We start from the raw sequence: 288,358 nt of genomic DNA on the forward strand, positions 1-288,358 counted from the left end.
ATTTTACATTTCTAACAAAAAAAATGAAGGTCTTACAATATCCCATGTAGCGGCTACATGTTGACGAAGTTAGCCTTCACAACTACTGGTTCCTCTCCCCTGTCTTATTGTTGCACAATGCAAATTAAAACTTAAATCATAAAGTGCAGTAACCAGTTGCAAACATACAAATTATTTGAAGTTCTTGACAATTTTCAAAATGCATGAATTGGATGAATAACATTAAACATGTAAAATTAATGAAATATCAAATTTTCAAAAATATAGAATTATAATTTGTAAATTGTAATCAATTATCATTCATCGATCATTAATTGCTTGATAATGATAACTTGATTTAAATTGTTTCAATTTGATAATGATAAGTGATAGCTTAATTTAAATTTAAATAATTGTGGCATTTTTCATTTACTTCAAAATATGATAAAAATTTAAAAATATTCTGATGATCATGATATTTAAATAAATTTACATTTCAAAATAGGAAGAAATGAATAAATAAATTAATATTCAATATTTTATATGAATATTTATATAAGTTATATTTTGAACTTTTTATTTTCAAATGAAATTTCAATATTATCTATACAATTTAAATTGCATGATCATTGGTCAAGATTCATGATTCATGATTCATGAATCATGATGTTACATGTATCGTAAGTTTAACTTTAACAAACTATTTTAAAAAAAAAATTAATATTTTAAAATAAATTAATAATAGTTAAAACAATTATAACTAATAACTATTTACTTGCATGGCCCTAGCCCCCGTGTTCATATATTATCAAATTTTACAAGTTTTAAAATTTAAAAGACATACATATACATATTACAAATTTACAATTTTTAATTTGATAATTTTTAGTTAAATAATTTTTTACTATAAATTGTTAATCAAATATGAAACCATAAAGGGATTGTTGAAACCCTTTTTTTTTGTTTCTAACTTTATAACTATTAACAATTAATTTTTATAATAGAGTCAGAGACTAATATTTTAATAGTGCATTGAGATGCCAAAAACAAAGTTGTAGACTAACAAGAACAATAATTTGAGAATCCAAAAACTATTATTTTCATTGATAATATTTTAGAGTGTACAACATACATAATACTAATTCATAACATAGATATTCAAAATACCTGATTAAATTAGCTTGATTTTACTATTTCGTAATTTACATTAAAAGGCAAGGTCCAATCCAAAGAAAAAATAATATCTTAAAAACATTTTTTTTTTGTCCAAAAGGCAAGGGTCAAGGAAATAGGATTTAGGAAACAAGGAATAAGGAACAAGGAACCAGGGAATAGGGAGGTTGGGAGCATCAACAGGCTGAGGGGCTAAGGGCTTGAAGCCTTCAATCAAAAAGGTCTTCAAGCCCCTCTGCAAGGAATCTCTTGGAGAAGATGATGTCGTTGAACTCGTCCAGCCATGTGAAGTTGGTCTCATTGATGTCGTCCAATAAGAACCACTTGTAGAGAAAATCTTTACCGAGTCGTGCCCACTTTCGATGGCAAGTCAATTATCGTTCATTCATGTCGAGCAGAAAGGGATGCTTCTATACAATGCTCCCTATGCCTTGCTCCCAACACTTTGTCTACTACGTTTGCAAAAGGGATGTCAATGCCCGACCCCAATACCTACTCAACTAATACTAGAATTTTGACGTGGTCTTCTAAAAATATTTCCTTAAAAATGTTACGAAGAAGCATCAGAATGTCTACTTGATTACCTCCAAGGTCGAGAAGAGATGCGAGGAAGCGAGAGCTAATATTTATGGAAATGTGGTACCTCTTATCATTTCTAAAGAATACATGGCCAAGGACCATGAATAAAGCATGGTGGATAAAATGACCTTGGGCATCTTCCTTGCAAATGATGGATAGGACATCATCAATTATCATGCCTAAAAAGGGATTTTGCAGACCCATTGTAGTGTATTTCAGGTGAATTGGCGTATCCATGACTAAGAAACTCTGCAAACTAAGAAACTCTACAAACTGAACTCGGATTCGAGAATTTGAGAAATGATAATGAAAGAGGAAATTGAAGAGGCTATTTAATGGCAGTTGCATTAAATTGTTTGGCATTCACGATCTTTCGTATCTTATTTTTTCGTATTCCTATTAATTTTCAAGTGTGCAAAATGTACTCATATTAATGTTGGACAGTCGGAGTGCCTACTAAGGTGGTTGTAAATGGAATGTAATAATTGTAATTGTCAGAATCACATTTATGATTTTAATCTTGATGTGATATTCACTACATTCCAGTTAATGGTTTCCATGCAAAACTTTCCATGTGTCTCCATTCCAAAGAATTTCATGCAACTCCAGGTCTTTTCAAGCAATTGGACCCAAAATGCATCTTTTGTCATTGATCTCTAATTAATCAATGGTCGATAAAACTATTGTATTAATGATACGAAAGTGACGACGACCAACTTGGTAATGGTGACACTGACGTAACGACATTATTAATAATAGACCTAAGACAGTAGACAAATTGAAGTGACTACTCAATAATCAATATAGTTACTAGCTAATAAATGTGCAAATTCGCTTTCAGATTAAACAAATTTTTAATTTACCACTAAAGATTAGCCAAGACCATTATTATTCATTTTCCTACAAAACAGGTAATTCGCCTTTGACATTATCAATTCATTTTTGGCAAGGGAAAAATAACCATCATTTATTTATCTGTCATTAAGAAAAAAAATCGCCACATTTAAAATGATTTTTGCTAAGGCAAGAAAAAAATTGCCAAAATATAATATTTTATTTCCCTACATGGAACAAAAAAATCACCCTTGACAATAAAATTTTCCAATCCACAAAATGTTGGATTCGCCAGCATTTTAGGAATTTTTTCCGAGAGGGGTTTCTTAAAGTTATCCCTATCCATTACGAAGATTGATGTATTATCATTATTTTGTGTTTGAGGAATATGCCTATAGAGAGTGGATATAATACCACTTCTCACTTTGCTAACCAACCTAAATGAAAACATATTCACTCAATCAAGAAAGTACATATTGAAATTGTTTAAAAATAATAAACTAGATCCAATATAGAGTAATATTGAGTAGATTATTATTATAATGTATATTAATTTAATTTGAATTGAATATTTTTTTTTTGTAAACCAAACAAAATAAAATGACAATTTTGTTTGGTTACCTTATTTTTCATGTCAAGATTGTTTTCAAGGATTCTTTAGGATTGTAGGAGGAGAGGTAAAGATAAATATACATGAAGATACAAGGGAGATATGGAAGGGAAGGAATAAAAAGATATGGATATCTCAAGGGTGATGTAGAGAAGAAGGAATAATTAGATGTGCAAATATGAAGTGGAAGAGATGGAGATGATGAAATAAATTTAATTTTGATTCTTTAGGATTGTAGGAGGAGAGGTAAAGATAAATATACATGGAGATACAAGGGAGATATGGAGGGGAAGGGATAAAGAGATATGGATATCTCAAGGGTGATATGGAGAAGAAGGGATAATTAGATGTACAAATATGGAGCGGAAGAGATAGAGATGATGAAATAAAGTTAATTTTAAATATATTTAATAAAAATGATAGGTTGTCCATTTCATATAGGAAATGATAGAGATAGGGAGATATAGGGAAAGATGAACAATGAGAGGTAGAGAGAGGCAAGGGAGAGTAACTAAAATGAGGGGGGGTTATTGGGGGTAATATAAGATAGAGACAAGGAGGGTGAACAAAGGTATGTCTATATGTGTTAGTGATAGAAATATAAATGCAAAGATAGGGTGAGTGTTTGATTTCTCTTTTTCTATGATGTAATTTATTTAATTACCAAAAAAATCTAAAACATGTCAAATATGTATTTATTGATGAAATGAGCTTCAATCAATTAGGTTTAAGACTATGTCAAAGTATAATTATAATTAGGATTGCAATTAGATTAGGTTAGAGTAAGATTCAACATAAGTGAGGAATAGGTATATAATTCAATAAGGGTTGGGATTATATCAAAATTAAGTATTAGAAAAGTTAGGGTTATGATTCAAGCTCAAATATACATTAGAGTTGGACAATGAATTATATCCTCTAATATCTAAAATGAAAGAAGCATGTACACATATGTAGATACAATAAATTAATTTAATTAGATAATCATTAGGTATAGAATTAGGTTAAATTATATTTATGTTGGGATTACAATTCAATGTAAATGGATAAGTAATATGGAAATAATTCAAGGAAGAGTAAGAGTTTTATTAAACTAGTGTTAAAGTTCAATTGAAGTTGGATAATAGAAAATTGTAAGTTATTGCTAATTATAATTACATGTTAGGACATTAATTAGGGTTGCACAATAAATCTAGTAAAGCTAACATAAATGTCAACCAACAATTTTTGACATCAATAAGGGTTATGTAATAAATATTTAAGACCTGGGATGAATATCAACCATTTTGAAAAAAGAAGGTGAAAAATAAGTAGTAGAAGGAGAAGAAGAAAACAAAGGAGAAAAGTAGGAGGAGGAGGAGGATACAACATAGAGAAGGAGACCACCACGAAGAAAAGGATGAGGAAGAGAAGAGTGAGAAAGGGAAAAAGGAGAAGGAGAGAGATACAAATAGGGAGAAGAAGTCAAAGTAGACAATATAAGATTTCACATAATTAAGTTTGTAAGTTAAAATAATGTTTTTTTAATATATTTATATTTGTGATAGTATAATAATGGGTAATTATTCTTTATTTCCTATAAGTAACAATTAAACTTATTTTATAAGGCTCTATAAAATACTAGGGCATATTGAATTCTTCAATAAATGTATTAATGTTAATAGAGATAGAGATACAAATAGATATACACATATGCAAGTCTAGAATAGTGTGGATTAAAGAGAAATAGAGGATAGAAGGAATACTATATATATATATATATATATATATATATATCGATCCTTTGATATATTTTTTATTATAGACATAATCCTTACACCTCTAAATGGTGCAAGTGCTAGTTATATTATATCTATTCAAGAGAGTGGGAGATTGTGTAAGTGGGGAATAATGAAATTAAATTAAATGAAAGATTTTTTAATGACATCCACGAGGCCATAAGCCTAAGGGACCCACATAGAACTCCTAGTCAGTCTGATGTGATTTCTCCAGCCTGTCTCTTTTGTTGTGAATATGCATAAGTAAAATGGCTCCCTTGAGGAATCTTGGTCCTTCAAAAAGGTCTTTTATATTACTCAGTTTTAACATTTCTTTGTGTTGGTTGCGAATGTCTTTGTATGTTGTACAATCCTTTATAGTGCCACTCTATTTACACTACACTCTCGTTGCAAAATCTACAAATTTTATCCTCCCACTCTTCCTTAGGGACCTTCCATCTACTAGTTTCACATCTCAAATGGTGGGAACCAAATCTCAATTGAGCAATTAGGATTTTTGCTTTTCCTTTGATCTCGACTCCTAAATATTCTTTGTCATCATGTTTGCATGTGGGATTAAATTCTTTGACATAATAGGCTTTTTTTCTACCTAAATAGTTTGCCCACATGACAGATTTGACTTTTCCTACCACCCATTTTTTTATTTCAGAATTATTTTCCAGGCATTCTTGGTAGTCAATGTTCCACTTATTGAACCATTTATCATTTTGTTTCTTCCATGTCTTCTTTCGATGAGCCAATTCTCTGTCAACCACCTTACTAGGCCGGCAATGTGCATCCATTTTACTCACCTTTTTTAGATAGCTCAATGATCTAACAATTATCGAGGCCTCCACCGGGAACATGCCCACCTCCACTAAAATAATCTCATATGGGACTATGGATTTGATTTTGAGATTAGTTGTGATGAAGTGTTTCTGAATTCTTTCAATTTGTCGCCATTTATGGTTTGATACACTGCTCCCCCATACCTCACTGCCATATAAAATAACTAGTATCACTAGCAACCCAAAGAGGGTTTTCTTAGTCTTCCAATCCCATAACTCTACTATCCTACACCTGTTTTGAAGAAGATAAGATGCCTTCCATCCCCACCATATCCTTTTTGATCTGCATGTTTCCCAACTAAGCCGGCAATGGAAATCTATCCCCAAATACTTGTATTCTTCTACAATTTCTAGCGCTTTGTCATTAAATATTAAAGTGCATTGTTGTTTTTTCTTCCTCGAGGAAAAGACCATGATTTTGGTCTTAGAAGTGTTGACCTCCATCCCTACTTCTATGCAAAAGGTTTCTAAGTTCTTCAAATGTTTCCTTAGCCCTTGTGCTATTTTAGCAATGAGAATGAGGTCATCGGCATACAAAAGCAATCTGATCACATATTTAGCCAGCTAAATTCCCTCTCCATTGACTTTGTTTAGCCATTCCTCTAACTTGTCAATATAGAGGCCAAACAAGGTAGGTGATAACAGGCATCCCTGTTTGACCCCTATGTCACTGCCAAAGCATTTTGACATGCCCACTTTGGTTCTAATTTTCGCTTTAACTTGTTCATAAAGTTTATAACAATAGCTCTATATTCTGTTGGGACCTCAATTCTTCCATCCTATTCCATAACTTATCCCTAAGGACAGTGTCAAAAGCTTTCTTAAAGTCAACAAAGCACCAAAAAGCCTCTTCCCCCTATTTATCCCACATTTTTTCTATGAGGAACCTTAGGGTAATGCAGCGATCAATGGTGGAATGTTTTGGTTTCAAACATGCCTGTGCCATAACTCTTTTCCCTTTTTTTTCTACCCATCCGCTAATTCTCTGCTCTACCATACTCCTATAGAGTTTTCTTAATAGGGGGTTCACCATGATGGTGCAGTACTTGGAAGAGTTGTTGACATCCCCACTCTTATGAAGAGGAATAACTACACTGGTGGTCCACTCCATGAGAAAGCAGCCTTGCGTGACCATATTAAAAATGTTCCTGATGTGTGGAGTCAACAAATCTATTCCCCCACTTTAGAAATTCAGCCTATAGCCCATCAATATCCTGAGCTTTTCCACTCACTAACCTCCTTATCCCTAGAGTAATGTCTTCATCAGATAATAGTTCATCCGAATTGTTGGTTGTGGGGAGTGAAATTTCGTCCTCCGGTTTCTCATAAAGAGTTTTTACATACTCTAACCATTGGGAATCTGTAATTTTATTTTTAACCTGTTTCCTAGCTTGTTGTAACTTCCTCGAAGAATCTTTAGGATTGTGCTTTCCTAACATGAGTAGCTCCTTCCTTCGATTAATCACATATTCTTCTTTTTGGGATTTGATTAGCTATTTGTATTCTCTTATGATTGTTTTATTTTCCTTTCTCCCTTTAAACTTTCTTTTTGCGGCCTTGCATTCTTCATCATACCATGGATTAGTCGGAAAGATGTTTGAGATGCTCTTCTTTATCCTCGTTCTCTTGCAACCCTTTAGTGCTTCCTTATTAGTGGGATTATAAAACTATTGCTGATGTGACTTTTTTTATCACTGTTTTCCTTGATATTCATGATGTCATGATGCATTTGGAGTTGTTGTTCAAGAGTGATGCAAAATATCTTTTTATTATCGTTGTTTATAAGAATCTTGCCCTCTTTATGTACTTGATCACTTTTCAGTCTTTTGACCTTCATATTGTATTTAATACAGAGAGGCATATGGATTAAATTTAGCTCTATGAGACATTATTTAATTCTGAAATGAACTACTTTGGTGATGATTGATTGTGAACATATTATATAGTCTACTACACTTTGTCCGTTATACGTTTTGCAAGTAAATTTATTTGATTTAGGCCACATCTTCATACCATTGCACACAACTAACCTGTGGAGGTTGCATAGCCCTAAGAGTTCAACCCCAAAGTGAGACACACCACCTTTTTCATCTTGAGAAGTTCATTTGCTGATATTGTCATCATCTTCTCTTAGCCACAAGGGATTACTGTCCTTTATTAGATCGTTGTCCAACTGAATAACCTAGTTACTCGCTGTCCTAGCATTAAAATCTCCTAGAAGGATTGTGTTACCAGTTTGATTAAAGGAAAGCATGTCTTTCTTTAAAGCTGCAAATGGATCTTTGTTGTCTAGATGTCTCTTTTTGTAGAATTTAGAGCTTTTTGGTGCGAAATAACACAATGCTAGCCATGTGATCTCCTCATCATTCTCAATCTTCAGCAATATAAATTGTTTATTTGGGTCCTTTTTCTCCATTTTTATGGTTTTGTTCCACGTATCTTTTATCAAGATAGTAATCCCTCCATGACCTTTACCTGTCTTTGTTTCTTCATTCCACACAGAGATTTTATTTTACCCTTCAAAATTTGGAATCCTACATCCCTCATGTTTGTGTGTTTCTATGAGACAAATAATGTCTTGTCCCTTGGCTATGAGCCCCAACCCTAGTCCTCTTCTCCATGGATATCCTCTACAATTCCAACTCACCATCCTTAGATACTCTCGTGGGGCCCTAAGTTCCTTTTTTCGATTCACTAATTTGTCGGCAATCTATGCTTTACCATTTTTCATCCAAGCCCATTTGCCAACAACCCTTGCTAATTTTACTTTCTCCCACTCCTTCCTCCTTTCCTCTTGCTGGTTAATGGTTAAATCCTCATCTAAGTATATTTGGGTGTCTTTGAGTAGCCCCTTGTTCTTCAAGATTGCACTCTTATCTTCTATGTTGCTGAAAGTAACTCTCACATGTTTATTTTTCCCCATTCCCATACTTCTCCCAATTTTGTTTGCTTCTCGAATTTTACCCGTCCATTTTAGTTTGTCCCTAAGAAAGTCATATGTCAAAATCTCCATTTTCTCACATTCCTCATAGTCTTTTAAGCCTTTGATAATGATGTTTACAACCTTTTCTTGTATTTCCTTCTCCTCTCTGATTTGTCTCTTGACTTGTTTTTGAATGACTTCCTTCTATTCCATGGATGGTTCGTTGACCACTTGTGCCCATGATTTGGCTTCTTTTATTTGCTCTTTTAGTTCATTTTCTCTTAGCACCATGCCTGCTAATGTTGCTTGAACTTCCTCCATTTTTGTTGCGGTAACTAATTTAGTTATTTTTTCCAAGGTATTATCTATTGTCACTTTCCCTTCATTCAAAGCCTATTTGGTAGTGATTATTTATTGCTGCCCTCTCTCGATGTCGTCTTGAAGATTTAAGACTTGCTATTTCAACCATTTATTTTCTCTTTCAAGTTCCCAACTGGTTATTGTGACCTCCTGCAACCTTTCTCTATCTTGTTGTCCTTTCTCCTCCAAGTCCTCCACCCTTCTTTCCATGTCCATAAGGTCATTCACATACATTTTCGAAGACCAAACCAAAGGAGAGGAGGAGGGGCTATAGGGTTCTTGTAGGAAGCCCCCCTCGCATGTTCCTTTGTCTGCCCCATCTTTTAGTGTAGGAATCCCTGTCATAGTTTCTTGAGATTCCTCTTGTATCGGTGAAACATCTTTTTCTTGTTCCTTTGTATCGGTTACTAGGAGGCTTTTAGTTGTCCTTGGTAAAATCATGATAAGTTTCCTCTTCTGCAGCTATCTTTTCTTCTTTCAAATTTGTCTCCATTTAAGTATCCCTAGGTATTGTTTTTCATTGACGAAAATGAATTTGGTGTTTACATCGTGATGCTCTTCCTATTGCATTTTTGGCGAGATGTATCGATGATCTGCGATAGTCCTTGGTTGTGATCACATTTGAGGATTGCAGAGTGACCACTGTGCCATCCTAAGAGTGTTCAAATACTGGTTTAGGTTCCCATAATATGCCCTGTCCCGATCTTGAATTTTTGGTGTAGGGCCTCCTATTCATAGCCTCACAATATTCTACATTGTTAACCCAGATGTAGAATCTCTTTGTGTTTGTGTTTGTTGTGTGTTTAGGTGTGGTGCTTGTTTTGTTGTGAGAGAAAAGGTGAATGCAGTTTTCGAGTTCCAAACTATTCACAAACAAATACAGTAGGAAAAAAAGAGAGAACAAAGGATAGTTTGCAAAGTCCAACCTATAATCTCGATGTTTGATAAAATAATAATAGGGTTTTGTCTCTCCTGCTTTGTCGTCTGCTACTCCTTGTGGGCCCAACCTGTCTCCTTTCCTGTGCTCAGTCTCTATGTGGTCCCGACCTGTTGTCTTCTTTGCCCTTTTTGTCGTTGCAAATCCTGTTGCTGCCCTTGTCCTACTAAACCCATTGCTTTTCAAATCTTGTCGCTCTGCAAATCCTATAGAAGAATCAAGGTTCTACCATGTAGAAGGTGCATTTACGAAATTTTATGGATGGAAGATCCTGACAAATCCTTGTCTTGAATATGCGAGTTCATAGGATCGAACTTGGCCTGTTGTCTTCTCTACCTTGTTTGTCATTGCAAATTTCGTCACTCTCCTGCTAAAAAAAATCAAATAATTTCCAATCAAAATGATAGGTGGCCATAAGTAAGCTAGAATAAAATGGTGTGTGGCCATAAGGGTCTACCCAAAATTATATGTAGCGAGCCGTATCTCTTAGTAAACGTTTGAGGATCTACCCAAAATCTCATTTCATATGAAAAACACAATTTATGTATTTTTGCCAACAAAACAATAAATACGTCCATAGGACCATCAAATATTATCCTGCGTGGGCTACATCATCATTGGGAAACTGTAGTTGCCCGCTTTCCCGTGCACGTTCGTTGGTTGTCTCCTTCACCGATTGCAGAGGACCCCAAACTAGTGACCAGCCGCGTAAAGCGAGTGACAAAGAGTCTCAGGTTCGAAGCTCGGGCTGGATCAGGAGATAGGAGATTAGGGGAACATCTGAGGGAATCAACCTGGCAACTTTTGGGAGACTGAGGGCCAGGTCGTCCTGGAAACAAGCCTACGCAGATGACGAAGAAGAGTACAGGCCCTGGCGTCGACGCGTTAGCATGGCGGTTACATGGAACTCTGTCCTTCGTTTCATGCTCACGCTTGTTCTCATCGGAGCCTTTGCTACCGCTTGCTTCACTCTGCCCATGGAAAAGGTATGTCTCATTTCTACAATTTTTTCTTCCTCTGTCATTTGCCTGCAACGGTCCTCCTTTTTATAAGCCAATTATTGTATTGTTTCTAGTTCTTGAGTTTAAAGGCAATGCCGAAGCTATAGAATCAATGGACTGCAAATAATGCTTTCAATTTTTTTGATTTGTTTAGTTTTGCTATATTTAGCTGAGGCTAAGCTAGCTCTGAAGCCTTAATCTTTGAAGAGATATTTTTTTGTTTAAATGATAAATGTAAAAGGGCTATGATGCATAATAGCCTCATTTTCACTTGCAGCTAAATAGATTAAAGTCAGGGTGGCTTGTCTACAGAGGGGGATAATTTGGTGTATTTACATAATTTGGTCTAGAGACAATTATCGGCAAATTTATCATTATTGGCCTTGGCATTGCAATAGAGTAAGATTTCTTAACATTTAATCTAAATCACTTTGGCCATATTCAATTGAATATTAGCTCGATTGTGAATTATGTCATGTATTAGGGCAAGAAAGTCACGAGAATGTAGGGCCGTTAATATGTGTTGTTGCATTGGATTGTTAAGTGAAAACAATATTGCAATTACGTATCTCTATTTTTCGTACGATACCCCCAAAACAGAGTTAAAACCATGAAATTAACATAAACAAATAAAGCCACTTGAGATACCTCAAAAACAGAGTAAGGATCGGTATTACAGGTGTGGTTATGATCCAAAGCTCCTCTTTCTTGTGCTGGGCAGCGAGGAATATTGCCCAACTAGCTCCAACTTTGTTAACCACACACCTAAGTGATCACCAACAGAAAGAACACCCTAATATGATTCTCAGGCACATCACATTCGCTAGAATCACTGAGTATTAAGCTGGAAATACATTTTCAGTCATGGTGCAGGTATGAAACACCTGCTCTAGCAAATACAGTGAGTTGGGCAAGCTCATGATGGCCCACAATGGCATCCACTTTCCACTTGCACTCCTGTAAAGGCCTCTAAATTACTCAGTGCTTGCAACAGTAATTGAGTGCCAATAAAATAGGCGCCATACACACCCAGAAAAGCTCAGATCCAAAAATGTATGACTTCTATAGCATGGTACAACAGTATGCCCTTCAATACTTACACCAAAACTGTTATAAAACAACACCTCAAGCCCTGTTATTGCTTTTCTAGACCTGGTTGCCAACATATCAGATGAATTATGAAACACATGCCATAAAGGCAGTGAATGATCTGAGGAAGGCTCACACTTATCATCCAGTTTTATAAGTACATGGTACAGCTAACATAGAAACTTATATGATCTACTGACAACCTTAAAATCTCAGCAAATATTGTCATACAACACTAGCCAACAAATTTGCATTTGTTTCCAGAACATTCTGAGGCTTGGCCACGCTTCCCAATGCTTTTGGAAGGATACAACCCAACTAGGGCATCATTGGAGACTTCACATTTTTAGCCAGCAACAAGGTCTTTACAATAATCTGTCAAATTCACCACAAAACTTAAAAAATCACCAAACATAAAGCCAAAATATTTGTACGTCAAAATACCTAAAATATCTTCATTTCTTGAAACCCTTGTTGAGACTCAGTGAATAACTAAGTTGACCCCTTTGTTGAATCACATTAACCAGCTAGGTAATGTCTCTCAGATCCAAAACAAGCAACTAGAAGAGTGTGTTTGTCCACTATTAATATTGGAACAACTCTTTGGTTCAGTCCGACAACATCCTGTTATAACCTCTCCATAGAGTAACCATGATGGCATAAGTGTGGAAACAACAATGCTATCGTGTGTTTAAGAAACTAAATGAAAGACGGGATACAGAATAAGAGAGACCCATCCAATAACACCATTAAAGGAAACATAGAATGATAGAACCGTCCAGAGTAACCAATGCAGATAACAAAGAAATGAAAGAATGGTCCAACATGACAATGAGTTATTGAAGTCACACTGCTTCTTTAGCTTGTTGATCCTTTGCAAAGGACTTGCCACTTTTCATCTGCCTCTTAAGCTCCCTTTGAAACTTCAAGCACTTGCATCAACCTCCTGACCTTCTCATTCAAAGATTGCCTGCAATGCTTGCCTTAGAGGAACTGTATTCAACACACCTCTATAACTTCTGATGTGCTAAAGTCCAGGACATTCCTTCTTGACCTCATTCCAAATCACCCGATACTGAAAGTTTGTAGAGCTACTAATGTCAAATTCAGATTGACTGTGCAATTCTTTTTCCATTACAACACTGTAACCCACGTAGCTTACATCTTCACTTCCGCTTGATCCCTGCTGCCTCAGAAATTGCAAAGAAATTCTCTGGAAGTAAACTCCCCTCTATTAATCTTAGAATCTTAATGCTCCTAACTCATGCCTTCAGTTCTTGGAATTTATCTCCTAAATGTCATTTCCTCCTCTTAGAAGGAACTGATCATAAGACAATCTGAATATGTTCTTCTTCTTTTAGAGATGTCTCTAGTTATGTGCCACCATCTCAACCTTATGGCAACAAGTTGTGTCTTCATTCTTTGGCCTGCACGAATTCCTCATAGGATGCATCGAGCTCTTCCTTCCTTGAATGCAATCTCACATCATCCTTATTCTCCTTGATCTGTCCTGCAACCATTTTTAGAGAGATGACTAATAGTTCATAAGATCAATCTATTGGGAGTGTCATATCAATGCTAGAAGCATACATGATTCACTATTCTAATTTATGAAATAGTAACTACATAAAAGATTTATGAACATCATTCAAGAGTTATGAAATACTTATCTCTTTATTGTCTAATCTTCCACGAATTGTTCTTTACAGATCTTTGTACCTAAAGATTAGATCAACATCCACAGGTTTGGACAATAAAATGCCCCTTTCAGCAGGAGATACATAATGCCCAACATATACAATTTCCAAAAACTAAGCAATTTCCTCCTCCACCAAGCTTCCAATTTATAGCACTCAGAAACAATTATCACAACATAGCTATGATACAATGCTGGAATTTGGAGAACATACCATTTAATTCAATTTTAGCCCTTAATGTTACCCTAAGACTTAATCAGCAAATTTGGAGCACTTTGGGCCAGACTTGGTGTCACCATTGCTATCAGAACATCCAAAAAACCCATAATCGACTATTCATTTGCTGAATCAGAACTAGACATCAAGAGTTGGAAAAAATCTCCTCATTGGCTTGTCGTACAAATGTATGAATTTTTTTTCGTTAGCAAGAGTTGGAAAAAATCCCCTCATTGGCTTGTCGTACAAATGTATTAATTTTTTTTTCATTTTTTTGAAATGTTGTTTTAAAAAGAAATTTGGTACCTTACGGTATCGCTTGTGCAGACTATGCAGTGGTATTGCACAGTACATACGCAGGCTCTACCTAGGGGTCCATGTAGGACTACCTTTTTTAAAAGTTTATTAATTTTAGTTTTAGTTTGTTTAAACATTTTACTATGAAGTTTTTAAAATATGGTTTCTAATATGTTATTTTAAAAGTTTAATTTTTTATTTTTCCTGATAGGTAATGGGCTGAAACCTAGATTAATTTTTTTTGCTTGATAAAAGGCTCTGCCCAATATTTTATTGATATTAGATTAAAAAAATGGGGAAGAAAACCCCTAGTGTAGCATTGGACATGTCAAATAGAAAATACAAGGACCCCAAATTAATTGGGGTATTTGAGAAGGCATACCTTCTTTTTACTTCAGTTATTTAGCCCTTAATGGGTTACATAGTTTCAGCAGTGAATTTTACACGTCTCTCCCATGATGAGGGTTTCAAAAGGCATTCCTTCTTTACAAAATGATGAAATACAATTCATACGATGACAATGCTTATTTGTACAGTTGAACTGTTGAAGTAATACCTTTCACTCTTGCTGTCCATTCCTCTTATTTGTGCCCTGTAAGAACTCATCATTTGAAGACCATTTTTACATTCTTAGATACAAGAATTGTTATAATACATATATACATATATATGTGTGTGTGTGTGTGTGTGTGTGTGTGTGTGTGTTCAAAATTTTAGTGGAAAAATATTTGTTTATGTGGGAATAAGAATAAGAATACATATCTAAAGGGTAATGAAAGCAACTAACAAAATAAATAATTTATATACATATGAATCTATATATATATATGTATGTATGTATGTATGTATGACTATATACATATTCCATATGTTTGAATATGTGTGTCTGTGTATTTATAGATATGTATATAAATGCTTTTGAATTTTATTTGTATATTTATTTGATGGAGAGTTTATCTGCTCCTTTGTTAGCCAATTCATCTGCCGTTTTATTCCCTTCCTTGTATATGTGCTTAATTTCAGTCTCTCCGTATATATCTAATAGCTCAATGGTTTTTTCTAATATAGAGTTTAATTAGTAATTCAGGGTTCCACGAGATTTGATTGCGTTAATAATTATTTGAGATTCTCCTTCTATTTCTAACTGTTCTATCCCTAATTCTTTTCCTAATAATAATCCTGCAGTCAATACTTCAATTTCTGCCATGTTATTGGTGGTTTTGTGAAGAGGTCTTGCTAACTTAGCCTGAACTGTTCCTTCCCAAGAGTGGATAATACAACCATTTTTTACTTCTCCAGGATTTCCTCTAAGAGGTCTGTCAAAGTTTAATTTGTACCAGCCATGCTTAGGATTTGCCCATTTACATGCAGCTCTATCTGCTTTACTTTGAGTTCCTTCTGTTCCATATTGCGGGGGAATAATTAGTTCATACCAGTTCTTTCTAATTATGCCATCCCAGTGTGAGAAATTACCTTCTATATGATTGGAATTTCTACATCTGTTATAGAAGACTTTAATTACGCTTGCTTCTATCTTATTATTCAAGGAGCAGGTGTCCATGTTCTTGTTCACATAACAGACATCTTGAAGGTCCATAACCTAGTTTTTTGAAACATTCAGCAGTTAAAATTCATTTTTGGAGAGCTGCCCATAGGAACATACCTGCTTTTGGGGATATCTATATTCTAGATGAGCCATAATTGAATAATTTTGTGATATCCATCTTTTACTCTCTATTTTCCGTTATTGGAACCGCCCAAATCATTTTGTATTGTTTATTTTTAATGGTTAAGTGTCTTGATTTAAGAATGTTAATTAGTTCCACCTTTTCTTCCTATGGAGAACTTTTGGTTAACATCTTGGACCATCTTTGTAGGACATTCAACATTATGGGGGGATATCATGTCTCCTTGTTTCCTCCTATGGAGAGATGATTGTATATGTGTGATATATGTCATAATTGGGGGGAGGGGAGGGGGGGTTCTTGGTTACTCCATCCATCTGTGCATTTTGTTTCCATCTCTCTTTTTGGGAAAGGGTTTTCCCCATGAGATTTTCGCTCTTTCTCCGCTTTATGAGAGATTGCATTGCATATCTTTTGCTTTTGCATATTGTACATGGGTACCTAACATGGCCTAGTAGCCAGGTCCCATCATGCATTACCATCTAACCTTGTGAGCTTATGTGCATTCCCCTAATTTGCACATAAGGGGGGGTATTGGTGAATTTAAATATTCCTAATTCTATTTTATTCAAGTTCACGTAGGATAATGTATTTGCATATCAATTGTCATGTAGATGTATAGGAGTTTGCATTCCATTTTAGCACATGGTGTGGGAAAATCCACTTTAGGTGGAGTTAGTTGTCATCTCATACCTCTTTGTGTGTGAGATCCACATTTAGTGCTCCTATCACATTACCATCCTCTCATTGTTGCACTTGTTGCACATACTTTGTTTTACATTGGAGGATGATCTGCCTTTGGTGTACATGTGAGTATACCTTGACTAGTTGATAGGTTATCTCTTCCATCACTCCTAGTTATCATGTATTGCCTATATATTTAGGCATATCTACATTGTATTCTTATCTGAATTAATTGATTGGGCATCCATTATTATTTGATCAATATTGAATCATTCATTTGATCATATTATTTTTTCTCTCTTAGTTGTGCTATCAATTGAACTTCTAGATCTTGGCATTTCATTCTTTGCCTTAGGCAAATACTTACACCGATATTATCTATCAAAATATTTATTCTGGCGGCGTGCACTTTCTATTTAATCTTCCATTAATTTTCTATAACTATTCAACATTTGACTGAGACTTTTATATTTCCTTGCAATCGTGAATCACAATAAAACACCATAACTTCATCACCTTAAAGATTCGACAATAGGTTGAACCTCTGACATACCAAATATTGAATAGCTGTCATGAATGCATAATATCATAGATATTGAAATGATGACAAAGAAAACTCCCAAAATGTCATTCAAATGCATATGACAAGATATAAAACATTTATGAAGGTCAAGTGACATTTCTTTATTGCGAGACTTTGAACTGAGAATTGAAACACAAGAAAAGGTGTTTTGAAATTGAATCGTTGTCACAAGAATAAACTGCCACGACTCTCTTGTCTTTCGAAATTGTGCGTCTTTATACAAAAGACTCTTCAAATTCTCAAATTATTTGCTTATACCAAATGCTTGCTAGGCCCCTTTGCTCTTCTTTAATTCATTTCCTTTTATCATTCCCATCAAGAAACTTATTTGATGGTGTTTGATTTGAACCAATACATGACCTCTAATTTTTTTTCCCGACAACAATCACATGCCCGGCATTTGACTGAAGGACTTGACAAATTATACAGAAGACTCCATTAGCTTCTAGGGAAAACCCTTGAGCTAGCTAGCCTTGAAGATAGAGGTAATCTATTTTTTTTTTCCTTCGGACTAGAATTCGCCACATTGAAGGTGCAATACCAATTGAAAGATGTAATTGTTTCAATTCTTTCAACTCTTCAATATCTTGAGTTCACCCAAAAAGCAAAAAATGACATCCAGAGCTTTGCAACTCTTCTATCTTGGACATCCCTCCAAGTATGAATTGGCATTCTTTAAATAAATCTGCCTGTGTACCAGTCCTAAATCCACTAAGCCTTCCAGATATTCAAAATGGAGAGATTGAATCTAATAGACTTTAGTGGAACTTTCTGACATATCAAATTCAGTTATAAATTCTGGATCCCACTACTCTTTCGTGTGATAATCAGAATGTCATTCACATTTCTCACAACCTTATGGAGCATTAACATGCCAAAAACATTGAGATCCACACACACTTAATTCAACAACTCATTCAGGATGATGTTCTTTCTTTGGAGTATTTGCTTACAAAGCCACAGATTGTGAACATCTTCACTAGACCTTGGGCATCTTCTTACTATCTCCAATTGTGATCAATGTTAGGGGTGAAGGAAGTAGTCTTTGGGTTTGGGGGGGGTTTTCTTGAGAAGTTCTCCTTTCTTTTACTTTTGCTTACCAATAGTGTGTTTTCTATCTTTTCAAGATTAGTTTTCTCCCAAAGGGTTTTTTCTCCTTTTCTTTGCTTGTGAGAGAGTTGCATTTCATTGCATAAAATTTGTACATGGGCGATCGAGATCCATAATGCATCTCATATTGCATATTGCATTTTCATTCGTTTATTGTAGCTCTTGATTATTTCTCCTTAAGTTACACTTAATGGGGGTGTTGTGTATCGGTACATGTTTATATTGTGCATGATTTCCTTAGTTTACTTAGGAAATAATACTCTTCTAGACACACATAACTCTATGTTAATTAATTAGGTTGTGTTTGTCATTTTTTGTACTAGAGTGGTTATACCTACATTTGTTCTTGATTGGAACATCTGACCTCATCACTTGTATTATTTTCTATCGCTTTATGCTTTATAAGTACTTGGGTTGTACATTGTAAGATATCTCATTTAAATCAATGCATTGTGTACATTGATTGGTGAAGTAGCTTGTGGTTGCTTCTCATTGTGTAGTGAAGATTCCGTTCTTGGCTTGCAACATAGGCTCTTGGATGCATCAACATATTTGAAAGGGGATATGGAGGAAGGAAGGAAGAGGGGAGCATAGGAGTTGATTAATGGAAGAGAAAGGAATGGGAAGAAAAGAAGGAAGTGACTCTTTCAAAGGGCAACAATGATGAAGCGTTGTAACTCTTTCAAAGGGTTGTAATTATGAAAGGTTGCTACTCTTTCAAAGAGAAGAAATGATGAAGGTTGTGACTCTTCGAAGGGGTGGCAAATTATGGGAGGTTGTGATTCAAAAAGCAAAAATGTTGAAAGGTTGTGATCCTTTCAAAGGGTGGTAATTGTGAAAGCTTATGATCATTATGAAAAGGTGCACATTTGAGATATAAAGGGGAGAATATTTCATTTTAGGATATCCAAGGGAGGTCAATTTGGTGAATAATACATTATTCTCATAGCAACAATGAAAAGTGGTGACTCAATCCTTATGAAAGTTGGCGACCCTTCCACCAAAAAAGGATGAAGGAGGATATACTCCAAATAATTTGAAGGGATACACTGTGTTGTGAATTGAGGGATAAATAATCAATATCAACCAACAATTGGTCCTCATATAAGGAGGTTGTAACATCCCCTTTATCTGGGCCTTAGCTAACAACTAGCAAATCAATGAAATACAGTTACTAAATTACATTCATGAGAAGGCAGTTATAACAATTATGTTCATGCGGAAGAGATTAACATTACAATCAGTTTAATGGAATTATCATACCAATCAATTAAAGGAATCATCAATAAATCTAAATAGAGGACTTAAGTTTTCCATACCCTAAATTCTGAAACCGGAATCCTCCTAGGGCAACATTTGCAAAAACCCAAGTTAGTCCACATATACCAGTTAGGGCACAAATACCATTGTATCATAATGATGTACTATTTAGGGCATCAAATACCATTGTATCATCCCTTTTCCTTCCTATTGCTAATTGTGGCAATAACATATAGTTAAAGGATACGTTCATATTCATTATTCACATAAATGAAAGGCAAATATAACAACCATCTAGTATGCCTATCTCATGCATACAGATACATTTCATGTTCACTTGGAAAATCAATTGATTTAACTATTTTCCAAATACATTAAGAGGGACTGATTTCCGAGATTCATCAATCTAACATATCTGCAACTTGTAATTTCAAACTCAAGAAAATAAAATACCTATTACTAGTAGATAATTGAATGCATAACTTATCTCTGTCTTATGCCTGTCTTGGTATTTAGTGGAGAGGAGAAGCATTGTCAAGGGCTTTACCTCCCAACCGTGGACCCTTGAATATCCCCACACAATCTCAATCGAGAAAGGCCCTCCCTACCTTGGAATTAGGCTTGGAACACCACTGATTAGTCACTGAGCAACTTGGAGCCAAAGTAACAAACCATTGCTCGACTTGACAACAAGAGTCCTTACAAGGATTTCAATGAGCTATCTTTATACTTGATTTAGATGATAATATTGAATATATTCTTTCTTCCATTGCAGGAATTCTTCCCACTCTTTTCTCCCCTTAGCTCGACCATAAAAGGTCCTCATTACTTGAGAGGAAATTTACATTGAATTTCTGGATTTCGTGATCTCTTATTCCTTTTCCATATATCATGCCTTTATTGGCCTATGGCATCATAAGATAGTATGGTCTTAATTCTATTCAATTATTACAAAAGAGAGTATTCCTTCTCAAGGACATATTGGTTATGCTCCTGTATGGAACTCCTTGATCAGATCTTTTATTAAGAAAACTCACAACATAGTGCAACACTATCTGAAAGCATAAATATATCAACATAAGATCATTTTAGATTAACAAAATATATGTAGCTTTGAATCTTGCAACAAGCATTGAAGTATTAAACATGACTGATAATCATGACGTAACCCATACGAATGACAAGTTATTGAAGTAATAATTTAGGACTGATAATCATGACGTATCACATACAAAAGACATGGTGTAATGAATACAAGGAAACAAATGCATGACCTGATTTTGGGTATCGGTCTAAAGTATTCGGTGGAAGCAAAACGACCCGACACTAATACTTTGATTGGGTCGATGAACAATACACAGCCTGAACCTAGGAGCTTTGGCTCTAGCAATGACTTTTATCCCATCACCTCAATGTGATACACATCAATATTATATTACAGATAATTCTTAATTTTCAGTATGTTGCAAAAGAATAGAGAGAGAACATTGAATATCGTCTTGAAAAAAGTCTGATCCGCAGGGATCATAAAACACATTATAAACTTGTATCGGCCAAGATGGTAAGCCTCCCACTTGGTTCAGTTAGAATCAAGAATGATGCGGTGCAAACGTTGCAAGATTGCCTTGTTCTTTTGAAAATTCAAAAATGAATAAATATAAAGAATTTTTGCCTGATGCCATAAGGTGGCAGATGCAAAATATAATAAGGTTGATCGAGCAATGAAATTAATGACCATGCTCACGACAAAGAAATATAAAAGCAAGGGAGGCAAAAATACGTCTATCATGTGTCTTGGTATAATAATGTCACTTCCCATATATTCATGCTTGCCTAAGTAATATGATATGTAGGTATATATATGCATACATACATATATATGTATACGCTAGTGATAATTTCGCATACATACATACACATTCACACACACGCACACACACACACACATATATGCATATGTGAATACACACGTACATATTTCATACCCGCACGAGTATTATAGACGAGATATTTTTATACCAAGGTATGATAGCTTGCATAGAGCAAAGAAATAATACATGATGAAGGTAATATTCTTACTTATGTTTTTTATGATGCTTCTTTTCATTTGTTTATCTAAATAGCTCATGGTCATCCTTTGTTCTTATTGCTTGTCTAGTCATTTCATTCTTGGTCATGGTGGTTTAGGACTCCCACCTATTTGCTCAATGGTAGGTGATACCCCGCATACCCAACCCCTTTCTAGCAATGCTTCCCCCCTTCGATGTGCTCTGCAAGGAAGAAATTCTCCATGATAATGTCATTCCTCAACATAATCATAATTACCATAACAATTATTATTCATAAACCATCATTATAGCTAGCCATCATTTCACTTTCCATAATTTCATGATGAATAACCAACTTTCCAAGATAACATTAAAATATTATCATAACGGTTAACTAGCATGCTAACTTCATATGAAATTATAATGATTTAACCATCTTACCATTTCACATGATCATAACTAATTTTACCTGTCAACTAACTTTACATGAAATCTCAACGACTATATGAACATTTTAAAATTGAGCCAAAATTGGGATGTAACAGAGGCCAAGAGAGCTCTTGCATGGTTATATGTCTTTGGGAGGAAGAGACATTGATAGGGAAAACATGCACACGTGAACTACTAAGCAAGCAAAGAGGAGGGCTTTGGTAAACATCTGCCCTTGGGCTTACTGTAGAAATGACTTCAAGCAAACCTATCATTTTTTAACTCCCAAGAAGTCCTGATGCTTCACCTCTGTGAGCATCACCTAGATGCAATGTGTGCTAAGTATTACAATAATAGATAAGACGTCTATTATTAGTTAATGGTTATCTTGTAAATATCTTTAGCTTTAGTTTGCTTTCGTTTTTTGCTTTCTCTGGAATAGAATGTTTCTATTCTTTACGATCGTTTCCTAAGGAAACATCGTCTCTTCCTTTTGTATAAATTGACCTTTCGGTCTCTGTTATTAATAAGCAAGTATTTACCAATTACCTCGTAATATGGTATCAGAGCTAAATACTTAAATTTTTTCTTGAAATTATTTGTTTAAATTTTTCCAAAATTATTTCAGCTAATTTCTCCAAAACCCACCTAGGGTTTTTCTGCTTGGAGAAATTCCCGAATTACGGGTCTGCAAATCGCGTGGAAATCGTGGCCATTTTTTGGAGATTCGCGTTTTTGGGGTGAAAATCTGCATGTTTCTGTATCAAATCTTCATGCTCTTAGCCGTCTCAGTCTGTCATCGTGCTCTGGGAAGCAGATTCGACCATTTTTCATCAAGAAATCTGAAGTTTTTTCAAGTTTTTTTCAGCTAGGGCCATTTTTTTTCGAAACCCTAATTTTTGGGGTCGAAAAAAAAGTTTGTTTGCAGATTCTTGGTGGGTTTTTCGAGAGCTCAACTGGGTTGTCCGTTTTTTATGGGTGCCTCGATTTTTGTGCCTCGATTTTCGAGCCAGCGGATTCAAAAAATGACAGGAGATTCCTTCTGGGTTTTTCGAGCTCTCTTTTGGGTCATTCTCTGATTCTTCTGGTCTTCCGTATTTTTGCCTCGAAGAACGTGCCTTCACAGATTTTCACAAGTTTTTCATTGAAAAACGTGCCATGGCATCTTTGACAAATATTCTGCTCGAGCATAATTCCAAATTCAATGGGCGCAATTATGGAACCTAGAAGCAACACATCATTGCAATCTTCGAATATCGAAACACTGATCAACTTGTTCTGGGTGTTACGCAGCGTCCGACTTCTCCGGGTCCTGATCAAGATACATGGGATCTTAATAATCGAGAGGCAGTAATGCTTCTCAAACTATCCGTAGTTGATGACCAGCTTTCTCAGATTCCATCCGGCAAGACAGCGGCCGAAATCTGGACACATCTCAAAGGTCTTCATGAGACTTTCGACAAGAGCAGAGCCTTTTTTTTGAAAAACACTCTGTTTTCTATTGTCATGGATGAGCGCACCTCGCTCCAGGCACACCTGAATCGGATTCAGGAAATCCGTGATCAGTTACTTGCCATCGGTCGCAAGATGGAGGAAGAGGATATTGTGGTAATCACTCTTCGGAGTTTACCAAATTCCTATGAGCATTTTATCGAGACTCTCATCATCACATCTACTAGTGTTGATCTAAAGTTCACTGATCTTTGCACCCTGCTACTTCAGCAAGATCGGTGGAAACAACAGTTCGGTAGCAGCTCCAGTTCCACCTCCACTGAGCAAGCCTTTGCTGCGAAATCCTTTCAGAAGGATAAGGGCAAGTTTTAGCAACCATCTCAGCAGAAGTCTTCTGCTCCAGCATCCGATGGTACCAAAAAGAAGAACGTTCAATGCAACTATTGCCACAAGTATGGTCACATGAAGGTTGCATGTCGGAAACGCTTAGCTGCCCAGTCTAAGCAATCAGGTTCGCAACCCAAAGCGAACAGTGCAGAGCACACTGAGCAGGCGGAATCTGCCTTTTATGCCTTCATGGCTAAAAGACCCACAGATCATGTACAGTCATCTGCCTAGTACATTGATTCAGGTGCCTCTCGACATTTCACTCACCGCAGAGACTGGTTTACTGACTACCAGCCTTATTCAGATTCTGTTATCTTTGGTGGTGGAGAAGAGTACACGGTTGTTGGTAAAGGCAACATTCAAATTCAGTCTGTTGGGAGGAAGCTCATATTCCTTGATGTGTACTACGTTCCAGGGATGGAACTAAATCTACTCTTGGTCAGTCAGTTGCTGCGACATTCTCCACACTTGGTAGTCACCTTCAGTTCACATCAGTGCACCATCACTGATCGGGCGACTAAGTCTACTATTGCAGTTGGTCTTGAGGATCATGGTCTTTTCAGACTTACTGATTCTGGTGATTCTCAGGACTTAGCTATGGCTGCTCGGCGATCTTCCATCAGCACACTTTGGCATCAGCGATATGGGCACTTAAATGTGCATTATCTCTCACAACTTGCTCGGGATGAGCTTGTTCTTGGTTTGCCAGAGATTCAAACCCAACACCTTGGAGTTTGTGACGCATGTTAGGCTGGGAAGCAACATCGCACACCTTTCCCCAGTGGCGATTCTTGGCGAGCTTCTCAAGTACTTCAGCTTGTTCATGCTGATATCTGCGGCCCTATGGCCACTCCTTCTGTTCTTGGGTACATGTATTTTTTGTTGTTTGTAGATGATTTCAGTAGAAAAATGTGGGTGTATTTCTTTAAAAAGAAATCCGATGCATTTATTGTATTTCAGAAGTTTAAACCCTTAGTTGAAAAAGAGTCTGGGAAATCTATTATTACTCTTAGATCAGACAGTGGGGGGAATTTTGTTCTAATGTTTTCTCTAGCTTCTTGGATACACATGGCAAAATTCAATCAGCACACTGGAGGCCTCCCACGATCAAAAAATGCCCACCTCTGGTTCACCACACCCCACACGCCACAACAGAACAGTGTAGTTGAACGTCGGAACAGGACAATCACCGAGATGGCTCGTTCCATGCTCGAACACAGACATGTTCCGAAGCGTTTTTGGGCAGAAGCAGTTAACACTGCAGTTTATCTGTTGAACCGGTCACCCACAGTGGCGGTCAAAGGTAAAACTCCGGAAGAGGCCTAGTCAGGTCGCAAGCCCAGAATCAGTCACCTGAAAGTTTTTGGCTCTCTTGCTTTTGTTTGGATCCCTGATGCTTCACGCACCAAGTTGGATGCCAAGAGTCAGAAACTGATGCTTGCTGGATATAGCAGTCTTCACAAAGCCTATCGCCTTATTGATGTTGAGACATCTCGTCTCATATACAGCCGCGATGTAGTCTTTGATGAGCAGCGAGGACCATTCATGCCTGTTTCTCCTGTTCCTGATCCAGCAGACCAGCCTATGCAGGTTCATGATTTGGGAGTTCGGCTTCCATTAGGTCCACCTGATGGGAGGGCTCCAGTAGCTCCTACAGCTCCAGTCCTGCCAGTGATACCTGTACAGACACCTCTGGCTTCTCCTGCAGGATCACCTCGTTTTGAAGATACTTCACCTGAGTTTGATCCAGATTCTTCTGATCAGGATCTTGCTGATCAAGCATCTCCTAGTACTACTGTTGGTCATTCTCCTCTCCGGCCTAAGTGGTGGGCTAAGACACTTGCTGATCTTCATGATGATGAGCTCATTGATGGGAGAACTACTCGCAAAAAGAGCAAAACTATAGATTTTGTTAACTTTGCTCTTATGGCCAACATTCACAGTGTGTTTGAACCTCAAACATATTTCGAGGCTAAAGGAATTCCAGAGTGGGAACAGGCCATGCAATCTGAACACCAGAGCCTGCTGAAGAACAACACTTGGGTCCTTTCTGATCTTCCCCCAGGGAAGAAACCCATTAGCTGCAAATGGGTCTACAAAATCAAATACAAATCAGATGGTACTTTGGATAAGTACAAAGCTCGTTTAGTGGCAAAGGGCTTTTCTCAGCGTCAGGGCATTGATTATGAGGAGACCTTTGCTCCTACTGCAAAGATGAGCACCATCAGATTAGTCCTAGCCATGGCAGCACAGTTTGGCTGGAAGGTCCATCAAATGGACGTAAAGAGTGCTTTCCTGAATGGTGATCTCCATGAAAAGGTCTACATGACGCAGCCTCCTAGTTTCAAGGTTGCTGGTAAAGACCATCAGGTTCTCAGATTGGTAAAAGCTCTCTATGGTTTGAAGCAGGCCCCTCGGGCATGGTACATCAAGATTGATACGTACCTCAGTGATCAAGGCTTCAAGAGGAGTTCTTCAGACTCAAATCTGTACATCAAGACTACTGACAGTGACATCATCCTTCTGGTTATTTATGTTTGTTGATCTGATCATCACTGGCAGTTCGGCATCTTTGATTCAGGGAATCAAACAACACTTATGCCAGTCTTTTGATATGACTGACCTTGGGCTCATGCATTATTGCTTAGGTGTTGAAGTTTGGCAACAGTCTTCTGGTATATTCATCTCTCAGTCCAAATATGTCAGAGCATTGTTAGACAAATTCCGAATGCAGGATTGCAAACCTGCATCTACACCTATGGAGAAAGGTCTCAAGTTATCAGCCAAGTCTGATTCTCCTTCCGTTGATGATACTACGTATAGGCAACTAGTAGGCAGCCTCATCTACCTATCTGCTACTAGGCCTGATATCAGCTTCGCAGTCAGCTATATTTCACGCTTTATGACAGCTCCTAAGGCTGATCATTGGATGGCAGCAAAGCGTGTGCTTCGTTATGTGAATGGCACTTCTGATTATGGACTTTTGTATTCTCGGAGTTCTAATCCTAAACTCAGTGGGTTCACAGATTCAGATTGGGCAGGCTCTGTTGATGATAAAAAGTCAACATCTGGATATGTGTTCAGTTTGGGATCCGGTGCAGTCACATGGACCAGCAAGAAGCAGCAGGTAGTTTCTCTCTCTTCTACAGAGGTTGAATATAGAGGGACTGTTAAGGCAGGATGTGAAGCTGTCTGGCTTCGTCGGATGCTTGGGGATATGCAGATGTCACCAGCAGGACCGACTACTCTGTTTGTTGATAACAAAGGCGTTATCAAGTTAGCACGGAATCCAGTCTTCCATGAACGAACCAAGCATGTGGATGTTCATTGTCATTACATACGACAGCTGGTTGAAGACGGGACTATAGATCTGCAGTATGTTTCTACCTCAGATCAGATTGCAGACATTCTCACCAAGCCTCTTGGTCCTGATAAGTTTGTCAAATTCAGAGGACAGCTTGGTGTGTTAGATAGATTAACCATTAAGGGAGGGTATTACAATAATAGATAAGACGTCTATTATTAGTTAATGGTTATCTTGTAAATATCTTTAGCTTTAGTTTGCTTTCGTTTTTTGCTTTCTCTGGAATAGAATGTTTCTATTCTTTACGATCGTTTCCTAAGGAAACATCGTCTCTTCCTTTTGTATAAATTGACCTTTCGGTCTCTGTTATTAATAAGCAAGTATTTACCAATTACCTCATAATATAAGTGTTTTATTGATTTCCATGAGGGACAGGCTCTTGTGAACCACTATTCATGAAACATGGGTCAATGAGTTTGACTCAAAAATTACACAGTTGAGTCTTGATAGCAGTAGCACAATTTGAGTTGTAGAAAATATCTCCCACTTATCAATTGATGAGCTTAAGGGACTTTCTAATGAATGGTTCATAAGGCACAACTCTTGGTGAAGGTTTTTCAAATGGAGTTGCAAGCAAAGTGGGCTTAATCTTGGAGGAAATTTTGTGCAAAGCGCTCTTGAGTTGGAGTAGTACTAGGATGGGTGACCTCCTAGGAAATCACAGTGCTTCACCTTTGTGGGCACCACCTAGATGCAATAAGTGCTAAGTGTTCCATTCATTCTTATAAGAGATGGGTTCTTGTGAACCACTACTCATGAAACACAAATCAATGAGTTCGACTCAAAAACTGCACAATTGAATCTTAATAGCAATATTACTGTTTGATTTCATGTGGAAAATATTTCCTACTTATCAATTGATGAGCTTAAGAGGCTTTCTAATGAATGGTACACAAGGCACACCATTTGCTGAAGGTTTTATAGATGAGGTTAATACAAGCAAAGTGGGCTTAACCTTAGAGGAAACTTTGTGGGAAACTCTGTGGTTAAGTTCATGTGAGATGGAGTTGTACTAGGAAGGGTGATCTTTCGAGAAGTCTGAATGCTACTATGAGCATCAGCTAGATGCAATGAGTGCTAAGTGCTCCATTCATTCCCATGAGAGATGGGTTCTTGTGAACCACTACTCATGAAAGATGGGTCAATTAGTTTGACGCAAAAACTACAGAGTTGAATATTGATAGCAATATTGCAATTTGAGTTGTGAAAAATATCTCCTAGTCATGAAACGTGAGTCAATGAGTTAGACTTGAAAACTACATAATTGAATACTGATAGGAATATCACAACTTGACTAGCTGTGGAAAATATCCCCTACTTATTAATATGTATTATGTAGTAGTAATATAATAGTTATTAACTATAATATATCTATATTTTTTTTGAACCTGATTTTTCCCATTAGTTTGAAAAAATCTTATACTTTTGATTTGCCAGGTTTTTTAAAGAGCGTTTTTGCTACTATTGGTATAGTGATAGGTGTGATGAATATAGTATCAATAGATGTCTAGATCCTATGTTGAGTGTAATGAATTTGGCCACTTTGCCAAGTATTGGTATAATTGACACAATAACCAAAATAATCATTTTTCAACTGCATCATCCTTAGTGACCATGTCAAATTATTGCTGCAAGAAGAGGACAGCCAATGTGGATTTATTTTGTACCAAAGAAGCTGCTATTACTAGGGCATAGGCAAAGAACAGTTCTAACCTGGAGGAGAAAAGAATGTCGGAGAAGGAAGAATTTTTGTAATCCATGTTGGATGAAGTCCACAAAGCTATAATCCAAGAATTGTATCTTCTGCAGAAGTTGTCATTGTCAGAAGTGTCAATGGATTCACAAAAGCTTACCTAAATCCTAACTCCAATAATCTCTGTTGCAAATCAGCAGTACATGCTTCAAAGATGGGGAGCTTGCTACAATCTTGCATGATATTAGAATAGAGAGTATGATCTGTGGCATGCATAAGTATTAATTAAATCCCTAAATTTGTGATTTGTAGGTTATCCATTTTATTAAGACTTTGGGTTTGCCCCAACCTAATGTCAGCTGTATATAGGGTCTTGGTGTAATTTGCTAGGCATCATTTGTTTGGATATTAATCAGAACGTTTGGAAGATTGCCTTGTTGAAGTGGCTTTACTTCGATTCTTTAGTTCGGTATTTGTCATTTTCTATCATCTATAAGTTTTAGCAGATCTGAGATCTGTATATTCATCTATTCCCCAAGTTATATCAAGATCTGGTTTTGTCTATTAAAGGAATATTGTTATATTTAGCTTGTAAGGATTGTTGATGTTTTGGTAGCTTTAGTAGGATAAACCTATGAGATCAAGTTAACTTAATTACAATGATATATATATATAAGTTTACTATTATATTAATTATCTTAATGAATAGACATGTCCTACGAAGTGGCATGTCTCTTCTCGATTTATTCCCCATACAAATCCAAAGAGATCGATGCATTTGGAAAACACATACCAAATACAAGGCAGTGTTTAGTACATTTGCAACGATCCTGGGAATTTAACATGGTATCAGAGCCAACTGCAAATGTATTAAATTGTTCAAATACATGTGATAAAGAGCAACAATTTCAATTGATAGCAAATAAATTATATAAGACCACGGGCGGCAGGTGAGTCAGAGCTCTCATGCTTCGCCTATACAGTTACATGGAATACGATAAAATAATAATCTTGGTTAATGCGAAGACATTTCTAAGCTTACGCAAGTGCGGTATCATCAGCAAAAAGGAGTTACTTGACCATCTCTATACAAAAAAATAAGTTTTTCCTGTCAACATTTTCTTCCTCGGCGACTAACAATCATTGGCAAAAACGACATGAATGGTTAAGCCATATAGGATTTAGAATGTGGTTTGGTGAAGGAACACTTCTGTCGATAGGATGATGATATCTACATGTCATGCCAAATTTACAACCACCCGTCTTGATGTAGAATTTGCGTTCTAATTGACAAGGCCTTTCAAGGAACATACCTTACCAACTGCTTGATGGAAATTGCAATGTGAGAGGTCCCGTGCTAGGGGATCCAAGTGGATAAGGAGAGAAGGTTCCTTGAAATTCCTGCAATCACGAGATCCGTTTGGTGTGTTGGACCATAGACTAAACCTATTGCTTCTTGTTGACCTTTAAGATATGACCCTACTTGCCCCTACTGCACATACAAGATTTCATGTAGACGATAACAATATATGGAACATAAACTTAATTTTATCAATTCATTATCAGAGAATTTCAACACAGTATACAAAGGAATTCAAAGGGAGATGGAGTTGACACCCAACCCCAAATGAGTTGACACATATTCCACAATGATATTTGTTTGGAGATCCATCAATTACAATATATTTCAATAAATTACACAATGAATAGAAGGTAAGGAGAGAGAATGTCAATTATCAAAGAGCAAATCATTGAAATAGGTCAGCTATTAACGTCATTGAGTGAACTGTATTCCATCTACAAAACACCACCATGTGTTGGCAGGAATAGAAAATGCAAGTGTTGGTGGGATTAGAAAATGCAAATGGCGTGTATTCTGCCCAAAACAATGATGTGCAAGGAAAGATAGAAATGAGGAGTAAAGGACATCCAAAATCACGTGTAAAAGAGGATGTCCCCGATTTCTTAATACATACGTGGCTAAAGGAGAAACAAACCCATGTTAACATCAAAGATGGCTCGGGAAAACAAGTCAAAGGGCATGATTAGTTTGACTTGGTAGTGTACAAAATCATAGCTGGAATATATGTTAACAAAGGTATCCACCTGTATGCGCGATATTTATAACTTCTACTAAGCGTTTCCTAGGTATGAAGGCGATCCACTTACCTATCAAGGTAATGTATTTTATTGAATACACCGGGTTACAAACCATGCTTAAGGTAACCAAAAGGTATGATTGCAATTGTTCATTCTTATATATATATGTATGTAATATGTATTACTTAACTTTCTTATATAGATAGTTATATAAATGAAAATTTATAAGGAGAATATCTTAATGATATTAAGTTTTATATATATATATATGTATATATAATGTATTACTTAACTTTCTTATATAGATAGTTATATAAATGAAAACTTATAAGGAGAATATCTTAATGATATTTAATAACTTAATATTATATTTTGTTACACATAAATATGTTAAACAATGTAAGTTACTAGTATTAATGTGAGGTACTAATATTGTTATTGAAATATAAATGAAATGAAATCAAGTATAAATATAAATATTGAATTTATAGGAGAATATGTTATCTGAGGGAAAGTCATATATATAGAAATTAAGTATTGTGTTATCTTAATTCTATTATTGAATAGTAAAGAGATGTTATAATCCTGTTAGTAATGGACATGAGTTAGATTACTAACATTCATATTTATACAACCAAGAGCTATATACCTTGATCTTTTCCTCTTTTCCTCTAAGTATGTTTGTGCAAGAAAAAGAGGGAGATTGAGATTCAGAGGGAGGCTAACATTTCAGACAACCTTGAAAGAGAGGGAGCAGATAGAGGATATGATTCAGTCAACCTTTAGTGATCTCGATCAGATTGATTCAGAGGGAGTAAACCATGTTGAGATGAATTCTCTAGTAATCAATAAATTGTAGCAGTCAAGAGGATTGTAATTCATGAATATCTTGTGACTATGTGATGAGTCTACCCCCTATGTAAATCATGAGGAAGTGATGACTTCCAAATGATCATCAATTGAAATTGCAGAAGTTATTGAAAGGTGACGATCTTACAATAAATTAATTTTCTATTATGATGGATATCTTACGATGTCTTTGCAGATCATGATAGATTATATTTTGCTTAATAGATGTTTATATGGTAAGTCTAATGAGAATGTGTGTGCAAATACCTTATAAACATTTTTGAGTACATGGTAAATGTTATTGATATTCTGGAAGGCCATTACAAAGAGTACTTGGTGAATATTTCCCATCTTGATGTTCTAGAAGGCCATTACTTAGAGTACGTGGTGAAGATCATGCGCTGTAATGTTCTGGGAGGCCATTACTCATAGTATTTGGTGAATATTTTGCATTCTGGAAGGCCATTATTCAAAGAGTAGTTGGTGAATATCGTTGATATTCAGGGAGGCCAATACTCATGATATCATATGTGATATCAAAACTTTTCAGTACTTGGTAGATATTGAATGTCGATATTCTGTGAGACCAAGACTCATGATATCAATTGTTGGATATCTTTTGATCAAAGATATTTGTGTATTACATTGAGTTAATATATCGTCGTGTGTTTATCCTCCCTAGCTAAGAGGGAGTGTTGATGTTTTGGTAGCTTTAGTAGGATAAACTTGTGAGATCAAGCTAATATGATTACAATGACACACACACACACACAGATATATATACATATATATATATATATATAGAGAGAGAGAGAGAGAGAGAGAGAGAGAGAGAGAGAGAGAGCTCTAATTAAGTTTACTATTATATTAATTATCTTAATGAATAGACATGTCCCATGAAGGGACATGTCTTCTCGATTTATTCCTCATAAAAATTCAAAGAGATCGATACATTTGGAAAACACATACCAAATACATGGCAGTGCTTAGTACATTTGCAACAATCCTTGGAATTTAACAAGGATCATGCAAGATAGTCACTCAATGTTAGTAGCTATCTATTTTGTCCTTTAGTTTTTGAGCTTTTAAGTTATGGAAAGATCTTGTCTCTTTTTAAGGAATATTACTCTCCTTTGTTTAATATTGAATATTTTAATCGATTCCATACTAAGTTACCTAGTTCGGCCTTCTAGACCTCCGGACAAGGTGTATTTTGAACTGGTCTGTGGTCCTGGTCCGGTTCGTTTGTGGGTTCAAACCCAAGCATATAGGTTCATCTAGGCCGAATCTAGGTCGAACCAGGGCAGCCCTAAGCAAACAATGTACGAACCAGGTATGGTTCCACTGAGAAACGTTCTATAATTTAGTGTTGAAAACAATTATTACAGAATTTGAATAAGATCTTTAACATTGCAAACAAAATTTGTTGAAGTTTGGATATTTATTACATAAAATTAAAGTAGCCCTCGAGATTTCTTCTAGCGAAATTTTTGTATTTAGTTGCTGATGTTGACTCCTATCTGATTAATTGGAAGCTCTCTATAGTGATAAATCAATTTGTAAGCATTTAACAATATCTTTAATAGGTGAAGGGAGTTGCAAGCTACTTTTATAACATTTTCTAAGAAGGATGTTAATTACAAACTCTCTGTATGATGAAAAGGAAATAAGCATTTGAGGACCTGGAAAGCGAGAATGTTATTGGTGCAGCTGATCCCATTGGCATTGGCATATTGTTTGTGAGTCAACTAATGTCTTTGATGAAGAAGAAGATGAAGATTTGGATAATCCATTAGATGATTGAAATTTATTATAAATTTCCAATTGTTGAAAGTCAAAACAATGATACTTGAACTCAATATTATTATTTTAATATTTTGATGTTGATATGATGCTATGATTACTAGATTATAGTGTTTTTGTTATTTTTATGATACCATGTGACATTCTAATCTTAATTCATGCTTCTAAGCTGCATACACATACACACATAATTTTTACTTGTTTTTGTACTAATGAACCCAAACCTCATTTCAAAATTTTGCCTTGCTGGAAAACTGGTTCTTCGAACTTGAACTCGAATAGGCAACTTAGATTTCTCGGTATTACTTATTATACCATAGCTTCCTTTTTTGGCAGTTCTTCTAATAACATATTTCATGGTCTCTATTTAGAATTTTTGCAGAAGTTTTTTGATTGTTTTTTTTTTTAATGTGGGGTTATTTTTGCTTAATTTTTTAAGATAAAAAAAAATCGGGGGAATTTTCTTATCCGAAAACACGACCAGTTTTTCGGATGGTTCTTTTTTTAACAAATAAGGGATTTGTGCCGGAGATTATGGGTTTATACTAACAAAACATTGAACAATTTTTGGTAAAGATCGTGGAAGTTATTTCTACATTTTGAAGGGCTTTTAGAGTCAGATTGTACAGTGAAAAAGGGGGTTTTTGGCTAAATTGTGGTTGGCCAAGGTTCTTTATTGGCAGCATCTCAGTTACATGAAGTGTTTACCAGCAGATATTGTTTCCCGTGTTTTGCCCAAAAAAGGAGGTTTTTCAGATGTGCAAGGGTTTTAATATTTTTTTCTGCCAAAAATCATGCCCTAGGGATTTTTTTTGATGACTTTTTTTAATAAAAGCATGTGTGTTAATTTCTGTTTGGGCTTTCAGGTTTTTTCCTAAATTTTTTAGTTTCAGCTGAATTTTTTTGCTGATTTTGTAGCAATAATAATTGAAAAGTTGCATTTTGTCTCATTTTTCTTGTCTCTTGATAGTGGGAGGGATGGCTTTGTTACCCAACAATAGTGGAAGGTAGTCAAAGGTTCAGTGGCAAGCAAGACTTGTAACACCTGGACACAGTGCATGTTCACCATTTTTGTGCGCCAGCATCATACATTTGCTGTAAAGAGTTCATCTATCTGTACTCTTTGGCACAAGTTTGTAAAATCTCGGGACAAACTTGGTGTAGTTAGTAGAATGGCCATTAAGGGAGGTTGTTAAAGTACTATTGTTATATTTAGCTTTGAATTGATCATTGATTCAAACGAAGGAGAGTAATATTTCTTTGCAGTAGATCTTTCCATAGCGGAAACGATAAAGAACTAAAGATAGAATAAAATGATTCTAAAATTAACTGACTTACAGAAAAGAATGTTGCTAACTAAACTACTTAAATGACCATTATAAGCTAAATTTCACAATATGACTTTAATACCACCCATTAATGGTCATTCTAGCAAGTAACCAGTTGACACAACACACAATCTTTGATGCTGGCTGCAATCGGTTTTCTTCATGCCATTCAACTGCCTTCCAACATGGTGATGGGTAACAAAGCCATCTCTCATGTTATCTAGAGACATGAAAGATGGAATATAAACAAGCTTCTCAAAAAAAAAAAAGATTTTTGTTAATAAAAAATTGAGAAAAAACTTTGAAACCACGATTTTGCAAAAGATCGTCTAATTCTAGGGAAAAAAAACCTTCAATTGCTTTAGAAGAATAGTAACACCCACACAAATACTTCAATATATTTGTAGGAACTCTGTTTGCCCTACAAATCCTAAGCATGAACCAAAAACTCCTGCAGCAAACCATGATTTAATAAAAAAATAATAAGTCATCAAAAGGTTTTGTTGAAGATGGAAAGCCATGATTTTGTGAAAAAGTTGTCAAAAACCCTTGTATCAGAAAAGGGTAAAAACCTCTGAGTTTCAAAAAATTGTCACAACCCTCAGAATCCAGATTCAGGAACAAAGATCCCTTGCAGATCTAAAAAAACTTTGTTTTCTGGTAAAAAATGGTAAAGAAATTGCAGAAACGGGATATGTTTTTATTAAAAAAATCTTGCAAGAAAATTTCTAAAAATTTCACAAAATCCTTAGGTAAACCCTATGTATTTGTTTTAAAAGAAATTGATCAAAAAATTGTCTAGGTAAATCGATGATGACTTTATATTTGAAAATTCTGCCAAAAAAGACCCTATTTTGATGCCATGAAATGATAATTGATTGTTGTTTTAAACAAATGAGAGGTATACTCCTTATATAAGCGATTACATAAGATCTTTTTATTAAGGCAACAATTGAGAACTAATGAGACAATAGTAAGATTCTAAAACAGACTGACAGACTTACATAATAGAAAGTTACTAAATAAACTACCTAAATGACCATTTTAAAGATTATATTTCAATATTACTTTAATAAACTTGTAATGGTTATGTATGTCAGTTAGATTTAGTAACTTTCTATTTTGTCTCTAGTTTTTGATCTTTTTTATTATGGGAAGATCTTGTAATCTTATTTAATGAAGTATTCCTCTCCATCTTTTTAACATTGAATACTTCAATCGATTATCATTTTAGTGTCATTTCTTCTATATCCCGCTTCTGTGCATTCTACTGGATTTCTCTGTGCTGCTATAACATCTGTGTATGTGTCTTTCCTGGATATGTTAAGGCCTATCTAAATAGTTCAACTGGCAGGAGTCTGGGCGGCCACATTGCTTTAGGATGTTAGGGAGTGGGTGGTATCTTGTGGTAAAGAATGGGAAAACCAAAAAGAATTCAGTAACATTGCTCCAAATTAACTTAAAATTCAGAATAACCTCATGTAAAAGCATAAGTAAACAAAACTGATGCTCCCATGGTCAACTTTGACAAGTAATCAGATAAAATGATACGGGCTGCTTGCATGAAATCAAGACACACACCCTTACCCCATTTATGAGGAATGCCAAGTTGAGAAGAACCATACCAGAAGTTAGACACTGACAAGCGGCTTACTCTTACAAATTATAGGATTTAAAATTTAAACATTTCCAATCTTACCAGGATTCTGCTAAACACCAGCTCAAAAAAATCTGGAGCACCTTTCATTTAAGGATAAAGTGTTGAGTGAGAGAGAAAATCCTTCCACTGAATCAAATAAATATTCTGAATGCTTCCATCAAAGAAGGTGGCGAATCCAAGTAAAGAGAATGGCCGGTACAAAGAATGGGGTGCCCTTATCATTAAGTCCCTGTGGATCATAAATTAGCCAGAGCTTCATGCAATATTTTATGCATCATTGACGGAGGCTTTGGGGTTTCTACAACTTCCATTCAGCCCATCATTTGATGTGGCCTATCCCTTCATTTCCAACTTTCATTTTCCAACCTAAGTTGGACTTTTATTGATTATATGTGGGGTGCTTGAAAATTTATCTTTAGTTGTTGACTCGGTTTATTTTTATTAGGCACCCAAAGTGGACAACTTTAAAAGTTTATGTGGAGACCTTTATTCATGAACTTAAGAACTCTACATGAATTGCTGGCCTTTTCATAATGCATATCTGTAATATTTCATTAGTTTCCATTATTCTATAATGTTAGGGAAAGTTCTTTTGCTTTCAGTGTCTATTTATATGATTCAAGAATAGTCTTTTTAGAACAGCATTCGAAGATTAGCACATCTCTGAAAAATATCAATAGTATGTAGCAAATAGTAGAATGCAACTAAAAGGCTTTTAGTTTTATTCTGAATATTGGTTGGTTTTGTCATCCATATTCTTGATTAGAAAATTGTTTCTTGCTATTTTAAAAAAGCTCACATCTTATGTTGCAGATTTTAAAAAGCTTTTTGGTTTGGATCGATACAAAATTAGGTCATTGGGGGCCTCTTGTTTTGTAAGTATCTTCAGTTTGCTTGGCTTTAACTTTATTTTGTTGCAATCTCAATTTCTTCTTTCCAGTCTTCACTTCTGAAAGGTTACATTTGATATGATATTATAATATATTTTACTACCTTGAATTAGTTTACATGGTCTTGACCCTTAATATTTCAGTTTTGAAAAGTTATATTGGCATGATCTCATTTATCTCTCAAGACCATGCAAAAGCAACTAATTATTTGTATTGTGAATTTCTTGTCACTTCACTTGAATAATAAATTCAAGATTTATGGTTTTGCAACTTGGTACATAACAGCTGTTACAGTTTACTCAATGCTTATAATCATTGGTATATGAAAAAATGATGCAATGAAAACATTTTCAGATACATTGAAATATATTTCAAGTTGAAGGGTATGGTGGCATTATAGGACAGTATCTGCTTTGAGCCATTTCAAATCACCCTGTAAAAAACCATGCTATACAATTAGAAAAAGAGAAAGGAGATGAAATGATGATGGGGGATCAATCCTTATCTCCTATGGTACATTAGGAAGGAGAGATAACCCAACAGGCTTTGAATGATCCGAGTGCTGAATAGGTATCAAGATTACTTCACTAATATAGACAATTGATAGGTGTATATAGATGCAATAGGGGAAATTATTGACTTTCTGTGCACACAGACTGATAGAAAACAAAACGCTCAGTATGGTTACTAGAAACCGAAACTAGAGAACACCACTGATTTGTGATTTCAGTTTGATGCTATTTTGCACGGGAGTAGGTCCCTAGGGTGTCTTGTTCACAGGAAAACGGTGCCTGAGGCGTTTTGTTCATAGTGCTTTTGATTGAACTCAGTTGCAAACTATCCAGATCTGAGCTAGGGCGAGCACCACTTGTTCCTGCTCAGAATAATAAGAAAATATTGTGTACAAAGGGGTTTGTCTTAGTCAAACCCCAGTTGAGGAATCAACCTTGAAATAGAAATGAAATTGCATGAAACAAAAGCTTGTAAACGTAAAGTGAATACCAAATATGAGATCTACTTTATAAATTCATATACCTTTGTAAATTGATATTGAGATTATGATGTCTATGAAGATGTTTGTATGTGTAATGTCCCCATTTTTAACAGGTTTCTACAGTTGGCTAGGTCAGTTCACCATCTCGACCCTCGTGAGCTAAGAGTAGGATTTGAGGGTCTCAGTAATGTGGTTATAGGCTTTCCAACAGCCTATGGTGTGTTTTGGCTCCGTTTGAGAGACTTACTATTTATAGTAAGTCATTATGTTGGTTCCGATGAGCTCAATTGAGTTAGAAGAGTTGAGTGATGCTGTTAGTTTTTATTTTGGGCATTTAGCTTGGGCTTTAAGAATCTTGGAGGGAGCGTCTATTTATAATAAGTCATCTTGTTAAGTTCATTCATCATCTTTCATCATTAGGATCACTTTGGTGTTGTCAAATTTCGATTGTGATGCTTCTTCAATTGTTTTTGCAAGATGGGTGAATTATTATTATTATTCATCTAAATAGTCTGAGGTTGCTATTTTTGTTGGTGTTGTATATTGGTCACCTCAATATCATAGCTCGTTGGAACTGGGACAAAAAGTTTTAAATCGTGGGAACAAAAAACAATGGCCTTTTGTGTCAGAATATTATGATATGGTGGAAAGGTCATTTTTGGAGCCAAAAGCAATTAATAAATTATATTATATTGACACTTTATTATATTTTAATTTTGTGTGGAGGAAGTTTCTTAAGTGAAGTTCATTAGGGAAACTTGTGCCATTTTGAAGATTATAAATATCAGGCCATTTGATGGGAAAGGCATTGTTGTCTTGGTTACACGTTTGAGGCTCTGATTTTGTGCCCTTGCTGAAGTATAAGGGTTTGATTGAGATCTATAGCTGAAGTATTGTAGATTCAATTTAGAGAATTATATCGAGATTACTTGGAAAATTGTGTTTAGTTATACAATTTGTCATTTCTCCTACTGTATTAATTGTTGCTAAGGAGAAGTTTAATTTTTTGTGCTATTGGAGGTTGTTCTAGAATTTGTGAAGGGATTCACGAGAATCGTTATATCAAATTGTGTGGTGGTTAATTTGGAGTTTGTTGAGCACTCATTTATATTTGCTACTAGGTGTTATTTTCTTCTTGCACTTTCGAAGCAGTGTTTTCCATATCTGCAGTTGCATTTGTTTGTTTAAGAACTAGTTTGCTGCTGCTAGTCTTCATTTTAGAGGGTTTCAAGGAATGTCTTACTTGTAAGTTAATGGATTGCAACTCCTAACTTTTATTGGGTATTGTTGATTTAGATAATAGGGGATATTTTATCAACTGGGTGGTTGGTATTTTGTGAAAATACTCAGTATCTAAGTTGATATTAAAATTTAGAATTTTCAGCTGTATATTCCTTATGTAATATCCAAATATTTGAGTTGAAATTATTATTGCAATATCTTCCATTTTGCTGCTATATTGTTGTATCAAAAATTGCAAAACCACAAAAATATAAAAAGAAATCATTTCTTCAAAACATATTGTTTGAGAGCAAGCATGGCTCATTACAATGGTATCAGAGTGATTTCCTGCCATCTTGTGGGGTAGGAAAGTTATTTTATTTTTTGATTTGCTATTGCATTTGGAGTGACCAACACTCTAACATTTTCTAGCCATGGAAAAAAATAGGACTGGTAGTTCTAGAAGTCGGTGGAGTGATGAGGAAGTTAGCACGAAAATGAATGCTTTGCGAGAGAGTATGGAGAAATTTAAGCTTCATCAATAGAGGTTGGTGGAGACCTTGTCAGATCTAGAGACAGTTGAGAGGGCAGCGAGGTATATGGTTTTCACCTTTAGAAGGCCAATATCGAGGTTGTAAGGAAGGAAGCTTGAGTTTTCCACGACAGATGTCCATGATGCGGATGTACCTATATTTAGTACAACACCTGCTAGTCCTATCCACAATGTTGGTGATGTACTTATTTCATAGGGAGATGTGGATGTGTTAGTGCCCTTGGTGGACAACATCACTGAGCTTAAATAGGTTGAGGCTCCCAGAGTAGTCTCTATGGTTAGTTTAGAGGTGGTTAATGCTGTAGTTGTCGTTGATTGTTCAGAATCTATGATATTGCTTTTAGGATTTAACTATGTAGTTTTTGAGTCAAACTCATTGACTTATGTTTCACGAGTAGTGATTCAACACGAATCCATTTCTCGTGAGAATAAATGGAACATTAGCACTCATTGGATCTAGGTGATGCTCATAGAGGTGAAGCACTGTGACTTCCCGAAAGGTCACCCATCCCAGTATTACTCCAGCCTGAGCGTGCTTCACTAAGGAGTTTCCTCCATGGTTAAACCAACTCTGCTTGCAACCCCATTTGCAAAACTTTCACCAAGTGTATTGGGTGATGATTCTAAGGAGGTTTTGGATGGCTCCTAGGATTGATGTTTACAAGATCTTACTATTGAGGTGGAAGCTGAGACATGCGAGGAGATTGATACTGTAAGGGCTTCCATTTCTTCAGATAGGGAGTTGGTTGAGGTGCATAGTAGTTGTGTCTCGAATGCAGAGTTGTGCAAGGGCGATAGCACACATATGATCTATATTGTGGTGGGCAATTCTGATTCAGTGTCCTATCATAGTGTAGTTAGTGAGACAAAGAGCTTGCATAGGAGTGTGAGGTTACAGAGGCATCATGTGACTTGTTAGTTGAAGGTGAGTGATAGTGACATCTTTTTACCTCTTGAGTATTATGATGCTATCCGTCAGATGCTAGCTACATCTAGTTAGGGTGCTCCTGTGTCAGATGAGGACGATGATAGCAGTCTTTCCCTAGTAGAGGTTCATGTGCTTCAAGAGACTGCGAGGATCTTGAAGCATATTTACTTTTAGTTAGTTGCTGATAGGGATTACCTTTTGGAGTGGGGTAGCACATGTGAGATGTTAGGGAAAGAGGAGGTGGTGGTTGAGCTCACCTAGGAGCTTGCGGTGATTGTGGACTTTCTTTAGTGTACTCAGTTGGTTCTTCAGGAGTCATAGTCACAGTTGGATGAGATTATTGTGGATTTAGAGGAGGTACAATCGACACCAGCCCCAAACCTTGTTCAGTTACATATTGTGGTTGGTGGTGAGTTTGCTTCCATGATTGGGAATGAGGGACGTGATGATGTGGCAGACACATCCGTTCAGAATATGGGTGCAGTAGGTGTTGGTTCCAAAAATCGCAGATTGGAAATCCAAAAGCTTGCCACTTCTCCAATAAGATTCCACAATCAATTCTGACCAATGAATGAGAATCACCTTGATTCCCTTGCACTTTAGCCTTCGCTAGACTTAGACTGGTAGACTTTCACCTCAAATGCTGACTGCTTGGTTCAAGGCTTTTCTATAGCAAATCTAAGCTTTGGAGTTCTCTAGCTAGCAAGGGCTTTGAATTCGATTACTATGGAGTTATGTGATAGTTTGAAATGAATGTTTGTTTTGTATAAGGTTTTTAACAATGGATTTGAGGTTTCTAAGAAGGAAGTTATAGATTTTCAGACTTCAACTATAAATCCAATACTTCAATGAGAAAAGACAAGTGCTTTAGATTATTCAGCTAATAGAGTCAACTACAATGAAGATTATAACGTACAACTTTATAATGTTCTATGCACATAAACTATAAACAATTTAATAATTGAGACGTGATAGATCAAATATATATACGTAATTCTAAACTAGTCCAGATTGCGCTTTAACTTGTAAGGTTGGGGAGAAAAACTAGATATAGATTCAGAAACAATTAGATATTTAACAATATCTGCTATGATCGAGTTTAAAATGCCATAGATGACCTTGTCACATAAATTTTTTACAAAATTTAAAGATGATTATAAAGGACGAATCAATTGCAGTTTAAATCTCCATGCCTTTAATAAAAATAAATAAACTACATTTTATGTTATTATTAAAATAAAATATTTGAATTGCCATTACAAAGCCATATTAGAAGCACCTTATTCCTCCCTACAAATGCTTTCCTTCTCTTATATGTTTTTTCGAATGTCTCTAGAAATGAAATTCTAGCTATTTATATTGTGTATACAATAGGATGTGACCTTTTAACTCAAAAGTCATATTATTTAATTGCATCGCTTCATTAATAAGCTATCCTTATTTTGATAGTATAATAAACTTCAACAATTTGTTTTGACACCATATCACACTTAATATTATCGTGAGTTCCCCTTTTTTATATCACCATATACTTGTAAGATATTTGGTCATTGCCGTTTGAACATTGTTCATCTGTCGAGCAAGCTTTTATTTATGGTCTTCAATATGCCTCTAACTCTGATAGTTTTCTGGCAACAAATCAGCCTTGTCATTTTGAATCTGCTAAGTCATGGAAATTATCTTTATATTCGACGCTCCTTCAAAGATTCGAACAATTGTTCTTGACCTTTGTTAGTGAGTGTAGTATTCCTTCTTGTCACTGCACACAATGTTTCATCTTCATCGATATTTATCAGACTTAGATATGTTGTATTTTCCATTTGGTCGAAGTCACTATGTCAAGTCATCTCCAGTTCATAGTTTACATTTTTGTGTCCTAGTATAGTGATTTTTACTTGAGATTGCAATAAAGATATGATTGAAAGAATAATTTCTTGATGTCTTCACTGAAATCTTTGCCGTAAATGACTTCTCTTCGAATCCTGTCTATTTTATTTTATGAAGATTTTGTTGCTGGCAATTTATATCATGTTTGGACCATCGATACGAATGTTGGTAATATCATAAATACTATTTAATCATCCCATGACTAATGGTTTCTCAACACGGATGACAGCTCTAGTATTATTTTCAATTACAATGACGATAGTCATATTATAACTGGTGCACCACCAACACGATGACCCCCATTGTGGTTGTCTTCTGTATTTTTAGAAAAGTCATGTAATTATATGCACTGGAGTAACTTTCATGGGTTCTTCATTTTTGAGCCATTTCTCTATGTCATTGTTGTCTTGTGTTAGGGCTCCATCTTTCTATTTATATGCTCAATTCTTTTAAAATATATAAGTGTTGAGTCTAAACTTTCTTTGTGATTGTTCACCTCGTACTTTCAATTCCACTATGTTTTGCTGCTTAATAATTACTTCAATATGAAGACTCTCAATGGCATCTCTTTCTTTGCTTTCTTTCTGATGTTTGAACAACCTCTTGAGGATATCATTTTGTTGCATTCAGTAGAACTTGCGAGTAACTATTTATGGCGAAGAAAATGTTATCTCTCCTGAACTCCATTTGTAGTGTCAAGTACCATATTAATGTCAAATCTTCGAGTTTATTGAAGATCATTATGTAGTGAAAATAGATTTTGAATTGGCATATTGCTTTAGAACAAACCATTTGTGAATTTGTTTCTGTCCAAGCTGGTGAATTATGATATCTGCTGTTGTGTCATATCAGGATGGGTTATTTACTTACGTAGACAAACATCTTTCTGCCAGGCAAATTCCAGAATGCTTGGATCCACCTACTGAATATACAATGAGGTAATTTGTAATGGATTGTCATTAATAATAGAATCTTTCTCTTTGCCATGATGCTTGGGACTCTAGAATTTGCCAAAATTTAGAGTTCCATCAGTAGGTATAGATGAGGTAAGAGTATTAGTGGAGTTGAGCTCTCATGTTGATTTGCTTTCTTCTATTGGAAGCAAATCTATTTCTTCATCTCATACAGTTGATAGCATTGGACAGTTGGCAGTGCCACATTTTCAGAGGGATCAGCTGTGGGTCGCAGGAGAGTAGGTTGATGCTTTTGCATATAATTTCTATTGCATAGAGTCCTTCATGGAGTACCTATTGGAGAGTTTTGATGTGCGGGAAGATTCATAGAGAGTATCTGAGGGTACTCTTATCTGGGGCTCTCGTGCTATTCAGAGGTTCGTGGGAAAGATTGTAGAGACTCTGTCTACTATGCTTCTGTACAAGGATTTTGAGGTTGGGTTTGCTGAGAGAGTTTCCTAGGATCTTGCCAAACTAGTAGTTTGGAGTTAAAGATTTGACTCATCTTCTGATTCCCAATTTGATGCCGATGAGCCCTTGATAGAGATTTGGTTTCCCGTCATTGTGGGTTGGCTCCAGTCTCATACCATTCATTATGGGATAGGTTAGCACCATCTTTTGTAGATGGGATTGATAGCTGCATGTTAGACCACTTGCAGTACCCACACACATAGGACAATTTATTAGAGGTTGGAGTTGGTGATAGTGATTCAAGTTCATATTGTCTTTGTCATCTCCATAGTGCAGTTGGGTGTGTGTATCAATTTGGTGGGGACTCAGTTGTGGATAGAGTTGGTATTTCAATTGTGCTAAGTTTTGATGAATTCTAACCACCTTCAGCACCTATAGTCAGTTTTCAAATTATTAAATCATTGATGTCAGTTATTTGGGTGCTAGTGTTAAAGGAGTTGCTTGTACACAACAGGGATAGTACGCAGTTCTACCCATGGGATCTAGGTGGACTATGATGTTCATTTTGCTTTGGGATTGCTTGGGGACAAGCAATCTTAGGGAGGGAGGATTGTAATGTCCCTATTTTTAATAGGTTCCTACAATTGGCTAGGTCAGTTCACCATCGCGACTCTCGTGAATTGACAGTGGGATTTGAGGGTTTCAGTTGTGTGGTTATAGGCTTTCCAACAGCCTAGTAGCTCTCTCTGTCTTTGGTGTCATTGCTGCCTGTTTTGTTTGGTTTAACAATGTGTTTTGGCTTTGTTTGAGGGACTTGCTATTTATAATAAGTCAATCTGTTGGCTCCGATGAGCTCAGTTGAGTTAGAAGAGTTTAGTGATGCTATCAGTTTTTATTTCGGGCTTCTAGTTTGGGCTCCAAGAATCTTGGAGGGAGAGTCTTTTTATAATAAGTCACCTTGTCAGGTTCATTCATCATCTTTCATCATTAGGATCACTTTGGTGTTGTCAAATTTCGATTGTGATGCTTCTTCAGTTGTTTTCACAAGACGAGTGAATTATTATTATTCATCTAAATACTCTGAGGTTGTTATTTTTGTTGGTCTTGTATGTTGGTCACCTCAGTATCATAGCTTGTTGGAACTGGGACAAAAAGATTTAAATCACAAGAAAAAGAAATAGTGGCCTTGTGTGTCAGAATATTATGATATGGTGGGAAAGGTCATTTTTGAAGCTCTGATTTTGTGTCCTTTCTGAAGTATAAGGGTTTGGGATCTACGACTAAAGTATTATAGATTCAATTTTGAGAATTATTTCGAGATTGCTTCGCAAATTGTGTCGAGGTATACAATTTGTCATTTCTCCTACTGTATTAATTGTTGTTAAGGACAAGTTTAATTTTTCTTGCTGTTGGAGGTTGTTCTTGAATTTTTGAAGGGATTCATGAGAATTGTTATATCAAATTGTGTGGTGGTTAATTTGGAGTTTGTTGAGCACCGATTTTATTTGCGGCTAGGTGTTATTTTTTCCTGCTATTTGGGAGCAACGTTTTCCATAGCTGCAATTGCATTTGTTTGTTGAAGAATTAATTTGCTGCTGCTAGTCTTCATTTAAGAGTGTTTCAATGCATTTATTACCTATAAGTTCATGGATTATAACTTATAATTTTTTCTGGGTATTGTTGATTTAGATAATAGGGGATATTTTATCAACTGGGTTGTCGGTATTTTGTGAAAATACTCAATATCTAAGTTGATATTAAAATTTGGAATTTTTAGCTGTATATTCCCTATTTAATATCCAAATATTTGAGTTGAAATTATTATTGCAATATCTTTTATTTTTTTGGTATTGTTGTATCAAAAATTGCAAAACGTCAAAAACACAAAAAGAAATCAATTCTTCAACAAAGATTGTTTGAGAGCCAGCAGGGCTCATTACAGTATGTTGCTTGAATGCATAAAAGAATCAAGGGCGCCTTTCACAAATACATAGATCCACAAATACTCCTCAAAGATCTTCAATGTTGGTATGCTTGATTGGCTCTTGCCTTGAAGCATGAATGGATGAATAAACATAAGATGGACAAAGGATATTCTTGCTTGATTGAGATCTCCTCTACATCTTCTTCATAGGAGAGAAGCTTGGTACAATGGAGAAGATTTCCTTTAAAGTTATTTTGGATGCTTGACAAATGCTTGAAATCTTGATCTTGAATGCTTGGATGCAAAATTGTAGAAGAGCTCTTGAAATCTTGAAATGGTTCTTAAAAAAAAGAGGAGAGCTTGGTCTACCCATCAATCTAGGAAATAACTTTCAAAAAGTGTCAAGGCTGTATGCCACAGAGGGGTGAAAGTCGTGAGATGATCGGTTATGAATGCAAGTATGAAATCAAACCTACAACAAATCAAAATGGTTCCAGCAATAGGAACCATCGCTTCCTAGCGACAGGAACATAACAGAATTGTAAATATCTTTGTAAACAATCTAAAAGTACCTGAAATATATAATTGTTCAAACCTTTTTATACTTTTAGCTACTTAGAAAATAATAAACTAATCACACCAAACTACATCATACAACACACATTCAAATTAATTCAAACAGATAGTAATTAGTTCAAACCCATAGAAATCTCACTAAGTATCCTGTAAAAATCTCACCAAGTATCCCTAGATTGGGTCCTTCCTCTAGTTCATGAGGTGAGTGAAAACAACTTGATTAGGCTGCTGTTTTGATCTTGAAACATTTAATTTTATTTATTAAAAAATAATGGACTACAATACATAAGTCTGTTTACAGAAATCTATCTACATGAAAATTTGTGTACAATAATAACTGCTTACCCCCAATCTGCCTCTAGAGTTGGTAATAACTCATGTCTATCAGAGCCACCAGATAAGGTGGTATAAAATAGCACTTTTTATTTTGGCGTACATCCAATAAAATAACGATTCTTTCCAGACCTTGGCCACTGGCCACACATTAAAAATGGCTTAGGAACAACAACAAATGAAAAATAGGAAATAGGTAGATTTCTGTTTCTACCAAACAGCTATGAAATGAGTCATGAGTTCTCCTAGTATTTCTGATGTCACAGTAGTTATTGGTAGACAATATCATATGCTGAAGTTGCATAAATGGCTGGGATATCATGAATAATATTAGGGGGTGTCTTCTATTAATAGAAAATACTAAGTAAATGAATAAGCATATGGCGTATATGAATAAAGTATCTGTTCTGTGTTATATTGTGCTATACTACGTGTTAATTATCCTTTTACCCTGTACGTTAAAAATTTGGCGCCGTTGCCTATAAGGACCGGGTGCTATGAATGCCGAACACATTGAATAAAGATAGAAATAAGAATCCAGAAGATGACAGCATAAGTGTGGCATGAGAAGTATTAAACCGCACACAGCAAAGCGATCGGAGGCATAGACTCCAAGAACTTGCTGAAGGGTACCGCAGTGGTGGCACAGGAGGTGACCACGGTACCATAGGAGCACTGACGAACAGAGTGCAGTCGCCAAGTCGATCAAGGGAGAGGTTGATAGAAGAAACCCGAGAAAGGTGAAGGGTGATTGAGGGAACAAAGGAAGAATTGACAAATTGGTATACACCAAGGGGGAATCCAGACGGAAGGGAAAGGATCAGTGCGGCTCGGAGTGTCGAAGGAACACTAGCGTGGGGTGGACTCTTCGTCCCTGATACACTTGACGAGCAAATACAGTTTGGTCGAAACAACCAAGTCCTTGAGGAAGCCTTCACACCACTTGAGAACATAGGTGTCTGTAACGCAAGTGTTCAAAGCGGCATGGAAGTACAGAACAATGTAGGTACAGACAACAACGCACGACAAAAGAAAAAAAGGGTACCAATGGCCGGTCCAAAGGAAAAGTTACCAAAGTTCGACAAGGATGGCACGATTGACGTGATCAGACACTGTAAAACTTGCGAAACGATTTGGACTGCGAATGGAGAAAATGACCATGACGAATGGGCAAGGCAATGTCCAACCACCTTACGAGGTGTAGCAATCGCTTGGTTTTTGGACACCGATCTGGAAAAGCTAACCACATGGGAAAACGTAAAGGAATTTATTACAAAATTTCAACTGTTACAAGACGACAATGAAATAGTAGCAGAAATATACACCACAAAACAAGGAAAAAATGAAACATTCTATGTATATGCTAGAAAGCTAAAAGAATTAGTAAATAAAATGGAAAGTAAGCCAATAGACGGGCTGAAAAAGAGATGGTTCATAGAAGGACTATGCTCGGAGTTAAAAAGGAAAATGAAGATCGTACCGCCATTGTTGTACACTGAAGCATACAGTCGAGCGATGGACTTAGAGAGTGAACGAAAAACAAAAAGAAGAAAAGCAGATCATACGACTCGGATGAATCCTCTTCTGAAGATAGCAGTGGTGATGAAAAGGGCAATAAGAAAGTCTGAGCTCTCCAGAAGGATATGATCAGGATGATGAAATAGTTTAAGAATATGCAGAAAGGGAATAGCTAGACCAAAGAAAACGAGCTATGGTGAACAGAATGTAAGACAAAAGGTCACACTAAGGGATCCTGTTCAAAGAATCAGTTGTGATATCTGCCAAATTGTAGGACATTTCACAAAGGAATGCCCGTTCAATTTGAAAACAAGAGGGCATCAACAAGTGCTCCTAATGCAGGAAGCATCCACATCAGGAGGGAATGAAAACACAAACAATGACGGTACCACCTCAGGTGGGTACAGAAACAATGGAAGGGGACAAAACAACACCAACAACAATAATAATGGGGGCCATAGTCGGATTCAGTATGTTGTGAACGGTCGACCAATGGTTCAATGTCGGGCATGCAACTTGTGGGGCCACTTTGCACAAAACTGTACAATGACGAACACACCAAAGTTATGCAAATGGTGTGGTCCTAGAGACCATGAAGATGCCAAGTGCTCGAAATTGAAATTAAGAGTGAATTTGATCAGCATTGAAGCAGGAACGAACGAAGAGGAAGTCTTGGCAATCACGCGTAAACAGGCAAAGCTGTGCCCAGATCCGACGGAAGAAAAGAAGAGATTGGAAGAAGCACGGGCAGAAATTGAGAAAGGGATGCAGTTAGAGAAATCACAAATAGAGAAGGGGGACACTGCGGGTACCTTAATGAGGAATTGCGCAGAACAAAACATCATAAGGCAGATATCACAAACTGAAGTGCCAGTAAAATTAAATGATTTGATCCTCATAATGCCCGACACTCACAAACATGGCTTCGGCTCTAAACTACCAGAAGAACCTGGGAAGGAGAAGGAAAGCGAAACAAGTGTAGTAGACCCAATGCTGCTAGCTTTGACATCAGGAAGGCATCCAATGGTCGTAGAAATGGGTATATTGGGAACGATCCTCTCAGACACAATTGTGGACAGAGGTTTGGGGGTAAATGTCCAACCAGAAGATACCTGGAAGAAGCTGGGACAATCAACGTTGTGGCCACCCATATTCTAATTGCTAACTGCAGACCAACATGGCATTAAGCCTTTAGGGATCCTGATGGCACAACCAGTAATGATTGGAACACAGTCGTTCCTGCTCGACTTTGTAGTTATCCCGGTAAAAATAAGGGGATATGATGCCATTCTTGGATGAGGATGGCTCATACAAGCAAAGGTTAAACATGACTGGAAAAAGAATACACTATCAATGGAGAGTAGAGGATGGAGATTTATTATTGATTTACACACAAATAGTGGGAGAAGAAGCTGGATCGTCCGATTCAGAAGGAGAGGATGAAGGGAAGAAGTAGATGGAACCGGATGAGGAAGGAGTCCTATGGTTGGAAGGTGGATCGAAGGACAATGATTTGGATTTGGTGAACGGACTATTTCACTGGCAGATGGAGGATTATGAACTCTTTCAAAGCTGCAACATATTAACGATAGAAGAAGAACGTAATGTAGACAGATTTCCAAAAGAATTTAGGGAAGTAAAAGAAGGGAACGCACAATTGAATGAAACACCTGCACATGTATTCAGTAAGGAAAAGCCAATAAAATATGAAAAGGCCACAGTGCAAACCATGAATCTGGGAGATGATACCGAACCAAAGAACATACTGGTGGGAGATAATTGGAATCCAATATTAAAAACAACTGCATTTAAAATAGTACGGCCTTTTAGGAGAGCAAAGCAAGTACACCATACAGACAAGCATCAAAAGGAATACTAGCAGTACGGGCATGTGTGGAGGAGAGTAGAACGGAGTACATTTTCCATAAAATTGGGCCATATGGCCTATTAGAAACGTAAGCAAGAAAGGAAGGTAGTAAAGAAAAACAAAATGCTATACGACCTAGGAAGGACACCCTATGGCCAGGCAAAAGACGATAGGAAATCACAGGTGATCCACCGTATGGTCAGATAGGAGAAGATATTGCAAATGACACACCGTACGACTCAAGAGGGGAATAAGTATTATCGTACAAGTAATAATTAGCTAATGAATTGGACTGTACGGACCCAAGGAGAACACAAGTTAATGCACCGTACGACCTTAAGGAAATCACAAAGACCGTACGACAATTTGGATGTTCAAGAAAGATTGTACCAAAATCCAGAGAGAGCTATACTAACGCAGAGAAGAGAAGAATATACCGTACGGCTGAAAATTTGCAAGAAGAGACCTAGAGGTGCACCGTACGGCAAGCACAGGGCAAGGGAAAATACCGTACAGACTAGAGGCACTGTACAGACAAGGAGCTACCACCGTACGGCCAAGTAGATGCCTACCGTATGGACATGAGAAGTACCGTACATCCAAAGAGTACTGTACGGACATCAAGTAACACTATACAAATAGTAGTATGGCAAGAGAGGATTGGAAGAGGCATTGTACGGCTTGGGAGATACCGTACAGTTTGGGAGGACATTGTACGGCTTCAAGACACTGTACGGCTTGGGAAGCTAGCAAGAATACCATCGTACAGCTAGATAGAAGACATCGTACGGTCAAAAAAAGGGTGCTGTACAGTCAAATCAAAAGCACCATATGGCCAAGAAGCATCATGGTACAAACAGTGGAATATGAAAAGAAAACTAGGAACAAACAGGCTATAGGGCAGTATGGATAAAGAGAACACATGAGTATGGACCGCACGGATGTACGAGCTTAAGGAGCACAAAAGGAGTCGACCGTACGACACAAGGATAGTGACATACTTTGCTGTATGGGGTTAAGTGGTGATATAATAAAAGGGATCAGAGAAGGACAGAGGTACAATAATAAAGTTACCCTTTGGAGGCTGTACTAGAGCATTCAAGAGGAAGGAGCCGTACTCTTCAAGAAGCAAGAGGTTCAAAAAAAATAAAAATGATGACAAATCAAAACAGTTCAGAATGAGTAACGTATCATACCGAAGGGAAGGGAAAGATATAAAAAGGTAGTAAAACATAAGCCATTGGCAGAAAGAGTGTGGAATTGGAAGAAAATCACAAAAATGGTGTGTTCCATGGACTTTCGTGTGAGTTTGAGAGTGCTAATTTGGTCTTGGTGGCGGGGGCTTGACCCAGCTCGGGGCAATGCCCCCTAGACCCCCAGTCAGTTCAGTTATTAGTAGTGGGAAGTGTGACCAGTTGATGAGACCTAGAGCTACTGCAAGCATGGAGTGTTTGTATGCCAGAGGTGGAGAGGGCATTGGAGCAAGCCTTTTAGCAGGGGTGCCACACTTTGAGGCACTTGGAGTATGTATTGGACTTGAGGCTGTCTTGGTGGATGCATAGAGAGCTCGGGAGAAGCTGATCATCCAGCTAGAGGTAGTAGAGCGACACTTGGCTTAGTGTACCTAGGATTTGAAGTAGAGAAGGTGGCACGGTGAATATCAGATTGGCTAAAGTGATAGTACTGTGTTAGTAGAGGCTACAGATGCAACGTGTTTTGGAGACCAGTTTGGTGCAGACATGAGAGGAGTGTGAATGTGATGTGACGGGAACAAATCTATTATGTTATAGTTAGTCACAATTAATGTATTCCATTTTGTTAATCTGTCTTGGTAATTTTTGTAATTGTTGTTCGGAGACGACTTTTCTTTTGGGAGGGATGATGTTGTCGGTAAAATCTATATTGTGGCCGACGGGTAGAATAGTATCCGAATGGGCGCATGATGGTTGAGTCACCCCTTCAGAAAGGTATGTGTACACCATTCGGAATGGATTTTGTAATAATCATTGTAATCAATCATATCGAATATTGTAGTATCTTCTATATACATGCGAATAATAAAAGGAATACTTCTATGTTATATGTTCTTGTCTATTGTTTGCATGCATTAATAAATCGTTTACCTTGTACAATAAACAAGAATCAATATTTAAAATATCAAATTCGCCTCTAGATTTGCTAATAACTCATGTCCATAAGAGCCGCCAGATAAGGTGGTATAAAATAGCACATTTTATTTTGGCATACATCCAATAAAATAACAATTCTTTCCAGACCTTGGCCACTGGTCACACATTAAAAATGGCTCAGGAACAACAACAGATGAAAAATAGGAAATAGGTAGGATTTTGTTTCTACCAAACAGCTATCAAATGAGTCATAAGTTCTCCTAGTATTTCTGATGTCTCAGTAGTTATTGGTAGACAATATCATATGCTGAAGTTGCATAAACGGCTGGGATATCATGAATAATATTAGGGGGTGTCTTCTACTAATAGGAAATACTAAGGTGAGAATCAATATTTAAAATATCAACCAAATTTTATTTAATATCCCTATTGGATATTATCTCCAAATTTTCTCACCATAAATTTTCAGAATGCAAACAGGTAACTCATGCAATAAACTTTTAGATTTACACATTAATTGTCATGACCATAATGTTTTCTATAGCTGTAATAACATCTACATTGTGTTCTTCCTTGATTGTGCCCAGTAGATTTTAAAACATGGTATGTATTAAATCATACAATCCCAAGTCAAGTAGAAGATTGCATAGCACAATATTTGCGAATGATTTTAGTATGGCTGCCCTTCTTGGGAAATGACCACTGTTACTGTTGCCAAGATGTTGAAAAATATCAATAATTAATTTAAGTACATTTTTCATTATGTGTTCTTTGTAGGGTTCTTGAGGTGCTAGAATTCTTGTAACCTCCATCAAACACGAAGTAGACAACAACCTTACCTTGCTATCTGAGTGCTTTAGCCACTTGTGGGGATTCAAAGCAGTCACTATAGGAACAAGAGCGATCTGCAATAATTTGGAAGGTGATTGCTCAACCATGCTTAAACATCCTTCTAGTTTGATCAAAGTGATGAGTTTATTTTCTCTTGTTTGCGATTCCAAAGCCAATTGACTACTTGTTTCATAAAGTACTTTAGCCAAGCTTATGGTTGATGCCATTTAGAAATTTGGTATTCTCATGTCACCGAGGTTTATAGTTTTCCACCTGCTGAACTGTTTGTTGAGATACAGATAGAAGTAGTGCCTAAAACTGATTTCGCTTATAGAATTTTGATGAACAGTTGTTATATAGTTGGATTTCTCGAGTTTATGTCTTGAACTTGTGCAGATTTTGGTTGCCTTGTGTAATATACGCCTAAAGTGGAATTCAATTAATAGTAATTATAATATATAAAATATATATTTAAAAAAATAAACATAATAATTTATTAGTTTATAATAATATAATAATATATTATTAAAATAATAATAAATAAACAATATTGGGTGGGGGCCCTAGCTTGGTTGGCTAAATCTTCCCTGTTGCAGGGGGTTGGTCACGGGTTCTAGTCTCCCCCCTCCTCGTGGTACCGGTGGGCGTGTCGCGCCAGTGCTACTGGTCACGTTAAAAAGTTTACCAGGCGCACTTAAAAAAAAAAAAAAAAAAAAAAAAATATTGATTGAAGTTTAAACATTATATCAATAAATAATTTATATTAAATAATAATAAATGGGATAAGGAATTAATTTCAATAATTAAACTTATTAAAGAACCATAAACATTTTCATGTGAAAAGAAATCAAAATAAACATCACAATATAAATATTTAAAATAATTATTGAATAGAGTAAATGAAATAACTATGGACCATATAATAAAAATAAAATAATATAAAGATATTAAAAGACATTACATTATGATTGATACGAGAAAGCTTTAATATCCAGTGATCTATTGTAATCATCTAATTAACTAGATCGATTATAGACTTAAAAATAATTACCTAAGACTGCCTCTAGTTACCTAAATGAAACGATGTGTCTTCACTATGTGACACTTCCGTCTCTATCACGTATATATAAATCATATATTCAAGAGAAGGGGGGATATACTTTTACCTAGGATCTGACTTATCCATATCAGAAATCAAGCCCTTCGTTCCATACTTGGAACTACATGCGTTTGAGGATTCGGCTACGAATTAACCCATCGAACACCACCGAATAAGACAAAAGACTCTTAAGCATACTTTAGCGGACATATCAAAGAACTTCCGACAGATAGAGAACGTCTTAGAGCAATAAGGCATCGAATAATTCCTCCCTTAGATTCATCAGGATAATGAATTCCAAAGCATACTGAATATTACAGTCAACGGCAATATACTTGAATAATCCCTAGTCTAAACATCAAGTTGGCAGGCGGTACAATACCATATATCATCAAAAGATACGTTATTAATTACATTGTTAGATTACTGATCGGCAACAATTCTGACAGTGGGGAGATTATCCAGTCTGCCATTTCAGATACATGGTGGTGAACAACCAATATATCAGCCTCTGAAAACTACAGAAGATTGAGATTGAGCATTATATTTTCCTATTGGGATTTTATATTTGTATAGTCTTAAAAGAAGCCAACCTTCTACAGGAAATACGTAAAATACATATTGAAAGCCATTACAAAGAGGGAAGGAAAATATTATATTAAATTGGCATTTTGATCAAGCATATACTGGATAAGAGGTTGAACCATTAGCAAAGACTACAAGCATTATTAAAAACAGTTCACATTCATATAGAGGAAAATATCAAGTTCATCGTGGAGATAGAAACTTCTAATGACATTGTAGTTATACAAAATAATATGATCACAAGTTATAAGTCGTAAAGGATATGGAATCACAGTTTATGGGTGTAAGATAACAGTATATACTCCTACAGGGATATCTTTATTGGATTTCAAGTATTGATACATATTAGAGATACATTTTTGGTTCATACCAATCCCAATAAATTATAACCAATTCTGATATTTCCGAATAAGTCCACAAATCCAACAAGAGTTAAACAAGGGGACATTACAGTGGTATCAGAGAATAGTCCTGCCATCCTATAAGTAAAGGCTTATGGAAACTTACGAGAGAAGGACAAATAAAACTACAATGATATATCAAGATAAGTTTTCTTTCTTATTTTCAATAATTTTAAATAAAATATTATGATTCTTTTTCAAATTTGATATATTTATATTGTTATCTAACTCCAAAATGAAATTTCTGTTTCAGGGTCATTAAATTGAACATCAAATCACATTGAGATTTTAGATTGCTTGAGGACAAGCAATTTTGGGCGGGATGGACTGTAATATCGCCCTAAAGTGGAATTCAATTAACAGTAATTATAATATATAAAATATATATTTAAAAAAATAAACATAATAAATTTTTAGTTTATAATAATATAATAATATATTATTAAAATAATAATAAGAAATAAACAATATTGATTGAAGTTTAAACATTATATCAATAAATAATTTATATTAAATAATAATAAATGGGATAAGGAATTAATTTCAAGAATTAAACTTATTAAAGAACCATAAACATTTTTATGTGAAAAGAAATCGAAATAAACATCACAATATAAATATTTAAAATAATTATTGAATAGAGTAAATGAAATATATGGACCTTATAATAAATATAAAATAATATAAAGATATTAAAAGACATTGCATTAAAATTGATATGAGAAAGCTTTAATATCCAGTGATCTATTGTAATCATCTAATTAACTAGATCGATTATAGACTTAAAAATAATTACCTAAGACTGCCTCTAGTTACCTAAATGAAAGGATGTGTCTTCACTATGTGACACTTCTGTCTCTGTCACGTATATGTAAATCGTATATTCAAGAGAAGGGGGGAATATACTTCTACCTAGGCTCTGACTTATCCATATCAGAAATCAAGCCCTTCGTTCCATACTTGGAACTACATGCGTTTGAGGATTCGGCTATGAATTAACCCATTGAACACCATCGAATAAGACAAAAGGTTCTTAAGCATACTTCAGCAGACATATTGAAGAACTTCTGGCAGATAGAGAACGTCTTAGAGCAATAAGGCATCGAATAATTCCTCCCTTAGATTCATCAGGATAACGAATTCCAAAGCATACTGAATATTACAGTCAACGGCAATATACTTGAATAATCCCTAGTCTAAACATTAAGTCGGAAGGTGATGCAATACCATATATCATCAAAAGCTACGTTATTAATTACATTGTTAGATTACTGATCGGCAACAATTCTGACAGTGGGGAGATTATCCAGTCTGCCATTTCAGATAGATGGTGGTGAACAACCAATATATTGTCCTTTGAAAATTACAGAAGATTGAGATTGAGCATTATATTTTCCTATTGGGATTTTATATTTGTGCAGTCTTAAGAGAAACCAACCTTCTACAGGAAATACATAAAATACATATTGAAAGCCATTACAAAGAGGGAAGGACAATATTATATTAAATTGGCATTTTGATCAAGCATATACTGGATAAGAGGCTGAACCATTAGCAAAGACGACTAGCATTATTAAAAACAGTTCACATTCATATAGAGGAAAATATCAAGTTCATCATGGAGATAGAAACTTCTAATGACATTGTAGTTATACAAAATAGTTTGATCACAAGTTATAAGTCGTAAAGGATATTGAATCACAGTTTATGGGTGTAAGATAACAGTATATACTCCTACAGGGATATCTTTCTTGGATTCCAAGTATTGATACATATTAGAGGTACATTTTTGGTTCATAATAATCCCAATAAATTATAATCAATTCTGATATTTCCGAATAAGTCCACAAATCCAACAAGAGTTAAACAAGGGGATGTTACACCTTGATATATAGTTTGTAAGTTTAGTAATCCTATCACTAGTCTCCCCCAATTGATGTTTTAAAATTTATTCAAGTACTTAGATGCATTTAAGATCAGATCTAGTTAATAAGGCCCTGTTCTAATTCCGACAGACACATTGCATGCTACGTGAAAGACTTTGTTTCTTGCTCTGTAGTTAATGGTTGATTGTTTCCAAAATGAAGGAATAGATACTAGCATAGGGCATCCTTGTTTACACTGATGGATGTGTAGGATGACTGGTGTACTATTTCCAACTTCCCATGTCAACACCATCAACAATTTTAGTTCAAATTTATCAAGGAAGAATCAGTGAGAATCGAGCTTAACAGATTATGGAATATCATTTGGAGCTTTCTTTGGAATCATCAATGAGAACACAACTAGAACATTCCAACGATTGAAATATTTTTGATCTATCTATTGGAGGTGACTTTCTCTATTAGTTGACACGTTTGATTTGAAAACTTCTAGTTCCTTAAAAATGTCATTTTACACTCTTTGAAAATGGCATCTCCTGATTGACATTATTTTCCCACATGTTGCTTGCTATTCTTAATATTTTCACGTAAGTTTGGCTTATTTAGCTCCCCGCTAACACCTTTAACCAGGGAAGCAATTATATCTGAACTCTCTGTACTTCACCTGTTGGTTGGTCATGGATATTGGATGCACTCAAGGATGTATCTCTTGCAAAATGTGTATAATGAAGAGATGCTCTCACCTAAGTTCACAAATACAGTTAATTCTCCTTTATTAGGAAACTCTATTTCCAGATTTGACACACCCAAATTCTCGTGCTACTATTTCCTTCAAACAACCCCATTACTCTCTCCACAATTTGGAGTCACATACGACTACCCATTTGCTTAACTCCAATTGCTAATTTGTAACAATGAACAATTCTTGCAACAAGAATCTTGTTATTTAAACTGATCTTGCAAGCTTGGCTATAATGTGCCCAATGCAAAAAGCAATGGACTTATTTCCTTTATCATTGATACACGGCGAAATCACAACCCATTAATATGTTTGTTTCATGTGCATAATTTTTCCAAGTATTCCTGCCACGAATATGGATGTCAAGGTCTAGAGACCGTTACAAGATCTCTAGCAGATGCTACTTAAGTCATTCTCTTTCATGCCAACCTTCGTTACTCTTTCTGGTAATGACAACCCATTCCAAGGTAGGAATCCTTTGCTTGAAGTAGTTAATGTAACATCTCTGAGCACAACGCTGTCTAGCTGGAGTTTCATTCATTGACATTAGCTAGCTGCCCTCTGAATATTGGTAACGACACTCTGTAATGACCTCTGAATTTATTTTATAACATAATGTTGAAGATTCTAATTAATTCCACAAAAGATTAACTGTTCCAACTTTAAGTTGCATCTGCTCTACAATAAATTATAGTGTAATGCACCCGGGTCAAAACCCCGGTGCACCCGGTACGTGTAAGCACTCGGTGCAGGTGCATCACACACCCGAGTACCCCCTACGGAAGTTTTCCCACCACTGCACCCTCGTTGCACTGGTCGAGCACTTGGGTGAAATGTGGTGCTTGGGTGCTTGCGGGGTGCTTCCTAGGTGCTCGCGGGGTGCTTCGAGAAGAGGTCAAAAAAAGTAAAAAAAAAAAAGTTTTTTTGCAATTATTTTTGTTTTTGTTTTTTAGGCATGCTAACCCTAATTGGGTGTAGGTTCCATGTGGTCTATTTGAAGGTTCAATAAGACCAATAGATCTCATTTTCATTTCACCATTTCATTTCATTGTTTTGGAGCAGCAAGGAGCTAAGTGAGAAAGAGAGTTTGGAGGAGCTTGTGAGAGATTAGTGGATGGTTTTGCAAAGGATTGCAAGATCAAGAGGAGCAAGAAGGTTTGATTTGGCAAGTGTCTCCTCAAGTTCAAGGTAGGGTTTTTTTATTTTACTTTTTTTGGTTTTAAAAATCAATTTATAATTTTTAAATCTAGTATTTAGTTTTACTTTCAAGTTTCAACTTAAATTTTTAAATGTTTCATTCTTGAATCTTGTTGATAGTTGATAGTTCTTAGTTCTATGATTTTTATTATCTATATTAATTTTTTAATTTTTTTCATTGTTCTTAAAATAAAAATATGGCAATATGGCATATGCTGAAACATATTTACTATTTAGTATTTACTTTTAGTATTTAGCTTCCTTTTTTAATATTTTAAATTTTTAAATAGTAAATGCTAAAATTAAATAGTAAAGTTTTAAGTTTAAACTTATTTTTACTTGGGCTAAAATGTATCATGATCATTTTTATAATTTTATTTTCATTTTGTGAAATGCAGTTTATAAATGGCATCTAGATCCGGCCAAAGTGCAGAAGACATGGAAATTAATGAGGCAAGTGCATCTATTATGAGCCTGAACCTAAGCCTGAAGGAAGTGAACACGAGGCTGTTGTAGGTGGTCAATCTGAGCTTGAGGAAGAGCCTCCTTATGTTGCACCAGGGGTGCCTTCTATTGATTTCCCTTCAGAGATTTTGACAAAGTATGCTAGGGTCCTTATGATCCAAAATCCCTTCTAAAACAATTTGCTATGAAAATTACACGCCCTACACCTTTAGGTGGTGGCACACATAAATGGAAGTGCAATATATGTGGCGCAGAATGGTTTGGCAGCATTACGAGAGTTAATTCACATCTTCTTTTTTGGAGTGGCTATGGCGTGAACCCATGCATATTCTTGTCAAATCTTGAGAATGTCAAATACAAAATTGAAGTGAACAAACTATGGGGCATTCTTGATGATAGTGATGTTCCAGTGCCTAGATCTTTGTCTGCTAGGCAACAGGTACAGAATATACAACAGTTATAGGGGCAGCGAGATACATCTACTCGTATCTTGCATTAGAGAGCAGGGACAGTGTTACCTACACCATCATTTTCCTCACCTACACATAGTTCAGTAGGGGATAGCGGTAGGGGGAACAGAAAGCAACTACAAGTCCTAGTGGTAGTAACCCCATTGCTCATTTATTTAATATGCATGCAAGGGACTAGTTAGATGATGTTGTTGGTGATTTCTTCTTTGCCAATGACATCTCTACACATGTGGCTCGATCTCCCTATTTTGTGAGGATGATGTCCATGGTAGTGAACGAGGGAGAGCCATCATATGTGCCACTAGGTGACCACAAGCTGAGGACCACAGTGTTGGATAGAGCCTATGACAAGGTTGGGATCTTGATGGAGCAGATGAAAGCATGTTGGATGGACTCAGGTTGCAACATTATCATGGATGGGTGGACGGACATTAGTTATCGTCCACTCATCAACATTATGGTTACATGCACCGAGGTCCCATACTTTTTGAAGGCAGTTGATTGTTCAGGGCATCGTAAAGATGCTGATTTTCAATTTCATGTGCTTAGGGAAGCCATTGACGAGGTTGGGCCACAAAATGTGGTCCAAGTTGTGACAGATGCAACACATGTGTGCAAAGCTGCAGGGAGGCTTGTTGAGGCAGCCTATAGGCATATTTGGTGGACTCCATGTTGTGTGCATGTTATGAACAATTCACTCAAAGACATGGGGAAAATAGAGTGGATTAGAAAGGTGATTAATGATGGGAGAGAGGTGCAAATGTTTATCTGCAATCACCATACATCACATGCACTTTTTAGGAGCTTCGCAAAGAAGCAATTCCTGAAACCAGTTGAGACTAGGTATGCATCATATTATATTCTCTTGGAGAGAATGAGTTGCAAGAGCCATTGCAACTCATGGTTATGACACAAGAATGGAATCGATGGCCTGAGTCTAGAACAGAGCAGGGGAAGAGGGTAAAGGAGATAGTGAAGAGTGATCAATTTTGGAGTGACGCAAAATACATAGTCTCCATCATTACTCCAGTGTTTCAGGTGATCAGATATGGAGATGCAGATTCACCTAGCCTTGGAGAGGTTTATGAGTGCATTGATTCCATGCTTGGGTAGATGAGGGCTGTTGTGTGTGAGAGAGACCCCACTCTAGCATTCTATACAGAGCACATTGAGCCTATCATTCACTGCAGGGGGGAGAAGTTGAACACTCCTTTGCACATGGCTGCCTATGCATTGAACCCGAAGTGGTACATATCTAGGCCTGGTAGAGTCACACCACTTCAGGATGATGAGGTGAAGAATGGGTTCTTTCGATGCATTGCCAAAATGTATGATATTGAGACTGCTAGTGAGATTCACATTGAGTGATCCGAATTTGCTAGTCTTTCAGTTAATTCTTAAATCTTGATTTAGTGCTCTAAACTCTTTATAATTATAAGTTCTTTTAATAATTAATTGTTACTTTACTTATAAGTTATAACTTTATTTAAGTTATTTATAATATTAATATTATGTTGTAAACTTTAAAACTTGTAACTTGTAGGATACTCGGATATTGCAAAGGTGGATCTCAAAACCATGGCACAAAAGAATCCCATTTTGTGGTGGAAATGTCATGGGTCACAGAAGTTAAAGATCACCTTACTAGCCATTTGACTGCTTTCTTAGGTTTGTAATACTAATAACTAATTCCAGCTCTTTATAATTTTAACTTGAAGAGTTTTACTTTGCTGATTTTAATTTATGATTCATTGATTCAATAATTATTAATCATTGATTTACCATTTATCATTTGTTACAAATTGTATGAACATTTGTTTGTAACTTTCAACTTTGTTATCTCAAGTGTCTAGCTCCTGAGCTGCAGAGAGGAATTGGTCCACCTATAGCTTCATTCACTCTGTTAAGAGGAACAAACTTACCTCTAAGAGAGCAGAGAAGTTGGTTGCTATACATGGTTACTTGCAGCTCAAAGATCGCAAGACACATGAGTACAAGGAGATCCCTGCAGCACGATGGGATGTGGAGCTAGAGAATCTAGCTTAGATTGATGAGGATGTCGATGTAGAAGCCAATGTAGGGCTAGTTGGTGTTCCTTTAGAGGATTAAGATCTTACCCACGGGGAGTCTAGTAGTTCCAGTGATGAGGACTTCGGCATAGGGGATGATTAGAGAGCACTTGAGATGATTCCATTCTCATTATTGACATTTTGTCATTTTGTTGATTGTACTCACTTTGATATGGCTATGATACATTATTATTATTTCACTATTTCATGCTATTTGGCTCATTGTCATCATGAGCATCTTTATGATATATGATATTCATAGAATCGTATTTGAACAATGAATTTTGAACCTTGCATCTTGAACTAAGTTAATTTGTTAAATGGTCATTAGTAATGGTTATAAAGTTTCAAGTTTCAAGTTTGAACTTATGGTTTGTGAATCGCATTTCAATTTTCTCTTTTCATTGTATTCAACTACATATAATATATTGAAGTATCATTTCATAATTAGCATTTTCAGTCATATCTATTATATATATACTATGCAAACCCCTCCCCTCACTCCCCCTCCTTCCCCCCCCTGCCAACCCCCCCTCCGCTCCTCCGCCGCCGAACCCTCGCCGTTCCCCCGCCATCCCCAAATTGAGGCTATTTTTTTCCTGCACTTGAAACTCGTTCCGACGTCCCCCCGCACCCTTGTGCCGAGGTAACACTGATAAATTATGTAGTCTCTTTCAATACTGGAAAACCTCCGATCAATTCCCCTAAACAGTGACACTCTTAAAAGAAAATCATATTCCCTTTCATTCCACAACTTAGAATCATTGCTCTAATGTTTCTTTACTAAGATGTCTAAGTAATATTGTGTGCTTTATAAACTCATAGAGCTGATGTGTCTAATTTCCAATATTGTTGATCTAGCTTCCAATAGCTAGCTCAACTTGCACTATTTAATCATTTCCTCTAGAAAACACAAAACCACCGAGTTTGGAGAGCTCCTAATCTTCTATGCTTCTTTCCAAATTTAGCTTCTTGTGATGAGAAATTAATTCCACTAGCCAACTCCTTACTTTGTCCTCTTCAATCTTCGATATCTCAAGAGCTATGCGTTATACCATCATTCCTTGCACTCAAACTGTTACGATTGCTACAGTAATGACTTCTCGATATTCTGACACAATTGCTTGATAATGATGACACTCCCTTGGGTGTCTTATGCCAAGATGATGAAGTCTCTACTACTAGCTGCTTCACTCTCCTCCACGCTCCTCTCCAATGTCATCGTTAATTTGTAATGTCCCCATCTAGGTGACGTCATTAATTTACTTGACAATTTCCAATTAACACTTCAAATTATATTTTTTCCATATATCTCAAGTTCTTAATTTTATGTATCTTCATTTACATGATATTTCACTCTTGGCCTTTATGATTGAGTATAATTGGTTTTCCCTCATCCTTAAAGGTCTCACTTTAGATTTTTAATGCATCTTAGTAGAGATCTCAGATAACCATATAATGGATGCTCCACCCATAATAGACTAATATATCTTCCCTATCTCTGCCTAATGATGAATATTCAACATATACCATTTATCTAATCCTTCCATATAATTATATTCCATTCTGTTTGTATAGTCTCCTCGATATGCTTTGGCTAATAGTCTTGTCGAATTCAAATGTTACTGAGATGGACTTTATTCTTTTTCGCTCCATGTCCTGAGTGTTTCAATGTGACTCGCTATCTTGTCCCTTGTTTATTTGTTTTAGAGTAATTTGCGCTAACTCCCAATATTGGTGCGATCTGCTATTCCTGGACTGGAACACGTTCTAAGATGTGTCCTTTTGGCAGTAGAGCTTATGGTGATAGAATCAGATTTATCGCACATGAGAGATAATACGAATTTGTAGTTTAGAAAGTCATTAATTTGGAAAAGTAGTGGTATACACTTGCGACGATCCAATGGATAGTTTAGATGTATCCCTGTCGGGGGCTCTGTATTTGTGCGTTGGATATCTTTGCCTTGTTTGGTCTCGAATCATCTCAAATTTCCTATATCACATCCATGGTGCCTGGACATTGTATGATGGCACATAGATTTGTCTCTGAAGAAGTCGTTGCCGAGTCGGTGTTGTCTGGCTGCTGTTTAGAAATTATTCTCGGTTTTTAATTTATGATCTCATTGCATATATGAGCTATCGTGTAATACTGCTGGATTTTATCGCCATGTCCTCCCATTACTACACATATCCGTCCCACTAGATGTTTGTACCAATGTTTTCTATTGCCCCTAGTTTGCATCCACACCAAATTCAGCGCATGAGGAATGTGAAATATTGTTGAAGTTTACTTGTTTGATGATTTTTTTGTCTCTGCTAGGTTGATAATTATAAAATAAAAAATATCCACCCGTTTTCTCCCCTTCTCCATATTTGTAACTCTGCCTTATATCATATGTATGGTCGTGATCTTTATTTCACATTCTTTGTTTTGCTTATTCGGATATGATGGTTTATTTCTTCTAATAATATGATTTGCATTATTATTATAATATTGAATTTTCGAAGAAAAGTATTATTTATTCTTTATTATGAATTTACATTTTTTATTATTATTATATTATATCATAATATTATAATAATATATTATAATATCTAATTCCTCAAAGTAAAACATTTTTATTTTATTTTATTATTATTTTCTATATTATTCAATTCTATTAGAGGAAAATAGGGGACATGACAGTCCACCCTTCCCCAAATTGCTTTTCGTCAAGTAGTTAGATCCTTTGTGCAACTCTAATCCTGAAATGACGATTACAAACTTTAGGTTAGAAATGTAACATATTCATAGATATAAGTTTATCATTTTGAAAAATATTTCATCATATTAGTCAAAAATATAAGTAAATAAAATAATTCAAGCTAAACTTATCTTGATGTAGTGTAGCACTTGGATAAGTGTTGTCGCCTCCCATGAATAAAATCTCTCGGATATAGAATATCTACAATGTTTTCTAAGTCAATAAGGGCAGCATTCTATAAGAATGCCCTCTGCCCATAATAGCAACATTCTATAAGAATGGCCTCTACCAGAATTGGCGACGCTCACTGACAACGCCCTCTGCCAAGGGTGGCGACACTCACTGAGAACACCCTCTGCATAGCATGGCAATGCTTCTCTAAGAATGCCCTCTATCCATAATAGCAGTGCTCACTAAGAACACTCTCTTCTACTTATGGCAACTTTCACTACAAGTGCCCCTACCAAGCATGGCGGTGTTCACTAAGAACATCCTCTATGGTCGACATTCACACGATGTTCTTTGGGGCCGACATTCGAGGATGCCCTCTATGGTCGACACTCAAGAATGCTCTCTATGGCCGACATTCACACGATATCCTTTGTGGCCGACATTCAAGGGTGCTCTCTATGGCCGACATTCATAAAGAATGCCCTTTGCGGCCAACATTTAAAAATACCTTCTGTGGTCAACATTCATTATGAATGTCCTTTGTGACCGGCGTTCAAAAATGCCCTCTATACAAATCTCTTGGGTCTTTGGATTCTCTTTAGGAATCATGATATTCATTTTTGAATGCCCTCTTTTTTAAATTTTTTTTATAAATAACTCATTTTGTCACATCATTCTTAGATGATCTCAATATTTTCCTTATGCTTTTATAGATATTGTCACAAATTACATGTCTTCTTTTGGGATTTGACGGACTTCAACTGAATCATGATGTCATTTTTTTCCATGTGATTATATGATGGGCATCTCTTTAGCTGTCACTTCTTTGATGATTGTATATCTTCTTCCTTTCAGGATGGCAAGATCATGTTCTGATACCATTGTAATGTCCCCATCTAGGTGACGTCATTAATTTACTTGACAATTTCCAATTAACACTTAAAATTATGTTTTTTCCATATATCTCAAGTTCTTAATTTTATATATCTTCATTTACATGATATTTCACTCTTGGCCTTTATGATTGAGTATAATTGGTTTTCCCTCATCTTTAAAGGTCTCACTTTAAATTTTTAATTTATCTTAGTAGAGATCTCAGATAACCATATAACGGATGCTCCACCCATAATAGACTAATATATGTTCCCTATCTCTGCCTGACGATGAATATTCAACATATACCATTTGTCTAATCCTTCCATATAATTATATTCCATTCTATTCATATAGTCTCCTCGATATGCTTTGGCTAATAGTCTTGTCCAATTCAAATGTTACTAAGATGGACTTTATCCTTTTTCGCTCCATGTCCTGAGTGAAACGCGACTCGCTATCTTGTCCCCTGTTTATTTGTTTTAGAGTAATCTGTGCTGACTCCCGATGCTGGTGTGATCTGCTATTACAAACATAAAGTCAAGTCAATAATATCTATGATCAACTTAGGTACTCGAGGGACTCAAAAAATTGTCAGTCAATATAAGTAATACATATACAATTTTACAAATAAAGGGCTAGCCATATTTACGGGAAACCTATAATAATCAGTTGGAGTCTTGCACAATGGAACCAACATGGCAATATTGTTATTCACTAAATTTTAGTTAATACACATCGATGGGATTTATTAAGTCCCCTGTACAATGCTAACCACCATAAAAACGATTAATGTTAACTAGAACTGATAATACTAGTACGTGGTATTCGGTAGATATAATCCTAAATATTCAATTGGTGTAAATGGAGTAAGGAAGGAGTAAAATGGCAACAATGATAAACCTCTTGTTTTGTGGGCAACTAATCTTTAACAAAAATAAACTAAGTTATGATGTATTTATGTTTTAGATTTACTGTTTAACAATATCAATATATCATTTAATATTAAAATAATGTTATAACATTTCTGTTGAAAGTCAACCGAACTGAAATTCTGCCAAATTTGCATGAAATTTGTTCAAAACCATTCGACATTCCTCCCGGGTTCACAAGTGGTTTTTAAAATTCACTAAAATTGGTGAAAAAGTTGACCAAGGTCTTGTTGAACGAATTCCCACCGAATATGTCAGAGGAAAAGCGATTTGGTTTCAAATTCGAACTGACTTCGACTTTGCATTGAATCGAATATCGATTTTCATGTTCCCTGAATGAATACAGTAACTTAGGATATTACCTCTGAATTTTCTCACCATAAAATTTTCAGAATGCAAACAGATAACTCATGCAATATTTTTTCAGATTTACACAACCAATGATCATATAGAAAACCTCTGAAATCTCTACTGTATTATGATCTTCAGCACTGCAATGTCATGACCAGTAAGTCCATATAAATTCTTTAGAAAATATGTTATTGTATAATACATCAGCAATACAATAACAATCAAACCCAATCTTAAAAACAGAAATACAGTTAGATTGGGAAGATAAGAAAATGTAAGCACAATTGAGACACCTGAAATGACGTCTCCTATGAACAATGGGTTCTTGTCCCCTATTGTCCGGCTAGAGGGTTTCCGTCCTCACAGCTGGTTCTGAAAATGAAAGCAGCCTGCTTCCAAGTTTCTCCAAGAGAAAACTGATCTGGAATCCAATGACCAAACACAATTTGATAAAATGCAGCACTCTATCTTTAATTGCTCAAGGATGTGACCCGTTTACTCCCCTCTCTTGTCTTTTTGTCTTAGTCCTCCTTTGTCACATTTAAGCCCATTTTATAATATTAAATTGACCCCTTTTGTACATTTACATTATGCTCTCCAATGTCAATTTTCTTTAGAATTCCTAATGTTCCAAAATGGGGACATTACATTTTGATGTGTAGGGTAATAAAACATTTAAGAGAAATGTATGTGCCGAAGGGATGACTTGATTGAACATATATGAAAATAACTGGTTGCATAAGTGATACTACTGGATTTTGAAAAGGCCAGAAATACATCCCCGTGGCTGGAAAATGTAGGCCAGAAATACATCCCCGCAGCTGGAAAATGTAGGCCGGAAATACATCATAAAGACCTCCTTGACAGCCAACAGAAAGCATGCTCCATTCATGGAAACTCAGAAGTACAGTAGCGAGCATAAGTTGTATTTTGGTGAAGAAAGTGAGAGGAAGGTGGCAAGAAGTTTGTAGAAAGTCTGCATTCTTCTCCTTTGTTCAGCATGCTGCAAAATATATTTTCCAAGACTTGAAATAACAATGCTTATTAATAATCAATATTTAGTTTTCATAATTTAATCTCAAAACTATATTACATACCTCTTATAATGTGTGACCATATGCAGCATAAAAGACGACAAAATGTTATGGTATGGAATGTTGGAATGGATATGAAGATGCAGGAAATAGGTTATAATATGACATAAAATGGAACATAATTTTCTCTCAGCACCTCTCACAACATTTCAGAGCTCAGAGCTTGACAGAGGCCGGTGGGAGTTTTCAAATTTCATGGAAAAAATAGGGAAGAGGTTGGCCTGGATGCCTTCTTTCCAAGAAGAGGATGAAATCTGGTTTGAGAGTCAGGAAGATGGAAAGAAAGCCAGAAGTGTAGGTGGTGCATGGTTGGATTGAGTATAACGGACATGAAAGCCCAAAAATCCTGAAATGGGATTGAATTGAGCATCTAATTATAGGTGTTTACAATTTAGGACAGTACACATGTTACGTGAACCATATCTCTATTACATTTTGTTAAAAGATTAGTGTAAGAATTTTTCTTTCATTCAAATTATGTGAGTTCAAAACATTGATTTTTTCTTCCATCCTTGTGCTCTATATAGCTTTCCTGGAAAAAGATGCTCATATCTGCAATAATTATTGGATATGGATATACTTTTTTATTCCAGTGATCATCAAGTAAACACCGTGCAAGGGGTATCATTCAGCTAATGGATTACTGGGAGAATTTCATTTATAGTTTTAAACCGATAATTTCCTGGATAGAATAAATTATTTTCCCAATGGAACTCCTTTTATTTTTCATAGCTCCTATACTAGGCTCAATGTTTTTCTTTTAGGAATTGATTCCAACAGACATAAAGTGAGCTTCTTTTTACTTCAATTTTGACTTGGGGAGTCCTGTTATGTATAGCAGTGACATGTTACAGTTGGATGGTTGCACTTCTTTGGGCAGTTCATTCTTTTGTGAGGAGTGCTTCACAGGAAACTAGTTGCCTTTGAAGTACTCAAGAAGGACAGCATTTGGAAGCATCTGTAGTGAAACAAGATTATGGGGAAAGCTATGGAGCAAGATGGTGCGCAACTTATCTAAAGTAGCTCCATTCAGATCCAGCAAAATTATGACCCTCAGGGACTTCTTGCAATTGGAAGAATATGCTGTACAAGCAGCTGATTCTTTTGTGATAAGTTATCACAGGGAATAAGATGGCCTCTATTATTCGAAGAGGGTAGCATTTGGAAATATCTATGGTAAACACTTGATTATACGGTAAAAGAATGGTGCATTGTGTTGGGATGTGGACTTGGCAGGCCAATTTTTTGCCTTGGACCTGGTGTCAAAGCTTGGTGTAAAGTCACTCAAACTTGGCGAATTTAAAATAATCATTGAGATAGAGCAAATTATAAGGAAAAAAGTTATTTAACTGTATCTCATATGAAAACAACTTTGAATACATAGTAACATGAATTGCAATTATGAAATTCAATAACTTGGAATAAATTAGGAAAAATGGGGGAAACTTTTTTTTTTTCCATCCAATGCAGCACTAGCCAATCTTTATGTTTTGTTTCTTTAACATAGTACAACAAAATGAATATTATAAACTAAACCATAAAACTGAAATATACATTTCGAAAGTAATGTCCTATAATTTTAGACTTCTAAATAATTGAATATATATGCACTTTTATACTGCCATATCTATATCAGGGAATCTTGAAACTTTGCAAAATCTGATATTGTATCCATATCCAATAATAAATACACTGTCTGTATCGATGCGATTCTAGTGAAAAGAGTTTGAAAGCAAATGGGAATGTGAAAATAGGCTTGAAATGGGCAGGTTTATTAAAGCACAATTAACCACTGGTCCTATAGACTTGGTGAGGTGAATATGCAAACCTTCAGAGAGTGCCTTTAATCTGAAAGCAAGAGTTTGGTCACATCTTCAGTAGTTGAATCTGAAGACTTGCTGAGAGTGCCTTGGGATTGAACTTGAGAGTCCGGCCATATTTTCAGTAGACTGGTATGGATCAAATTATGTAATGTAGTTTTGAGTCAGAGCTAGGGAAAATGTGACCCTTGAGTGGTGCTTTTCCTTCACACCACACTAGTAGAAAAAGAAGTATGACCACTCTAGAGCTTCTTTCAAAATTCTGCTTCAACAGTCTAAGCCAGTTATGTTTGTTGGCACTTCATTTTTTGCGACCTACATTTTCACCTGACCATAATTATTGAACACATTTTGGTTGTCTTTAGTCTCTCCAAGCTTCCCTCATTGAAGTTGAGAACATTAAATTTCAACCTAGAAACATGCTTACCTTTTAGATCTATATTTATCGTACATAACTTATAAGTGACCTTACACCTCCCACATATTCCCTATTGTAACTATGCAATTATCATAAATAAACTGCATACGTGTATGTGCAAAGCCTAATTTAAAGCTAGCACCCAACCTCTTGGAAATGAGGCAAAAATTTATTTTGTCATAGAGAACTCATCTTGTATTAGAGGACTTGTTTTTTCGTAGAGGACTCATCTAGTCTGAAACAGGATATGGAGGTAGTAAAAATAGTGCACCAAATCCTAAAATACTTACCCGGAACATTATATAATCTTTGAGAACACATGTTGGAACATAACCATTAAAGTTTTACTAGTGGCAATCAAATCATAAGTGTGATAGTGCTGTATTCTGAAACAAAGACAGACAGGTATGGATCTAGGAAAAAGACAGATAATCATACATCCAACCAGTGGAAGCTGTGATATTTTTACAAATTTGGCTACTTCAAAGTAAATGCTAATCTAAGATCAGATGCTTCTATGAAAGGTTTGATTATGAGTAAACCGAGTCTTGATCTTATTAGACTTTTTCGTAAAGAAGTCTTGTATGCTCTGCATTAAGTAAAATATAACCTAGAAGAAGCCTGCATCAAATTGGAATTTTTTAATTTTTTCCAATATTGAAGGTGTTTATTCAAGTAGATAAGGTCAAGATTAAAGTTGAAAGTTTTGTTGTATCAACAGTTTCAGGCTGCCAGGCTATTATTGATCAGAAAATGAATTAGTTAACATCATTCAGCAGGGCTGATATGTGACTAGATCAGTTCTTCACAAACTCTTTAACAAACTGAACAATGAGGATAGCCAATTAGATAGCTGAAAGAACATAGCTAGCTTTGTTGCAGGGAGCAATTAGAGCTGGAGAACCAGTTTAAAAACCTCTTGGGTGATCTGGATACTCAAGGAACTACACCAATAAAAAGAGGTTATTCATGGTAGGTTTAACTTTTGTTGAACTTGTTACTGAGAAAAATAGCTGTGAGTGATGTGCTCAACCATGGTTGAACTCATCACACATAAGAAAAACTATTAGGGCTTTATGAGGTGTATAGCTCTTCAATTTTTTGGATGCGTTTGGGCTTCTTTCCAGGCACTCTTGTAACTCATAACTATATAGCTTCCCTGTAGACATCTTTTGGGTGTTCCCTTTAACTGACTAAGACTGTAATTGTGTTAATTTATGGCAGTCAAGTCATCTTTGATGTGTTGGAGCGTAAATGGGAGGTACAAAGAGTAGGGGCAACTCTATATATTTTGGAAACAATTTTTCAAATTGTATGTTGCCATTATGTTACACAAATGTTAGTATTAACTGAGTAGTTAGGCAATGAAGAACTTGTAGTATCAACCGACTAGTCGGGTAATGGAGGGCATTCAGTGTTAACCAAGTAGTCGGGCAATGAAGGATATCCAACTTCCAGTATTAACCGAGTGGTTGGGCATTAAAAGACTTCCAGTGTTAACCAAGTGATCAATCGCAGTATTGACCTAGTGTTAGTAGATTACACTTGATTATTATTTAACTAATGGATGTTCAATGGTTATTTGAAAAGGTATTCAAGCCAACATGACAAAGCTTATGATATATAAGAAAGGTCAAGAAGTGTAATGACAAGTGTGTGTAATACATGATATAAGATGGATATGTAATTGAAGGAAAAGGAAGAGCAGGCTAGTGGAAGATAAGCTGCAAAGAATATTCTGATCAATAAGGATCCAGAGGTCAAGCCAGCACAAAGACTTGAATCTGCAAAAGAAGTTGCTTCATAAATCAGGTCAAATTACTATTACCTTCTAACAATTATAGCAATAAATAAATCTCTTAACAGAGTTGACTTAATAGTCAAATTGTAAATCCTCTAGCAAGGTGACATTCAAGATTGAAATGTTTGAAGACATCTAAACAAGCCACTCCTAACAAGGTTATCTAAATCCTCTAACAAGGTCATACTTAACAGTATGTATTTTAACCTTTAGTAACTTAGTTGCAGAAAACATAAAGTATAAAGCAAATAACATGAACACAGATGACACCAAGATTTAACATGGAAACCCAATTTGGAAAAACAACCATGCAACTAGTTACAATATTTTTCACTCTTCTGAAATGAGCCTTGTTAGGAGCCAACCGTGTCAAAGGTTACAATACATACTGTTAAGTATGACCTTGTTAGAGGATTTAGATCACCATGTTAGGAGTGGCTTGGTTAGAGGTCTTCAAACACTTCAATCTTGAAGAGTATGTTGTTACAGCAATTAATTGCTCTAACATAATATGGATCAAGCAATTATTGTCAAGAATGAAGGAGGAAATCAAGGAACCAATGGTTATCTATTGTGATAACACATGTACAATCGATATATCCAAAAATCTCGTGATGCACACATAGACAAAACACATTGCAATCAAGTATCATTACCTAAGAGAATTGGTTCAAGACAAAGAGATGAGATTGGAATATGTGAACACCAAGGAGAAGATAGCAAACATATTTACTAAGGCACTACCTAAGGATGCATCTATGTATCTGAGAGGTAAACTAGGGGTTATTCCCCTATCTGATGCTCACTAAAGCACAAGATAATGATGCATCAACCAAGTTCCATTGAAGATCTATCAAGTTGATGCAGCTTGTCACACTTCAAGCGTGAAATGCGTAACATATTGCATATGAATCAATACAAAAGGTACATAGCAACTTCAATTATGTATCCTTTGGCATTTGATGTCAAAGAGGGAGAGTTCAGTATCTCAGAAGGAAAGTATACAGATGATGGAATATTCAACAAAGAGGGAGAATAATGACAAAAGTACACAACAAAGTGGTGACAAATGTAAGAGGGATAATTCATTTGGAAGCAGCTGAGTCAAATCTAGGCAGAATCACAGAGGGAGTTGGTATGGATGAGAATCAGAATGTAACTAAGGATATTATTAAATTGCTCATACTTTTATTGTTGTATGTTAACATTTTGTGTTGTCATCAATGCCAAAGAGGGAGAATGTTGGAAACAATTCTTCAAATTGTATTTTGCCATTGATGTTACACAAATGTCAGTATTAACCTAGTAGTTAGGCAATAACGAACTTGTAGTATCAACCGAGTAGTCGTGTAATGAAGGGCATTCAACGTTAACTGAGCAGTCGGGCAATGAAGGATATCTAGCTTCCAATATTAATTGAGTGGTCGGCCATCAAAGGACTTCCAGTGTTAACCGAGTGATCAATCTCAACATTGACCGAGTGTCAACAAATTACACTTGATTATTATTTAACTAATTGAGGCTGACTATTTGGATGTTTAATAGTTATTTGAAAAGGTATTCAAGCCGACTTGACAAAGCTTATGATATATAAGAAAGGTCAAGAAGTGTAATGACAAGTGTGTGCAATACATGATATAAGATGGATATGTGATCAAAGGAAAAGGAAGAGTAGGCAAGTGGAAGATAAGTTGCAAAGAATATTTTGATCAATAAGGATCCAGAGGTCAAGCTAGAACAGAGTTCTGAATCTGCAAAAGAAGTTGCTTCATAAATCAGGTCAAATTAGTGTTACCTTCTAACCATTGTAGCAGTGAAGAAATCTCTTAATAGAGTTGACTTAATAGTTAGATTGTAAATCCTCTAGCAAGGTGACATTTCAAGATCGAAGTGTTTGAAAACCTCTAAGTAGGCCACTCCTAATAGGGTGATTTAAATCCTCTAACAAGGTCATACTAAACAGTATTTATAGTACCTTTAACAAGGTTGGCTCCTAACAAGTCTCACTTCAGAAGAGTGAAAAATATTGTAACTAATTGCATGGTGGTTTTCTCAAATTGGGTGTCTGTTGCATTTTGTGCCCCTGCCAAGATTTGAATTTTAAATATTGCCCGCCCAATGGCTAGTTCCCAGGTTTAATGTTATTTTAAATGTCCCAGGAATATCGAAAAGATTAAATGATCAAAGCTTGTGATTTATTTGTGCGGGCCTGCAGGTTCCTCATCGTCGGATCGAGATAGATCAACGGATGGTGCTATGTCTCTATTGAAAGTTGCACGTCGTTTTGCGTTAGCGACATAGCACCCTTTTGCCGTGTGGCCAGGTGGGTCCTCCCTTTTACCTTGTTGTTTCTCCGGCGCCGGTTTTGTTCCATCCATGGTGGGCGCTATGGCGCTATTGAGAAATCCATGCTTCTCGCCGTTAGTGACATAGCGCCCAGACGGAAAGTGATCCTGCGGCGAAGTTTGGAAATACAGTGGGTCCCAAGTATGCCCTGTCAGATATCGGGATGAATTTGTCAGACACGTCGGCAGTGGTCAACTGTTTCATTGGCTGAGGTATAACTGTGTAGAATGTGGGCCCTGCGAGGACTTGTTAGACAGTTTGACACGTGGCTGGTTCTCATTGGTTGGTACACTGATAAGTCAGATCTATCTCGCTCGTCGTTAGATCTTCCCTAGATCCACGGCAGGCGCTATCTCGCTATGGAAAACTGCGAGAATTTTAACCATAGCGACATAGCGCTTCGGTGACGCGTGGCACGGATGACATAATGGGCCCACCCTTCTCCAAAGCAATATTACGGCTAGTCCTCGGTGGCATGTTGTCAGGTGGGTCATAGTACGGTGACGATTTTTCATTGGTCCATTCAACCAGCTGGATGTGCAGTTGCACAATTTTGTGTATCACCGTAGATCTAAAGAAAATCCACGGCAAGCGCTATCTCGCTATGGAGAACTACGAGAATTTTAACCATAGTGACATAGCGCCCTTTCGCCACGTGGATCAGTGGTACCAGTTCAGGCCGAGTCGGGCACCAGGTGTGCTGAGGTATTTCATGGGCCCGAAATTTTGAGAAGATAGTGCAGTATGCGACGAGTCTTCATGATCGTCGGATCAAAGAAAATCTACGGTGGGCGCTATCTCGCTATGGGAAAGTGCTCGGAGGATACGCATAGTGACATAGCGCCTCGTTGACACGTGTCCCAGTGGGTCCGGTGCAGGCAGTAATAGTTAGTGGCTAGCAGTTAATGTGACCGTTGCAGTTGGAGTTTGAGGAGATGGCGCGGTTAGTAATGAAAAGGATGGTCAACCATGTTGGACTCCTGTGAGGTGGCAAAACAAAAGGAGATTATTGGTCCACGTGGCTCATTCCGGTGCCAGGGTTATGTTGACTCGCTGACTCTACTGATTCATGCATCAGAATGATAAGAAATCGAGGTTTTGCCGCGCGATTTGATCTCTATAATCAATCCCAACCAACCCAGAATGAATGCGAGACAAGGAAGAACAATTCACCTCCAATCCAATCTATCTACCTGGTCAGAGTGATTTAATGGCGCCGTTTCTGTCTTCTCGAGGCCCTGTTCCGAATCATTGCGTCTGGATCCGCCAAAAGATCAGCTTTTCTTCAAATCCCCATGATTGTTCTCTGTAGGACTTCAATGCAGTGGTTGTAGAATAACTACAGTTAGAGGACATCTCAGTTATGCCTGCACTATAAATGCAAATTTTGTAGATTTTGTTCAGGTCGATCATTCTCTGTTGTTCTCTGCTGTTGCTCTCCAATTCCAGTGTAAAATTCCCTTTGCCTTTGAACTGTATGATTTCTGCCTTATCTCCTTCAGCCATTGGTGTGAAGTGCAAGAACTCTTTGCCTCCACTAGTGTTTGTAGAGATCTATGATCTGCATGACTGTATCTCCCTGGCCTATGAGTAATACTATAAGCGAATCTCTCTTTCCTTGTGTCATTCATCTTGGCCTTCTGATTTGCATGTGATTATTAGATTAAAGCAAGTCTGAATGTGTATATCTTTAGTTTCATTCTGGTTCAATAGTGCATATATGGGCAGAGATTGGTCTGAACACTCTATTTTGGTGCATCACCTCTGTAGATTAGATTAGGTAGATTTTCTTTCGTGCTCTTCTTCTCCCTTTTTTTCTCCAAGAGTAGCTAGGTGCATCCTGATAGTAAGAAGAAGCCGGCCTTCTCCGGAGACTCAACCTCACAGTTCAAGTCCCACAGCTTGGAGGTTGTTTCCATGTTTCACTAGGTTGTCCTCATGCATAGGCTTTGGACAAGGGTGCAAACCTAAGTGACAATAGTGTCCACATTAAATCTTGGTGTCACCTGTGTTCATGTTATTTTCTTTATGCTTTATGTTTTTGCAACTAGTTACTAAAGGTTAAAAAAAACTAATATTCATAAGACTGCTTTGTTAACTGAGTTACAACAAGAACTTAGTTTTAACTGAGCTGGATAAAGTATTTCATTATCAATGAAAATTTGATTTGACATCTAGGGAGAAGGAATTGTTTTTGGAGTAAATGATTCACCCCTCCCCTCTCAGTTACTCTCTTCATTTCCAACAATATAGATGTTAGGGTTTGAAGAATTTTGTGCAAAATGTGCATGAAAGACTCTTGAAGGTAGTAAACCTGCAAAAACCAGCAAGGACATAGTCATAAGAAGAGAGGGGACTTCTCTCTTTTGGCGTTTCCATTCACATTGAGATCCTCTAGGTGATTTCTTGTGTTGCTCATACTTGATATGTTTGTTGTGTATCAATTGATTATATTCCTTGATGGGCACATAACAAATCATAAATTAAGGCTGTTGGGCTTCGTGTTGATGTGAGCTTTATGACCACCCCAACTTGTAGAACTAAATACCAAGTATTGGTCCTCTCTTCAACAAGAAAACTTCAAATGCTAAACAATTTGGCAAATATCGGATCAAATGAAGCAATGCCGAGGTTCATAATGTGTACATGCAATATAATGTTGGATACAACACAGTTTATATGTTGTGATATTGCTGGTAATCATAAAGGGACTTCCACTATTCTTCCTGGAATTAATCAAAATTTTCTCCTCAAAGTGGTTGGAACTTGGAACACTAACTTGACTTCAAATGAATGACTAAAAGAATGAATGATTTAGAGAAATCCAAACTATTCCTAAGGACAATGATATCAATTGATGATGCTTAGATGAGTATATTCCTATAACCAAGTGTTGCTTCACCAAATGAAACAACTACCTAAAGATGATGCAATCTCCAAAGATAACGAAGGATTTTCACATGGTCAACATTCATCCAAATACCCAATACTAGTGCAATCCAAATGATCATCCATAATCAAATTTAGTACTTAATCAAGTGTGAACTAACCTTACACTATGATTTGCAATCAACAAGGAAAAAGGTATGAAAATGGAATTCATCATACATCTTTGCGTTTCTCCATGTCAATATGAACTTCAACTAAACTTAGAGAAGTATAAACTATGCAAAATATTGAAGCAATACAAAGAACCAACATATCCATAATGGAAATTGTATATTAGCTTCAAAATAGTCTTGGCAATGATTTCTTATCTCCTACTGCTACTCTAACTAATGACTAATCTTCTAACTCCTTACAAATGAGAAGGCCAAGCCTTTTATAAACCTCTCAGTTACAATCAAGGGCCTAGAGTCGACTTGAAATCAATGACCAATATAATTCAATGAAACCCTAATTAAGGTTTGTTACAACCACCACTTACAAATATTTAGTGTCATCCAACAGGAAAATTACTTTTCTTTGAAATACATATCCTTTCAAGGATGAACCAATGAGAAAATTCTTTATGGTAATACATTAAATGCCTTCCACATGTCCACTTGTGAACACATTTGATTGGATGGACTTGGACATGTCGACTTGGAATAATCCAATTGGTTGAAGATAATAGGCACCACCTCATCATGTGTATCTTGTAGTCTTTGTTTCAGTTCAACATTATCATCATAAAGAAGACAACCTTTGCTTGATTGTGATGGCCCATATTCCCAAATTGTTTCATCTTCATGAATTTCTGTTTCCATTTTCCCCCTCAATTGTTTTTGGAATTTTTTTCTTCGAATTGTTCTTGAAATTGTCCTTGTCTTGATTTCTTGATCTTCTGGTGATATTTGAGTCTCCTTTTTGATCTTGGAAATCCAAGATTATGATAGCCTTCTTTAATTATAGATACACTTCCTTGTGCATTTTGTTCATTTAATTCCCTTTTGAAGTTAGAGTCTTTGCCTTGTTCACTTTCTTCATCCTCATGATGAATGCCTTGGTGTCGCTGTGAGCTTAAACTTGTCTTGAAACTTCTTCCTTGATCTTGAATTCCTTCCCTTATGTTGTAAACTCTTCAATATTCTTTACGAACATCATTCCACCATGATCCCTATATCAATCCCTAGAAAAAGAGAAAACACTTGGGTGAAGTTTTATGGATGAAAATTGCATTAAAGTAAATTTTTGAATAAGATTTCCACCTTAAATTGATGAGTAAATGTAATTTCACCTTGCACAACCTTGTCAAAATGTATTCTACCCTCCTTGCATCAATTAGACTTAGGTGATCTCCTTACAGGCTATATTTTATTAGTATATATATTAGGCACTGTTGGGTGAATATTTTGCAACCGATAATTTTGGGTAAAAATCCAATCGCAAAATAGGATGACCGGCCACAACATGTGAGATAGAGTCTCTCCTACCATAAAAGGAAGGCTCCTCCTTCTCACAGTTCCTTGAATCAACTCAAGGTAAGCAAGAAGTTGAGAGATTTTATAAAATGGGTGTTACCAATATCCTTTCTTCTTATCTTTCAAGAAAGAATCCACTTACTTGTGGAGCGAGTAATGGGCAGGGGGAAATCTCTAACTACACTTCTATTAAGAGTTGGAAACAGTGATACCAATAAACCTTCACTAACTCAAAGGCTAGCTGAAAATGTATTGGTTTAGCTCTATGTTTGGTGGTACTTCTATATGGAAAAGCTTTACAAGTAGGGCGCAAAGACTCCTAAGTAAAAAGAACTCAACTATTTTGCGAATTACGAAAGAAGTATAAGCTACAGACAAAGCTTCTAGCTATATATTTCTACAATTGCTCTTGGTCAAAGTTCCAGCTCCAATTGCTTCTTAACTCTTTTATATTCAATTCACAAGATACAATTACCCAAAACACAAGATAACATGAATCAAAGATAACTTTGATGAATTATAGACAAAGCTTATAACTCTCACAAGTAACAATCTCATTTTATCAAAGTTAAGTCTCAAATGCTCCTCTGTATTCACTTTCTCTCAAAATAGTGCTTACACAAACAAAGTGCTGTTGGCACAATTTTTCCAAAGCTCTCTTGCATAAAGATAAAGATGATTTTTACAATGAGGGGGCACTCCTTTATATAGGAAAAGAAGTTGAGAAAAAAATGGAGGAAAAAGTAGGAGCAACTCAACCAACTTTGACCCAGTCTAACTAGGAGAGATATTATTGGGTTACATGCAACTGAATGTGCAACTTGCATTACACCTTATGTACATGCAACTCACATTACATTTAATTACACATCTTCATGTAATACATCCTCTTCAATTACAAACAATGAAAGACGAAGAAGAAGAAAGATGGAAGAGAATTGAAACAATCCTAGGGATTGTCCTAAAAGGCCTTGTACTTGGCGATACTATCCTGGATGATAACAGGATTAGGAGTTATTGTATTTTGTGCCACTGCATTCACCTTGATAATCACAGGGTTACATCTTTTGATAGCTTGACTCTCTTTGCTGAATTGTCTGTTGTCATTTGAAAACTTGATGTGATCAAGCTTTTCTTGCTCAAGTTGTCGTGAATTCTCCTTTGTAGATTGACACATTTTGAATTCTTTGACACTTTGAAAACCTTCTTGATGATGTCCAGATGTAAATTCGGAATAACTTTCCATCAGCACCTATATTTTTTTTTGAAGTAAAGTGCTTGGTACATGGGAATGTGTGCAAATGAAGATCACTGATTTTAAAACGTGACAGGATTTTCAAAACGTTATTGCATGAAAAATGACTACATGTATGTGCAACGTGTAACAAGGGATGAAGGATGAGATGGAATGCGAAGGTGGATGGTGGATGAGCTTTTACATGTAAGTGCGAATGGAAGATGTGGTGCAAAGCATGGAAAGATGCATAAAATGGAAAAGCATGTATTTGCTCATGGAGGCGTGGATGCATATGAAGAGGTGGAAATGGAAAATGGAAGAGGGATAATGAACTTTATAGTCATCTTTGGCGAAAATATGAAGTCAAAATACATGGAAAATGAAAATGACATCTTTTTGACTTTTCAAAAAGTGACTTTAAGTCAAAATCGGGGTTTTGAGATGCTATTACACGTAAGGCTTTTCGTGTCGTGTGAGTGAATGCGGGAAGTGAGATGAGTGAAAATGGAGGCGGAAAATGGGATTACATGCATGTGTGGGTGGTGAGTGAGATGGAAAACATGTAATCACATTTGTTGGATGAGATGCGGAGTGTTGTGACATGGAAGATGGAAATGGAATGTGATGATGCTTTCGCAAACAAAAATAAGTTCTTGGGAAAGAACTTGCAACTTCTCTAAAGTGGAGAAAATTGGCAAGTAAGCACATAACACAAAAACTCAAAAGAAAAACTTACCTTTGGAAAGTGACTCAAACATGTCAAGATGCAAAGCACTTCAACACACAAATTCAAATTTGGAGTTTGGGGAAAAACCAAAAAACATGAAAATGAACAATTTCTTCATTTTTAAAGAAAAAATACAATTTCCATGGTGTTGATTTCAGCAAGTGGCAATCATCAAGCAATAATGTGCATAAAATCAGCAAGATAAGCACAAATTAAATAGCAAGAAAGAATAAGTCCACTTACATGAAGATTAAGTGCCAAAAATGGTGGAAAAAGATGCTCCAAAGTTGAAAAATTCTTCAAAAACACTTGAATCTTTCAAACTTTTGCAAATTCGAATGGGAGAAGGCAAAAAACAAGGCATTTTAGGTGGAAGATGCCAAAACGTGCCCTATTCTTGCCCCAAGATCCAACATTTTTACATGCACATACTTATGAGACGTTTTTGTTAAAAAATGTTTTTCACCAAGGAGTGGGATCAAAATGTTTTGGGTGTTAAACACCAAAATGTTTACCAACATGTATGCAAACACCAAAAGAGACCAAATCGATTTCTCTTGGAGAAAAAAACGTGCTCTAAAAATGATGTATTTTGAAGTTTTTCCAAAAACATGGCCTAGGATAGAGCTTAAAAAAACGCCTTTTTGCAAGATAAATCCATTTTTGATGTTAGAAAATCCATTGTCAAGCAAAAATGACTCTATTGGAGAAGATCTCATGCAAAACCATCAAGTAAATCTTTCATAATGTCCAAAATCGGGTTCTTGAAGGCCCATTACATGTGTTCTTTCAAAATTAGACTTTTTAGGAAGCATAACATGTTTTAAAATATGAAAAGGTTGAAATTGGACCTTTTAGGGAGGAATGTATATTTTAAAAACTCCCCATAAGGCAAATCACACCTTTTGGGAGGCATGACACATTTTGAAATATGCTTCGGACCTTTTAGGGAAGAATGCATATTTTAACTTAAATCTCATGTTTTTGATGCAATGACATATTTCAAGTGAAAGCTCACATTTTTGGTGTAATGACACCAAAAAGGTCCACTTTTGATAGTCTTATGCTTTTAAGTTGAACTTTATATGCAGTGACATGTAAAATGTCCACTTTTGATGGATTTTTCATGTAATAGCATATAAAATGTCCACTTTTGATAACTTAAAGTCATTAAATAAACATATATCAATTTAATTTCATTAAAATGTTACTTTAATGGGACATAAACCATATTTATATATCTTACAAAAAATGTAACACATAAATATCATTTAAAAAGTAACATTTAAATGAGCATTTGATTTAAATATCAAAAACTAAACTGAAACTAGTATATATAGTTACTTTTAAGTGAAAATTCAAAAAATAACTCAACTTAAAATTATAACATAAAGTGTACTATAGTTACTTTAGTGAAAATTTAAATGATAAAGTAACTTAAAAACATAACATAAAGTGAATTTAAGTTATATTTTTCAAAAAGTGAATGTCAAATTAAAAATATAACAATATATTTTTAATTCGTGTTGTTGCATCAAAAAGGTCTACTTTTGAGGCACTAAAATGACCATAGCTCTTGACTGACAACTCCGATTATGCTCTAGGTTAGACCAAATTGAAGGGGAGACCAAAATCTATGACATGAGCAAAACCAAAGGACTAAAAACCTATGTTCCACGGAGTTTCCGGGACGGGGACGTTTTAGGGGACGGGGACGTGTTTCCGGTACGGGTAAGGGTCGAAGCCAAAATTTAGGGGACGGGACATCAGGGGACGGCGATTAAAAACATAGGGGATTTTTTTTAATATAGAGACAAAATTCAAATATGTATATTATAACATTGATAAACCATTCACCATAGACATTTTAGAAGATAAATACATGGAATATTATCAAATGGCAAATACTAAGTGCTTCCATTATAACAATATCACATACATATATAGCAAAAATTAAAATGCCTAAAGGCTTCAAGTATCATGCTGAAATCAGAATGAAATAAAGAGAAGTCCAACTAAAATAGTTGGTAAATAGTAAATACCGAACGCAGTCTTGCCTCACTAAACACAATCTTTGCTCATTGCTGCTACTGCTCTTATGTTTTTTTCCTTCCTCTTAGCAAGTATGTTAAATCAAAAAATGAGTAGAAAAGTTAGTGTTTTAATGGACCAAATATGGGTTGCATATTGTTATTATGTCTTTAAGATGACTAGGGGCCACACGAACAACAAAAATTAGGAAAAAATGTTTTTTTGGGGATGGTTTGCCTTTACCAGATTGACTGGAAAAAAGGGGACGGCCAGCAGTTTCAGGGACGGATAGGGGACGGCAAAACTGTCCCCGATACTGCTGGCCGTCCCCAAGTTTCCTGCCCAAAAAAATTGGCCGTTTCGGGGACGTTTCTGAATTCTTCAAAAAAGGGACGTCGCAGGGTACGGCCAAAATCCGTACCCGCGTCCCCGTTTCGTACCCGGTACGGGTACTAGGGTACAGAGGCAGGGGACGCGTCCCCGTGGAGCATAGCTAAAAACCAACAAACGCAAACTCAAAAGCAAAGAAAAGGATGATGAAGGCCTAAAAAATCAAGCAAAGGCTCAACAAGAAAGCAAAACGAAAAAGAGTTGACGAAAGCCTTCGACAAAAAGATTTGATATATGAATTGGAGTTGATTGATTGATCAACATTAAGCAATTGAATAACAAATTCAACTTAGAGAGACGCGAAACTAGCTTGAAAAAGTTTCGTGCTATTCCCAACATTTTGTGGTGTCAAAATGCAGGACAATAGACACCATTACTAAGGACCAGCATATGATAAGGAATAAGCTTATTACAATTGTCTCTTTGCATGTCTTGTATATGACACTCTCTTACTTTCTTGACATCAATGACAACATTTCCAACACAATGCACCTCAGATTGATCTCCCCAAGCTCATTTGCTTCTGAAAAATCTCCACTAGAATCGGAATCATCCACATTGGTTTCCTCCTCTACCCTACCTGTCTCTAGAACTGTATCACACCCTTGGATAATTCCACATTTCCCCCTTGTTATATATTCTTTTCAACCAAATATCTGTCATCCGCTCCAAAATTGCTGACCTTGCTCTTATGACAGATATTGCAACTTCTGTCAGAACCATGGAGGCTTAATCTTTCTTGTTTTTCGAGCAGTTCTGATTCGCTTGATCCAAGTCCTGACAATTACTCTCAGATCTACCATACTGTAGAGCTGAAACCACAACAAGATCAGTTCTGTTTGTAATCTTATTTGTCTGTGAAATCATTTTGGCAGAACGTGGTTTTAGTATCTATTTATTCGTTAGTTGACATTTATTTTTCTTGTAATCTCTTTCTCTGCATTTTAAACAAAAATCTCATTGTCTTTAATTTCTATTGATTGTACCCAATGATCATCATCTGCACACAATCTAATATCCTTCGGGATCTACCTGACTGCCGTGATCTTAAAATGGGCATATAGTAGGAATTCCCTTCCATTATTTCCACATATATGTCAACTAAGGTTCCAAGTGAGCAGTTGATCTTCTCTATGCATTCCTCCCCCCAGTACTCTATTGGTAAATTCAATTGTAGAGACAAATCTATAAAGGATGATCTTATGGAGTCAGAATGGCTGCATTAAAGTTCAGGAACCATTTTTGCATATTTACTGGGCTGTCTCCGTTCCTCCAAAGCCTGCCATGAAGCACCCTTCTATGGAGACAAATATAGCACTAATGAAGCCTTTGGCCAAAAACTTAATGATTTCTTGAGCTTTCCAGTTTTCTGAGATCCACGTGCTGATTCCCTTTCAGTTTTCTGAGATCCATGTGCTGATTCCCTTTCTGCATTTTCCAAGGTCACTGAACCAGCAGATCACTGCTAATTCCTCTAGCATCACAACACCATCCATTACCTCCAATGTTTTATCAATAGTCTGGAATCCATAGTGACTCTCTGCCAGACATTTGTGAGGGCGGTTCATGTTATTTCCGCAATTTTTGTACTGCACTTTTGCTCGTTCACATGTCTGCCCTTGCTCTCACAATTGTTAATTTCTACTCTCTCTCTCTCTCTCTCTTTCCCAACACACACACACACACACACACACACACTTTATGTAAGAGGACTCACACCCTTTCTCACATCATCACTACTCTTGAAACACAATTTAATTTACTTTCCAAGTTACACAATGTTGTATTCCCAATTGGCTGATCGAATGTTTGTTTTCTTTAATTGATGATTTATTCAAAGATTCTCCCAAAATGACTTGCCCTTTATATCCATTTCTTCAAGGTGTTACCACTTTAACAAGTAACGAGTCATTACCCTTGATTGCTTTCTTTTGAGAATAATCATTGATTTCCAAATTGATCGATTGCTTCCTTCATTCCCAATTGATGATATGATTCAATTGAAATGATTCATGGATGTCTTGAAATGATCTCCCCTTTGTATCTTATGTTGGAGGGAGTCACAACTCTTCATTTCATGTCTTTTGACCATTCATTAAACTTAATCAATTTTTTATTATATATTATATTATTTTTTATATTTTAAATATTATTACTATTAATAATTAAATCCCATTTCAAGAAGGGTACATTATATCTCAATCCAAGCTTTCTTAAGGTTACACAAGCCAACCTCAACAACTATCCATGTGCTTGCTTTAATATAGACAAGCTTCATAAAATCAGTAAGGAGAATTTACATGAACCATTTGTACTAAATTTGGTAGAGGAGAATAAAATATCTGGTACTAAATTTTTTAATATTAAATATTTTTTCTATGTGACGCCTGGATTAAATATTTATACCTATGTTACAAATAACATAATGTCTTCCCAAGGATGTTTTCCCTTTGTGATGCCCACGTCTCTAAGTGTCACAGTAAAATATTTATTTTACCTTATTATTTTAGATGTAGAACCCACCTTTCTCAACATAATATACCTATTTGGTAAAAGTCGAAGACAGGCTTTACAATTAAAGTCTTCCAGTTGACATTCAAGGCATATTTTATGCTCCTAAATAAAAGAGTGGCGTGATTTTTCTTCTAGACAGTGGATAAATCATACATAATTTTTTAATTTTACCTTTTTTTTGTTGTGCTCATCATGGTTTATGCTATACTTAATGACAATATACATAAAAGTTTGTGCAGCATTTGATGTATTGTAAAATTTAGAACTGCCAGATACAGGTAGCTTGTGTGATAATTTTTCTTTGATTAAATATAATTGCACATTATGTTTAAGGACAGTGAGTTTATATTAGATGCACATCAATCAGCTGGGTTGCATCAATAGAGTTGTTCTCTGTCTACAAGGTTGATACTGTACAAAAGTTCAATGTTTATGCCGTTGTCTTAATTTCAATAATGTCATCTTCATTCCTCATTATCTTTATTACTTTGTCTGAATGGTGGCTAGGTGAGATTAGGAAACTGGTTATCTCCTGAATGAATGTTGAGAGCATCATCATTAATTGTTACCTTGTTTCTTTGTGGTCTTTTCTAGTTGCATGATGTTTCATATATGTCTGCCATACATCTTGAGCATTGACTAATGGCTTAAAATAGCTCCATTCTAAAAGATGGTCCAACTAATTGCAGTGCATAAGCCAACATGACATGATGCCTATGGTATTGCCCAACTCCAAAATAAATGGTTTGTTGTGGTCTTTTTCCTTGCATTATGAATGCCTCATTGGTTGGTCCTGTTTTACATGGCGTAGCTCTGACCTCTAGACTATGATTGATTGTGAACAGGAGCAAGACTTGAGACTTGGACAAGTTCTTCCTTTCTTTATGCCTTGGCAAAAAAAATATTTTTGTTAGTCATTTAATTTGAAAACTATATTCTAGAATTGCACCCTATGGCATTCTTGCTTTTTGTTATTTGGTGAAGGTTATTGATTGAATTGTGTCATTGCATGGAAATATGAAGGTTAATACTGCATTTTCTATAAAATATTGATTTGTCACTCAAATAACAATATACTGGATAGTAGGAAATATTTTCCCTGGTTGTAAAAAACTTTCAAAATACATTAGAGATAACTAGATGGTTAGTTCTTACAATTGATTTTTGTTGTATATAGTTATTTCATTTGTTTCCTTCGTTGCATTACACAAGATTAGCATTTTGTTTTTAATTATGCTTATTCTGACCATGATACACTGATACTGGATTTGGGAAGGTATGCAGGGCAGTGGCTTATATTCCATTGACGGTTCTTGCTGTTCCAGCATCTATCCTTACAGTAAGATTGCATATAAACATTTTTTTTTGATGGATTGATTCGATTTTCATGTTGTATGTAGTTGTGAACATTCTGTTTTTTGTTGGTCATTCTTTGTCACTTATGCACCTCAATGACACTGTCTCCATTTAGCAACTGCATTTTGTATTCTGGTAGAATTTACTGTTTGAGATGGTGGGTAGATATAATGCGAATCTTTATTTGACTTGAGACTACCCGCTATATTTACGGATGTCATCTGTGTATGACAAAAAATTGAACTATTGTTCAGAAATAATCTTTTTTTGAAGTTTGATATTTGATATGATCAAGGTTTCCATTTTTTTTGTAGAATGAAGCAAAATCCTCATTGGAGATAGAAATATTAGATTTTGGGTGCTAAAACTATAAATGGTGTTAAAGAGATCAAATTTCCACAATCCATTGTATTGTATTGATATGTTTCTGGATTCGATTGTGTTAAGATTTTTACTATCAACATTTCAAATCACACTACATGATCCATCATCAGGATGAAGAGCAAGAGATGCAAAAAAAAGTAGGTTGTAGATAATGGCTGACCCAAAAGATAAAGGGACCAAGGCAAGAAAGATTGCACACACCCCGAGGTTGAAAAATGAAAATAAAATAAAATAAAAATAAGAAACAATAATAAAGTAGACAGAAGGACAAGGGGCCATAAGGAACACATTCCAAGGACACTAGAAAAGAGCACCAATTGAATAAAGAGTTGAATTTTTTGTATATTAACATGTGATGATATCAATATTATATAAGAACATATAATATATGATATAACTAATAGTGTGCATTATATTATATATTGAGTCTTGACAAAAGATAACAAGAATATAATAGAATATATCATATATATAGGCAAAAGATGTGAAATGGACAAAGATGATAAATACATGCTTGTTTATATATATATAATCTAAATATATAATATATGTGTGTATGTATTTAATACTATGTGTGAGTGTGTGTATTTATATTGTGTATGAGTTATATGGGTAAAAGTACAAAGCTGTGTCACCTTTTAGGCTAACTTATCAGAACGATGGAATTTGAGTATTTCTATGTAAAGAGCAATTTTCTTCAAACATATGATTTAGATAAATTCATTCTAGCTAAGTTATATATGGTCGCACACTTTTCCAAGTGGAAATGTCTATTAAACACATGTTTTATACTAGTTTGTATCTAATTACTAAAAAAATGAAATTATTTAAAAAAAGTGGCGTTTCAATAACTCTTACTATTTTTTATGAATTTTTTTAATAACATATAAACACCATTTTATAGAGCTCAGAGTCGAGAACATTCTCATATAGATCTTATAGTGTTTTAATTAGATCTAGTATATTGTAATTAAAAAATTCTACAAGCATGTAATTTAACACTCGAAAAGATGTTGATTTTGAGAAAGAAAAAAATAATAAATCATATAAAAAAAATATTCAAAAATTATATGGCGTTCTAGAGGGGAGAGTCCTCTTTTAGAATATATAATTGTTTTCTTAGTTAGAATATATTTGTTTTGAAAAATATGGTGGGAGATGAAAACTATTGATTTCAGGGGAGTTGAAATTTGAATCATTATAAAAGAGAAAATATAGGTTTAAAGCCAATTTTTATTTTTGATTGTTCTAGCTATATATGTTATCTATAACATAGTTTGAGATCAAAGTTAAATAAGTTTATTTCCATATAATTTTGTGGTGGGAACTAGACCCTTAATTTTCAGCATTTTTCAGTAGCTGAAAAATTATCTATGGAAATTAGGAAAATGTATCAATTCTTATTCCAAATAATTATTAAAAATTATTATCTTAAAATTCATCCATTTCTACACATTTCATTAGTTTACTTCATTTCCAAATTCAAAATAATGATACCAATTTTATGACATTGAAGGTGAATAGTTATAATTTTGTTCACCTTTTCTTTTACAAAAAGGTGACACAGGTTTGTACTTTTACCCCCATATATGTGTGTGTATATATTTAATACAATGTGTGAGTTTGTGTTTATATTGTGTATGAGCGCATACATACATACATACACACACACACACATATATATATGTAAAAGTATATATGTATGCTTATATATAAATATATGTGTGCGTGTGTATAAAAGTATATATGTATATTTATATATGTATGTATAAATACACACACACGCATATATATAAAAGTATGTATATATATGCATACTTATATATATGTAAGCTTATATATAAATATATGTATGTGTATAAAAGTATATATGCATACATATATATATTTATATTAGTATGTATAAATAAATATATATGTATGTATATATACATATATATCTATATATATATATATATATAAGTAAATAGATAAGTATGTATGTATATACATATGTGTGTGTGCGCGCGCGCATAACTCTATATATTAATATACATACAGATGGTAAAAATATATAGAGTTGATGGTAAAAATCTTAATACAATCAAATCCAGAAATATAAATGGTGTATTCTATTGCTCATAATTTTCTGTGTCAAGAAAATCTTTCTTACATGCATAAGTTAACCTTTTAGGTTTGGCAAAACTTCTACCCTTTTGGGGACTTGTAGATGAGGGATCTTAATTCATCAAAGATGCCTTTGTCCCTCAAAGAGATGGCTGAATTTAGGGGTTTTTACTTTTGATTTTTCTTGTGGTAACTTTGTGCATTACTTTGTTCCTTTATCTCATTATAGGTACTCTAAACATTCTCGGTAATGACTAGATTCGCTAGCATCAATCTTTCAACATAAGTACTTATTCTTCCTGCAGTTTTAGGGTTGCTATAGAGGGGAGGGAGTTCTGCTTAGCATCATTCCCATTAGAGCAACAGGTTCTGCAAATGTGACCAGTTGCTTGACTTATATCATACATAATTAAGTATTTTACGCTAGGTGTATTTCCTGTTAAGAATGCTTTCATGCCTACTTGCTGCATAGATTCCTGTGTAAAGACTTGTTTTGTGTGATCTTGTACTTCATAACTTGGTAATGTAAAATTTTCAAAATTTCACAAACCTTCTATTGTTTTAATTTAGATAGATAATGGTAGCTTTGCATGCAATTTTAGGGGCAATATAGAGGGGAGGGAGTTCCACTTAGCATTATTTCCATTATAGAGCAACAGATTGTGCAAATGCTGCCAGCTGCTTGACTTCTATCATACATGCTTAAGTTTTTTATATTACGTGTATTTCCTGCCAAAAATGCTTTCATGCCTACTTGATGCGTGGATTATTGTGTAAAGATTTGATTTATGTGATCTTGTGCATTTCGCAAAACCTTATATTGTTTTAATTTAGATGGATAATTGTGTTAGCCGACTGGATGGTTCCGACGGTGTTTCTGTAGTCGATGGATTGACTGTCGTCGGTGTTTTGTATTTTGTAGCCGACGGGTAAATAGTTTGTAGCGGACATAATGTTTGTGGCCGATGGACTCCTCTGGAAAGGTTCGGCGGATAGTATTTATATCCCGTCTGGGATCATTGTAAATCATGAATCATCTACTATCATTAATCTTATGAAGCATAATGTATGTCTGGCATATGCGAATATAATTTTGCTATTTTGTTCCATTGTCTGTATGCGTTGATTTTTTTACCAGTACGGTAAACATTTGTCGTTGTAGTATAGTGGTGAGTATTCCCGCCTGTCACGCAGGTGACCCGGGTTCGATCCCCGGCAACAGCGCCAAATGTTTACCGTATTGGTAAAGAAATCACGCATACAGACAATGGAACAGAATAGCAGAATTATATTCGCATATGCCAGACATACATTATGCTTCATAAGATAAATGATAGTAGATGATTCATGATTTACAATGATCCCAGACGGGATATAAATACTATCCGCCGAACCTTTCCGGAGGAGTTCGTCGGCCACAAACATTATGTCCACTACAAACTATTTACAAATGCAATAGGATGAATGTGGAAGTGATGTGACAGAAGTAGATTTTTCTTGTTGTAGTCACTCTGATAATGTATTTTGTTTATTAATTTGTCTCAGATATTTTGTAATTGTTGTCCGGAGACGACTTTTCTTTTTGGGAGGGATGGTGTCAGCTGATTGGATGGTTCCAATGGTGTTTCTGTATCGGACATAATGTTTGTCGCCGACGGACTCCTCCGGAAAGGTTTGGCGGATAGTATTTATATCCTGTCTGGGATCATTGTAAATAATGAATCATCTACTATCATTAATCTTATGAAGCATAATGTATGTCTGGCATATGCAAATATAATTTTGCTATTCTGTTCCATTGTTTGTATGCGTTGATTTCTTTACCAGTATGGTAAACATTTGGCGCCGTTGCCTTATGAATCTGGAAGGTGGAGGAATGAAGATTAATGCCAAATCAGCTTAACAAGGATCGGAATAAGGTCAAGGGAAAAGATGGAACCCGTACTGCGCAAGAGAATTTAATTTTGGCATAGCAAGCCGAACGTCGACGGAGATTTCAGAAGATTGCTGACGGAAACTGAAGCGCCGAAGAATTGTTGGAGGAGACTCAGCAGCGGGTGGAAGTGGTGGAAGAAGCATGGGAGGAGTTCTTGAATTTGTGTTCGCCAAGGGAAGAAAATTCAGATGGAAGAGCATCAACTCGCATGGCTCGTAGTGCCAAGGGAGCACAAGCGTGGAGTGACCTCTTCGTCTGGGATAGACTTTTGCGGGAAACAACTTCAGAAGATCCGTCTTCTTCACCAAGGTTCGCAGCTGTCGAAACCTCCGGTGTGGGAGTGTGGACCGCCGGTGTGGGAGTGCAGACCGCCGGTGTGGGAGTTTAGACCGCCGGTGTGGGAGTGCTGACCGCTAGTGTGGGAGTGCAGACCTCTGGTGTGGGAGTGCAAACCTCCAGTGTTGTGATGGTAGGACCCAAAGAAAAGCTACCGAAGTTTGAAGGCGATGGTATCACCGACCCCATCCGACATTGTAAGACATGTGAGACAATCTGGCGGGCAAATGGAATCACAGATGCCAACAAATGGGTCAGGCAATTTTCGGCAACCTTACGGGTTGTGGCGATTGATTGGCTTTCGGATACGGATCCACAAAAGCTGAATACCTGGGATAACATTAAAAAGGAGTTCTTGGGGGAATTTAAACTCTTGCGGGATGATAATGAAATCATAGCAGAGATTTTCAATGCCAAGCAAGGGAAGCACGAAACTGTCCGCCTCTACGCTAGGAGATTAAAAGACTTAATAAACAAAATGAAAAGCAAGCCGGCGGACGGATTGCAGAAAAGATGGTTCGTGGAAGGCCTATGCTCGAAGTTGCGGAGGAAAATGAAAATTGTACCACCGTCGTCATATGTGGACGCCTATAGCAGAGCACTGGATCTTGAAAGTGAACAGAAGACAAAGAAGAAGAAAACTAGCTCATCTGATTCTGATGACGACGAGCCTGCCGGAGATGATAGTAGCGATGACGAAGGCAGCAGCAAGAAGGTTTGTGCCCTACAGAAGGATATGGTTCGCATGATGAAGGAGTTTAAAAACATGCAAAAGGAGCCAAAAGGTAGTGAGCTATGGTGCACAGAGTGTAAGACCGACGGTCATACTAAAGGATCGTGTCCGAAGAACCACTTTTGTGACATTTGTCAGATCATAGGCCATTCCAGAAAAGAGTGCCCCTTTAACATGAAGACAAGAGGATCTTCGCAGGTGTTTTTTACACAAGAGGCTTCCCCGTCGGGCAGTAGCGGAAATACGAATAGTGCAGGTGCCACAATAACAATAATAATGGGAGCCGAAGTCGAACTCAGTATGATGCGAACGGACGGCCAATCATTCAATGCCAAGCATGTAATTTGTGGGGTCATTTTGCACGGGATTGTACAGCAGCAGACATGCCGAAATTATTATGCAGATGGTGTGGACCCGGCGATCACAAAGATTCCAAGTGTCCAAAGTCTGGAGTAAACTTGATCACTGTTGGCACAGATGAAGCGGAGGTTCTGGCAATTACATGGAGGCAAGCGGAGGAAAAAAGAAAATTGGGGGAAGCGTAGGTAGAAATTGCAAAGGCATTGTCGGTGGAGACATCTCGGTTGAAGGACATCATCGGCACCTTGGCAAGGAACTTCGCCGAACAAAACATTGTATGACAGATCTTACAAATGGAGATACCGGTCAAGCTAAGTGACCTCCTTCTCACAATGCCCCAATTACGGACGACCATTCTGAATCATACACCATTTCAACAAGCAACGGAGGACACAGGAAGGGACAGTAGTCCGACGACGACAACCGACCCAATGCTTCTGGCACTCACAACGAGAAGGCATCCGACGGTTGTCGAGATGGGGATTTTGGGAAAGGTTCTGACAGACACAATTGTTGACGGAGGATCTGGCGTGAATGTGTTACCGAAGGATACTTGGAAAAAGTTGGGAAAGCCGGCATTGTGGCCACCTGCATTCCAGTTGCTCACGACAGACCAACACGGAATCAAACCATTAGGAATCTTGAAGGCACAATCGGTAACTATTGGAACACAACCATTTTTATTGGACTTCGTGGTCATTCCATTAAAAAGAAAAGGATATGATGCTATTATGGGATGGGATTGGTTGCTGCAAGCAAAAGTAAAACATGATTGGAAATGAAATACCCTATCAATGGAGCATGGAGACAAAAGATTCATAATTGATCTGCACACGCAAATGGTCGGCAAGGAGGCAGCATCGTTAGATTCTAACAGTGAAGGCGAGAGTGATGATGAAGGAAAGAGGAGAATGGAACCGGACGAAGGAGTATTGAGACTTGACGGAGGATTGAATGACGACGACCTGGACTCGGTGAATGGCCTTTACCACTGGCAGATAGAAGACTACGAACTCTTTCCGAGTTGTAATATGCTAAGGGTCGACGAAGGTGAGAAAAAGGAGGAAAATGAGTGTCCGAAGGAATACAGAGAAGCGGATGACGCAAAGGAGGTTACGACTGAAGAAGGGAAGGACATACAATACAGACCCAGAAAAAAGAAAGATCCCAACATTCGATACACGGTGAACGGACCGCACAGGAGGAAAAGAATGCATCGCACCATAAGATTACTTGAAGGGTACCGACAACAAGGAAATAAGTTAGATGTGCGACGACTGCAGGCACAGTGGGCGACGGAGGTAACATAGAACAGATATAAGGCGTGGCATGACAAACTCAGTAGGTTTCAGCGGGCAGTTGGTACTCAAGTACGACAGTCAGGATGAAATCAAACAGGAAAAGTTTAAGTCAAGATGGGTTGGACCATATCAGACCTGGGAGGTCGGTGACAATCGGGTGATAAAATTGGAGACATTGGATGAGCAAGAGGTGCCTCCGGTAGTCAACAGATTTAAATTGGAAATATATGGTGCCAGGAAGACTTCGTTGCTGTCACAGAATGGCCAGCTGACTCCGTCGTCGTTGCAGAATGGCGACGCCTGGAGGCAAAATTGAGGTGCTGTCTTTCTATTTTATTTTTTGTCCAAAAAAAAAAAAAAAAAAAAAGCAAAAAATAGAAAAAAAAAGAAAAAAAAAGAAAAAAAAAGAAAAAAGAAAAGACCCCTAAAAAAAAAAAAAACTTGTCTGGAGGTGCTTCGCGGGCACCTGTTCGGAGGTTGACGAGAGGTGTCCCGCGGGCACTTGTCCGGAGGTGCTCCGCGGGCACCTGTCCAGAGGTCTGCGGGAGGTGTTCTGCGGGCACCGGGCACCTGTCCGGAGGTCGACGGGAGGTGTCTTGCGGGCACCTGTCCGGAGGTCGTCTGGAGGTGCTTCGCGGGCACCTGTCCGGAGGTGTTCCGCAGCACCTGTCCGGAGGTGCTCTGCGGGCACCTGTTCGGAGGTCCGCGAGAGGTTTCCTGCGGGCACCTGTCTGGAGGTGCTCCGCGGGCACTTGTCCGGAGGTCTGCGGAAGGTGTTCTGCCGACACCTGTCCGAAGGTCCGCAGGAGGTGTTCCGCAGGCACCTGTCCGGAGGTGCTCTGCAGCACCTGTCCGGAGGTCCTCTTCATGCTGGGTATTCACGCGCCTTGCGAAGACCTCTTTCCAGTCTGCATATGGGTGAATGTTCATAGTTTCAGTTGTTGCAAGCTTCCGTGGGAGAAAAAGAAAGATTAAGCCAGAGGTATTGTCGGTGTTCCGCACAAAACATGGCTGAGGAAAACAAAAGCGATGGAAGGAGGAACTTGTAGAGAGTGGGAACAGCGACAGACAAACAGAAGCAGGAGGGGTTGCATAAAAAAAAAAAAAAAAAACGACGACAAAATCAAATTGTTCAGAATGAGTTACAGATGATGCCAAAGGGAAGGGGAAGCATCAGTGGCTGCCAGAAGGAGTGTAGAATTGGCAGAAATGGTGTGTTTCGTGCAATTTTGTGTGGCTGCCCCTGGACCCCTAGTCGTTGCAAATATCAGTCGTGGGAGTCTGACCAATTGAGAAGAGTTGAAGTGGCTGCAGGCATGGACTTTCTGTGTACCAAAGGCACTGGGAGTAGGTGTTGGCCGGGAGGCTGTCTTGGTGGATGTGTAGAGAGCTCGGGAGGAGCTAATCATCTAATTGGAGGCAGTGTTGTGTTAGCAGAGGCTCCAGATGTAACGGGATGAATGTGGAAGTGATGTGACAGAAGCAGATTTTTCTTGTTGTAGTCACTCTAATAGTGTATTTTGTTTATTAATTTGTCTCAGATATTTTGTAATTGTCGTCCGGAGACGACTTTTCTTTTTGGGGGGGATGGTGTCAGCCGACTAGATGGTTCCGGCGGTGTTTTTGTAGCCGACGGATTGACTGTCGTCGGTATTTTGTATTTTGCAGCCGACGGGTAAATAGTTTGTAGCGGACATAATGTTTGTGGCTGACGGACTCCTCTGGAAAGGTTCGGCGGATAGTATTTATATCTCGTCTGGGATCATTGTAAATCATGAATCATCTACTATCATTAATCTTATGAAGCATAATGTATGTCTGGCATATGCGAATATAATTTTGCTATTCTGTTCCATTGTTTGTATGCGTTGATTTCTTTACCAATACGGTAAACAAATTGTAGTTTCGTATGCAGTTTTCTTATTAGATTACATTAATGTGTGTATGCTATCCTAGCGCAAATTTTCAAATTTTCATTTTTTAATGAGTAGTCACCTTTTCCTATTCTCTGATTTTAGCTAAAAAGTGATTATGCTTTTGGCTTCTCTACATTAAATCTTTCCCAGTAGACGAAAACAGAAAACCTCATGTCTAGTGTAAAATGTGGACGTGTCTTGTGCCTTGACCTGAGAACAAACAACATAGTTTTTCTTTCAGTTTGTATTTGCCCATAGGCACAAAGATTTCACTACTAGTTCTTAGCTTTATATTAACCATTATTCTAGTGCTTCAAACTGTTTTTAGCCAAAATTACCTTCTGCTACTAGATCTGATTTTGTAATATTTATGAAGGATTTGATTACTATTTAAAAGAAAATAATAAGAAATGAAGATTACCTGTTTATCCATACAAGTACTACTCTAGGTAACTTTTACAGTTACCAGCTTGCAACTTGCTGCAATGGAAATATATCATGACAACAGCCAATCCAGTGTTAAAAAGATTATTTGTAGACAAAGAGATCTATGTTAACAAGGATAATGCTGCAGAAAAGGGAAGGATATGGGGCGAGATTTATTTTACAGCTTGGTGGAGGTAACCTACAATTGTAATAACAAACTGGATTTGGGTGTAACAGCAGCTGTGCTAGTCACTTCTAGCCTCTCCAAAATGTATTTATGAGCAGTTCGTAACTCTTGGGCATGTGTGGATAGCAATTCCATGCAAATAGGAAGACTTTGTTGAGTGAGAAATAATGAAATCGGTATATGCTAATACAGTGTACCATGTAAATGTGCATAAATCCAACATAGCAAATGTCTCAACACTGAATATATCCCCTCAAATTCCAACATAGCAAATGTATTAATACTGAATACACTCCTCCCCCCCGGTCGATGTTTGAAGTTTCATTCTTTAACTTAATTAATGAACACACACACACCCCCTCTCTCCGGTTCATGTTTGAGTTTCATTCTTTAACTTAATTACTGAACACACACAGACACCCCCTCCCCTCGATCCATGTTTGAAGTTTCATTCTTTAAGTTAATTACACACACACACGCACATGCACACACACACGTATATAATAGAGGTTTGAGTACAATGCATCTAACTTAAGACGACACTCATCACACAAAGCAATCATACATATGTTGAATTGAGAGACAAAGGCATCATACTGAAGTATCTTCATTTTTCAAATGCAAGTCTCTTCATATATCCAGACGCATGTCTCTTTGCATATTGCATGCCTTTTCATATTTCCATACATGTGTCTCTTCACATGTTGCATGTGTCTTCATATAAAGAACAACATATGAATCTCAAGAAACCATGACAAACATAAGAAGCTGCAACAAAAAAATTAGTAACTAAACCCCATAATATATTTTCTCTACATAATACCTAAGTCTCAAGGTTCGAGTTCAAGTTCGACAACTATGAAGTTCGACAAGTCAAAAAAATTGGAAAAAAATTTGACATTAAATCCGCCTCATGTAATTTTCAAAAAAATACTAGTATATGATATTTTTTATTAATTTATTTGAGTGTAATGCAAGGAACTTTTCAATTCAAAAATATAAAAGAAAACATCTCTTCATGTCCAACAATATATCCAATATATAATCAAAATAGTTTGAGATTACAAAATAGATCTGAAATCATTAGAAAAAAAGATATCACATTTATAAGATATAAGCCATAAGAAATATGTGAAATCATGATTACAAAGTTCTTTTACCATCCAAAAGATAGATCAATGTTTTATACTTTAGAACTTCAAAATAGCTCAAAATTATCAAAAGTACAGAGATAGTTTTTGTCAAAATGTTATAGTCAAAAGTCAATACTATAAAGCTTCAAAAAAGCTCCAAGTCATCAAGAGCACTTGGCTGATCTGCTGTAGAATCATCAGTGTCACTACTCAGCTCATCATCCAAGAAGTTTGGTTCCTCTAGAGGTCCAGTGGCCATGTCTTCTGAAGTTCCCTTTTATGAAGAAGATGTGGAGTCCTTTGCTGATTTGTTCATGAGCAATTTCAAATTGCTACGAACATAGACAAGATCTCCCAACTTTCTAGACAGCAGCTTCTTCCTCTTTTTAGAATGAATGTGGTCAAAACAACTCCAGTTCCTCTCACATGCCAATGAACTTGCTCCCTGACTGAATGCTGTAATGGCAAAGTGTTGTAGTTTAGGAGTTTGTGCCTCATAGCTCATCCACCATCTATACCCAGTTACCTCAGCTCGTGACATGTCATATTGTGCTGTTTCCATTCCAAAAAGTCTCCAACATTGGTCTATGATCATAGCTGCGGTGTCTCAATCTCGCTCATACTTGCCAATGGCATTATAAAACCCTGCCATAATTTCACTATCACTTTGTCTATCAATAGGAAATAACTTGGGCTCCAAATAGCAAGTTGCTGCATGTAGAGGTGTGCGCATCATTTTCCACCTGAAATCAACTGTGTCCCATATCTCCATGTAGTCTGCTTCCACATTTTTTAGTGCTCTCCGAATCGACTCTTTACACTAATCCATGCTTTCATAAAGCATGCCAAGGCAAGGAGTGTCACCATCCACCGTACAAAGAACATCAACATTTGAACCACATATGTTCAAAACCTTTGATCCACTTTCCCAAAAATTGCTGTTTAAAATGATTTGCTCTATGTTCTTTTCCTTGTCGCTTTTAGAAAGCGCTGAAGTTACCCACTCATTAGAACAAATCACAGATCTCAAAGCTGCTTTTTTTTCAATTACCCTCCTCAATGTGATATAGAATGAAGCAAACCTTGTGTCACAAGGCCTCAACAACTCTCTAGATGCATGTTTCCTGTAAAGACTCAATGTGAGACAGTGGGTTCTAATGAAATTTGCAACTGCTCTCCCTCTATAAATTGCTTCATGTATCCATGGGAACTTGGCCAAGTCATGAAGCAACAAATCCAAATAATGAGCTGCACATGGGCTCCAATAAATCTGTGGGTACTTCTCTACAATCAGGTTCCGGACTCCCACACAATTCGCTGCACTATTAGTAACCACCTGAACCACATTTTCCACTGCTACTTCAATAATGGCTTCGTCTAATATCTGGAAAATATACTTCATGTAAAATCTTTCTTACAATTAGTACAATAGAGTTTAGCACCATCTTTTGCCACATATTTCCATACTTCAGACTTAGATTTTTTGGGAGCCATTCAATTACATCTTGCACGATACAAAAGAAAGAATTAATACTTTTATTTCAAATCATTCAATATTTTTTTAAGATATTAAAATGAAATATAAGAAATAATTATTTCAAACTCTATAATGAAACATAAATAAATACCAAATTTTATTAAGGACATACAATATAAAAAATATTATTAAATTAAAGTATGTTAAAAACAAAGTAAAATCACTAAATTTAACAAAATAAAATCCTTAAACTATATGATTTAAAATATAGAATAAAAGCATAATAGATTTTCTACGTTTATAACTTTATATTATTTATATACATTAGTATTTTCATATAAAAATAAAAAATAATTAATAAAATAATATATTATAAATTAATTAGTAATATTAATAATAAATAAAGATAATCAGTGTAATTATTTTGTAGTTTACCTAAAAAAAATATTACATACAAAACTAAATAATTACAAAATAAAATATAAAAACTTGACAAAAAATAAATGTAATATTTAAACATAAATTTACGAAATTATTTAATATAAAATAAAGTATTACTGTTTTTAAATAAACATTAATATTAAAATATAAATCTATTACTATTTTGGTGTTTGATATCTTATTGTTTAATACAAATATTTATATTAAATTATTATATTTACTAATTTACTAATTTAATTAATTATAGTTTCAAAGAAACAATAATAAATTAAATTATTAAATTATTAAATATAATATTTACAATTTATTTGTTTTGAGTTTACAAAATCAAGAAAAGTAAAAACAAAACATATATGATGTTTTAAATAATAAATAAATAAATAAACATAACAATATTGAACTATTTACAATACATATTAAATAATTTACAATTTACAATATAAACAATTTACAATATAAAACAATATTGAAATATTAAACAATATAAACAATATAAATAATATAAACAATTTAAAATACATATCCTTAAATAATAATAAACCTAAAACTGGAAACAAATGAAATGAAAAATCTCGAAACCTACCTAGTATCTCTCGGCAACAATTTGAAGTTTGAGCAGAGCAATCGGGAGGCAGTTTGATCTTTCAAACTTTGTGAACAGAGTAGTTGGGAAAACGACGACAGGTAGATTAAGGGATTTTCAAACGCTGAAACAGTGAAAATAGATCATCCACTTCAAACTAGATGCTAAACCAGACTGCAATAACGTTTCCAATTTCCACAATAACTCATTTGCTTCAAACGTTGAAATAGTGAAAATAGGTCGTTGTTTGTTGATGCATTCATAGTGAAGGGCATTGGTTTTTTATAATACTGTTGGCCGAAAACCCTAAGACGATGACTAATAAATTATTATTTTCACAAAACGACAATATTTTCCTCTGCCGTACGAATTTGTTGTGAATTTTTAACTTCATTTTTTATTTTTTTAGGGTTCACCAAGTTTCAAACTTCAAGCCGAAAATTCGGCAAACCATGTTACTTAGCATAAAACTGTCATCTCAGCATGCCATTCAGCATGGCTACTCCCAGAAGGTGAAACAAAAGAGAACTAAGTCATGGATTCACATGACTTCCACCATGGCTACTCTAGAGGGTGTATCTACCATAGCTACTCCTAGAGGGTGGAGGAAGGGATTTCACGTCAAACTTCTCTTGCAGAAAATAACTTATTAGCAAGGGATTTCACATCTCTGGTAGTGAAGAACTCATTAACAAGGGATTGCACCTTGAATTTCTCCCTCAAAAGAAACCATTAACAATGGATTGCACCTTGAACTTCTCCCTCATAGAGAACTCGTTAACAAGGGATTTCACCTCAAACTTGTCTCACAAAGAAGAATTCATTATCGTACATAATAAGAACAACTGAACACTGAGACTACCTCTCAATAGGGGCTGCATTCTCACAGCTAAACTATCACAATAACTTACAAAAGACTTCAATGCTTGACCAAACAAGAATCTTTTGCAGTCACATTGCTACATGAACCTGCTCATCCTTTGCAAAGGACTTGGCACTTTTCATCTGCCACACAAGCTCCCTCTGGTTCTTAATGAACCTAAAAAGCTCCTTCCTCTTCAGTTCATCAAGCTTTCCCTTTATGCAATGAATATTTTCAGTCTCAACTTCATTTCTAGTGCATTATCCCTTTGATAGGTTGCCTTGAATTCTCAAAATTGCAATCTCTCATCATCCTTATGCTTTTCAATCCATCATGGAAGCATTTTAGAGAGATTAATAAATACTAGAGGTATACATGATTCACTATTCTCTATGTTATTTCATGAATTAACTGCATAAAATTCATGATAATATTCAAAAGTATAATCATAAAATACTCATCTCTTTATTGCAGTCAAAGAATAACACTCTCCAGGTGATAAACCCCTTGAGCAATAGAGCCTTCATCTAAGTCACCTGAGCCTCTGGCTCTATAGTGAACGCCACTATAATGATGAAGAAGCCAATACAAAATCTTCATTTCAATAAATCTCTACACACACACTGTGTAGCTCTGCATATACACAAGGTGGCAGAAAATACCACTCATCAAAAGACTAAACCAACCACATGCCTCTATTAATCTCTACACCTTACACACAGACAGGTTGCTCTCCAACAGTCACTAACCGATAATCACACACCTCTGTCAGAAAAAAACTAATTTTTTTTCTTTTCTTTGTCAAGCCTTAGACAGAGAATTCCTTAATGCTAAAGGAAGAAGCAATCACATACAAAATGTCCACCGTTACAATAATACAAGTAGCCATAGAATGCCAACAGTCAATCATGCCTTTTCGCATACGTTCATGATAACAGCAAAGAAACTTCATCAAAGAAAGTCAAAAGATACAACACTAACCACCATCGACAATGAAAGAAAGCCAAATACAGAGATGCCATCATGCAACCATAGCACTCACAGAGAGCAGGACAAACAATCTGAGCACAACAAAATACACCAAAACCATAATAAAGGTTTGATGGAATTATTGTCATTGATGTCAAAGCTACATAAAGAAATTATCATTGATGTCAAGAGTACTACTACTTCAGATGATGTCAAGAGGACATCTACTTAAGATAACATGGTTGTAAGATCACAAATCATATGTATTGTGTTGGAGATTGTACTATGAATAAGAGTTTTTGAATAACATAGTTGCTTCAAATTATTTGAATGTGCGATGTGTGAAAAGAAGACAAAGCAAAGTTAACAGTTATGAGCAGAGTTAAGTCCAGATCTGAACAGAATTAAGTTTGCCATCACAATGATGTTGAGATTGATAATATTCCAGGAATCTTTCTGTAAACATGAAATACTATGGATGCAGTACAATGACATAAGAGAGATGTTTTGCAGACCTCCAGATATAAAACTTATCAAAAGTTGAATGAACATCGATTCAAAATGGCAGTGATATTAGAGACTGGCGTCTAAGGAAATATGCAAGAAAAATGAACAGCTAAACACAGACTACGTACCCTAGATATCATGTGAAGAAATATGTGCATCCTGTTGGTCTTCCATGTCAGAAATAAATGCCAACAGCCACGTGAATGTGAGAAGAACCTATGCTAAGTGAACATATTAAACAAGAAATGGTGTTGTGCATGAATCACACATCATATTCATAAATGGAAGAATGCATATGAGTCGCTGGGGACAAACATAGAAAGCAATGATAATCTGGGCAAGTGTCAAAGTATATAAGGGGTTCACAAACTCAAATATTATTCCGTCATGTTTACAACAAGCAATAAATGGTGTTGAATACATCATGCCACATCACTACTTTGAAAGAAAATTGCCAGTGTGATAGAAGCAATGATATATATTTATAAATGGATATGTTAAATGATGATTTCTAGCAGCACTAAAGGAGCCACACAGATATAGAAACAGATTAAAGGAGCCACACAAGTGTCAAATTCTACAGATATAGTAACAGATAACGTGAATCTGAGAAATACAGCAATAATAGAAATAAGATATTGAGGATCAACGGATATATTGTAGCGTTGAAGGGTATTGCTGACAATTCTGAGAAAGCCTGTAATCATAAACAAAAGCAGTAAAAGTGTGCAAGGAGTATACAACAATATGCGGATAAAAAGCCAGATAATCTTCTACAAGTCAGAGATTCATTTGTTCGCAAATTTGGAGTTAAGATTCAACACAACAATAATATGATTCCATGTCATGTAATATGCATAGATCTCAAGGATTTCTCAAAGTATGGTGCCGTGGGTAGATGTATGCAGATGATATTAATGTCACAGAAAGTTTTGAATGATGATGGAGTCATGCAGTATGGTGCACTTACAAATTGCACTTTCAAATTGCTGAGTGATGTTGTCCAGATCATAACAGCAATGAAGTCTTAAGTCAACTTGTATGCAGCAGTTGAAGTATAAACAAGAGCCTAGATTATTATGAGAGGCAATAAAAAATATTTTATGTAATAAAGTTTGAGTGAAAAGTTAAAATTGTTAATAAAGTTATAAAGATGTCTTTTCATTTGCAAAGGAATGTCTTTTAGGACAAGGAGATATAAATAAGAAATTGGTTTTGAAGATTCAAATATGTGTAAGAGAAACATATGTAAGTGAAGAGTAATAAAAAGGAATATATAATCAGATTTGTTATCTGATTTATATTTATTTATTTGACAGAAAAAATGGAGTGAATAAAAAATAGATATGTATAAGAAAGGAGTTGGGAGTATTTAGAAGAATATGAAGTGAAAAAAAGGAAGGAAGAGAGGGTTAAGTCAGCGGTCAAGTAAGAAAGACAGGAGGGAAAAGAGTTTAAAAGAATATATATATATATATTCATATCAGAGCAAAAGAGGAATAAAGAATTATATAATCAGATTTTTATCTGATGTGTGTGTGTGTATAAAATTATATATAAGGTCAAAAGGAAGTGTGAGAAGATAAAAAGTGTTTGTTGGCTGACTTCAAAGCAGGAGTGATTTAATTATCCATCATTAGTTGATGCAAGCAACACAATCAAGGTGGAAAAGCAGTTTGTGTGAAGTGGGTTGGTGCTTACGAAGATGAGCAGAGGGAAATGGTGCTTCTAGTAGGTTGGTGCCTGTGAAGTGTGGGAGTTGGAGCTTCCAGTGAGTTGGTGCTCATAAGCATAGAGGTTGTAGCCTCTAGTAGGTCATAGGCTACAAATCATTGTAAAAGAACAAAGTTATATAAAAAACATTTATTTGCAGTGGTTTTCTCCCGCATTGGGTTTCTACATAAAATCATTGCGTCAGTGTTCATGTTTGTAATTGTTGTTTTCAACATTTAAAGTTATTTGAAGTTGTGTGGATAAAAGTCATAAATTGGCAAGATTATTATTAAATTGATTTAGTGCCCCCCCAAGTATAATCGTGTGCTCTTCAAGCTTAACAACAAAAGCTCTTTGATGGACAATTAACAATTGCAACTTGAATTAAATACAACTCTGTTAGTGAACAGATTGTCTTTTCCTACTAAATCAATAATCCAATCTATGCCCAAGGTTGGAAAATTCAATAAAGTTTATAACAGTTGGGTAAATGCTGTGTTAATCGTTTCCCTTTGAATTTTTACAGGTACAACTCCTTTTACAAATGATTTATCAACAAATTTAAAAGATCAACACAAACTAAATGCACACTTTTGCTAGAAAGTGCTTAAGGGACACTCATGTACTCTTGGGTACTGAGATGATAGTTTACAGATTTAGAAAATCAATAAATGAAAAGCTTACAGTCTTTGCACAAGTAATCAAGATTTAGCCATGAACTTAAATTTTACAACTCAAACTAAATTTGGGAAATGAGAAATAACACAAATAGCAAGAGAAATAGTAGTAGATGTCATACAAAATTAACCATCACGGCTCACAAAGTAACCATAACTGATTTTGCTCAAATGTTAAGTTTTGAAGCACTACAAAATAGGATAGATATATACATTCAAAAAGACTTCTCAAGAACAAAGTAATTAAGAGAGGACCTTCATATATATTACTATTTCCACACGACTGACTTAAAACAATACTAACTTTAACAAATTATTTTTAGGCTACCAAAATCTACCCTTGTTCTAGCCAAATGCTCCTACATTTATAGTCTTTTACAAACTTGAAAAGGCCTCCATTAAAGCCCAGCTTTTCGGTTGAGAACAATTATAAGAAAAAGAAACAATTTGAAAATTCAAACTTTGGAAAATAATTGTTTGCAACTAAACATCCTCGTCAACCTTTCCTCCATCTGCCATGGTCTGCTTAACTAGTTTCCAACTTTTGAAGGCACTCGCAAATTCCTGCATCGTGTGAGAGTGAGGATTTTTCAGGCTGAGTAGTTTTGACCTGCAGGCATCTTTCTGCCATTTAAGCTCCTTAATCCTGTGGCTTTGATTTGGCATAAGGTTCTTGTTCAAATATAGCATTGATTCAATGTTGGCCAGAGTGGTGAAATCTTTAGAAGTGGGGGTGTTGTCCTTTTTTCCAGACATTGTGTCGTTGAAGTTTTTGGTTAAAACCTCGGAGTCCATGTTGCCATCCTCAAACTGTAGAATACCTGTAGGGTTGACAATTTGCATATCTCTCAAGAGCTCTTTATGCATTCCAACGATTTCAATTTCCACTGATCGCATCTCTTCAATGGCTCCTTTGTAAATTGAATCCTTCCAACCCATATTACTTTTGAGGATGAACAACATGCATGAATCTACGGTTTTCATGGGATTCTCGTTCAGAAACTCCAACACACCATATTTTTCAACTTCATGTACTTGAAACACAATGGCTTGGCATTGACTTTGATTAGCTTCCCACACTAGAACAAGGGTTTGGACCTCACCCAACAGTGCTTCTCCTTCAGTGTACGTGGTAGTGAATCCAGAATGAATTTACTACCCTCCTTTATTATGGATTCCACCCACTCTTGCACTGTGTTTGAGAGTAATTTTCCCCTTTGCATTTTCTTAACCAATTGTTGGCTATCTGATGAATTCGGATCAAAAGATTGTGGAGTCTGAACCAATGAAAGGGCGCCCAAATTCATTAGGGAATCTGTGTATGCAGCCACAGCGATCACCAACCCTTTTAGTTCCTTCTTTTCTTTGCTATCCCTTTCAGACTGAGTTAGCATATGATCTGCAGAAAATTTGAAGAAGTGATTCCCGGTATCTCTGGTGATTGCCCCCAATTCCACAGTAGTGACTTTGAAACCTTTTGCATCAATCTCCCTAGATTCATCTTTCTATTTATAGGTAGTCACCTCTGCCGTCACCTTTCTAGTCACTGGGTCCTTGATCAAATGCGTGTCACTTTTCATCTTTTTGCTTTTAGAGTGGGTTGCATATTTTGTGATGATATCCTTAATTGGTGTAGACATCGGTTGAAGGCTACGTTTCTTGCCGACTGAATTAGATAACCATGATGGAATGGTGGAAGTAGTGGTCATCCCTTGATTTCCTTTGGGAGGAGTCATCAAATTAGGCTGATCTGACTTCAAAGCCTCTCCATCTTGATTATTCGGAACGGTGAGCTCTTCTCCTTGACCTTGTCCTTGAGTCGTCATTTTCTCCTTCTGAATCTCCTGTTGCATGAGTGCTTCAGATTTGGTCTTAGACCTAGTTCTAAAAGCCGTGATTTGTTTAGGAGACATTCTTTTCTGCTTCTTGAGGGTCGAAGTGCTACTTGCAATATGAAATGAAATTGGGATGTCAGAGGTTAATGTTTCAGAGAAAGAAACCGTCTTTGGGGACTTTGTACTTTGTTTTTCATTGACAACCTCCATGTTTCTTCTCCTTAACCAATTATCTGTATGGGTGAGAATAGATCTGGTACTCAAGTTTATATCATCTTCTTCACCTGGGCTCCAATCCACTTCTAATTGCTTTTGTTCACTTGCCTCTTCCCATCTTGGTTCAACAATATCCGAACTATCCTCAATTATCCCCTCCAATTTGAACTTCAATTTCAAGGAATTAATTTGTGGAAGTGCTAATCTTGAATGGTCCCTCTTTACCACCTCTTTCTCATGATTGCAATCTTGCCACAGATCTTCTAAATGAGGAACCATTGGTGGTTGACTCTTCAAACTGAGTACCTTTGCTACAAACCCTTTCCTCTCAAAATTCCTTCTTCCCTGATAGGATCCAAAGTTGAAATTGAGCAAGTCGCTTCCAATCACAAAGGCTTTAATCATATTGCTACAAGTTAAATAACCAAGCTTGACAACGAAAACAGACTGCAATTCTTCCTGGGGTAGATCATCCTTAATCACGAAAAACAATTGCCTACATTTCTCAGCTATAATAAAACAATCTAAAGCATACCGAGGTAACTTCATTGGTTCTTCAAATCCCCCTGCTCGTAGTTATGTAAACTTAGGAAATTGAATGAAATAACTTCCATACATTTGAATCAACTTTTGGGCCTCTAGGGATATCCTTGGCATTGGTGCTTTTTTGAGGTTCAAATGTACACTTTCTATCAGAACATCATGTGTTTTCCTAAATTCTTCCTATACTCTATCCTTTTGGAGCAGGGGACAATACTGATAGATAGTTACGTCTTCATTCCAAGGTTCATGGGGAAGGGAAATAATATTGCTGACCCATGCAATGCAATAGGTTAGGTAGGAAGACATATGGAAATCTTCTTTGGATATCTTAGAGTGTTTGAGCTGATTCCTCAGTGAACTAGCTATCAATTACACCGAATCTAAAAGTTGTTCTCCTTTCAAGGTAATCTCTATGTAGCGGTACATCTAATCTTCAAGGAGGAAAAAATCTACAGACCCTTTAACTCGATGCAACAAAACCATGAGGTCATGAACATGGGGTTTCATATGATCCTTGGTAATTATTTTGGGTGGTCTTGAGCAAATTTTATAATTAGTCTCTATCCATTTCCTAGCCAACATGTTACAATACTTGTTTGGTTTTTCTTGATATTCAACCAGAGACTGGGTAGGGCTAAAAGCATTAAAGGTACACTCAGGAAGACATAACACTGATGAGATAGTCTCCCTAGAGATGGACAACACTGGTTCTCTGTCCTTATTCAAAATACTCTTGGTTCTCACATCATAGTGATTAATACACAACTGAAGTAGCTCAGGACTTAAAAAGGCGAGTGGAAAAGTAGCAGCTTCGATTAGACCACTCATTAGGACCTCTAAACAACCATTAACTTCATCAGCTCGCTCAAGAAATTTTTCTTGTGGCTTCTCAACCTTGATGTCTTCTAAATTAGTGTTAGAAATGACGAGTCTCTTACACTCAAGACTGGAAATGTTTTCAAAGAAATGCATAACAGACCTCATCCTAAACAAGGAAATAAAAGCCCAACACTTCTCATGTTCTTCAAAGCAACATAGAGAAGAAAGGACAAGGGATTTCTTGTATTCTCACCTGTACTCCGCTGAAAGAAAACTAGACCTCTTCTCTTTGCTTATTACTGCTCCACTTTTGATTTACCATTGCTTATGATAAAACAATTAAGTGGGAAATTTATGCTTTAAAAGGTAAGGGGATGGCGAAAGTACCGCCTCATAATGAGGTATTCATGGCGATAATGTTGCGGTTGGATTTGCACGCTTGAAATTGTGACAAGACATCTTTATTAAATGATCATCCTTTGTGAATGTCCTTGCAATAATTATAAATTTCTGACATCTAATTTGACTCCCAAATGAAAGATTTGCCTTCTTTAATCATTATCACAACTGATCTTCTGTCTCGAACAAAAATAAATCGGACAAAACCTTTAATCATTACTTCTGACACCTCATTTAATTCCCCAGGAACTGCTTGTCCTTTGGGAATCATTAACCTCAGTGTGTAAAAATCTCTAGTAATAGAACTGCTTTGAACTGAGGTTCAAAGAGGTTCAAGTAAACATCTCCACTGCACTTAGTAGGTCCCACCTGCAGAAAAAGATTAGTGTCAAAATGCTTTGGTTGAACTGTTTTGAACTACTTTGAACCGAGGTTCAAGAAGTTCAAAGCGGTTCAAAAGCAAGAATTGCAAAAAGCATCATGAGATCGGCTTCTATATGCAAAGCATGGTGACTCTTTTGAAAATAAGAAACCGAGAAGGGCTTGCTTGATGTAGGATTTTGGGTTTCAAAGGGAATCGATTTTTAAAAAAAATGGTGACTCAAAACTAAGGCTAATAAACTCCAAACTGAAACTCCAACCAAACATGACAAGAAGTAAATGTAGAGTCTCAAACAGGACAGTGCATAGCATATCTTGACTACTAAAGAAGCAACTCACAAACAAGATGAATAAACAGGAACAAGAGATAACAACCCAACTTGATTATTGTAGCCCAACGAAGTAGAAGAATCTCAGAGAGAACTCTCGGAACTCATTCAGGTAAATATGATCTCTATCGAGGCTACAATATTAACATGTATAGATTGAGTACAAAATACTCATTGCTATTTGCAATAACTACTCATTGTTATTTGCTGTTATCTAACCCGCTCTGACACCTTGTTAATGTTTTGCACAAAAATAAAGATAAACAGCAATAAACAAAATAAAGAACAATAAGACACAAAAAGGCACAATAATTTATACTGGGAAAACCCTCGAACTTGAGAGGTAAAACCTAGTAACATTAAGAATATTGCTTTTATTAAATAATGAGGTCTGAGTACAATGCGTCTAATTGGATACAACACATATCACACAAAGCAATCATATTATCTTGAATTGAGAGACTCTTCATATCATTACCGAAAGTCTTTTTATTTTCCGAATGCTAGTCTCTTCATATTTCCAAATGCATGTTTCTTTGCATGTTGCGTCACATGTCTCTTCATATAAAGAACAAAAGATGAATCTCAAGGAACCACGACTTATCATCTTAGGTAGATATTCTCTCTCACATATATAAAACTTCAACAAATGGAACTTGGATTTTTGGCGTGGAACTAATGATTTTGTATCACGTGCACAAAACCAGTTGGGCAGCTGTACTAAATTTGATTTTGAACTTTAAGATTTGAAGTGTTAAGTTTATCATTCAATGTTCTAAACATAGAAAACTATAAACATTTGGGTGCAAAGTAGTAAGTTGTAAAACATGTTTTAGTTATATGCTAGGTTGATTGGCAAGTACATACTAAATTTTATTAAGCTTTAATTTAGTGGATATCTACTAGCAACCCTCCATTGATACACATTATCAAGTAGAACAAATATTAATAGAACATTACTGCATGGCTATTTATATGTCCCTGAGGTGATGTGGGTAAGAATTATGTGTTTGTTGATGGAATTTGCCACTTATAGAAATCCTCTCATGATAAACTGCAAATTCTTTACTAATTATGCGTGGAACATATAAAGGTAATTGAAGATTGAGAGAGCGAGAGAATTTGTAGTCTTTGGTCATAATCCCATCTTGTTTAGAAAACTATATTTTTTGCGTTAATCTCAACAGGATTGATAAATATTTTGTTGCAGACTAAATTCAGCATGTCCACATTGCATCAAAATATTTCTTTTTAAGATTCCTTTCCTCTCCCTGTACTCCCATAGTATTTGTAAAATAATATTTCTCCAGTGGGGTTTCTTTGTGTTCTCGGAAGCCCACTATATTCATATTTTGTACCATTCCTCGTCATGTAACATATCATTGCTCATAGTTTGCCAACTCAGCATGTACTCTCAAGAGTTGCTGAGTACTCTTTGTTTTTTCTTTTCTGTGCGAGTTTGTACAGATGTAGGAAAAATGCAAGTAAAATGTTAATTAAAATTATAAAATACATTTTTGACACATTTTCTTTTTGCCCTAACCATGCATTTTCTCTTTTGAGATGTCAATTTTGAATTTAATAATTGAATTTGCAAAAGATGTTTTTTTTCAAAATTTTAACTTTTAGTACTTCCTAAGTTACTGTGTCAAATTTTTTTGGGCTTGCAGAGCTCCAAGTCCGAGTCTGCAAGCTATGTCATTACTCATATGTGACATTGTAATGCTTCTCGCTTTGGAATTTGCTGAGATGACCCATTTCTTTATTCCATGCTTGCTGCCCAACATCTTTAATCTCTCCCCAAGGAGTCTGAGTATAGATATGACCGTAAATAATAATTTTTGAAGAACAACTTATGTCTGAGTACCATTAAGTCATCATTTTCCTCTTTCATTAAATAATTACAATTTTTTATGTTTATGAATTATTCGTTCTGTTAATGAACAAGTGGATGTTATTAGACTAATTCTTGCTATTTGTTTTGGTCTTTGGGATGAAATTCATGTTTCAGCTTGGAGGTGGGTATCTGTATGGACTTACTGTTGGCTTTATTGCGGATTCAATTGGGTCCACAGCTGGTGCAACAGCTGCATTCATTGTTGGTAAAACGGTTAGTACAATGTCAGATACTTTATTAACAGAAAGGGTAACTACTCTCAAATTTACCATTGCATATTGAACCGTCAATTATATTGAAGCATAAATATTTGATTAGTTATATGATAAAATAACTATGGTGATTGTCTTTGATCTCCATTATAGAATACAGATCTGCATGCTTTAAACCTTGATGTAGACTAAAACCCAGTAAAAGACAAGATCTGACTGTTTCATTCTCTCTTTTGTAGGTTTCCAACTAAATCATTTATGTCTAAAAGCATTGCCCATGATACTTCTTAGCATAATTAGAATACTTGAGAACGATAAATGCATGAAATTAAATTTTTATTTACCTTTGAAACTACCTTTGTTTGTGTCAGAATTTATAGTAATATTTGACATTACACTTGTTAAACTTATTGACCCTACTGATGTCTTCTAATGTCAGCCTTTTAGGTGTTGTATTTGTTGTGCTACAGGTATCTAAATTGTTACTAATTTGAACTTCAACTTAGTGAGAAACTATGTTAAACTTATTTAGGGCATCTCAGTGCCATTTTGAAGCTATGCTCCATGGCCAACTATAAACCTAAGAAATGGGAAATGTTCTCTTATGCATTTTTTCTTAAGAGGTATTTCTGAAATAGATGAAGTCCTTAAAAAAGTTTTGCTCACATTTTCTAGGTTTGATCCGTAGGCAAACAATTGTTTTTCTCTTTATCAATGTAAGCATGTAAATCACAAGTGGTGTTTAAAGAATATATGTCATAATTTAACTTTCGCCTCAAAATGAGACTCCCAACACATAATCTAAAAACCATGGAAATTCAAAATCAACATATACCTGACAATAGCCATGGATAGTGTCCAAATTGTAAAAAGAATTTCAAGCCTGGAGCAGGCTTGTAATGTCCCCTACTTAATGTGACCATCAGGGTCAGTAGATTAGCCTATGATAGGAGCTTCCGTAGGCTAATGAAGTGATTAGGGAGCTCATTTGGCAGTATTTTCAGGAGTTACTATTTTTAGTAAGTTAGTGGGAGTCAAGTGATATGGAAATCTCCAGTGTTTGGCTTGGTGGTTTTAGTTGAGCTCTTTCCGACGAGCTATTATACATGGTATTCCGAGTTCAACTCTTATATGATTTTAATGCCGAAGTTAATTTACTTTATTATAAAGTGATAATTAAATAAAAGACATCAATTAAGTCACTTTATTATAAAGTTGTTTTAAAAAGGTGTTTCCCATTTATCCCACATTGCTCATACAAATGAAGTCGACTTCCTTGAGGACTTTATAGTCTCTTGGTTGGAATGAGTTGGGGCATGCTTGGATGATATTACTATTATGCTATTGGATTTCTAGGAAATCTAATTGTTGGGCTTGGAGGATGAAGTCCCTCTTTGCTAGTATTCTCTTCGTTGTTGAAAGACACAATCAGGAGTATTATTGGGTGTTTTCATTTAGGAAAACACAGTGGGATTTATTGGTGAGTTTGCACATAGTAGAAGAGAGCTCTAAAGTTCAAGTCAGAAGTTGCTACAGTCCCGTGAATGGTGTTTTGCTACAGTGCGCTTGAATAGTGGTTTTGCTACAGTGCACGTGAATAGTGATTTTGCTACAGTGCGCGTGAATAGTGATTTTGCTACAGTACGCATGAATAGTGTTTTGCTACAGTGTGTGTGAATAGTGTTTTTGCTACAGTGCCATGAATAGTGCTGCTACAGTACACGAATAGTGTTGCATTGTGTTTCTTGTCACTCTCGCTGGTTAAAGGTTTGGGGACTGTCATTTCATCAGCAGATTGCTGCGGCATATACGTCCAGGTTCCTTCTATCATACTGTTCATTTTGAGCATTGCAATTTTTAAATACCAGTTCTAAATATTTGTTGAAGACTATAACGCAATTGTATGTAAACATTTCTATTGCAAAATCAATATTTTATCAACAAATAACAAGGTTCTAGACTTTGCATATTTATAGTTGCATGTTGGCTAAGTGTTTGTCAAAATGCCATGTTGAGAAAAACCACTCTAATTGATAATACTTAGTAGTCTGCAAGTCTCCTCAAAAAACAAAAAAAGGGGTGGTTATTACAAGGCTTGATCTCCTTATTACAGAGAAAATCTGAACCTTGTATTGAATTTTAGTAGAAGGGGAAATCTCAAGCCAATGGCATGGTCTGCTTGTTGAAAATTAGCATCAGGAGACTAATATACCTAATCTATAATAATGCCTCAAATGTTATATGTGACATTAAATTATTAATATATTAACTTAGTAATTGAAAAACAAATTATTCACTTATCAATTCACTATATTAATTAAGTGATAATATCACAATAATTAAATGAATATTAAGCATCATATTAAACATATGATTTAAATTAACATTCATATTGTAATTGACATATGGCATGTTTTGATTACCATCCAATTAATCCATCAAAACATCTCCTCTAACCAAGTAACCTATTCATTTGGACACATTTAATCATGCGGTCTCTGACCGATGTGACCCTTATGTCACGTCAGTCCTCACTCTACCCTTTCATATATTAGGCTAGTCGTATCTGGCAAAGACAATATATAGTGAATGAAAGGAATAGAAGGTGAAGCGATCAAAAGGATAAAAAAATCAAGTCGTACTTGGACTGTCCCGCCTGCACTATTTTCACTCTCCACATAGGCAAGGAAAATTATTTCCTTTCTCGAAGTGCCAGCCAATGTTTATGCATGTGTATATATGTGTGTGTGTGTATAAAATCAGTCACTAAAGTCTAATACATATAGTGACATGAACTTATCCTCAACGTATCCAATACAAAATATGTATTAAGAAAAGTGAAAAATTATATATATATATGTATGTATGTATGTACATATACATATATATGTATATACGTGAAACATATATCAGGCAAATAACAGTAATAATTTAAAATACTTGATCTCCAATTTTTTTATATTCCTAAATCAAAATGGTGGATGGCTTAAAAGTTGAAGATAGGCTAGATAAGATGCACTTCAGACTTCACAGCTTGGAAGTTTAGAATAAAACTTGCCTTGAAAGAAAATGACTTGGCTGGCTAGTTCTAGAATAGAATGATTCACCCACTGATAAAAATGAGCTAGCACAATGGACTAAAAATGATATCAAGGCAATGAGGATGATAGTTGAATCCGTAAAGGATTACATTGTTCCAATCATCTCCAAACTTGAGACAGCCAAACAAATTGTGATATTGCTATCAGGATTTAACTGTGTGATTTTGAGTCAAACTCATTGACCCATATTTCATGAGTAGTGATTCAACATGAATCCATCTCTCATGAGAGTAAATGGAACACTTAGCACTCATTGGATCTAGGTGATGCTCACAGGGGTGAAGCACCGAGACTTCCCACGAGGTCACCCATCTCAGTTCTACACTTATGAATGGTTCATAAGGTACAACACTTGGTGAAGGTCTTGCAAATGGGGTTGCAAGCTTTGGGTTTAACCATGTAGGAAACTTCGTAGTTAAGCGCGCTTAGGCTAGTACTACACTTATGAATGGTTCATAAGGTACAACACTTGGTGAAGGTTTTGCAAATGGGGTTGCAAGCTTTGGGTTTAACCATGGAGGAAACTTCGTAGTTAAGCGCGCTTAGGCTGGCGTAGTACTGAGATGGGTGACCTCGTGGGAAGTCCCAGTGCTTCACCCCTGTGAGCATCACCTAGATCCAATGAGTGTTAAGTGTTCCATTTACTCTCATGAGAGATGGATTCATGTTGAAACACTACTCATGAAATATGGGTCAATGAGTTTGACTCAAAATCACACAGTTAAATCCTGATAGCAATATCACAATTTCACTTGCTGTGGAAATTATCTCCTACTTATCAGCGAAACAAATGTTTATGACTTAAGAACGTTTGCATGAAATCAACAACACAAGCATGAGACTTGCACTGAAACAAAAATTACATCATATCAAGATGGCCAAAGGAGAATCTGTCACTTGCTACTTTATGAAAATTTCAGATTTAAGAGATCAACTTTCCACTATTGGTCATATCGTCGACAGCAAATAATTATCAATGTTGGCATTAAAAAGAGTTCCTGACTTGAGGAAATTCTTCATCCAAGGAGCTAGTGCAAGATCTAAATTTCCTAAATTTGACCGATTACAAGCTGATTGCATACAAGAATCAAGATTGATTGCAAAAGGGATCAGTAAAGCTTCTACAATTGGAGAAATTCACGCACTAGCTTCACAATCCTCAAAGAAGAAAAGTAATAGAAATCATTTCAAAAGAAAGAAAGCCAAAGAATTTCACAATAACCTTACATTCAAGAAAAGAAAGGACATAACGAAAGTCAAATGTTATACCTGCAACAAATATGGACACTATTCAAATCAAAGTAGACATAATCCTAAGACTCAAGCTTCTTTTTCTGAAGTTGGCAAAATTGTGACAGAAAAGGACTTAGATGGGTTCTTATTCTATTCAGCACTATTAAGTCACGTACCTACCAATAATAGCACTTGGATAATTGTCAATGGTGCATCTCGACACATTATTGGGTTTAGGGGACATTTAAAAGGATTGACGCGAAGCAATTCATTCGATGAAATGACTATTGGAGATGATTCAAATTATTCAGTTGATGGGGTTGGAACTGCATCTCGAAAAAAAAATTCTGCTGTCTCCTTACAATTAAATAATGTTCTATTTGCTCTAGGAATCAAACGAAATCTTGTCTCAGTATCAGCATTGGAAGATGAGGGATATCACATTGCATTTGCAAGTGGTCATGTTATGATATGGCCAAAGAATTCTAATATAAAATCAGCTAAGTTTATTGGAGTTCTACATGGGCATCTCTATAGACTATGCACTGTTCCTACTCAAGCATTAATTCGCAATTTCAAACTCAAGTGAAATTTGGCATATATGATTGGAACACTTCATTTCCAAGCGCTACTAGAGCTCAATGAGCTTATGCTATACTGTGCTGAAGCGGTAGATGAAGAGGATCAGATGTATGGAGGAACAAAGAATGAAATGGTCATCATTCTTCAAGATGTGCTGCAATAGCAAGATTTCACAAGATATATTAGGAAGGAAATAGAGTATCCCTAGCAAATGTGGATAAATTTCAGTGACTTGGAAAACAACTATCTTGATTCACAAGGCATTGATGAATTCTTAGTAGGATTTTCTTTGCTTGAAACATTTTTCTTAAGATTTCTTTGCAATAAATCTTGTGCACTGGTTGCAAGGTTTTGTGCTCATGTGACCATATTCTTAGCTTTCAAGGAAAGGTTCGTACATGTCAAATTCTCAAAATTCCTCTTATTGGCAGCCATACTCAAACCTTTTTCACGATTATCAATGCCATTTCTTTTTCAATAGTCAATTTCTTTCTAGGGCCTAAAGAGAGGAGACTTCCACCAATCTAACAAGGCAAATATTAGAGCTAGAACAAGGGATTAAAGGTAAATAATCTGCCAAAAAAATGTCAACCAATGTAAAGGTGCACATCTCAATACAAGTTTTGGCAAAAATGAACAAAAACTGCACTATAGTGCAATTGCATGCACTTGACAGGAGTGGAATATAAGTTTTAAAGGAAACTGGCCAATGTAATCACTTGTGCCACTCCAAAGCAAAGCATAAAGGTCAAAATGTGAAAATTGTTGCTGAGTGTATGGGTATATATTGGAATAAAGATGAACAAAACTCAAATTCAAATTTATGCAAGTACATTCATTGGTGTGTTGTAAACTTGTAATATACCAGATGGATATTTTCCTGAAATTTGCTCACAAATAAATTTCAGAAAACAACGTACATCATTTGCAAATAAAACCAGCAGAATAAACCAAGAATGAATCAGAATGCTTATTAAAATACTGAGTTTCAATGCAACTTCAGAATTGTCATTGTATTATAAATAAGCAATATAACAGCAATATGCATAATATCCAATCTAAAAAACAATATTATAGTCAGATTAAAGAGAAAATACAACATGCACTTGAAATCTTAGATGTGAGTTCCAATGTGAATCCACCATAGATGATGAATCGGGGCTATGTCCAATCCACTTAGAAATCCTGAAGGTTTTCCATCCTTAGGCCTCAACAAGAGAAAGCTAGAAGCTTCCCAAAGTTCTTCAAAGAGAAATTAGAAATTTAATCTCAAATCCAAGCATGCGTGAATGAATGAAGCTTTCCTCTTTTATGTGCAAAACCCCGACCCTTCAGTTTCCTTCACCTACCTTTTCGTCTTTTTCTCATCTTTGGCACCTTTAACCCCTTTTATAAATATTAACTTGTCCCATTTTATAAATGTGCATTGAGCCCCATTAAGCCAAAATTAATATTATGAATTTAACTTTAGAATTTCTAATGTCCCTAAAAGGGGACATTACATGTGCTGCACAAGGGTATATTTACTCATATCTAGCATCCTTAACTCGTTGTTTATACAACCATTAGGAGTTTGTAACATTGTTGATCTGGTAACTAAATTAGCTTATCCCTTCATGTCTAACTTGTCTCTTGCATTTTTGAGTTTGCTTCCTATTGTCAGACTTTCAATCTATCCCTTTTAAGCTTCTAGCTTGAGAAGTTTTCAATGCAATTATGTTCAAGTTCTTGTCTAGATAGCCCCTAGGCGGCTCTCTTCTCATCAAACATCCTAAGGTTTCCCTTTTGCATTCTCTCCAGGTTTTCCCTGCTCCACTTCCCTTTTATGCCTCCATGTGGGATTCTTGTTGTTCCATTGCAGTAAAGTCTATGTGTTCTAGGATTGGGAGGGCTAGTTGGTTGAGTGTTTTCCCAATGAGAAGAAACTCCTACTTTGATTTTGTAGTTCGTTTTTACTGCAAGCAAGTGTTTTCTCCGGGGTTTTGTCCATTTCTGCTTATTTTCCGTCTTTGGCAAACTTCATCAAGAAAAACTTTGAAGAACGAGCAACAAGGACATTCGCAAATGTATAAAGGACTAAGAGAAGCAAAATATGATGCTAAGAAACTCTCAGATTGAAGATCCGAAGTCAGTGTTCAATTCTGTGCAGAGAAACAAAACTTCGTGCTTTCAGTTACTCAACCTCTGGGAGCAAACATCTTCTAGTGTGTTTCCAAAGATTAAGATCATATCCTGATTGTTGATGCTATCTCAAATCAAAGGTTGCAATTTAGTGAATAAGCTATGGGTATAAATGTAACATCCGGTTTTCTCGGGTCTAATTTTAACATCTATCATAAGCATAGAATACAGTTATAACTTCGATTTCATAAGAAGGCAGTTACATCGTTCATGTTCATGTGAAGAAGGTTTACTGTTAAAGTCAGTTAAGCAAAAATTTCTTAACTAAATACTTGAAATACCTTTTAATGAAATTACTTCAGAGATTGAAATCACATACCTTGGAAAACTGAGACTGAAAATCATCTAAGTATGCTTCTGCAACCACCCGGTTAGTCCACAAATATACTATAACAATTTCTCAAATTGACTGCTATCTCAAAAATCATTTGATGAATACAACTAAATAACACTATAACTTAAATTAGGGCATAAATTACCATCGGTTTATTTAGGGCTTCTGATACTGCTTTACCACTTAGGGCTTCCGCGACCACGGATTCAATTTAGGGCTTCCGCGATAACGGATTTTATCCAGGGTTTCCACGACGACGGATTCAATTTAGGGCTTTCACAACCACGAATTCAAGTAGGGTTTTCGATACCACGGATTCAGTTAGGGCTTCCAACACCAACATATCAATTAAGGTTCCAGCTGTCACGCAATCAATTTAGGGCTTCAGATTTTCTTTTCCTTCTGATTTCTTATCTGTGACAGTCTCTCAAAATTAGATAAATACTTATATTCAATAAAGTAAAATGATGGTAACAATGAAATACTTAAATTTAATCTTACTCCTCATAAATAAAAATAATATTACCTATTTTTCCGATAAGCATTTGAATACTTGGCTTATCTCTATCTAACGCACAATCGACATCTTGAGAGGGTGAAACATTTGTCAAGGGCTTTACCACCCAACCTCGGACCTCAATATATCCCCACACGATCTCTAACGAGAAAGGCCCTCCCTACTCGGAATTGGCAGGGAACATCATTCCATCTACTGGGCATCATGACAAATAGCACGCCATACGACTTGGCAACAAAAGATCATAGTTACAAGAATATGCATGAGCTATTAATTAATTCTTATTAAATGGTAAATATTAAAGTGACATAATTGATACTGATTCATGTTGTTACAAATTCCTCTTTTCCACCTCGTCACCCTTTTTTCTTGGCTACACAGCCGGGTGAAATCCAGGTGTTAGAAATTCTCAACACAATTGGTTCTGCCAATTTTACATGCATCTAACATTTCCCTAGCTGTGATTTCACAATTATGTTCTTTAAAGACTTCAAATTTATGTTTGAATAATTAATTTCCCACCTCTTCACCATAATGCCTGAAGGTTCCAAGATGTTTGGATTAACAATAAATATCTTCTATCTTTGTTTGGTATGAATGAATGTATAACAATCTAAGCTAATATAAATTATTCACAGCTTTCTTATATGCTTAATTAAAACGCTCTTTAAATAAGAATTCGTTTCCAATAACTAGTAATCTATTACTGTCCATCATAATTCAATCTGTGTTTATACGAGTTCCAGTACGTTGGAATTTTTCATGATTTCTTATTCTTTCCAGATCGAGTAAAAATGGAATATTTTAGATTTTAAACTTTCTTGCATTTCCTTACATCAAATCGAGACCGTTTATAGTTAAGAAACAGTAAGCGATAAAAACATGCTTATGACCTAATATCTTGCAAGTTAATATCCAACTGGTTGATAAACCTTCTAATCATTGATCTTAAGTGATTTAGAGAAATTTATACTCGGTTATGTAATCATTATCTCATATAGAACAGAGAAACGTTATCACATAATGAAATTCGTTATTCTCCATATAAACTACAATAGACTTCTCACAAATATTGTTGTCGTATAACCTCTAAAAGAAACGACATTCTTGGAAATGGAAAAATGGCAGATCTTTTATTCAATACAGTTTCATTAGTACCTGCCAACGCTAAAGAAAAACATGTTCAGAACTGCCGACTCACGGGTTATAATATGTATTCACAACATCAATAAAGTACCTTGGCTTCACAAGTTTATCAGGAATCTTACATGGCTCTCTGTCATCTAAAAACTGAGATGAGCCTGCGTTTTAATAACCCCCCCGACCCTGCTTTGCAATCCACGGTAGATGATAAGGGTTCGAATTTAAATCAGGAACGATCTAAACAAGGCTCGGTCACTTATGCAATGGTTCACAGGCAACTCCATGGCTAAGGGTTTAGAGAAGCCGAAAAAGAGTGGTGAAAGAATGGTTGAGAAAGTTGAATGCCAAAAGACGTTAAAGAATTCCATAATATAGAATAAGTCAGACTCTACAGCTTCCAACCGTTACAAGAACCATTTGAAAGCCAAAACAAATCGAATTTGACAAGGAAAAAGAATAAAGGAAGAAAATAAGAAGTTGAAAAGAGAATTGTAAAATTATAATAATCAATTCTTATAATTTGATAATTATTCTAATAAATGATGCCAATTCATTTTTAATATTTAAAAGTACAAATTTAAATATTTACAATTAAAATCCTTTTAAATACGTTTTATAAATAATTTAATTATTTTAATTAAATTATTTACTAAGTAACTTAATTATTTTAATTAAACTATTCATTAAAATAACTCATGCGTTTCCACAGATATTTTCTGTTCCAAGTCGCTAGGTCTTCTACCCATCTGTCCAGTGTTGGTGATGCTCCTGCCTAAATTCTTTTTCGACAATGTTTCCACCCCACTGATAGTATTCCCATTTAGCGAGATTACATCAAATTAAACTGTCAACTGACTTCATGTGAACCTCAACATCTATATTTCAAACTAGGTCAAAATTTGGGATGTAACAATAAAGCAAGACAATCCATGCTCCATTCAGAAGATTCCATGTGTTCAGTGGGACCTAGGTGCAGTGTTATAAAAAAGTTAATCCGGGCCCTTGATATGCATTACTGAATGATGAATCCACAGTCAACAATTAATAAGGAAAAGAGGCCATGGAAAAGGAAAATGTTTCTAAGTGCTTCTATCTTCAGAAAGCGAAGGTCTCAATGGTGCTTTTCCATCTAATGGAAACATTCAAGGTTTCCTTTCCGGAGGATAAGAAAGGTAATGAATTCTAAAGTTGAATATAAAGATATTCTGTGGAGATGCCAGAAAGATACTTCTGATCAAGTCAGTTGCAAAGTGAGTCCGATACAAAGGAAATAAAATGTTCACGTGCTCAAGGCGGGGAATTCTCTTTGCAGCTTCTCTGAGCTAAGTTAAAAAATCAAGAGAAAAAACCTTGTGTGGAAAATAAATAGGTTAAGTACTTAAGGCATGAAAGGAGTAGTCCACGCAGTGCGCCTCCGAACCAAAGGAAATCAAAGGCAAAAGTAACCTTACCGAGAGGCAAGGTATTGTCTCTCTCCCCGCACTTAATGGATTAAAAGACAAGCCTTTGTTCCGGATTCCCAAGTAAAGAGGGTAGTTCTCAATAAACCCAAGTAAAAGGATCCAGAAAGGAAATAATCTCGCTACTACAGGAGATCAAAGTGAAATTATGGTGGTCGGATTTATGAGCTATCATATCAGTGGAATATGTTTCAAATAGCCATTGCTTTGCCTAATTTATTACAAATCTAACTGTTATGGCTGTTAATTATGAGTTACTTCGTTTGTGTGGCACCAACGATCCAATTTCCGCATCTATATGATCAGACTTTTGTCGAACGAGGTCCCTCATTCTACAACAACTATTTAGTTGAAACAATTGCTCTCTCTGTGTGAAGTTATAAGCTAATGGTCATTAGAGTTGTTGGGTCTGATCATTTAATTGGATTAGAGAGTGAGCTAAAGAACTTGTCTGATACCGCTAAAGAACTTGTCTGATACCTCTTTTAAGTTTTACGATCTTGGTAATTTGCACGGAAGATTAAACACCAAGCCCCTCCATCCAATCACACAGAAGTTGAAGGAAAGTGGTTTAGTCGAAGGTGCTGGTTTTCCCATGGTTGTGCATGCACTAGAATTGGTGAAGGAATGCATTGAAAGGTATAACCCAGAAACCAAGCAAATCTTGTTCTTGACCAATCTATTCTGCTTTCAGTAAACAGAGAATTGATGCAGTCTGCATTCAAAATTCTAGTGAAGGAGCAGTATTGTGACATAGACTTTTCTTCTTCTGCATCAATGTTCAATGAGAAGAAGACTCTGAGAAGAGAGGACATGCAGAGAACTTGGTTCCAGACTCCTCATTCCAAAAAGAGTAAAATGCCGAGGACTTTCTTTGGAACCAACCTGAAGAGGTAAATTGTGGATATCTTAGACCTGGTGCTCAGATTAAAGGGTAAAGAAGAAGTCCTAGATTTCATTGAGCATCACTTTTATGTAGTTCAGGCCGTTTGTTTCCGATGAACTACAAGTTAATTGGGCCCAAATCATATGTGAAGAGCTAGCCTCCTGGCTAAATTTGGCGAAAGCATTCAAGCAAACTTACATGTCATCATACCTAATATATGCTTTAGCCACGCATCATCTTTGGCCTGACCTTCCCAGCATTGAAGACTATGATGAGAACACTAAGGGATATGAGTTCTATCCTCATCTAGAGCTGGAAAAGAGCTTTGAAGAATATGTAAAGGTGAATGACACCTTCACGACAAGGCTATGCCAGGAGTTGCAAGGGTGTCTTGAGCAGACGTTCTCACTTGAAGCTGTATCAACAGTGAGCCAGTTCGGACGTTGTTTTATCAATTTATATCATACCTAAGGATCGGAGCATTCGATGGTTTTCCGAAAGACTTTCTAGCTATCCTAAAGATAAAGTAGTGCCTGTTGAATTATGTAGGCAGATTCTAGATGTGAATACCCTATGTTCCAATGTAAAGAAGATAGCCGACATCCCCTTCCCAATTATGGGAGGACCTTATTCTTGTGCATCTAGGTCTGATGCCCGAAATTTGGTGAAAGCCTTTGAGAACAAGGTCAAGTTGATCGACTATGAAGTTCTAAGGCCCCAATATGATCCTGTTAGTTTTGTCAAAGATCATCTAAAGCTAGGATATGCTTATAGGCCTGTTTTGGTATATCGAGGATTATTGGGCCGGATGTTATAATGAGTAGCAAACCAGAGAGAGGTATTGGTCTAGATTAACTATTGATGAAATCAAGTTATATAATGATAAAATTGATGTTAGTGACCAAATCAACAAATCAAGGACACTCCTATAGTGTCAATTTCGCCTGATGGTCCTGTCATTGATACAATGGAAATTCTCATGGATGACATCATCAAAAGGACAAACAAGTGGGTAGAATGGACCCGAGCAAGGAGGAAGAGAATTGGAGCCACTAGTTCTACTAGTGGAGTAGCATCTGGAACTGCTCAGTCATCACTAGCCACCACTTCCACCATTGCTACTACATCAACATCAACTGGACCAGCTCAATCTATTGGTGAAGGAGGAGATCAATCTCTTGAAAAGAATATACAAGTTCCTCCAAGTTGCGGAGGAGGATCTTTGCCAGACATTGGAAAAGTGGGAGATAAGGAGTCAAAGAAAGATAAAGATCAAGAGAAGGAGAAATTAGTAGTCAAGGATTGCTGCTCTGTTCTTGTCATCAACCTAGATGGCAACAACAATCCTTTGGATGGGCAGGAGCAAGATGCATCTCAACAAGGTAAAACTCTAGCTCTTTTAGTTACTAAAGCAACTACCTTTCCATTTCCTAGTAGGAGCAAGGTGACACCTCCATTACCAAGGAAGCTCTTCGATTCTACAGCCCTACAGTCAGCGCTCAATGTTCTCAACTGAATCTTGGTTGGAAGAGACCATTGATAGAAAGAAGAGGAGATGCGGGGAGAGTGCTCCATCTAAAGACCTCGTTGTGCAAGCAACTCAATCCCAACCCATGTCGAAGAAAGAAAAGAAGCAGAAGACCATTGTAGCATTGGCAACATACTCGACTTCTGGACATTTGCTTGTGGAGATCGCAGAACCCTAGAAAGAGGGAATGTTTCACGAATTAACTCCAAATGATTTTTAGATCATAACTGTTGACTTGGGAATTCTAGTACATGACTCTATGGTCAATATATGGAAATCAACTAATACAAACATAGAAGATAAGCTGGAGGAGTTAAGGTTTGAGAAAGAGGTATTGAAGGCCTCAAATAGAGAATTGATGGATTACATTAGAGCTGCACTTGGAAGCACACCTTCAAGTACATTTGATCCAAGTCCAGAGGAGAACATGAACCTATTGCTTAAGCTACAACAAGAGAGGCAATTTGGTCAAATTGGCCATGCTTGGATAGACGAACTCAAGGCCCAAGGTCCTCCCCTCGTAGAGAATCTTGAAAATCTGTTGTTAGATGCAGATAGATTGAGAGAAGCAGTGTCAAAGCACCAAGACTCAATGAAGAAGGAATCATAAAGCTTGACAGAGCTATTGGCTTTGTTACAAGAGGTGATTGACATGAAGACCAATGTGGCTGTGAATCATGGGATACTTAAATCCAACAAAGAGCCATTCCTTCATTGGAAGCAATCTTTGCTATTCAAATATGAGAGTTCGGTGAAGTTTGAGAATGAATTAAAGTGTGTGTGTGACTTGGTAAAGAAAGAAATGGATAAAATATTTGAATATTTAAAGTTCTTGCATACTGAATCTTATGTCACTAATTGTTACATCCCAATTTTTGACCTAGCTTGAAATATAGACGTTGAGGTTCACATGAAGTCAATTGGTAGTTTAAATTGATGTAATTTGGCAAAATGGTAAAATGGTCGTTATGATTTCAAGTGAAGATGACATGTTAGTTGATCATTAATTGCGAATTCATGGAATTAAGATGAAAAGTTAACTGATATGATTATTTATAATTTTTAATTTAATTACAGAGAAATTCCTTACAGGGAGCATGTCGAAGGGGTTGAAGCATTGTTAGAAAAGAGTTAGGTAGGGCATCACCATCACTGGCAGACGGGTAAAGGACCTAGCGAATTGTATCAGGATACATTTGTGAAATTGCATGAGTTATTTAAATAAATAATTTAAATAAAATAAATTGAGTTAAAATATAAAACATATCTTAAAGGATTTTAATTTATTTTTCATTTAATTGTTCTTAATAATTATTTATTACGTACATTTAAATATAAAATCATTTAGCACCATTATAATTTAATAATCAATTAAGTGATGTTTATAAGTGCATTTAAGATTTTAATAGTATTCGAATTATAATAACTTTAGAATTATTATAATTTTCGAATTACAACTTTCCAACTTATTCCTTTTTAATTTAATATTCTTTGCTCTTTAATGATAACACTTGGCATAGCAAATCATTTTAATATTTGGCAATTTGGATTGTATAATCGTTCAACTTTTCCAATCTTTTAATTATTTTCCTTCATTTTATAATTTGATTTGATTGGTATTCGCATGGTTATCTTGTAACTAATGGTAGCCGAAAGGTCTGGCCCCATTTTATATTATGGATTTCTTATGGTCTTGCGGGACATACTTTTTCATACACTTCAACAGCCTTCCTATTCTTGTTCCAACAGTCGAGTTCCTTGTTAACAAAGGTGACTAAACCTAGTACAGATAAATTTTTTACCCTGCGTCACATCAATGCCATCTTCCGTGGGTCATTGAATGAGATAGGCAGGTTGAACATGTGCGGCTTTCTTAGGAATCGGTAATAGAGAGAGAGAGTTGTAAGAAGTCTAAAATTCAATTCATATGGTCGTTTTTACTATTCCTTTTATATTATGAATGCAGAGTTTAAATCTTTTGCCGATAGATCATACATAATTTCATATAATATTAGTATGTGGAAGTAATACTCGATTGCATGTAAGACCACCGTTTTTCATTGCAAGGATTATCGTTTCTTTTCCCTATGGTATATGACTGTGGTAAAGGCTTGAATCCTGTTATTTGTCCTTATAAAAGTTGTCATGTTCAATGAAGGTCTGCCTTGTTTAAAACACTGCAATGATTTATACTTAAATTTGATGTCTTCTTATATCCGATTATGTAATTTCTTTAAAGTTCTTTCAAAGAAAGTTATCATTTCCAGTAAAATATCTTACATCATGTTATAAATTTAGATAACTGAGATTGAGATTAATGTATAAAGCATGCCATCCATCTTGTGAAAAGTCTAACATAATCCTTTTTGTCATTTCAATAAAAACAATATGTCTGTGAAGTATGTCATCTTTCTTATACCTTAATAAGTTTATCAGGTCTACAGATTGTCATTCATGATAATTATTGCTGTGATTTACACTTAGGTTTGAGTTCTCTTTGAATATATATATATATATATATACATATATATATATACATATATATATGTATATATACATATATACATATATATATGTATATATGTATATATATATGTATATATGTATATATGTATATATATATATATATATATATATATATATATCAGAATGTGTTAAAAAAATTCTCTGAATTATTTAAGAAAGTTATCATCTTAGATAAAATCAATTACATCCTGATATAAGTATAAATAACTGAGAATGAAATATTGAATCTAGAACACCAAGGAATTCACTAGGCGAAATGCTAGAATATGGTGAAGGTGTGGAAATTCATAGTGAATGTAATCTGATAGCACTTGGGAATCACTGGCTAGATGGCCTGAGGTGAGGAGGTGCAAAGAATATACAATAAACAAGAATGTCATCAGAATAAGAAAATGACTCGATAATTAGCTCTTGCATGTTTTACTCATGAAGAATATAGAAATCTTTAAAGAACATAATTATGTAATCAGAAAGTGTGAAATGATGGATGAATGTAATCTTCTTGGATAATTGATGGAGCCATCTGCTCTGAAAATTCTAAATTACCTGGGACTCACTTAGTTGTGTAGCTAAGAAGATGGGTGATGAGGTGAGATATAATAATCATCAATAACATGAACCAATACCAGTTATGATATAACAACGTTTATCATTTTTAATAAGAATTAATTAATAACTCATGCACATTCCTGTTACTGTGATCTCCTACTGCCAAGTTGAGTGGTGAGTTAAATTATCAGGAAGCCTAGTGGATGGCAAGATGTCCCTTGTCAATTTCGAGTAGGGAGGGCCTTTCTCGTTAGAGATCATGTGGGGATAAGTTGTGGTCCAAGGTTGGGTGGTTAAGCCCTTGACAATGTTTCACCTCTCTCGAGATGTCGGATATGCATCAGACAGAGATAAGCTATGCATTCCTATGTTTATTGGAAACAGGTATTATCATTATTTAAGAAGAGGTAAGATTAAATTGAGTGGATTTCATTCTTACTGTTGTTTACATCTAGATCTAATAGATGGATTCATGGATTGTTTTTCATTTAAATGAATATCAATTATAAGTATATTTCTAATCCTTGAGTTACTGTCACAGTTAAGTAGTCAGAAGGAAAAGAGATCTGAAGCCCCATGAATGATTCCGTTGTCGCGGAAGCCCTAGATTAAATCCGTCATCGCGAAAACCCTAAATTGAATTTGTGGTCATGGAAGCCCTAAGTGGTAAGTGGTATCAGGAGCCCTAAATGAACCGATGGTAATTGATGCCCTAATTGGTAAATTGATATGTGATGCCCTAATTTAAATTATAGTGGTATTTAGTTGTAATCATCATATGATTTTTGAGATAACGGTTTTTTTAGATGATAGTCTACTTGTGAAATTGTTATAGTGTATTTGTGGACTAAGCCGGGTGGTTGCAGAAGCATACTTAGATGATTTTCAGTCTCAAATCTCCGAGGTATGTGATTTCAATTTCTGAAGTAATTTCATTTAATGGTATTTCAAGTTTTTACTTAAGAAATTTTGTCTGACTAATTTAAACGGTAAATCTTCTTCACATGAACATGAATGATGTAACTGCCTTCCTATGAAATCGAAGTTATAATTGTATTCTTTGAGTATGTTAATTGTTAATTAGACTTGGGAAACTAGATGTTACATATGGTATCAGAGCACAAGGTTCAATGCTGAAACCTTGGGTCTAGCACTATTTCTAAAAAGCTGAAAACGTAAATGTTGAAAAAGATTTATTTTTGCATATCCGGATATTGCAATCAAAATTGGAAAATCATTTAGAATAGCTAGGAAGGCTGAAATGATATGAAGTGGACAAATGTATAAACTATGATATCATAGAGTCGAAACCTAATTAAAAAGATAAAAAAAGATTGGCTAGCTGAGTGGTGGAGATCGGGTTTGATGACCCAAATTTTGAAATCCTTGGCCAGGGTGGAATTAGGCAGACTTGCCACAGCAAATTGATCGAGTTGTTGTCCAGATGCTTCAATTATTCCTTCAAATAATTGTTGGGACTTCAACCCACCTGATTACTTAGTGGTAGGACCAGAATGAATAGATTGAAAAGGGTTTGATGCCTAGACTTGCGCAATCCAGACACAGTTTATAATCTTGATAAGATGTTATCTAAATCCATCATGAGTGGGTTTGTCGACCCAAATTAATGACAAATAAATTGTTATCGTTTTTTTTTTTTTTGAACTTGAGCTGAATGAAAACAAACTGTGAACCATGATCTCTTTTGATGTTGATTGAATGACAAAATCATTATGTGCTCCAGTAAGGAGTTGGAACTATCAGTGCTTGTTTACAAATGTAAACTTTTGATGAGATGGGCATGGAAGCCTGAATCATAGAAATGGAAAAGATGAATTTCCAAGTATTTATAAATGAATGATGAGCCTCTCGATGAGAATCTTATGAATTGTTTCAGATGCTTATGACCTTGATTTGATGATCTTGCACAGTATATTATGTTTTTACCCTTTGACACACTGCTATACATGTATAATACGCACGCGATGTTGACTTTACTTACTGAGCTGTTGTATACTGTTTTGGAGATATCCTATCATGAAATGATTATTCTAATGAAATATTGGGCTTGAAGGCCAAGGTTACAATGGAAAAGCATGGATTCACTAATCTCTTACAGGTAATCTATAAGCTTGCAAGGATGATCTATCCATTAATGAGGGCCATGTACCAGATGGTACGTAAGAGTGATTTAAATTATGATCAAGTTAGGATATAGAACTTGCTGGTTGAAGAATTTCAATTTTGAATGCTTACCTTACTTTCAGTTATTGAACCTTGAAAATTTTCTTAAATGAAGATATCAAAATGAAATTGAACTAATCATATGGTGAGTGTCTGCATGAGTATGACAGGAACATGAAATAGAATCAACTCAAAAGATGCTAAGAAAATCACAAGGTAAAGAGAACTCAGGTGAGTACGTGATAAATTTTGTATTACCAAGCAAGTATCTTCCTAGAAACTTTAAAGTAAACATGGATCTTGAGTTTCGATTATGATTTTCATTCTGACCCAATTGAGAAAAGAAATGACGTCACAATGTTATATATATATATATATATATATATATATATATATATCTTGTATGTGGAATATCCTTTTAGAGTCTAAATTGTAGAGGTCATCGAGGACGATGAATCGCAAGGGGAATGGTACGTTACATTCCAATTTTAAAATACTCCTTTATATTGTTTGTTGCAATTTCCAGTTCATTGAGGACGATGAACCTCAAGGGGAATGGTATGTTACATCCCAATTTTTGACCTAGCTTGAAATATAGATGTTGAGGTTCACATAAAGTTAGTTGGCAGTTTAAATTGATATAATCTGACGAAATGGTAAAATGGTCGTTATGATTTCAAGTGAAGATGACATGTTAGTTGATCGTTAATTGCGAATTCATGGAATTAAGATGAAAGGTTAACTGATATGATTATTTATAATTTATAATTTAATTATAGAGAAATTCCTTGCAGAGAGCATGTCGAAGGGGTTGAAGCATTGTCAGAAAATAATTGGGCAGAGCATCACCATCACTGGTAGACGGGTAAAGGACCTAGCGAATTGTATCAGGATACATCTGTGAAATTGCGTGAGTTATTTAAATAAATAATTTAAATAAAATAAATTGAGCTAAAATATAAAAGGTATCTTAAAGGATTTTAATTTATTTTTCGTTATATTGTTCTTAATAATTTTTTATTACGTACATTTAAATATAAAATCATTTAGCACCATTATAATTTAATAATCAATTAAGTGATGTTTATAAGTGCATATAAGATTTTAATAGTATTCGAATTATAATAACTTTAGAATTATTATAATTTTCGAATTACAACTTTCCAACTTATTCTTTTTTAATTTAATATTCTTTGCTCTTTAATGATAACACTTGGCATAGCAAATCAATTTAATATTTGGTGATTTGGATTGTATAATCGTTCAACTTTTCCAATCTTTTAATTATTTTCCTTCTTTTTATAATTTGATTTGATTGGTATCCGCATGGTTATCTTGTAACCAATGGTAGCCAAAAGGTCTGGCCCCATTTTATATTATTGATTTCCTATGGTCTTGTAGGACATACTTTTTCATACACTTCAACGGCCTTCCTATTCTTGTTCTAGCAATTGAGTTCCCTGTTAACAAAGGTGACTAAACCTAGTACAGATAAAATTTTCTTATTGCGTCACATCAATGCCATCTTTCGCGGGTCACTAAACGAGATAGGTAGGTTGAACATGTGCGGCTTTCTCAGGAATCAATAAGAGAGAGAGAGAGAGAGAGTTGTAAGAAGTCTAAAATTCAATTCGTATGGTCGTTTTTACTATTCATTTTATATTAGGAATGCAGAGTTTAAATCTTGTGCTGACAGATCATATATAATTTCATATAATAGTAGTATGTGGAAGTAAAACTCGATTGCATGTAAGACCACTGCATTTCATTGCAAGGATTATCGTTTCTTTTCCCTATGGTATATGATTGTGGTAAAGGCTTGAATCCTATTATTTATCCTTTTAAAAGTTGTCATGTTCTGTGCAGGCCTGCCTTATTTAAAACACTGCAATGATTTATACTTAAATTTGACGTCTTCTTCTTATATCCGATTATGTAATTTCTCTAAATTTCTTTCAAAGAAAGTTATCATTTCAAGTAAAATCTCTTACATCATGTTATAAATTTAGATAACTGAGATTGAGATTAATGTATAAAGCATGCCGTCCATCTTGTGAAAAGTCTAACATAATCCTTTTTGTCGTTCCATAGAAACAATATGTCTGTGAAGCATGTCGTCTTTCTTATTCCTTAATAAGTTTATCAAGCCTGCAGATTGTCATTCATGATAATTATTGCTATGATTTACACTCAGGTTTGAGTTCTCTTTGAATATATATATATTCGAATGTGTTAAAAAAATTCTCTGAATTATTCAAGAGAGTTATCATCTCAGATAAAATCAATTACATCCTGATATAAGTATAAATAACTGAGAATGAAAGATTGAATCCAGAACACCAAGGAATTCACCAGGCGAAATGCTAGAATATGGTGAAGAAGGTGTGGAAATTCACAGTGAATGTAATTTGATAGCACTTCGGAATCACTGGCTAGATGGCTTGAGAAAGGTGAGGAGGTGCAAAGAATATACAATAAACAAGAATGTCATTAGAATAAGAAAATAACTCGATAATTAGCTCCTGCATGTTTTACTCATGAAGAATATAGAAATCTTTAAAGAACATAATTATGTAATCAGAAAGTGTGAAATGATGGATGAATGTAATCTTCTTGGATAATTGATGGAGCTGTCTGCTCTGAAAATTCTGAATTACCTGGGACTCACCCAATTGTGTAGCTAAGAAGATGGGTGATGAGGTGAGATATAGCAATCATCAATAACATGAACCGGTACCAGTTATGATAGAACAACGTTTATCATTTTTAATAAGAATTAATTAATAACTCATGCACATTCCTGTTACTGTGATCTCCTGCTGCCACGTCGAGTGGTGAGTTAAATTATCAGGAAGCCCAGTGGATGGCAAGATGTCCCCTGTCAATTCCGGGTAGGGAGAGCCTTTCTTGTTAGAGATCGTGTGGGCTTAAGTTGTGGTCCGAGGTTGGGTGGTTAAGCCCCTGACAATGTTTCACCTCTCTCGAGATGTCGGATATGCGTTAGATAGAGGTAAGCTATGCATTCCTATGTTTATTGGAAACAGGTATTATCATTATTTAAGAAGAGGTAAGATTAGATTGAGTGGATTTCATTTTACTGTTTACATCTAGATCTAAGAGATAGATTCATGGATTGTTTTTCATTTAAATGAATATCAATTATAAGTATATTTCTAATCCTTGAGTTACTGGCACAGTTAAGTAGTCGGAAGGAAAAGAGATCTGAAGCCCCATGAATGATTCCGTCATTGTGGAAGCCTTAGATTAAATCCGTCATCGTGGAAACCCTAAATTGAATCCGTGGTCGTGGAAGCCCCAAGTGGTAAGCGGTGTTAGGAACCCTAAATGAACCGATGGTAGTTGATGCCCTAATTAGTAAATTGATAGGCGATGCCCTAATTTAAATTATAGTGGTATTTAGTTGTAATCATCATATGATTTTTGAGATAGCGGTTTTTTTAGATGATAGTCAACTTGTGAAATTGTTATAGTGTATTTGTGGACTAACTCGGGTGGTTGCAGAAGCATACTTAGATGATTTTCAGTCTCAGATTTTTGAGGTATGTGATTTCAATTTCTGAAGTAATTTCATTTAATGGTATTTCAAGTTTTTAGTTAAGAAATTTTGTCTAACTGATTTAAACGGTAAATCTTCTTAACATGAACATGAATGATGTAACTGCCTTCCTATGAATCAAAGTTATGACTGTATTATCTGAGTATGTTAATTGTTAATTAGACTCGGTAAACTGGATGTAACACTAATAATCATCAGTGGGTGGATGTTGAGCGAAGACTAAGTTTCTGACATTTATTGAAGAAACTTCCTATTCAACAAACTTCCAAGTGGCAAAGCTTCTGGAACTCATCGCAGTGGACTGCGTCCTGAAACGTGCAGTAGAGGAGCTCAAATCAAAGATTTCCAGAGTGGAAGATCTAACAGAAATGCATGACTATTGGATGGTCAGAGCTAACAACATCCTTATTCCAAGTGTCTTTGGTGGATGTTGAGCGAATGAAGACTAAGTTTCTGACATTTATTGAAGAAACTTCCAATCCAACAAACTTCCAAGTGGCAAAGCTTTCGAAACTCATAGCAGTGGACTGCTTCCTGAAACGTGCGGTAGAGGAGCTCAAATCAAAGATTTCCAGAGTGGAAGATCTGACAGAAATGCATGACTATTGGATGGTTAGAGCTGACAACATCCGTATTCCAAGTGTCTTGGAGCTGAAGAATATAATTGAAGCAATGAAAGCCTACAGAGCTAAATCTATAACTCCGAAGAACTAATCCTCTGTCAGAAGCGTTACATACATCTTCCCTGCAATGTGACAAGTGTTCTCTCTCTCGCTCTCTCTCATTTGATATTGTAGCCATATTTGGAATTCTCCTCTTAGACTTAGGCTTTGTAACAGATGATAACTCAATCAATCCTATTTTTAGCATTCATCTGCTAAGAGATGCTCTCCAATTTAATCTTCAAATGTAACTGGCCATTCCTAAGAAGGCCTATAAATGTAACTTCTTGAAGAGTAAATCAGCTCAACAAAATTATTTTGTGGGCAAACCCCTGTAGCTGCAACTACTGTGTGAGACTCTACATTTACATCTTGATTTTGTTGTTCATTTAAGTCTTGTATCATGCTTGGAATGAAATGTGCTATTAATGAAAGTTGTGAGATTGCAAATAAACTGGGTATTGTTTCTTTCTTTTCAGTGGTTGTAAGCTTTACTTTCCTCATTTACAACATTATCTCAATTCCTTTGTTCTGTGCAAGTTAGTTTATATGCATTTCATTGCTGTATGAGAAGTTCGAGATTTGGTTAATGAAAGGGACTGAATAGAAAGCAATTTGAGTATTGTCAAATCTTAGTAACTGGGGCAATCTGGGTGTTGTGTAGTTGACCATCCTTTCTCTTCTTATGCAGCGTGCATTGGTTGATAGTTTTGCATTGTTACATCTTGCATTCAAAGGATAGAATTGATTGCATTTTAAATGTTAGATGAGCTTGACAATGACTTACATACATTCATATTTATGGAGGTTGTGAGTTATAATATGAAATTGGCCTACATTGCTTGAAGTGTTGGGCAATCTGGTTATACCTTTTCTGCTCTCTGGTTAAGAGCATACCCCCAAATTATCAAATCTACTAAAAACAAATTCTTTGCAAATCTTTGCAGTACAAGGGAGCTGTACCTTTTCAATTCAGAGGTCTTTGATACATTACTACATTGACCCATTCTTTCGTTAATTGTTTTGTTTTCCACCATACTGGGTGCATTGAGAGTCAAGGTATAAACCAAATCCAAAGAAGACAAATTGTTAACCAACAGTTTTTGGTGACTCTGTTGGGGATAACTTCTGAAATCTCCAAATCACATCTTTCTCGGTATTGAAAGATAAAATCTTGTGCTTGTTCTTCATTATCTAAGTTATCCTCAGTAAGTTTGTCTATGGCTTCACTGGAATAATTTCGAATTCCATCCTTATCGACACTCACACATTTGTCGAGTTGTGCTTGTTGACCCATGAGGAAAAATGGTGTTGCCTCATGAAGGTCAAATCCTAGTAATTCAGCCCAACCTTTTCTTTCAGGACGAACAAGAAGATATAATCAATCAATTGAATACACTCATTTGGAGAAATAGAAAATCCTTGGATGAGTATAGAAGAGTCAGCTTTACATTGGAAAGAGAGGAAGCCAGCGTTGAGTACTGGGAAGGTGTGTTGCAGCAAAGAAGATTGAGACAAGCACACCAATTGTGAATAGTTTTAGTTCACCCTAGATCCCAAGTATACTAGGAGTGTTCATGATCGAGGACAAACTGATCTAGTATTTGAAGAACTCAGGAAAGCTGGTTTTCCAATATTAGAAGATCCCTTGAGAAGAGGGAGAGCTTGCTCAAGGGACCTGATGTTTCAAGGTATTTGTGGGTCTCTATTTCCACCACCTCATCCCGCTTCCCGGAGACGTAGTCATTCCTCTTCCCCTCCTGTCTTTCATACTCAAATCTTGTCATTGTGTAACGCGCTCACCTTACACGGAGTTGTAGCTCCCATCTCTATTACCTTCCAGCCAGTACCAGTTATTCTTCCTGCATCAATGGCTGTGCCTTGGGGTAATGCTATTGGCCCTCTACGACTTGCTGCTAACAATGACTTACCAAGAGCCTCTTGAAAGAACTTCCCTAAATTCAATGGTGATGGGAAAGTCTATGTAGGTGAACATAGTGCTGTCTTCTTTGCAGCCTGTAGCATTTTCTATCCACAACAAGAAGATGTGGCCATAAGAATGTTTGTTGAGACATTAGTGGAAAATGCGGCTAATTGGTTCCAACATCTCCTTGTGGGATGCATCATAACCTGGGATGACATGTGAAATTGATTTGAGGCCTGCTATAAAAGCACGTAAGATGAACATACCTTATTGTCTCAACTCAATCAAATCAAGAAGGAACCAAGTGTTCCCATGAGAGACTTCATTGCGAGATTCAACAAGTTGGTTAACCGAATACCTGCTACAAGTAGGCCAACTATGGGTAATCAGAAGATGTTCTTCATCAGTTCTATGCCTCTAGATATTAGCTTCCAAATTAGAAGAGCATATGTGGCAAATCTCCAAGCTGCTAAGAGTTTGACAATATAACAGACGAAAAATGGAAGAGAGAAGTGCAAAGTGGAACTTCCACAAACACTACTACCGATACAGCCAATAACATGGAAGCAATGCTTCAAAATTTGTCAAATGAGATGATTGCCATGAAAAGGCAAATGGGTAAGACAATTCCTTCATTCCAACAACCTTACCAAGATGTATCCAGAAGACAACATGAAGGAAAAGCCTTACAACTACCACCTACTCAACAGAAGCTTGCCATAGAACCAACTCCTAAGAAGCAGGGCATGTGTATATTCCACTTAAGAGCAGATCACGATGGTGATTCTTGTCCCGAAATGAATAGATACAATGAACTCAACACAAGCAATGAGCTAACAGTGGAATACCCTGAAAGTGAAAATGATTTTGTTCCCTTTGGCGACTTTGGAACTTTTTACTTGGAGTATGAATTAGATTCAGAGATAGGAGGTGACTGTTTCTCCACCTTGGATAGAATACAAATGACTGTAGCAACAAGAAGCTAGAAGAGCAAAAGTTCGGCAAGCTCAGTCCTTGTTCGAAGCAATGCTCCTGCCACTTCACCAGCCATGACTAGTATACTCACCCCCTCTACTTCAAGGAGAAAACAATCAAGAGCGGAGCCAAGTGGTAAGTCTGATCCCTCATTTGATAACATCCAATATTGCAAGAATGCTCGCATTCAAGTTTCTCCCCTAGATTACTTGAAGTCTAATCCCATTGAACTGCAAAAATTATTGGATTCTTGCAAAGGAGAGATTAGTAATAAAACTCATCCAAATATCCATACTATCATCAGTAATGATCAATCTAGTACCAGTACTTGTTCTACTTCTGATGAAGAACCAGTCCTACTCTTGCTATTCATAGAAGAAGAATTTTCAGTTTTAGCTACCTCGCCTGGCCAAAAACCCGATCCATTCTGTGTCCTTACATGTGAATGGTCACAAGTTGAGTAATTGCATAATTGACTCGGGTGCCTCAGATAATGTCATGCCTTCTACCAATTGCCTGTGCCTTAGGTTTGACCTTGACTAAGACCTTTGGGTGTTGTTACTCTACGGATGCAAAAGAAGTCCCCCTATTAGGTCAAGTAAAGGATGCCCAAATAGCCTTAGCTGCACACCCAACAAAAAAGAATGAAATTAGCCATCCTTGTGGTTGACATCCCTGCTAGTTATGACATGTTGTTAAGGAGTTTTTGTAGGGATATGGGAGGTGAAATTAAACTAGATTGGTCTCATGCTATTATCCTTGTTGGCAATAAAAAGATCAAGCTTGAATGTTAGGAGAAAGCTAAGTTTACTGTTATGAAATCTGATGATCTTAAAGCCCAAATCTTGTATCAAGAAATGGAGCTTGGGAACTACATGATGTTTGCTAACTTCAATGCTCTAGAAGAAGTAGACCCTCCTAATGATCAAAAGATCTGGACCTTAGAGTTTGATGGCAGTTGTGCAACTGCTAGATATGGAGCAGCTGTGGTGCTCATTTCCCTTGAGGGAGTTTTAACACAACTTGCTTATAAGCTGCAGTTTAGAAATACAAATAATACTGCAAAGTATGAAGCGTTACTATTGGGTATCACTGGTGCCAAACAAAGAGGTGTGAAAACCTTAAAAGCCCAAGGCAATGCAAAACTAATAGGAAGACAAGTCCAAAGTCAATATACTATGAAGAACCGAAGACTTTGGAACTATAGGAACAGAGTTTGGGATGAAATAGAAGACCTTGATGCCTTCTCTATATAAGCTGTTCCAAGGGAGCAAAATGTAAGGGCAGATATGTTAGCTAACTCCTCATCCCTTTTGCTACCTCATCTAGAATTCAAAGGGAAAGAATATAAGGTTGAAGTCCTTTTCAAACCTAATGTACCTAACAATGTTGAATCATGACAAGTCTTCACCAATGATAAGTAGATCGCCGAGCCTTTTACTGACTAGTACTTTGAAGGAAGTGAAAGCCCTTGCCAAGACTTCTCCCCTGATAGCAAGCAAAACTTGGAGCTTGGTGCTAAGCAACTAAAAGGTAACAAAATTCCTAGGCATCTAGTCTCTTTAGAAAAGTTGTTTAATAGACACGATGCATATATCATAAGAGAAAGAGGTAGGAAAGGTGGAACCTCTGGAGATTTTGAGGGAATGAATATGGGCACTGAGTTTAAGCCTAAAATGATTAATATTGGTTGTAGTTGTTCTAATAAAGAAAGAATGAGGGCTAAAGGGTTGCTTTCTGAATATCAAGATGTTTTTGCTTGGGGGTATGAGGATTTAAAGACTCTAAAAAATGGTGAGCTTAAGCGTAAGATTCCCCTTAAGCCTGATGCAGTTCCTTTTAGACAAAAGCAATGCAACTACAACCCAATGATTTCAGAGGGCATTGTCAGAGAAATCCATAAGATGTTAGAAGCAAGGATCATATATCCTATACACCATTCAACTTGGATAGCTGATATTGTCCATGTCTGGAAAAAGAGTGGGGAGATCATAATTTGTGTTGACTTTAGAAAACACAACAAGATTGGATTCAAAAATATATCCTATACACCATTCAACTTGGATAGCTAATATTGTCCATGTCTAGAAAAAGAGTGGGGAGATCATAATCTGTGTTGACTTTAGAAAACACAACAAGATTGGATTCAAAAAATATGAACCTGAAGCACAATGTGAAACACCTTCGCGAGGTCTCCAAACGACAATGGGTTTCTGTCCACTGTCCAAGATTGAGGGTTGCTGTCCTCTTCAACAAATGACCAAGAAATGCAATCATAGGTACAAAAAACATGACACGATTGGATTCAAAAAATATAAACCTGAAGCACAATGTGAAACACCTTCGTGTGGTCTCCAAATGACAATGGGTTTTCGTCCACTGTCCAAGATTGAGGGTTTCCGTCCTCTCACCTGTTGAAAGCTGAAGCTTTCGTAAACTCCCTAATAGAGAGATGAAATCCAACTAATAAACCTAGTATGCTACAAATGAATCCTTTGCCCCTCTTTTAAGCCCAAACAAGTGACTCTTCAGATTCCCATCGTTATTTCTTTTTGCCCATTTTAAAATAATACTTTATCCCACTAAGGAAGTAAAGTGCCCATAATAATAAAGTGAAATTTAATAATGTGAACTTATTTTATAAAGTCACTTTATTAATTAATTGATTAAATCTTTTGGCATTAAAATCTTTGATTATATAATCTTGAATATGCATGTGTGATAGCTCACTGGAAAGGTTTCGACAAGACACTCCTAGTCAAACCTTGAAATGCCAAGAATATTGAATCTATTGACTTACTAAAAATACTAAGTGCCTGGAAACCCCATTGAAACAATCCCGATTGGCCAACAACTGAAACTCTCTAGGCGAGAAATCGATCTGATATCAAAGGAAACTTAATTAGCTCACATGACCAAGGCAGAATGGTCTAACGATGCAACAAAATCCATTTGCCTAGAAAAGGGGACATGGCAACCTGCAGCACAAGGGCCAAGCTTTTAATTAAGAAAATTATAGATTGATGATACAAAATCTCCAATGGACAAAAGAGAATCAGCATGGAATTATGAATTGTTTAAAAAAAAAAAAGGGTTTGCAATTCTTAGACTCAGTTATCAGAATGTTCTATGCTACTGGAATGAATTTTGAGTGCAGACCACATGATAAGGGAACACAATTTCCTAAATGAGCAACATCGGCATTCTAATACAGAAAAACAAGACTTTAGTCGATAACAATTCGCTAATTGATCTTGCCACTTGCTCCAAGCACTAGAAAATGCACCTGGGTAGCTCAAGTGATGTACAAATTGGTTGGGTTTGGAACTGACAGTGTCACTTGTCTTCTGTCTAACCATTAGGAAGAGGTTCTCCATCAATCCTAAAAATGACAGTGTGAGGTTTTAAGAGTGTCTTTTTTGCATCTTTTTTATTTAATCAAGTTTTAACTCTACTGCTACTTCTGTAGTCTATCTTTTGCTAAATCTGGTACAACTATGGTTATGGAGAGCTAGGTTTGGTTATGCATTTTCTCTTTGATCAGTTCCAGCATGCTTGATACACATTCAAGGACTACTGTAATCTTCACATAGAAGCTAACTTTTATTACAATTGATATATACACTTTTTGATTATTTACAAAAAAATGTTACTTAGCATTTAGAATAATATTACCCATTCCTTTCATCCATTTTGTGGAGGTTCTCATTTACTTCCATTAAGGATTTTGCTTCCTTGTTCATTATTGTTTATCCACTGTTTATTATTGTTTTTCCAGCTCCATCCTGCTTGACTTTGAGATGTAGTGTAAGTATGAGACACTTATGAGGGATTTTATATGTAAATATCACAATGCATAGGGTCCCAATTCTCTCTTTATTCATGAATTAACATAGTCCATCTTAAAATATTTAATGGGTTATTGCTCCATGTTGGCTGCAGATCGGAAGGTCTTATGTAGTCTCCAAGTTGAAGGATTATCCTCAGTTTCAGGCTGTCGCTACAGCAATTCAACGATCTGGTTTCAAGGTCATATCTCTGTGATTGTGCGCATGCGCACATGTTTGTGCTTTATATTGGTTTTTAATATTTTGTGCAATTTTTGAACTTCTAATTTATTACTTGCTTCAATAGCCACAATGATGTGACTAAGTAGTGCTTTCTCCTCTATATCTGCAGTTTACCTACTGAATACTTGAGTGAAAGAACATCAATGTTTATTGTTTTATTAAAGTTAGCCTCTGAAGTGCATTTAGGAAGGCCACTTTCTAGGAAGATCAATATTTTACTGCAATCACATTTAATATTCAGACATTTTATTTTTTGAATCGGACATACATGACAGTTTTTGCTAGCCGGGTACCCATATTTATAAGTATGACTTTAAGGTATTTTACTCATTAAATAGTATATATTATTTCTGCTTCAATTGAGCTTAAATTGTTGTTGACCCTACATTAGAAAGCGAAACTTTACACTCCCATCAAGACTTTCTGACTAAACATTTCTTCTTTGTGAAGGTATTAATTTTTGTTGCCATGACACATTAGCTAGATATTTATTTGTTGATTTACTAATAATGAAAAACCAACTGATAATAACTAATCTTTTAAAGGTTAATTAGTATTTGCTAGTATTTCTGGTATAATAGGACAAAAGTATTGCTACAGAAATGTGCAAAACATGCAAGTGCAGTTCAGTTTTATCAAATTTCTCTAGTATTTTAAATCAGGCTCATCTTTGAGAGTGTGCACTGCTGGGTGGATATTTTGCAACGACAATTTTGGGTAAAATCCAGTTGCAAAATAGGTAGACTAGCCACAACGTGTGAGACAGAGTCTCTCCTACATTAAAGGGAAAGCTCCCCCTTCTAGCGTTCCTTGGATCAACTCAAGGTAGGAAACAAGTTGAGAGATTTGAAAGGGTATTACCAATATTCTTTCCTCTTAGCTTTTAGAAAAGAATCCACTCACCCATAGAGCAAGTAATGGGCAAGATGAAATCTCGAACTACACTTCTATCTAAAATTGTAAATAGTGATACCGATAAACCAACACTAACTCAAAGCTTTTCTGAAAGCATACCAATTTGGCTCTAAGTCCAGTCTTAATCTTATTCTATAACAATGACCTTTACCATTGGGGCACAAAGACCACCGGAAGCAAAGAATTCTATCTATCTTTGTGAATTAAGAAAGAGATACAAGCTAGAGTCAAAGCTCCTAGTCTATATATCTCCACAACTGCTTCCAGTCAATGATTACTACCTAACTCTTTATACTCTATTATCAAGAACACAAAAACACATGAATCAAAGATAACAAATGCAAATCACAGTCAAAGCTTCCAACTTGCACAAGTCACAATTGTACTCAATCGAAGTTTAGCTTCAATTGTTTTCTTTGTATTCACTTCTCTTTCAAAATAGTACTACACAATCAAAGTTATGCTTGCACAATTTCTCTAGAGATCTATTCCATACAATAAAAGATGATTTTTATAATGAGAGGGCACTCCTTTATATATGCAAAGACATTGAGAAAAAGGAGGAAAAAGTGGGAGCAACTCAACCAACTTTGACCTGGTCCAACTAACAAGATAAATTATTGGAGTACATGTCATAAGGAGATGCAAATTGTATTACATGTAATTACAGAATTTCATGCAGTACATCCTTTTCAATCTACAAACTTGGAAAAGAGAAGAAAGAAGACAGGGAAAAAGTGAAACAATCCTAAGAATTATTCTTAAGTGCCTTGAACTTGATTATGACATCATGCACTATAGGAAAATTTGAGATTTCCATTCTCTTTGATATAGCTTCTATTTTGACTGCATCGACAAATACTGATTTAACCTCGTAGGTGCTTTGCTAAGGTTTTGTACAGAGCAAGCCTGTTCATTGCGCGAGAACTAAAATCTTCAGAATCTAGATCAGCATTAACCTTGATTGTATATTCTGAAGTCACCTCATCTATTACAGTCAAGTTGTCATGCTCAGTAAGAACTTGACATCCCATTTGTTCCAAGTCATACATTACCTAAGTTTCAATGTTCTAAGGCTGCTTGCAACTTTGTTACAAGTTTCCTCAATGTCTCTTCCTTATAACCTATGACTCCATGACACTTGTAGAATATTTCGCAAGATGGGACAACATCACATGCAACCAGGCCGTCCAAATTAGGATTGGCTATTTCATCCCAACCATATAGAATTTCCTTGAAGGTGTTAGCTTCTTGACTAAAAGATGCAATCAGGTCATGCAACAGGTCATGCAACATCTCTTCAATACTTTGATATATTCAAGGATTCCGATCGCATTTGTGATGGCCTAAACTCCTTCAGAGACAACCTCTCCAAACCAAGTTTTTGTCGCTTCCATGATCCCTCCTCTCCCATAACTCGTGATTGCCCTTTGATACATTAGCAAGTGTATCATGAGCATCTTGTAGATAACCCAATCATGTCTGCTTACCGAGTTCGATTTTGGAGAACTTGTAATCCGAACGGTTAAGTTCTTTAGCCAGTTTGTCCACCAGTGGTTCAACAACCTCTACAAACCTAGTCTTATCAGAGTGAACTACAATCCTCAAAACAATCTTATCTTTCAAAGATTTAGACTTGGTTTTGTTAATAGGAAGATTATTTGGGGGGAACACAACCTTCCTTTTCTTCATTGTGATCTTGCTCAACCAAGCAGGCAAACTAAAACCTTCACCTCATGAATCAGGGACAATAGTGATCTTGATTCTATTTCTGCAGTGACTGAGCATGCTTCAATTTGTATAGCTGCACTGAGAGGTACTTGATGAGAAGCTTTAGTCATGAATGCTTCAAAACTAGTTATTGAAGTATCAACTTGGGAAGCTTGACCATCCGTGAATGTTGGGAAATCTTCAAACATATTCTCCAAATTATCGCACTACTCAGCTGTGAGAATAAGAGGAGCCACAGAAGATATAGGAAGTGCCAGTGTGTTCACCTCCGAGGTAGGGATAGTAGATGTGAAAATAGTGGAGAATGAATCAACGTCATCATTTATGACACCAAGAAAAAGTGTTTCCTAAATGGATGGACCTTGCTGATTTATTGGTTGTGGAGGAGATATGATCATAACCTCTCCTTCCTCTTCATCCTCCTCATCCAATTCTTCTCTAGATTCCTCCTCATCAGGTTCTTGAGCTCGCACAGGTGCTTGTGAGGGCTTTGAAGAAGATTTAGACCCCTTTCCACCTTTCAGCTTAACCTTAAGGGGGATTTAGCCAGAATGGATGAAGATACAACATCTTTGCTTGAAAGTTTTTGTTGGGATTTTCTTTTAAGCGGTCCCAAACTACGATAGTCTATCTCGAGCTTCAAATTCACCCTTTTTAGGCCTTTGACTTTTAACGATTTATTGGTATTTACCAAGATAGATTGAAATCTATCAAAAATGGATACGCCTTCTTTTTGCAGCCACTATATAGGAAAATGGCACTGCTTGTCAAAACAAGCAAGATGGTATTCTGGATCAAGAATATTACCATCATCTTCAATCTGGAGATTGGATGGGATTTCAAGCATGTTAAGATCTATGATTTGCTGCAAAGTGAGTGTACAGTAGTCCATCCTCATGATATCCAGCTCCATGCGCAAATCAATTCATATGTCCTCTATGCGATGAACATGGGTGAATGCTCGTTTGATCATTGAGTGCATTCCTCAATAATCAAAAGCATACCTAGCCTTGAACCTTTTTAATGTGATAAGCTGAAGTTCTGCCTCCATATTCTTTTCTTTTTAGACTGAATTGATCATATATTGACCAATTACCAAGGGTTTGGCTGTAGTGATACCAAACCTTGGCCTATGTTGAGCATTTTGATATGACTGCACTTCCATGAATTGTCTGGCTAATTCTATCTGTATGGTCTTATTTGTAGCATATCTTGGTAGAGTATATGGCCCTCATTTGAAATAGCCAACTCTCAAATAAGTGAAAGTTGGAAACTATAGAAAGATAGCACCAAATTGATTAACCCTACTCCAAGCTTCATCTGATACTCACTTGATTACCAACTGTTTATGAAACAAACACCGAAAATATCCCTAAAATGCATCTTGGACTCTCCTGTAGTGATATTTGATATGTGACAAGGTGATTTGATCACGGTAGTCCTAGATAGGAACTTGTAATCGATCCCTTTTAGTGGAAAGACCCGAGAAAGATCCCATGGATGCAACTATGTAAACCAGGTAGGAGTTCATGTAGAATGGCGTTGAGGTTCCCACATTAAGCAACTCCTCACAAATAGTAGTACTAATAAGTTCTCCCTAGAAGATAGGTTCTTCACTATACATTTATGGTTGGAAATCATTGGAATCTTTGAGACCACATATCCTGCAAAGAAGAGTTATCAAGTCTTTGCATTTTGAATTGAAGTTTGACTTATGAATGGTTTTAGGCCATCTTGAAAAATTGTTTCTTTTGACCTTTAACCAATATGCACTTATGTGTTTTTGATAATCCGCCCTCTTTTTATTCCATAACTCCAAAGACATATCCTTTGACAAGTCTACACACTTTGCATTTTGAGGAACTTTAAAGATCTGTTCAATAACCTCTGGGCCAAGGCTAATGATGACTTTTCCATCTGCATTTTTGATTATCTTGGTCTTTGGACTGAAATTGCCTGCACAACCCAAGACAAATTTTGGTTCCAAGGCAGCCATAGGGAAAGTAGACACCAAATGAATATTACTCTTCTTGATGCGTTTCATTTCACGAGTCGAAGGAGATTCAATCCTTTGCAAGAAATCAACCATGTCAACGTGCTCGATCTTTGTGTCAAAAACATTATCAAGAGGTGATGAAGCTTGAGATGTAGTCACATGAGCTAACTCTTTGTCATATTGGTACTTCATCTTTCCTTTGGATTTCAAGGATGAGGGCATAGCTTGTGCTGTAATATGAAAATTCCAAAATGTGAACACATCATCAGAGAATATTGATTCCATAAAGATGTCAATTCTTGATTAACAACAAAGGATCTATTAAGGGCAAAATGCTCAGAGTATGGATCAAATACTTAAAGATCTTGTGTAATAATCTTGAAAGGCATATGCAAAGGCTGAAATGCGATTCAAGAAAATGGAAACATGTGGTTGAAGGATGAGTACTTATTTAAATGCTTTGAGGAATGAAAGTTAGATGCATGGAATGCATGCAAATGTTAACTTTTGACTTTAAAAGTGTGACGTTTAGTCAAAAACGGGTTCTTTGGATGCAATTGCATGTAAAGTGATTTACATGTAATCATGACTTGATGGAGTCATGCAATGAGGTTCGAAGAAGAAGATTACGTGTAAATGCATATGAAGGATGAGATTACATGTAAATGCGGATGAAGGATGGAATTACATGTAATTGCTTTTGGAATGTAATTCCATATGAAAAGAATGAATGCAACGTGCCTTGACATGTAATGATGGATGTGGAATGAAATGATGCACTTGCATGAAAAGGTGAAAAGTGGAGTGAAGTGAAATGAATTAAAGTTCTTGGGAAAGAACTTGCAACTTCTTCAACAAGAAGAAAAATGAAAAACAAACAAACAACCAATGAAAACAAACACAAAAAAAACACATACCTTTGGTCTTAGACTCAAACATGCCAGAAAGCAAGTTGCTTTCAAATGCAAATTTGAATTTGGAGTTTGGGTAAAATCCAAATATGCGAAAATGAAAGTTCTCATCATATTTAAAGGCAAAATGCACTTTTCATGGTATACCTTTGAACAATTGTGCATCGTCAAGCTAAAAAATGCAACAAAATGACAATATAAGCATGAATAAATGAGCAAGATTAAAAATGTCCACTTGGAGTTCAAAGAGCCAAAATAGCAAGATTTATAGACTTGCAGACCAATTCTCCTCCAAATCCAGATTCACAAACAACTATTTGACTTCCTTCACATTTTGCAAGTAATGGGTGATAAATGAGCATTCAATGGAAGGTTTTAGCATGAGAATGCCAAAAATGTGCTTTCTCTTCCTCAATACATGAGATGTTTTTGCAAAACAAAAAACAAATGTTTGGATGTTTTTTACAAAAATGTGATCTTAAAAGGCTATGGAATGAGGTGCTTTTGCTCTTGGAATACAAAAACATGTTTACCAATGGCAAGGATATAGATTGAAACCCCAAAACGATTCATCCTTAGTAAAAAAAAGTGATCTAAAATGCCAAGAAATGGAATTTTTTTGGAAAAACATGGTCTCAAAACACCAAAAAAAGCAATGATTTTTGCATGAATTCCAATGTTTAATGCATGGAAACACTTAAGGAGGCAAAAACGACCTTCATCTTGGAGCTTTTAAGCCATAACATGAGCAGAGCTAGGCATTTTTGGTGAAAAGCTTGTTCTTGGAGAGGGAAATCATGAAATTTTTTGCCCTTGAATCTTCAAATTCGGGTTCTATCTTTGCCAATGCTTGAAAAGAGATGCAAAATGCACTCTAGGATGGGCAATGCATATTTTAAATAAGATGGATTGGACTCTTTATGCAAAGCACACTCTAGGAGTGCATTGGCATATTTCAAATTACATGCATTTGGTCTCTAAGTGCAAATTGCACTCTTGGGAGATCATTGCATGTTTTAAAAAATTGTCAAAGTAAGCCTTTAGTGCAAAATCACACTCTCTAAAGGTCGTTGCATATTTTAAAAAGACTCAAATATGCAAGTCCTCACTCTAGGAGACTCATTGCACATTTTAAAATACATGTATTTACATGTTTAAAGTGTTTTAACATGCTTTTTTAGTGCAAATTCGTGGTATCTAGAGGTATTTTGCATATTTACATGTAAATGGGTTAAAAGAAAAATGAACAACCTAAGTGATCAATTAAGCACATGTTTAATTGATTTTTGAGGAAATATCACTTAAATGGGTCAAAAATAACATCTGTATAATAGAATTATCATATGATAAGCAAATATCATTTCAGAAAGTAGTATTTAACTCATGTTTTAAATACAATATAAAATTACCCAAAAATAAACGGAACTTTATAGTTAATATAGTCACTTAAGTGAAAAATTAAAAAGCAACTCAACTTAAAAATATAACATAAATTGCACGATAGTTACTTTAAGTGATAAATTTAAATAATAAAGTAACTTAAAAACATAAAATAAAATGATTTAAGTTATATCTTTCAAAAAGTGAATGTCAACATTAAAATATAACATATATTTTTAAAATCATGCAGTTGCACCTGGAGAGTCCACTTTTTGGGCACTAAAATGTTTATATCTTTTGATTGCCAACTCCGATTAAGCCCTACGATATACTGAATCGAAGGGAAAATTGAAATGTAGTATCCCCTTCCGAATATTTCACCAAAAATCGAGATATATATATATATATATATATATATATATATATATATATATTTGCAGATTTAATTCCGAATAGAAGCCAACGTTTGATACCAATTCCAGAACCTTAATCCGATTTGTAACCTGCAGATTTGCATACAAGGTAACTCAGAAAACTTTGTTTTATTTCACCAATATTCAGAAAGTACATATATAAATATGGAATTTAACACAAATAACCAAAATGCATTACTGTATTATACAACAGCAATTCAATAACGTGCAACAATTCAAGTGACCCAATCTTATAAACAGAAATGATAGTCAGATTGGCAATGTAGATGAAACTTGAAAGAAGGCTAGGTTTGTGTCCAACCTTCAATTGCTTCTTCAAGGGTTTGTGTCTTAGAAGAAATAATCAGCAACTATTTCCAGCTCCCAGATTAATATTTGCTTTGAATATTATAATCTTCATATATCCTCCCATGTGGAGTCCGTTGTACCTTTATGCCTTTTCCCAATGTGATGCACACTCTTTTAAGCAATGTGGGATGAAGCACTTTTTTTGTCCTTTAGTCACTTAAGTGAACATAGTAACTTTTTAAAATAAAGTGACAAGTGAAATGACTTTAATAGTTACTTAGTCAGGAAACCATATAATCATCAGGCATTAAAATAGCTAACCAAATGAACTCAAATAATCTCATGCAATAGCTCATTGGAAAGCTCTCGGCGAGATGCATCCAAATCAACACTGAGGTACCGAAAATACTGTGCTCTGATTACTTACTAAAAGTATTAAGCATCTAGACAACTTGCCAAAACTACTCTGATGGGTCTGGAATTGGAAATGTCTAGGCCAAATCTCGAAGTAAACCCCATAAAGAACCTTTCCGCCCCCGAACCTAGGCGAAGTGAGCTGGCCACACAGAATTATAATGTCCCAAAAAAAGGGGACATTACAAAGCCTCCCCTCTCAAAGATTGCTTGCCTTCAAGCAATCCGCTCATAGCTATAGAGAGCAAATGCCAGGATCCCATACTCGCCTTGAGAATGTGGTTTTACTCCTCAACTGATGTACCCTAGCATGCATCTTCTTGAACTCAGAATGGTGAAACAATACAATAGGAATCAATGTGCCTGATAACTGAATGTCAGGATCCCAAGTCTCATCAAAAAGGGACACCAACGGCCATGTGCTACTGCCTCGTGTGCCACTACCCTCAGTCAGAATGAATGCCTCACGCCATGAGTGCCCCTGCGAATCTCTACTGTCAAGTGATGATGGGAGCTCGACAATATACCAATATCCACCCTAAGATGATAATGTGCATAGGGATGCTCCCCTTGGATCCCAAATGGGAACTCGTACGCTGACTGAGATACCATTGACCAACTCTTGTGATATCTGTACCTCTGTACTACAATACCACTCTTGCAATAACTGTATCGATGACAATGATAGATCCGACCAATCCAACGCTACCACCATATCACTCATAGATCATAATCATGTGGCTGTGTAGCAACACAACATACTCTGCCAGATGTAAGATACTATTAACACCTGGATTCTCGACTACCCAATCAACATGATCCCGAGTAAATGAAAGGGTGGTTGGTGAATCACCAACACCATGAGTGCTAACACTGTCTTCAATACTCTGCTGAAATAAAAATGTAGACACCCCATGTGGAACGTAGGGTAATGTGTGATCTCACCACTCACCTGCAAATAACTCATTGACCCTGGAAGGCCGAATAAAATCAGCGAAAATATTACCAACATACATAGGTAAATCACTGATAGGGAAAATATATCAACAAGAAAAATCACCAATCAACAAGTAGGCCGTGGCCATCTCATAAGTGCTAGGTGATAAAACTCTGGGCAAGCTGAAAATTCCCTTAGAGCATGCTAAGGATGAATCTGAACTTCCTATTCCACCATAAGTACTCTCACTTATGTCAAAGTCTTTATTAAAGGATGGTTCATCATTAGCTGAAAACTCTGAACTATCCTCACTTGTTGTATCACTAACCATGTCCTCCTGTGAAAATGTACAGCTGCTGTCATAAAAATCAGAATTTTCAGTCTTATCAACTTGCTGATGTATAAAATTTTTCTCAGCAAAGATAGTCTCAAACGGAAAATACGTGATTGAATCACATTTCTTGCCTTCGCATCTACCCACTCTGAATTCCTTCAATGATTTGCGTGATTTCTTGTGTCCTTGAACCACTGTCATCTTCTTCATAAGTGGCTGCTCCACTTGTTTGATTTTCAGCTTCGTGGATGGAATAATGTGTTAAGCTCAATTGAAGACATAGCTCATCTACCTCACTCTCCTTGTCCCTTCCGAATTTTATTGCTAGATCTCTGTCCATTAATAGCTGCAAATACTCAAATTTTATCATTTTCAATGTTTCAAAGATGGTATGTAAAAGAGGACTTGTGACACCACATACATTTCCATGTCTCTCTTCTATCACAATCTTCTGCATGAGATCCTCAACCAAATTAGAAGCTTCATCCATCCTTGTCAACACTTGGATAAGTTTGTCATCTTTGACCAAAAGTATATCTAATAAGTCTAGAAGAGATAATGGTTTTTGACCATCTCCTTCGAACACAAGTGGGCTGTTATCCATAGAATTTTCTGATTTCTCATCACTTAGGGGAACAACAATTTTAGATATATCCTCTAACTCAATGTGTGTTAGATCAACTATCTTGTCCACCTTGCGGTCCCTTTGCTCCTCAAGATTTGACATAATTTCCAGTTTAGTATCGCTATAAAATTTATCCAAGTTAATTTCCATGTCACCAAATAGAATGCTGGTGTTTTCCATGTCTGAATAAGAAGGGGAGTTGCCAATGTTGGCAGTTCGGTCAAAAATTCTATCTGGGCCATCAACATGCTCATTAGAAGGACTAGTGTAAACAACTCCATAGGATATTTCTGTCTCCCTATTACCTGAGCCATTACTAGTGCTACTATCTAGTTGATTAATGCCTTCCTCATGCAAATTCCTGTAACTACCCTCTACAAGAAGATCTTGAGCCAAATCATAGTAGTTATCATACCCGTCTTGTTTTGCAATTCTAGCTGAAAGTCCACATATGCCATGAATGGTAATTCTTTCTAAACCCGTGGAGGGAATTTGTTGTACTCGTCATATATGTTCATTATTTCAGTCCTCATATCGGATTGGAAATTTTGGGATAATTGCTGTTGCGACTTAACAATGTCTTTCTTAACCTTTTTGTAGCCATATATTTGCCCCATTTGCAATTTTGTTAAGCAGTTTGCAACCTTGCAGATAAGATGTTTTAGTTTGTGCACTGATAATAGATAACAGGTAGATTTTGGACTTCAAACTTTAAAACAATTCAATTGAATTACATGAGCCCAAAACCTTGTGAATTGTTGATCGTTGTCAAGAATCGCTCCTTAAGCTTTTCTTTATTTTGATACTCAGGAAGCAGCAGATGATTGAAACAAGTATGAGCAGTGGGTAACCTTTCAGAATTTGAACCACTCTTAGAAATAACGTACCGAAGGTTTGCAAGACCCTTAATAGGAGCGCGATCACTGCCTATTGCAAGGAAAAGCAACTTCTTTTTGTTCTCTTTGTCAAGTGAATGAACAATCTCCCAAAACTCACGGACAATGCGACTTTCCTTTCTATAACTGTCCTAAAAAATCATGTATTTTTCTCCTTAAGCTTAATGTTCCTAACTTCCCCAAAAATGTCACATACTGATACTTGAAAGCTCCTATAGAAGGTTTCCTCAATATCACCATCAAATTGCAAGAGCTGCTTCAAACCCTTTGCAAGACCTAGGTCAAGCTTTAGTAGATTTGTTTCCTTGTTGCATCGCCTACAATAATACTCAACATCTAAACCATTGCTCCACACAACTCCTGTCTAACAAATAATAGCACATTATCCTGTACTATGCTGGGGCGTGATTTTCAACCAATGGGTGACTGAATGCAAGAGATGTAATTTTGACAACGGTTCTTAGACCACTAGTAACATTACTGTTAACACTGAATGTAAATTTTTCTAGATTCTGAGCACTAAAAGCCAACTACTAATGTATTTGATATCAGTTGATATAAAATCTTAGAATAGTTACGCTTGTGCAATTCAATATTCATTGAAACTAATACTTGGAAAACAATAATATGAAGCCAGTCCAATATGAATCATTTTTCTTTCCATACTAATATTCTCTGTCTCAATTATTAATTCAAAATGCTAATTACTGTGGATAGAAATTGTGTTAAACAGTTTCCAGTCATACCCAAACTGCTCAGACCCTATTGAACTGATCTTTAAATAAGTTGTAAGACCAACATACTGGTTATATTATTGAGGGAAATTTAGTCGAACAGTTCCCATGCAACTTACATTTGTTCTATGTCGTTGTAGCACTCTAACAATTACAAACTTATTCAAAATGCAAAACCGTGAGGTAGATTAAGGCACCTGGTATCCGTAGTTGCTTTATGTCATCCCTGGGCATTTAGGTGTTGCGGAAAACGCATGTCTACACGCGCACGAGGTCTATAATGTCGCTGGCAATCAAATAATGGCGGGGTTTAAACCTTGTCGGCCTGCTGCGGTGATTTTCAAAGTGTTTCCTGTGATTTCTTTGAACCTTCGACTCCCACCTTGCTGTCCACGGGATACCTGTCGGGTATGGATTAGCGGCTACCTCCTATTGCAAATGATCCACTTTGAAGGCTGGCACCACCTCACAACCCCTCACTACCTATACTCGCATATGGAAATGCTGTTCGTTCCTTTATCTAGTATGAAATGTCTTGCTGAGTTAGTTAAAAACGCGTGATAACAATGTCGCTAGTTACAACAAACACACGATATTAACACTGCCAAGTTCCACTCTGAAAATAAGCACGCCGACCTTGAATTTTTCCTTCCTCCACAATGGCGATGACCTGCTGGTAATAGACTGAGACGCCTCTGACGTTTGAACTGCCCTTGACAATGCCGACCAACAATTCCGACTACACCAGTCGGTTCTTTTCCATTGAACTGCAAATTAAACAATCTGTAAAATTTCCTTTGGGTGGTATCTCACAGGTGTAGGCATTCAACCTCCCTTTTCTTTATTTTCTAATAAAAGTTCATAGGCTGCCAAGAAAACCAGCTTTGATACCACTGTAGTATCCCCTTCCGGATATTTCACCAAAAAACCGAGATATATATTTGTAGATTTAATTCCGAACATAAAACTAATGTTTGATACAAATTCCAAAACCTTAATCCGATTTGTAACTTGTAGATTTGCATAAAAGGTAACTCAGGAAACTTTGTTTTATTTCACCAATATTCAGAAAGTACATATATAAACGAGGAATTTAACACAAATAACCAAAATGCGTTATTGTATTATACAACAGCAATACAATAACGTGCAACAATTCAAGTGACCCAATTTTATAAACAGAAATGACAGTCAGATTGGCAATGTAGATGAAACCTGAAAAAAGGCTAGGTTCGCGTCCAACCTTCAATTGCTTCTTCAAGGGTTTGCGTCCTAGAAGAAATAACCAGCAACTGTTTCCAGCTCCCAGATTAATATTTGCTTTGAATATTATAATCTTCATATATCCTCCCATGTGGAGTCCATTGTACCTTTATGCCTTTTCCCAATGTGATGCACGCTCTTTTAAGAAATGTGGGATAAAGCACCTTTCTTGTCCTTTAGTCACTTAAGTGAACATAGTAACTTTTTAAAATAAAGTGACAAGTTAAATGACTTTAATAGTCACTTAGTCAAGAAACCATATAATCATCAGGCAATAAAATAGCTGACCAAATAAACTTACATAATCTCATGCAATAGCTTGTTGGAAAACTCTTGGCGAGATGCTTCCAAATCATCATTGAGGTACCGAAAATACTATGCTCTGATTACTTACTAAAAACAATAAGCATCTGGACAACCTGCCAAAACTGCTCTGATGGGTCTGGAACTGGAAATGTCTAGGCCAAATCTCGAATTGAACCCCATAAAGAACCTTTCCACCCCCGAACCTAGGCGAAGTGAGCCGGCCACATAAAATTATAATGTCCTAGAAAAAGGGGACATTACACGAAAACAATGATTTGAGAAAAACCAAATGACTAAAATCTAACAAACACACTCAAAAATGAAGAAAAGGACGTTGAAGTTTTCAAAAATCAAACATAGACTCAACAAACAAAAACTAAAAAGAATTGATGAAAGCCTTCAGTAAAAGGATTCATTATATCAATTGGGGTCGATTGATTGATCAATGTTATCCAATTAAATAATGAACTAACTAAGAGAAAAACAAAACTAAGTTGAAAAAGTTTCATATTGTAACCTACAGTTTGTGGTGACAAAATGCAGAACAACATGCATGTCATTATAGAAACAAGTTATAATATTTTTTATTACTTCTGAAAGACAGTTATGTGAAAGTGGTTGATCTTATGAATTTACAAGTAGAAAAATTACACTGTTTGAATTTATAGAAAATAAAATACGTAGTGTTATGGAAGCAATATCTATAGTCAATCTTAGGATTACACACCCGAATAAAACAATTAAAAGGTTCTGAAATATTTCTGAAAATCCTTTTTCAATATGTCAAATGTCGAATTGTGTGCAGATGGACATGTCAAATTTAAATGAATTTTGTAAGAGTGCAGTTGAGGCAAATAAAATAGTGACATTATGATAAGCCCTTTGATAAGAAGCAAATATAACTATATTTACATGCTCAAAATCAAGTCAATCTTAGTTAATTATCAGGTTCCAAACTATGAAGCATGCCATGTTGGCATAGGAGAACTTCCGTGCCAAAACAAAGGGAAATTTCCGATCTATAGAATGTTCATATTGTTTGCTTCTTTGGCTTTTGATCTCATTTCCAAGATTCAAAGTAAACATGGCTTTTACAATTCAGCTACAAGTGTTAGGTAGTACCCTGGAAATAAGGAATTGCAATTATAGTAAATTCAAAGAGACAAGAACAGTGTCTTTGATTAGTAGATACTATATTATTTAATAATCCACACATTTTTAACTTTGAATGCTAGAAATGACAAGAAAGAGAACTCAATCTTTGGATTTGATTGAAAGAAACGATAAGATAGAGCAAGGAACGAGAAACAATTCAAGTAAGTTAAGTGTGAAACAATGTTACCATGAGATAAGCAAAATCCAAGAGCATACACCAAGAGTTCAACAATGGAGACAAGGATTTATAAGAGGAAAGCAAAGAAAACCCCTTGTGAGTATTATGAATGAAGGCAAATGCCTAGAGAAGAGAGAGAGAGAGTGTTGGAGCAAAATAGCTCAATACAATAACATCAAAATGATGTGTTGAGAAGAAAGAAAGAGGAGCATCTCTTTTAAGGAGATGAGAAAGGAGTTGCATGTGTTTGCATGTGTAACTCCCATTTCTATGAATGCCACATTCATAATAGGTGTGTGCAAAGTGTCACAATCCTCTTAAGGAGGATAAACTAAATTCCTTAATAAAGGAATTATAAAAATGAGTTGTCCTCACATGTGGAATAAAGGACAAATAATGACATGTCCTCCACATGTGTACAATAGGACAAACTACATTTAGGGATCCTTGGAATATCCTAATTAAATACATCCAAGGGAAGATTAATGTTTCTAACACCCCCCCCTTAATCTTTACTTGGGGAGTTTACATCAAAGGGTTGTAAACCCAAATTTTTACAATGAAATTGAAATCTCTCTTTAGAAAGTGGTTTTGTCAAAATCTCAGCCACTTGATGTTCACCTTTACAATAAAGAAGAGTAACTTGCTTCTCTTCAACTTGCTCTCGAATGAAGTGATGTTGAAGTGAAATATGTTTGGTCCTTGCATGAAAAACTGGATTCTTTGCCAAGGCAATAGCACTTTGATTGTCACAATGTAGAGGGGTAGGTGCTTGTTGAGGTAGACCCAAATCTTCAAGAAGTCTTCTAAGCCATAAGGCTTCCTTAGCTGCATTGGTACAACCTTTGTATTCAGCTTTAGTTGAGCAAAGGGAAATAGAGTGTTCTTTTTTACTTTTTCAAGAAATTGCACTTGAACCAACAAAGAAGCAATAACCACAAGTGGATTTCCCATCATTAGGATCTCCACCTAGATCGAAATCAGTATAGCCATGTAAAATAAATTTAGAATTGGCATCATAAAATAATCCCATATTAATAGTTCCTTTAATGTACCTTAAGATTCTTTTAGCAACTTTAAAATGTGTTTGTTGAGGTTTAGACATAAATCTAGAAACTAAACTAACACTATAAGCAATATCAGGTCTAGTAAGTGTTAAATAATTTAAACTTCCTACCAATTGCCTATGAAAAGTTTCATCAACAAAAGGAGTATTCATATTAGCCATTAATTTAGTTCCTAGTTCACATGGAATTGAAACATGGTTAGAATCATTCATTTTAAATTTTTTCTAAAAGATCATGAGCATACTTGCTTTGAGAAAGAAAGATACCCTTAGGAGTTTGGCAAATTTGCATACCTAAGAAGTAATGTAAAATACCTAAATCAGTCATCTGAAATTTCTGTTTAAGTTGAAACTTAATATCAGAAATCAAAACATCTGAAATAGAAGTGAGAATTAGATCATCTACATAAACAATAACAATGATAATATCATCTTCACTATGTTTGATATACAAATTAGAATCATTCTTACTTCTAGAAAAGCCTTGAGACATAAAGAAAGAATTAATTTTAGAATACCATTCTCTAGGTGATTGTTTAAGACCATAAATAGATTTTTTCAATTTGCAAACCAGATTTTCACTACCTTTCTTAACAAATCCAGGAGGTTGAGCCATATAGATTTCTTCATGTAAATCACCATTTAAGAAGGCACTTTTAACATCCATTTGATGAATGGGCCAATTCATTTTAGATGCTAAAGCAAGAACTAATTTGATAGTAGGCATTTTAGCAACAAGAGCAAAGGTTTCATTATAGTCTAATCCTTCAATTTGTGAAAAACCTCTAGCAACTAGTCTAGCCTTAAATTTACTAATTTCATTATTAGCATTCAATTTTGTTTTGTATAACCATTTACATGAAACGATATTCTTGCCATGAGGTAACTTGACTAAGTCCCAAGTTTGACTAGCAATTAAAGAGTCATATTCCTCTTGCATGGCCTTTTGCCAATGAGGTTGAGAGTTAGCTTGATTAAAAGACTTAGGATCATTAGAATTCATAATAGTAGTCATTAAAGCATAATTACAATAATTAATCCTTCTATGTTTAATTCCACCAAATCTAGAAATGTAGTCATTACTTTCATTGATTAAGTTTTGAGCCCATTTAGGTTTATGTTTAGTTGTAATGGAATCATCACTAGAAGAAGAATCATTATCAACAAAAGCATCATTAGTAGCTACTTGAATATCATTATTAGTAGAAGCAGAAATAATAGGTGGTGCTTGAGTTGTAGGGTTAAGAGGAGGAGTAGGGTTAAGAGAAGGAGGTTGGTCCTCCACTAGCACAATTTTAGTGCTATTGAATTCTGCATCATGTGTAGTAGAACAATCATGTACTCCATTTTTTGCAATGCAAACATCTCTAGCAACTTGAACTTTGTTAGTAGTAGAATCATAAACACGATAACCCTTAGTGTTTTCATCATAACCAACAAACATATATGGAGAAGACTTAGCATCTAATTTATGTCTTTTCTGTTTAGGAGTATGAACATAAGCAACAGATCCAAAAATTCGCAAATGATGTAAATCAGGTTTCCTACCAGACCAAGCCTCTTCTGGAGTAATATCCTTGAGAGCTTTGGTAGGAGTCCTATTAAGAATATAAGTTGCACAAAACATGGCTTCAGCCCAAAATTTATAATGCAAATTCTTAGCATGTAACATGCATCTAGCCATTTCAACAATGGTCCGATCCTTTCTTTCCGCCACACCATTTTGTTGTGGTGTATAAGGAATAGTAAGCGCGTGTTTAATTCCACATGATTTCAAATAAGAATGAAAAGAATAATTCACATATTCCTTTCCATTATCAGTTATGAGAATTTTAAGTTTAAAACCAGATTGCCTTTCAACATATAACTGAAATTCAATGAATATATCAAGAACTTGATCCTTGCTATGCAAAAAATAGATCCAAGTTCGTCTAGAAAAATCATCAACAAAGGTAAGTGCATACCGAGAACCTTGGATGGAGTTATTCTCCATGGGGCCGAAAAGGTCACTATGGACAAGGTGCAACTTATGAGTTGCCCGCCATGATTTACCACTTGGAAAGGGCTCCCTATGCATCTTACCACTCATACAACCAGTACAAGCAATCTTAGAAGGAATAATGTGAGGCAAGCCATCAACCATATAGCTTTTGTGCATTAAAGTAATATAATCCGAATTTAAATGGCCAAGTTTTTCATGTCATATATTGAAATCAATGGAAGTATGTAAAGAATATTGTGAACTAGCAAATTCATGGAATTTAAATAAGTTGTCATTATCCATTTTAGCATGAGCAATCACTTGTTTGGTTTGAGGATCTATGACATAACATGTATCTTTATAGAATTCAACTTTATAGTCCTGACATAACTTTGAAACAGAAACCAAATTAGTTTTCAGATCAGGTACATACAATACATCATGCAATTTACCATTAGGAATAGTGACATCACCTAAACCTTCAACTTTACAAGTCTGATTATTAGCTAACTGAATAGGAATGTTAGCAATATCAGGTTGCAGAGAATCAAAAATTTCTTTATGAGAAGTTACATGTTGTGATGCACCACTGTTAACAATTCACTCTAAAGGTCTACAAAGATTAAAGCTACAAGTAAAAGCATGACGAGAATTAGAACCAGTAGAGTTACCTTTTTTATGATTTGATTTTTGATTATGGTTACTGTTGTTCATAGGTTTTTTATCATTTTGCTTTTCAAAACAGTTATTGACAACATGACCATCTTTGCCACAATAAGAACAATGAGGTTTGGAATTTGAATGATTCCTTTGATTATTATTATTATGATTGTTATTATGATGATTGCTATGGTTATTGTTATTATTGTAATATTTGGCATGAGATTTATTATTGAAATTATTATAATTATTATTATAGTGTTTGTTATTATTATTATTAATTATTATTATTTGAATTTCGAGACATAAATGCATGTTCAGTGGATTTAGGAGTACCAAACTGAATTAGCTTAGCTTCTTCCTGTCTTAATAAATTTTGAAAAATAACATAAGTTAACTGAGTAGTTAATGTAGGAATAGCAAGCTGTGCATGAACATTAGTTATAAACTGTTGAAGTTGTCTAGGAAGGCACTTTTTAAGAATAATATGAATTAATCAAATGTCATCTAACTGAACACCTAAAGCAATAAGTTGGCTTTTAATAGAATCAAATTTTAACAAAAATTCATCCATGGTCTTAAAATCTGTATACCTGAGATCTTCAAGTTGATCCTGCAACTGCATTTTGCATGATTCATCTGCACTGTCATATTTGGTTTTTAAAATTGACCAAGCGTCATGGGCTTTAGAACAATGTGCAATTAAAACATATAAATCTGGAATAATTGAAATACCTATTAAACCTAAAGATTCTTCATTTTTAGTTTCCAAGTATCTTTTTCATTTTGAGTAGCTGCTGAACCAGGTTCAACAGAAGGATCAGTGGCTATCTCAAACAAGTGTTTAAAACAAAAAATAAATGAAATGTGTGTATTCTAAGAATGATAATTAGTATGATTAAGTTTTATTTCTGGAATTAAGGTTGGCATTTTTATGGAAAAAAAAATGTCCCCCTTATAGAAAGATGAATTGAAAAATTAACTTGAATTAATTAAATTAAAACTTGCTGAGAGAACTATGATTAAGTGTCTGAAAAAAAAATACAATCTTGCAAAATAAAACGTTAGAATAATGATTTAAATTGAAACAGAATGATAGAACCCTGCAAGCAAATGTTAGAAATAATTATGAATCTGTAACAAAAGAATAATACAGAGACGATAGAAGGACTAAATGATTATTACGTAAAAAAAATATAATTAGCTATAATGATTAAAAAACAGTTATAAGAGGTCAAATGATGAAGTTATAAATTGATTTTATAACTCTATAATGAGACCATTTAATAAATTAAAAATATTAATATTCTTAACAAGACTTAACAATCTTTAATACTATTAAGAAAAAAAACTTTAAAAATAATAATATACTTAAAAAAAAAAATTAACACTCCTTCAAAATACCCGTGCAGAAGGGTTATAAAGACTCTCGGGCCAGAGCGCGAATGCTGAGTTCTGCTCGCACAGCTCGCCGCCCGATGAATGTCCTGCTTGCTCGTCAATGACAAGTAGTGAAGGCCTCGGGGTGTTCCGATAGGCGGACAAAAATGGGGAGATAACCAAGAAGAGTTGGTCTTGGAGCCCCAATTTACATGGCCGCTGTTATGGAATATCTTGCAGCAGAGAACGGGATTGAAGAACAACACAGGGGAATGTGAATACCTACAATGCTTTGAATCTTGAATTGTCAGGAAATAAGGAAAGAAACGACAATTATTGCAAAAAACCGTAATAAAACACTGCACCCAACAACTTCAGACGCTGATATGATTAAGAAAACGTAAACCAATTATTGCAAAACGTCCCAAAAAGGAGAAAAGCGTTATTAAAAAAATGAATTCGTTGTTTGTCCGCTGCCTCTACTTCACTGTCTTTGCGGCGCAACCTCTTTCTCCAAAAGAGATGGCAAGAACAAAGCAGATAGCAAGGAAATCCATAGGAGGAAAGGCTCCTCAAAAGCAGCTGGCAACAAAGGCAGCTCGCAAATCGGCGCCAACAATAGGCGGATTGAAGAAGCCGCACAGATTTAGCCCCGAAACAGTTGCCCTTCGAGAGATCCGCAAGTATCAAAAGAGCACAGAGTTGCTTATTAGGAAGTTGCCATTTCAGCGCCTAGTCAGGGAAATTGCTCAAGATTACAAGACGGATCAGAGGTTCCAGAGATTCGGCGTGCAAAGAAGGGAAATATATATTAGCAAGAATATAAATTTTTTTTAAAAAAAATGGAAAATTAATCACAATTTTTTTTCACTAATCTATTGAGAATTCTAAGTTTATTTTTAACAATCACACTTAGAATAAATTGTTTAATATAATTGAAGAAGATTATTTTAATTAAATGATAAGTAGAATCAATATATAAAATTAAACAAATTGCACAATTTAATATAAGTGCTATCTAATAAATGCTTCTTGTTTTGGCGGCACGCCGTCCAAAACAAGAGCAAAAAAAAATTGATATCTAGATAGGAAAACCCTTTGGCAGCAAGCCTTCCAAAGAGGGTTAGTCAAAATAAAATAATAAATGATGATAAAATAAAACCTGCACACAAAAGATGTTAGAATGAGCAAACAACTACAACACAAACTTCTTCTCTAAAAAAAAAGGTCTCCAATTAAGGTGTGCTCCAATGAATGGCAACCTTCAACACAAAACTAAAAACGAGGATTAGTAACCAAGCTCTGATACCATGAAAGAAACGATAAGATAGAGCAAGGAATGAGAAACAATCCAAGTAAGTTACGTGTGAAACAATGTTACCATGAGATAAGCAAAATCCAAGAGCATACACCAAGAGTTCAACAATGGAGACAAGGATTTATAAGGGGAAAGCAAAGAAAACCCCTTGTGAGTATTATGAATGAAGGCAAATGCCTAGAGAAGAGATAGAGAGAGTGTTGGAGCAAAATAGCTCAATACAATAACATCAAAATGATGTGTAGAGAAGAAAGAAAGAGGAGCATCTCTTTTAAAGAGATGAGAAAGGAGTTGCATGTGTTTGCATGTGTAACTCCCATTTCTATGAATGCCACATTCATAATAGGTGTGTGCAAAGTGTCACAATCCTCTTAAGGAGGATAAACTAAATTCCTTTATAAAGGAATTATAAAAATGAGTTGTCCTCACATGTGGAATAAAGGACAAATAATGACATGTCCTCCACATGTGTACAATAGGACAAACTACATTTAGGGAACTTTGGAATATCCTAATTAAATACATCCAAGGGAAGATTAATGTATCTAACAGATCTGGAAGGAGCAAAATGGCTAAAATGGAGAGGAGTTGAGCAGTGGATTGCTATCTTCACTTCGTCAAGTTCTTAAGGGCCAGTGGTAGCTTCTGTCGTGCCATTGTCAGCCAAGGGGCTAGCAACCATCTTTGAAATTTTTTGCAGATGCTGAACTAATGTGGAGATGTTGAACTAATTCTTCCTTCAACAACATGCAAATCTTGTCAAGAATGACACCACCCACTGTATAAGGACAATACAATGAGCATTCACCCACTATTCTTACTCCAACAAAATAAGCTAAACCAAAATCTCCTACCTCTTTCTGCCTTGTCCATTTCAGTATCATGTGCTTGCCTATATTGACCAAACTTGCACAAATTGACTGATTAAATGAAATCATGAACCTAATACATGTGACTCTTCACATTTCCTAAGTCTTTCCATATTCCAAGGCTAGCTTAGGATATTCCTTTGTCCTGTCTAATCCAAGTAGCCAATGTGACCTTCCACTCTGCTAATTTATTTTGTTTGCTGGTCTACATGTTACCCCAATTTTTTTTTCATTTATAGTTTTACAATCAACAATTACAACATGAGAAAATACCCTTAAGTGTAGGCTCTCGCCTTAGGTGGGCCCCAACATAAAAAACCATTACAATGTTATTATTCAAGGTGCACAACACCTTTCTTGATATTACCATGTCATGTCCTTTGTAGTTAAAAAATGGTGCTTGGTCAATATTAGCCCATTTTATTCTTCAATAGGTTTAATCACAAAAGATTAAGAGGAACGATTAATTTAATAGTTATGTATGTCCAAATATTGTCAATATCAAAAGGATATTTGAATATTAAATTAAATATTTGGAAATTCTTAGTGGGGAGTTGGATTTTGTGCCATAATATGTAGTTTGAATTATTTCTAATTATGACTATCCCACCAAGAGTGCAGTGAGAAATCGAAATATTTCTAATCAGTGATTTTTGAAATGATGATTGAGTGAATGAAGTAATTACAAAGTAGATGAAAGCTCCTTAAATGAGAAATACAAAGACAATGTTTCTAAAGAAACAATTGTTAACTAAGAGTGAAAGAGAAATATCCTAAACTTACTGACTGGATACATTAAATAATTTAAATGACTTAAATATCTTAAATGATACAATAATAATAAAGTATTATTCTAATACCCTCTCATAATGGTCAATTTATTAACTAACCAACCTACAAAAGACAAACTCTATAGTTCACAAATGCATAGGAGGTCGACTCCTCTTTATAATGTTTTATAATATGAGCCTATTTTTGAGACCATGTTTATTGTCCCCATTTTAGCTCACCTTGAGTTGCAGTGTGGATTAGCCTATTAGTGATCCTCGTAGGCTAATTTGTTGGTTAGAGGGTCTCAGTTGGTCGAGCTAGAGGCTATTTTTCCACTCTAGAGGTCAGGGATTTTTTCAGGTTTGCTCTTCATTTGAGTTAGATTGGGTGACTTTTTTGGGAAAGTCAAGAGTTATTGTATTTGGTAGGGCACCTGAATAGTTTGGTAGTAGTATGGAGCTATGGGTATTTCAGCAGAGCTTTCATTTTGAGACATACTATTTATAGTAAGTCAATTATGGTCAGTTGCTATTTGTGGCAAGGCACCGAGGCATCAAGTTTAGGTACTGAACACCTGGAATTGGTGTTGATCATTAGGATGAATTAATAAGCTAGTTATTCATTTTACAATTATTAATTAAATTAAAGCTTATTAAATAGTATGCCAAGTGCCTTTATGTATTATTTTATTACAGTGACCGTGGCGCCTAAGTTTTGGAGAAATTATAATTTGAATTGCAACAAAAGAAAATAAATTAAAAAACCAAGTTATGATTTAAGTAATGGGAGCTGTGAGTTTGAAGCTACCAGGTTGACCTTCGATTGAGAATTATAAAAGGCTTAATTGGTGAAAATAAAGTCATTAATGACTTGTGTACTTGTTTTTGATGGTGTTGCTAAGGAATTGAAACAAGGGTTTCAGTTTATCAGGCTTGAGGAATTGTAAATTTTTCACTGTTATAGCACTTTGAACTGCTTGCAAGATACTAGTGAATTGTACCAATCTATGGCTTCAATCAGAGGCCATGAAAAATCTTACTGGTGATCAATTTTGTAAAAGCATCTCATTGTTTAATCTCAGAAAACATTGAAAAAGTAGGGGTTTGTTGTTAAGAGCTGATCACAGTAGTATATAGGAGCTTTGTTTGATATTACAGGCTTCCGTAGCTTCTATAGGGGGGCAACACTCAATATTTAGGGCCAGCATTGAAAGTTCTAGGTCAACCTTTGAAGATTAGGACATGTTTTGAGTGCAAAGTGCTTCATGTGATAGTTTCTAGCCTTGGTTTGGGTGTTTAAAGCATTTCCAGAAGGCATAGATTTATCTTGGGCTTTCTAATAATACCTGTGAGCAGCTACAAGTTCCGTGCATTAGTTTTAAGCAAATTTATTATGCATTGTATTGTCATTGTGAATTGTCTAGTTTTGAAATAAGAATTTCAGTTTAGAGTTGGTACTAAAATAGGAATTCTGAGTTTATCCAGATGCTGGTCAAGTGTTTCTAGAAAAGTTAGATGTGATGCCTTGAACATCACCATCATGCGATGGATGCCAACTGTTTGGTTTAATGTCTATATCTCTTGTTCAACAAAATTTATGCTCAATATATGTTGTTGTAAAGTTTCTGCAAATTCCTTGAACTGAATATAGATTAAGTTCTGCCCTCTATATCTTCTTAGAACTTGCTGTGAGTAATTTTAGATTATTGCCTTTAACTGGATTAGAAATGCATTTAGTATGAAGGCAGTAATGACTAATGAGCAGACTTGTATTGATCTTGTGTCTCCTTAGACTTCATCCTCACCCTCTATAAGTATAGGAGTCAAGGCACATGTCCTTAGAAAGAACATGTCTCTTCCAAAATTATTTGCCTAACCCTCTAGAAGTCGGCAACTTTTTAAGGATGATTAAGTTTAATCACAAATATACACAATTAAGTTTAGTTTAGTCTTAAACAAACATCCTAAGGATAGGCACCGATTTTATAAAGGAGACAATGCAAACAACTTAGTCCTATATTTATCATGCAATCTCAGATCAAATTGATCTGTTCTCAGATCAGTATGCATTAACAAGTTACAAAATTAACAGTTAGTATGTTCCATGTGTTCCAATATCTTCCATGTGGCAGCATGATGTATTAATGTTCTTAATTAAGTTTGGCAACTGTTTGACGAAATGCCCATGGCACAGAGCTGAAGCTTTAAGAGCAACAATGCAAGGGATATTACAGTGGTAAAGTTAGAATTGATTGGGGTTTTTACATCCTGGTTGGACTTTTGATCAACCATCTACTTTCTATAGAACTGCCATATATGACCAAATTTACCACAAAAATGGCATTTGATGTTTTTGAAGCTTTGGTCAGACTTGTCAAGTCCTTTCTGCTGAGTGGACTGACCTTTGACCTTAACTTGGACATAAATGCCTCTTCCACACTGACTGTGGCATTGCCGCTGACAAAATTTTTTATCCTCTCGACCTGCTGCAATAGTTTATTGCACAACTCATCAAACTCAAGGTCAACATTAGTAGAGGTAATGTTGAGAGTTTCAATGATGTGCTCATAGCATCGTGGTAGGCTTTTTAGTGTGATAGCCACCATATCGTCTTCTTCCATCATAGGATGAATAACTTCTAGCTAATTGCATATATCCTTGATCTGCATAAGATGCACTTGTAGAGACATCTTATCATCCATTATGATTGGGAAAGAACATATTCTTATTAAAGAATGCTTTGCGTTTGTCCAAAAATTAATGGAGATTCTTTAGATGCATCTAAATCTCTGTAACAATCGTGCAAATGGGACTTTTGGAAGCATCTCATCAGTTGCTTTGATGAAGGGTGCTCCCCTTAATACCATAAACCATAACATAAGCAAAGAAACAACAACAAATGCAAGAACAAAATATAGACTTCTTATTTGCAGAATTACAGAATTCACAAGTACAATATGCTAACTGACATGGGCACTTTCATTACAATAATCTGCACAAGTTGCGAACTATCAACCAAAGTTGTTCTAGACAATGTTCGGGCCTTTCTTAAATAAGCAATTTTATGCCACTTGGGAAGGTTCTAGACATTGAAACTTAATACCTAGGGCCGACAGACCCTAACAAAACATATAGAGTCGGCCAAATACATCTTTGACAATTATTTTAGAAATTTCAGGTAGCCCAATTTCGGAAGGCCATAACTCTCGAACCATTGCTCTGACTGGCTATATAACCACTTTTCAGGAATGCTAGCTCTTGATCTACAGTCGTGGAGCTATGCAAGCGCCCTTCTGTCGAGTTTTCGGACCTCATCCGGGCACTCTAAGGCCTCCAACAGTGAGCCTGAAAATATTTTTACAAATTTTTCCACCAAAAATCCACAATAATTTCTCCGATACATAAGTTGGAGCAATGAGATTTTTATGGTAGGCTTATAACTCTAAAATGAACCTTCATCTAGAAAATGAGAACATTCTGAACAAACTAAAAATAGCAAGTTCCCATAAATTAACCACTCTGTCTACTAGTCCTTTTTAAAATAGAAAAGACTGAAAACAAAAATATTTTTAGGTGATGCAAGATTGCTCTTACAATCAGGATGCTCTTGCATCAGACACTCGAGGTAATTTGAGAAGTGATTCCGTCACGTCTCAGTGTTCAGAGGAAAACCAAGATGGTTAACCTCCTCCCTTGCTAGCCATGATGAATCCTCTACTGGCCTCCCTTTCCATTTGACCAGATATTCCTCATAAGTTCTATTCCTTGTACCTTTGCCAACACGACTATCCAATATCTCCTAAATCTCCTTTGTAGTCAAACTAGTTGTTAGAATACTCCACTGCTCTTCTACAACTTCATCTCCATGACCTCCTTCATAATACTCTGTCAAATCTGAAATGTTAAATACTAGTGAAATATTCAATTTAGTAAGCAATTCCACTTCATAAGCATTTCCAGACTCACGCCTTTTTAATATCTTACACGGTCCAAACTTCTTCATCTTCAGATTATTATATGTACCCACCGGAAAATGCTCCTTTCTCAAATGAACCATGACTTCATCTCCAATTTGAAATTCCTTATACCTCCTTTTCACATTTGCCTCAGCCTTATACTATGTATTCATCTTTATGATGTGCTTTTTCACCTCCTCATGGATGTTCTTCAAATGTTCAACAGATTCTTCTACTTCAGCAGTACTTATCTCTCCTTTATCCAGCTGCCTCAATTCAGAAGCATTTCTGGGACTACTCCCATATACAATCTGGAATGATGATTTACTAGTACTCTTGTTGATAGAATTATTATATGCAAATTCTGCCTATGGAAAATTCATATCCCATCCTTTTGGCTTGTCTCCAATCAAACATCTTTGTAAATTTTTCAGACTCCTATTCACAACTTTTGTCTGTCCATTAGTTTGTGGATGATGTGATGAGCTAAACTTCAACTCCGTCTTTAATTTCTTCCACAATGTATACCAGAAATGCTCAACAAATTTGGTATCTCGATCTGAAACTATACTCTTTAGCAGCCCATGTAGTCTCACCACTTCTCTAAAAAACAACTCCACCACATGAACATCACTAGTCTTCTTGCAAGGAATAAAATGTGCCATCTTTGAAAACTTATCAACCACCACAAAAATAGAGTAATGCCCTTGTTGTGTCCGCGATAATCCAAGAACAAAATCTATGCTGACATCCTCCCACGGCTTCTCTGTTATAGGTAATGGTTGATACAATCTTGTATTCTGCTTTACTCCTTTCGCCATCTGACATACTCTGCAACTCTGTACAAACTTCATCACATTTTGCTGCAACTATGGCTAGTAATAATTCTCAACAACCAAAGCTATGGTTTTATCTTTGCCAAAATGTCCAACCAATCCTCCACTATACTTCTCTTTGATGAGATTCTCTCTCATTGAACTTCTGGGAATGCACAACTGATTTCCTTTGAACAAGATACTATTCTGGATCATGAAATGCAACCACTTTGTCCTATCAAGTGTAATAGGTTCGATACAAGCCTTCCACGCTTCACCAAAATTAGGATCATCTGGATACAAAGTACTGAGTTCCTTGAACCCAACCACCTCTATCTGCATTTTTGTCAGCAAAAATTGTCTTTTGCTAAGAGCATCTGCAACTTTGTTAGACTTCCCACTCCTATGATTCAAAACAAATGTATAACTCTGCATAAAGTCAACCCACTTCAAATGCCTTTGGTTTAATTTTCCTTGACTATTTAAATATTGCAAAGCTTGATGATTAGTATACAAAACAAACTCCTTAGGAAGAATATAGTGTCTCCACTTCTTCAATGCTTGAACTATAGCATAAAATTCCTGATCATAAACAAAATATTTTCTTTTTGCATTATTCAACTTCTCACTAAAATAAGCAACAGGTCTGCTTTCTTGGCTCAAAACAGTTCCTATTGCAATACCACTAGCATTACAGTGTACTTGAAACACTTTGTTAAAATTTGGAAATGCTAAAACAAGTTGCCAGTAACTTTCTGTTTCAACAAATTAAAACTCTTATTTGCTCCTACAATCCACTGAAATTCTTTCCTATCCCCTCTCATTGTTTTAGTCAAGGGTCCACAAATACTGCTAAAATCTCTTATGAACTTTCTCTAAAAACGAGCTAGTCCATGAAAAGATCTTATCTCTGTCGCACTCCTTGGAGTAGGCCATTCAAGGATAGCCTTCACTTTCTCTAGGTCCATTTTCAAACCTTCTGCTGAGACTACAAATCCCAAGTACATCAACTCCTTTACAAAACTACACTTTTTCTGATTTATCAACAACTTGTTGATGTCAGTTTTGTACCACTACATAACATATAGCAATTAAATACTTGACATGGAATGTCAAACACTCAATCCCTCTGTTGAAAAGTAAATACTCATGAAGACATGAGAAAAACTCCAATGTTCCTTACACCTATGGATACTAACTTAGTTATATTAATGTGATTTGCTGGTTAATCGTGTAGGCAGCCTTACGTTGTTCATTCAAGGATTGTCGAACTCTCATTGTGATGGTGATGATGTTTGGCCTTTGTAAAGTATGAGCGCCAAATAATGTTGATGGTGATGATGATGGAGGGTATGTCTACCAATGATGCTTCTCCTAACTTCCTTCTCGATTGAACTCCAACTACTACACTACTTGTTGCCTTACTCCTACTCATATGAATGGAAAGATTAGCAAATGGACGGGGATCGAATCTGATGAAAGCTTACCAGTGGCTGTACCTCTATAGATTCAATGATTTATGGGATAAAGACTAGTTTACCATGCAAGGCTTCCTAACAAGCCACTAGGATGCTAGTGGCCTAGTTTTTAGATCCCTATCAAATATCCACTAATATCACCATACAACTATCCATCTACTCTTACTCTTACTTAACAACCTTCTTCAAATAAAATCTACTTTAACAACTTCAATGAAATTTAACTCTAACTATTGGAAGTAGAAACCATGCAATAACACCAAATGTTCTTAATCACCATGCAAGTCACAACAATGATAAAGAGAGGCAATTTTGGTATTATCTTAAGCAACAATTTTCTTCAACCTTTTACAAATAAGAGCAAATAGCCTTATATAAGGGCCAAAATTACAATCAATGGTAGAGATTAAGAGGCAAAATCAATGATCCAGATTGAATCCTAGAAACCTTAATTAGGGTTGCCACCCCATCGGTCAATGAGAAGACGTCACCTCATAAATGGACCAATTAGAAAAAAGAAAAGTGGTAACCAATGAGAAGGCACCAAAATGGTAGCCAATCAGAATCAAACACCTATCCTACCCAAGAAGATGGAGAATTTTCCACTTGGGCTTACATCAAATGATCTTCTAATATAATTCTACCATTTTCTTTCATCTTTTTAGCCAAAGCAATGAACTTGGCTAGCTTGTTGTTGACTTTCTTCATGGGAAGGCAAAGCGTGTGCTTCATCTTGAGCTCAGCTAAAATCATCATGTTGCTCGCTACTTGCAGTGTCTTCTCATGATCCTTCTCATATTCTTTCGTATATCCGATAAAGGCACTGAGAGAGGCAAGGGTGCCCAAATGCTTTTTCTTGATGGCAACCTTCCTCAACTCATCCAATCTTGATCCAAATTTCTGTCTCATTGATGTTCTCCTCTTTGATATCTTCAAAATCAAGTGCAGCCCCAACATCGCTCATCATGGTTGAAATGGAAGTGTCAATGCCTGGGCTGTGCTGTGCAATCTCATTTCATATCTCTTGAAGTATCCTTAATCTGATGGTCAAGGCAACAAACCAAGACTCCACCATACTCATTCCTCCTTCATCTACCAACTTGGCTCTTTCCAAATATCTCTTTGGTAGCTCAATAAATGCTTGTAGCTTGGGAATGGCTAAGTCCTTGACTAGAAGGAAATCCTTCCACTTCCCTTCAAATGTTCTGAATTTGTCTCTAATAGCCACGAATGACCTGAATGTCAAGATAAAGGAAGGCAAGAAATTTTGCCCATCTTGAATTGTATCATGGATCCAATCCTTGACTTCATGCAGTTGAGCCGATATCTCTTCTATATTGCTTTTGTTGTCTTGTGGAAGAGCTATCTGATGCAACTGTTGGAGAGGTTGACAATCTCTCCAATACTTGTTCTCGGCCTCCAACTTTACAATCCTCTTGTTTGCCTTCCTCAATCTTTCTCTAATTGAAAGCATGCCTTCCTGGATCTCCTCACATTCCATGTCATCCGTGATTCTTTCCAAGTTATGTTGTACTATTTCATATTTTTGAGCTACAATCTCATCTACTGCCTTGCTAACCTTTGGTATAGCAATATGAACCTTTCGATGACCCTCATTATCGCTTCTGATTACCTTTGCTGCCGTTTTTGCAATTTGTCTTTGCTTCTTGCTATCATCCTTTTCCACTAACCCTCAAATATCTTCAACTGTTTGGACAATCACCACCTTGCCTCTTGGCATAAGCATTTTCCTTAACCATAGCGGTGCAATACATCTCCCTAAATCTGGATTCGGTTCGACTAGCAAAGCATCACCAATGGCCTCAAGTGCCCGACTTACTTCCACAATATCAATTGGCCTATCCTCTTCTTCACTAGTGACTGTCATATCATCTCCATGTTGGTTCTCCGAGAGAGGAGAGTACTTGGTACTATTGCTGTAACCGTTTGATTTTGAATCAGAGCTCACCTCTATTGTTGCCCCTTGTCCAATTATATTATCCTCTTGGCCTCTAGCCTCAATTCCCTTGACGGTGTTGCATTCAGTCTCTTTGTTAGAGGCTCCTGATGTTCTTTATTTTTCTCAACCTCCAAACTTCTCTTCATGCTCTTAATTGCTCTTTGTTGTTGGCTACTGCTTCCACCTTTCTGTCCAACTGACTCTGTTGGACCTTCGTCTGGTTTCATCTTCTCATAAGTAAGGTGTACCTTTCAACTTTGTAATTGTCTTAACTTTCCGTTGTACCATGACTCGGTGTGTAGATCAACTGTCCTTGTAACTACTTCTAGGGAAGGATCCTGATGATCATCCCAATCCATTGGACTCAACTCTGTTCCATCCACTGTATCATAATCTTCTCTTAGCACATTTTCATCATCTTCCAATTGATCGGGAATATCAAGGCCTCTCCATCTGATTGCCCTCATCATGCCGACTGACAATTTTGAGAAAGCTAGCTTTCTCATATGAAAGTCATCTTGTGCGTTGGCCCAAAAATATTCTATAGTAGGAATATGTTTGAATGTGTTTTCATGAGATGCCTTGATAAGACCATTAAGATCGAACCCTTGTCTTGCTCTATACCATCCTAGATGATACCATTCTAACTCTTTCTCCGCAGTTGCAAAGGCGACAGGATTGGGGCAAGTGTCATTGCCTATTCCAAGGAGGTAATCCCTGTCTCACCCTTAAGTTTCATCATTTTGTCATAATGCTCAAGTTGCCTAGCCAACTCCATCAAAACTACCTTGTCGGGTGGGTACATTGGAAGTCTCTTGGGACAAATTGTACTTCCTGCTACTCTAATATATGTAAATTGTGGAAATTGGATGAACCAACTCTCATGCTTCTTAACTTATGCTTCCGCTTCTGATGAGAGCCTCTTAGTAGGTGTCCCTTGTAATATCCTTACCATCTTCATGGCAAAGGCGTCATAAAACATCTTATAATGTTTGGTGTTGTGCAAATGAAGCTGTGGATAGCACTCATGCACCAAACATTGCCCCAACCCATTGCCGATCACTCTCAAGGCCTTAAGTCCTAGATTTTCATATGGTCTCGCAATCAAATAGAAAAGATAGGACCCCATGTAGAATTGCTTTTGATTTTGCACTGTCCTAAGTTGCAACTCTAAATTTTCGCTTATAATTCTAGCTCAATCAAATTTTCTCTTTCCATTTTTAGTTTCATCAATAAAGTAGTACATTCAGTTCTCGAATTGCATACCTTGAGCTATGCCCATGATTCGACTGAGAGGCATAATAAGATTGCTGCACTCTGATTTGAAATTTGACTTGGTGAGCCTTGATGACCTGGTGACTCCCTTCTTGCCTTCATGTAACCAATTTTGCTTTAGATGAATGAAATAAGCCTCTTGATTATCTTGAAATAACTTAGCCACCTAATCCATCATTACCACTGTCATGCTTTTATATTGGGGAATATTAAATACTTCTTCGACCACTTGTCCGTCGATGTTGGCTAACACTCTTTTCCCTTCATAAAAAATGATGGACTTAGTAACAATATCAAACTGGGATGCACATTCCATTACCAATTCCGTACAAGGCCAGGTAGGAGGGAAAACCACCGTGTGTACAATTATGCTCTTGTAGATCTTTTTTGCCATGGGAGATTGTCCTTCCTTCAATCTGTCCCTCAACTGTACCATGTTTATTGTACCGATATTGGTATCACTTATTCACCTCACTTTCGAGAAGAAGGTTGTCTTAGGTATCATGTCTTCTTTGTCCATTTTGGTATTCGTTCCCTTTGGGTTCTTGCTTGCAGTAACAGCTACCATACTAAACACTTATTTCTACCCCTTCATTCTAAATGATATGGACTACTCTTATCAATCTCCAACCTTCTTTCTATCGATGAAATCTAGCTTATTTTTGCCTCTCCAAGTCTTATCTCTCCATTTATCAATCTCCAAATTTCAACCTAGGGATGAGACTACCACTTATTTCTGCCTCTCCGTTACCTTAGGATGGACTTCATTTATATCTTCCAACTTCAAACCTAGGGTGGTTTAGCTTATTTTTGCCTCTCCAAATGTCCTATCATGAGATTTACACTTATATCTCCCAACTTCAGCCTATCAATGGAAATGATGAAGTGGTGGATGATGAATGCAAGAAGAATATAAGAGAAACGAACCAAGCAAGAACAAAGAATAGAATTCACCTTTAAAACCAATCTTCACCTCTAAAAATGAATAGAATTTTACCTTAAATCTTTCTTTACCAATAATTGGATGATCTTCAACTTCGGATCAGATTTCAGAAATTTCAAGCCTCCTTGCAAATAATGATGCCCTAGCAAAAATGAGAATTTTGACTTCCTTGAAATTACCCACACTTGCCAAAAATCAAACCTTGAATCATATAGCCTCTTCACTAAATAAAATCGCCCAAGCTGGAAACATAAATCACTGCTAAAGATGGAGAAATCAGACCCAACAAAAAAATCGCCCAAGCTGGAAAATATCAAATTTGCACCAAAAATCGCCAAAGGGTAGAAATTCGCTCAAGCAAGAAAGAGAAAATGCTGCCAAGAAATAGGAAATCTACCCCAAAAATCGCTCAAGCAAGAAATTTTCCTCTAGAAGAAAATTGCACATCCAAGGAGGAGGAAAAAGGAACGAGAAAATAAGAGGAGGGGAGCCCCTCTTATACCACACTTTTTGCTTCTCCAAGTGGGCAGACCTGCCTGAAGGGAAAACAAAATTAAATTAGCCTCTTCATTAATGGCCCAAATTTAAATGCAACATTAAAATTACTTAGTTCATAGTGAAATTGACTCATTTAATTGCTAGTTTTGATAAAAAATTACAAAATAAAAACAAGGTAAGCTTAGGAGATGTCAAAATTTTCATTTAATAACGTTTTGGCAATCAAAATATCATTAAAATTGAATTTAGCAAGCCAAAATCAATTTTCAATTACAGATTACCAATTTCCTTTAACATTTTTAAAATCTTCTAGGCAAAATTTCAACCAAATTAATGAGATTTTGCAGTTTAATCTAATTTCAATTTTGCAATATACAATTTTAATTTGTTAAACAAAATATATCCTTTTCCTAGTAGTCAAAATTCAAACTCCAATTTCAATTTCACTATCAAAATTTTCCTTTTTCACTAAAAAATTCAAGATTTTCCAAAATGACTAAATCAAAAAATTTCATTTTAAAAATGTCCAAGCTTATACAGTTATTTCAAATTTTCAAAAAAATTCATCTAAGTCCAAAAAGTTGCAATTTTATCCAGCCAAGTATTCGTTTTAACCATTAAAAAAATGTTGTTTTTGAATTCTTTTTGGCCTAAGAATAAAATTACATGTTCCAAAGAATCAAGTTTCGCACCGGGTGAAAAAATAAACCAAATCAAATCCCCTCTTGGCCCAAAAGCATCCAAGGTGTAAATTTTTCAAATAGAAAACCTCTGGATCACTTCTGAAAAATTTGCTAAGGCAAATGAAAAAAGGGGAGTCCCCAAAAGATTTGGGGAGATGGTGTGAAAACCTCACAACACAACTTTTCTTCCCTTAATTTATCAAACACCTTCCAAATATGGATCAAATGCTCCTCCAATGTCTTTCTAAAGATCAAAATATCATTTAGGTAAACAATGACAAACTTACCCAAAAATTCCTTTAGTACCTCATTCATGAGCCTCATGAAAGTGCTCGGTGCATTGGTTAGCCCAAAAGGCATGACTAGCCACTCGTATAGTTCTTTTGTCTTGAAAGCAGTCTTCCACTCATCACCTTCTTTGATACGAATTTGATGGTACCCGCTCTTTAGATCTATCTTAGTGAAATACTTAGCCCCACTCAAATAGTGCTTCATATCATCCATCCTTGGCAATGGAAATTTATACTTGATTGTGATCTTGTTGATAGTGCGAGAATCTGTGCACATCCTCCATTCTCCATTCTTCTTTGGTGCTAGTACAACTGGTACAACACATGGACTCAGACTCTCTCGAATCAACCCCTTTTACAACAACTCATGAACTTGTCTGTTCGACTCTTCGCTTTCTGCTAGTGTCATTCTATGCGCTACCTTGTTTGACAAACTAGCTTGTGGAACCAAATCCATCTAGTGATTGATCTTCCTCATTGGGGCAATCCATTACGTACATTATGTAATACAATATCAGAAAAGCTCCCAACATATCTGCAACTTTTGCAGGTACCTCCTCTACTTCTTCTTTACTATCTTTTGAAATTATAACAAAACACATATGCTCATGCTTCATACCTCTGAGAAACTCTTTTCCATCAACAAAACATATTCTGGCAGCACTACATACCTTTTCTTCTTTCTCTTTCAATGGCTTCAACTTATGCTTCACTCCATCCTTGGTTAGAGTGTAAGTATTTGCATGCCCATCTTATACAACATGCTTGTCAAACTACCAGGGCCTACCCAACAACATATGACATATGTCCATAGGTATGATGTCACATAGTACCTCATCTTGGTAGCTTCCAATCTTGAACGTCATTGAGCATTGCTCATTGACCATGACCTTGTGGTCATCTTGTACCTAAGCAATACAGTATGGACGCGGGCGTTTCTGCCTCTTTAGTTTAAACTTTGTGACCATCGTTTCTGACACCAGATTGTCAATACTTCCACCATTAATGATCACATCACAACACTTATCTTCACATTTGCACCTTTTGCGAAACAAACTCCTTTGATTAGGTTCATTCTTACCACTTAGCAGGACTCTTCTATTAACTAGGACTTCTCCTCTTTCAGCATCTTTAGAATGTGAGGATTTTACATCTTTGTCAACATGTGCAACTCTGGACTGGCCTTTTGTTCTTCGATCTGTCCTTCCTTGGCATTGGGAACATTCAAATGCTCTATGCCCTTCTTCTCCACAGTGAAAATATTTTCCATGGAAGCCTTCTCTAGATCTTTGTTCTCTGCTTCTTTCTCTCTGATCTCTATTGTTCTGATCATGGAAATGATTGGAATTGTATCCCCTCTAGTTCTGACTGCTACCTCCAACCTCATCCTCGTTTTTCTGATCATCATTACAACTACCATAAGATCGTCTGCCAGATCTTTCACTGCAACCTCTCCCACTATTCTTGTTGTCAAATTTCTTGCTTAGTTCTCCTCCACTCTTAGGGCAAACTGGTATGCCTCCTCAATACTATTCATTCGAACCAAACTCAGCTTGTCCTGAATACTTGACCTAACCCACTTTCTCCTTATCAACTTCTTCATGGTCAGTTCTAATGAGAACTCGATAAAACTCTATGGTATACTCTTGAACAGATTTTCCTGCTTGCGTCAACCCTTGAATTTTCTTCAATAGATCAAGCTCATAATCCATGGGAATGAATTGTCGCTTTAGTTTAGTTATCATCCATTCCCATCTGGTGATTTTGTCCTTTCCTTTTCTATTTTACTCCAACTAAACCTCCTGCCATCAGATCTTCGCATGTCCCTTCAGTTTTGCCTTCGCAAACTTGACTCTATTGGAATCCTCAATATCTTCATACTCAAAGTACTCCTCCAATTCATTGATCCAATCAATTAGCTCCTCTGGGTTAAGGTTTCCTAAAAATGTGAGAACCTCAAACTTAGGTCTTTTTCCAATCTTGGAGATGGCTCTAAAAAGGCTTTTTTCCTCTGGGTTTAGACCTGCCTCTACTTCGACATTTTCTTCTACTTCCTCCTCGTTTTCATCTCTTATGGGACGATTTATTCCATTACGCATTTGTTCTTCCAATGCTTGCATTTGTCTTTGGAGGGCTTTAAAACCCTTAGGTGTAACACGCTCTCTTCATGGAGGCATTTTTGCACTTTTGTTGAAACCCTAATGCAAACTACCTCACAATTGGTGATTTATCGACATGCTCAGCCCAAACCATGCTCTTGGTGCAAACTGCCTCACAGTTGGCGATCTATCCACATAGTCAAGAACCTGGTTTTGTTACCACTTGATGAAGGGTGCTGCCCTTAATACCATAAACCATAATTGAAACAAAGAAACAACAACAAATGTGGGAACAAAATATGGGCTTCTTATTTGTGTCACAAATGCGAAATTACAAAATTCACAAGTACAATATGTTAACCCACATGGACGCCTTCATTACAATAATCTCCAAGACAAGCTCTGAACTATCACCTAGAGCTGTTCTAGGCAATGTTCGAGCCTTTCTTAAATAGGCAATTTTATGCCGCCCAGGAAGGTTCTAGACATTGAAACTTAATACCTAGGGCCGACAGACCTTAACAAAACATATAAAATCAGCCAAATACATCTTTGACAATTATTTTAGAAATTTCGGGTGGCCCAACTTCGAAAGGCCATAACTCTCGAACCGTTGCTTCGATTGGTTGTTATAACCGCTTTCGGGAATGCCAACTCCTAATCTACAGGCTTGGAATGGGGTAAGCTCCTTTTCATCAATTTTTCAAACCTCATCTAGGCACTCTAAGGTCTCCAACGGTGAGCTTGAAGATTTTTTTGCAAATCTTTCCACCGAAAATCTGCAATAATTTCTCTGATACATATGCTGGAGCAATGAGATTTTTATGATAGGCTTATAACTCTAAAATGAACTTTCATGAAGAAAATGAGAACATTCCGAGCTCGTATGACAAACTTACTAAAAATAACAAGTTCCCATAAATAGTAAGCACCCTGTCTACTAGTCCTCATTAAAATAGAAAAGGCTGAAAACAAAAATATTTTTGGGTGATGCAAGATTGCTCTTACACCCAAGATGCTCCTACATTATGCTTGTAAGTTTTGAAAATAATTGCTTTACGAGTGCATTCATCATACTTTTCGTGATATTTGCCTAGCAGTAGGGCAAGTAGAGTTACCTAAAAAATCTGGTCCAAGATGGTACACAAAAATTGAGAGCAGCCTTTGTTTGTAGTTCTAGGTATCATAGTTCTTGCAGTTGAAGTGCTGACTGCTTTTCAATATGATGTTGGCCATTGAAACCATCCTTCCCTTTTTCCTTGGAAATGGAAATTGAGACCAGCTTCTGAAGAAGTTCTAATGCTGATTTTTCTGTCAACAATCAGAAAAAGAATCTGAATTTTGAGGTCAAAATCAGTCAAACCCTTTTGGGATGCATTGCAACGTGATTTCTCTAAGAAAAATAAAAATTTATTGGGAAAATAAGCTTAAAAAAACAGCATACTATTTTGTCAAAAAATCAGGAAAACTTATGCACAAAATGCCATTAGAAACCATAGTCAAAATTTGTAGGAAACCCACAGTTTTTTCAAGAAATTTGAAATAACAACAAAAAGCTTCTTGGCGAGATAAAAACCCTAACTCACAAATTTTTTTGTTGGTAAATTAGCATCCACAATTTTTGGAAAACCTAGATCTTGCCTAAATTGCACACAAATTCGACAAAATAATATGAAGGAAAAAATTACATACTTCTTCACAGATGTGGGCAAAGAAGGCAGCCCAAAGACGCGGCCCAAAAAAACACAGGATAATCTTTGGCCTTGTACAATTGAGCTTTGGCTTTTTACAGGTCAGGAATGTTTTTATGTGTGTAGCCTCCAAAGTAATGCACAGTTTAAGAAAACATGAGTAGAAGTCATTTGCTTTCATAGGCTCTTTCATTTTGCTTCGGATTTGCCAAAAATGATAAAATGAATAGATGCGGCTCACAAAAAACTTTCTGCCCCAAAATCCTCTTCACAATTGAAGAAAAACCTCTGTATGGGCAAAGCATAATTTAGGCTGCATGAATATTGCAAATATAGACAGAAGAATACGCAATTCAGTGGAAATTGCATAATGAGTTTGTTGGGAGACTAAAAAAAAAGACAACTTCAAAGTGGCTGTTACGAAAATTGGAGAAGGAAAAAATTCAATTTGTGAAATAAAGTGCTATGTTTTTGTAGAAAATCCTTCTGCAACTTTATGAGATTTCAACAAATTGTTAGCAAAAACCCTTAAAAAGACCTTAGTTTTTTATTTTAAAAAAATGGAGGGAAAATATCTCTTCTAAAACTTTCTAGGTTCATCATAAATTATCATTAAAAAATGTGAATCTTAGTCTAACTGTAAAGTTACAAACTTAAATTTTTTCCCTAGAGGTTAGATTTGTGTCCAAGAGGCTGGATTCGTCCCATGATTCATCTAGATCTGAGCAAGATCCTTGTTTTGGACAATGGATCCATCCGGATCTGCGAACCATGAATCCAGACGCATCCACGGGGTCAAATCTGGACCCTGCACAAATTTGTCACTAATCCACCCGGATCCTAATGAATCCAACACGAATCTGTCATGAATTCCCAAGGACCCATAGGCCAAACTTGGATTATTTATATATATATATATATGTGTGTGTGTGTGTGTGTGTGTGTGTACTCACAAATCCTTGTGAATCATGATGGGAAAAATAAAAATTCACGAATCCACTAATCCGATTCATGTGTTCGAACCGGATTTGTATCTTGAATCGGTAACTAAGATTTTTTCTAAAAATCCTATGGGCTTTGATAGCATAAAATGATGATTGATTGAATGATGTAATTACAAAAGAGGCAAAGGCTCCTTAGATAAGGAAATACAAAGACAATGTTCAAAGAAATTATTGTTAGCTAAAAGAAAATATAAATATCCTAAACTATCTAATTGACTAGATACATTGAGTAGATACTTCAAAAATTTAATGACCTAAATGACCATTATAAGGTAAATAATGCAATATTATTCTAATATTTTCCCCACCATGTTACATCCCTAATTTTGGCTAAATTTTTAAATTTGATCATAATCGTTGGTTTAACGAATTATTTCTTTCTTGATCATGTGAAACAAGTCAGTTAATTATATACGTTGTATCAATTGTTAACAGAATATTTCTTTTCCTGACCATGTGAAACGAGATAGTTAATTATATACATTGTACCAACTGATGACAGATTATTTCTTTCATGATCATGTGAAATGAGTTAGTTATTATAGATGTTTATGAAAATAATCAAGCAACCTATAACTGATATTAGATGATTGACAATTGTTAATTGGAATTAACGATCAATATATATATATTTTTGAATTAATGTCTTGGCGAGAATGTTTTGCTTGGGTGATTGTAGGAAGAAGACTAAAGAGAGGGGAAGCATTGCTAAACGGGGTCATCAGAAGGGGATGGTTGATTTGGTCCAGTCAAGGGGATGGTCGATTTGGTCCAGTCAACGGAATCGACAGGTATGACCTAAAACTGCCTTGGAAAGGATACGAAGACTTGACCACAAGTTACATTAAGGGACCGCATGAGCTATTAGGATAACAATATAATAAAAACTTAAAATAATCTAAATTAAATATAATTCATACCTTTGAAGATTTATTATTGAATTTTCTTATTTAATCATTATTATAAACTCTTAAATATGAATACATATTTATATATAAATGAAGTGGCATCGATAAATTATAATTATATAATCTATTGATGTCACCTCATCGATATACATACGTAAACGTACATAAGGGCTTATAATAATAATAAAATAAGAATTTAAAACTCTTGAACTCCTTATTCCTTTTCCCTCTTTATTTCTTTCTTTTATAATTCAAAATTGTGAGGCATTCGAATGGCCTTCTTGATAACCGAAGGTAGCCGAGAAGTCAAGGTCAGCCATTTAAAAGAATATCATTAATCGTGTTTGTCACAACTCCCTCTTCTCACTGCATTACCGCTACCTTTACATCCACTTGTTACTACGTTTTAGCAAGCCGAGTGATTCTTAGAACAATATCGGATTCATAACTAACCATCCTGATTTGACGACTCCTTCCCTTCTTTGTCCATCAATGAGTACAGAGCAAGGAAACCGCGGGACATCATTAATTCCAGCCGCGGGAGGAAGAAATATCTTGCTATGGGACTTGTGAGTCACGCTAAGTTCATTTCGATGGTTATCTGATCTATCTTTTCTTCTTTTCTCATTGCTATGCCAAGTCTGTGACATGTTTTGTATGTTTACCGTTATTAATGTTAATATTGTTGTCGGATTTAAATACTGATCTGAATGGAATATGCATTATTTAAAAACATAGCTTCTTTAGTCGGAACTTCATAGGGATCGATATCATGTCACCTGCTTTACTAATAACCACGAGTTATCTCAGTTATGGATATGAAAGATGGAAACTAAAATGAAATCCATGAGTCAATGGTCCTGTCCGTATTATTACTATTTCTTTTCATACATTTTGTAGAGGTGCAAATAATGTCATGATGCTCAAAGACTGAGGAATTCACCGGCAAAGACGCCATTAAAGGTGAAGAGGTGTAAATAAAATAGAATGGATATAATCTCTCAAACACCTAGGATTCACCGACAAGGAAGCCATGAATTGTGAAGAGGTGAAGATAACCTGCAAGAATCAAGAATGAAATCAAAAAACTAAGTAATAAAAACACATAATAGCTCATGCATGTCCTGATGATGAAATCTGTTGTCAAGTCGTGGAGATCAGGGTTACGAACCCAATTTGAAATCCTTGGCCAAGGTAGTTATAGGCATATGTGCCAATCATGAGATCTTTTGTTTGTCCATAAGCTTCAGTTATTTAGGAATAACTGATGGGGCAATCAAACCACTGGGTAGCTTGGATGGCTAGACTTAAGAACATTGCAAGCCTGATCCCAAGGTAGGGAGGGCCGTTCTATTATGTTAGGATGTGTGGGGATAAATATGGTCCGAGGTTGGGAGGTTAAGCCTATGTCAATGCTTCTCCTCTCACCAATGCCGAGGCTTGAACAACACGACAAATGAATTTCTTCATTATTTTTGTATGTCACTTTTGCACTTTTACCTCTTTAGATTCATGGAAGAATAATTAGATAGTTTAGATTTTCTAAAAGCATAAATTGAATGAATATGTAACAGTTGATATAGAAGATAGTTGTTACTTTACTTTCAACTGAACATGTTATCAGTTAGTAATGGTTTAGATGTTGCAAAGTATCCATTCATTTATTTCAGTTGAATATAAATTACAAATAAATAGAAAATTGTTACTTCTTTCTAATTAGATTAGTTATTGTCATGTGAAAATGGAATCAGTTATTTGTTAATTAGGTGTTTTAAATTGGTTAGGAAAATTCGTTTGTTACACACCAAGCAAAAATTCAGAAAGCAAGAGTGGATTAAGAATTTAAAATATTCCTAATTAATGTTTTTCCCACCAAGTGCAAATTTGGAAATTAAGAGTGAAGTGGAAATTTGTAACATTTCTAAATAGTATTTTTTCCACCAAAATTGGCCAAGGAACAGATAAATGCAAAACATGTTTCAGAAAATGGAATTTTACACCATTTCTACCTCTCAATTTCCAATCGTATGAACATCATGTTCTGCAAAATTCTTCGGTGGATGGAAACCCATTGGAGATCAAAGGCTTGCGGATTGAGTACCAAGATTTTTCAAGTAGACAGTGAGTGAAACCCTATTGTTCAAGCTTCAAGATTTTAGCATTTCCAATAGTTGTAATCTAAGTTACAAGATTCTCTCTTGGACCTAGAAATTCCTGGTTCAATTCTCTCAAAAGTCTGGTCCCTGTTAGATTCTGTCAAAAGTCTGCCACAGAGACCGAATTTTGTCATGAATTCTCTCAAAGGAACCCTAACAGAATTCAAACAGAATTCCAGCATAGGAACCTAGACAAAATTCCCAAGAATTTGATTAAACAATACCTTTTTGTATACTTTTTCAAAAGTTTTTAATGCCAAATTAGACAAACACATGATTAGACTCAAATTACTAATCATATCTAATTTGAATGAAATGCTACTTGAGAAGAATCAGGATGTATTAAAACTGTCGTACATCTATTATGAAGTGTATGTAATACACCATAATTTGTGCATATAGGCTAACATGTATAGAAAATTATGGATTGAATGAAATTTAAAGAGATCTTTACTGTGGTTAAATTTGGATCCAAAGCCTACTCATGCCTTCATCTAGTCTGATCCAAAGCTGCTTTCTGTGAATCGTTAATGGGTACACAACCCATGCACAAAATGGGCACAACAAGAAAGGGAAATTTTATTAACTTTGTAGATAATCTAATACATTTAGTACAGAGAAAATAGACTTCAAAACATGCCCTAAGGGCTTACAATAACATAAATCTGGAGATAATTTCTCCTTTCAGTACCTCCTCTCAAACTCCACTCCGAACTGCCTTTTACAATGCCAGAAATGTCCTTAAATAGACCCTGGAGGGTTAAGGACTAGGAATACATTCTAGAAAGTGCTAGTAGGCATCCACCGACCAAATAGAAGGCTCTAGAAGTTGCGTTAGAAGTCGACGCAAATCTAGAAGAATCCAAAAACGGTAACCGAACTTCCGGGAGGCATAACTTTTGAATCGTAGCTCCGATTGACGAACCGTTTACATTTTCGGAAAGCTCTCGAAACACTCTATAGCCCTATGGACAAGCTTCGCTCATCCCCCATTTTTCGACCCTTTTCGAGGTCATTTACTGCCCCTAACCTGACTTTGAAGCATTCTTAGGAGGTTTCCAAAACCCGAAAAACTGCGATAACTTTCAAACCGTGGGGCCTTTTGACCTGATTCTTTTTCTGGAATGTTCTAAAGTACAATTACATTCATCTGGCCAATTTACACCTCTTAGTTCACCAAAATGATGGCTCAATTACATACTCCTTTTTTTTCGGCATTTACACGTATCCCAAGGTGTTCAAATACTCTATCCTAGAACACTGATAGTGGAACTGTGAAAGTTGGAACCTTTATTTGACCCAAATGGGTATCCAGAAATGAAAACACATGAAACAGAAAATAAGTCTAAGTACATTTTTTTGGGTGACACAAGATTGCCCTTATACCTCTGGATGCTCCTGCATCAATCATCGAGTATGACAATTAATGTGTGAAGCTTACAATATGGCACAATCACATCATTGGCCTTAAATGTGCCTATAGCATTACTTTTTGTACTTCTAATTTGCAACAGCAGAATGATGATGATTTGCTTGATGGCTTTTGTTGGCATTTGATCGTAATGGCTGATTATTAATGTTGACAATTAATGTGTGAAGCTTACAATATGGCACAATCACATCATTGGCCTTAAATGGGGCCATAGCATTACTTTTTGTACTCCTAATTTGCAACAGCCGGATGATGATGATTTGCTTGATGGCATTTGATCGTGATGGCTGATTATTAATGTTGACCTTACTGTTTTTGAACTGAAACATCGATACGGTGTATTTGCTATGTTGCTTTAATATTAGCATAGTAGTGTATGAACTTATTTGCTGCTGCATATTTATACATATGCATATATATATTCACACACACACACACACACACACACACACATATTTAAAAACCTTATATTCTTGTACAGACAAACCCAAAACGAATCCAAACCCAACCCCCCAAAAAATTGAATGAATTTTGAATCCAAATCTCGAACCCCAATCCAAACCAGCAACTTAGGTTTTTATTGTGTGTTTAGGGCTTCATTAAATTTTGCTGCAGTAATTCTAGATATGTTTTGAGGGGTTTGTTGCTCTTATTAATCTTGTATCAGATCATAGTCTATGTATTTTAATTGGAAATCAAACAATATTAGTTTAAGTTGTTATGGTGACATGAGTGATATTTAGCTGTAATAGTTCTTGTGGGGTTTTCTTATTCATTTGAGTTTGAATAATAATGTTGCGGCTGTAATAGATCAGTTTCAGACCTGATTATAGGATGCACATATCAGAAGAATCATGTTTCGTGATGTTCTAAAAGTTTTTGTTTAATCTGGCCCTTTCTATGCAAAAGTAGCTGACAAGTTTGGGTGTTTTTGGTGAAGTTTTGTGTAATATTTGTGAATCGATTGTCTAGATTTAAGAGTATAATTAATTTAGTACTTTACAATGATATATTTTTTTCTTTTGTCTTTGGGTCTTTCTGTTTCCTCTTTGCCTTAATAATACATTTAATGAAGGAAATGAGTTGCAGATAACAGTATAAATTCTGATTTCTTGGTACTTGTTTCTGTGCAGATTGTTTTGCTTCTCAGGCTTGTTCCGCTACTTCCATTTAACATGCTAAATTATCTTCTTTCTGTCACACCTGTCAGTATAGGAGAATACATGCTTGCTTCGTGGATTGGGATGATGGTATGCATTATCAAGACATTTATGCTTTGTTCAAGTTGATGTTATGTGTAAAATATATGTTGCAAGATCATTTATGTATACAGATCTTCTTTGGGTGTTTTCAGGCTTTTGAGTTCTACGCCCTTTAAGTTTTTGAATGTTACAAACTTACAATGACTTGTGTGACAAACAAATTTTCTAAACTTCATCAACTTTTCCACTAGAAATTGGTTATGATTGACATGAAGAGAAAATGCCAAAGAAGGTGTTGTGATAAACATATTGTTTCCTATGATTAAAATGATATCCATGGTTCTATTTTTATGGTACAGTTCCATAGGCAACCAAAGTTATTGAATTTACAGGGGGCCTCTTCAAATGACAGTGCCAATAGGCCACTATACTTTTGGCCCTCTCAAAGGCCATAGGTCATCACATAAATCAACTTTCTAAAAGTGAACCATAGGCTAATACTTTTTTTTTGTTCCTTGAATACTTCTATGCTAACCGGCAGGTTTTATGAAGTTTCTACCAATGGTATTGTTTTTGCTTTTTGTAATAATCCCAACTGGCTCTAGCTTTGACAAACTCCAACTTCTTTACTAATCAGTTATTTGACATTTTGTCAAACAATTGGCAAGCAAACTTTGATAGATCAAATATGTTGTTCTTGGTTGTTTTGTATTTAATTCAAGAGTTATTTGCATATAAACATGAACTGAAAATTCTGATTTGAAAAGTAATTCTCACATCACAAGAATAACTCCGAATTTTTATTCAATAACATTAATGGCTGCAATGAAATAAATAAAATACAAGAAATGAACCTGATAGTAGAATGACTCATAAAATAGGTACAACAGATTCCATTATGCTCCCCCTATATCACTCAACAAATCCAACTTAGCAGATGCATTGCAACATTGATTCCAATAATAGTCACATCCACAAGTCTGGACAATAAACAATGTGTAACTACAACAGCCCGATCTGGTTACAAACTTCATGCCAAACGGCTGATAAAGATGCCAGCAGCAAAGTGAATATGCATGTTTCCAATAAACGCTCAGTTCTGCAATAACCCAAATGCTTAATTGCAGCTAACTATGATGCATATAGTTCCCAATTCCTTTCAGTATTTAATGCTCTCAATTCGCATATATTAGAACAATCAGGTCTCAACAATAATTTGCAGCTCAATTTTTCAATACCATTCTCAGTCTTCAATCCCTCAGCCAGCAACAAAGAAATTATAATATTCAATTGGATAAATGCTCCTCAGCCAGAGTTAGAGAAAGAGGAGACAAGAATAAAACTAAAAAGTCTACAATACCCCAGCTGTGGATTTTGATAATTAAATCTACAATACTTTAGCTATAGATCCCAAACCCTTATACTTTGGCAAGGGCACAAACTTTAGACTCAAAAATGTCACAAAGACAACAAGAGCAAAATAAGATTATCAAATAATTTTCTCATCAAATGGGCTCATATTTATAATATCCAAATGAAACAAGTTTCCCAAATAAACTCCACAACATTAAAAGATAATAAAGTGCCATTATAATACAATTTATTAATTGCTTTTGGCTGCCAAAAATGACCTTTTCCACCATAATATAATATACTAACACACAAGGCCACTATTTCTTGTGCTCATGATTTAAAAATTTTCGACTTAGTTCCAACAAGCTATAATACTAAGGTGAGCAACAAACAACACCAACAAAAATATCAACCTCAACATATTTAGTTGAAAAATAATAATAAATCACCCATATTGCGAAAACAACTGTAGAAGCATCAAAATTGAAATTTGACAACACTAGAGTAATCTTGATGAAGAAATATGACGAATGAATCTGACAGAGTGACTTACTATAAATAGAGACTTTCTCCAAGATTCTTGGAGCCCAAACTAGAAGCCCGAAATAAAAACTGAGATCATCAATTAACTCCTCTAACTCAACTTAGCTCATTGGAACTGTAATATCCCCCTAAAGTGGAATTCAATTAATAGTAATTATAATATATGAAATATACATTTAAAAAAAAAAAAACATAATAAATTTTTAGTTTATAATAATATATTATTAAAATAATAATAATAAATAAACAATATTGATTGAAGTATAAACATTATATTAATAAATAATTTATATTAAATAATAATAAATGGGATAAGGAATTAATTTCAAGAATTAAACTTATTAAAGAACCATAAACATTTTTATGTGAAAAGAAATCGAAATAAACATCACAATATAAATATTTAAAATAATTATTGAATAGAGTAAATGAATAACTATGGACCTTATAAAAAAAAAAAAAAATATAAAGATATTAAAAGACATTACATTAAAATTGATATTTGAAAGCTTTAATATCCAGTGATCTATTGTAATCATCTAATCAACTAGATCAATTATAGACTTAAAAATAATTACCTAAGACTGCCTCTAGTTACCTAAATGAAACGATGTGTCTTCACTATGTGACACTTCCGTCTTTGTCACGTATATATAAATCATATATTCAAGAGAAGGGGGGACCATATCAGAAATCAAGCCCTTCGTTCCATACTTGGAACTACATGCATTCGAGGATTTGGCTATGAATTAACCCATAGGCTCTTAAGCATACTTCAGCAGACATATTGAAGAACTTCCATCAGAGAACGTCTTAGAGCAATAAGGCATCGAATAATTCCTTCCTTAGATTCATCAGGGTAACGAATTCCAAAGCATATTGAATATTACAGTCAACGGCAATATACTTGAATAATCCCTAGTCTAAACATCAAGTTGGCAGGTGATACAATACCATATATCATCAAAAGCTACGTTATTAATTACATTTTTAGATTATTGATCGGCAACAATTCTGACAGTGGGGAGATTATCCAGTCTGCCACTTCAGATAGATGGTGGTGAACAACCAATATATCATCCTTTGAAAACTACAAAAGATTGAGATTGAGCTTTATATTTTCCTATTGGGATTTTATATTTGCGCAGTCTTAAGAGAAGCCAACCTTCTATAGGAAATACATAAAATATATATTGAAAGCCATTACAAAGAGGGAAAGAAAATATTATATTAAATTGGCATTTTGATCAAGCATATACTGGATAAGAGGCTGAACCATTAGCAAAGACTACAAGCATTATTAAAAACAGTTCACATTCGTATAGAGGAAAATATCAAGTTCATCGTGGAGATAGAAACTTCTAATGACATTGTAGTTATAGAAAATAATATGATCACAAGTTATAAGTTGTAAAGGATATGGAATCACAGTTTATGGGTGTAAGATAACAGTATATACTCCTACAGGGATATCTTTATTGGATTTCAAGTATTGATACATATTAGAGGTACATTTTTGGTTCATAACAATCCCAATAAATTATAACCAATTCTAATATTTTCGAATAAGTCCACAAATCCAACAAGAGTTAGACAAGGGGACATTATAGTGGTATTAGAGCATAATCTTGCCATCCTGTAAGTAAAGGCTTCTGGAAACTTACGAGAGAAGGACAAATAAAACTACAATGAACAACTTAGCAAATGAAGTGAGAACATATATGGAGCAAACCCACCAAACCGACCAAACTATATTGAATCAAATGGAGAAGTCAAATCAGGCCCTCTTGCAAGCATTACAGAACATGGGAAACTCGATCAATAGTTTGAGGAGTCAACCTAACATAGGGAGAGAAACTAATTTAGTCCATTCTGAAAATAACAACGTAATGTCAAGCTCCAGCCTGCCTCAACCTACATTCCTACCTAGAAGAGTGAATCTAAGAGAGGAGGAAGGAGTGGAACAACCCCTAACTAGTACAGAAGATATTGCAAGGGCATATGCTGCTCTAGAACCTAACATTAGAGAAGTGATAACTTTCAAAGAATTTTGTGTTGATAAACAAAGGAAAACATCTAGAAGGACTATAAATGAAGAACTCAAACGTAAAATTAACAAAATTAAACTTCCACATTTTGATAGTTTAGAAAAGATTACACCATGCCGATGGTTAGAAAAACTTAACACTTTTTTAATTCTAAATCCCGTGACAGAAGAAGATGCATTGCAATTCGCTATAGTGCATCTAGAGGGAGTAGCACATGATTGGTAGACCCATGGGCGTATCTCATTGGGGCATAAAGATGTAAAATCCTATGAAGAATTCTCTTAAAAACTTATGAATAGGTTTGATGATAAGGACATCAAATGGTATTTCCAAGAACTAACTCAACTCAAACAAATTGGAACAGTGGAAGACTATGCTCACAAATTTCAAGAGTTGTCAGTTATGGTTCCAGATCTTTCCCAAAAGAGACTCACTCATATATTTATAGAAGGATCAAAAGACTCCACCAGGCACTTCGTTAAATTGCATGAACCACAAAACTTGGAAGAAGCCATTAGGAAAGCAAAAATGGTAGAATCAAATCCTCCAAAGGAAAGATCTAAGAATTTCTTAGCAAAGACAAGACATGCAGACAATAACTCAAGAAAAGTTCATAAAGAAAAAGAATGCTATTTTTGCAAAGGACCATGGATTGTTGCGCACCAATGCCAAGGGAAGGATGCTCTCAAGCAAAAAGAGGACGTAATGAAGAAAGGCTTATGCTTTAGGTGTAGAGAACCATGGGCATTGGGTCACAAGTGTAGAAAAAGGAATCAAATTAATAGAATAGAAGCAACATCTGAGAGAGAAATAGAAGAATCACATAAGAAAGCAAGACATGATACGGGAGATCTGAATAGTATCCAAGCGCAAAATGAAGGAGAGAAGCAATGGTCTTTTGAAGAAATTCCACTTGATGCATGAATTTGAGAAGGGAATTAGTAATCAACAATAGAGAAGAATGGAAGATAGTGGGACAAGAGATTATTCAACTTCAGTAGTAGCTATACCTAGTAATTAATTATAAAAATTTGTAATAATCATAATTGTATTTATATTCAAATCCTTGTATAAAACTACAAGATCATACATTTCTAAAGACTTGGGAAGGAATAAAGTCTTTCCCAAGATTTATAGAAATGGGTAACCTTAAAGGGGATACCTAGAGAGGCCTTAAGTTGAGATAAAGTCTCTGCTATGGATTAAATAGAGATAGATACTCCTAAAAGGATATCCTTAGTGACTCGGGATGAGATAAAGTCTCTTCGATGTCCACAGAGGTGGGTACATCCTAAAGGGATACTCATAGAGGCCTTAAAATGAGATAAAGTCTCTTTTAAGAACTAAATAGAGAAGGGTAATCCTAAAGGGATATCCCTAGAGGCTATAGGATGAGATAAAGTCCATCCTAAGGATTAAATAGAGCAGGATAATCTTAAAAAGATATTTCTAGAGACTTGGGAAGAGATAAAGTCTCTCTCAAGGTTTATATGGATTATTTGTCAAAGGCCATCATGGAGCAAGAAATGGGAACTACAATGATATATCAAGATAAGTTTTCTTGCTTATTTTCAGTAATTTTAAATAAAATATTATGATTCTTTTTCAAATTTGATATATTTATATTGCTATCTAACTCCAAAATGAAATTTCTGTTTCAGGGTCATTAAATTGAACATTAAATCACATTGAGATTTTAGATTGCTTGAGGACAAGCAATTTTGGGCGGCATGGACTGTAATATCCCCCTAAAGTGGAATTCAATTAATAGTAATTATAATATATAAAATATATATTTTAAAAAATAAACATAATAAATTTTTAGTTTATAATAATATAATAATATATTATTAAAATAATAATAATAAATAGACAATATTGATTGAAGTTTAAACATCATATCAATAAATAATTTATATTAAATAATAATAAATGGGATAAGGAATTAATTTCAAGAATTAAACTTATTAAAGAACCATAAACATTTTTATGTGAAAAGAACTTGAAATAAACATCACAATATAAATATTTAAAATAATTATTGAATAGAGTAAATGAAATAACTATGGACCTTATAATAAATATAAAATAATATAAAGATATTAAAAGACATTACATTGAAATTGATATGAGAAAGCTTTAATATCCAGTAATCTATTGTAATCATCTAATTAACTAGATTGATTATAGACTTAAAAATAATTACCTAAGACTACCTCTAGTTACCTAAATGAAACGATGTGTCTTCACTATGTGACACTTCCATCTTTGTCACGTATATATAAATCATATATTCAAGAGAAGGGGGGACCATATTAGAAATCAAGCCCTTTGTTCCATACTTGGAACTACATGCGTTTGAGGATTCGGCTATGAATTAACCCATCGAACACCATCGAATAAGACAAAAGGCTCTTAAGCATACTTCAGTGGACATATCGAAGAACTTCTGGTAGATAGAGAATGTCTTAGAGCAATAAGGCATTGAATAATTCCTCCATTAGATTCATCAAGATAACGAATGCCAAAGCATATTGAATATTACAGTCAACGGCAATATACTTGAATAATCCCTAGTCTAAACATCAAGTCGATAGGCGATACAATACCATATATCATCAAAAGCTACGTTATTAATTACATTGTTAGATCACTGATCGGCAACAATTCTAACAGTGGGGAGATTATCCAGTCTGCCGCTTCAGATAGATGGTGGTAAACAACCAATATATCATCCTTTGAAAACTACAGAAGATTGAGATTGAGCATTATATTTTCCTATTGGGATTTTATATTTGTGCAATCTTAAAGAAGCCAACCTTCTATAGGAAATATATAAAATATATATTGAAAGCCATTACAAAGAGGGAAGGAAAATATTATATTAAATTGGCATTTTGATCAAGCGTATACTGGATAAGAGGCCGAACCATTAGCAAAGACTACAAGCATTATTAAAAAACAGTTCACGTTCACATAGAGGAAAATATCAAGTTCATTGTGGAGATAGAAACTTCTAATGACATTTTAGTTATAGAAAATAATATGATCCCAAGTTATAAGTTGTAAAGGATATGGAATCACAGTTTATGGGTGTAAGATAACAGTATATACTCTTATAGGGATATCTTTATTGGATTTCAAGTATTAATACATAGTAGAGTTACATTTTTCGTTCATAACAATCCCAATAAATTATAACCAATTCTGATATTTCTGAATAAGTCCACAAATCCAACAAGAGTTAGACAAGGGGACATTATAGGAACCAACACTTTGACTTAATATAAATAGCAAGTCCCTCAAATGGAGCCAAAACACACCATGGGCTACTGGAAAGCCTATAACCCCACAACTAAGATGCTCAGATCCCACTGTCAGCTCACGAGGGTCACGATGGTGAACTGACCAAGCCAACTACATGAACCTACTAAAAATTGGGACATTACAGTTTCTCTAACTAAAGTTTTTTTTAATAGCCTTACAGAATGCATGATTATTGTGTTCATCATATTATTAGACTTTATCCTAGTTACTATGTATAGGTGATATACACATCTTTCTAATATCGTTTCTTTATAAATCACATAGCAGATGATTGAGGGATATGTTTTGTTAGAAACAATAGTCCACCAAGATAACTGGGGGCGGGGCGGTGAATCAGTTATCCAATAATTAAACCACTTATCTTCATTAAACAAACTTAACCATTCAACCAAAGTAATCAGCAACCATACAAAGATGCACATAGACAATTATATCAGATTTGTTGACTAGGGAAACCCTTGATCAGAGGGAAATCTCCGTTGGGAATGATGCCCACAAGATGATGTACTAATATAAATTTTCCTTGTTAGAGGATAGACTCTGTTAGGAGTCTGTTACAACATTTAGTACAATGAGTCTCTGTTAGGAGACTTTGAATCCTTGTTGGGAGATTTCAACTCTGTTAGGAGTTGTGGTACAATGTATGCAAGAAGAGCCCACTGCCCAAACTTGCAATTTCAACTACAAGAAGAGCTCACTGTTCAAACAAGTAATTTATTGGTATCTTCTTCTTTCCTTTGTACTTCCTCTGTCCTGTCAACCGGACCAATCACTGTCAGACCTTGTAGACCAGGTCACGAACCTTGGATCCAAATACCAAACCTCGGATCACTCAGAAAAACCTCGGCAATGAAGTTTCCTTCACTTCCACATTGCATTACTCAACTTCGCATTTTGCACTTTCTGCTACTTTCCAAACATTCACAATTCGCATATCACCATTACCATGATAAACAAAAATATCCTTCCTTTATACCGAGTCAATAAAACAATTCCTGGGTCGGTTGTTAGTCCTTCTCAATTAATTATTATAGGACCACATTAAGAACACGTTACACTTAGTGATAACACAAATCTTCCGCCTTGCAATTTGAATAACTTTCCACACACATAATATTATGACGAGCAAGCTCAACCACATCATCCTTAACATGTCTTCTCCATGTCCTCAACCTCGATCCTCAAGATATCAATTCTACTAAGAGATATAACAAGTTTATTAGAACATGCCTCTGTAAACTCTATCTTAAAACACACATCACCAAAACTAACATAACTTCTTCTAGACTTATCTTTTCTGCTTCAGACGTTAATTGCATATACCAGATACTCAGAAGTATCTCCCATAACCTCAGGTGGTTATCATGCTCAATTAGCCATCCGTACCAACTTAATCTTCCTACCGTTCTTCTGTCAGATACCACAAAAGACATCAAACATGCTATGTTGGCATCAATGACAAACTCAGTCATGAATGTAACATATCAGCATCAAACCAATCTTCCAATCTTGCCAATCTTCCAACATGTTTATCATATGTGTAATTCATTTTCACATACATGGTAATTTATTCCAGCAGCTAGATCTCAGACTAGCTTGAGCTGCCCTTTCATAGCTTTCAATGTGGATTTTAGTGACAAAGAAAATCTAGTACAAGCTGAAAAGTTAGTTGGCAGACTTAATGACTTCAGTCACAAACACTGTAAATTAAATTGTCAAAATCATCTTGTATGATTAGGTTGCCACCCTCCATTGAATTGAGAGTGTTAATGAAAGATGCCAACTCGGGTTTTTGCTTGGAATTGCCGAGTTCGTTTGTAAACTTGACTTTTACTAGAGACAATGATTGTTTTTGGTCTTTTTAATACTCTGTTTTTTTTAAAAGCTTTGTTCTTTTTCATTTTTTATATATTTTTGAATAGTTTTGAGTAGGTAGAGGCATGTATATCAACATAACATTCATCCTTTATTAAATTTGAAAACAATTTCTTACATTTTAGGGAAACACGCATACCTGGAAAATGTTCCACTATTTTGCTACTCGAAAGTGACAACTTTAGAAACATGACTTCCTCACAAGTTAAACTCTCTCTTCCTTCAGTATGCACAATACTGTTACAAATGTAAATGGCAGAATACTTGATTAATTAAACATAGATCATAATGATCTATATATACAAAAAGGAGAGTCGAATAAAATACAAACATTCTATTCTAGACTGCACCTAAATATTAGAAACATTCTAATATTTACAGAGATACAATAGTGAGCATTAAAAAGAAACATAAAGATTATTCTAATACCCCCCTCTTAATGCTAAATCTATTTACTGCACCAATAGATCCCCTGAATTTAACAAACTTGTTAGGACCAAGGGGTTTTGTGAAAATATCTACTAGTTGCTCTAAGGTAGGGACATAGAGTAACTGAATAGATCCATCTTCTAGTAATTGTCGGAGATAATGGCAATGAAGCTCTATGTGCTTGGTTCGTTCATGAAACACTAGGTTCTTGGCAAGTTTGAGTACTCCTTGATTGTTTGAAAACAAAGAAGTTGGACCTACTTGAGGAATATGCATATCTGCAAGCATCTAACGGAGCCAAATTGCTTCACAAGCTGCCTTGACAACTCCTCTATATTCTGCTTCTGTAGAGGAGGGTGCATGTGCTTGTTGCTTCTTACTGGTCCAGGTAACTGTTGCAGATCCAATACTAAACACATAGCCAGAAGTAGATTTCTTGTCATCAACTGAGCCGACCCAATCGGAATTGGTGAATCCACTAAGCTGAGGAGTAGTACTCCTTGTGCAAAGAAGACCATAATCTGAAGTACCATGTACATAGCGTAACACATGTTTCACTGCAATCTAATGATCAGTCTTGGGGTTTGTCATGAACCATGAGATGTAGCTGACTGCAAAACTAAGATCAGGTCTCTTAGTAGTAAGATAGATGAGACTACCTACTAGCTGTCTGAAGAGTGTTTCATCTACAGGAGGAGAATCAAATTGTGCAGACAATTTTAGACCAGTCTCCATAGGAGTGGAGGCAGGTTTGCAATCCTGCATTCGAAACTTGTCAAGTAAATTTCTGGCATACTTGGACTAAGACAAAAAAATATTGTTGCCAGTCTGCCAAACCTCAATACCTAAACAATGATGAAGCAATCCGAGATCGATCATATCAAAAGTTCTGCATAGATCCTGTTTGATTGCTGAAATCAAATGTTCTGAACTCCCAGTAATGATCAAATCATCCACATAGACAACAAGAAAAAGAATATCATTACTAGAGTGTTTAATATACAGATTACTATCTGACGGGTTGCGCTGAAATCCCTGGGCAACCAAGTACTGATCAATCTTTATGTACCAAGCTCGAGGGGCTTGTTTAAAACCATAGATGGCCTTCTGGAGTCTACATACTTTTGGTTCTGAACCGGCAACCTTGAAACCTGGGGGCTGTGTCATGTAGACTTCTTCCTGTAATTCACCATTGAGAAAAGCACTCTTCACATCCATTTGATGAACTTTCCAACCATACTGAGCTGCAATGGCAAGAAGAATGTGAATAGTGCTCATCTTGGCTGTCCGGGCAAAGGTCTCCTCATAGTCAATACCTTCGCGCTGGGTGAACCCTCAAGCAACAAGTCTGGCTTTGTATTTGTCCAAGGTACCATCTGCATGGTACTTGACCTTATAGACCAATTTATAGCTAATGAGTTTCTTCCCAGGAGGGAGATTTGAAAGAACCCAGGTGTGATGCTTTTGAAGACTATGAAGCTTAGCTTCCATTGCCTGTTCCCATTTTGGAATTCCTTAGGCCTCTGCATATGTCTAAGGCTCAGGGATACTGTGGATGTTGGCCATAAGAGCAACATTAACTGTGTTGTGCTGAATGCTCTTATTTCTGGAGGTTCTACCCTCAATGAGTTCATCAAGACGAAGATCACTAATCGTTTGAGCCCACCATTTTGGCCGAAGATTTGAGGAGCCAATATTAGATGCAGTTGAAATAGTTGGATGAGGAGCAGGAGCTGTATTATCTAGAAGTGGCTGAGGTGGTGTATCAGTAGCATTAGATGACTCATATAAAATAGAAGAACCCAAGTTAGAGATTGTTGAAAACTGAATCTCGGAATGCGGCGAGGAGGTAGAGAGCAAAAATGGTCTGATTTCCTCATCAAACACAACATCACGACTGAAGATTAAATGATCAATATTTACATCAATCAGTCTGTAGGCCTTATGTGTGTGACTATATCCTGTAAACATGAGTTTTTGGCTTTTGGAATCCAACTTAGTGCGTTTGGCATCAGGAATCCATACATATGCTAGAGAGCCAAAAACTTTCAAATGGTTGATCCTAGGTTTGCGACTAGACCAAGCTTCCTCAAGAGTCTTATGGTTAATTGCAAGGGTGGGTGACCGGTTAAGAAGGTAGACAGCTGTGGATACTGCTTCTGCCCAATATTTTGTGAGAATATTTCTATGTTCTAGTATAGCCCTAGCCATTTCTGTGATGGTACGGTTTCAACGCTCTACAACACCGTTTTGCTAAGGAGTGTGAGGTGTGGTGAACTGACGTCTAATGCCATTAGTAGTACAGAAGGCAGAGAAAGCAGAAGAACAGAATTCACCTCCATTATCGGTCCTAAATGTACGGATGGAGGAATCAGACTCTTTTTCTACTAGAGCTTTAAATTGTTGAAATACAGAAAAAGTATCTGATTTTTGCTTAAGAAAATATACACACATTTTGTGACTGAAATCATCCACAAAGAGTAAGAAGTACCTGTTCCCAGTAATAGAAGGAGTATTCATAGGACCACATACATCAGCGTGGACCAGCTGGAGTACTTTAGATGCTCGCCATGATTCACCATCCTTAAATTGTGTCCTATGTTGCTTCCCTGCTTGGCAAGCTCCGCAAATGCGATGGTTCTGGGTCTGGATATTAGGTAGGCCATGGACTAAATTATCTCGAGCAAGTTGTGCTAAATATTGAATGTTCAGGTGACCGTATCACTGATGCCAGAGGCTGCTGAGAGCGGATGATTTGGCGATGAAGGCACGCTCAAGGGAATTGCCTGAATCTACAAGCCTATAAATACCATGATCCTCAAGACCGACAAGTGTAGTGTAAGAAGCACGATCAATAATCGAACACTTATTTCCACTGAAAATGACATCCAACTGAGGGGAGTGCTTTATAATTTGACTAATAGACAAGAGATTATGTTTCATGCTAGGAACATAATATACATTGAGGAACATGAGTCTTTTTCCTCCGAACTGAATTTGAACATTGTCCTTGCCAACAATATTGTATTCTTCGCCGCTTCCAAAGATTACTGAGTTAGAATAGGGAGTGAATTTAACAAACCAATCATGCCTGTGAATGAAATGTTGGGAGGCACTAGAATCTATGTACCAAGCAAAAGATTTCACATGATCTGTAGGTATGCTGGCCATAAAGGCATGGTAGATAGATTCTTTCTGCTCTGAGTGTTGGGCAACATTGGCTTGTCTTTTAATTGACTCTAACTTCTGATGTTGCTGATACAGATTGTCATAATATGCGAATATCTCAAATGGCACAAACTTCAAGGTTAGAAAATGAAAGACCTAGAAAAATTAGAGAAGTACACGAACAAGAGCTTGGAAAACCCAAAAATAATACACTGTTGGAATCTGGATCTACTAGCTCAAAAATTGAGGCACCCACAAAAATCTGATGAAGACTCATATAAGATCTCGAAAAACCCACAAAGAATATGTGATCAAAAAAATTTCGACCCCAAAAATTAGGGTTTCGAAGCCAAAACTCAGTCGGCGGCCAATGAAGGTTTTGCATGCGTAAAAATGGCGATTTCAAGGAGAATAATGGTCGATTTTTGCACAGATCCTTATTTGCAGGTAGAGGTGAGGCTGGAGAGTTGAGTTTGGCTTCTGAATAATGGCGGATTTTGACCCAAGAATCCTCTAAAACAGACACGCAAATGATGGTAGGATGGTTGCAACAAAACCAGATTTGTAGACGCGATTGGCACAGATCTAGACGTGAGCTGCAAATAATGTAAAATACGGGTTGCAGGGTAAAAATTGGACTAGTCACAAGCAAGTAAACTTCGACCAGTCGCAAGCACAAAACCTACATTTTTAGATAAAAACAACCATCATTTTCAGACGTGAGGTGTAGGCAAAAAATCGTGATTTTGAGAGGACAAAACCCTGGCTCCAGATTTCGAATTTCTCGAAGCAAAAAACCCTAGGCGAGTTTTTAGAGAAAATCGATTGAAATAAATTAAATAGATAATTTCAAAAGAAATTATAATTTTTTCGAAAAAATTTAAGTATTGGCTCTAATACCATGTTACAAATGTAAATGGCAGAATACTTGATTAATTAAACAGAGATCATAACGATCTATATATACAAAAAGGAGAGTTGAATAGAATAGAAACATTTTATTCTAGACTACACCTAAATATTAGAAACATTCTAATATTTATAGAGATACAATAGTGAGCATTAAAAAGAAACATAAAGATTATTCTAAAATACATTCAAATTGTGGATGAATTTTCCACTATTGATTACTCCAAAGACATGTAAACCCTTGGAAATATATGCCTTGAGAGTAAAAATCTCTCTTCCACTGTACACAATTCATCCTACATATTCCATTTCTGAGGTAAGATTCAAAAGTTTCTGCATAATTTGGGTTCTTTGACTTGAATTGCTAGACAAGTCCCCATATATAGACTTTTGAACTTGCATCCTCTTAAGACTCTTGTATGATAGACTCAAGCTACCGGGTGATTGTGGTGAAAGTTGAAAACTATTTGTAGTGGGCGGCCTAGTAATCATATCTGCCACTATATTTGTGCTTCCTTTCTTGTTTTTTAAGATCAAATGCAACTGTTGGAGAAATTCCAAACAATTTTAGTGCCTTGCTTATGGCAACTTAGTTTATACTTGCAAATATTGACGAGGTTAGTGCACTTTGTGAAAAAAAGCTTTCTTGAGAAAATGGTGTTTTTGTTTCTTAATTTGTATATATTTCCTTATCTTAGACATTTATCTTTTGAAGCTTTAGAAAATGCTTTTCTACTGTTAATGTTTTCTAGCTTCGGTCTAATAAACTCTAGTGAAGATATGCATATATATACTTAATATATATGAGATGTACATAAATATATATATGCATATATATATAAGAGAAAGAGATATTATATAATTTGTATATATATAATTATAATGATTAATATTGTTAAAGTATAGCATCAGTCGAAGTGATATACTCATTATATTGAGTATTTGTATTCATGATTTATATGAACATTGTTTCATGTCTTATATTATTGATAAGAATTATATATATATATATATATATATAATTTATATAATAGAGAAAGAGATAATATATAATTTGTATATATATAATTATAATGATTAATATTGTTGAAGTATAGCATCAGTCGAAGTGATATACTCATTATATTGAGTATTTGTATTCATGATTTATATGAACATTGTTTTATGTCTTATATTATTGATAAGAATTATATATATATATATATATATATATATATATATATATATATATATATATATTACATATATGGTTAATATATTAATATTACATATGTGTTTAAAGTTGACTTATACATATGGTTATTTATTAACTAATGATGGTTAACTATAGAGACATGTCTCGTCATGAGACATGTCTCCTCCTCTCATATTTAGGAGTCTTCAAATTTGTATTTGGAAATCATCAATCACATTGTCAATGTTACTACATTTGTAGAAATGATCCTGGAAAAACAAAATGGTATCAGAGCACTAGGCTGCAAATGTAGAAAACCGAGAATAAAAAGACAATAAACTTGGATATTATAGAATTTACTTTTGCACTGGCCACTGGAAACTATTGTGAAGAGAAACATGGTGGACAAAACAAGGAGATTAAATTAAATGGAAAGAGGCACCAAATTTAACATCAAATAAGGCAAGATGCAAATCTACATGGTTGAATTAGGTAGAAAAATACTAGAGTAGGGTCTACAAAATTGAATCTCTGGAGTCGAGACAATGCACAGCCTTAAGAATTCACAAAGCCATTACAAAAAAAAGCAAAAAATTCAATATAATTGGAATGGCGTGAAGCAGTTGCAGCATCTCGCAGGAGATCTTGAGCAGCTCGAACATATCCACAGGGTGCTGCTCATGTTGAACCTATTGAAATGGTGGAGCAGTTTGGACACCTAGAGATGGACGGTGAAGAGACCCAGAGCGTTTTCCCGAGCACACCCGACGGCCCGCCCCATAATGTTGCAAGCTTTAGATCATCCCTTTCATGTCCACATTCTCACTTCCCTCCGACTCCATTGATGGTTCTAAGTTAATAAGAGGGCATACAATAAAGTATGATGTCTATTACACACGTGGAAGAGAACATAGGAATTGTCGTGGGTAAAGAAGGAAATCCTTATAGCCACCATGGGAAGAACAGTTGAAAGCAATGAGGACGTGGAGTATGTTCTTAACAGCAAGTATCACTTGAGGATGGGTACGAAATGAGTTATTCCAAATAATTGTATATATATATATATATCTGAGTGGAGTGAAAAGAACAATAAGGAGAGAACTTCCAAATCCACCTATCATATAGTCCAGATCTTGTTGTTTGTACATGGTACCCTAAAACAAAAAGTGAGAAGATGAAGCTAATAGTTTGGATTTTGAGGGAGAGAATAAAGGGCCCACATCACCATTAGGCAAAGGTAAGATTAAATGGTCATTGAATTTAGAGGTATGCCTCATATAAATAGGTAATGATATGCATATTTATTGTTGCAAATACAATATTTATTAGAATGTTAGATATTTGTGCTTGCAAATAGAATATAAATGGTAATAATTTATACTAAGGTAATGGACAATGGGTCCCATAAGGTATGCAAATTATTATTTGTACTTTCTCTTTATGGAAATAATACATCGAAAGTATAGATTTAAAAAAAATAAAAATAATAATATATATATATATATATAATATGTATGTATTTAAATATTCATTTAACTATTATATTTATTTGATCTATATTATATTGGAAATTATATAACGATTAATATGAGTTACAATGAGAATCATGATAATATTAATGAGAAATATAATTATGTTATAGGAGCTATTTTACCTTGATCTTTCTTTCGAGAATGTTCTTGGAGGAAAAAGAGGGAGATTAAGAATCGTGGCTGAGTTTAAGAAAATGGAAGGATATGTTGCTTCTACTATTAAGCTTAATGAATGTTTGGAGCTTCAATGGATGAAAAAAGCAAGTTGGAACTTAGAAAGAAGTCGTCAAATTTGATGTGATGCAAAAGTGTTCAAAGATATAAGAGTGAGAATTTTACATTGTGGGGGGAATAATAACCAATGTTTCATTCCCACTTGAACCATCTTTAGTAAGGTAATCTTACAATTCGTACTCGTCTGAGGATGTTCTTGCAGGAAAAGTAGTTTGTTACTTTACACATGCTATCAAATATTGTGTAGACAAGAAGTCATTAGTCATTTGATGATCAGGATAAAGTGAGGATCTTGAAGTGAATATCTTAATGATTGAGATTATGAGTATCCTTCTATATTAAGAGGGAGTATGACACTTCTTCGAAGGCAATGTAGGAGCCTAGAAGATTAATACTCAAAGGGAGTCTAAAAATACATGTGTGTGAGTGCATGATGTTGATGGCCCTACTCCTATGCATATCATGAGGAAGTGATGATTTATCATCAGAAGATCAGAAAATCAATATCACATTCAGAGTGAGTCTGACAAGAATCCTTGGGTGAAGAGAGCCTCTAAGGGAGTAACTAGACTTCCTAAGATCATTGTTCAAAGGGAGAATTTTGAGGTGCAATCCTTTGTGAATGATATCTTCTCTACTAGGAGAAGTTCTAAAGTAAAATTGGCTGTAATGTATTCTTCTCTATGAGATAGGATTGAGGTGAAAACCTTTGTATGATCCTCTAACTGGGTTCATGGTGGGTACTATTTCACATATGATATGTAATGAAAGGTGACGATCTCTCATTGACATACATAAACAAAAGGTAATCATTATAAGATGACGATCTTATAAATGGTAGACCTGTTATCATGATAGACTTCATTAAATTGTTGTCTCAGAGTGCTGAAAATCATGATAACAAATAGACAAAAGGTAATCTTTGTAAGGTGACGATCTTGCAAATGATAGGCCTATTATTATGACAGTTTTGTTCCGGATACACTGGAAGTCATTTATAACGAAAGCATTATGATTACTCTAGATATTGTTTTGGACAATCAGAGATCATAATATATGTTATGATAGTGTTCATATTACCGTGATTGTAGTTATTTGACAAGTCACTATTTCAGAGTGTTAAAGTCAGATAATATGTTATGTATAGATTACCTTGATGCTAATACTTCATTAAAAATAAAAAAATAAATTTTTTGTCACTTCTCCCTTGCTAAGGAGTGTTGAAGTATAGCATCAGTCGAAGTGATATACTCATTACATTGAGTATTTGTATTCATGATTTATATGAACATTGTTTTATGTCCTATATTTTATATATATATATATATATATATATATATATATATATATATATATATATTATTATAATATATTACATATATGGTTAATATATTAATATTACATATATGCTTAAAGTTGAGTTATACACATGGTTATTTATTAACTAATGATGATTAACTATATAGACATGTCTCCTCTCATATTTAGGAGTCTTCAAATTTGCATTTGGAAATCATCAATCACATTGGCAATGTTACTACATTTGCAGAAACGATCTTAGAAAAACAACAAATATCATGAATAGACATGTCCCTAAAGAGACATGTCTATTCATAGTTCATTCTTTATATAAATATATTGATAGCTGCATTTGAAAAACATATACCAAACACATGGCAATGCAATTACACTTGCAGCGATCCTGTTACTCCAACATGGTATTAGAGCTGGCTGCAAATGTATATGAAAAATATATTAAGATGATGAATGGAATAAATCAAAGCCTTAGGAGGATGAGACTTTGTAAAGCTTCACAAGAAAACTGCACTGTAGATTTTTAAAGATAAAGTGAATAAGATATGAAATATAGAGGGAAACAAAATTTACCATTTTCTCCATCTTTAATGCAATAATCCCATTCGCATAACAGATACGTGACCACCATCGATAGTAGTAGAAAGAAATAAATGAAAGTGTTAAATAAGAAGCCAAATATTTTATAAGCACGGGTGTTGAAAGGAAAATGTGTAATATGGGTAGACCCTTTCATTTGATCTTCAAATAAATTTATATCTTATGTTTCAAACAAATCACCGCAAATAAATTGAGGAAAAAATAGGAGTTGGACCCTCAGTCCAGTCTGTAACCATCTGATTTGGAATCAAATGGGAAGTACAATCATATATATATACAAAACAATCCAATAATGACTACGGAAAGAATGTAAGAACAACCACATGGGAAGGTAACATCACAACTGCAGCGAATAAACCCAAGGTGAAGTCTAATCAGTAGTATGCAATGGTATGGAGCAAGGTGCGGTTATTGGAATAAGGAGCGAGCATTGGGCTAAGAGGACGATAAGGAAACGTGGATTGAGTTAAGGTATGATATAATGTTTATGCATTATTTGAATATAAGGTATTATACTTTTGTAGTATGACATATTTTAGATTAAGGTAAAAACAGGTTTTGAAGGGGCCTCGAAACCCTTTACATCAAAAAGAAAGATATACCATTAAGCACTACCAGGTTTTAAAAGGACCTGAAACTAGCTGAACATCTAAACCAGGTTTTACAGGGACCTGAAACCAACAAATGTATCCAGAAAAGCAACCAAAAACAACACTGGAACCTGGAAAGTAAACAGATTGGAAGGCAAGGCAACCAGTAAAACCTCCTAGACTAGTAACTAGCGAGCCAGAGCCACAACCCACCCACCATCACAAAAAACCAGTCAGAATAGGGGAACTTAAGATTTTCCTTTTGATTTGAAGTTTCCCTTACACGATCGAAAGTTCATATCTAAAGGGGGAGCAGAAGGCTTAGTTCTCTTACTCTTTACCGCTATCCACCCGTCCTCAATCTTTGGAGCCTCAGCAACCCAAGCCTCAGAGGAAATAGAACAGTGGAACCCAGAGGGCGCCGAAGCCGCAACAATCTCCCTATGAGAATTAGACGACAACTGGCCCTTAGGAAGAGCATCCGAAACAAGGGAAGAGACCACACCCTCCTCTTCCACCAACTCCAAATGATTGCCAAGAGAGACCTCAGCCACAAAATCCACAGGAGCATCCAAGGATTGTTTCACCATATAGTGTTCAAAAGAGGCCCCTGACCACCACAAAGGTGGTCGCCTTGATTTAGACTTCCCAGCAACACACCGAGCATCAATGTGACCAATCAAGTGGCAATTCCTACAACAAAAAGGGATACCTTCAAAATTCAGCATTTGTGTCCAAGAACCCCTCAGGGAATCAAAGCAAATCGCCTCAGGGAGGCCCTTTGAAACATCCAACTCAACAATTGTAGTATGACATGTTATTATTTGAATATAAGATGTTTTATTTGAATAACTATAGTATGACATGTTATAGTTATATATATAATGAAAGGAATGGTATTCAAATTGAATAATCCATCTTATTGAGAATAATTATTAAAGATATTATTATTATAAGAATTATGTGCCTTGATCTTTTCCTCCGAGAATGTTATTGTAGGAAAATGAAGATTGATTTGAAATTTAGAGGGAGATTGAGATTCAAAAGGAGCCTAACATTTCAATAGATGCAACCTTGAAAGAGAGGGAGCAGATAGAGGAGATGGTTTCATCAACATTCTGTGATCTCAGATGTATTGATTAAGTGGGAGTAGACCATGTTGAAGATGGATTCTCCAGTAATCAATAAATTGTATTAGTCAAGAGGATTGTGATTCTTGAATATTCTTTAGAACTATATGGGCCTACTTGTGTATATCATGAGGAAGTGATGACTTCCAAATTATTATCACTTATATTTGTAGAAGTTATTGAAAGGTGACGATCTTTCAATAACTTACTCTATTATGAGGGATATCTTACGATGTCTATGTAAATCATGATAGATTATACTTTGCATGGCGAATGTTTATATGATACACATTATGAGAATGTGAGTGCACATACCTTGTAAACACTTTGAGTACATGGTGAATGGTATGCAAATTGATGTTCAAAAGTCCATTACACAGAGTGCTTGGTGAATGTCAAATAAGTTGACTTCAGGAGGTCATTACTCATAGTACTTGGTGAATATCTTGCAATTTGACATTAGGGAGACCATTACTTAAAGGAACTTAGTGAATGTCCAATGAGTTGACATACAAATGTTGAATGAGTCGACATTCAAGAAACCATGATGTCAAATGAGTTGACACCATGACGTCAAATGAGTTGACACTAGAATGTCAAATGAGTTGACATTCGATTTTCTTATATTACATTGAGGTATTATATGGTTATGTGTTTATCCTCCCTAGCTAAGAGGGAGTGTTAATGTTTTGTAGCTTCGGTGTGATAAACTCTAGTGAAGATATTTATATATATACTTAATATATATGAGATGCACATAAATATATGTACATATATTTTATTATTATTTAAATATTAGAGAAAGAGTATATAATTTGTATATATATAATTATAATGATTAATATCATAAATAGACACGTCCTTGAACAAACATGTCTATTCATAGCTCAGTCTCCATATAAATATATTGATAGCTGCATTTGAAAAACATATACCAAACACATGGCAATGCAATTACACTTGCAGCAATCCTGTTACTCAACATCTACAATTGGTACAGATAGCATATCTTCCATTGTGTTTGTGGTACCTTTCTTGTGTATGATTTGTTAAAGTTGTAGCTTCAGTCGGATTAATTCAATTTGAGATACATTGTTGTTATTGGTAAATCACCATTTCCTATATATACTATTAATGTTACATAAATAAATATTATTCTATATATATTATAGTATATAATATATATATATATATATATTATATGATATATAATACATATATATTATACAATATATACATATATATCTATATATATTATACAAATTATTATTTTTAATAAATTAATTAAAAGATGATTAAACCTTAGAGACATGTCTCCTCTCATATTTATATGAATGAGATTCAAATCGACATTTGGAACACATCAATTATAATGACCATGTCAGTACATTTGCAAGAAAACGATCCATATTACTCAACATGGTATTAGAGCCTAACTACAACTGTACCAAAAGAAAGAGAGACCAATAATTTTGCAAATGGACGGAATCTGTATGAAGATATAGATGACACATTCTAACCAATGCATCGTCTCTGTATGGAACTCGACGTTGAGAAATTATGATCAAATAGATGGAGATAACTCCGATTCCATATATTAGTACAAGAAACTTATTTGCTTATTGATGGGAGGGTGACACATTGACCGGTCTAATTTGATTGTATAGAGTTGTACAAGTAGAACAGGTGAACACCTTGGATTCAACCAAAGAAAAGTTGACTATGAGGCCTTACATGTGCTTTTCTCTCACAGCTCTAGTTGGGAGACTCATGTCACAATCCAACTTCGATTTTAGTCGACCAGGTCATCACAAATCGAACAAGCACTAAGCAAGTTGTATATTAGTGATTGAGCAAGTCAAAGCCTCACAAGTTGTTGAGCTGGAGAATAATTGGTGATTATAGTTGTGGCTGATGTATTTTTTTTTCCTCTACTTTGGGAGTGACAACTATACATGTAGGGAGCAATGTTCAATGAGAGATCATGTGGTAGCTTGAATATTTGAAAGAGCCCACAATATGTGTTGAGGTGGAAATTAAATATTGTGAAGCATAGGGTTGAGGAATACATTTAAATTGAGATAAGTGAGAACAAAAATATCAAAATTCCTATTAGGTATTCTTGCTTCGAGGTTGGCAAAATAGAAAACTAACAAGGTTCATACTTCAATGGGAACCTTATATATTTTGAGGAAACCTATTTTAGAGCATGAGACATGTTCGTCAAGGTTTTTTTGACTGGCAAATCCACAGGACGCACAAATAAGGGAGGAAGTGAACAAACCACATCTGGTAAAACCCTCATCAACATCCTTAATATTGCATCACGAATGTATCATAATATAAAATAGTGGTTAAGAGGACTATGTGGCTCAACACCAATAAATCGTCAAACTTGCAGAGGAATCAAACATGACTATTTAATATCGATAGGAAGAATAAATGTGAAATATAGGGGATAATATATATTAACTTAATCCCCCTTGTAATACCACGAACGAAGGGACTACAAAGGTCTGAAATCGATTCCTTATCGGAATAAAGAACAATGAAGAAATAAAAGATAAAATAGAAGGACCAGTAAAGCATGGTGAAGTGAACATGTTAGAGTTTGACGAGTGCAATTTTGTCCAGTGCAGAAAATTAGTGGTATCATCAAAGACAAAGTCCTACCTTGTTGTGGAAGAATTCTGAGCATTCTAAAGTGTTTGTTTTCAACATATAATGTTTTTGCCTTGTTTGTTAAAAGTAAAGGATCTCTGATAGATAAACAATTACAAATATTTGTTTATTAATTCTGAATCAAATAGGTAGAATGATGTTACTTATCTTTATTGTTTTGCAGCAAATTCTAGAGTTCTTCCTTCTTTAGCTTTGATTGCTTTTACTGGATCTCTGTAAGACAAATGAAATAATAATAGCAATTGATATTCTAATGTGAATATTATACTGTAGGTACTTGTATTGTCCTTTTGTAATATGTTCACTGCATTTGAAGGAACTCAAGTATATATGCACTCGAACAGCCATGACTCCGAAGAGTCATGCCTCTACGTGGCCCAAGGGCCACGTAGGGACATGGGCCTTCGAAGTCATGTTTGGTATAACTGTTCTGTGTTTATTATTTTGTTGCCCGATAACACAAGGCATAATCTCGATATCATTAAGAGTGCCAAGTCGGGTTGTAAACCTGACACAAGATGCAATATATATTACGCGGGTTCTAGCATCCCGACTGTACATCCGTGGAGGATAGCAATATGCCCAACGATAATCATCAATCATGAATAATACAGAGTTCGACAGTGATATTTGTCGTGATTTAAATGCAAAGTTCAACAGCAAGATCTGTCATGAGTAATGTGAATCTTGACCACTTAAGTTGGTCGATAATCCATATAAATACTGTCACAATATATGTACATAACAAGGATGTATGTATATGTACATGTATGCATACATCAGTATGAATACATGTACGTATATATAGGTCTCTGTCATGTATATCGGACAATGATGCATAGATACTTCTCTGCAATATAAGACAGATATCAGAGTTAGAACACAAATTGCTTATATCTTTGAAATATAGTTACAAATAATAACATCATGGAAGATTCAGATTTACTTCTCCTAATGCTAAACATCAACACTCCCTCTTTAGCTAGGGAGAAAGAAAACTTGATCAGAGTCATCTAATAAGCAATACTGTAAGAGCAGTAATTGATCTCTACTTGCACTTAAGCAAAGTCTAGAGACAATACACACAACCTCTACTTGCACTTAAGCAATGTCTAGAGGAGCTCAAAAAAATCTCTACTTGCACTTAAGCAATGTCTAGAGAAGCCCAAAAAATAATCTCTACTTGCACTTAAGCAATGTCTAGAGAAGCCCAAAAATAATCTCTACTTGCACTTAAGCAATGTCTAGAGAAGTTAAAAAATAATCTCTACTTACAAGATCGTCATCTTGTAAATAATTAAAGATTACTGAATATGTTCATGAAAGATCGTCACCTTTCATAACATATAAAATAGGAGAAACAAGCAATTCTTTTATTTCAAAAAATTTCCATTACAAATAATCATACCAAGCCTTTCACTGAAATATTTCAGTTTCACTTTAGCAAGAGGTTTGGTAAGAATATCAGTTGATTGATCATTAGTTCATATATATTCCAATTGAATAACTCCTCGATTAACAATATCCCTAATGTAATGAAATGGAATTTCAATATGTTTAGAGTGATTGTGAAACACAGGATTAGAGGAAAGCTTGATACAGCTTTGATTATCACAATAAATCATAGTAGGCTTCAATGGTCTTTCGAAGAGATTTGAAAGCAACTTTCGAAGCCATACTGCTTCTTTGGCACATAGGGAGGATGCAATATACTCAGCTTCAGTAGAGCTCAAGGCTACAAAAGTTTGTTTCTGACTAGTCCAAGATATCATATCGGATCCAAGGCTAAAACAGTATCCTGAAGTACTCTTGCGGTCAATAGAACTTCCAACCCAATCAGAATCAGAGTATCTAGTTAGCTCAAGATTAACTTTGTCATATTTGATTCCCATTCCAATAGTACCCTTTAGATACCTCATTATGCATTTAGCTGCCTACAAGTGTATCTTCTTAGGTGAGCACATGAACTGACTTAAGGTATGAGTCGCATAACAAATGTCATGACGAGTATTAACAAGGTACATTAAGGATCCAATAATCTGTCTGTAATAAGTAGGATCCACATCTTTAGATTCATTCACATCTTTTAGTTTGTGTAAGTTTATTTCCATAGGTGTAGCAGCTGGTTTGCATTCCATCATGCCAAACTTGGTTAATATGTCAATTGTATATTTTCCCTGATTTAGTATAATGCAGTTGTCCAGTTGCTAAATTTCTAAACCCAAGAAATAGTGAAGTAATCCTAGATCCTTCATTTCAAATTCAACAGAGAGATCTTGTTTACATTTTTTTATAAGATGTTCATCACCTGTAATAAGTAAATCATCAACGTATAATACAAAGATAACCATATCATCACCTTCAGTTTTGAAATATAAATTTGGATTAGCTTCATTTCTCACAAATCCCAATTTTACTAGATAATTATCTATTCTTTCATATTAGGCTCTGGAAGCCTGTTTAAGACCATAAGGAGCCTTCTTCAACTTACAAACATGAGTCCGGTGATCAAATATACTGAACCCTTCTGGGTGTTCAACATAAACTTCTTCAATCTTACCATTGAGAAACGCTATTTTGACATCCATTTGATGAACTTTCCATCCTTTAGAAGCAACAATAGCTAGAATTGTTCTGACAGAGGTATATCTGGCAACAAGGGCAAAAGTCTCATCATAATCGATGCCTTCTTTTTGAAAGAATCCTCAGGCTACGAATCTTGCCTTGTATTTTTCAATACTGCCATCTGCAACATGTTTAATTTTGAACAACCATTTAGAAGAAACAACAGATTTGTTTTTAGGTCTTGGTACTATATCCCAAACATCATTTTTCAATATTGAATTATATTCTTCAATCATGGCTTCCTTCCAAGATTGATGTGAAAGTGCTTCTTTAACATTGGCAGGTTCATATTTTATGAGTTCAGATAATAGAGCAACATAGCAGGATTGGTTCCTAGTCCTTTTGCTTTCCTGAATCACATCATCTGGTTCAACTTGATTTTCAGCTAACATCTTTCTAGCCCAGAGGGGTCTCTTCTTATTGTTAAGGTTGATGTTTTCAGATTCAGTATGATTTGACATGGAAGAGATGTCAGAATTTTCTTCCCTCTCAATTTTTGTATCTTGATCTTCTTCTGAAATAGATTCATCATTATTAGAAGTCTTGAAGGCCATGTCTTCTTCAAAGATGATATCTCTACTAATCTCAATAGTTCTTTGACCAGGAACGTAGATTCTATACCCTTTTGAAGTTTCACTATAACCAATGAATATCCCTTTCTTCCCAGAAGGCTCTAATTTGGTTCTCTTTTCTTTTGGAATGTGAATGTAGATTGGACATCCGAAAATTCTTAGATGACTTAAATCTGGTTTAACTTTGGTAAATACTTCTTCAAAAGTGATGTTTTCCAATATAGAGTGAGGATAACGATTTTGAATGTAGACGGCTGTATTGGAGGTGTCAGCCCAAAAGGAGTAATGAAGGTTTTGATCATGTAACATGGCCTTGGCTGACTCAACAATGGATCTATTTTTCCTTTCAGCTATTCCATTCTGTTGAGGATTATAAGGTACGAAATACTCCCTCTTAATGCCAACAGAAATACAAAACTTTTTAAAAATATTAGAAGTGAATTCACCCCCATTATTAGACCTAAGGGTTTTGATCTTTTGTCCTGATTGATTTTCGACCAGGGCTTTAAACTCTGTATACTTGGATAAGACTTCAGAAGACTCCTTTTGTTTTAGAAAATAAATCCAAGTTCTCCTAGAGTAGTCATCAATGAAAATTACATAAAATTGACATCCATTTAGAGAGGGAATTGGCATAGGACCACAAAGCTCTGTATGAATCAACTCAAGTGTGTTTTTAGATTTATGAACACTATTGGGAAATGAGTGTTTAGTGTTTTTCCCTAAGGCACACCCTTTTACAAATACTTGAGTGATTTGAATTTAGATTTGGAAGACCTTTTACAATTTTACTTATAGATGCTAAAGCTCGAAAATTAAGATGACCTAATCTTCTATGCCAAATTTCAAAGGAGTTAGTCTTATTTCTACTAAGAGTTAAGTTTAACTCCGGGTTTTGAAAATTACATAGTTTATAAAGACTTCCATACCTAACCCCTATGGTTATAGCTTTCTTGATAGATGAGTTCTTAGTCTAGGATAGAACTTTATCTCCTTGAAATGCGATGTGGTACCCTTGATCAACAAGTCCAGAGATGGAGACAAGATTTCTTTTGATTCCTGGCACATAAAGGACGTTCTTTAGTTGTAGAGTGATATCAGAATTTAGTTAAATAGAACATGTACCAATGCTTTTAATTGGATGAGAGGAGTTGTCTCCAATAGTAACTTCTTCTGATTCATGATTTGAGAGAGTCTCAAACTTGTCTTTAAATCCAGAGATATGGCGAGAAGCTCCACTGTCAAGAATCCAGGTGTTGAGGTTAGAATTTAACTCACTTGAGAGAGCTACTATAAATGCATAATTTTCTTTGTCTATCTTTTCACTATTCTCTTCTTTAACTTCTGCCAATGCTGCTTGAATTTTCTGTTTTTCAGAACACACATAGTAGGAATGACCAAGCTTATCGCATTTGAAGCATCTTACTTTGGACCAATCTCTATGTTTGTGGGATTTGTGACTTTTATTATTTTCCTTCTTGTTATGTTTGAACTTCCTTTTCTTATTTGATTTAGATTACAAAGCTTAGATGTCACCGTCTTGATTTGATATTAAACCTCTGGATGCTAATCAGGACTCTTTTTGAGTGCATTCATTATTTAGTTGATCAAACTTTGGAAGTTTGGGACAAGAACTTAAACCTCTTATGAAAGTTTCCCATGATAGTGGAAGTCCTCTAAGTGCAATCATACTTAATTCCTTATCACCTATTTGATTTTGCATGGTAGCCAATTGATCCTTTAATTCAGTAATTCTGAGGAAGTAAGATGTAATTGATTCTCCATTTTTCATCTTTATGTAAAGTAGATCTTGTTTCAAAGTAAGCAATCTGCTTGTATTATTAATTTCAAATGTACTTTGAATTGTAGAAAACATTTCAAATGCAGTTTTGAGATTTGCTATAGAAGAAAGTATATGATCTTTAACAGAATCTATATGATCTTTAACTGAATCTATGATTATTTTCATTGCCTTATTATTGTGCCTTTTCCATATTGCTTTCTCAGATTCATTTTCAGGCATAGGTAAATTAGTTTCAATGTGATTTTCTAATTCCATTTCTCTTAGAATTATTAATAGCTTGGTTTTCCAAGATGAAAAATTAGAAACTCCATCTAGTCTATCCTCAATTTTTACATGGTTCACCATCTTAATGCCTTTTAGAATTTTTTTCTTTTTCCCTTAATTTAGAATTTAGTATTTTGCAATGGTTTTCTTATCAGTGCAGCTCTGATACCATTTTAAAAGTAAAGGATCTCTGATAGATAAACAATTACAAATTGTTTATTAATTCTGAATCAAATAGGTAGAATGATGTTACTTATCTTTATTGTTTTGCAGCAGATTCTAGAGTTCTTCCTTCTTCAGCTCTGATTGCTTTTACTGGATCTCTGTAAGACAAATGAAATAATAATAGCAATTGATATTCTAATGTGAATATTATACTGTAGTTACTTGTATTGTCCTTTTGTAATATGTTCACTGCATTTGAAGGAACTCAAATATATATGCACCCGAATAGCCATGACTCCGAAGAGTCATGCCTCTATGTGGCCTAAGGGCCACGTAGGGACATGGCCCTTCGAAGTCATGTTTGGTATAACTGTTCTATGTTTATTATTATCTCGATATCATTAAGAGTGCCAAGTCGGGTTGTAAACCCGACATAAGATGCAATATATATTACGCGGGTTCTAGCATCCCGACTGTACATCCGTGGAGGATAGCGATAATCATCAATCATGAATAATACAGAGTTCGACAGTGATATCTGTCGTGATTTAAATGCAAAGTTCAACAGCAAGATCTGTCAAAAGTAATGTGAATCTTGACCACTTAAGTTGGTCGATAATCCATATAAATACTATCACAATATATGTACATAAAAGGGATGTATGTATATGTACATGTATGCATACATCAGTATGAATACTTGTATGTATATATAGGTCTCTGTCATGTATATCAGACAATGATGCATAGATACTTCTCTGCAATATAAGACAGATATCAGAGTTAGAACACAAATTGCTTATATCTCTGAAATATAGTTACAAATAATAACATCATGGAAGATTTAGATTTACTTTTCCTGACGCTAAACATCAACATTGTTTATTATCATGGGAATCTTCGTGTGAAGCAACTGAGCAGCAAGTTTGATAAACAAAACAAAAAATGAGGTTAGAAGGTTATGATGCCTATGAGTAACAATGACTTATTTAAAATATTAACAAATACAATGAAAAGGTACAATATGTTGTGAAAAGTCATCTTAATAAATAGTTGTCTTACAAGAATTTATAAGAAAGATATAAAGTCATCGTGGAAGTTTGTTGAAGACGAGTCTTTCTAATGTGAGGGAAAATGACATAAACTATGAAGATTAATGATATTAAACGAAAGGATATACATGTATATCCTATAAATTTGATATATTATAATTTTGTATGTGTGAAAATAAAAAAGAGTAAGAAAAGGAGCCATTTCTAGGGATACTGCCTCTAAAAGAAATGAATTGAGATACGTATTTTCTGATTATTATATCTTGCAAATTACTTTTATTTACTTTTTATAGTTAATCTCTTATTTTTATTTCTATATGCACTGTAGGATCTATTTGCTTTGATCTTTTCTTCCAAAAATGTTCCTATAGGAAAAAGAGGGAGATTTAGATTAAGAGGGAGACATGTCCATTAAGGGACATGTCTCTTCGTGGCCTATCAACTCACTTAACACTCAACCATTGATGAGATTGCTGAAACAAAAATCCCTTTATTCTTTGTCGAGAATAATAATAAATGGAAGCAGTGGGCAATATCCTCTGTTATAGGATGCGGGAAGACAAAAAAAAAATAAAAAAATAAAAAAATAAGTGATCCTGAGAAAACATTATGGTGATGAATTAGAACATGATGACGTGACAAAATTGAGCATCAGGTAATGTGACTTAAAAGAAGCCTGAAATCTAACCTTTTGTATGTGAGTGCAACAGAAACATAATACTAGGAATATTTAGATGATATTAGAAGTTTTATTATAACATTGTGGAGATTAAGCATGAAGAACAATCAAACACCCTCTTAGCTAATGTAGATAAGATGTTTTGAGAGAGATTGTATTACTTCATATGTTGGAAACAGAGGAGTGAAGTTGGTGAATGGGCACATTGAGTGAGCTTATACTTTTCATAGATCGTAATGAAATGGTATAGATTTTGTTAGTTGTAAGGTCATTGTTCATACCCAAATGCTAATACGGGTGTTGACCAACTGGAGACTCAACCTCCTATTGTCTGATGAAAATAATATATCAATCACAAGCTCTTTGTGTAGAATATGATATGGCAAACCAAGAAGTACCAGAGATTGCATTCAAGGAAGAAAGATTTTTTGTGTAGTCATGGGACTAAAGAGTGACTAAAAACCCTATAAAATGGAGTAAGTGGGAATTTTACATTGTGGGGGGAATTATAATGGATGTTTCATTCCCATTGTTTGAAAAATGCTTGGATGGAGATGATTTTCTGATTTGTTACATATGGAGCCTCACTGGAGAAACTTGTATTAATGATGTTTATGTGCAGATAAGTATTTTTGAGTATTACATTTATCTACTCACTATATTCTTTCTATTTGTAGTTCTATATATGCTATAAAAGTTATTTGCCTTGATCTTTTCCTTAATGTCTAAGGATGTATTTTATAGGAAAAGGTTGGTACCTTACATATGCTACCAAATATTGTGCATATCTAATCTTATGACAATAGCTCTGAAGAAGTTGTGATCTAGAATTCATTACTCATTTGATGACTAGGTTGGATAAAGTGAGACTCTTGAAGCAATTATTTGTGATGACTCAAATTATGAGTATCCTTCTTTATTAAGAGGGAGTCTGACTGCATGATTTTGGTGGGCCTACCTCAATGTACATCATGAGGAAGTAACGACTTATCACCAAAAATTCAGAAAGATCAATATCGGATTTAGAGGGAGTTCAACAGGCATCCTTAGGCAAAGAGAGCTCTAAGGGAGTAACTAGAGGACTTGAATTAACAAGATTGTTGTTTAGAGGAAGAAATTTCAAGTGTGATCTCTTCTCTATAAGGGACAAGTTCGAAGTGAAATTCTTTGTAATGGGTTCTTCTCTGTGAGAGAGAATTGAGGTGAAAGCTCTTGTACCACCCTCTGACTTGGTTCATGGTGGATACTATTTCACATATGATATATAATGAAAGGTGACAATCTTTCATTGACATATATAAGGTAAGCATTGTAAGGTGACAATCTTATAAATGGTAGACCTGTAATCATGTTAGACTTCTTAAGTTGTCTCAAAATGTTGGAAGTCATGATAACGAACATATCATGATCAGACTTCATTAAGTTGTTGTCTTGGAGTGCCAGATATCATGATACTTGTCATGATAGAGTTCATGACATAGTGATTTCTAGTTATATGATCGACTTCATTAAGTTGTTCTCCTAGAGTGCCGGAAATTATATAACCCATATCCTACTAGGATATAACATATTCTTTTGGTAGGCATCAAGGATTTGGTGCCAATGCACATCCCAAAAGAATATAAGTATGACAAACATCATATGGTTGACATTCCTTGTTGAATCATACTTCGGATTATATTGAAAGATAACATCTAAGATATCATGATACTTGTCATGATAGAGTTCATGACATAGTGATTTCTAGTTATATGATCGACTTCATTAAGTTGTTCTCCTAGAGTGCCGGAAATTATATAACCCATATCCTACTAGGATATAACATATTCTTTTGGTAGGCATCAAGGATTTGGTGCCAATGCACATCCCAAAAGAATATAAGTATGACAAACATCATATGGTTGACATTCCTTGTTGAATCATACTTCGGATTATATTGAAAGATAACATCTAAGTTGATGGATATATGTTGATATGCCATTCCAAAAAAATAAAATAAAAAATAAATATCATATTGAGATGATATCTCTCTATATGCTTGAGAACATAATGTGTTCTATAAATCCTCCCTAGTTAAGAGGGAGTGTTAAAGTTGTAGGTTTAGTCAGATTAATTCGATTTGAGATACATTGTTGTTATTGGTAAATCATCATTTCCTATATATACTTATTTATGTTATATAAATATATATAGTATATTATATATATTATAATATATATAATACATATATTATTGTTTTTAATATATTAATTAAATGATGATTAAACCTTAGAGACATGTCTCTTCATGTCTCCTCTCATATTTATATGAAATTCAAATCTGCATTTGGAACACATCAATTATAATGGCCATGTTAGTACATTTGCATAAAACGATTCATGTTACCTAACATGATTGCCCAGTGACATTTATAAAGAGATCCCATCTATTTGGATGAGTTAGAAAATAGTGGTCCCAGGCTCATGAAACTTGCCTTATGCTACAATTTGCAACATATCCCTTGGAATCACAAAGTTCATAACACTGCTTGGAGTTACTTTAGGTGTCTTGATGACAAAGCCTATTATTTTGTTTGATCAATATCTGTTTGGCGTCATTATGAGTTATCATTCCTAAAATACAAGGACTTTCGCACACATGAAATGCATTCTGTTGAATCACTTTGCTTCCACTCCATCAACTTAATATGAATTAATATGAAAACTGATTTTACATTGTTTGATCACTTCTACTCTACTCCCTTTTACTGTTAAGTCTACGAGCTTAGGCAAAATGATTCTGTTTGGCGTCATTATGAGTTATCATTCCTAAAATACAAGGACTTTCGCACACATGAAATGCATTCTGTTGAATCACTTTGCTTCCACTCCATCAACTTAATATGAATTAATAGAAAAACTGATTTTACATTGTTTGATCACTTCTACTTTACTCTCTTTTACTGTTAAGTCTAGAATCAAATTAGATTGTAAACCTTACTCTTGAATTGAATTTCAGTAGAAAAGGCTTGATCATTCTTCCTTGTCTTGGTTTCTGCTGGTCACATCAATAGCAGTACACCACAATTTCTCCTTTGCTTGAGACCTTTCCTCTAGCTCCACTTCGTGTGATCTTCTTTGACGTGGTTCTTGTGATACTATTCTCTATGCAACTGCCAATATTGTGAATCGTTATGCCTATGTCCAACACAGTGACTACAATGATTCTGTAGATCAGTGCCAACATGTAATGGTGTGGCACTTACCTTTACACTTGGTCTTTGTATGTCCCAGTCCAAGGCTGGTTTGGTTTGCAGAAGTTTTCCCTACCTTGCTTCTACCTTACAACAAATTTTCTTGGATTTTTGGCTCAACAAAGTCTTGTAGCTTGCAAGGCATGATTTGTTTCCTTGTGTTTTGACGGGGACCTCCATGGTATTTTCTCAAGCTGTCTTCTTCATTAAAGTCCAAGCTGTCTACGTAATTTTACTTTGAAATGCTGTTGCATTCTTCAGTTACAACCCCCCTCCCCCCCCCCCCAAAAAAAAAATGTTGTCACTTAATCTTTTGATGAATGTTATGCACCGTTGAACATATCTGCTTCTTTAACACCTCCTTGAAACCATCCCATTTAGCATTTGAAAATCTCCATCAAACTAGAGTGTACCCTCCAATTTGTGCCAAACTTCATATATATATATATAGTAGACTGAAGTACCCTCTTGCTCCAACTATTTATCTACCATTTCGGCGTCTACGCTCCCATCACTTCTTTAATTTCTACTTTTCTTTGAAATGAGAAAGATTGATCATTTACCTAAGTTTACCTTTACCTTGCTCGGGCTACTTCTCTTCAATTATGAGTTATTTTTGCCAGATTCTTTTTCATGGGGCTCTGGCTAACTGTCTTCCATTTCAAGTTTCTTAGGAAGATCATGAACAATCACATCAATTGATGCTTGATCTTTTTTTGTTGCTTTGTCATGAATTACTGGTCTGACTCCACGGTTGCTTCTCTCTTTTCAAGGACTTCTCAAGAAATTTCACCTTTTTTAGCCATTTTTTTCTTTGCTAACATTTCCTGGTACAAATATCTTATTGATAAAGTCACAATTTTTCCTTTTTGGGCATTGTTAATACTCAAAAAAACCATGACAGTAGCTGAAAGCTTAAAATGCTGTGGTATGAATGTATGATTTTCTCAACTACTTGCTCTACCATAAATGCAATTTGAAACTTCAAATTGTTGTTATCAGTTGAATTTATACTTACAAATAGTGGTAAAGTTAAATGCAGATTATTGAGTGTAGAAAAGTTCTCAGTAGAAACATAAACAAGGATAGTAACATCAAAATTTATTGGGAATAGTACCATAACCCAAAAGAGCTTTATCCTAGAAGTCCCAGTGAGAAAATGCAGTTTGCCAGTATTGACTGATCACCATATCCCCTTTCTTCAACTAGGCAAGCTGCAAAGTGCAAAACTGTAGTGTACAAGAATGATACTATGCTACATCTCTCTTAACTATCAGTATCAGCTGCTGGTTACATTTACTGCACATATGACACAGTTCAACTTGTCAATCAGTCACTCCTGAATTCTTGCTTTTATTCATAGGCCTTGCCTCCTAGGTAGATGTTGGAGGTGTCATTTCATGCAACATCCCCGGCCATAGAAAAGCTTAAGTGGCAGATTTTAGCAGCTGTTATTGATATGTTCGAGTATAACTGTCATTGTCACTTATGTAACCACCCTTTTTTGTAGGATCACATTATCATGTATGTATCTGCTACTGTCACTGTCACATTCTTGACTCAATATCAGGTGTAAAAGCTGCCTGTTTTTAGAGCTGGATGACGAGGGCTGGTCCTTTCAATGTATTAAATATTCCTCTTTCAAGGTTATTAAGTTTTGAATTCTTTGTTGTGTGTACTCTCTCATCTTTAGATGGATCAAAAACATACCCTAAATATTAAATTGCAAACACATTTCTTTCCCAGTGTATTATAAATTTACAAGACATGCTACTTGATGACGGGCATTAGAAATAAATAACCATGCTAAAAGTTTAGATTCACGCAATCAATATCCTAAAGCATATTTTTTAATGGTAGTGGTGATGGTAATTATAAAGTAGGTTTTAGTACTTTACCTTGCTTTCATTTCAGGACATCTATAACTAGAATGCCACCATGCTATTATAGTGGTGGCTTGCTCTTGGACTGAGCCCTTCTTATTTACTTCTTAGAATGGTTTGTGATCAACTAAAGGCTACTCTATCCTACATTTTGGCTCCTTTGAATTCAATAGTTGCCTCTTCCAGTTCATGTTGTCTAGGCCATCATTACCATCTTTGATCCTTGTAAACGTCTTCAAGGATTTCCTTGCTATATTTTATTCTCATAGTTTTGAGGTTATGACATTGCAAAGAGATGTCACGGTGATGTGGAAAATTTTGAATTTAGTTGTGCTATTTATCTTCTGTTTCTTAATACACTTTGTTGATATATGTGCAGCCAATTACTTTTGCCTTTGTGTATGTTGGAACAACAATCAAGGACCTCTCCGATGTAACTCATGGTTGGAGTGAAATTTCAACAATTCGTTGGGTAAGTGCCATCTTCCATGACATTTTGAAGAACTTTAATAATTTTTAGGTAGATTGTCATTCAAGCTATTAATGGTACAGGCTTAACCATGCAGAGTGCTACTTCAATAATTAACTCCCTCATAGTCTTCGCTTGAGCACAAGGAAAATTATCATGGATGTATAGTTGCAAAATCTTGTGCTTATATAAAATAGTGTAAATTTTTGTGACAAGTTCTAGGTCAACTGGTGATTATATTTTTCTTCGATTTCAAAAAAAATGTATATCTATGCTATGTAATATGTATCATGCAGATGTCTGGCTATATAAAAAAAAATTTCGTTCTATTATTCGGGAAATGTAAATTTAGGTAACAGTGCTCCATTAGTCTGGAGTAGATAGAGGAAGAAGTTTTGCTGGCATACATTGGCAGAGTTTCAAACTGAGCTCATCTTCAAGTACCATTGTCTAATATACTCCACAGTTGCAGGGGTTGCTTATTCATGTGTTTGCTGAAGTGGAATGTTGACTATAGGGTGCTAGAAATTTTTAATGCTAGGATAGTTTGTTGTTTGAATTCACGATTGGGAAGAATCAAAAACTAAAGCGAAGGGTGTATGTATTGTTTCCAATTTGAATGTTCTCAAATTCCAACAGACATTGTAAATGGGTCGACAAGCTGCGGGCTTGACTTATTGTTGTAAGATACAAACTGGTTGGGGGACATAATTAGGTTTTGTTACAACCCCTAATAGTTTATTTACAGTATTTATCAAGTTTAGGCATGCAGCCAAAGAACTTTGTGCAATTTGTAGTTCTAGTGTAGTTGTCAAAATGTACAATTCATGTCACTATAAGTGCATTCATTGCCTTTGAAGTACCCATAAAAGGGAGTGCATGTGTCATTATCAACTGACAAGATTAATATTTGTAATAGTCATTGTGTATTATTACCATTCAGGGAATGTGGTATCAGTATCACATCTCATTTTAACACCTATTACGGATTATTATTCTACCCAGACACCAAATATGAGAATGGATTCTGCAAGGTTTGTCACATTTTTTTCGGTCTTCTATATTTCAAGTTTAGGTTTGGTTGGTAGCAGACTTCTAAATCAACTCAAATTGGAAAGACATGCTTGAGATGAGGAATATCTGTACTTAGGGTTTAAAATGGCAACAACAAATAACCATCACCAATCCCAGGCACTTGAAATTGAAATATAATAGATGATTCTAAAAGTTATCAGGGCCAAGGTGTTAAGAAGGAAAACTGATATGAGAGAATGGATCAGCTGATGAAGTGGATTCAACACTTTGTGATGGAAGGTAGTGCTAAAAGCAACTTATGCATACTGTAGAGAAATCCAGTGTTGATTTTTTGGGATCGCTGCAAATGTACTAAGCACTGCCATGATCTTTGGTATGTGTTTTCCAAATGGCAGTGACCTCTATTTATAATGAGTGTCTATTCGTTAATTTGACAATTAGTATAATAATAAATATAATCATAGTTGTGTATATATATATTAATATATATATATCATTATTATATTAATTTCTCTCATAAAACAAACTTATATCTCATATATAATTATATAGAACCATAGTTTTATCCGACTGAAGCTACCAAACATCAACATCCAGTTCACAAATAATTTTGGTGACTTGCAAGCTACATTTCTGAGCATGCCTCCACATCCATATTGAGTGCATTTGGTTATGGGTTAGCTTAGGGGTATGCTTCGGTGTGCTTAGGGTGTGTCCTCAAGCATGCCTAGACATACTTGTAGCTACCCAAAGGCATTGAGCTCCAAAAAGTAACAAAAAAGACCTTTTAGCTTTTTACCTTGCATCCCGAAACCCTAAAACACCCCTAAAAGCCTTATGTCATAAAATAGAAAGATCATTTTGCTTCACTCTCTCATTTCTCATTTTGGCTTTTTGAAAGGCATTTCACACACACACACACACACACACACACACACACACACACACACACACACACACACACACACACACACACACACACACACACACACACACACACACACACACATATCTGGCATATGAGATAATATTGAATTGCTGAACTATTAGTTGGCTTTTAATATTTATCTTTATCACTATCATATTGGCATTAAGCATGATCAGTGATTAAGTATCATACTATCAAACATATTAAGTTTTACAATTCCATATTTCTTATTTTTTTGTGTGTATATATACACACTGTACCCAAGGAAAAATTGCCATACTGACATTACCCATATCTATTTTGACAACTTAACTTAAAAGCTTGCATTGAATCAATACACACAGATGAATAGAAGATTGTGTAAAAAATGGCCCTTGGTTACTTTTATTTTTTTCAAAATTTATTTTCCACACAACTAGAAACTTAATCAACCATCATCATAGTGATGACTCCACATCACTACCAAAAGGCTTACAATAGAAAGTGTTAAGCTCCCTATGTCAATGTCATTTCCAGACCTATACCTAAACCTTGAAGGCTCATCCATTATGACCTTGCCTGTATATCCCCTTTTGCAGAATCAAAAGCTTCATAATTCGTATACCAAAGATAAAGAGAGTTCATCCTCTTCTCTTAGACAAGATCTCTCATTTCTTTTAATTCACAATATTTATTATTAACTAAACTTATGTATTTAAATTAGTCCATAGAATGATGGAATGGTTCCATACTAGTGACAACAATGGGCAATTGGGATGACAATTTGGTATATATACCCCATAATACACTACGAGTCCACTCTCTATCCCAAGGGTTATACATACACAAGTGAGATCTCCACAATTTGTGATATTGTCTAGCTCGATGGATTGAGATTTCCACAAGTCGTGAAACTATCTAGCTGGGTGGATTCAAATTCAATTACTTTATGATCATCAACAAGTTTGTCCACCCAAGAAGTGGCTAATGAAATATGCCTTCTTATGACCTAGTGGTATTGAGATCTATCTTTTTCTCAATATGGGTGGTACTTGGCATCAATTGTGCCATGATATAGGTGATTTCTTTTTTCTCAATATGGGTGGTGCTTGGCATCAATTGTGCCATGATACAACTTATTGCTTGTTAATTGTTTTGATATAATGGTCCTCTTTGGTTTCCATTACCCACTTAGTAGGGTAACGACCAACTCAAGTGTTCCTATGTCATAACTATGGTAGTTCTTACCAATTCTTCATCTTTGTAAACTGGGTGAATGTTGGCTAATCCCTTGTAGCCCAAGCATCAACGATTTGCATAGCTGGAATGATTGTCTATCATTTCCTAGGTTTCCTAGAGATTCATACTTGTGGCGTTTTATATCCATATAATCAAGCTACATATAATAGGGGCTCACAAGTAATAGTCAATTGGACCTATATGTTTATCATGATCAATAGCCTATTTATAGGGTCTTATAAGTCTGAAGTTAAATTTTACAAACACATAAGAATCACGTGGAACCAAAATGAGACTACCTTTACTCCACATGTACACATGAACAAATACCAACTATAAAGTAGTTAAATCCACTCATTTTATTCAAGTATTCAAAACACATTATTCAAAAACATATCCTTTAGAAGACAGACAAAGGCAAAATATCCAACCTTATTTAATGATATGTATAGTTTTGGCTTATAGATGGTAAAGACAATATTAAGGAATGTCTTATGAACCTTAGCTCAAAATCAAGCACATAGCTTCTACAAGTGTACCATTTGTAGCTCATAAGAATACTGATTGTTTACTTCACTAGATTCTATTTTCCAAATTTTACATCATTACTAGTTATCAGTTTTTTCTACATTATTCGTAGCCATCTAATACCAATTTTGGCCTCAAATTGAAGCTTACTAAAGAGGAAGGTTGGACAAATTTTAAGAATAGCCTTGACATTGGAGTTATCTCAGTGACCTCTCTCCTACAAACTTGAGGTCATAGGTCCTTTGCCCAATGATTTCCAACCTACACACTTCTAAATAAGATTAGAGTCATATGTAGTTCTCTCAAAAGATCTCTCAAGGTACATACTACATATGTACACAATTCCTTGGCCGGTTTCACTGATGATTCTCCTGAATCAATAACACTTTGTACTAGATAGAAAAACATTACTAAGTTCACAATTGGGCAATTCGTATTGTAAAACTCCCCTTAAGGGTATTGAGATTTCAAATTGACCACTCATTATTATTCATAATTTAGCTTTTACATCCCAAGGCTCATTGTAGTGACATAGGGGTTAGGCGAACATAAAATTATCCTCGTTCGCACAACTCATCAAGTTAAATGAAGAGTTAGTTCTTTATAGCCCTAATTATATTTCTTAAGTGTATGTGAATCTAAAAGAATTGATGCCAACATAAATAAATAATGAAAATAAAAGTCCTTGGTTGTAGTTATAAATATGTATTAAGCTCCATGTACATTATTGCCCATTTGTGATATCAAGACTTCCAATCAAGGGTCAAATATCATTTACCTTTGTCTAATTTCTAGCACCCAACAATAATCAAGGATATATAGTGTTAACTTTAAGGATGTATGCCCAATTCACCATGCTTAGTTCACTAACATTACTATTATGTCTAATTATTTATTCAGTTTGAAAAGTTTATTACCCCAACAATGGAGGACACAACCATTTAGAGTGCCTCCACAAGGCATGAAATGCTTCATTTATTAATGTGAATGCTTATGATAATAATTATATCATCTAATGTTGAGGCCAATAGTTAATGCAAATCAAATTTTAATTATCTAGGGTGTTCAAGGTCTGCCATTGTTCATAAATGATTAAGCTATCCAAGATTAATTGTTGTTATGCTCAATGTTCTAAATAAGTATGAAAATGTACTTTCTTTTTTTTTGTGTAGGATCATTTCCTAATTTGTATTCTTTCGGTGGAACACAGGCACTTGGGTTCGTCGAGGTGAGTTTGTCGGATGGGGGGACAAAGGGCCTCGATTTTGGGATGGTGGGGAGGGTGGGAGATGGGGGCTGCAGGGTTCTATATACCACTTATAGAATTTGAAATGCTAGTTATGAAATGATGTTTCAGTATATAACATACCAAATTGAAATACTTGAACATAGCAAAATTACAATACGAACTAGAACCATTGAACATTTAAATTGGTAACATAGTACATACCCAATAGTAACATTCGTAAATCAAAATTCAAATAGAAATTCATGTACCTGTCTCGTTGGTGGCATGGTTACCAAATGGTGGAGGTGGGGGTACTCCAAGTACCTAGTGCAGGGAGATCCCATGGACAAGTACTTCAAGGTTTTGGAAAGGGGCTGGGTGCAAGTCCCTGGGCTTCATTGAATAGTTGTCCACTACTTGGTGAATAAGAGTTGTATTATGAGGCTTCATTGCTGAAATTTTTTGTACCTTAGACAGTTAAAAACAAAATTCACGTCATTTTATTTGGCCGTCCTCCCTAATTTTGGTGGCCAAGAGAGTTCCCATTCTGTATCCCATCTCTCCTAAATTTATAGAGATTTTGGAGCTGCTGAAATAACAATAATAATTCTACTACTTAGCGAACCTTTCAAACTTCCTTTATTTGATAGGTAAAAACTTTCATCTCCTAGGACAATTTGTTACTAGTTGGTATTTTTGGTGGATATTTTGCAACTGATAGTTTATACAAATTTAGTCGCAAAATAGGTAGACCAACTGTTGTGTGTGAGACATACTCTCTCCTACCTTTAAGGAGAGGCTCCCGCTTCTCACTGTTCCTCGGATCAACTCAAGGTAAGTCAGAAGTGAAAAGATGCATTACAGGGTGTTAGTAATATTCTTTCCTTCGCGGAGTGGGTAATGGGCAAGTTGAATCACTTACACTATACTTCTATCTAAAGTTGGAAACAATGATACCAATACCAAACACCAACTCATAGGCTGATTGAGAGTGTACCAACGTAGATCTACGTCTAGTTTTATCTATTCTATAAGAAAAATCTCTACCATTGGGGTGCACAAACTTTCAGAAGTAGAGAATTTCTAACTATTTGCGTGAGTCTGAGATACTAATATAAGCTACGGTCACATCTTCTAGTCTATTTATTACCACAATTGCTCCTAGTCACAGCTTCGACTTCAATTGTTTCTTATATTCACTTTGCTCTATCTACAAATACAACAATAACATTAACGAAAAATTATAGAAACAAATCACAATCACAACTTCCAGTTTTTTCAATTGCAATTCTTTCTAGTCACAACGTAGAATCCATATGCTTCTTTCTATTCACTTTTCTTTCAAATTCATACATTATGCTTTCACAAGTTTGGCAAATCTCTTTTGCATATAATAAAAGATGATTTGTACAATGAGGGGGACACTCCTTATATAGGAAAAAGGAGTGAGAAAAAAGAGAAAAAAGTGGGAGAAACTCAACTACCTTGACTATGTCAAACTAGGAAAGAATATTTATTAGATTGCATGCACTGAAGGTTCGTTTAATCAAATTACATGCAATCCGATTACACATAATCTATCTTCTACGACTACAAAACTGAAAATGCTCTTGAAGAAAAAGTTGAAACTACTAAATTAATCCTATAGATTATTAGCAAAGACTTTGCACTTGATGATGCAATCATAGATGATCACAGGATCAGGAGTTCCTGTAATTTTTTGCTATTGCATTGACCTTAATAACTAGGGTGTTGCATCTTTTGACAGCCTCTGATTTTCTTTGATGATTTATTGATTGCCATTTGAAAACTTGATGTAATCAAGCTTTTTTTTCATTCCCCAACTGTGAATTCTTTTCTGTCAGATTTGCAGATTGTAGAGTTTCTGACACTTCAAAAACCTTCTCGATGATGTCCAGATGTAAACTCGAAACAACTTTCCCTTCAAAATCTTCAATCTCTCTCTCTCTCCTTTTGAAGTGCTTTGGTGCATTCCCACATGAACTTAGGTTCTAGGGCAGCCATTAGGTAAGTGGAGACCAAATGAATATTGCTTCTTTATATTCGAAGCATGTCTTCTCAATAGGACCTCTCTATTTTTTGAAGAATTTCTGACATATCTTGATTTGAAGAGTTTACTGCAATATGAGAATTTCAAAGAGTGAAAACATCTTTCAATGGAATTGAATACATGAGGGTTTTAAGATCGGACAATTGATGGCAGATCCATGGAGGGTAAGTGTTCTAGGTATGTTTTAGATACTTTTTGGACACTTTAGAAGGCTGGTAATGAGTAGAACAACTTGTGCTTTGGGCAAAAAATGGCCAAAATTGGGGTTTGGATGGTGGATTGCATGTGGGCAAAATGGGGCTTTTGTTTTGGATGGCGTAGAATGTAAGTTGAAAGCATATGGAAAATGAGATTTTAGGTGTTTAAAAATGTGAGTTTTTACCAAAATCGGGTTTAGGAGATACAATTACATGTGGTAAAAACTCATCATTTTTACTTGGTGTAAATATGTAATTGGGTTTCTAGAATGTGATTACATATATAGGAATATGGAGTTTGGATGAATTTGGTTGATGGATTGGTTATGAGTTTGGACACATGAAGGATACTTGCATTCTTCTAGGGAAAATCTCCAACTTTTCTTCATAAACAAACAAACAAAAAAAACAAAAACAAGCATCATAAGTATTTACAAAAACAAAGAAAAGAAAACAAAAACATATCTCTTGCTCTGACACAAATTGATTACTTGGAACAAAAATCTAGGGTTGTATTCAAACAAATGGATGATAAAGAGCAAAAGAATGCAACAAATTAGCAACCTGATTAAGAAATGGAAGAAAAACTGGACTCCTATGCTTAGCTAGAGAGCAAAGAGTAAAATTGGGAAGAAGTTCAAATGAACTTGTTCTCTTCAAAATTGGATTTAGCAAGTGCATTTACATGTAAAGATCAAATGCTTTGAGAAATTCATGTTGTCCTACATTTTCTCACCACAAAATGTAGGTAACAGTTAAAACTTTTTCAAGCTTATTTTCGCATTTCTCTGAGTTTAGTTCGTTATTTAATTGGTTAGTATTGATCAACCAATCAGTATCAATTGATATAATGAATCCTTTTACTGAAGGCCTTCGTCAAGTCTTCTTTGTTTTTCTTTCTGTCAAGCCTTTGCTTGATTTTTGAAGCCTTCAGAGTCCGTTCTTTGCTTTCGAGTTTGCGTTTGCTTTTTTTAGTTCTTCGATTTTGCTCATGTCATGCCTTTCGATTTTTCCTTCGATTCGGTCTAACCTAGAGGTCAATCGGAGTTGTCAATCGAGTTATGCCCGTTTTAGTGCCTCAGAAATGGACATTTTAGTTGCAATAGCACGAATAAAAAAAATGATGTTATGTTTTCAATTTGACATTTACTTTTTCTAAAATATAACATTTTACTCACTTTTTGTTATGTTTTCAAGTTATTTTTACTTTAAATTTATAAATTAAAGTGACTATAGTGCACTTTATGTTATAATTTTAAGTTGAGTTACTTTTTAATTTTTCACTTAAAGTAACTATAGAACGATATAGTTACATTTTAAATTTTTGGTTTTAAAATCAAATACTTATTTAAATGTCACTTTAAACTAATGTTTATGTGTTATATTGAATAATATGATACATAAATATTATTTTTGACCCATATTGATGACATTTTTATAATTTTAAGTGAAATACATGACTTAAAGGCCTCAAAAGTGGACTTTTTATGTGCATTTGCATGTAAAAACTATGAAAAGTGGAAACTTTTCATGTTATTACATACAAAGCTCACTTTTGAGGATACTTTTCATGCCATCACATCAAAAGTTTATGAAAGTGGACCTTTTTGATGCAATGACATGAAAAGTAGAGTTTTTGTGCTTAAGCATCAAAAAGGTGAGACAAATTCTAAAACATGCATATAGCCTCAAAAGGTCCAATTTTATATGAAGACATGTTTCAAAATATGCAATGACCATGAAAATGTCTGATTTTGAGAAGGAAATGTGTTCTTGCTCCCCAAGAATCCGATTTTGGCCATAACTTAAGATTTTTTTTTCATGGATTTGAACGAAATCTGTTGCATTCAAGGCGTTTTTTCTTGTTGATCATTTTGCTTCCATCAAAGATGAGTTTAATGTGCTAAAAATCATTTTTGGGAGTTCATATCTAGGGCACGTTTTTGTGGAAAACTCCAAAATTCTTTTATTTTTGCTCATAACTTGAGTTTTACTCAATGGATTTGCATGGGAGTTGTTCGATTTGAAACATTTTTGGATGGCAATGAGTTTCCTTGCCTCTAAAATGGATTTATTTGCCTCAAACATTTTTGAAACTTTTATAATGAATCACTTTTTTGTTTAAAATGCTCGAAAAATTGAGGTTTAAATCCACTTTTATGTGTTTTAAAGCAACTTTTTTGCATTTGGATCCATGTATATCCATTTGGGGAAGTCGTTTTTGCATTCACAAGTCAAAAATAACTCAAAAACATGCATTTTTTGGCCACGCTTTTGCAAAAACGGCCCATATTTTTGCACAAAAATGTCATGTTTTTGTTCAAAAAACTCAAAAAATTGCATTTCCGGCCCATACCCTTGATCAAGAGGGATTGTTTTTGAGTTTTAAACACATGATATTGTCTTTAGAGACCACGTTTTTGGCCTTCTCAAGTCAAATTCGACCATTGAATGTCCATTACATGCATGTACAGAAAAAGTCAAAAGGTTGTTTGAAAATCCGGGTTATAAGGGAGAATTGGTCTTAAGTCTATAAAACTTGCTATTTTGGCTCTTTCTCCTTCATTTTTGGCACTTAATCTTCATGTAAGTGGAATCTTTTTAACTTGCTCATCAATTCATGCTTATCTTGCTATTTTCATGCATATTATTGCTTGATGATTGCCATTTGTCCATATATATGCCATGAAAAGTGCATTTTGCCTTTAAAAATGATGAAAACTCTCATTTTCACACTTTTAGAATTTCCCCAAACTCCAAATTCGAAATTACATGTTGAAATTTATTGCATCTTGACATGTTTGAGTCTTTTGCCAAAGGCATGTGCTTGTTTTTATGTCTTGCTTGTTTGCATTTCGATTTTTTCTCCATTTTGGAAGAAATTGCAAGTTCTTTCCCAAGAACTTCAGCACGTTTCACTTCACTCCACTTTCCATTTCATGTGAAAGCATCATCACATTCCACTTCTATTTTCCATGCCACAACACTTCACATTTCATCCGACAAATGCGATTACATGTTTTTCATCTCATTCACCATCAGCATATGCATGTAATTCCATTTAACGCTTCCATTTTCGCTCTCCATATACATTCACGCCTCCATGAGCAAATACATACTTTTCCATTTTCCACATCTTTCCATGCTTTGCACCTCATCTTCCATTTGCACTTACATGTAAAAGTCAAGGTTGCATGGGTACTCGTACCCACACCCCTGGTACTCGTACCCACGTACCCAAGTACCGGGTACACGTATCCCACGTACCGGGTACTTGGTGGAGAGCATCATAGCTAAGGACCTTGATTAAGATTCTGATTTTTTTTTTTGGTTTTTTGTTTTTGTATTAGCTTGTTGTTTATCAAACTTAATTCAATACCAAATCAATTTGAAACTCTGATACTCATTAACAATAAACTTTATCACTATTCAAGTCAAAAGTTTATCAATTGCAATATGTCATTGTCATATGGTTTAGGATCTTCTTGTTCATGTTTAAAGTCTGCCTTCTTTGTTATGCATCTAAGCATTTATCATGTATTATTATTTCAAACAGATAGCAAATCTGAAACTGAAAACAGTACATTACATTTGCAAACTTTATCACTATTCTTGTTTTGAAAAACCATTGTCATGACTCATAAAATCAGATTTTTTATAAATATAAAAGTGTAATTTTTAAATAAGTTTGACATACCCAAGTACCTCCGTCCCCTATTATGAAAAATACTTTAAACATTCAGCAATAGCATATATATATATATATATATATATATATATATATATATATATATTTGACTTATGGCTTATATTTTCAAATTTATTGTTTTGAATGCTCAATGTCATGACTCATGACAGATATTTTGATTGTTATATTTTCTATAAAATATTAATTATATAGAAAAAATTAGGCACACACGCGTACCCCCGTCCCCTATTTTGAAAAATATGCGTACCCGTACCCGCTCCCGTACCCGTTCCCGTTCCCGTACCCACGTACCCATGCAACCTTGGTAAAAGTTCGTCCTCCACCCGCATTTGCATCTCATTTCACTTTTCATTCCTTATTACATCTTGCATTTACATGCAATCCATTTTCCGTGCAATGACATCTTGAAAGCCCAAGTCATATTTTGGAAATCAGCAATCTCCATTTGCATGCATTCCCATGCGCCAAGCACTTTAGTTCAAAAAAAAAAAAAAGTTAAAGGTGTTGATGGAAAGTTGTTCTGAGTGTACATTTGGACATCGTCAAGAAGGTTTTCAAAGTGTCAGAGAATTCAAAATGTGCCAATCTATAAAGGTGAATTCTTACATCCCAATTTTTGCCTTAAATTTTTTAAGCGAAATATAGCCGTTGAACCAAAATAACTTTTCATGTTCAAGTGAAATTAGTTCATAATAGCTGTTGTTTTATCATGGTAGTTATAGCCGTTGTTTTATTTATTCACGTTCATGTGAAATTGAAGCAGTTATCTTAGCCGTTGCATCGATCTAATTATCATATGAAATTGAGTCAGTTAAATCTAGCCTTGTGTTCATGTGAAATGAAGACAGTTAAAATTTAGCTGTTGTACATTTATGATGAATCAATTAGTATTTATGATGAAATTTCCTAACGATTTTATCTAACAAATTATGAATCATGATTTGATGTTTTGGCAAGAACGTTGTTTTAAATGTTACAGGATGAAGACCGGAGAAATAAGGCAAGCATTACGAAACGAGGTCATCGGAATGGGATGATCATAAGATTCAATCATCAAGAATATCAGGTTTGACATAAAAATCACCTTGGCTAGGTCATCAGGACATGACAATAAATTTCGTGGTGGAACCACATGAGCTAAAAATTAAAAAAAAAAAATAATAATAAAATAAGCAAAGTTATTACCTTTATTAAATTTATCAATTAATAATATCACTTAATATTATTTTTACTCTTTTGATTAAGATCATAAATAAATAAATACAAAGTGGCACCATTACATTAGAAATTATTAATCTAATGATGCCACCTTGCATATACGTACTTATACATTTAATCAAAATAATATAATAATATAAAATGATATTACTAAACAAACTCTTCATCTTCCTTTTTTCTTTCTTTTTCCTCTTTCCTTTCGTTCTTTCAAAGATGATCGAAATCAAAGAATTTGAATATAATTCTTGTAACAGCTGGAAGTCGTAAAGTCATTTCTGAATCTATAAATATGTTGGGTCTTGTATTTTGAGACATTGATATTCACCCTTCCATCTATTTCTGCAAAAACCTTCTCTTAATTACCTTGCCCGGTTATAGTGCCCATAACAACTGAGTCATTACGTTTTGCCTTTTCCATTGTAAATCAATTTCTGTGGAGATTTGAAAGAGGGATCCAAGTTCAAGACATAGTAAATCGATTGAAGAGCCTTGAGTCAAGTAAGGCGGCATTTATTTTAAAATCTTTCTTCATTTCTCATATGTAGTTCTTGTCTTTCTGGGTCGGCTTGATCCTAGTCACAAGATCTTCTTCATAATATTAATTACACTATCTTTGTATAATCTGAATATTTGTTTATGTCCTTAGGACTGTATTTTTGTCTACTGTATAAAAACGTTTTGAGAAAGGTCGACTGTGAAGTAATATAGTATGTAGTACTCTTTATTATTTCCCAGTAGTAACCATTTGCCACAATTATGAATTTTTATAAGATTATCCCATCATAATTTTGTACTTGTTAAACATGCAGATTTTCTTGAAAATGTTTTCTTCAGCTATATATGTTTAACAATAAGGAACAATATACAATTCTGAGTACCAAGGAAATATACAGGTTGTAGAGCCATAATCTTGTGAATAAGTACATGCTATACTAGTAAAGGTTAATGGTTCAGGCACCAAAGATACATTGGCACGATGGCCTGTTAATGGTGTGGAGGTGTAGATGAACCTGTTAAAAAGAAAACAAGTAAAGAAATTAGTAACCATTACTAATCAAATAAATCTAAAAGCTCATGCAATTTCACTTTTGAAATTAGTTGTCAAGCCGAGTGGTGGAGATCGGGTTTTAAACCCATCTGGAAATCCTTGGCCAGGGTGGTATTTAGGTAGACTTGCCACAACAAATTGATCGCATTGTTGTCCTGATACTTCAGTTATTCTTCCGAATAGTTGTTGGGACCTCAACCCACCTAAATACTCCGATGACTAGATCAATGAACGTCCCAAGCCCGACCTCGAGGTAGGGAGGGCCGTTTTATTAACTTAGAACTTGTGGAGATAAGTAAAAAGGTCCATAGTTGGGAGTTTAAGCCTATGATAATGCTTTTTCTCTCACCAAAGTTAGAGCTTGGACAACCAATTGGAAAAGTCTTTCACTAAATCAATATGTTCTACTTAAACTTTTAAGTTAGTATTTTTCCTTTTCAGCGGAAAGATTCTTTTACGGAAAAGTTATATGTTATCTGAAAAATCTAGTTAGTATTCATGAGCATATGAATTACAAAATTTCATTTCAGAAATTAGTTTAGATTTTATTTTCAGCTGATTATGTCAATTAATAGTTTATGATAAACTTGTTCGAAAAAAAAAAGCAATGTAGACTTAACTCTCAGTTAAGATGTTTTATTTTGAAATCTATGTCATGTGAAAATGAAATACAATATAGTTAGATTAAAGATGAAATTAGTTAGTAGAAATCCTGTTGTTACAAGAATTCACGACAACTTGAGTGAGAAAAGCTAGATCACATCAAGTTTCCACATGACAACGGACAATTCATCAAAGTCAGAGGTTATCAAGATGAATGCAGTGGTACAAAGTATAGGAACTCCCAATCTGATTATCATTCGAGATAGCATCGTCAAGTACAAGGCCCTTCAGAACAATCCATAAAATTGTTTCCTTCTTTTCCATCTTCTTTCATCTTTTATGTTTGACTTTGTAGTTGGAGAGGATGTATTGCATGAAGATGTGTAATTACATGTAATGCGAGTTGCATGTGTATGTAAAGGATGTAATGCGAGTTGCATGTGCAGTTGCATGTAACCCTTTATTTTCTGTAGTTAGACTAGGTCAAAGTTGGTCGAGTTGCTCCCACTTTTTCCTCCACCTTCTACTCAACTTCTTTGCCTATATAAAGGAGTGCCCCCTCATTGTAAAATTATCATTATCTTTATGCAAGAAAGCTCTGGAGAAATTGTGCTAGCATAACTTTGTTAAAGAACTATTTTGAGAGAAAGTGAATACTAAGGAGCGTTTGAGACTTAACTTTGATTAAGTGAGATTGTTATTTGTGTGAATTGTAAGCTTTGTCTATAATTCATCCAAGTTGTCTTTGATTCATATTTTCTTGTGTTATTGGTAATTGTTCTAGTGAATTGAATTGAAAAGAGTTAAGAAACAATTGAAGCCAGAGCTTTGACCAGGAGCAATTGTGAAAGTGTATAGCTAGAAGCTTTGTCTGTAGCTTATATTTTCTTCTTAATTCGCAAAATAGTTAGAGTATTCTTACTTTTAGGAGTCTTTGTGCTCTGATTGTAAAGTTTTTCCATATAGAAGTACGATCGGACTTAGAGCCAAACCAGTACATTTTTAGCTAGCCTTTAAGTTAGTGAAGGTTTATCAGTATCACTGTTTCTAGCTCTTGATAGAAGTGTAGTTAGAAATTTACCTTGCCCATTATTTGCTCTACGAATAAGTGGATCCTTTCTTGAAAGTTAAGAAGAAAGGATATTAGTAACACCCTGTTTATGAAATCTCTCGACTTCTTGCTTACCTTGAGTTGATCCAAGGAATGGTGAGAAGGGGGAGCCTTCCCTTTAAGGTAGGAGAGACTTTGTCTCATATGTTGTGGCTGGTCATCTTATTTTGCTGGTCATCTTATTTTGCGACTGGATTTTTACCCAAAACTGTCGGTTGCAAAATATCTACCCAACAATTCAAACCTTAGTTCCAAATTGTGGTTTATAGATGCAAATACATGTTCAATATGATGCAAATGATGTTGCAAATGTCCTTCTATATGCAGCTTGCATTTGTCCAAATGATTTTCATGTTTGAAAACGTCTTTCCAAGGGAAAATCTTGGTTTGATCCTTGCATTAGATGTGCATGAGTGAGCAGCAAAATGTTTGCAAATGTTTCTCTCAAGGAAATCAGGGTCTACAAGCTGCGTTACATATGCATTTATTTGATGGAAAAAACCTGTTGCAAATGCCTTGCAAGCTGCATAGAAAAACATGGTTTACATGTCTTATTGCATGGACGTTTTTGCCTTGGAAGTGCAAACTTGGGTTCTCCAAACTCAAATGCATGTTTTAGAACATCCAATGTAGATGCAAGTCAAACACTTAAAAATCAAAATCTGGTTCTGTAGGTGTAATGTCCCCTTTCTAGCATTCATAGCATGATGTTGTCGTTAGCCTATTTCCCCACAGTCCCGTAGGCTAACTAGGACATTAAAGGGGCTTAGAGGCCATTTGGCCTAGACAGTTTCAGTTGCAGGTCTTTTTGAGGGGTTCTGAGGCAACTTTGGGCATACTTACTATTTATAGTAAGTCATCTTGGACATGGCCGGACATTCAGTCACAGTGGTATGTCAATGGTAATTGTTTAAAATCGACAGGAAGACTTATTTATCATTGATAAGATTTGTTATGCATTGATAAAGCCATTTTATAAAGTTAAATTTAAATATTTAACTTTATTAATGCATAGACTATAGTTTGTGGGAAATATTTAAATTAAAAGAGTTCCCTTTATTTTTATAACACATTGGAGACATAAGGTACATAAAGGGAGTTATGTTTTATCCCACATTGAGAAAACGAAGGATTGAGCTCTTGTGAGAACACTATAAAAGAAATGGAAGAGCTTTTTTTTGTATGCTTGGATGAAGATTAATGTTATGTTGCTTGATATCTGATTATCGGGCTTGGAGGACGGAATCCCTCTTTGCTAGCATTCTCTTCGCTGTTGGAAGACACAGTCAGGAGGATCAAGGGTGCTTTCACTTCAGGAAACACACTGGGTTTCATTTGGGGCGTTCGCATAAAGAAATTTACAAGGGTTTGAGGTGCAGATCTGAAGTTAGTTATTGCTATAGCGCTGCATGAACAGTATTTTGCTACAGTCGGCATGAATAGTATTTTGCTACAGTACGGTGTGAACAGTGTTGGTATCAAGTTTACTTATTTTTCTGGCTGATTAGAAGTTTGGAGGGCTGCCGACTACATCTGCAAAATACTACGGCAACTAATTCCAAGTTTCTTCTGTCAAATTTTGATACTTTGCATAATAATTGTTGAATACAAGTCTGAATAGTTGTTGCAGCCTTTAAGACAGCTGTAAGTGCACATCTACATTTAAAAATCACCGTTTTATCAGCAGATTGAAAGAGTTTCCAGATTTTTCATATACTGTTGAATGTGTGCCAAGTGTTTGTGAAAATGTTATGATGTGTATTATGCATTTTAATGTCACTTCATAGTTGTTCGTAAATCTACTCATTGGAAAGCAATTTATTGAGGAAATCAGCTTTATGAGTTTGCATACAAAGTGTTTGACAATATTCCTTAAGTTAAATTTCTACAAGTCAAAGTTCAAATCAGGGGAGGATATTACAGTAGGGCCCATTGCATGTGGCGCTTTTAGTCTTGAAGTCCAAAATTGGGTTCTCTAGAGGAGATTACATATTTAAAATATGCATTAGCAATGCATAAGTGCCAATGTTTTTCCTCCAAGAGAGAAATAATGTTCTCCAAAGACAAACACATGTTGAAAATACGTAATGCAAATGCATGTATTTCATATATTTACCAAAATTGGGTTCTCTACATGCAATTACATGTCGTGTTTGTACATAGAGTAAAACTGGGTTCTCCCAGCTCAAACGCATGCTAAAAAGATGCAATGCAAATGCATGTTATTTGACTTGGAAGCCAAGTCGTGGTCTCTAGATGCATTTACATTTAAGCATTTTTGGATGCAAGGGCATAAACGGGTTTATAAAACTCAAATGCAAGTTTAAAATGTGCAAGGCAAAGTCATGAAACTCATCCATAGACCATAATCAGGTTTAGAAGAGCCCATTGCATGTAAAGTTTTCATGCCTTGCATTTGCATGTATTTTGACCAAAACTCCACCTCCAAGCCAAAATCGGATTCTCTAGGAGTGATTGCATGTTTTAAATATGCAATTCATTTACATGTCAAAGTCAAAATTGGGTTCTCTTGGATGCATTACAATCAACTCTTTTCAAAAAATAACATGTAATGGAGTTGCATCACTTAAGTTTTCTATTTAGCACTTGTCTAATTGTTTATTGAGCAAATATCACTTAAAGGGTTAAAATATCATATCGAAACTATATATTTTACATATTATGTTCAAATATATTCAAAAAGTAACATTTCACTTAAATGTTTTAAAGTAAATTTCAACATTAAATTAGACTATAAAGTACATAAAGTCACTTAAGTGAAAAATCAAAAAGCAAGTCAACATTAAATAATAATATAAAGTGCACTATAATGACTTGAATCACTTAAGTGATAAATCTAAAGAGATAAAGTAACTTAAAGACATAACATAAAATCATTTTTAAGTTATATTTTTCAAAAAGTGCAACTCAACATTAGAATATAAGGTCTTTATTTTAAATATGTGATTGAACTTGGAGAACCCACTTTTTAGGTAGTAAAACCTTGACATCTTTTCATCGATAACTCTAATTAAGATGATAACTCTATTTAAGGCCCATGAGATATCGAATCGAAGGGAAAACCAAAAGAAAGAGGTTGAAGGAACAAAAAGACTAAAACAATCTAAATAAACACTCAAAAACACAAAATGGGACTTTGAAGGCTTAAAAAATCAAGCATAAGCTAATAAACTGAAAAACAAAAAAGACTTGAGGAGAGCCTTCAGTAAAAAGATTCATTATATGAATTGGTAACAATCGTTTGATCAATTTTTGCCAACCAAATAGTGAATTATCTTAGAGAAATGGGAAACTTAATTGAAAAACTTTTGAACTTTTACCTCCATTTTGTCATGACAAAATGGAGACAAAATGGAGGACAATAGGTATATTAGAAAAAATGAGATGAAAGTTTGTGGCCAGCACCTGAACTGATTGTTTTACTTCTTTCCTACTTATTTACTTGAACTAATAGATTATAGAACTACAGCCCCTTGACCTTTGAGAGAGTTCTGTGTCCAACTGCTTCTCTATCCAACAGCCCCACTAGTGAAATTAAAAAGAACGGTCATTTAGAAAAATTGTGGGTTCTTTGATTCCTTGCAAATAGACTTCAGGTTGCAGTGCTAACGCTTAATGACAGCTTAAATGATTAATTGATTGTTGTGGAGATAAACTATAGACTTGACCCCAGGATTGTCATTACATGGTTTGTCCCCCACTAATTCTATAAAGAAACAATTACATGTATTCACTATTGTAGAAAATAATATTAAGGCAGTGTCTGGTACCACCTGTCAGCATTAATAATATTAAGGTAGTGTCTGGTACCACCTGTCGGCATTTTAATACAAAATATGCAAAAAAACATAGAATAAAGATAACCTGAGGCTATGTTTAATATCTAAATAGAGGGAATCGTGCAGCATTTAAACATGATTTCCTGCATTAATCAACTAACTTTTCTTTGTGTACTTTTGTGCATATTCTATTTACTTACTTCTCGTCTCTACCACTATTATTATTTTCTGTGGCATTCCCTCTAAAAATGCAGAGGAATAATCATTTCATTCATCACTTATTATTTAGTTCGTCCTGTTTACCACTTTTATTACCAATATGAATCCATAGATATCACAGAGAGGCTTCTGTCATCTTATCATCGTTAGTAATATGCATGAGCTCTACTTCATTGAGAGCTTTCCTTCTGAAGATTACTTCTTTTCTCTGATGACATGACAAGTGAATGTGAAGGATTCTTGTTAACCCTCACAGTATCTAAATAATAGGTTCCCACGAGATTCTCTAAAAAATAAAATGTGCTTTCCTCATCCGATATGCGCATTTGTAAGAAATTGTTAGATGCCGAACTTCCCATAGAATAGGTACCATGAAATGCCAGTTTTCTTTCCTCTTCATGTCAGTTCTTCAAATTTTCTCAATATTATTTCTGTTAGGAGTGTATTTTTTAACCTTGAAGTTATTACTGTTCCCATGCCTGTTCTTTCCCTCATCAGAGTTTTTGGTTTTATGGAGGAATTCCTCAGTGTTAATATTGTGAATTTATCTTGCACTACTCTTTTGCTAAGGTAGATCATGCTTATCAATGCCTGTACCGTGGGAAGCAATGGGATACATTGATATGGCCAATGTTGTCCATGACTTCTCTTGCATGTTATTTTCCAGTCACAAAACTATCATTTATATGATATATCCTATTTACTTCTACAACCCTGACATTTCCTTCTTGATGCTGATTCAGATCTTCTGTGCTGGTGGTTTAGCAGCTTCTGGTAAGTCAAATATTTTAAGATAAAAGCTTGCATTTCAGTCATCTAATAAGATTATTTTACCAGTGAATCATATTTAATGTTTTGCATTTCAAATACTCGGGTGACTCCATTTGTTGTATTTGCTATTGTACATTACATATATTCATACTTTATTGATTGGTCACAATTACCTGCTTATGGGCATTTTTACTGATGTTTAATTACATGTTTACAGTGGGATTGATGGTGTTGGTGACAAAAGTGGCAAGAAGATCTCTCAACAAGGCTCTAGAAGAAAATAACTGCAAATCAGATTGCTTATCAGTACAGCCAGGCTTACCAGTTGTACATAAATCACAATTGAATCTTGAACAACCCTTAATTATTAAAATAGACCCTGGTTTGAACAATGATCAACACCAATCTTAATCATTTGATATTTTAAGCTCACTTAATATTCTTTGGTGTAGAAGGTACGTAAAAATAAAATCCCGTTTTCTCAACCATTTTTTTTCCGTTGTTAATTAACCCAACATAATGGTTATATATCAGATAATTGCAACATGACAGATTTAGTTGTGTACCTGTCTCGAGGAATTCGCTAACTTTAAAAGAAAGCAAGCAAAATATTTTGTATTGAAAATTAGAAGGGCAAATGCTGCTTAAACTATCCCTCATTCTAACAAATGCATACAAGGAATGGATAGAAACCACAAAATAATAATTGCTAGTTAGATAAGCATTTACATGTAAAGAAATAAACATTTCAAATGTATTGAAGAAGTTGAATGTAGAAGGAAATCTTCCAGCAATCGAATATATTGAAACTATCTGATGTTTTTTTTTTCAGGATTCAGTGATGATATTTGAGGCAATATTTATGAAGATTGACTCAAAACTAAATTAAAAAAATCCTCATATGCAGGTTGATGAATATTTACTAAAAGATTATAAAGCTGAATCCTCTAAAATATCACATAATTCAACATACCCAGGAAACAACACCTACTTAAATGAAATTATCCTTTGTAGTATTAATTTAGATCGTAAACATAAATAAAGAGAATCTTTAGCAAAATGCGAAATCTTTCATAAATATTTTCAACATTAATATGATGACATTACATATGGCAAATGATTATTGTTGGAGAAGTCAAGATCAAAGTGCAACAAAATAGTGTTCAACTAATGAAACACAAGACATGATTATACAACCAAATGTATATCATATAAATGTGTGTAAATGTACAATAAGAGTCTTGCATATATAGGCAAAGATGAAGAATTGAAAAGGTAGGAGTGAAACTTTAATTACCTCCCCAAATGTGCAACCCATTTAGGCCCAAGTGACTAGTGTTTGAGCACGTATCCAAGTGTGCATGAGGTAGGCATTTCAAAATTTGAGTACAAACATCTCAATCATATGAAGTGAGATAAGGGCTTGCTTGTTTCACGGAATTCACAAAATAGGGTTTTGATTCAAAACCTGATTTTGTCAAAATCAAGTTATGTATTTTGAAATCTAGTTTTGGGAAAATTGTCTATCCTGTTTGGTTGACCAAGAAGATGAGTGGGAAGATACATATTTTGTGTTTGGTTTGTAAAATTGGAATTGGAATTAGACTTTCTTCTATAAAGGTGAGATCCATAGCCACAAACTAACCTCCGACCTAGCATGTTGATCGACCTGCAATAGTGGAAGTGATGAGGCAAGCACATCTGAGTCTATACAACCCCAATCCATGAAGAGCTCAGGCATTGACATCGAAAGGCACATCCTCTATCATCTTGCAGACACTAAGAAACAATAGAAACTCCAAGCCAACCCTGATCCCACTTGCATTTTTTAGAGCCTCAAAGTGCAGTTACATTTGAGCACCTACGAGAAGCGTGGAGTGATCCTAACATTTGATCTAACATTACTACTCCAATCAAATTTGAAGAGGGTCTTCCCCCCTGTGGATCTAGAACTACACAAACAAACCTTTCCACACGTAGCATTGATCTCCGATTAAACATGGACCCAATCCATTTACAGCATAGCGATTTGTATTTATTCAAGCAATATTGAGCTTGGCATCTAAAAACTGTCAAGGCATTTTGATCCCATAAATATTTCTTCTTAGATAGTAATCAGTGCATAATAATCAGTTGGCGTATCTCATTTCATTTATTTTGTTATAGATCTGAGAAGAATGTGTAGGTGAATGCCATTTTTTATCTTTAAATCCCTATTCTAAAGGTGTTGTTGCAAGATTAGGGGCTCAAATATCTTATGGGGGCAAGCTCAATTTTTTTAATGAATGCTACATTTGTTTTCCATTTCATGTTTTTGGTCTGTATGTTAGGTCTACTGAATTGACAAACTGGTTGGATTTGGTACCCAAAACATTGTTGCGCACATAACAGTCGCCTTCCATCATCGAATGTCAAAAATTAATCCATTTTAATTTCTTTGCAATCCTCAAAAAGTTAAACTTGGAATTCAATTCCCAATTCCACCTATTTGGATGGAAGTGTGGTAACCTTATTTTGGGGCAAAATTACAATTACACAAATCTAATTCCACTTTATCATTTTTTACCCAGACAATGAATTTGACAAATCTGGGTTATCACTATCCCAATTCCGATAAAATTCCATGAAACAAACAGAGCCTAAAAGTTTATTAATTGAGACATAACTAGTGTTAATGGAGACATAGCTAGTTTGATAATGTCTCTTTTATACCAATCTCCCTTCAAAAGTGACAAAGGATGTATGCAAAGATAATGATGAGTCCCAGGAATTGGACCGTGTCAAGGTTTGATGTAGGGGACTCCCCTTAATACTATAAACTCATAAGAAAAACAAAGATAAAACAACAAATGGGAGAACAAAATATGAACTTCTTATTATCACGGCAAATGCTGAATTATAGAATTCTCAATTACAATATGCTAATCCAAATGGGTGCCATCATTACAGTAGTCTGCAAGAGAGTGTTGGGAACTATCACCCAGAGTTGTCTTAGATAATGTTTGGGCCTTTCTTAAATAGGTAGTATTATGCTGCCCGAGAAGGTTCTAGACGTTTAAATTTAATACCTAGGGCTGACAAACCCTAAAAAAACATATTGAGTTCGCCAAATACATCTTTGACAACTATTTTAGAAGTTTCAGTTAGCCCAACTTCGGAAGGCCATAACTCACGAAGCATTGCTCCAATTGGCTATTATAACCACTTTTCGGAAACACCAGCTTCTGATCTACAAGTGCGTAGTTGCACTAGTGCCCTTCCGTCGAGTTTTTGGACATCATCTAGGCACTCTAAGGCCTCCAACGGTGACCTTGAAGATTTTTCTGCAAATTTTTCCACTGAAAATCTACAATAACTTCTTTGATACTTAAGCTAGAGCAATGAGATTTTTATGGTAGGCTTATATCTCTAAAATGAATCTTGTAGAAAATGAGAACATTTCGAGCTCATATGACAAACTTACTAAAAATAGCAAGTTCCCATAAATAGTAACCACCTTGTCTACTAGCCCTTATTAAAATAGAAAAGACTGAAAATACAATATTTTTGGGTGATGTAAGATTGCCCTTATACCCAAGATGCTCCTGCATTAGACACCCAGAGTAATTTGAGAAGTGACCCTCTCACATCTGAGGTGCTCAGAGGAAAACCAAGATGATTAACCTCCTCCTTTACTAGCCATGATGAATCCTCAACTGGTCTCCCCTTCCATTTGACCAAATATTCCTCCTAAGTTTTGTTTCTAGTACTTTTTCCAACACGACTGTCTAGTATCTCCTCAATCTCCTTTGTAGCCGAACTAGCTGCTGGAATGCTTCACTGTGCTTCTGCAACTTCATTTCCATCACCTCCTTCATAATACTCTGTCAAATCTGAAATATTAAATACTGGTGAAATATTCAATTCAGTAGGCAACTCCATTTCATATGCATTTCCACAATCATGCCTTTTCACTATCTTGCATGGTCCAAATTTCTTCATCTTCAACTTATTATATGTACCCACTGGAAAACGCTCCTTTCTCAAATTGACCATGACTTCATCTCCAATATGAAATTCCTTATATCTCCTTTTCACATCTGCCTTAACCTTATATCGTGTTTTCATCTTTATGATATGCTTGCTTACCTCCTCATGGACGTTTTTCAAATGTTCAACAAAATCTTTTGCTTCAGCACTACTTATCTCTCCTTTATCCAACTACTTCAATTTAGAAGCATTTATGAGACTACTCCCATATACAATCTAGAATGGTGATTTAGTAGTACTTCTATTGACAGAATTATTATATGCAAATTTCGCTTATGGGAAAATCATGTTCCATCCTTTTGATTTATCTCCAACCAAGCATCTCAGCAAGTTTCCCAAATTGCGATTCACAACTTCTATTTGTCCATCAGTTTGTGGATGATGTGATGAACTGGACTTCAAATCTGTCTTCAACTTCTTTCATAATGTACGCCAAAAATAGCCAACAAATTTGGTATCTCAGTCTGAAACTATACTCTTTGGCAAACCATGTAGTCTCACCACTTTTCTAAAAAACAACTCTACTATATGAACAACATCACTAGTCTTCTTGCAAGGAATAAAATGTGCCATCTTTGAGAATCTGTCAACTACCACAAAAATAGAATCATGCCCACGTTGTGTCCTCGGTAATCCAAGAACAAAATTCATGTTGACATTCTCCCACAACTTCTATGGTACAGGTAATGGTTGATACAACCTTGTATTTTGCTTCACTCATTTTACCATTTGACATACTCGACAATTTTGTACGAACTTTGTCACATCTTGCTATAATTTTAGCCAGTAATAATTTTCAACAACCAAAGCTATAGTTTTGTCTCTACCAAAATGTCCAACCAATCCTCCACTATGCTTCTCCTTGATGAGGTTCTCTTTGATAGAACTTTTGGAAATGCACAACTGGCTTCCTTTGAACAACGTACTATCTTGGATAATAAAATCCAACCACTTTGTCCTATCAAGTGTAATAGGTTCTATACAAGCCTTCCATGCTTCACCAAAATTAGGATCATCTGGATACAAAGTATTGAGTTCTTTGAACCAAACTACCTCTATTTGCAATTCTGTTAGCAAAAGTTGTCTTCTACTAAGAGCATTTGCTATTTTGTTAGACTTTCCACTTTTGTGTTTCAAACAAATGTATAACTCTGCAAAAACTCAACCCACTTTAAATGCCTTTGGTTCAATTTTCCTTGACTATTCAAATATTGCAAAGCTTGATGATCAATATACAAAACAAACTCCTTGGGAAGAAGATAATGTCTCCACTTCTTTAATGCTTGAACTATAGCATAAAATTCTTGATCATAAGCAGAATATTTTATTTTTGCATCATTCAACTTTTCATTGAAATAAGCAACAGGTCTACCTTCTTGACTCAAAACAACTCCTATTGCAATGTTGCTAGTATTACAGTCTACTTGAAACACCTTGTTAAAATTAGGAAGTGCTAAAACAGGTTGCTTAGTAACTTTGTGTTTCAACAGATTGAAACTCTTATTTGCTCCTGCAATCCACTTAAACTCTTTCCTATCTCCTCTCATTGATTTAGTCAAGGGTCCACAAATACTGCCAAAACTTCTTATGAACTATCTGTAATATGTAGCTAGTCCATGAAAAGATCTTACCTCTGTCGCACCAAGAACAAGTCTAAATATGCTTGATTATATCCACATCTTCCTAAACCTTTTAAATTGTAAACCCATGACATAATAGATTCATTCTCAAATGACACAAAGAAGACAACTACTCATGATATATGTATATTGACAATGAAATACTTTCTCTTGCTTGGTGGACAAGTGTCATACACAATCTCTTGTGAGAGTAGCTCCATGTCTACATACAACTTATAGAGAAAGCAACATGTTGTCAATTTCTACTAGAGATGCATTTAGTAATCAACAATAAATCATAATCTCCATACAACTTATAGAGAAAGAAGCATGTTGTAATTCATAGTACTTATGTTAAGGCCATTTTAAGGCATACACCTAGAACATGCTATGTTCACCCATTAAAAGTAAGTACCATGTTGGAGACTTCAAAGTTTGAGCATCCCCATCTACAATAATGACAATAATGCATGTGAGAAACAATAATGGCATGATGAAAAAATAAGTTGTAACTAAAATGCTTTTAACGGGTTTAGTTTGAGCTTCACTTGGTTTAGAGAATCCTTTCATATTCTCTACTTAACAAGGCCAACCACATGAAGGTGGAAGCTCATTTGACCTCCCCCACCTCCCCCTCTCCCTCCTATAATCACTCTAAATTCCCCATTAACAACTAAGTAAATATTTCATTCATTCATTTTAGAAGTATATCATTGAATCATTATAATCACATAACATACATTAACACGACATACAATTAATTAATACATATAAACATTCATCAGTAATTTTTGAACACATCAATCATTATATTCACATAACACTCATTAACACAATATATAATTCATTAATACCTATAAACATTCATCAATAATTCATGAACACGTTAATCATTATAATCACATAACAATATTTAATAACATGACATAAAATTCATCAACACTCATAAAAGTCCATCAACATTCATCACCAATAAGAAACATTTATAAAAATCCATTAATAAGCAATATTTGTCATCATAAAAATCCATTAGTAAGCAACATTCATAAAAATCCATCAACACATTAATCATCAAACAAGGTTTTTAACATTCATTTCTTCTTTTCTTTTTTCTTTTTTTGAAGATAAAGGCTAATAGACACATCATGACTATCTTCGACATCCTATGGATCTTGTGGTTCTAATCTTACGACATGGGGCTTCCTCTTCTTTTGTCGAGGACAAGGTTGATGCACCCCTGCAATTGAAAATAAATGGGTTTAATTCTAAACATTTTTTTTAATGTTATAAATATTTCATTAATCTAAAGAACATGACAGAGGTTTTTCTTTACCTAATAGGGCCACATCATCTACTATCATATTTTGTTCAGTCCCAACCTCAACATGCTCAACATTAACATCATGCTCTGCATACTCAAAAATTATCAGATAAAGGTTACACTAATTGCAATTTAAGATGTTAAATTTTGTTAATAATTACATGATTAATTTTCAATAGAAATTGAATATGTACCTACCTATATCATTGTGATGCACATTGAGGTCTTTGTCACGTGTAGGATCCGTGCCTTCATCATCATGAGTAAGATTTGTACCAAGAATAGTAGGCTGTAGTGAAATGCCATGCACACATTGTTATCATTATTCGAAATTAACATCAAATAGATTATTTGTCATGAAGTTCTCAATTACCTGTTATTATTCATTTGGCCTATTTAAATGTGTGTCAACCACTGCACCAAAATCTTCTATACTTGTTTGGCCACTAGAATTTGTGCAGTGGCGGGCAACCACTTCTTTATAGCCTTGCTTGAAGCCAATTTGTTTGTCCTCTTCTGTGGGCACTAGATTGAATTCAATGCCCTGTATTTTTTGCATAATATCGTCAATAATTAATGTATTTCTTATTTGTAATTTTATATTAAAAAAATTGATATGAAATTTTATTTACTGCTACTTACAAGGCGTGAGTTTTCATGTATCCACCAACACCAAGATGGTGTTGACCAACCTTCTATTTCCTAGTTTGTGTCGCCTTCGATGTGTCCTACAACCTATATATGTAAACTTTGAAATATGTTAAAAATATGTTAGATCATATAAATCCACAATCCCACTTCTAGAAATATGTTAGATTACATGAATCCACCTTTAAATTAAACATGTAAATTGTAACAAAAAAAGTAGTTAGCATTTTTTTGCAAAAATGACAAGTTTTGGAAGATGGAAAGTCATCCATCTTGGACGAGCTCTCAGAGGAGGTGAAAGGTCATGTTTTTGTATAAAACAATGTAATCTCATATAGAAGAGAGGAAAGGAGATGTGGAGTTAGAAAGATGAAGAGCAGGGTGTAGGAGTTTGTATAATAAATCAATAATTTTTTGTGAAATATTGCTAATATACTGGTATTTTGATTGCAATCTTATTATCTTCTCCTTTGTCTTGAGGTTATGGTGATTACTAAGTTTCTTATATTTGGCAATGAATATATAGAGCTACTATTTTATTATAAGTGTGCATAACATCTTTGGGTTATGGCAAAAGGCCTCACTACTCATTGTTAGATAGTAAATATTGTGCAAATTCAGAATGAAGAATACATTGATTGTATGATTCTCATTGTATGGGGATTAGGGAAGGTTTTAATTTTTTCTTGTTGTCTTGATAGTTATCTTATGGGTTTGAATCATAGCCATTGCTCCTTGTGAAGAGTTGACCATGAATCAACTTGTTAACTATTGTTGCAAGCAAAAACAGTGAATCAACATTCTTGAAGAAAAAACGTGACAGGGGCCTAGTCATGGTGTGCATGTGTGTTTGAAGGTTGGTATTCATTCATGATATGTTGAAGATTCCCTTGGAAGTATGGAGTAGATGAGAGAATGAAGTTTATGAGATAGTTATCATATTCAACAATGAAATCATCTTTATAGAAGGGTTTGAAGGTTTGGGTATCTCCTCAATGACTAGGAGCCCGAAAGTCAGTAATTTGGAAGGTTATGACATGGTAATGGTGTATTGAAGGTTGTTTATTCTAGTTCTTGAAGGTTTTGAGAGGTTATAGGTTGAGTGTGTTCTTTAGGCCTATTAACCTAGACTAGGGCCTACGAGTTATGTGCCTTAATGAACAAGTTAGAACCTAAGATCATTAGAGATCACTAATTTGTGTATAATTATATTAATACTATGACACCTATTTTTTTTGGGTGGTTGGTTAATTCCTTTATCCTTTAGTCTCTTCTCTTTTGCATCTTCAATGATTTCATTCCACTCCAGTTATTGCACCATAAGAGGATGCTCGTACTTTGGGTTGAGCTTTAGAGCCCTTATGTACTAGTCTCTCACAATCTTTAGATATTTGGAAGCCTTTTTAAGAAGTTGGGCTCTATTCAAAACATTTTGACCAAAGAACTTTGTAGTTTTTATGAGATGATCTTTTAATTTAGGGGCTTGCTCAATCCAACTTTTAACAAAAAACAAAATTGTTAGATAAAAAAAATTAGTTCAACCTATATACGTTGAATATATTACAACAAATGGATGAACGAAAAATGTGGAAATCAATTATATCAAGTTACGTACTTTTTACGTAATGTGGTCCTGAATATCTTCAATGTTAAATCATAAAATGTTTTAATCATGATGACATCATTAGTCGAAAATGAGTTATGAATAAGTAAACTACAATTACACTCTAAATAATTACAATTTTAAACTACCTAGAAGCTTGGCAATTTTAAGAGAATCATATCATTCTCAACCATCAACAATGATGCCTCCAATGATCCAGTAGAAGTAAAACAAGCTGCTCCATGAAAGGCTGGTAAATTATCAGTAGTACTGGTATCAGTTCTATCACCATGCAAAGGTGTACTTGTCCCTGCACAAAGTTAATCAATGTCATAATGTACTCAAATGAACAATAAGTTACAAATATTATCATATTTAACACATAAAAAAATGTAGAAAAACAAGGATTTATTAGCTCTAGTTGCAGCAGTTGTGGATGTTTGCATGCTCCTTGTTGTCGATCTTGCAATCGGCAATCTCAGAGTGCTGGTTGGCCTTGTGAAAGTAGGTGTATGGAAATCATCAGCACCTGAAAAATAATCACACACACACACACACACATTATTTGTCATGTCCCCTATTTTCCTCTAATAGAATTTAATATTAAATAATAAATAACAATGGCATCACTGTCAAGAGAAACTCTCCACCCATGAGTCATTCAAAATAAATATTATCAAGTTGAGTGTAAGCATTATACCACTATAAGTAGAACCAATCCTATAGCAATATATCAGGAGTGGCAAATCATCATATCACAATAAGCAATATTTGAAAGATAATTGCATATGCTTAAGGATCAAAATCAGACATAGCAATAGCATCATTGAGAACACTTGCAAGGTTTCATCAACAAATGAAGAATAGAAAATACATCACTATGAGTGGTAGTAATTATAGTGATAGTAGGAATAGATTATAGCTTACTTACATTGTCATATCAGATAGCTACCAATCTCATTAGTTGCATAGTTCAAATTAAAGATCATCCTTGAATAATTGTTATCAGTCATATAAGAAACAATAGAGATAATTTTAACATTGTTTCATTGTACTAAGTGCAGATATATAGACCAAAATCATCTTACATATACCTAATTGTTGTATAAGAGATAACAGTGGCATTGCTCTCATATATCATATCAATTATATAACATAAGAACAATCATTTAAAAGTGGTACCGTAGACTTTTGTTTACATCAATCATTATCAATTTTAAGTGTTATTTGAGGCTTCAAGGAAAGAAGTCTCTTGCAATTAAGTTTTGTAAGTTATTTGTACCTATTTCCCACATTTTAATAAAATGAGATATTACATCAAGGGTATTATCAATGAAGAGCTTGTAATGAAAAATATATTTGTAAATGAATTTATATGGATTTGTAAGTTTTTATGACAATGACAACGAAATCATATCAGAGGCAAGGATAGAAAGTTTCAGATTGACTATTATATACAACACAGTTATCAAAATCCTATCATCACAAGCTCATGGACATGGAATTGGTCAAGAGGATATACATTTAAGACTATATCATCATAAAGGTTCAACAATTATAATTAGAAAAGATATATGAGTTTTCCACATATAGCTAAGATAACATATTAGGAATGAATATCAATTATAGAGTATGGATAATGGATTGTATCAATCTTAAGTATTGAAGAATGAATAAAAGTGGTTAAGTAAAGGAGAAGAGTGAACATGACAATGATAATATAAAACTGTCAATAATAATCATGAAAAAAGTAATGTCCCTTCTAATGATTGAGAATTGAAATCACATGCCTATAGAACACACATTGGTACCCTCGTCAAGTGGAAGAACTTAGTGTGGTCTCAAAAAATCCTGTAACAAAACATACATATTATGGTTCATGATCCTTAAATTAGTATAAAACATAAAGCTTTATTGAACTATTGTCCTAGCAAAAGACTCATTGTTGCTTACTGCCAGACAATGTGCTCTATGACACAATTAATTTCTTGTGGCCTCTTTCTCTTCTGTTGGATGTAGATCCATCACAAGTCAAAGGATTTGTAGATTGATGATCTTGAGGGTCTTTTTACACAAGCTAACATGGTCACTGCTATATGCAATGTCATCATTGCATAATATTATGGCTACCATATGAGCAAGTAATTGTTGTTGTGCAATATGTTCCTTTCCCTTTCACTATGAATCAAACTTTGACAAAATATTAGTAAAGAAATCAAAACAAGTCCAAAACCTTCACAAAAGTAACATAACAATCTGACATTTTGTAAAATTATAGTTTCATTCATTTTTATATAGAAGGTTTACTTGTGCTGGAAAAGGATTAGGAGCAACATCCCTACCTCTGTCATTTGATGGATTGGCCATGTCGCCTCGTGATAGAGAATATATATAAAAACATCAGCATAATGAAAGGAATAGTCCACTTACCAAAAAAAACTTATTATTAAAATGGTATATTGTATATTAGAGTTCTAATTAGAAGTAATTAGTTTAAATTTTACATATATAGTACTTACAAGTCTCATGATAGTAACATTCTTTGTATCTATGTGATTCAAATTGTAATCTATTAGCAACTCTTCCACTAAACTTATTGATTTTATTGCACATACAAAAACATGATTTCCCCCATGCGCCTTGAAAATGCAATTGGGTTGCTTATTAGCTGACCTAGGACGCGTACTATTTATAAAACCTACAATGTTCCCTGTGTCTTTTGGACTTTCATCTGTGTACACATCAAGTCTTTTAATTTGATAATTTTCTTTCCATTGTAGATAATTTTCTGACAGTGCATACCTATGCATACTTTTTTTTATATTGAGCTATTTGCATCTAGTTTTTGTAATTGTAACAAGGTCCTACATACTCCATCAATTCAATAACTTTGTTATAACTAACCTTTATGCCATCAATAGAAAATGAGCCTAAACCGTGTAATGATGATGGAGCTATGTGATATATCCTCTCGTTAATATAAAAATCAATGTTAATTGGAGGTAATTCCTTAGGCACCCATTCTTCCTCAAGATGTGTGTACTTGAAGGGAACTTTGATGTCACCCTTTGTCTCATGATCATAGGAACATGACCCCCTTGAGAAAGGAAAAATTGTATGCATTTATGAATTTTCTTCTAATCTTTTCCCCTCTAGTTTGTCTCTCTTTTGTAGACCTATTACATGTTTCACTTTCCTCTTCTATTCCTACATTTCCCTCACTTGAGGATGAAAAATTTGATAGATAACTATTTGGTGGTACTTATAGCCCATCAAATGAGAGATATAATTGGAGCGAAATATTTTTCAATAAAATGAGGCTAATATTGATGAAGTTTGTCTAAAGTTAATGTCGAAGGTAAAGAGAAAGCAAGCATGTAATAAACTTATACCTCTTGATCCATGTCACTTTGTACGATCCTCATTAAAGGGGTATAGTTTCTTGCATATGTAAATCATTTGTCTTAAGTTAGTTACAAATTACATGATACTTATGCTACAAATTATGTATAGAACATAACATAAGCAATATGTACACATCACAAAAATATAAAATTGTATATTTTTTAATTGGTTACCTCTACAAAAAACATATTATAAGTAATCAATAGCTAATACATTTCCATTGATCATGTCATTGATCATCTACTTCATCCATCTCATCATCGTAAACATCATCATCCAAATCATCAGAATGACCATCATCAACATCATGGTCGTCCCTATGATCGTTGTCATTATCATCATCATCACCAGTATCAACATCTTTGCCACCACCACCACCACCACCACCATCATCAATTCCATCACCATCATCATGAACATCTTTGCCATCATCATCTACTTCATCTTCCACTTCTTCAGTATCTTCTTCTTCAATCACATTATACTTTATTGATCTCCCTCTTAGATCATGTCTAATGACAAATAACCAACCCAGTTTATGTGGAATGTCAAAGTAAAACACTTGCTCACATTGGCTTGGAAGAACATAGGGCTCATTTCCAATTGGCTCAAATGACTTTGTATTAATCATTGTAAATCCATTATCATGTTCACTAATAGTCTTATTAGGATCATTTTGATTCAGTTGTAGCCTATACCATTTGACACTAAATAGAACTTGTTTGAAGGAATTAAAGTTGCACTCAATTATATCGTCCAAAATGCTATAGTATCTATTTTTAGATTGTTGAGGATGTATGTTGTTTCTAGTTGAAATATTGGTGACCTTGAATACTGCAGTTATCCCAGAATCACAAGTTCTCTTAGCCTTGTCCACCTTTTTTATGCAAAATTTATGACCGTTGTAGTACATAGCTTTATGGTGCTTGACCTATTATTTTGAGAACATGTCAAAATTATGCATCCATCCTTGACTTGATATTAAACAAATGGGTCATGATATATTAACTTATATGTACCTTTCCACCTCTTAAACCATTTGCTAGATCAATTACCATTGTCGTAACATTGAGATCTCCAATACAATGAGCTTCTTTAACCAATGAAGCAACACCTTCCCATGTTAATGAGCGACCATTTTGTTGAGATCATTTAATCCATACCATCATCCAATCAAGATTGTTTGCAATATATAAATGAAGTGCATCCCACTCACAAACAATTGTATAAAATAAATAGACTAATTAGAAATAACTTATATTGACAATGGATAAGAATTAATTAACTACAATAACGTCTTATAATTACATCTCACTTTCTTAAATCTACCTTTCCCCATCAAGTACTCCCCTTCGAATCTGTTCATGGAGTTGGGATCCCAAATGCGATCTACATGGATCTTTGATGCAAACTTGGGAAGATATTCACTAATTTAAACCATGGTCTAGTAGACCATATATCCCTCGACCATGGATCCCTCAAGATGCACTCTCTATCAAACCAAGCCCTTCAAAAATTTCAAGTACCTCTCAACCATCTACATTGACCTAGTTGGTATGGGTCCACACAATTCAATCTCCTCAACTAGATGTATGAGGTAGTATTTTTGTGCATTAAAAAAAGTTGAAGGTAGATACTTTTGCATCTCACACAAAAAGATGAATTTTTCTCTTCTATTGCTTTATGTCCTTTTTATCAATTTCTCTAGATGAAAACCACTTAGAAGATATTCATCATGCAAAAATATATTAACGAGACTAATAACACTTTATACAACAAATATGAAAAATAACACTTTTAACCTCATGTATTTCCCAAGATCATATATAGTGTTTGATACTCATATTGTCGAAGTTGTGTGGGAGAGATAGAGGTAGAACACCTTACAATAATAATAAAATGATCTTTTTAATATATTATAAAATAAAGCAATCAAAAGTACATGATGTTTTACAAATTTATTATAAATAGAGAAGAACATGAATTACCTTGACAAAGGTATGCCAATCGTGTGTTTTGAACCCTGACCCAAAATCACCTTTGTTTGATATGAGATTGTTTATGTTTGCAACAAATCCTATGGGGAATTTAGTTTTTTTATGGCTTCATATATGGCATCAGTTTGTTGTTGCATTAATAACCAAGGAATGGTGCTCGTATTAATCTAATTTTTATTACTATTTAATTCAATGAAAAACTTAAATGCATGATTGGATTTATCAATGTCATTGCAAACTTTGACCAATTATTCTTTGTCACACCTTCCATCCAATATTTTTCATAGTGTCTATGTTACATTCTTTCCAATATGCATAGCATCAAACAAATGCATGATTGGGAGGTGCTCGTAGTATGAAAACTTACTAAATTATCTAGGATAACTTTTAAGTCCTTTTGGAAGTTTCTCATCGATGCCTTGACGACCTTTATGAACATCAATTATATCATTACTAAACAAAAGACAACATCCCAATTTAAATTTCATACAAAAACCTGCATTAGATGGAATGACATTATCTTGACGATTCATTCTATTGTATTCCAACTTCCACATGTGAGGTGTCATTCTTCATGACTTTGATGTTGTCTCTTCTTTCCCATTGAAAAGATGTTTTTTGACAATTCAATACTTATGATTCTTGTGGAGAAAGTGTCCATGCTCATCAAACACCTACTTTCCTAAACTTTTTGAATGGCAAGATTTCATCATTGAACCACAAATTGGACATGCAAATTTTTCCTTTGTCTAAAGACCTACAAGATCGTGTATAATTGGATGACATGTGTACTATAAGATTCATATTTATAATTATCACACACAACTTAAATATACAATAGAAAATATGGGTTAACAATTTTACATACCACAAAAATGTTACTCCAGGGGCTTCATGTATTGTCTATACAAGCATTATATGAAATTGAAATTGCCTTGCACTAATTGGTCTAGAGATTTTGTACATAGTGACCCCATTCCATAACTCTAACAACTCATCAATCAAGGGCTTAATATATACATTCATATATTTCAGTTGAATAAACATAAACAAAACATAATTATTACGACCATTTGAATACTATGTTTATAAATTAATATAGATGCCTATTAAATGGAAAAATACTTGGTACAATCATTGCCAACATTACATGCTCCCTCTTTACGAACATCCAAGGAGGAATGCTATTGTTAATAAAAAAGATAGGCTAGACTGAGTAAACATCTCATCTCTGCAAATGGATTGACACCGCCTGCTGCTAATGAAAGCCTTAGATTATGATGTTCTTTAAACACTAGCCACCTATCTTCTATGTCCTTAAATGTAGAACCATCTAGAGGCATTCACATAATGTCATCTTGACTTCTATTGCGTGCATGGTAATCCATAAATCGTGCCAAGCTAGTACACCTTAATAATCGTTGTAGACATGAAATAATGAGAATGTACCGAAGAACCTTGTGAGACACCTTTTTCATTATTTAATCTGATTGATATCTACTAATGTGATAATCAGGGAATTCTATTGCAAATTCATGTTGTTTATGATATATAATATGATAATTGGGATGTGCATTTATTGTTTGATACTCTATTCTAATATCTTTCATAATGGTTGATAATTCTCAGTAAGAGTGAGGTAGAATGTTTCATGGTGGTAACAAACACTCACCTATCAACCTATGGAAAAACATTTCTATTAATATAAATAACATTAATGGTATGCTAACATAGAAGATGACAAAAATGACACTATACCTTAGCATACATGAGATTGCTACATTGGATATACCATTTAGAACCTTGAAGTTTACTAGCAACAATACAATAGAGAGAAGTGTTGTTTGGGAGCCTTGGTACAAGGGCTCATATGCCTTTTCAATTACAGGTATATCAAGGTTCTCTTTATCATCATCATTAAATGCACAACTATCATTGTCTTCATCATCTTCATCAGTTGCACCAGTAAAATCTTCTTCAATCTTGTTTTCTAGCATATTATCAATTGCACCAATACCAACATTTTCAATTGCATTCTTTGCCTCAGGATCATCTTCCATGGGAGTATTACCTTCTACTTCGATATTGACACCTCTGTGTTCCACCAGTTTGAAATCCACATTCACCAAAGGGAAAAATTCCTTTCCCCCTTCAATGTGATCATGTTGCCTACAATGTCTCTGAGCTGATGTGATTAGAATTCTTTTATTCTTTAAACCCTTGCATTGTTTACAAGGACAATAACATTTTCCATCATCGTTTCTTTGGAATTGAGACCACAATCTAGAAATTGTTGCCCAATTTTGTTCTGAGTTCATATTGTTAGGTGTGGACTTTCTTCAAAAGAAAATATTTGGGCTATAAAATTATATAAATATAAGCATACAAGCATTAGTAGTATCTTGTATATAATTGATAATAATAAAACAATTAAACATTACTATCTCTTGAGTAAAGATGGCATCTAAACATATCTACAAGAATGTGAAAACAATTTACTACAGTCTCAAAAATAATAAGAGGTTGATAATGAAGAATGCCTAGAAACATCACCTAATTATGTCTCTAGAAACTGTTGAACAATTGACTAAAAAATAAGTCGAAAAAGTAACAGTCTAACCTCAAGAAAATCAAATATATTTGAAAAAAATTTACTAGGGCAATGCTAGAGAGCTCAAGTGTTTGAGGATGAGACCTCAATGAAACCCCTCTCTATTCCTAAGGTAAAAAAAGTTTTAAACTTTGAAAATGAAGTTGAAAATTATGAAAATCTAAATAAAAAATTAAGTAGAATGCTTGGTCTATTTAATGATGCTAGTTGGGGTGATTATTTGGGTGTGAAGGCAGATATAATACCTAATATATTTAAAAGTGGTCCACCAAGGATATGAAGCAGCACTTGTAAGGAGTGTATGATGCCAATACCAAGAATATATATATATATATATATATATATATATATATATATATATATATATATATATATATATATATATATATATATATATATATATATATATATATATAACTAAGACATACTAAAACATATTTTTGTACCCTTACAGTTAAAAGCCTAATGTCACAGATTTATACACAATCTTTAAATGATAGCGTTTCTACCAATATATTCACGCTATTGGATGTTAATGTTTAGTCAGCTATTGTCATCAACCAATCTAAATTTCATTGTTATGTATTAGCAATTTGAGTTACTACACTAACTATAATCCCACGTGATTTCATTTCCCCTATTCTTCGATTTAACACGTGTTGGTTTAGTTATTGTTCACAATAGCATTGGTTTAATTATGGGTTTCATGCATTTTTTTCTCCATACCCCTTTACTAGTTAATTTACCTTCTTATAAGCTCATACTTTCCTATTGTTTATCTTGTACGAAAAAAGGGTAAGCAATGAAAAATCCAAGCACCAATCTTCAAAACTAAATTTTCTTCACGTGTATTTCTAGCCACATAAAAGAAATTAGAAAGCATGAAGTGGTTAAAAGAAGAGCATATTGTTTTTCTTTTGGAAAGAAGTCTATTTTTTTTATCTAATGTATTTTTATCATGTGTAGCTATAGGAAAGAAAGCATGGATCATTAAAGGGATGTATCTTTAAGATGTGAAACATTTTGATTCATCACTTACCAGTAGCTACAAATCACATGAAGACATAAATCATTAGAAACATGAAACCTTCTGAATTAACATTCAATGTAGCTGTAGATTTAGTATTCAAAATAAATTGTTGAAGTGACATATAGTAAAATATATGAAACCTTTTAGTTTAGTATTTTAGAGGCAAAGATATTACACAAAAATAGAGCAATAAAGATAAGTAAACAGTATAATCTTAATGAAAAAATAAAAGGTTTATACTATAATTACGCTATTATCAAAATACAAAAGAAACTAAGTCAAGATGATAAGGTATGGAGCTCGAACTCTTGTAGGGATCATACATTACAAAAATATTAAATATCCCTAATAGGAACTATTATAAAGTAAGGATCTTGTATATTGAAGGGAATAGAGTGTTCATATGATTGATCAATCATAATGCAAAGAAAGATTACAAAGTTTAGAAGATATTGGATACCTATTAAAATAAATATGCCATGAAAATGGATATTATGAGTTTATATTGAAGAAAGAGACAAAGAATATTTATTTAGTTTTAAGGGAAAGGATACAAAAACATATTTAATCTGATCAAATGAATACATAACATCAAGAAGGTACCTTCAAGTGATGCATTGTTAAACATATTGAGCTCGGAATGGAAATCAATAGAAGATTGAAATATGCCACTTCAAACTCAAGGATTATGATGGGTAAAGATAGAATGGAATTGTTTTCAAAATGAGGAGGGATCATCATTTTGTACACTTTTCTTAATAGTTACCGTGATCCCTCCTTGATGTCTTAGTCATTGTAAATGTACATTATGCATATGATGCTAATATAAAGGTTCATTTAGAATAGGTTATAATTAAATGTGGTGAATACTATTTATCTCACTATGACTTCTAATTCAAAGAACCTTTGAATAGTTGATACACACATTGAAAAAATAAAATTTATCAACACCATATGGGCAAGAGACATTTTGGGGGTATAGAGTTTCTATGCCACCTTGAATGCTAAATTAAAGAGAAGTAAATCTATTGCAATTCAGATTCACTATTTTAGTCTACTTAGTGCAGAAAATAGTGCATCCTAATACAAATAGGTTTCAAAGAATAGTTGTAATCAACATTAGTAGTAATGTCCCTCTTGATGACATCGTTGATCCAGATGAGTAAATTGAGTGTAGGAATCTACTATTGTCCAACCTAGGACTAACAATATTCTAGATTAACATATCTTGAACATGCCATGCAATATCATAGTGACATAGCTGACATTTACAATTTCTACCTTGGAGAGAGCAAAATCTGAGACCTTGGTTTCAAAAGAAATTGTCATCAACAAATGACATCACGTCGAAACCCCTCAGTCTGCGTTTAAAATATGTGTCTCTGTGATGTTGTTTGGCTACTTTATAAGCCTCTTCATACTTAGGGCTCCTTAGTTCCTTAGTTCTTCCTTGGTTCATTTGCTCAAATATGTTAATGGAGATTTCTAGGCCATTGTGCATTAGGATATTTTCTAATTCTTTCCCTCCAACAAATAACTCATAGCACAAAAATCATAGCATGATAAGTGCAGGGCCCTGATTAAGGAGAATGCATAAAAAATTGGTTATCTCAAGTTGTTCAAAAAAGACTTACCTTCAATGGAACTGCAAAACTCTTTGTCAAGCCTCCCTCCCGCATGCCCATACTTTGCCACGTAAACAAATGAAATTTTTTTTTTGTTTATATCCCCAACAATGTCAAAATTTCAATGCTAAACTTAACTTTCATTGAAATTTTGACATTATCGAGACCATTTAAAAAAAAGAATTTGACAAGCCAAATTGGCTTGCCATTGAAAATGAGCCCCAAATGCACTAGTGTTTGTTGTTATGGAGACCATGCTGATTTGATCAACATGCAATACATGACATACATGTAAATACTTGTTCTTTGGAAAGGAATGGAGTCTAACATAAGTTAAAGCCATTGTAGGAAACATGGGAAAAGGTACATTGCAAGGCAATAGTATGTTTAGTTGATGGAAGGACATTTTTGGAATGCATGAAGCATGAACATATTTGTTTTTCTTTAATTCCAAAATTTGATAAAAAGGAAGTAGAAGATGTACTTGTGGGAATGAAAATTTGTTGGATTAGTTTCAGGATATTGTATATGATGATGTAGTTTTTGATTAATGAAAAAATAGGTTTTGAAAGGGACTCAAAACCCAATACAAAGGGAGGGAAAGATAACTCCTTAGCAATCCAAATGCTGCCAGAGAATTGCCTTACTTGTCTAGCAACCTAGAACTCACCAACAAAAGAGTGTCAAGGATAAAACTATCCAAAACCAAAAATACATAGACAATGAATAAATAATCATTAAGCCTAAACTATCCTAGAGGGTTTTGGAAAAAGGAACCCACAACCTACAAAACTAAAGGAGAAACTAAGTTTTCCCTTTACCTCCCTAATTTTGGGAGCATAGAGTCATATTAAAGTTAGAAGGGGACTTCTTAGAATTCTTCTAATAATTAGGATCCACCTCTCCTCAACCATTGCAACTTTATTCTATGAAGTAAGAGAGTTTCAAGCAGAAATACCAGAGCACGACTAAGATCTAGAACAAGGTTTATATCCCCAGATAAGACCAACGCCACAAGTCTTCCTCAAAGAAGCCTCATACATTTTTCTAGACATTTCTAGCAACAATAACCTCAAAAACACCATTCTGGACAAAGATAATAAAAATTTATTTACTTGATCAACTACAACTAACCTAAACTTTACCACCATCACATCCTTAAGTTTTGGACTAGCAAGACCTTTTGAGCACGTGACCATCCTTTTCAAACCAACATTGAACTTCACCTTTTCCACCATAGAATCAGGAGAAGACAATTCATCAACTTCACAGACAAACATCACATGAGTTACTCCAGTGGGTCCTTGTATCCCATACATGGTATTCAAGTCCTCTTGTGTGAAATTTTTAATAACCACATAATGCTCTGACAAAACTCCCTTCCACCATGAAGAGGGCCTCGTAGATTTGACTCTAACAATGTCACTAGCTACCACATGACCTATTTTGAAACACTTTCTACATCTATAAAGAATGCCTTCATATTCTAAAGTCTGAATCCATGATCCCTTTAGAGAACCAAGATTTATCTCCATTGGTAACCCTTTGGAAGCATCAATGTCTACAAGAATCCAAACATAGGTAGAGTGAAACATATAAGATGATGTAGAATCTACCATGAAAAGATCTCTTAAAGCTTCACCCACTTCCTCAAGAATCCAACCAAAGATGTAGGGGAAGGTTTGAATGAAAAATACATATAACCATTTTACAAAAAGATTAAGAAGATGGATTAAAATCCCAATGTCAAGGTTTCATCATAAAGGGAAAACAATTTTCCCAAGTATAAAAGTGGTTACAAACAATGACCCTCCTATTCTCAAGGTTATCAAATCTAGCAATAAAGAAACCATTAGCCAAAGGGAAGATTTGCAATAAGTTAGAAAAATGTGGTTCCTAGTGCTTAGAAATGCATGCATGGAGCCCCAAGAGAGTTAGTGAGAAACCCCTAAACCTATAAATAACAACATCCTCAATAAGAGCCTTCATTTTCTATTGTATACTGAAATTGTATCCTCGTCAAGGTTGAATAAAATAGAATGAAAAATAGGAAATAGTTTAGATTCAACCCTACCACTAGCAACCTCTAAACCACTACCAATTGCAACACCCTTCCCACCAAAACAACTCATAGAAACAAAAGAGGCCACTAGAGCTGTAAGGACCATGGATGCAAAGTTGAGCCCAACACAACACCATTAGATGTAGAGCACATAGGGTTGTGCACATGCATGTTTGAGTTTGTTGACATCACTAGTAAACCCCCAACAAAACTTGACCCAGAAGAAGATGATCCATTCCTGCCCATAGGGGGTACAAAGACTCTAACATCGTCAACCATGTTAGATGTAGAGGTCAAAATTTTCCCCCCACCTCTACTACTCATCATTTGTGAAGCCTTCACGGTAGTAATCCTAGCACACAACAACCATAGTTTGAACCAAGTTAAGGTCTTCCATGTTTAAACTTATATATGATGATGTAGTTTATGGATTGCCACTAATAAGAAAAATTAGTCATAAAATATATTTGACTATTGGAGATAGTTTGTTGACTAAAGAAACCCATAATTCCAATAAATAGTGAAAAGCTAAACAAAACAAGTGCAAAAATAGTTGCACAAGGGGTTGATTGAAGAGAGTTTAAGCTCTTGTGACATATCAGTAGTACCAGCACCAAAGAAAAATGGAGGATGAAAGATTTGTACAAATTCTAAGGCTATCAATAAGATTACTATCTAGTATAGGTTTCCCTTTCCAGGGATGGATGAAATTAGGAATCATTTGAGTGTAGCTAAGTAGTTCACAAATATTTGAAGAGTAAATATCATCAAATATGGATTATATAAGGAGATCAATGGAAAACAACCTTCAAATCAAAGGAGAGCTTATATGAGAGGCTAGCCATTCTCTTTGGGCTAACCAATACTCATACCACATTCATGTGGCTCATGAACATGCTAGTGAGAGAATTTTTTAGTAAGCTTGTTAATGTTCACTTGGATTATATTTTTCTATTAAAAAAGATATTGGAGGATAATACAATACATATTTGTAGGGTTTTTGAGAAGTTAAGGGAAGAAAAGTTGTTATTTAATTTGAAGAAATGTAGTATTGTAAATACATTAGTGTACTTGAGATTTTTTGTCTCAACCGATGGTCTTAAAATGTACATAGAGAAAGTGAAGGATTTCCTTAAATAACCAACTACAAGGAGTTGTTTTGAGGTAAGATATTTTCATGGTGTGGATAGTTTTTACATAAAGTTTATAAAAAATGTCAATAGCATATGTGGACCCCTAACTAAAAGAATGAGAGAGGATAAAAAGAGTTTAAGTGGGCTACAAGAGCAACATAGAGTTTGATTTATTGAAAATAAAAGTTACAAAGAAGCATGTTTGATGCTTCTAGATTTTAATAAAATACTTCAAGTGGACTATGATACTTGTGACAATTCCATTGATGCTATTTTGAGTTAGGAAGGTAAACCCATTTCTTATTTTAGTGAAACATTGAATGATGCAAAAAAGAAATGTTTCATTTATGATAAAGAATTTTACACTATAGTTCAAGCATTGAGGTAGTTGAAACATTATATCTTTTCAAAGGAGTTTTTTTTGTTTACTAATCATCAAGCTTTACAATATTTGAATAGTCAAGAAAAGTTGAATCAAAGACATTTACAACACGTTTAATTTTTGCAAAGTTACACTCTTGTTTTGAAACACATGAGTGAAAAGTCTAACAAGATTGTCGATGCCACAAACACGAGCCACACTTTTTTGACAAAGAAGCATGTCAAAATTGATGGATTCAAAGATCTCAAAAGTTTTTATCCCAAAGATCTTGATTTTGGCAAGGCCTAGAGAGTGTAAAAAAACATGTTACTGTAGACATGACCAAAAGGTTGGATTTTATAATCCAAGAGGGTATGTAATTCAGAGGTAGAAAAATATGCATTCCAAAGATTTCCGTGAGTGATAATCTAATCAAAGAGAAGCATACTAGAGGATTGACTAGACATTTTGGTCAAGATAACATTATTTCTTTAGTTAGTGAGCATTATTATTGGTCACAATTGTAACAAGATGTTAAGAAAATTGTATAGAGCTGTAGAAGATGTCAAATGGAAAAATGATCCAAGAAGAATATAGGGTTATATCATCCATTACTTGTACCAAAGGGTCTATGTGAGTATATTAGTATGAACTTTGTTCTTGGTTTACCAAGGACTCAAAGAGGCTGTAACTCAACTTTTGTGGTGGTAAAAAGGTTCTTAAAGATGACACATTTCACTTCTTGTAGAAAGACTAATAATGATGTTCATGTGGCAGAATTGGATTTTAGGGAAGTGGTGAGACTACATGGACATCCCAAAAAGATAGTTTTAGATAGAAACATCAAAATTGTTGAGTACTTTAGAGGAAAATATAGAAAAAAGTAAAGACAAATGTAAAGTACATAGGGAAAATTTTCATACAATTATTCTGTTAATCATAGCACTAATAAATCACCATTCCATATTGAATATGGGCCCCATAATTTTTTTCCAAGTTAAGGAAGTTGGACAAAGGAAAAAAAAAGTAGGTCTAAAGTTGAAGACTTGACAAAACATATTTAATAAATAAATATTAAGTACAAGAATAAGGTAGATTAGAAAGGGAGACACAAAATTTTAGATTGAAGATGAATTGAGAAAGGAGATATTTCAAGTGGGAACATACAACAAGTTGAAGATGAAAAAGCTTGGAGCATGGTAAATCCCAGAGAATTATGATTTAGAAAACACTTATGAAGTCTAGTTGCCTAGTGAATTTAATATTTCATTAGTGCTTAATATTTCAAAAATAATAGACTAACATGAAGAATGTATGCAAGATGAGATAACATAGACATAATAGAATATTCCAACACATGCTTCAATTGCAAAAGTTATACAAGTCATTCTGGACAGTTGAGTTGGAAGAAGCACAAAAAAGAAGAAATATGAAGAATACTTGGTCAAATGAAATAAATGTGCATTGAAGATTCATTTTGGCTATCTCAGGAAGACACTAGTTGCATTCATTTTTCTCTATACATTTTAAATGTGACAAGCTCACTTCTCAAATTATCACATGCGTCTTGATGCAAGAGCACTGAGAGTGTCAGAGAAAACTTACATCACCCAAAAATATGATGCAATGTTTCAATAAGGGCTATCTTTGGGAAAGATCATTATTTCTTTTGAAAGTGTACAATTTTTAGTAAGTTTTTCATTTTAGCACATATAGTTCCAATTTCTTTGGGCTAAACGTTCACCTTTGATATATAATCTTTTTGGAAAAGTTTTGTGGCAAGATTAAGCTTGATTTTGAAGATATTAAATTTTAGTTTCAAAAACCTTGAACTTAGTTTTAAAGGCCTTAAAGGCTATGAAAGGTGGTCAAAATTCTCTTGGAAACCAAGAATTTTGAAGGCATGAAGATTTAAAGACTTGAAGGCATGGAGTACCTATAATTCTGAATTGTTCTTCTTTTTCAAGTCTTCCATGCATGCAATTATTCTTGAGGCATTTTTTCACATGAATATATTGATGAACATTGCAAAAAATATAAGTTTTAGATTTTATTTTACATATAGTGTATTGGATGGGATATTGGGGCTACAAGATTGGTTAGCTTAATGTGACCTCCCAATCTTGTCTATATCAAATAAAACCATAGTTAGATGACATATTAGGGTTTTGTTGAGATTTGAAAAAAGAAAGAGGTGTCCAAGAGTTTTCTTGTCATAATCACAAAAGATGTGAAAGGAGGAAGTTGAACACCTTCTACCCAACTTTGTCTCTAGTAGGAGAGAGTGGATTGAGAGAATTTTGAGAGGTGAATCTTCTAGAGTCTTTGTTAGGTAGAAGGTAGTATGATGTGTTTTTTTTTTTGCAGAGGGGACTAGTATTTTTAGAGAGTTGATTCCTTAGATTCTTTGTGGGTTGAAGCCTTGTTTGAAACCTCTAATAATTTTATTTTGGTTACAATGTTAGGAAGAAGAGAGAAATAATAGGCTCTATGAATAAGTGAAGAAAACTAAAGCAAGACTGAATGCCCTTGAGAATGGGATGATAGAGAAAGCTACAAATAAAAAATTAAAGGATTAAGAAAGTAAAAAATAAAATGGGTGAAGTTGAATTTGATTGGTCTGTTTATGGTAATATTTTCACAAGTGATGCTTAGCATGTTAGACATGAGGATAAAAAAGTTTTTAAAAAAGGATTTTAAGAATCCTAAATTTGATGTGGGAGATCATGACTAGGAGAATGATCTCTTATTGAAAGAGGAGATGAAAAGAATAAAAACATCATTTGAAGGAAATTGTCCTATGAACATGAAAGAATGATAGTGGAGAATGAGGAAGTTTCATGTACATGAGTGACATCATTAATATAAGAGAACAAAGATTATAGAGGTAATTTGTTAATTTGTAGAAATTTGTGCAAATGAAGTTGATGTTGAGTTGTAAAAATAACAAAATATTAGAAGTTGAAAACTTTGGGGGATGGGTGGAATTGGGGCTGAATCAAAGTATACAAAAACTTTTACACTTTTGCATAATTTTATTTATTTTTTGTTATTGATCACTCATCAATCAAATAAGACATTCATATAAACATGTTCAAGTAAAAATTTCAACAAATATATACACCATTCAATTTGAAATGAAAGATATCAGAGCATCTAAAAGAAAGATTCACAAGGAATCAATAGACCAATTTGTCTTGAGTGGGAAACACTCAAAATCAAATGGGTTTTTTCATATGGAGAAAAACCTCTCCAAATGTGTAACTTTATTGAGTACCAACCCTACAATTCTTTTGCAACTCCAAAAGAAAGGAGCACCAAACCCTGCTTTCCTTCTTACAATTTTGATACCACAAATCACATATACATATATAAATGCATTTTAGACTTATGTATTCATGCATATACATATAATTGGTTGATTTTACATCAATACTATTCATGATTCATACACAAGATAGAATATCCACATACACACTTTTTTCTCTCATTGTGCATACATTCATATATCCTTATATAGGAGTACAATAGTATGTGATTTAGTATTCAATCTTGGTTACATCAAAATATAACTCTCTTAAACATTACAAACTATTTCAATACATCAACTTTACAACTGTCGACAAACACTTGTCCAAAAATTAATTGTTACAACACTCTGTTAGGGAAAAGAACTTTTCAAATGATGAATGTCAAAAATCTAACCCTTTGAGAGGGTTCTTTTAGTTTCCACTTAATTTGATATGTTAATATGATTTTATGATGTAGCTAATCTATTAAATCACTAGATCCAACTTAAATAAAACCTTCCTTCATTTTCTTAGCACTTGTTTAAGATGTTACACTAAAATATGTGATACTCTCTCAAACTAATAATCCTTTGAAAAAAATGTAACTAAATTTTTTTTACCCATAATTCATAAACTCTAACTATTAATTGTTGGAACAATCTTATTTTCAATTAACCAAGAGTTTTTTTTTGATTTGTAACTTTCTTCACTATAAATCCTTTGACTTTCTTTAAATACCTGACTAGGGTTTCACATTTTTCTCTCGTTAAATTATTATTCATGTTAAGAATAAAAAGAAAAAACTATTTTAGTAACATATTTTATTATTATAAACTATAATAAAGAGATGAATCAGACCAAGAGAAACTTGAGTTCATAAGCAATAATTGTTTATGTTGATCCCATAGGTCTCATAGGCATGAAGACTGTGAAATGTAAAGGGTTTTGTCATTGATCGAAAACCAGTCAAAGGAAGAAGATGTCACAAGGTAATATGATCACCCATAGAAGAGTAAACTCGTATGTAATATATACTACACCACCATAGGTAGACAAGAGTGAAAGGTAGTTGATCCAAATCATTGAGGAAGTGGGTCACCATGAATGCGATAGAAGAAAAGGGAAAATGATGGAAGTAGGAAAGGACAATGACTACATATAGGATCATAGACTAATTGACAAGGCTGCTAGTCTAACCCTAGGATCAAGGGTCAGAAGTTTCCTATGAGAAGACTGAACATGGAATTTAAATTTTGAATTTGAAATTGAACAGGATTGTTCTGTCATGGCTAATTGTGCCCTAATATCACATATTGAATATAAGCACTAAGAATAAAAATGAAAGTAGTTATTTATGCTAAAATGTGAAGCATTGGAGAAGAGAAGGAGAGATAAAGAGAGAGGAGTGGATGAAACAACACATAGAGTTGCTCAAAGTGCAAGCTAGCAAAAGAAGCAATTCCAGAGAAAGGTGATACATCGACAAACTATTTGGAACTATCAAGGGGAGAATTGAGATCAAAGAACTCACCAAGTTAACAAGGAGATTAGTGCATCTTCAAGGATACACATGGAAGATCCATAAGGCAAGATAGTACCATATTTTAGATCTTATACATTAGATTGTTTTCTTACCATTGCATCTAGTTGTATTTTCTTAATAGGGAAATCTTCATTAGTAATCTTATTGTAAAATCCTCTAAAAAGGTGTCTCCAAGGAGATTTGTAAATAGTTTGACAAGGTATCTTTCACAAGCTTGTGTAACCCTAACAGGTTATAGACATTACTAACAGGATGTGTTTCCAAAAGAAACAACTATAGCTTTTAACAAGCTAACCCTTTGCATGAATTATAAGGGAAAGTGGATATATTATCTAGACTATTTCTTTCATCCTCTAATCAAGGGTTTCCACATATAAATCACTCTGAAAATTTGATGAATTCTCTTGTGCATGAATTCACTATCTTCTACTTTACGATATTCATTTTTGTTTTAGTTGTTGAGTGGTTTGTATTTAGTTCGTTCATAGTGGTCAATTAAGTAACCAATTTTAGAGTTGGTATTGATTTAACCCTCCCCCCTCTTAGTACCCATTGGGACCAACAATTGGTATCAGAGAAAAGAATCCATGTTGCAACAAGTTTGACAACTTGAGGAAAGATCCAATGACATCACTGAGAAGATATCTAGAAGAAGCAAATCCAATTGAAGATTTTAAGGACAAAATTAGAAAATCCCCAACAAAAAGGAAGAAGTTGATAAAAAAGCTCAGTGAAAGTCAACATGTTATTGAACAATTGGAAGAACATAGTTGTTCAGAAGTGTCATAAGAAGTTCTATATGACTTAATGATTGAGAATGACTAGTGGAAAGAAACCATTTCTTAGATGAGAAATGAGAAGGAAGAGTTAACTAGAGAGATTATAAGAGACCAAGATGAAAAGAACCTTGCCGTCTCAACAAGAGATGAAGATGAAGCAACACTTAGAAGAAAAGATGTGTAGAAAATTGAGGAGAGTAGCCATCAAAATATGGAATAGTTTATGCAACTCATAGTGAAAATGCTCAAACTAACAAAAGATCTAAGGAGAACAAACGAGCGTAATGAAAAATTGAGAAAATTTAATGGGATCTCAAAGAAAATAAATAAGACACTGAAAGCTCAAAGGAGAAACAAAAACATAGCCAGTCTTGGTTACAAAGGTGACAATAGGATCGAGGAAGGAGAGGCATTTGGAGAAAAGAATCTAGACAATAGAAGATCAGGAAACACGTCTCCAAAAACTAAGGCTACTTCTAAGCCTACTTGTTATTACTATGGTAAGAAAGTACACACATCCAACATGTTTTGGTTTAAGAAGATAACACCTTTTAACTAGTGTACCTTTCAAGCGTGGTGAAAGAACTTCCATTTCTATGGCCATATGACAAAACTATATATATCTCATCTTAATGAGAAAATAATAGATGGACATAGAGCTAAAGAATGCAGAATAGGAGCCTAGGACAACCATTTATCTCCCCAGACAATGAGTCCCACTCGGAGGGACAAATTTCCATAGTGATCTTCATGGCCTGTGGAAATGATGGTCATCCTACAACTCAATGTAGATTGAGGATGAGCCCAATAAGTAGCACCAAATGATGGAAAGGTACTAGAATGACCTGTTACACATGTCATAAGATTGGTCATTTTGCAAGAGATTACAACAGTACTAGAAGACCAAGCAATAAATCCTAGTTCAGGAAAGAGAAGAATAAGACTATGGAGTAACTTGAAAAGGACTTCACTGCAAAGTGGATGAAGAAGAGTGAAGTAGTAGAGGTACTGAAGCCTAATGAGGTCACCAACTCACCAGTCAATGATGAGACCTCACATAGTGACTAAGCTCAAGAAGATTAGAGGGGTTGGATGATAAAAGATTTAGTCATAAATTGACCCCCTAGTCTAAACTAGTAGAACACAAAAGAAAGAAGAGAAGTTGCTAATGTCAAAAGTAAGTGTGACCTGTTGATAGAAGAGAAAAAGGTGAAAAGTAACCATCACAAGATAGATCAAGAACATTAATGGTATATGTCTAGAGGTAGGTGAAGCTTTTATTGACCATTATAACCCTAATTTTACAATTCCACAACATAAACATGTGAATTGCAAATAATTTGTGCTTTCATACCACAAAACCCTAAGAGATCAAAAGTGAGCTCACAAGAATACTATTTAGAAGAAGAATCACCCATAAGCTAGCATAGTGGTGAATCTTGAGCTAAGAAAGAACACAATGAAAGAAGAAATTAACAAGGTCAATTTGATTGATAGCATACAAAGTGATCATCTAGATTTTGAGATCATAATAGGAATGACAAGATGTGATAGATGAAATAAGATTGTCATCACTCCACAATGATGTTTTTCCTACAGAAGCTATAAGTGCATACCTAGAAGTTGAGATACATTATATAGATGACAAGGATATATGAGATATGTATAGCTCATTCTTCTCTGTAGGAGTATTGAAGGATGAACACAAGGATTTGGAACGTTCTACTCTAAGCAGAGTAGTGGACATACCCAATTTCTTCCATGAAAAATGGGTAAGATTTATTTGAGTTGAATTCATGAAGAATATATATGTTTGGACAAACCTTATAAGATTACAAAGGCTCTAATGTAGAAGGTAACTAGTTTTAATGTGTAATCGTTTAAAAATAGTATGATGAACCAAATACCCTAATCCTATTTATTGATAAAAATTTATTAAAGTCCTAATCAAAAGAAAATCTATTTCTACCACTTAATTTCATGTGAGAATCAAATTTTATAAAATCCTTAACTACAATAATCCTAAAAAATTAATTAATTCCTAAACATCAATATTACTTTTCATTAAATAATCTTAAATAAATTAATTTAATTCAATGTCCTAGCACATTAATTAAATTGAAACCACTTTCCAGTTACACATAATAAAGGAATTGATGAAATGATTAAATTGAATTAAATCTCTAAAATTATCAATTATTGAATTAAATATTCATTAATCGAGAAAATCATATTAAATAAGATAAATATTCAATTTTCATCAATTATATCCTCCAAAACTTCAAAATTGATTAAAAAAAAATTCAAAATAGAGTGTGTGTGAAAACTTGAGTTTGATTCTAAAACATGAAATAAAAAAGTAAATAAAGGAGTTAACTTGACCATGCATAAATAAAAAAGGCAATTCAAGGAATTGTTGTATCATTTCTATAAAAAGAGAGCCAGTTAACTAGCAACCTAGCTCAAATAGACTAGTCAACTCTCTTATCACTTCCAATCAGGAAAAGTTAGTTGTGCTTCCACCTCATAGGGTATCTAATCAATAGAATGCATGTGTTGAACTCAACTTAAAATCATCCTTGGGTCCTATAAAAGGAGGCCTTCTAACCTTTATTTCTTATGTGCAATTGAAGAGTAAAGTTATAATGCTGAATTTTCTCTAGAGATATTATGCTTCGCTTTTATTAAGATCATTGCTATTACTGAGTTCATATAGATTAATTGCATTGTTATTTCAATAATCTAGATTCATTCATACTATTCCATACTTCAAAAAGATAGATTATATTTCATTCATATTAAATCTTTCATTTTGATAGCGTCTATAGTCACTAAAAATGTTTGTAAAATCTTAGAGCATCATACTCCTATTGACTAGAAGGTGATAGGTCACTTTACCATAGTTTTGTGTATATTATTTGATTGTCTAATTTTACTAACCATGAATCTAATGACTTATTTTGAGGTTTTGTGTTTATAGTTGTAGGTACAATTCTCACACACACATTTTTGGCACCCACTATGGGTGTATAGAAACTTGCAACAAGAATTATAACTGTTTCCATATAACCCATAAAAAACCTGAAATAAATATGTAATTAAAATCCACATACAAGAGAATATACAACAAACCCACAAATATATGACACAAGATATACTCTGGAAAACCCTCATTGAGGGAAAAACCTAGCCTCCAAAAAACATCCATCACTATGTATTATTCAAAAAAATCACCATTGCAATACAACTATGGAAGCCTTCAAATCCATAGCCACAACCAAGAAATTCATGTGAACAAGCATGATTCTACACATCCCATCTCATGCTTCCAACCTTCACAAATGCTCCCTTGGCTACCTTGTCAAGCCTTGTCTTGCTCGACTCTCCTTTTTCATTTTTGCCTTTTTTCATTTTGTCTTGTCTCCACAACCACCCTTGTGGCTACTTATATAGTAGCAAGTTTCACAAAACCACTAAGTGGTATTACATAAACCATGTGCTACCTAACCCATTGAACCCATATTTAATATTAAACATTTAATTATTTTTCCCCAATATTAAATAATTATGTCAAATATTATCACAATGTTATAGTACAACTCATCAAGTATATCCCATGGGAAGCTTTACATGTTGCACACCCATCTAGGTGCTCCTAGGTGCAACATTACATAATAAAATAAAATAATACAATATAACAATATTATGCAACATGTGCAACACACATAATCTCAACAATCTCCCACTTGTCATATGCATTGCATAGGGTCAATCCGTAGCAAACATAAATGAAAAAAGGAGCAATCCCTCCTAAAACATCCACCATCATGGATCAAAGTACACTGTGTGCTCTATCTTGGTACCCACAACAAAATCAAAATATCCAACATCTTAAACATGAATGATCCCACCTCCTATTATGCCACTACCACCAAAGATACATAGAAGCCATCCAAAGAGAAAGCCACCCAACCTATCTCATAAGGATCATAAAATCATGTACCAACTATAATGCTAAGTACAAACACCTGATCCAAAGGTAATCACATGTATATGTAGTAGTTGGAATATCCATAGCTGAAATAACACCCACAACAAGTGCTAACCCATCCAATTATCTATACCTCCAAAGGTAAATACCAAGTGAGTCTCATGAGCATCATCAACATATCCAATCTATAATCTACAATGACAAGCCTCAAGAGAAATACCTACCACATATTTACCAAGAAGCTCTCACTATAAAAGATAATGTCAAATCTATAATTAATCCACTCACAACATCTCATAGAAGTGAATATATGCAGTCTTAAGGACATCCATAATACATAAACCAATAACCTATAAGAAAAATTCTCATAACAAGTCTCCAAAACTCTCCCAAGTTCTCCACAACCAAGAAAGGAAATAGATAAATAAATAACCATGTGATCTCTCACATGACATGCACAAACACAAACTACTGATCATAATCTCTAGCCAATCTCAAATCCAATGTAAGTGAAAATTGAACATCTAGAAAGATAACCAAGACTAGAGAGAAACCATGCAAATTATAACCTAGATCATGTCCTTTTATACACACCTCTAGATGTAAACTATGCAAGTATGATCTTCTCCATAAACCCCAACAAAGAAGCCACAACAACACCTAAACCATACCATATAACTTGTTGAAGTTGGTGAAAGATCAACCCTACAACTCCTAAGAATCATCTGCATGGAAACACCTATCATAGAAAGAGAGAAGACAAAACTATAGAGGTTGGAATTCTTAGATCCATAGATGAGACATTTTTGATGAGCAAAAAAAGAGATTTCTATAATCAAAATTGAATTAATAAATTACAAAAAGATCAATCCTTATAAAAGGAGATCAAAACCCTAACATGTAAAACCCAAGTTGCATGATAATAATTAATAAAAGAATTAACTGTTATGAGCCCAAAGTTTAACTTAAGTAACCTAGAGATAATAAGTGACTTAATAATTAAATCAATACTATTTAATTAATAAGATTTTTTTTATTACTCTAACACCCCCCCTTAAGATAAAATTAGGGAGTCAATATAAACCTATAAACTACCACTGAAAGTAAACTTGGGTCCCAACAACAAGGCCTTATGAGGTACCCAAACACTACCAAATCTCTGAAAAGAGGAAAAATAGAGAAAACCATATGGAGAAAACCCTAATCCAAAATGATGGAAATAATGTTGAAAGAACTAGTGAAGGAATGAAGAAGCCTCCAAACTAGGGAATGTCCTAGAACATAATAACAAAAGATGATCATGAAGAACACCACTGCAGTATGAAGCTTCAAACATTGCCAAATTTTTGATCTAATGAACCTCCAATGTATAGAATATGACTAGGTAGAGAAGACTAAGTTTGAACAGATGATTAAACAAAGGTGGAAGGTATCTTCATGACCTCCAAAAATAGGAATAAAAGAATGTCTATATGGTAAATGATCCATCTCGCCAAAATGCATTGTTATCAAATAATAAATACATAGCTCACTCCATTGAACCAAGAAATAAATATAACCAACATAAGCCCCTATAATGCTAAGAGGTAAGACACAAACACTAAAATTGAATGCAATATCTCTTACAAAAAGAAGAACCAAGAACACCGAGAGTGCAAAAGAATTTCAATTACCTATAATGGTATGTGTCATCGACACATCATGAGGCCAATGCCATGGAATGAGCACTCACTTGACAAAAGAACATGGTGAATATGGTCAACATGAAGCCCCCAAAATAATTTATAATGTAGTGCGAGTACAAAAAAACACACAAAGATGTGCAAGATTTAAAAATGCAATAGAGTGACACTTTATCATAGTGCATTTTCAAAAATACTACAAACATCTAAAGAAAAAAATTGATCCTTAGACCTAAAACAACCAAGATATCCACCATAATGCCAAAAAAACATAAAACTGAATAGGATGTGCTTGGAGCAGAATCTGGAAAATCCAATTTCTTAAGATATGTCTCTCAGAGTGCAATATAGAAACTTTGAATTTGACTACATATAAATTGACAACCAAAAAACATCAAAAGTCTAAATAAATTGTCAACAAAGATCAAAAGAGACATAACGATGATACAAGAGATATTAAAACCCATGGAAAAACATCTAAAGAAAAAAATTGATCCTTAGACCTAAAACAACCAAGATATCCACCATAATGCCAAAAAAACATAAAACTGAATAGGATGTGCTTGGAGCAGAATCTGGAAAATCCAATTTCTTAAGATATGTCTCTCAGAGTGCAATATAGAAACTTTGAATTTGACTACATATAAATTGACAACCAAAAAACATCAAAAGTCTAAATAAATTGCACCATCACGATAGGCTTAGAATCATCTTTTTGATGATATCTCATCTATGAAGAACAGAGTCTAGATTAGCAAGTTACGACCAAAATAACTAGGTCAAAAAAGAGTCGAAAGGGAAGAACAAAAATTCATTGCCTTAGGACCTATGCCAAAAATGCCTCAAGAAGTGTGCACACAAGTACCAAAAATTAGCTCAGGAAGCATGTTAGTTAGTACAAGAAACTATCTTGGGAAATGTGATGGTTCTATACTAAATTCACCTTGAGAAGTGTGTCAGTTCCATACCAAATTGCCTCAAGAAATGTGTCAGTTTTGTACCAAAAACTATCTCAATTTATATGCCAGAAATCTTCATTTCATGCTAAAAATCTTGATTTCATGCCAAAAATAATAAAATCGTTGCCTCGGGAAGCATTCCCAACCCAAGAGAAATTTTTTGCCTTAGATTCTAACTGTGTCCAAATTGGACAAATTTTATATGAAAATAGGGGTTTTCGGTGCTCTGAGCTCGCTAGTGATGTCTGTTTGGGATCAAAGTGACCAAAAAATTAGTGATCCCCTAGATCTAAAAAAATGTTCTTAAAAATAGAAACCCTCTAAAAAAAAGAATAGATACGAAAGCCAAGCCAAACTTCTCATAAACAAAATAGGGGTATGAAGATCTAGAGCTTTGATACCATGTTGAAGTTGATAAAAGATCAACCCCACAACTCCCAAGAATAACTTGCATGAAAGCACTTGTCATAGAAAGAGAGAAGTAAAAGCTATGGAGGCTAGAATCCCCAAATCCATTGATGAGACATTCTTAATGCGAAAGAAAAGAGATTGCTATAATCAAAAGTGAATTAATAAATTACAAAGAGATCAATCCTTTTAAAATGAAATCAAAACCTTAATAGGTAAAACCTAGGTTACATGATAATAATTAATAAAAGAATTAATTATTATATTCCCAAAGTTTAGCTCAAGTAAACTAGAGATCATAAGTGACTTAATAATTAAATCAATATGATTTAATTAATAAAATTTATTATTATTATTCTAACATAACTAATCATGGATGTAAGCCTCTCAGAAGAAGATCAAACTCATAAACCATTCTTAATCCAAAGAATATGCCCAATATAAAACCATCTTCCAAACTCAACCAACATAACAACATATGCACATGGAGATAAAAAATGTTGAAACCATCTCTCAAATAAACCCTCCAAAACTAAATCAAGTACAATAGCTCAAGATCCATATCATGAAAGACAAGCATAAACATAATGCACCTGAGAGAAGCAATGGGCTATTCCTCTCAAGTAGCAAACCTTCGAGTATACCAAGAGTGGGGAATGATAATTCTCATCAAGGTATCCAAGTATCTATGTAAGAATCATCTAAGAACAATATCCTCTCACATATTAGGTGAATGCCTCTTGGACTTCTAGTTGAAACCAAACAACTATTCCAATAAACACTTTATAATCCAAGAGAAATTAGCATTACTATCATCTCTAAGTATCCATGAACACCTGTAATTAATCAATCCATGAAAAATCCAAAAGAAACATAGAAATATCATGAAGTATCCAAAAAAATGATTAATGCACTCAATACAAAGAAACTAAACCAATATCAATGTCAAAGTTCTAACCATGGCCTCAGGAACATAATCATGACAACATGATCTAAACCATCTCAAAAGAGACAATATGCTCCATATGAAGATACCATAACATGTCAAAATTCTAAATGCATATCAAGAGTATACCATGACATAATAATGAAACTACCCTAACAACAAGGATAGCATGTCAAATGAAAGCATAAACCACACCTTTACCAAGAACCCTATGAGCCCACAAGATGTTACCATCTCCACACATGATGAAGAAAATCATTTCCATGCACCATAAAGAAAACCATCTCCATACATCATGAAGATAACCAAGAACCCCATCAGTCCTCAAGATCTAACCATCTTCACAAACCATGAATATAAAATGTGCACCATGCAAAGGTCAAAGATGCTTCTACAACAACATGATCTAAGACAAACCTCCAATATTTACAAACACTCAATAAATATATCAATTGCAAAAACTCCCACTCAACTATGGTACCAAGTCACCCATGACATCATAACATCCATCTCCTACATGAAGATCCTCTAGGTCCACACACACAACAAAAGTGTCAGTATCAAGTGAAACTAATATCTCTAAACCAGGAAGATGCAGATCAAACTAGGAACTAATCCTACAATACCACATTATCATTGTCATAAGCTCCCACTAAATTGTGTATCCAAGCTATCCATGACATCATGATGAATAAAAAATCCTCTAACCATGAGAATTAACCAAGTCATTAAACTATCAAAGACCTCAAAGTGCACATCATTAGATCCTAAAAAAGAAACCAAATAACCATGATCCTCAACTAAGAAGATATATACCACCATAACCAAATCAAGAATCCAAACCAATAAACATCAAGAATGTACCTTTATATTCAATCATGTTATGAAAAAATCTATGACACCATGATCACATTCATACATTGAAAAACTAACTCTCAAAGTGTCCAATTTGTCGGCATAAAATAGTCAACCAAAATCCTACACCATGATTGTACATGGTAACAATATCTCATCCCTTCTACATGAAGAAAAATCAAAACATCATGTGAATAAGGGCATAGAAAATCCAAATCCAAGCCACAAATAAGAATATGCATTAATAATAAAAGATCAATGGGCAAATACAACCCATATCCAAGCCATAAATGCAACCTATAAGTATAAACCTCTTACAACACTGCACAACTTGTAGACCCAACAAGTCATCATACATATCCAAACCAAACACTGATAACCATATCATCACAAGACCAATCTAAAATATAAGCTGAGTATACAATGACATCAAATATCAAATCTCCAAAACATACAATGTCATAAACTCACAATGTTACCACAATCAATATATATATCATAAACCATTTAGCTCAATATATCACCAAATAAACTATATCAAACCTGCACTAAATTTGAACCAATGTCTAGAACTCTCTAAGATCTTTCTATTAACTACTTGAAATCCAAAATCTAACTCTGTATGCCCAAATCTATGCTTAAAATAAATAACATCTAACTTTCGGGCTCTCAAAACTTGACAAAATGTCAAAATCATAGAATCAAACATACACCAAGTTGTAGTTGTCTGAATTATCTTTCCAATGACTATAAGACGTCCAAAATATGATATCCTAAGTGAAAATTATGGTTGTTTTACTAAGATAGTCTTTTTACCATTTTCATTTCGACATTTTTTTTGCTGATGAAAATTCTAACAGGATTAAATTTGATGGTCGTCATAGGCTAAAATTTAAAAACCTTTGTATTTTCTCGTCAGATGGCCAAACTAGGGCATATTAAATATAAAAATTTATGGAAAAGTCAACCTAGATCGAATAGTGAGGTCTATTTTTTCCCATGAGGTCATTATTGCAAGGTAACCCCTAAAACCTTCATTTAAATGAAACATCAAAAAAATCATTTTGACTAAAAATTTCACATTCCCAAAAATCTACTTACATCCCATCATAATAGCAAATCCAAAATCCTTAAATATGCAATTAACAACCTACAAACCCCATATATCATGTCATCTCTTTTATTCTCTCATGCATTCCCATGGATTCAATCTAGGGTTACAACAACATAACCATAGCTCTTATGCCACTTGTATGGAAATTTACAACAAAAATTATAATTGTTTCCACAACCCATAATAGATCTGAAATAAATATGTAATTAAAATCCACATGCAAGAGAATAATAACAAAAATGTGACATAAGATATACCCTAGGAAAACCTCATTAAAGGAGAAATCCAACCTCCAAAAAAATCCATCACTATGTATTATTCAGTAAAATCACCATTGCAATACAACCATGGAAGCCTTCAAATCCATTGCCACAAGTAATCCATGTGAACAAGGATGAATCCACACATCCCATGTCCTGCTTCCAACCTTAAAAAATGCTCCCTTGGTTAACTTGTCAAGCCTTGTATTGTTCGACTCTCATTTTTACCTTTTTTCCTTTTGTCATCTCTATAACTCACTACAACATTTGGGGTCAAATTGGGACGAGAATCTGTGATGACAGTGTGATTTGTGAGTAATTGTCATATTTTTTTTACAATTTTCCTTGGTGCCATTGTAATACCGATGTTGGCATCATAATTGTGATGTCGACATAATTATAAACAAAAAAAAAACACACACTATCATTCCCCATTTGTTTTGATTGATTGTGGAGCTATGCATGAAAGAGGTGGAGAGTGATGGAGATCTTTGAATGTTGTCATGCCCTTGTGATCAGTGCATTTTTTTGTTGTGCCCTTGTGACCTCTATATTTCATTGCGGTGGAGAGCTCTAAACATTGTCATGCCTTTGTGAATCAATTTGTGTCACAAATCACCATTTTAATCCTCTGATTGGGTATGGCCAATCAAGTTAAATAGGCTTAAAACAATCAACTGACTCTTATAATTTATCTAGGCTTTCCCCATTTATGGTCATGAAATCTATTTTTAAAACCTGTGCTCTAGTTTACAAAGTTATGCCATTTTCTCTTATTTTCCTATAAGAATGTAGTAGCACCATTTCTTGTAGTAATTTAGTAACTTATGCAATAATTAATTGATTGCTAGGTTACCATGCTTATCTATACTCCAAATACTATAAATACCTTTAGGGTTGTCTTGTTTGAGGAGGTCTTGATACTATTTATGCAGTCATCCCATCAAAGAAGAACATCATCTCAAATGCAAAAGGAATGAAAGATGTCTCAAGTAATACATGAAATAAAGGAATAATTAACATACGAATTTAAACTGTTGATGAAGTATCAACTCATTCCAACACATGAACATTTGATAGAGCTGACAACTAATGTGAATAAAGGAGACTAGGTCCAAATCAACAATGGCATGGCATTGAGGAGATAAACACCATTGCATGACCAAGCATAGGGAATAGAGAAAAGATTTATTTATGAGAATGTTAAATAAGAGACACACAAACAAAAATAAGTTGAAGGAGCATGACCATACTCCAAAGCTGGGTAAACTAGAATGAGTGTGTTGTGTGTTGTTTTGAACACTTTTTGTGTGATCTCTCTCTTTTATTCCAAGCCATTTTGTAAGCCAGTTCTTTTTCTAGGGCTTTATATGTGAAATGTTCTTCTAAATCATTGAATTCATTGAGCTCATGGTTCTAAGTATTCTATACCAGAATTTGGTCATTTTGAAGTGCATGTTATGTTCTATCATTTTTCCTTTGAGCCATTGCATTGATTAAGCTCATTTTTTAGGTTGTTATTCAAGCTATTACATATCATTTTTTATATTTTAAAGTGCATGCAATACATATCACCTTCTTTCTAATCCATTTTGTAACTAAGTGCATTTTGTGGGGTTTTGTAAGTGAATGATTCTATTGAACAATTGCATTTATTGAACTTATAGGCCAAGGTGTAATTCAAGTTGTTATTAGATGATTGGGTTTATAACCTTCTAGAAATGTTTCAAAACTATTTGTAGGGTATTTTATAAGATTTTAGTTGGACTCTAGAAGAGTACTATTCTATTATAAGCCACTATCAATATGGTGAATGAGTGGAAGTTTTTTCAATTGAGATTGTGTGTAGAGGGTCTAAGAGATGTGGCCCTAATGTAGGATCCCATATATTCTCCATTAGGGTTTACAGGAAATTGCCTAGCTTCTTTCACTCTATCAATGCGAGGTATGTTAAGTTGGAATACCATTACCTTATTAGCAATGGTTTGTATTTCTTAGCAATCCCTCTATTTCTTGTTATGATAGAGGCCTTAAGTAAGAAGAATATATGGGAGTAGCCTAACCTTGATTTAGTAAGCTTGATATATATATGTGGTTTGATTGGCGTCATTGCTTTTGTCTACTTTATATTCAAGCCAATACCTATATATCTAGTAGAGTTTGCATGCTTCAAGGAGCCTGATGAATTCAAAGCAACTAAGAGGCATTTCTTTTCATGCTTAAAGGCACTTGATGAATTTTTGTTGCATTACTAAGATGGATAAAACTGTGTATTGTTTACAATAGTATACCACGTTGTATTTTGCAATAGGTGCCCCTAAGCTCTAGTTCTTTGATAGATATTTTTGGGGTTTAAAATCAATTTTTTTCCTATCACTACTAGCCCCTAGCCCTAGTGTGTGTCTTTATCAAACATGTGACAATGTGAAAATGCAGTGGTGGTTATGGTGAAGTAAGGAAAAAATTATTATTATTATTGTTTTTTTGGTTTCGGAGGGTATCCTCGTGATCCAAGTCTAGCTGGTTCCCTTTATGGGGTGAGCTTGGAGCGAGAATAATCACTTTGGCCAGCACTTCCCTCAATTGTCCATGGTGGGGTAATGATGGGTAGGAAAGTCAAACTCGAGACCATAGGGATCACCCACAAACCTCAGACCAACTCACCTAACCCATGGGGTCAAGGAAGGGTGAAATTATTATTATTATATGAATGCTTACCATTGCCATCACACAAAATTTAAGATTGAAGAGTGATCTTTACACAATGTTTTTTTTGGGTTTAAAATCAATTTGTTTCCACTTCTTTCCTTGGTTTTTTATCTACATATATTGTGGATCATGTTCTTGTAGATGTCAATGTGCTCAGATTGGTTATGAGAAGTCTTGACAAAAATGTCTTTTTGAGCCTATAAATCTATTCAAATTGATTGTGAGGAGTCTTGAATTCAACAAATTTTGACATAAAAGTGTCTTCTTTGTTCAGATTGATTGATTGTGAGAAGTCTTGAATTTAATACAATTTGACATAAAAATGTCTTTCCAAGTTTGTTTAAAGATATTTTGTCTTGTTACTTCACATGGAATTTTTTTCTAATTGAACACTATTGTGAGAGGGTGTGTTTCAAATAACAACTTTCTTGCGATTCTACTTCTTAGGAATTTAAGAAAGTACACTGGCATATGTGCCTCTACCATATCTAAAATCAACTTTAGATTGTGTTGTAACTTTGGCATAGGTGTTTGATCCTTGATAGCTTTAATTTTAGAATTCAAGTTTTCAAGATTGTTCAACACCCTCACTTGCAGACCTCTCATGCCAAACATTTGATTACTATTTCAACACCATGTTCTTGCCTCTAAGCTAATAGTTCTTTAGGTGCATTTTCTTGTAAAACATTAATTATGTTGAACAATTGTAAACTTATCAATGAGAGAAAGATAGTCCAAATAAGTAATCGATATGAAATGGGAGTTGTGTTGATGTGATAGATGGAGATATAAATGTATGTACGTATGTGTATATGTATGTATGTATATATGTATGTATGTATATATGTGTATATACATACATACACATATGTGTGTGTCTATATATGTATGTATGTGTGTATATATTCAAAGAGATATTTTTTAAGGTGCTTATTACATCTTAGCACAACAAAAAAATTGATCCAGTTGTATACATATTCCATAATCCAAATAATAAAACAAAAAAATCACTCAACCCATGCTAAGTGACTTACCTCAAGACCCTACACAAAAATGATGTAAACTAGGAAAAATTTGTAGAGTTTGCAAGAAAATTTAAAAAAATATATCATAAAACATATTTTTAGAAAGAAACAAGCCATAACCTAGTTAAATTGGTCTAGTTTCTCATTAGCTAGGTTGATTACAAATTCTTTTAGAATTGTCATTAGATTAGGTAGAATAAAATGAACAAGCATTTGTTCCCATCTAGCAGGATCAAATATAATTTTCCAAGGTGATAAAATTACATATGCAAATGAATCACTTGCATGACATGCATGGAGTGCATTCCCCAACTCATAATGAATGGTTGGATATAAAGGCTCCATATGTTGGCCCAACAATGGAAGCCAAGGATGTAACCATGCATTATTGGCACAATATCCTTACGAGGATCCCAAGTATCTATTGTTGCTATTAATTTGGTCATCACTTTATGATCCAAATATTATGAAGTACTAAAGATGGTAGTAATTTCTCCCATGTCTTCAAAAAATGTAGCATAGGTTCAAGGTCCCTTGCCTCCCAAGAATTTGTATCATTTATTCTCACTACTAGAAGGATAACTTTAGTGAAGAGTTGAGAATAAGGAGTTGAAGAATAAAGTTATGCTTTTGTGTAAATGCCATAGTCATGAGGCTCATTCCCTTGCAAAAGCCTTTTCCGCAATGATATTACCTCTAAACCATGCAAAGAATATTGCAGTGGTTCCCAACTTTGAAACACTCTGATAAGAAATTGCAAAGCAAATGTAGATGTAATACATGAAAAATTACATAACTTCTAGTCCTCCTGATATTTGTAGTATAAATTCTCAAAGATACTTGCAAGTGATTCCAATGCCATAGTACCTATCACAACACTTTCCTAGATTCTATCTAGTTCTCCCATTATATCCTCTATGTTGTCTAGTTGTTATTTTTGCTATGCAATCTCTTTCTAAAGCTGCTACTTCTCCTTTTGGTATATTGCTATAGACTCTCTCTCATGCCTTTAATTTTGATCAAACTTCTCAATATCTTCTTGTACCATATCTAAAATCAACTTCACATTGTGTTGTAACTCTAGCATAGGTATTTGATCCTCGATAGCTTTCATTTCAACATTTCAATATTCAAGTTTTCAAGTTTCCTCTTCATTATATATTTGGTTTATCAATTATTTCCTTCAGTTGAATTATGATGCATCTCAACTAGATGCTCCAATTAGGGATGCACCATAATTGAACTAGAGGAAATCAAAGAGATCTTGTGGATTGTCAATTATGAATTATTAAAAAAGAAGAAAAGAAAACATGATATTAATCATTCCCTATTTGTTTTGATCAATTGTTGAGAGCTGTGTGCAAAAGATGGTGGAGAGCTCTAAATGTTGGTGGAGATCAGTGGAGATCTAGGATTTTTTTGTTGTTCCCTTGTGATCATTTCATTTTATTGTTGTGCCCTTGTGATCTTTGCATTTTTTTATCATACCCTTTTGATCTCTATATATGTGTGTATGTATGTATTTATGTAGGTATATATACATATATATACACGTATATATGTGTGTATATGTATATATATGTGTATATATACATACATACACACACATATGTGTGTGTCTAGGTATGTATGTATATACAAAGTTTTTTTTAAAGGTCCTTATTGATCCAATTGCATACATATTCTAGAATCTAAATAATAAAATAATAAAACTTACTCAACACATAGCATGGCAACATATGTGATGGTAATTCCTATTGGTAGGTAGATTCCACTTTTTCTTTCTCATTTTTTATGTGTTTATTTCACTTGAACTATTATTTCTTAGGGCACATTTTGTAATACTAGATTCATTTTATGTAGGAGACAATGATGACATTTGTAGATGTACTCATGTTAGATGTACAGGAACACTAATGGATTGTGATGAATTTCTTGTGAGCAATAAAGATGGACTTCCCCTAAGAGTAGCCCAGCTTCCAGGTACTTTAAAAATTGATTATTTCTTTTTGCTCATTCTCTCATTTTAAAGGATGGTAATTAAAAGCTTGATCATTTCTAAGAAGGAAGTTGAGCTACTTTCTCATATCCTTGAGCTTCTTCAAGAAGGAAGGATGCTTGAAAGGACAAGAGGAAGTTGCATCCCTTGAGCCATCCACCTCATTAGTGACAATCTGAAGACCCTCCTCTTTACCATGGGTTTCCTCCCTTCTTTTTCTTTTTTGTTTCCTTCCTTTAGCTTTCCTTGAATCATGCCAATGGAATTTAACACTATGTCCTATGCAACTCTTTGTTGCATAGCCAAATCCTTGATTTGATCCCCTAGTCAAACCAATCTAATCATAGTTGTGCAATGTTGGGATGCTTGACCACTATAATGTTAATGGATGAATTTTCATGATTGCCAACATCGCCACCTTTAATGTAGTGGTTGTGTTTCTTCTTCAGTCTACTGGATGGAGCACTGAGTTTAAATGGCAACAAAAATTTGTTCTCTTTTATGAAGTTGGGGCCAATAGTAACAATCTTGTGGATAAGATCTTCAATATAGATTATTCCATATTTACCTAAAACCTATTCACAAGCAACACGATAGAAATAATAAGCACTGATAAAGTATATTGACTAACACAAAAGGGCATCATGAACACAAGTACCTTTTCAATGACAGAGTTTTCAATAAAGGAATCTATTGCTTATCAACCATTCCATAATCTCTCTTGTAAATCAACTCTCTTATGCTTTTTAAATTTGGATATCTAGAAAGAATTACACAACATAATTAAATATCAATAGACACAAGAATATATGAAATAAGAAAAAAACTAATCTACTTAATGCTTATAACTGACCAAGAACATACTCAAAGGTCACATATGGCTCAACCCAATGCAACATGTTCATTGTTGCTTTGTTCACTTTTAGAAACATGCCATTGAAGATTTGAAATGAAGTGCCATAGCAAGTCAATATCACTGGAATATTGTATATACATCCAAAAGGGATCACTAACCACTATTTTAGAAACAAAAAGTGCAAAAGAGATAGGTCAAGCTGAAAAAGGACCAACTTGCCTCAAATGCAAAAGTCACAAAATTGTTCTTGTCTT

The 288,358-nt window shown here is 35.0% G+C and overlaps 2 protein-coding genes across 3 annotated transcripts; both read left to right on the top strand.

Annotated features, from left to right (window-relative positions):
* The first annotated feature begins 10,594 nt into the window (after nt 1-10,594).
* LOC149572810 (uncharacterized) lies at nt 10,595-242,729 on the top strand. 2 transcript variants are annotated; one of them, XM_089813891.1, is made up of 9 exons: nt 10,595-10,986; nt 37,549-37,610; nt 87,795-87,849; nt 112,447-112,545; nt 141,849-141,935; nt 186,839-186,955; nt 222,471-222,563; nt 242,217-242,247; nt 242,462-242,729. In XM_089813891.1, the coding sequence occupies exons 1-9, from the start codon at nt 10,891-10,893 to the stop codon at nt 242,653-242,655; spliced, it is 834 nt and encodes a 277-aa protein (XP_089670017.1). In that variant the 5' UTR covers nt 10,595-10,890; the 3' UTR covers nt 242,656-242,729. The 2 variants fall into 2 exon arrangements, with proteins under 2 accessions (XP_089670017.1, XP_089670018.1); XM_089813892.1 differs by having other exon boundaries at nt 10,639-10,986; nt 87,787-87,849.
* Nucleotides 161,980-162,397, top strand: LOC149572811 (histone H3.3-like). Its single transcript, XM_089812299.1, has one exon. The coding sequence runs from the start codon at nt 162,014-162,016 to the stop codon at nt 162,395-162,397; it is 384 nt and encodes a 127-aa protein (XP_089668425.1). The 5' UTR covers nt 161,980-162,013.
* Nucleotides 242,730-288,358: the final 45,629 nt, after the last annotated feature.

The sequence above is a fragment of the Cupressus sempervirens genome, chromosome 2, assembly GCF_028749045.1.
Source record: "Cupressus sempervirens isolate cs-2001-9-10 chromosome 2, ASM2874904v1, whole genome shotgun sequence".
NCBI lineage: Eukaryota > Viridiplantae > Streptophyta > Pinopsida > Cupressales > Cupressaceae > Cupressus > Cupressus sempervirens.

Excerpts from the sequence above, each read along its gene's own strand:
- LOC149572810 (XM_089813891.1), top strand. The coding sequence starts at position 10,891 with ATGGCGGTTACATGGAACTCTGTCCTTCGTTTCATGCTCACGCTTGTT. Across the intron at positions 37,611-87,794 it reads CATTGGGGGCCTCTTGTTTT|GGCAGTGGCTTATATTCCAT; the intron begins GTAAGTATCTTC and ends GAAGGTATGCAG. Across the intron at positions 186,956-222,470 it reads CTTCGTGGATTGGGATGATG|CCAATTACTTTTGCCTTTGT; the intron begins GTATGCATTATC and ends ATATATGTGCAG.
- LOC149572811 (XM_089812299.1), top strand. The coding sequence starts at position 162,014 with ATGAATTCGTTGTTTGTCCGCTGCCTCTACTTCACTGTCTTTGCGGCG.